This window comes from Gobio gobio, assembly GCF_949357685.1.
Source record: "Gobio gobio genome assembly, chromosome: 7".
Lineage (NCBI taxonomy): Eukaryota > Metazoa > Chordata > Actinopteri > Cypriniformes > Gobionidae > Gobio > Gobio gobio.
In genome coordinates, this window is record NC_137103.1 from 43226227 (window position 1) to 43433944 (window position 207718).

The window sequence follows — 207718 nt, forward strand, 5'->3', positions numbered from 1 at the left end:
AGTCCGTCTGATTTTTTTCTTTAAAATAAGCATTTTTGTCAGACTTCTTTGTATAGGTTTCTACCTAAATACCGGTACTTCTGAATGGGCTTAGGCTGGGATTTAGTGGGTTTGAAGTGAAAGTATTTTATTGACGTATACTATATGTGGAGAGCATTCACTCAGTATCATTATCATTTTTGACTGAAGTGGCTTTTAGAGGCTTTTGCATCTAAACTCCTCATACATATATATATATATATATATATATATAACATTTATATTGTGTGAAAAATTCAAAGAGACTAAAAATAATTGTTTCCAAAATTAAATTGGCTTTTATTTTATTGACAAATTGATAAAAAAAGTCTAGAGAATATCAGCGATTAACGCTTAACATTTTTTATAAAACTTTATATATATGTTTCTTTTCCTATACTGTTAAAAACAAGTGCTGTAAATAAAATATAGAAATAGAATTATCATGATTTCTGACCAACCTTTAGCAAGCAGTATAGAAATAGTATGTGATGAATAATGAATTTTAAGCATAATTTTTTTTTTTTTTACTTTTAAATAATTTAATACGTTTTCTGTTCTGTTTTGAATTCAGTCTGCATGTCTTGTTCCCAACACTTTCATGACACTTATGACTTTCCTATTTTCAGAGGCAAAGCCTACAAATAAAAACAGACAATATAAAAATAGAAATAAGATAAATAATGATCTTAAGAAATGTAAGAAACCCATATTTCCCATTCCATTCTCGTCTTGTTTTGCCACACACAATGCAATCCTGCCTCTGCCTCCTGTGTTGCTCAAATTAATGGTTCAGTCGTGATCAAAGTTTCCTTTTTGCTCCTGTTAGAAGTCAGGAAGGTGTTTCAAGTGAGCTCTGATATGTACATCTATCTGTTGTCCATTTTGAATGGCCCCTTGTCTTGTTTTCACAGTAACCCTCTGTGTTTGTGTGTGTAGGTGTGATGGCGGGATTCAACATGAGCTCAGATCTCCAGAGGCCCGAGCACAACATCCCCGTGGGAACTCTCGCCGCAATCTGCACCTCGTATGTGTCCGTCAGCCACAGAAACAATCTTAAATTCTTTCTTTGTTTATCTTTAGCCTTTATTGTATTGACTGTACACATACTTTAGAGCAGAATGAAAATATGAGAAACAGAATCACAATGAGCCTTCATGCACTGCATAAATAGTGTGTGATACTGTAACGTGGTGTATACAAAGTGCTCATCAAGGCTGCTTTTAATTTATTAAAAATACAATAAAACAGTAATATTGTGAAATATTACTAGTGCTGGGTAAAAATATTGATTTCTCGATTGTAAGCTAAAATCTTACATATTGTGCCTTTAAAAGATTTAGTAAATACAGTATATGCACCATATTATATATTCATTATAATTTTTGTATAATTATTATTCATGTTTGAATAAATCCGTCAAGTTTTTATGACTGCCACCATTTAAATGTTTATATTTAAAAAAACAGATTGCAGTAGAAATATGATTATGTAATTGTAAAGTTAGTATTATAACTTTATTATTATAAAAAAACATAATTGAGTGTAATTTTAGTGTTTGTATGCAAATCATTTAATTTTAACTTTCAATGTATTCAATGTTTAACCTTATAGTAATGTAGTACCACCTGACTCCCAAGCAGCAAATCAGCATATTAGAATGATTTTTGAAGGAACATGTGACATTGAAGACTGGAGTAATGGCTGCTGCTTTGCCATCACAGGAATAAATTACATGTTAAAATATATTTAACTATTTACTATAAACTATTTACAGCATGAGTTGAGATTTTTTTTCCTTTAAAATTTGCCAAGTATTGTACCTGATATAAATCCAAAATAATCAAATCGAATTGTGAAACTTGTCAATACCCAGCCCTAATTATTACTAAATAAAATAATATTTCTATTTAAATATATTTTAAAATGTAATTTATTCCTGTGATGGCAAAGCAGCAGCCATTACTCCATTCTTCAGTGTCACATGATCCTTCAAAAATCATTCTAATATGCTGATTTGCTGCTCGAGATCATCAATGTTAAAAACAGTTGTAATGCTTAGTATTTTAGGTGAAAATCATGGTAGTTCTTGTTAGATAATTTCTCTATAAATAGAATGAATAAAACCCTGACTCTTGTATATTGTGGGAATCTGCAGGTGGTTCCTGTATCTCGTCTTTGTGTTCTTACTGGGAGCCATTTGCACCAGAGAGGCGCTGCGCTATGATTTCTTAATAGCGGAAAAGGTAATCTGATGTTATTGCAGGCTTCAAAGGATGGCCATCTTCCATGTGTTTTTCCACTATTAAGACTCATTGTCTTAGCTGAATGTGAGACTTGAGAATAACATTATCAGCAGATAAAATGTTATATTTGCATTTATTGTCATGCTAATGTCATTCCGCTCTTAACAGAGGCATTTGAGGTCATTCTAAATGCTACAGCTGGTGTACGTGTTTGAATGAGAATGAAGGCCAGTTGCGCACTGACCTTGCACATACCCTGTCGTTTGGCCTGATAGCCACACAGCTGCCAGTCAACATAGATTACGGTGGACTGCTGAACTAAGCTACATAGTTTTTGAATGTGTAAGCCTGAAGCATGGTTGTGGCTGACCCACAGCTGTTCCTTAATGTGGGCTGTGGTGTTGGTGTTAACACTCTACCAGAACTATCATTACAGGCAATACAATGCAAATAAAATCTAAAATGCATATTAAAAAAAAAATTTTTTTTTGTACATTTACATTATTGTGTATTGGGTTTTATACACACAATCATACTGTATTGTTTGTAATTGCACACTCTCTCATTATGGGTTCTGTCAGATTACACATGGTTTCTTTGATTTACTTTCATCACATTATAAGCACTTTTCAGTCGGGCCAAGCGGAACAGAGCAGGGTGGAGCCCCCTACACTCTCTTCCCCTCTGTGTTTGTTTTTTTCCCAGGTCTCCTTGGTTGGTTTCCTGTTTTTGCTGGGCCTCTACATCTCCTCACTCGCCTCCTGCATGGGCGGCCTGTACGGTGCACCCAGGATCCTCCAGTGTATCGCTCAGGAGAGAGTCATCCCAGCTCTTGGATTTCTTGGAAAAGGGGTGGGTGCTTGTAGGGAGATGATAACCATATTAATGTGGCTTTTTTCAGCATGAGGAATGTGAATCAGTGTGGGTTTATGCTAAACTGGTTCATTTAGTAGATTATTCTTATTTAGATTCTAATCAAGGTTAAATCTGCTCTGTGAATATAAAGCAATTGAAAAGGCTGAAATGTTCTTATAGGGAGTTCTTTGAGTTCTTTTCATTTACTAATAAATGCTCGAACAGATTAACTATGCACTTTGGATAATGAGTGAAATTAAACTATTGTTTTTCAAGCCATTTTAATGAATTGTTTACTTTTTCATGCTCAATGAGCAGCTCCACAGACAGGATAAGTTCCTAATTATAGTGTGCCCAAATGCGCTCCGAAAATGCGAAGGAATGAATTTTAACAATTGTGGCTTTTAAAAAGCACAGCACACCCTTTCCCTCACATGAGCTCTGTCTGACCCTTCTCTATGGGCTACAAGCTAGCCCGAGACATCTAGCCCTGAATCAAAGTCCCAGAACAAACGCAGGAAGCACAGAGAAGACCAACCCTGGTGGATCTGGAGCTGTGCCAGCCAGTAGCAGTAGCGCCCTGATCCCAGAGACTAATGGGATCTGGGTAATGACTGGTCTGAGGTGACATGTCTTTTTTTGGGATGTTTTAACTGGATGCGTCCACTCACTTATTACACAACCTGAATAATGTGAAAGAAATGATAGTAATGAGAGCCAAACTAATAAAACCCATAATGCAACCTTGCAATTTTTATAATATGAATTAGATGTAATGTTTTAAACACAAAACGTAATTTTTCAACAAAGGTCACTGACTCTATTTGCTTTACTCTAAATAAAAGATTAAATGTTTTTTTTTTAATATCCACATACTCTCTTCTAAAACCCAGTTATTAGATTGATACTACTGATGTAGATGGCATGTTAAGGTAATATAGAAATTTTCCCAATGCAAAGGCTGTTGCTGAAGGTAGGCTGCATGACTAGGCTCCCATCTAAGCCCAAAATGCATTACGACAAGCACAGGGAAAAAAATTAAGCTGGCGGACATGCATACAAATCATTCAATATAAAAGATACGCTATATTGCCAAAAGTATTGGGACACCCTCCAAATCATTGAATTCAGGTTTTCCAATCACTTCCATGGCCACGTGTGTATAAAATCAAGCACCTAGGCATGCAGACTGCTTCTACAAACATTTGCGAAAGAATGGGTCGCTCTCAGGAGCTCAGTGAATTCAAGCGTAGTACCGTGATAGGTTGCCACCTGTGCAATAAGTCCATTTGTGAAATTTCTGTACTACTAAATATTCTACGGTCAACTGTTAGTGGTATTATAACAAAGTGGAAACAATTGGGAACAAAAGCAACTCAGCCACGAAGTGGTAGGCCACGTAAAATCACAGAGCGGGGTCAGCGCAAGCTGAAGTGCTCAGTTTGCAGAAGTCGCCAAATTTCTGCAGAGTCTATATCTACAGACTTCATGTGGCCTTCAGATTAGCTCAAGAACAGTGCATAGAGAGCTTCATAGAATGGGTTTCCATGGCCGAGCAGCTGCATCCAAGCCTTACATCACCAAGTGATGCAGTTGTGTAAAGCACACCGCCACTGGACTCTAGAGCAGTGGAGACGTGCTCTCTGGAGTGACGAATTACGCTTCTCTGTCTGGCAATCCGATGGACAAGTCTGGGTTTGGCAGTTGCCAGGAGAATGGTATTTGCCGGGCTGCATTGTGCCACGTGTAAAGTTTGGTGGAGGGGGGATTATGGGGTGGGGTTGTTTTTCCCTTAGTTCCAGTGAAAGGAACTCTTAATGCTTCAGCATACCAAGACATTTTGGATAATTTCATGCTCCGAACTTTGGGGGAACAGTTTTGGGATGGTGGCTTCCTGTTCCAACATGACTGCACACCAGTGCAGAAAGCAAGGTCCATAAAGACATGGGTGAGCAAATTTGGTGTGGAGGAACTTGACTGGCCTGACTTCAACACGATAGAACACCTTTGGGATGAATTAGAGTGGAGACTACCAGCCAGGCCTTCTCATCCAGCATCAGTGCCTGACCTCACAAATGCGCTTCTAGAAGAAAGGTCAAAAATTCCCATTAACACACACTCCTAAACATGGTGGAAATCCTTCCCAACAGTTAAAACTGTTATAGCTGGAAAGGGTGGGCCAACTCCATATTAAACCTTACATATTAAGAATGGGATGTCATTAAAGTTCATGTGCATTTGTATTTTTATTACGGTATTACACCATTACACCAAAATTACTGTACTCAATTGAGTTTCCTTTGCTTTTCACATATGAAGTTAGAAGGTAGCTGCCTATGTATGCAGTAGACATATTTAACGTAGCTCACTAGGTTTTGGAACAGCCATAGATTTACCTTTCTCCCATTTCTTTTTTATTACAGCGAGGGCCCAATAAGACGCCTGTGGCTGCCATCTGCCTGACCAGCTTGCTGTCCATGGCCTTCATCTTCATTGGCCAGGTCAATGAATTGGCTCCCATTGTCACCATCAACTTCATGCTAACCTACAGCATAATTGATTATTGCTATTTCTGTGTGGTGAAAACCTATGAGCTGCAGGTCCAGCAAAGGAAGACACTGATCAGGAAGTCGAGCTCCAGAAGATCACTCATGTCCAGCACTCACCCCCATTATGGCAGCAGTAGAGCCCTCAGTGACCCTGTGAACGGCACACTGCTAGAGTTCACCAAAGATATGGACCAAATTTTTCCATTGCCCAGCACAGACACCGCTGAAGAACAGAGAGTGTCTATTCCTGCCTCCAAGGCCCGGGGTAGAAAGTCAAAGATTCCAGCTAAAGAAACGCTGATGAACAGTTTTGGGTTGGACTTGAACAGCAATGGACCATTAGATAAAGGAAAAGATGAGATGGAGCCAGAACAAGCTGTTGGATTAGATGATGATGCCAGTAGCCAGATAGGACTTGTGGAGTCTGACCTTACAGCAGGAGCCAAGAGGAAACAGTCTTTGCCTAATTCTGGCCCAGTTGAACTTGAACAGCTTCCAAGAGAGCAGATAGAGAGGAAAAGTAAGTAACTTTCTACAAAACCTTACGTAACTCCTCAATATAGTGATCAAAATCTATATTACACCTCAAACCCCTTTTATTCACAGGTTCAGAAACCAATATTGAAGGATCAGAAATCAGATCAATCCTAGGTTCGGTCTATGCCAGATTTTGCAATCACTGGGTTTCGTTAATTGGTGTAAGTTTGGCAAAAAATATCCAATGCTTAATGAAAGGAATTTTTGAAATTATATAAATATTCAAATCATTTTTTTAAAAGTTTTTTTTGTCAATTTTTTTTTTAGGCATTGTGCTCTTTTCTGATAATGTTTGTCATCCATTGGATGTACGCCTTGATTAACATTACAGTCGCCCTTATCCTCTTTCTCTACATTGGAACAACAAGCCCAGGTTTACCAACAGGTAATTGTACCTAATTTTTATTTGATTTGAGTAATCTTTGGAAAATCTGAGAAGTAACCCTACTTGCTCACAATAAACTGCAAAGTCTTTGGCTGCTACACACTGCTTATTTCAGCCAAATATGTGTATTTAGGTCTAATAAGAGTAAGAGTTTAAAAGGCAAATTTTTTGTCCATTTGGAATTTGCTATTGCTGTGATCTCATGTGAGTGACAGGTTGTCCCGCCTTTGCACTAGTAAATCCGTCATCAGAGAAGAGAAATATTTTGATTAAACATTATGAGGGCTCATGAAAAAAATAATGATGTGCATTAAACACTGCAATATTTTGATTTTATGGTGACTTTAAAATATTTTTCTTGTCAGGAAAATATAAAGTTACATTCTCTGCCCACAGGTTCAGCAGCTCGCTTCAGTTTCTTCAGGTGGCTTAAGACCTCGCTGCATAATTTGGGGAGGTATGATGTTACATAGTCCTGTTACATAATCTTGATTTTCAACATAAAGTGTGGTCCTTATTTCAGCTGTGTGTGACCAAGTACCACCCACTTTTAGATGGGTCTGATCAACCGTTTTTTTCATAATGTTTTAAGGGCAGGTTTACTGGATACCAAAAATACCACAATAATGGCGTGGCATTTCCACCAATGCTTCTATAGAAACACTGAAAAACTAGGAAATAGAAAATGTGTATAGACTTTGAGATCTTAATTTCAGTCGCAGTCCATCCAAAATAAATACTGTAAGTACTGATTATTTCACAGACATACCTCAGAACACCAATCCTAATGTACAGTTTTGCTTATGGATATCTTGTTATACTAGGTACCTCCGATTAAATTTAGAATATTTCAAATATGTTACTATTTTAAGGTCACTGTTTTGGAAAACTTTGGCAAATCCAACTATTAATTCTTCCTGAAGTGTTCATATGCACAGTTCCATAAAAAAAAAAAAAACCTGTGCCCTTATTTCTTGAAGTTGCTAGGAGCCAACCACTCATTCATTTCATAACCAAGATAAAGCATAGCATCATTATTCAGAAGACATTTAAACATTTTTCAATCAAAATGGGCAAATTACTGAATGAATGAAATGGAATTAAGCTATTTTATACAAATTACTGTTATGTGGGTATGTGGCAGAGTTCATTGTGGGTGATGCAATTATAACTATGGTTATACACAAAACTGAACATCACAACATCACTTCACCAATGGCTTCTCTTCTTAGGCGAGATGGGGCCGTTCAGGACCAGATTGTTGTGACACCCTCTTTGTCAGCTGTTGGCATGGAGACGAGGCAGCTGACAGAGGAAAATGCAGACTTTGCCCTCCGTGATCGTTACCATCACTCCTCCTTTATCACCACCACAGACAAGATGGTCCATCCTCAGTCCAACTGAGCAGTAACAACTGTGCCCTGCAAACCAGCTGGACTGAAACAGTGGACACATGGGACTAAATAATCTTGACTGATCACTGAACTGTGCATTTCTTTTTTTTACTGCATTTGTCTGGTAGTACCTGGAAGACTTGCACGTTTTATTGTCCTGGAAAATCTGAAGGAAGCTAATGTTTGTTTCAAAATTGGGAATGTGCAATCAAAGTGTATGGTTTAATATGCACCATGGGCATTACATTTCAGATTATATTACTAAAGTAAAGTTTGTCTTTTATTTTTGACTTCAAAAGATGGTTGCACATAGAAGCATCATGTCCACCCTCCCAAACTGGAATGTGCATGTTCCAATTTTCCAAAGTTAATTTTGAACTTCCAAAAAAAAAAAAAACCTTAGATAAATAAAATGCACAATTTTTCTAGGTAAAAAAAGAAAATAAAATAAAAAATAAATCACTCGTCCCCAGAAAATGCAAACTCTTTAAAAACAATGTCAGGTTGCATTGTGTAACTGCTGTGACACTGGTTTACAATGTTGCATAGAAATGTGTAAAAGTGGGAAGCCATAGCCTATTATTTTGTATAGTGTTAATGCTAACTGGGTTTTTGATTTAGACTTACTGGGGGAAAAGAAGAATCCCACCTGTTGTGGCATCATCTGACTGTCATATCTGTCCGACTTTAGCACACATTTGTGTGAGTGCGTTCATCCAGAGGAATGGGGTGGAAACCGCTATCGCCTGCCCGGGGGGAGGAGTCACCCAGTGCTCCGGTTTCTCACTCTCGCTGCCTGAAATAAAACCCTTCTAAGCCTTCATGCCCAACTTTAAAACTATCATAAGGAATTTACTAACGGGAAACTGTTAAACGGACTCACTTTCCGATGGTGACCCGGACCACTTTGGCGTTGTATTCATTAGGAATTCATTATGATGGAAACGTGTGTCGCGAGAAGCGCTCACCGTGTGGCTTTCACGGTCTTTATGCTTGTCCTAAATACTGTGATTGCCGAAACTTTCTCTACAGACACGGAGACCGATAACCCATTGAGTACCGAAACTTTTTTTACCCAAAAAACTACTGTAAAACAAACGTCCTCCGTGCCGGGGAGAGAGGCCACTGCTACAGCTGTGGATCTATCGAGTGGACCGGGGGAGATGACGGACATTCCCGCCAGTGTGTCCATCACTAGAACGCGAGCGGGTGAGACTTCACGTGCCTGTGGATGCCCAAAAGTGTTGTCTAGATAGGCAGCTCACTGGGTTCTGCAACAGCCTCAGTCTACAGTCAGTGTAAAGTAGATAAGACTAAGACGTTTATTTTGTGGTGTACAGCAGTATTGTGTTGAAACAAACCTTTTGCAGTTTGATTGCATGATTACAACAATTCCACTCAGAAGTTGCGATGTGATAAAGACTGAATTGTGTAAAAAACAGGAAAAACCATTAAAATATCTTATATTTTATATTTATACAATAAATGATTAATATCTCAACGCAATGTATTATTATTATGATTGAAGTAGCAATAGCCCAGTAGTAAAAATTACTGTTTTTATTATGCAGCTGAAGTATGAAGTCAAACTAATGAGATTACTTACACTCTGTTTCCTCAGTTTTTGCAAGAGCATCTCTTTTAATGAATGACCTCCTTGGCTCATGAACATCCTGGTTTATAAACTGTTCTACATTCTTGAGCCAATGAACTCTATTCAGTCTTCACTTTGTTTGTGATTTAACTGATTTAATGAAATATTTCCGTTCCTTGTCATTTTGGCTTCAAATGTGCCCTTGTGTAAATAGAAATAAACGCATTGAATTGGCTCTGATATAGTACACTCCACAAACATTTTTGTTGTCAATTTTGAGTAAATATATTAAGATTTGGGTAGTTTTTGCTATCATTATGCGTTAGCATTATATTGGCCATAAGCCACTCAGTTTAGGGTATCAGTTTCAGAATTACTCATTAAAAACCCCATATGGATTTAACAGTACTTTCCAATGAGCTTTATAACCTCAGATCACATTAAAGGAATCAGAGGATTAGATACCATCATTTCTGTTAATACTTATTAATGTGCCATTGGATCCAACTGGGATATCAGTGATGTGGCACATTATTCTAGCTTTATTTTCGCATGCATAATTAGGAAACTAGAAGAATGAGCTTCTTTTAAAACACCTATAAAAAAATAAGTATAAAATGTGAGTTGAGAAATGTGCATTTTGTTTTGCAAGCCAAAAATATCAAGACTTTTACATCTGTGATTGAGCACAATCTTTCTTATTTGGCATTGGTCTGCATTGGGTTTGAAAAAAAGGTATTTCACTCCCTTGTTTGATCTCATTCAATATAGTCCAGATCATTTTAATCTACATTCTGTAAAACAGCTTGTCCTGTCTCCATCCCCATCAGTTAGAGCTGACTGGATATCCCTGAACATAATGCAAGTTGAAAGCTCTTATGTAGAAAGATGTCTGTAATGCAAGCTGAAAGAGACATTTTCAGCAAGTACATTTTTGCAATGTGACATGACCCGTAAACCTATCATGGCTTTCCACGCTACAATCAACTTTGAATCCATCTCAGTCTTCAACAGATGTACATATTGTGGAAACATTCATTTCACAATAGCTCATTTAGATTCAAATGGATTTCTACAAACAGAAGTGTAAAACATTGTATGTGATTTTATTTTGTAGCCATGCACGACTGAGCCATGATGCCATTTTCTACTAAGAAACAAAGCAATAAGTATGTCTTACTGTACTTTATTCAAATGATTTACATATTTTAAAAGATACAATCTAAATGAAAGTGACAATTTATATTAGAGTATCTAGGGCTGATATGTTGAACATAAAGGTAATGCTACCAAATACGTTTTTGAACCACCCTTTTTAAATAAGTGTGCTCTGAGACGCATCCTCATCCAGTCTGCGTTTCACTTGATTATAGTTTTGCCTGTGTATGAACTCCATGCAGGCAGTGACAACGCTGTAATATGGACTTTGCTAGGTCAGCTGAAGGAAGGAAACAGCAGGTCCCAAAGGGTCAGATCCCCTCCATTTTTAGGGCTCAATCTTTTGTTAGGTTAGACGAGCTTGGCTGCCAATTGTTCTCCACCCAAAATCATTACATCCGCAGTCACTTCTGAAAACATCTCACATAGTTCATAAAGTTTCCCAAGGCTCACACCACATGAAGCGCACCCTAGTGGCCATGCTTCTCATATTTCCCCATCCTGAATTTCATTACTATTAACCGTTTTGATAGTTTTAAATATACATGGTTTCTGACATTTCATTGTTCTTTATTTTTTCCAAACTAGGACATTCAGAAAAACCTTTACTCATCTCTACAAATACAGCGGACTGGACAACTAGGATGGTCTCAGATGAGTCCACTGAACATCTGCGGTCTGACAAAGAGCTTACCCATAATACCACAGCCCAATGGGAGGGTTCATCAGTAGCGTCGCACAGCATCACCAGCCACCAACCCGTGACAGAGGCCCGAACAGTTCGAGACGTTTCCGTAACGAATCCGAGAGATGTGGACACCACCGACTCTTTCTCTCACACTGATTTCACCTACACTTCCACCACCAACCGAGCCGGAGAGCGCACACTGCTCTCGGTGACCTCCAACAGCACCTCTGCGTACACGGAAGACTCCAAGTCCTCTGTTGCTGGGAGCTGGGAGCAGATGACATCAGGATCCACCCAAGGCAAGGAAACAGTAGAAGATGTATCTACAGTGTCTGATAAGACGGAGCCCACTTTTGAAGAGCATAATGCCACCAATGCAACTCAAGGCCACTCTTTGGAGACCGAGCGGTCAACGTTGTCCCAAGGCACTGAGTCACAGACAAGACAACCTAGTGTCACAGGACAGACCTTTGAGCAGGTGTCTGATAATGACAATCCAAATTCAACACCCCCTCTCACAGTGATCCCTAGAGATGAAGAGCAAACGGATGTCACATTGGTGAGCAGTGGGACGTCTTATACAGAAACCGGTGACTCTGTTTCGTCTGTCCCTCCCTTTACCTCTGGCGAACACACCAATGCCACTAGCACATCCCAACAGAGCCGTGATTCCACAGTGACTTATTCAGTGGATACTGGTGCTTCCACAGAGTTTTCAACCGGATCTGTCAGCTCCACTGGCCGTGAGGAATCCGAAGGGTCTCCGACCAATAAAGTGGAGGAGACGACCATTCAGGGCCTGACTACTGTAGCCACAGATGTAGCCACAACAGTTGACTCTGTTCTCAAGTTCGTTACTAGCCAAACGCCCTTCGTCTCCAGTACAGATGATCAGACAAGCACGAAAGTGGTGCCAACATCTACAGCACCAGCAACTCAGAGGACACAGGTTACAGAGGAAGCCACTAACAAGGCATCTACCGCCTACAGTTCTACCAGCACATTCACTACCATGCCTCCTGCCGTCACCACTCGTCAGCTCCAACCAAGCACCACACCGCAAGCACAATCAGAACACACTACCATTGTTACCACTGATATCGTACAGGTGTTGCGGACGACAACCTCCACAGCCCAGCGCCCACCCACCTCGACTACTGGTGTACCACAGGCACCCAGCACATCTGATTCTGCTGACGTCACCACCTTGCATATAGAAACTAGCACGGCCACGCCAGGGAACACGACTGCACATGGTGGACGTGCAACAACACCTTACAGCAAGAGCACCCCGGCCAGGACCACTGTGGCGGTAACCACCAGGAATCAAACGGACAGAAGCACCACAGAAATGGGAACCACAACTATGCAGATGCCTTTTAGGTCAACAGCACCAACAGGTATTTTTGACTTTTGGTATTTATACACTGATGAACGGCAACATTCAAATCACAATTTTTGTTGCTAATAATTAATAGTGCTTGTCGCATCGATGCACAGATAATACAATTCTGTCCCATGACGATAAATGTTTGATATAAAATTTATATACACTCACCTAAAGGATTATTAGCAACACCTGTTCAATTTCTCATTAATGCAATTATACAATCAACCAATCACTTGGCAGTTGCTTCAATGCATTTAGGGGTGTGGTCCTGGTCAAGACAATCTCCTGAACTCCAAACTGAATGTCAGAATTGGAAAGAAAGGTGATTTAAGCAATTTTGAGCGTGGCATGCCTTGTTACCACTGTGCAGGCTGGTGGTGGTGGTGTAATGGTGTGGGGGATGTTTTCTTGGCACACTTTAGGCCCCTTAGTGCCAATTGGGCATCGTTTAAATGCCACGGCCTACCTGAGCATTGTTTCTGACCATGTCCATCCTCTGATGGCTACTTCCAGCAGGATAATGCACCATGTCACAAAGCTCGAATCATTTCAAATTGGTTTCTTGAACATGACAATGAGTTCACTGTACTAAAATGGCCCCCACAGTCACCAGATCTTAACCCAATAGAGCATCTTTGGGATGTGGTGGAACGGAAGCTTCGTGCCCTGGATGTGCATCCCACAAATCTCCATCAACTGCAAGATGCTATCCTATCAATATGGGCCAACATTTCTAAAGAATGCTTTCAGCACCTTGTTGAATCAATGCCACGTAGAATTAAGGCAGTTCTGAAGGCGAAAGGGGGTCAAACACAGTATTAGTATGGTGTTCCTAATAATCCTTTAGATGAGTGTATATAAATTGTATTTTAATATAGTATTATAATTTAAAATAAAAAAAATCTATTTGAATAAATTTAATATTTATCACAATATTTAATTTTATTACTGTTTTACAGCCTTGGCGTGTTTAAGAGACTTATTTTAAAAACATAAAAAAAAATCTACTGCTCCCAAAACATTGAACAGTTGTGTGCATTTGTCTAAATAAAATAAAAAAACACTAAAAACTATAATTGAATGCGTCAAGTAAATTTAGGCATCACATCATTACAATGTACTGGGTGAAAAATGGATATTTGCTTGAGATTACATTTAACAGTTTTAATAAATTATTAGTGTATTTAAAGGATTCACTTTTAAGAGAGCATTAGATGAAAGTTAGATGAAAAATAGGGGAAATGATGCATTTCAATCTACAATATTGGCTTATATATATTCAAAAATGCGTAATGTATCACACATTGTTTGTGTAACGGACATTAAAGCTGCAGTCTGTAACTTTTTGCACTTTAGCAGTTAATAATCAGAACTGCATGGGTCTTGCGGAAGAACATTGCAGCCGGAGCTACTTCTCTCTGTTTATGTCTATGGCGAGTCTATGTGCTCCTCCGCAGTGGTTCCTACCAGACCGGTCTGCAATAGTCCCAATATAAACACTTATAATAAGTGTACCATAATGATTCAGGGTAAGACACAACCCCTTTTTGGAAAATGGATTCATGTTGTACATTCTCATTATATAATTTTTGTACATTTTGAATGCAAAAAAAGTTACAGACAGCAGCTTTAATGATACATTAATCATGTTGCTTATCAAGGAGAGGTGTGCTATTCATTTTTTTAAATGATCAGACTTAGTTCACCCAATAATAAAGGTTCTGTCTTTTTTTGCTCATCCTCTTGTCGTTCCAAACCTGTATGACTTACTTTCTTCTGTGGAACAAAAAAAGAAGATATTTAAAAGAACATTGGAGGCCAAAGACTTATAAAAAACACTGCAACATTTCTCAAAATATCTTCTTTCATGTTCCAAAGAAGAAAGAAGTTTTGGAATGACATGAGGTTGAGTAAATGACAGAATTTTCACTTTTGTGTGGATTATCCCTAAACTCTTCGCTTAGCATGCGATAAAATTGACAAAGAAGTCCTATAGACTTACACTGAAAGAGAGACTTGGGTCGGGTCGTTTGACTCAGACTAGTAAGCAACACTCTAGTTACCATATAGCATGGAGCTAAAACATACTCAGAATACCTTAGCAACCACGTAGTAACACTCTGACAACCACATTATCATAGTGACGATGGTTTTTGCACTAACAAGCACCACTCCTTTTCAGAAAAAGTACAAATCTTAATGTTAGAAAAACACATTACACAATTCAGTATATATACAATATTTAATTGATAATATACATTGTATGTGAACAATCTCCTCTGTAGGTCATGTGTGTGGGCCTAAAATCTGTGCAAATGGAGGCCATTGTGTTAGATCAGCAGAGAGAAGTTCCCACTGTCAATGTCTGCCTGCATGGACAGGACCCTTCTGCACTGAAGGTAAGAAGCCCAATTTAATGTACACTAACAACTAAATTTGGCCATTTTTGACAAGTGACAAGTCTTAAAGTGCCCCTATTATGCCCCTATTAAGGTTCATATTTTTGTTTTGGGAGTCCCCGACAGCAGGTTTACATGCATGCAAGGTCAAAAAACACTTTCATTGTCTTGTAATATACATTTATTTTTACCTTATTTGCTCAACGACTCCCAAAAGGATTCGCTCAACGATACATTTTTTTGTGTGGCGCTAATTTGCGGTGATTGGTCAATGGTCAGATGACCCGGTCAGTTGTGATATGATCTACTGTGTGCAGCACATGTCGGAAACGGAACGCCTATCACCATTACTACTGGATTACGGCTTGTCCAACGGAGAACAGAGAATAAAGCCTGTGTCACAGTGGCATGTTACTAGTGGTTTACAGACAAAATACTTCTGCTGGTTAACACAGAGTACAGTATATAGTGCTTGCATCACTTACATTGTATGTTGTTTTATGTTTATGTTAGCACACCTAGCCCACAGCTCGTGGTAAACACCCAAACAGTCATGGTATATGTGTTAGCCCAACGCAGAAACGCATTGATAAAACACTGCAGTTGTACATCAACGTATTGCTCTATTCTTTGCCATAACTCCAAGTGATAACAATGACAGAACTTTGACACACTTCTAGACAATTGCGAGCAAACACATATTGCTGTTAGCTGGTTAGCCGGAGACCTACAAGCTGCACTGAGCGTACACAACTAAATGTGTATTGTGCATGCTACAGAGAACATACCATTCCATAATAGGGGCTCTTTAATGGTGTAATTTAAGAGGGCAGTGACAAACAGGAACAGGAATTGACTTTTGGATCTCTAATGTTATAATATCAAATTAAAGGTTTTATTCATGCTAGTACCAGGCACTTTTCAAATCACAGTTGAACTAGGCTTAGGATAGATAGAGGTTTTCTGACAAATGTATATTAACTCTGAATATATAATGCAATACAATGTTACATTATAAATTACATTTTTTCCTTAATTTTTTTAAACAAAAATGCCACAATATTTATATTAGTAATGTAATACATGTTACCATCAGGGTGGGTGACAAAAATGAATATGGACTGATTAGGCGTTGTGTTTTTCTGTAGATGTGGATGAGTGTGTGAGTAGTCCGTGCCCCCAGGGTTCAGTGTGCGTCAACACAGGTGGCTCTTTCAGCTGTGAGTGTCCCCTGGGCTTTGACCTGGAGGATGGCCGCAGTTGTGCGCAAGGTAGGTGGTCAGCTGTCCACACTAATATAATATCCAGAATATATAAAGATATTTCTGTGATAACTCTGTACTACCCTCACTTGATTTGCTTTGGCCGGCTTTACCTTGCAGTGAAAACATTTTTGGGCAACTTCACCGTCAACAACTCCATTCAGCTCAGAAGTTTGCATGAGCTCCGCAGAGAGATCCTACAGCTGGTACGCAACAATATGCTGCATTTCACACCTGACCTTTGCACCTTACAACCACACAGCCAAATCAATGCAGCTAATGTTATATAGCAACCATTATGGAAATAAGAGAGGTTGAGGTTGTAGAATTGGTTGAACATGATGAAGTGATGTATTTAACATGGAGTTGGGGTTTATTTGATACATTTGTGTATTGGTTTTTCAGCTCAATGCCTCTCTCTCCTCCTTCCATGGTTACAGACACTCCACTTTGGCTAAAAGGTGAGTTTCTACACCCAGCAGGAATATTAGACTGTACGGGGCACAAAAATCTATTTAATTATTCATACTCTACCATTGCAACTACTGATGTGTCAATCCAGTGTCAATATCTTTTTACTGTTTATATATTTGTGCAGCCATCAGTAGGCAGGACTGTGTGAGAAAAATTAATAAGTAAATACAGAGTGGGACATGTCCCAAACAAGGAAGAATTTGTTTTTAAGGTGTGTAACACAAAGCAAAGTTTAGTTGTTTACAACAACATTCAATTGATTAAATTAATTTGATACATTTTCTGATGGTTTAAATATTAAAAAATTCAATGGATTATCTAAAAAGTGGCATTACCACATTATTAAATAAACTTTTTATTAAATATAGCCTACACTACTGTCTCAAATGTTTTTTTATATTTTAATGTTTTTGAAAGATATCTTATGCTCACCCAGTGGTTCATTTATTATATAAATGTGGTTCAATTTATATATTTATTATTTATCATTTATATACAAAAATACAGTAAAACAGAAATTACAATTTAACGTTTTTTGATTTTAATATACTTTCAAATAAAAAAAATTCCTGTGATGGCATTTTTTTGTAACATTATAAATGTCTTTACTGTCACTTTTGATCAATTTAATGCATCCTTGTTGGAAAAAATATATTATTATTATTATTAATAAACCATATGCATTAATTCAGTCATATAAATATATACATTCTATAATTTTAAACCATTTAATTTCCATCTAAAACTTATTATAGTGTGATACTGTTATCAACAGTGATTTTGCAGTAATTCATATTCCTATTGAAATCATGGTGTGAAATTTTTTTTTTTTCTTTTCTTTTCTTTTTTTCTTTTTTTCTCTCACATGTATGTGAATACATATGCCCTGTGCAGAGATGGAGAAGGTGTGCAGATCTTAGCGGTGAATATGTTTTCACTCTCCGCCAATGTGACTAGCTCGGACGTCCTCAACAGCATCCGGATGTCCCTGAGCAACTGCAGCCGGACATACTCACACTGTGCCATTAAGCTTCAGCACCAGCTCTCATATCAGGGTACCATTCAGCGCTCGCCGTCTGCATCATACTCTTATCTCAAATCCATTCCCTCTGTTCTTATCCTCCACTCTACTCCACCGCAGATATGATAATACCAGTCACGCAATACACACGGATAGCACAGTCTTGAGTGGCTGTTTCATTTGGCCTCTACAATAATATTTTGGAAAGCTTTTTGTGGCACTGTTTATCTCTTGGAAAGCATTTGTTCTGAAGCACTTCTTTCTGTTTAGTGGATAGCCTGTGCTCGGCTCAGAAGACCAATTGTGATTTGCAGTACTCTGTGTGCACGGACACTAGTGGGATCCCACACTGTCAGTGCCACCCAGGATACTTTAAAAAGAACCCAGGGGACATGACCTGCAGAGGTACAACATACTCTTGTCAGTTCTTTGAATAATGAAACTGTGATTTTGTGTAGTGCCACTATACAAATGACTGTCAAGTTTCTCATTTTAAAATTTTAATTTCTTTAAAAATGTACATGTTTTTTTTTTTTAGACTGTGGAGATGGACTCAGGCTTGTTAATGGCAACTGTGTTGAGTAAGTGTGTGCTTTATTAATGCATGAAGTAAATATCCCTGTAAACAACCAGTCAAAAGTTTGGACATTATCTATATTATGGAAGTATGGGAATTATGTTAAAAATGTTAAACAAATCTTGTGTTTTAGCTTGTTCATCATAGCCACTCTTTGCTTAGAATGCCCATGGTGTTCAGAGCTGTTCTCTATCAACGTCATGAGGTGCCACCTGAGAAGCTTTTTAAACAGTTTTGAAGGAGTTCCCATTTATGCTGGGCATGCTTGTTGCTTGTTGGCTGCTTTTCCTTCACTCTCCGGTCCAACTCATCCATTTCCAATTGCAGGCAAGCCTTTAGATCAAAAGCTTTTTAAGATCATGGGAAACAAATTCAGCCATTTGTGTCCAAACTTTTCACTGGTAGTCACAGGCGTTTTATACATATGTATTTTCTAGCAAAAAACAAACTTCTTTTTAACTTTTTCAGGTGCATGTTTGGATTTGGAGGTTTCAACTGCAGTAATTGTAAGATTTTATTTTCATTTATATTTGTATTTATAAATGCTTTACAAATAACTTAAAGGGTTAGTTCACCCAAAAATGGAAATTCTGTCATTAATTACTCAACCTCATGTCGTTCCAAACCCATAAGTTCATCTTCAGAACACATATTAAGATATTTTTGATGAAATCCAAGAGCTCTCTGACCCCTCCATAGACAGCAATATAATTAACACTTTCAAGGCCCGGAAAGGTACGCAGTTAACGTTGTAAATGCAGATCCTGTTCACGTGAGCACCACGACGCATCCGTGTAATGCTGACGCAGGAGCTAGCCAATGGTGAGCCGCCATTCTGCCGTATAACCGCATAGAACTCAGATGCGCTGCGCTGTATTTACAGCGTAAACTGCTTAGGAGACTGGCACAGACAAGAAGAAATTGTTGAATAGAGTCGTTATTTTTGTTTGTTGTTTGTTTTCACAAAAAGTATTCTCGTCGCTTCATAACATTAAAGGGATAGTTCACCCAAAAATGAAAATTCTGTCATCATTTACTCACCTTCAAGTTGTTCCAAACCTGTATGAGTTTCTTTGTTTTGCTGAACACAAAAGAATATATTTTGAAGAATGTTTGCAACCAAGCAGTTAGAGCAACCATTGACTACCATAGTATTTTTCCCCCTACTATGGTAGTCAATGGTTGCTCTGTCTGCTTGGTTACAAACATTCTTCAAAATATATTCTTTTGTGTTCAGCAGAACAAAGAAACTCATACAGGTTTGGAACAACTTGAGGGTGAGTAAATGATGACAGAATTGTCATTTTTGGGTGAACTATCCCTTTAAGGTTGAGCCACTGGAGTCACATGGACTATTTTAACAATCTCCTTATTACCTTTCTGGGCTTTGAAAGTGGGAATTAAATTGCTGTCTATGGAGGGGTCAGAGAGCTCTTGGATTTAATCAAAAATATCTTAATTTGTGTTCCGAAGATGAACGAAGGTCGTGTGTGATATATAAAGCTCGTAAAATATATCATTCAGTTAAAATTTTATTATTTTCAGACTTGTGTGTTTCAGTGCAAATAAATAAAAGATGTTTATGTTGCTAAAATAATCTTGTGTTTAATAGTCTATAAGCTGATAGCCGTGGTGGTCTCTCCTGCTGGAGGAGCTCTTCTATTGATTGTCGTCATTGCTCTTATAGTCACCTGCTGCAAGTAAGATCATAAGAAAAAATTGCAACTTCCTCCTTATTTTACAGACAAATACCTTTTATTTATATATTTTTTAAATTACAAATGTCTCAAAAGTATTTTTTTTTCCACTTCATCCTCAGAAAGGACAAAAATGACATCAACAAAATCATCTTCAAAAGTGGAGACCTTCAGATGTCGCCTTACGCAGAGTTTCCAAAGAGTAATCGTGTGTCAATGGAGTGGGGCAGAGAGACTATTGAGATGCAGGAGAACGGCAGTACCAAAAATCTCCTGCAAATGACAGACATTTATTACTCGGTATGTGTTCATATGTACTTCTCTTTTGAGTTTTTATGTTTGACCTCCAGAGATTTCATTGATCATTTAGACCAGGGGTTTTCAAACTGGAGTCCGGGGACCCCCAGGGGGCCGCAAGAGAGTGACAGGGGGTCCGTGAAAAAGTCTAGAAAAAAACTATAAACTAAAAAATGTATAATAACAATTAGATTAAAATAAATGAGTATAAATTAGATATAAATAAATACATAAAATATTAGTTTGTTATTAATCATCAAAATGTAATAAATTAAATTAGAATAAAAAAAATTATATAAATAATTTTATATATATATATATATATATATATATATATATATATATATATATATATATATATATATATATATATATATATATATATATATATATATATATATATATATATATATATATATAATAACTATTAGATTAAAATTAAATAAATAAGAAATAATACATTACTACATGCAGAACAAAATATATAATAATGTAAATTAAATTAATTTTAGATTATCATTAAGATTATTATAATTTTTTGTTTATATATTGAGTGTTGATAAAAGAAAGATGCCTTTTAAATTTTAGGATGGGGGTCCTTCACACTGGGATGATCATATTTGGGGGTCCGTGGCATCTAAAAGATTGAAAACCCCTGATTTAGACTGTATTGTAAAACCAGAATTGAGCCATGGCACTTATGCAGGCACTGCGAGTTTGAATCCGTCTCATGATGCTTGGTTAAAAATTAATAAAACCAGGGGGGGAAAAAAACACTTCACATGGCCGTGCACATCCTGAATGGGTGAATTTTCCACATGATTAACTAATTTGTGACTGCTATTCTCTCTTTTAGCCTGCACTGAGGAACTCTGACCTGGAGCGTAATGGTCTGTATCCGTTCTCCGGCCTCCCCGGTTCAAGGCATTCCTGTATCTACCCAGCTCAATGGAACCCTTCCTTCATAAGCGACGATTCACGGCGAAGGGACTACTTCTGACAGATTTACCCAGCAGGTGTGCAATTTGATGCTGCATATAAGCTCTCTTGCCGTGGTTGGACCTGTCACAGATTCTGGAGCTGGATACTGACCACTAAAGGCCTTTGAATGTGAAAATGAGCTGGCAGGAAAAGACCATTATCTGTGAGACTGGAAGAAAGCCGCAGAGCCCTGTCGGGTCAATTTAGCATTTGAACACAGTGCCACAATAAGATTTGAGTTTCTGGTGTGGAGCTGACAAGCTGATGTTCTCAGCTCCCCACAGAGTGTTTATTCTTAAGTGGAAGTCTGCGAATTTAAACTAGACAAATGAAGAATAACACATAAGATGCCTGAAGTACAGTATAACTTTTATATCATAAAAGTTTGCACTATGAACTCGTCAAACAGATATTGTCTCAAATGGAAAAAGCCATAAATGTATCATATTTATACTTGGAATAATGTACCCAACTGGTTTGTACTGTGTTAAGTTTTTGTGAGTGATGGGGTATCTTGGATGTCTGTTTGAGTATGTTCATCAAAAGTTAAAGGGATAGTTCACCCCAAAATGAAAATTCTGCCCCAAAACTCGTATGCCTTTCTATCCTCTGTGAAACACCAGGAGTTATTTGTAACAGAATGTCCAAGCTGCTCTATAAAATGATGACTTTTTCTCACACAAAGCATATTCAGAAGACCTTGAATGTAGTTCATGACTTATTGACAATTATCATGTTTTATGGTGCTTTTTGGAGCTTAACAGCTCCTGGTCCGCATTCACTTACATTGTATGGAATAGAGCAGTGTGAATATTCTTCAAAACATCTCCTTTTTTCCAAATTAGAAAGAAAGTCCAATATGGTTTTGGCAGAAGTATATGATGACATTACATTTTGGGTAAACCATCTCTTTAATGCTTTGTAGTGGTAAAGTTTTAGAAACATTGTGAGATTTACGCTGGAGAACTAAACCTGTGCAAAAGCTGGTAGGATTTTGAAACAATGTTACTGGATGCAGCATTTGTGTAAAATGTATCAAATATTGCCACAGGGTATTACCGTTTGTTTGAACAACAGTAATAATCATAAAACACAGTGCTGCCTTGTTTGTTTCCTAATTTATTTTATTTAAATGTTCTAATTCAGATAAAGATACTGTGGTATTATCTGAGGACCTCCCATGTGTTTGTATGGATGCTTAGTGGTGCATGAGAGGATGGACTTTACCTGTTGCCAGGCGTCCATTTTATTTGATCTAATGTGTGTTCTTGTGAGATGTGCTTTATTTGTAATCTTCAATATCAGAGACTGCTTTCCTAACTCATTACTTTCCCCTCCTCTGTGGATGATCAATTTAATCTGGCGTTGTAGTCAGAATTGTATTGTAATATGAAGGAGAAATAAAGTTTGATTTATTTGTTGGTTTACCTGTTCATCTCTTTAATATTAAAGAGTAGTTCAACCAAAAGTAATATCTGACCCTTCACTAAGTCCCACCTTAAAAACTGACCAATCCTACCTAATGACTTAAGATTGTTAATTGTTCTCTGTTTTCCCTTCAATAAAAATTCCAAAATGGACTGCAAATATATACTTTGAACGTGACGCTATTTGCTCCTTGCATAGATGTTCTATGCAAGGCAATAATGACAAAAATGTCTTTAGATGTTACGTGTACAGACGATATAGCGTAATTACGTCTTAACGTGCAGTGTGATGCTTTGGGCAATGTTCTGCTGGGAAACCTTGGGTCCTCCAATCCATGTGGATGTTATTTTGACACGTACCACCTACCTAAGCATTGTTGCAGACCATGTACACCCTTTCATGGAAACGCTATTCCCTGGTCTATTTCAACAGGATAATGGTTCAGGAATGGTTTGAGGAGCACAAACAAGTTTGAGGTGTTGACTTGGCCTCTAAATTCCCCAGATCTCAATCCAATCGAGCATCTGTGGGATGTGCTGAACGAACAAGTCCGATCCATGGAGGCCCCACCTTGCAACTTGCAGGACTTAAAGGATCTGCTGCTAACATCTTAGTGCCAGGTATCACAGCACACCTTCAGGGGTCTAGTGGAGTCCATGCCTCGACGGGTCAGGACTGTTTTAGCAGCAAAAGGGGGACCAACACAATATTAGGTCATAATGTTATGTCTCATCGGTGTATACTACGTAATGCCATTTGCGCCTTGCATAGATGTTCTTGCGCGTCTTCTGACCAAACGTCTTTGACGTCAGACCTGAGAAGGAAAATTTTTATTTGAGAGCAACAACACACAAGACTTGGAATAAAGTGCACGAGTCGTATGGTCACTTTTATGTCACACTTTTATTTGTCTATAAAATATCTATAAAAATCAAGAAAGAAAGTACATTTTTCAACAACATAAGAGTGAGTAGGCTACATGAAAAATACAATTCTGGAACCGTTTCTGTACGAGTGTCCATAGTCATGTGGTGCCCTTTTTTCCGAAATGCAAATAAAAGCAGAAGGATGAAATAATGGCTCAGAAGACTTTCCACTGAGCCTTGGACAAGAATAACTACACTTACAACAATAAAGCATTAACATCATAATGACCACACAATGAGTCATTCAAAAAAGTGGAAATGATTAAGATAAAAACTAATTTCCGTTTCAAATAAAGATATCATTTCTTTAGTTTCATAATGAATCTTCAGCAGTCAGGTTGTACAAGTAAGAGCTCTGTGAGTTGTTTACGTTCATTATTATTGTAATGTTTGGAGATCACCTGACAACAGACCATTCCTCCATACAGAATCTCTCCAAATCCTTCAGATTCCCATGTTGGTGCTTCTTCTCTTCAGTTCACCCCACTCATTTTCTAGGGTTCAGGTCAGGGAACTGGGATGGTCATGGCAGAAGCTTCATTTTGGGCTCAGTGACACATTTGTGTGTTGGTTATGATGTTTGTTTTAGATTGTTGTCCTGATGGAAGGCCCATTATAAAATTTCTAGCAGAGGCCTTCAGGTTTAGATTTTTTATCTGTTGGTATTGCTAGAATTCATGAGACCATGTATCTGAACAAGATGTCCAGGACCTCCAACAAAAGAATAGGCCCACAACCTTAAAGATTCAGCTGTAGTTTTAACCGTGGACATGGGGTACTTTTCCCCCCTGTTTGCACCAAACCCGTCTGGTGGGTTTGCTGCCAAAAACCTCTTTTTATAGTTTCATCTGACCACAGAACCAGGTTCCTTTTGAATTTCCAGTCGTGTCTGACAACTTAATATGCTGGAGTTTGTTTTTAGATGAGCAAGAAGGATTTTTCTTGAATACCTCCCAATAAACATGTGGTGATGTAGGGGTTGTTTGATTTTTTTTTGGCTTTCTGACCCCAAGACACAACTAATCTCTGCAATTCTCCATCTGTGATCCTTGGAGAGTCTTTGGCCATGCAAACTTTCCTCCTCCCCTTGCATTAGGAAGATATAGACACACGTCCTCTTCCAGGCAGATTCGTAACATCTTTAGTTGATTGGAACTTCTTAATTATTGCCCTGATGGTGGAAATGGGGATTTTCAATGTTTTAGCTATTTTCCTACAGCCACTTTCTATTTTGTGAAGCTCAGCAATATTTTGCTGCACATCAGAACTATATTCTTTGGATTTACTCATTGTGATGAATGATTAAAGGAACTTAGCCTTTGTGTTTTCTCATAATTATACTCATGTGAAACAAGACGTCATAGCTGGACAATTTCATGTTCCTAGTCACCCTGGTGTGCTAAAAAAAAAAACAAAGGAATGGAATGGAATATATTTCAGATATATTTTACTCATAAAAAAATTCTAGGGGTGCCAATAGTTGTGGCCACAACACATAGTTGTGTTTTGGAGGAAGACATTTATTTCAGAAATGTGATTTGAAAAATGACCAAATTCTTTTACTTCAATGAAAGGTTAGGTTTTTGCAAGGTTATTTTTTGAATGATAGATCAAAAGGATAAACAATGCAGATTTATTTTTACAGCCATCTTTGATCATATTTACCAGGGGTGCCAATAATTCTGACCACAACTCTAGACTCTACATACTGCAAATGTACAGACGAAATTCAGAAATGGCTTGATGTTTTGTATGTTGTACTCTATTCAGGGATACATATGTGTAAACGCTAGGCTATTTATGCTTTGTTTGCTTAAAGGTCCCGTTCTTCGTGTTTTTTTGAAGCTTTGATTGTGTTTACAGTGTGCAATATAATATGTGTTCATGTTTCGCGTGTAAAAAAACACAGTATTTTTCACACTATTTACTTATCTGTATACCACTGTTTCCACTGTCCTAAAAACGGCTGGTGATTTCCTTGTTCTATAAAGTCCCTCCTTCAGAAACACGTAACGAGTTCTGATTGTGCCAGCGGTTCCTGTGCTGTGATTCGACCACAGCTTAGCGCACGTGAAAGCGGTTCCTGTGTTGTAATTTGACAGCAGCTTAGCGCACGTTGGAAAGGTCACGCCTCTTAACGGAGAGATGTATGCGTTCAATAATCTCTACAGCGTCCCTGGGAAAGCCAAACAAAGGTGATTTGACTCCTGGATGAAAATAACAGGGTCTCGATGACATGGCGATAAACACACTCAACGCAACAGTTCCTTTTCTCCACGCGACCGTCCGCTTCTCCACGTGGGACAGCAACAAGACCGCGCCCCCTTTTTCGCGTTTCTTTGTGGGCGGAGGTTAGTCTGTTCTACTGCTCTACTGACGTAATTAAAGAAGGAAGTACCAGGATGTAGTCCAAGCCAGCCGTTCGCTGTAGGCTTTGAAAGGGAACTTCTGTTAAATAAAATATCTCGCTTGGCATTGAACTTTGAGCTTTATAATTTTACAGGTATTATTTATGCTCTAACAGCAACATTACACACTAACTAAAGTTTGAACAATGGAATCGCGAAGAAGGGGACCTTTAATACTTCATCAGATATTTGCATGCTCTCAGTTTTTCTTTAGCCTATAATGTTGTCATTCTATGCTATTAGTTTTATCATATTAAAGAAAATATGACAAGGGTTTTAACATTGAGAAATCCAATTACATGGAAACTAGACAAGAGTAAAAAAGGATGTATGTATAAATAAACACATTTGGGCTTTTCTTTGTACCACACATGCACTTATTTCAACTCCAAATTCAAATAGCTGTAGTCCCACCTGGTGGACTAAATGCATATTACAACCAAATAATGTTCACAGCAGCTGAAGGGTTCAAACAAGTGTTTCACTGGGTTTCAAGCCTATACACGCACTTAGCAAGAAGTAAAGCAAAACAAACATCGAGAGCAGCTCTCAGGAAACCCCGCCTGAGGTGAATGTTTGGGATCCAGGTAATCTATTTTTGGGAACCATTAGAAATCACAGGAAACATCTGATAATGTCACACCCAAGTCTATTGATCAATAACATACGTAATGTATATATTTTCTAACCTGACAATTCAAAAGTTTGCCACAAATATGCCAAATATCTCATGGCATGTTTGGGCTGCTAGATACAATCGGTTGTTTCCATTGACTGTAGTCATAGAGATGACTAAAGATGACTACATGCTCTTTTTTATATTTATAAATAATATAAATAAGATTTTTAAAAACTATATTAAGTTTTTAAAATATATTTGTGATATATTTTGCGTCCAATAAAAGTAACCAACACAACAGGGTACATAAACATCCACGCACGCACGCACGCACGCACACTTTCACTCTCTCTCTCTCTCTTTCTCTCTCTCACTCTCTCGGTCCTCCGGTGGCGGCTTTTCAGTTTTGTGAAGGAACATCAGACGGATCAGTCGATTTCTGCTAATAAAACTGACAAATCGGTATTGTTTATGACTTGCAAGACTGTATTTATGATTCATTCATGGATGGTAATCTAATTCTGGCTATGATTTCTGGTCTGTCCGATTTTGTTTTTGAAATGAGCGGCTGTTAAAGGTGAGATGACGTTTTTTTCCCATCCTGCCGTTATTTTCATACTATTACGCTTATCGCGTGAGCGATTTTTTTTTGGTAATCTAACCGTTTACACATATTTGCAGTTGTTCTCTTGTTTTTCTGCTATAATTAGTTTTATAATATAGTTTTAAATAACGATTGTTATTGATAAAGTTATTCACTTTCACATAGTCATATCGCTTGTACAGTACGTTACTGTGTAATAATCGGTGTCTCTTTTAACAGATCTGTACGATCAGTTCACAGATTCAGTTGATGTTTTAAGACCTGGATCTGAGGATATATTCATCAGTTCCAGGACTGGGAAGAGGGAATGACTCACCCAAACATCAGATCAAAATCCATTAAATCCAAATTATCCTCTGCTTTGAGTGAGGATATGGACTGCAGCGGTGTTGCACTTGGTCTGGATGTGGACAATAGTTTTGGACAGAGGATTTGGCAGAACATCCCTTCAATGGTCCACCTGGACTTCCTATCCTCTAAAGGTTCTCCTCAGCTCCCAGAGATGCTCCTGTCGCCCATGTTTCAGGATTCACATCCCAAAGCCTTTCTGCTGTCAAGCCCGGAACCACTGCTCACCCTCCTCTCTTTGAACAGAAACTCGACTGGTTCTCTAGCAGGTGCTCCCCAAATGTGTTTCATGCCCATTCTTGAAGACAATGGACTAGACGTGGTAGAGCCCAGTCACAACCCCAACCCTCTGCGACATGGTTGTTCTACAAGAGACTGTCAAGTGGGCACCAAATCTCTTTCCTCAGAGCAAGCACCACATTGTAACAGGAAGAACGATGCTTCAAATCAGACATCGGTCGACAGTGTGGACGAAATGGAGGAAGGATTGATCATTCAGTCATTGTGGCATCTCTCCCAGCATGTTTCTTTGGCGAATCGAGCTGGACGTTTACAACAGAGGGTGTTGGCGATGCTTGGTGAACATGCCTCTAGACACTATAGCCACCAACTGGAGGGTTTGAAGAGCAAACTTCTTGAAACACGTTGTTCCCCGAAGTACCCCATGACATCAGAGCATCTTTTTCATGCTGTAGAGATGCAGGAGGTAGAGCAGGCTCTTGGAAGAAACCTTCAATACCCTCAAGCACACGGGCAACCTCTGAAATCCAGAGATGTGCAGAATTTAGCACACAGTGGCCATGCTGTTCTGCACAGGGTGCTGGAGTCCCTGGACTCAGATGCCACAGTTAGCAGCTCAGATGAGGAGTGGGAACATGAAGACGCCAAAGGGACCTCAGTGGAACCACAGTGAGTATGATGTGATGTTGAATGGTGTTACTGAATGTTTAGTTCTGACACATGGAAAAAGATGGACCTAATTGGAAGACATTAACAAGTATTTCTTTTATTGTACTCATAATGTTCAATATTTTTTAGGAGAACACAAAAGGGGTAGTTTTGATCTTGAAACAACAACAGTTCAAAGTGAAAAAATAACAGTTGTCTATCAAGCTCAATACATGGCAAACCATACAAGTCTTCTGAATCTTTATGATATTGTGTGAGAAACATGTGCTGATAGTTCACTGATAAACATTTATTAATATTTAATATTGAATGTTCTTTCTAGCTTTATAGCCTACACTCCCATGTAAAAAAGTAAGTTTTTTTTTAAATACAGTAAAAAATACTACGAAACAGTGATATTGTGAAATATTATTGCAATTTAATATAACTGTTTTCTACTTAAGATATGTTTTCTATTAAAATTTAATTTATTCCTGAATTTTCAACAGCCTTCAGTCTTACATGATCTTTCAGAAATCATTCTGATATGCTGATTTGCTGCTCAAGAAACATTTATTATCAATGTTGATGGATTGTCCCCCTGTCCAGGGTCTGCAATAATAGAAATCTAATTTCCAATAGAAATCTTTAAAACTTTATAAATGTCTTTACTGTCACTTTTGATTTGTTAATTTAATGCATCCTTTCTGAGTAAAAGTATTAATAAAAAAACAACCACCTTACCTCAGAATAGAATTGACACTATTACTATGCAAGTCAGAAAGCTTAATAAACAAATAAATATAAGTTTCTAGCTTCAAAATACCAACAAATAACCTTGGGTGAGATCTTGAAGTAGGTGAATTGAAGGCTAGAATTAATCTCTACATAGTAGTTGCCAGGCAGTAAAAGAGAGCTTCAAATGACAGGCCAGCCATGAGTCTTTGGCAAGCCGCGAGGGAGCGTAACGACAAGTTTGGGAAAACAAACAGCACCATAGAAGATGGAAAGAGGAAGCATTTGGCTCTGGCAGTGTAATGTTTCTTTAGGAGCTTTGCTTACAGACACAGAAGTACTCTGTTCTATACACAGCTGTTGAGAAATTGTCACCATTTTGACAGCAGATTTTTATCTAGTGTGTTCATGTGCAGCTGGCTCTTCCTCCGATCCTGTTTCTGTACAGCCGCAGTGAAATAGACAGCTGCACTCTCCTTTCCCTGGGATGAGTAAATAAATAGAGATGCCCTTCGCCAGCCTGTAGATCAGAGCTTTCATGTCCGTCTCTGTTATTTGCTCGCCCACTCGGCACTTACGCTGTAAGGTTGCAGCATACACTTGAATGGGAGAACATCCAGTATCATAAGACAAATCTTTGAAGTGAATGGAATGGTTATTGGAGTACTTTTTTCCTATTTGCATCTCTTCTAATCCCTCATTCCGTTTCAGACTTGTCAAGAAAATGGGCTTAGTTAGAGGTCTGTAAAATTGTGTATTTTTTTTAAAGCTTTATTTGTTTTACAATGGCTTTATTGGGCAAGAGGAGCAACATTAGGGTTGTATTGGATTATTTTGCCAGCATGCAGTTTTAAGCGCTGTCACAATATCATTGATATGGGTCAATGACAGTACGCTAATATTTTGTCCTATCAAAACTATTCAGACTACATTAAAAAGGCATACAATAACTTGAGTACTTGGAAATTCCTGCAACATTAAATGATTGGATCATTATTGCAGTGATTATTATGTTTCTAGCATGTTATATGTTTGGCCAAAGTTCTTCTAACCTTAATTGATGGAGTGTGTAGCTTAAACAACCATGCAGGAAGACACATCATGGCCATATTGCAGGATGACAATGTCAAGATTCATCAGGCTCATATTGTGAAAGAATGGTTGAGAGAGAGAGAGCATGAATAATCATTTTCACATATGAATTGGCATCTCTGAGTCCAGACCTTAAAGGATTAGTTCACTTTTAAATAAACTTTTGCTGATAATTTACTCACATCCATGTTATCCAAGATGTCCATGTCTTTCATTCTGTAGTCGAAAAGAAATTAAGGTTTTTGATGAAAACATTGCAGGATTTTTCTCCATATAATGGACTTCAATGGGCCCCGAACGGTTCAAGGTCCAAATTACAGTTTCAGTGCAGCTTCAAAGGGCTTTAAACGATACCAGACGATGAATAAGGGTCTTATCTAGCGAAATGATCGGTCATTTAAAAAAATAATAAAAAAGTTTAAGTTTTATATGCACAAATGCTCGCCTTGCTCTGTTCTGTGACTTCACGTAATACGCAATTACGGACGGCGTCTCCAGTTAATTTTGGGCAAACTAAAACACACCTATAAAACGCTGTTGCTCAGTAACGGTGGAAATCCATTTTGTTCGGTAATGCAGCGAGATGGAAACAGGGCAGCTGACTCAATGACTGATTCTAATGGCAGGATTGAAATAGTCCAGTCGTGGCAGCATTGAGATTCTTCCTCTGTTGGCAATGGTTGGCATTTGCTACATGTGCACCACCACGTTTCGTTAGATCTTCGTCTGCCCGATGCTTGAGAGGTGTGTGTCGCCGCAGCAGTCTCTTCCATCTGCCTAAATTCTTCCTCTGTGTACTCCCCGAAGTTCAAAATCATCCGACATCGTTGTTTTAAATTTTAACTCCCTTTTTTTTGTAAACAGCGTTTGACTTGGTATGTGCACGTTCAACTTGTAAACACTGACTCGGTACTTCCGCCTACGTCAAGCGTGACCTTTTCAACGTTATTGCGTATTACGTGACGTCACGAACGCGCATCACAGAACAGAGCAAGGCGAGCATTTGTGCTTATAAAACTAAATTTTTGTTTTGTTTCGCTAGATAAGACCCTTATTCATCGTCTGGGATCGTTTAAAGCCCTTTGAAGCTGCACTGAAACTCATTTGGACCTTGAACCGTTTGGGGCCCTTTGAAGTCTCTTACTGAATGGAGAAAAATCCTGGAATGTTTTCATCAAAAACCTTAATTTCTTTTCGACTGCAGAAAGAAAGACATGGACATCTTGGATGACATGGGGGTGAGTAAATTATCAGCAAAAGTTTATTTAAAAGTGAACAAATCCTTTAAATTCATTGAAAGTCTTTGGGATGTGCTGGAGTAGACTTTACAGAGTACTGGACTCTTGCATTGTCAATACAAGATCTTGACCAAAAATGTATGCACCTCTTGATGGAAATTTATAATAAACGTTAAAGAAACAAAATTTCAAGAAACATTAAGGTTTTTTTATGGTTTTAGTTTTACTTTAAAGGGGCTATATGCGTTTTTCTGAAATTTAAACTCGCGACTGACACCTGTGGCCAAAAAACAGAACTGCTCTTATTTTCTGATCGCTCTCGCAGCGGTGGTGACGTCACATCCGCAGACAGCGCGGGAAAAATCCGACCCGACAGAAAATAGGAAAAATAGGATACAGGCTTATAGGTGCACCCACTGTGAGCGGACAAGGTGTCAGTATGCTCATCAGGAGATGTTTGTGTCATAAATGGTAAAATAAAAAGGCTATTGTTACGTTTATTTTGGGGGGAAAGTTGCATATAGCCCCTTTAATAATATTAGTTTAACTATGTGGCAAGCAGGACGAGAGAGAACGGGGCGAGGCCGGTGGCGTGAGTGATAATGAGCTCCAGCTTGTGTCTCACGGAGGAGCTCGGATGCATAAAAGGAGTAGCGACGACAGGGAAGGACTAGAGAGGAACAGGCCTGGATTTTATGTTGCGTTTTGTTTACATTTTATTATGTGTATGGCCGTGAGGAGGCTGCCATTTTTACTTTCAGTTTGTTTATTTATTTAGTACAGTTTTTCTCCATTGCTTTGGCTCATTTCTTGAAACAGAAATTACATTCTCAAAATTGTAAGATCATTTGGCAAAACAGTCTTACAGTTCAGCACAACACTATAGCTCACTTGCAAAAGCAAATATCTCTCCCAAAACTGTTCACTCATGCTTCAGAACTAAATTCCTTTCCCATATAAATAGTCAGTGCCACGAAAGTGGCAAAGATCCTTCTCATTGCTTTGGCTCATTTCTTGAAACAGACCGGACGTTCTCAACACTCTTGGTGCTTTTGCCAAAATAACGTGGATGGTTCGGCACAACACCATGGTTCACTTGCAAAAGCTCATACCTCTCCCAGTTCACTCATGTGTCAAATCTAAATTTCCTTCTCATTTAAACAGTCATTGCCCCCAAAATGATTCGCCCCTTTGACATTGTGTAAGCACTGCAAGTCAAAATGTTTAGATGTTTTGTCACTATGGCAGAGGACCATTGAAATATCCCTCATGTCCACCTTTCAGTCTTAGCCCAGTCCTTCATTTTTGTCTAGCTAACAGAATACAATTGTGTATAAAACTGAAAAAAAATAAATAAATAGGATTTTAGGGTAAGAGTAGCCTCCAAGGTTTGACATCACACATTGCACTCATACTGCCAAGGAAATTGTAACCATTATCATTCACACACATAAAGTAACTTCCATACATCAGAGTAAAAAGAAAATGTATACAGCATAATATACTGTAATATAAACACACAAACAAAAAAACTATGAAAATGACCGTCCTCACCCTCCTGGCCATCCACACGCTGCTGTTCTCAATCTTACTGTAAACACTTATAAAATTTCTACTTTTCTAATGATATAATCTGGGTTTGATTTTTTTCAGAGATATTGTTAGAGTAAAGTATATGAATATATTGACCAAACAGTACACACAAGATCAGTACTGCATATTGATGAAAATATTTATTTCTCTCCACATTTGTAAAATCATTCGATTCATTCATGCATTTTCAAAGTTTTTTATTTATTTATATCTGCTGAGGTTGGGGTGAAGTCTCTGTCCAGCCTTTCTCAATGTCAACCCATGGGTACTCAGTAGAATCGCATCTGATAAATTTGGTCCCTGTCTTCTTTGGCCACATCCTACTCCAGGTCTACCTCTTCCTTCCCCTCTCTTCCCCTCTCTACCCCTCTCTTCCCCTCTCTTCCCCTTTCTACCCCTCTCTACCCCTCTCTTCCCCTCTCTACCCCTCTTCATCCACGGGCTCCCCCTCTCATCCTCACTCTTCCTCTTCCTCAAGCAGGCAGTTGCGCTTGTTCATTTTCTTGGCCAGGTGCCTCCATGTACAGAAATTGTACTGGTCCTGCTTGGTCAAGCTTACATATATGTTTGGCAGCATTCACAGTCATGGACAGCACCTGTCAGGTAACTAAACATACCGTTTGTTTGGTCATCTGAGATGTGTGAAAGTCCTCCTTTCCAAGGGATTCATATATGGTATTCATGGTATTATGTTATTGACTTATTTTGACAATTGAACAGACTATTGTGCATGTGATGACTTATACAATGAAATGACGCTGACACGTTTTGGAGCGAACGACCATTAGACTGAGAATCAAACAATCAGTTTAGATCAACAAGATCTATTCACTTGGAAATTGTGCTAAATGTAGGCTACCTGTACTTAATCATTTGCAAAGATGTACTGAGACATTGAGACATGTCCTTAGACATTTGCAATTTGATGAAATGAATGAGAAATGCTATTCTGTTGTGAACATTTGCCAAGTGGTTTGGAGATTTGTCCATGTTGTTTTGAGGATGTAATTTCTGTTTCAAGAAATGAGCCAAACCGGTTCCCGCCTCCTTAATCCCATGAACTGTTTTACAAACTATAAAATCCTTGACTTGCATACATTTGAACTGTGTTCAACTTTTTCCCATTGCATACGTTGCAATTCTGACTGCTTTTTTTGCTAAAAATTGCTGTAAGAGCGAACTCCCCTTAGTCTTGGTAGCAGCTGTCTGTGGTTGTTGGATCTGCTTCTCCACAGGTCATAGTTTCAGTGACTTTTTCATATATCCCGGCAATCTCAATTACCATCTATGCATCTCATCAGAGTTTCAAGCCAGTGGCCATTGCTCTGGAGTCTCTAAAGAAACTTGATTTGAGAACATTGCTACAAGGTTTTAAATAAGTTATTTGGTTTTAGTAACAGAATTGCTTAAGGGCGTTTTTTGTGGATCGAGATTCGGCTCTCAGCCAGTGGAATGCACACCTTTGACGTCAGCACTCTCTTTCCTTTCACAGATGTTCATGTTTTAAAGTGGTTAAGTTGTGGTTACTTAATTCTGAAAAAAAAATCAAAGGACCCAAAGTTTTACTGGAGCTTCAGTGTCTGCATAGTTGGCTTTGGAATATATGCAGTGCAATAAAGAGTTCATGTAGTGATATTATTTGGTCTGGACTCCCCTGAGGAACAAAGGAAGCAACAAAGCCATCTATGGTCTCATATTTACAATTCAGGAATGCTAGATTTGGTTGCTCACTTGTTCTATGCCATTTGTTTTGTTGAAGCAGGGATGTGCCCTGTAAATGTGTGTCGACTCCGAGAGAGAGAGAGACAGAGAGAAAGTTTTTATACAGGGATCAGGAAGACTCATTCTTCTCAATGTATTTGTTTGAGTTCACTGCTGCTCCACTGCTTTGTAGATATTCCTGGAATTTGCCCATTTGGAGTGAGAGTCTGCGCTAATGTATATATCTGCAGAGAGGAAGACAGGCAGAGAAATATCTTTATGGTCAGAAAGTTTTCCTTTTGTCTCTGTGATTGTTAAGCAAATTTTGGGTCAGTTTCATGAACAGGTTTCCTAAACACTCCCAAGATTGCTCCTGGAGGATTGTCTTTGTGTGAAGTCACTTTGGATAAAATCTCAGCTAAATGACCTTTTCTGTCTTTGTGTGGGGGTAGTTGGCGTGTCTGTGAGTTGAGATGGCTGAAGGACAGAGCTGAACTCTGCAGTCGCTGGACGTGGCTGCAGATGAGACTGTCTGAGCTGGACTCTCAGATTCCATGGCTCGAAAAACTCCAGCAGCAGATCCTCTCTAATAAGGTAAAGAACTAACACGGTATCTACTAGATCAGGAAGGAAATGGGCTGTGCAGTTAGAATTTCAAATTTTATGAATTGGCTCCCTGTGTGAATTTGATTTGAAATGACCATCTAACAGTGTGGTGAATGACTGAAAATGAATTTAGTCAGTAGAAAATTCAATAGTCTTGTGTAACAGATAAATTGGTACAAACAGTCAACAGTCATGAAAATGGCCTGCATATTTTTAGATAGTTTTATAAAAAAAATTAGGGCTGTCAAAAGATTAATCGCGATTAATCGCATCCAAAATAAAAGTTTGTGTTTACATAATATATGTGTGTGTACTCTGTTAATTATTATTTATATATAAATACACACACAAGCATGTATATATTTAAGAAAAAAATATTATTTTTATATATAAAACATTTATATTTATATATATTATAGATTATATAAATGTATATACATACAAATATTTCTTAAATATATACATGAATGTGTGTGTATTTATATATAAATGATAATTAACAGAGTACACACACATATATTATGTAAACACAAACTTTTATTTTGGATGCGATTAATCTTTTGACAGCCCTAAAAAAAATATATAATTTAATTTTAATCTATTGATTATAAGATATTGAGTAAATAGAGAATTCTGGGAAATGAAGTGCGTTTCCACCTCAGTTTTTTAAATGAAAATTAATTATGATATAATTATATAAATATAATGCACTTTATAAAATATAGCACACTTAATTTCAAAGAATGCTCTAATTTACAAATTAAATTAAACATTGATTATTAAACATTTTAAAATGTAATTCATACAAAAAAAATGTATTATGATAAAAACATGTATTATGATAAAATACATTCCCACAGTTTGACTTTGACAGATTTGAATTCTACTCCTTTAAATTCAATTTTGAATGGTAACTCTACAGCTATTTGATACTTCAATTCAGATTTCAAATTGTTGAATTGAACTTGAATAAAAAAAAAAAAAAAAATCACATTTAATTTCTAAATGGCACATTGAGGGTTTTTGATGCATTAATATGTCTTCCAGGGTCATGTGGTTTTAGCAGAGTCTCAGCCCCTGACGGACAGGCAGATCCAACACGCCTTGTGGACAGAGACCATGGATCTATCGTTCACAGCTGGGAACATGCAAGATTTGCACTCTGATCTAGAGATGGAACCCAGCAGCCCCACACGCCTTCTGAGGAACATTGAGAGACAGGTGCTTAAGAAAAGCACAGGCATTTAGAAAAGAACATAGACAAGAACACTGATTCAATCAACCCCACAAAATTCATGGTTGTATCTGTGTGTGTGTTCAGAGTGCGCAGCTGACTCAGATTGTGAACAGCCTAATGCCATCTTTGTCTGCCTCACCTTCTTCATCACCGATATCGAAAGGACCCTGCAATCGCTGGAGAGGCCAACAGAAAACAACTAACAGCAGGTGAGGAGCAAACCAGCACCTACAAGCTCATCAACAGGCTAAAATGAACCTCAGATATGTCACAGAGTCATTTTTTGAAAGTGCCCCTATTATGATTGTGATATTATCTTTCATGTAGTGTGTCATAAAGCTGTTTTTGAATGTAAAAGGTCTGCAAAGTTTAGAAAATGACAGTCTCCCTGCATGAACCTACGTAGGTTTGTAAGGTTTGTTGACCCACCCTCAAACACTGCAGTTGTTGCTGAGGCTTGGAAGAGTTTGTTTAGTGTTGTCGTCATGTGATGAAGACGCTGTTTTCTGTGCTGCGAAAGCAAATCCACTTTGCATTCACTTCAAAAGTATGAGGACTCGAATTGATAGGGTAAAACCAATGCCGTCGTTACTGTTCGTATCAATGTGTATACAAGTGCAGAGAAAGCTTCCAGAGCTGAAATTCAGGTATGTTATTGGCCATTTAGTTTCGACAATCACTGTAAGCGGCAGACCAATCACAACAGACTGGGCCACCTGACCAATCAGACCAGAGTAGGAAAGGAAAAAAAGTCTGAATCCTTTATTGAACCGCTTCAGACACCGCAAGAAAAGTGGTGATGCTGCAATGTACATTATGCAGAAATGGCATAATAGAGGCACTTTGAAATAAAAAAAGGAATTGTGATTAATTGTCCTACATGTTATTGAAGCATTGGTTGCTAGATATTTATTGGTCAAGAAACTAGATTGAAAGAGGAATATTCACACCAGAGATTTGTCATTGTTTTGACATGGTAGAGATCATTTTACTTAATCATACACAAGCTCCAAAGACACCTACAGGAAAGCTGTTTGTCTTAATATCATTCATGAATTTTGTATTTATTGCAGCACTGTAGAAGCTCCCTCATTTTGATACATGTTTATGTATAAATTTGTATAAATTTATGTATCTCATGTGAATGTCAGGATGAATCATTCGGCCCAGTGGGAAACGGAATGAGTGAGCAAGACATTTAAGAATTAGAAAGGGGGGAAAGGATGAGAAAATCTGAGTGGAGAGGAAAACCAATGAAACTCGCCCTCTTGTTGTATGATCATATTTCTGAAGATCCCTACTGTTGCAGCCAAATGACATACACGTGTGCCTTTGTTCACAGTGGGCCACAGTGTTTACACAAAGTCAGGCAGAAGAGGAAGCGAACATGTCACAGACAACAGTATCTCCCTCAGGTGGATGTCACCTCTATGTCAGCTCGGACTCGGCCGCTTGTTACTTATCACAAGCCTAGACTTTTCGTCATGGACCCGTTGTCTCACAGAGAACAGGTTGGAATTTATAAGCAAAATTGATGTAAAAGTGTCTTAACTTTTGGCAGTCACTGCTGTGTGCTACTGCATGTCCAACATTTACACTGCATATGTGTATATATGTGTGTGTGTGTGTGTGTGTTGGGGACAAAATGTCCCCACAAAGGTGGTAATATCCCAAATTCTTGTCCTTGTGGGGACATTGTTTGGTCCCCATGAGGAAAACAGATTATAAATCATACACTGTGTTTTTTTGTCTATGGAACATCCCCATAAAATATGAAAACCCAACGTGTGTGTGTGTGTGTGTGTGTGTGTGTGTATGTGTATGTGTGTTCATGTTTTTCTATCCTGGTGGGGACTTGCAACCTGCATACACACTGACTCGTGGGGACTTGTGTCACCGTGGGGACCTAAATTTAGGCCCCAATGAGGAAACAAACTTATAAATCATACAGAATTAGTTTTTTGTTTTTTTAGGTTTAGGGTTAGTGTAAGGGGATAGAATATACAGTTTGTACATTATAAAAACCATTACACTTATGGAGAGTCCTCACAAAGATAGTAAACCAGATGTGTGTGTGTGTGTGTGTGTGTGTGTGTGTGTGTGTGTGTGTGTGTGTTTGTGTTTTCCCAACAGCCCCACAGGGAGCTCAGAAAGAATAGCCTAGCTTTTTTCTATCCTTTCCCTTGAAAACTGCTAACATGCTGTGCTCAGGCCAGCTGCACTTTCATAAATGATGATAATCTTGTAATTGCTGCTGGCTGATTTGAGGTCTACCCTGCTGTCCTTCAGTGTCCTCTATGATCAGCCTGGAATTGTAAATCAGACATTTTAATTTTAAGGCCAGAACTTGGAATCAGCAGGATGAAAATGTATTTACCAAAATGGAATGTAATAACAAAAACAGACAAACAACACTGAATCTGTTATATGAATAGTTCAGCCAATAATGAAAATCCTGTCAAATGATATGCTTTGTTCCAATTTTGTATGACTTTATTCATTTAGTGGAACACAAAATTAGAATCTCAGTGAAAGCATATTGTGAGTATGGGACTTTTTTAAGCTACACAAACACCATAAATACCATAACAATTGAGTCTGCAACATAGAAAAATAAACAAAATAAATATATTTTTGCAATATATTTGCTGGTGATGTTTTTATATGGCCATAACTTTTTGCAAAAAGAATCTCATTCATTTTTTGATCTTTGTGTCATGGGTCACAGCATGTCAGTAGAAAAAACTGTAAGAGTTGGTAAGTCTGATTAATTTCCATGAATTCAGTTCAGACTGTGCGTTTCAATTAATTGAACAATAACTGATTCAATTATTCATTTGTGTGAGCACTCAAAAATTGGTCTCTATGTGGCATTTTCAGTTTTCCATGTATTGTTATGCATAGTAAATGAAAATGGTTATTATTATTATCATTAAATTATTCCTATTCTTTAACTATACTTTTATTCAGGTTTGGAACAACATGATGACAGAATCCTCTCAGTACAAACCTAGTCCTTTTATAAAACAGTGTGTGTGCCAGCCCTCTTCACATTGCACCGTGACTCACACCATGTTTTGAGTCTATTTTCCAGCTGGTGCCTGGTGCACTTCCTTTAACCTTGTTTATGATTCTCATTTTTATAGCTATTTGATTCTGGCTGCCATGATTTTCCTTTTCATGCATTGCTTATGTCGTAATGGTTCCCCAGAGCACTGCGTGCCATAGATTTGACCTTATTAGAGGGATAGTTGTATGAATTTCTTCTGCTGAACACAAAAAAATATATTTTGAACAATGTCTGTAACCAAACAGCTGATAGGCCCCATTGATTTCCATAGAATTTTTTTCATACCATGGAAGTCAATGGGCCCCATCAACTATTTGTTACCCATATTCTTCAAAATACCTTCTTTTGTGTTCAGCGGAAGAAAGAAATTCATACAGGTTTGGAACAACAAGAGGGTGAATAACTGACGACAGAATTTTTCGGTGAACTATCCCTTTAACTTAGCTGTGTACGTCCAACTCTTTTTATTTGTTTTAATGCTCAGTTGGACAAATCAGGACTGGATTGTTTAGCTGCAAATCAGGCCTTTAGCATCATGAAGAGACATTTGATTACTAATTATGCTTCCCGAGATTTGTATTCTCCCATCTGCCCATAACTTCTCAGAACTTCCCTGTTTTGGTTACATCTGCCTTCTTTCTTTCTTTCTCTTCACAGGTTCTGCCGTCTTCCCCTTCTCTTTTTCCCAATTGCGCCTCCTGTGATCCTGCCTCTGTGTGCACAAACCCTGCATGCAGAAAAGAGAGTACAGGCGGCAAAGTGCATCGTGTTCTATCACTGTCCTCAGGTAGAGAGATGAATGGTTTAAAACTGACATTTTTCTTGCTCTATCCACCATCTTGCAAGGATTTTTTTTCCATGGAGACTGTCGTAATGCTATTTAAATGGTCTTCTCCACAAAGGATACATGTGATGTTGTTTTAGATGCCTTCAAATGCTACCTACGTAGGCAACTCTCTAGGTTTTAGAACAGAGTCTGTCTTAAGCAGTAGCAGAGTGTTCATATGTTTGCAGTGGTAATTGGATGTTATGATATTAATGGTTTTATAAAGGTTAAAGGTTAATACTACAGCAATCCATTAATCACTCATCCATCTCACTGCATTAGGCCGTCACTTCAATTCACTCAGAATAAATTGCCTTATATCAGACCGTTACTCCATCAGCATGTCAAAATTGTGCCGTTCCTGCTGTTTTGCTGATTGCGTGTAGCAGCAGGAATGTGGAGTAGGTAGATAAAATTAGCCTTGGTTGTCATCGGTATAAAACCTCTGTGTTCAGTTCAAACTGTAATATGACTCAAATGCAACATCCCGTCATTTTTCACATTTGACAATGTTTTGACATTTTGACAATGTGTTTTAATATTTTATTTATCTACAGATGCTTCAATACTAACTAACCACAGCCTCACATCTACTTTATCACCACTATATTTAAAGGGATAGTTCACCCTAAAAGGAAAATTAGCCCATGATTTACTCACCCTCGAGCCAGCCTAGGTGTATATGACATTCTTCTTTCAGACGAATACATTCGGAGTTATATTAAAAAATGTCCTGGCTCTTCCCAGCATTATAATGGCAAAAAAGTTCATCCATCCATTACAAAAGTGCTCCACACAGCTCCAGGGGGTTAATAAAGGCCTTCTGAAGCGAATTAATGGGTTTGTGTAATAAAACTATCCATATTTAAAACTTTATGAAGTAAAATATCTAGCTTCCACCAGACCACCTTCTGTATTTATTAACCTCCCGGAGCCGTGTTGATTACTTTTATAATGGATGGATGCACTTTTTTGGGCTTCAAATTTTGTGCTGCCATTTACTGCCATTACAATGCTTGGATTAGCCAGGACATTTTTTAATATAACTCCGATTGTATTCGTCTGAAAGCAGAATGTCATATACTCCTAGGATGGCTTGAGGGTGAGTAAATCATGGGGTAATTTTCATTTTTGGGTGAACCATCCCTTTAAGTGCAGTGCAACTATAAAGTTTTCCTATTGTGTGTTATTTGAAGGATTTTTTACTATGTCCTGTTTACTCTATCCATCAGAAACTCCATTGTCCTTCCATCTTCAAAATGCTCTGTTTGAAGAAAATGTGCTTCAGCAATCTCTCCTCTTGAAGACAGAGCGCTCCAGTCCCCATCACTGTCTCGGCTCTAGAGGCAGAGTCTCCCGATCGCTATTCAGTAAGAATGTGTTTGTTCTTCCCAATGTTTCTTTATTGTCTATTTTAATAGAAACAGCAACAAAAACTGTTGTCGCAAAATGTGTCAAACTAAGAGACTTAAATTAAGTTCAGTAGTTTGCCATTAGAATTTTGATAAGCTACAAATGAGACACTTAATAAAAACACACAGCACATAATAATTAGGTAGAATAATGAAAGGATCATGACTGGAGTAATGGCTGCTGCAAATTCAGCTTGTTGAGGCACTCTACACACCTACACACACTTTGTAAAAAAAAATCAGTAAAATACCCAAAAACCACTAGGCCAGTGTTATATATTTTGTTCAGTTGAGTACTTACAATATCCCAAATGTTTCCAACTATTTGTTAATCGTAAGAAAATTGCTATTTTAACCAAGGACCCGGGATGTGTGAGAGAGTCGCCTGTCAATTGCGTCATATCTGCGTTACCCTCGGTTTCCAGTTTTATTTTGCAGCCGAGTCATAGCAGCCGCTGAGCGAACGCACAGAGTAACGTCATAACATCATTTTCAACACACTCAAATGTATCTAATATGATAAACAGAGCTGCGTTACCTCATACTCATGACCAGAAAAGGCGGAAGTGGCGCCGGCAACTGTGGCATAATAAAAGTCCTGCCGGCGACTATGATATAATAAGAGTCCCGCTGCTCGTGAGGCGTGTTTTCCGCTCTTCTTATTAACAATCGCTCCAGCGGCCTTGCTCAGCTCCCACGACACTCGGTCCTGCTCTGCTTCATACTTCAGTAACGTTAATAATCGCATCCATGAACATGTTTTCTGCCCGAGTCCTATCCCGATTCTTTTCCACTAGCTGTGAGGTGAAGACCACATGTCCCAAGATTCTGCGCTCAAATGCGGCGTCATCAAACTATGCCTTTGTTTTGAATAGGCAACCTCTAGTGGACGAAAAGTAACAAAAAGTTACATAGTGCAGCTTTAAGCAAACACACCAATGATCTTTCGTTGCTCGTTGCGGTCAAGCCCCCTTAGTATTTCCATGATCTCCTTGATATTCTTTTTATTAACAGTATCAATACAATCTCAAACAACCTTTATTCCATGTATAACCTATTTATTATTTCAAGAACAATTTGATTATTATTTATACATATAATTTTATACACTACCATTTGAAAGTTTGGGGTGAGTAAGATTTTTTTTAATTCAGCTATATGAAAGATAGTAAAGACTTTTACTTTGTTTATACATAGTTTCCACAAAAGTTTTAACAGCAAAACTGTTTTCAACAATCATAATAAGAAGAAATGTTTATTGAGCAATAAATCAGCATATTAGAAATATTTCTGAAGGATTATGTGACACAAGACTGGAGAAATGGCTGCTAAAAATTCAGCTTTGCCTACATTTTAAAATATATTTAAATAGAAAATGGTTATTTTTACTGTATTTTTGATCAAATAAATGCATCCTTGTTGAACATGATACTTACCAACCTCAAACTAGTGTATATTTAATTGATGTACTATTTATTTATTAAAACATAACCTATATATATCTTAAACATAACCTTATTTATTTCCATGTTGTGACATCACAACAAGCATGTTTGCCTAAATAATGTTCAGGCACCTCTGTCCTCAATACTTTTTAATACACAGTGATGCCCATTCCCAGTGCAGATCTGAAGGTCATGTTGAAGTCGATAGCTGCTCCACAGTCTTAATGCATTGCTGGGGTTGAAGTGAGCTGACCTGGCACTGGACTCTGACTCACCCGCTCTAATCATTAATGGTCTGCCACTCTTCTCTGCTCTGCTGGTTATTGTCTGACTAGGGGGCCTAATGATCCTGAAACAGCAATGCTATTCTTAACGGAGAGATATTGTCAGAGTGAGTGAGTGATTGCACTGGAATGGAAGTGTGGTACGGGTTTCTAAAGTGAAAAAGCGCCTCATGCTGTTTAGTTGATTTTCTGCCAGTGCTTTCCCTGTAGTCAATGAACAAACTGCAAAAAAATAAGTAGGAAAGCTAGGAATATTTCCTCAACAATCATCTCAGTGTCAGTTCTTCTGAAGTCCAGTGTGTGGGATGATGTTTTAAAGTGTGTGTAGGCTGCTGGATGGGTTTAGTCATAATGTTGTGGTGTATTGTTTATGTTTATCTCTGTGGCTCAGGCAGTCTATCCGCAATCCTTTAGCTTTCAGAACATGAGTGGAGATCTACACTGACTCACAAATCCAGCCTGAAGGCACTGTAGCCCCCGTAGTATTTCCATGATCTTCCTGATATTCTTTTAAATTAATATTGTAAATAATACAATCTCAAACAACCCAATACTTTGTAACAGCTAACATGTTGAGTCCATGCAATTTTTTAAAATTTAAATCAGAAAAATAAAAGGCAGTATAACAAATACTGCTATGACCTTTAAAGAGCACCTATCATGGAATTTTGAAATTTACCTTTCATGTAGTGTGTAACATAGATCTAAGTGAACAAAAACATCCTGTGATAGCTTGAAATATGACAGTGCACCGTATATATAGTTATTTTCTTTCAAAAGTAAGAGTCGACTCGGAGTCATTTTTAAGAATCGTTAGAAGAACGAAGCTTTTTCTCTGACTAGATGACGTCAACTTGTCAAGTTATTTGAATACGATACGCCCACTTATTGCGCTCCAAGACGCCAGTGAAAACTAGAAAACATCATGGCGACGAGACGCTATGTTCTGAAGTGCGACTCAAAAGCAAACTTTTTTCATCTGCCCAAGGATGAGCATTTGAAGACTAAGTGGCTTGAAGACAAACCATACATCGTCGCGATTGAGTGTTTATTATTAGTCGTCAAATGTATGTTTCGCGATCTCAGGAAGCTTTTATTATGGACTTTTATTATGGCACATGGTATCTTCTTTGTCTGTCTGTACCATATATGGATTACATGTGCACAGAGCGCCCTCCGGCTGCCAGTATGAATTGAAAACAACACATAAGAGACTCAATCGCTCATGATTAGGCTATTTCTGCCCATTTTGAGGAAGTATTGAATAAAAAATACTCCTCTGTTTAGAAATTTGACAGACATCTGAGAATCTACCAATATTTCTCCTCATCTGCACACTTTTGAACTAAAAGCCCTGAGGGATGTTGATTTGTCGCGAGTCTTCGTGAGGAGTTTTTTTATGAATGAGATCAGCTGAGGCTCATATTACAATCAAACAGTACCGACGCGGTTTTCATATTCATAACTCCTGAAACATATTAACAAATTACTGTCATTATAAGACTTTGATGGGCGTTCCGTTTCCGAGAATATCTGCACAGACTATACCAATCACAACTGACTGGGTCATTGGACCAATCACCGCAGATTAGCGTCACGTAAAGGCGGGGTTTTGAAAAGTGAATCACTAAAGGAATCATTTGAGAATCGCTGTCAAAACAGGTAAAAATAAATGCATATTATAAGAAAACTAAAGTCTTTTTTGTCATTGCATGCATGCAAAACTGTTGTTGGGGACTTCTAAAACAATATTTGGAACATTTTAAATGCCATGATAGGTGCTCTTTAAATAATTTACAGTTTAAATAATACATCTTTTTCCATTACATTACAGTTTTTCTCAGTTGCTTTGGTACATTTCTTGAATCACCCTTAAGATTTTCAAACCAAGTTCATTTCTCAAAACAATTCATAGAAACAGCACCACACAATGGATTACCTGCAAAAGCATGTAACTTGCTCAAAATCCTTAGTTCATCTCTCGTAAGTATTGATGCCAATGAACATGAATCAGTGCCATCCGAATGACAAGTCCTTGTGTCATTGTTCACAAACAAGATAATCAAAATGTTTAGTCATGTTGTCAATATAACAATAACCTCAGTATTTTCAGATGTAAACTATTGCTGACAATGATTGAAAATGCACAAGACTGCACTTTATGTTTATGGCATAAATAAATTTAAACAGTACAAATGTACACATTACTCTATGTGGGATATTGATTGCAAGAGACTGGACAGGTTTCACAGTTACACTTTTACTGTTGTTTCTGTCAAGATATATACTGTAAAGAAAAAGACAAGACCGATCAGGCATAACATTATGACCTAATATTGTGTTGGTCCCCTTTTTGCTGCCAAAACATCCCTGACCTATCGAGGCATAGACTCCACCAGACCCCTGAAGGTGTGCTGCGGTATCTGCACCAAGATGTTAGCAACAGATCCTTTAGGTGGGGCCTCCATGGATTGGACTTGTTTGTTCAGCACATCCCACAGATGCTCGATTGGATTGGGGATCTGGGAAATTTGGAGGCCAAGTCAACACCTCAAACTCATTGTGCTCCTCAATCCATTCCTGAACCATTTTTGCTTTGTGGCAGGGTGCATTATCCTGCTGAAAGAGGCCACAGCCAGCAGGGAATACTGCTTCCATGAAAGGATGTACATGGTCTGCAACAATGCTTAGGTATATGGTACGTGTCCAAGTAACATCCACATGGATGGCAGGACCCAAGGTTTCCCAGCAGAACATTGCCCAAAGCATCACACTGCCTCCGCCGGCTTGCCTTCTTCCCATAGTTCATCCTGGTGCCATGTGTTCCCCAGGTAAGGCACGCACCCGGCCATCCATGTGATGTAAAAGAAAACGTGATTCATCAGACCAGGCCACCTTCTTCCATTGTTCCGTGGTCCAGTTCTGATGCTCACGTGCCCACTGTTGGCGCTTTTGGCAGTGAACAGGGGTCAGCATGGGCACCCTGACTGGTCTGCGGCTATGCAGCCCCATACACAACAAACTACGATAAACTGCGCTGTGTATTCTAAAACCTTTCTATCAGAACCAGCATTAACTACTTGAGCAATTTGAGCTACAGTAGGTCGTCTGTTTGATCGGACTCCATGGGCCAGCCTTTGCTCCCCATGTGCATCAATGAGCCTTGGCCGCCCATGACCCTGTTGCCGGTTCACCACTGTTCCTTCCTTCAGAGATGCTCTGAACCAGTCTGTGGCGAACAGCGAGGCAGAGGGACCGTGAGGGCGGGACGAGGCGGCGCTCATCAGGGAGGATGAGCGCCAGCTGCGCGCCGCAGCGATCTCGGCCCTCGCGGAGGAGTGAGGGACTATAAAGGAGGAGCGACGACAGTGAGGGACGAGAGAGGACCAGGCCTGGATTTTATGTTGTATTTTATTTATGTTTTGTTATGTGTTGCTGCAGTCGACCGTGAGGGGCTGCAGCTTATTATTTTAATTTTGTGTTTATTTGTATGTAGGCGACAGTCGTCCGCGAGGGGCTGTCGCCACCATTTTAGTTTGTGTTTGTTTAATTAAAAGTTATTTTGATTGTCCGCCGGTTCCCGCCTCCTTCTTCCCGTACAATAAACGTTTACTACACAGTCATCTAGCTTTACAATTTGGCCCATGTCAAACTCGCTCAAATCCTTACGCTTGCCCAATTTTCCTGCTTTTAACACATCAACTTTGAGGACAAAATGTTCACTTGCTGCCTAATATATCCCACCCACTAACAGGTGCCGTGATGAAGAGATAATCAGTGTTATTCACTTCACCTGTGTGTTACATTATGTTAAGTATATTTACTGTATAATGTAAAATGCAAGTGGACTACTATAATATGACAAATTTTTTCCCCCAGCATTTGGCTGTACCTTTTAACCCTGCCTCAGCCTCTGTAAGGTCATGATTGAGAACATGTGGCCCTTGCCGGTTTATTTCCTTGTTGTCAGAATTTGCAACACAGTGTGGTACTCTGTCTATATATGCTCGCCAAATAAAGCTTCATGAGATGCATCTCTGAGCTATTTTAGTGAACTGGTTGATCATTGGTCATAACCCTTTACATAATCTTGCCCTTTACATTTCCCTTCATTAGTGAAATTCAAAATTCATCTCCACAATTCATCAATTCAGGACTGATTTACAAAAAATAAATAAATAAAAAAAGTGTAATAGAAATGTATAGAAAATATACGTGATGCATTATGACACCTATTTCAACCATTTTGCATTTATTGACTTGTGCAAGGAACTAATGCCTAGATGTTTTGAGGGATAAGACTATACAACAGAGAACCAGGATAATATAACTCTATAATAACTCTATTTTTTGATCAACATGACATAACATGACATAATTGCAATTGATAATGTAGGAAACAGCAGACAATTGTACATAATCAAGTGCATTAATGTAACAAAAGCATTTGCAATTTATTCAAAACGATGATAAATTGCTTTTATGATGTGCACAAATGACTAGATGATGTGGAGGTTGAACGAGTAATTTTGAGACCACAAGTGACTGAGAAAAATGACCAAAGCGACTGAGAAAAACTGTAATAAGAATATGATTTTTTGCGTGTTATATTAAAGAGAATATGGGGCGTAAATGTGATTTATTAGACATATAGTGGATATAATGGAAATATAGTCACAATGTAAAAAATGGCCCTAAATGCCCTAAAATAGGCTTCATTTACTTTATGCAAAATATTATTTCTTATTTCTTTCTTTTGATTTTGGGGTGATGTGATCTTGACGTGTTTTGTGAAACTCACCCATGTGTGCAATGAATATTCATTGTTTTCTTATATGAATATGCATGTTCTGATAAATAGGAATATGTCTTTACGTTCTATAATTAATGATAATAGATTGCAGTCCCCGACCGAAAAACGGAAAGAACTTGAAGAGACACAGAAGGGAGAGCACTCCTATACGATGGGCATGTACCCAAGAGCACCGCAGTCGAGCTTACAGAGAGGGCAAGAGGAGGAGACACTGCTCTGACAGGCCAATGGGTACCGTACATGTGTTTAATTTCACTCATATACAACAAAGACTCTGAGATGTTTAAGGTAGTAATACTGCTTTGTTCTAGACTTGCAGATCTCCAGTATTACACCCAAGTCTGATCTGCTCTCCCAGAGTGATGATAGTCAAGTGGAGGAATCTTTAGACGATGTGACCGTCTCTTACTGTACACCCATACAGCAGAGAAACTCACAGGTCTGCCCTTTGACCAAACCATGAATACTATATATCTCAATTTGCTCTAATCCAAACAAAGATCAGTGTTTCTCACCTTGAGGGGAATGCTAATCTAGTTAGATGTTAATATTTTGAGGAAAATAATCATATACTGTCCTGTTTTGTTTTAGTTTCCATTGCGCAGGAGGAACCGTGAGAGTGTTTTCAGCACTGATGACATTGTCATTCCCATGTCTTTGTTCACCTCAGACAAAGTGGAAAAACTTCAGTATAAGAACATTTTGACACCCAGGTATTGCCATCAGAGAGACATCAGGAGCTGCAGTATACTACCATTCAAAAGTTTGGGGTCAGTCGTTTTTTTTTATTTTTGATTTTGAAAGAATATTCTTTCAAATGCTCACCAAGGCTGCATTTATTTGATAAATAAATATTTTTGTGGAAACTGATATTTTATCAGAATTTTTAGTTGAATAGAAAGTAAAAAAACCAGCATTTATTTGAAAAAGAAATATTTTGTAACATTATAAATCACCATTGATCCATTTATGTAATTCATCCTCGCTGAATAAAAATATTAATTTCTAAAAACAGAATACTGCACTGACCCCAAACTTTTGAATGATAGTGTATTTGAGTGCTAATATGATGTTAGTTTTACTGTTTAAGGCTGAATCCGAAATCGCCCCCTAAACCCTCAATCACTATTCCCTATGTTAGTCCACTAATACGGTTCACTTGAAGGAGTGAATGAAAGCGAGTGAGCGAATTCGGACAGCCGTTGAGTACACTCATCGGCTGTACACTCGTTATTGCGGTGCAGTGTGGGATAAAATGAGTACACTTGAAAACATTGAAAACAAACATCATCCACTACAAATGGCTGTCACTTCAAATAGTGCCCTATTTAAAGGGTTAGTTCACCCAAAAATTAAAATTCTGTCATTAATTACTTACCCTCATGTCGTTGGACACCCGTAAGACCTCCGTTCATCTTCGGAACACAAATGAAGATATTTTAGTTGAAATCTGATGGCTCTGAAAGGCCTCCATTGGCACAATGCACGGTTCACTCTCAAGACCCTTAAAAGGTACTAAAGACGTCGTTACAAAGTCCATCTCACTACAGTGGTTCTAAAATAACTTTATGAATCGGCGAGAATAGTTTTAGTGCGCAAAAAACCCCTAAATAATGACTTATATAGTGATGACGATTTCAAAACACGGCATCATGAAGCTTCGAAGCGTTATGAATCAGTGAGTTGAATCATGATTCGGATCGCGTGTCAAACCGCCAAACTGCTGAAATTTGGCGATCCAAACTGCTGATTCGACTCACTGATTCATAACGCTTCAAAGCTTCATGATGCCGTGTTTTGAAATCGTCATCACTATATAAGTCGTTATTTAGGGTTTTTTTGCTCACAAAAACTATTCTCGCCGATTCATAAAGTTATTTTAGAACCACTGTAGTGAGATAGACTTTGTAACGACGTCTTTAGTACCTTTTAAGGGTCTTGAGAGTGAACCGTGCATTGTGCCAATGGAGGCCTTTCAGAGCCATCAGATTTCAACTAAAATTAATTTGTGTTCCGAAGATGAACGGAGGTCTTACGGGTGTCTAATGACATGAGGGTAAGTAATTAATGACAGAATTTTCATTTTTGGGTGAACTAACCCTTTAAGGGTATAGGGCAGCGATTTCGGATTCAGCCCAAGTGTTTTGATTTTAACTCTCATTATATAATTATATTTTTCATGATTGTAATAATATTTTGGTTATTTTAGTAGTTAAAAAATAATAAAATACATTTCATTTGTAAAGTATTTAAAGGAACACTCTGACTTTTTGGGACTTTATCTTATTTCCCGTATCCCCCAGAGTTAGATAAGTCCATACATACCATTCTCATCTCCGTGCGTGCCATAACTCTGTCTGACACACACACCACTGGCCTAGCTTAGCACAAAGACTGGAGGTAAATAGCTCCAGCTAGCCTACTGCTCAATAAGTGACAAAATAATGACAACATTTTCCTATTTACATTTTGTGATGTGCATGGTTACATTGTGTACTAAGATTAAAAGTTGTGATTTTCTAGACCGATATGACTAGGAACTATACTATCATTCCTGCGTAATGATCAAGGAATTTTACTGCCGTACCATGAGTGCAGGGCAGGCGCAATTATATATTATGCAGCACCTGAAAATAGGCTACCTTCCATCAACATAACCAACGTGTAACAGACTTCATTATGATTTAACTTATAATTTGTTTTTTGTGCACATTTTTGACATTTCTGTGTGTTTAAATAGGTTTAAGGTCTGCATTATCTGTTTTAATAAGTAGGGAGTTTTATTTTGCTATGGAAAGATAGTGAGAGCTCGCGGTTCATCGGAGTGATTAGGCAGATTTAAAGTTTGCAGTTTGTTAAGCACCCCCGAAAAGGCATAAGGTGTGTATGCGCTTGTTTACTGTCATCTGTAATGAGTATTTTTGTGTATTTCGCTATATGTTAATGATAATGCTATGAAGAGAGAGAGTTTGTGTACGAGATGTTAATGCGCACTTCTTTGCTTTATTTGTTCAGCTCTTACGGGGATTTTTTGGAGATCAAACGGTTTCAATAAACTCCATGAAACATCAGTAAAGTCTGGCCATCATTCGGACAGGTCCGCTACACAACGTGACAATCTGCTGCTTGCGCAGAGAGCGCTGGGGAATATTTGCAGGTGCTGCATAATATCATTGCGCTGCTGCACTTATGGTATGGCAGTAAAATTCCTTGATCATTACACAGGAATGAGAGAATAGTTCCTAGCCATATCAGTCTAGAAAATCGCAACTTTTCATTTTCCGTCGGTCTTAGTACACAATGTAACTATACACATCACAACATGTAAATAGGAAAATGTTGTCATTATTTTGTCACTTATTGAGTCTTTGTGCTAAGCTAGGCTAGCAGTGAGTGTGTCAGACAGAGTTATGGCACGCACGGAGATGAGAATGGTATGTATGGACTTATCTAACTCTGGGGGATACGATGAATAAGATAAAGTCCCAAAAAGTTGGCGTGTTCCTTTAATTCACTGGATTATCTAAAACTAGGCATTACTAAGCAATTAAATCAAATAATTTTTCTTAGAATTTCCAGAAAAAATATCTATATTTTACTATACTTTTGCTCTGACCGACCACCCATAGGGTGCTTGATAGATGCTCAATGAGTCACTTTCAATAACTGCTGATGCATAAAGATGTGGATGAATTCATGTGTATTCGTTTCTCTTTACTCACTTCAGTTGGCGAAAGGTGGATATGTCTCCTTTACTGAAAAGAGAGGAGGATGAGCAGGAGGAAGGGGTATGTTTTATAGTTATAAACTTACTGTAGTTCATAAAAATTATGAATATCATCAGTGGCAGTTTGTTGTGGAGTGATTGGCTTTATCTCTCTCAGTTAGAAGCAATAGAAGATGAAGATTTCTTTCAGAGACACCAGAGTTATGAGCGTAGAGAGAAACTCTGCGGGTCCTGCTTGGATCAGGACAGAACAAACAGAATCAGGTCTGTGTGTATTATGGCTATTGTATATGTGGACTTATTGCACATATATTCTCCAGTACATATTTGCTGCTGATGATTGAACTTTTCTTTGTTGTTTCTTTCCTTTTTCTTTCTCTCCACAGGTCATCCAGGAGAAGCTGCTCTTTTGTGTCCGTGAGAGACCACGCTGCTCACTGTCACCCACCTGTATATTCTCCTGTCCCCTCCACCTGTTCCTTCAGTCCTCCTGAAGCTCCGGCAGAAGCCAGTGTGGAGGACAGAGAGGTAAAATGTAATTTTATTTGATCTGTCTGTCTATCAAACTTGCATTCATTTGTTTCCCTCTTATGTAGCCATTGCCACCATGGAAGATGCGGATGTTCCCTCTGACTGGTGAAGAGGAGGAAACTTTGAGGTGTAATGAAGATAAGATTTAATGGTGAGGGTGCTTCTCTTTTCTTAAATTGTGCATCCTTGTTTTCTTTCCTTGCGTCTTAGATGTATATTTTTTAAGACATGAGGAAACGATGCGAGATTGAGATGTGAGGACGGATTTTTTTCATCAAAAAACAAAATCCTGAAACAAATGTATCAGTTTCCACAAAAATATTAAGAAACACAAATGTTTTCAATATTGATAATAATAAGAAATGTTTCTTGAGCAGCAAATCAGCACATTAGAATGATATCTGAGGCATCATGTGACTGGAGTAATGATGCTGAAAATTCAGCTTTGCCATTACAGGAATTAAATATATTCAAATAAAAAGGTAGTTTTGAATTATAATAATATTTCACAGTATTAATCATTGTTTTAATAAAATAAATGCAGACTTGATGAGCATAACCTTCTTTCAAAAATATTAAAAAGTCTTGCCCACCTCAAACTTTTGAATAGTAGTGTAAATCATTTCAGATGTTACACTCTTACTTAATCAGAATCACATTTAGAATCAGAGTCAGTTTTTGGACTTTTTGCAGAAAGTTATGATAACTAAAATGCACAATTACTACAGTTAACATTGGAGATAGGCATCTAAACAGATTGCATTGTGTTTAAATGTAGTTAGACAGTTATTTAATTTAGAGAAATAAATGCTTTTCTTGCTTGTCATTCGTTTGACTGATTATTCTGTGCTTTTTACAGACTTCCAGAGCACCAAAGCACAACATCTGAGATGGACCAGGAAATGACATCACATTGAGGCACAATCTCAGCCATCATGGTTCCACTCTGTTACATAAATCACTCTTTACACACAGTGTAGTAAACTGATGTTTTTTCCACATTGTTTCTTTAGCCTCTAAAGTTTTTTTTCCCTCAAAATATTTTTGCATAAATTATTTTTTTAAAGATTTTAAAGTGTTTTTATCCTACAGTCTTGTCAACAGTGTAATTTATTAAATAAAACCTATTAAAAGTATAAACTGCAAGGAATTACATTATTTATGTAACCCATTTTTGTGATATATTTATTTTAATATAAGTACAATGTATGTTTACTGTGCTCACATTTTTGAAAGGATAGAACTAATCATTAATGATTTTCTTTGAACTCTCATAACTCATATTTTTCCATCATTTATCCAGTACTGTGGGAAAAGCACTGTGTTGTAAGGAGTTTAAATTTACCTCATACAACATTAAAGTGATTTAGGCTGCCTCACTTTGAAGTTAACAGTCTTCCTTTATCACATTTTATGAACACAATGGAGACCTTGTTATTTGAGGGATTTAAATACAACTAAACATCAATGGAGAGAATTTGTGAATTCTCTTTGAACTTCCAGTTAAAATAAATGAATCATCTTAAAACTCCAAAAGTACTACTTTATGATTTATATTAATAGATATTGAACCCAGATTGTTCATTTAGCAGGCAGGCAGAGTACATGGGTGCAATAATTATATCAACCACAAAGAGGCACTGATGTGCCACATTTGCTCATTAAAATTGAATTTGCTGTTATTGGCAAAAGGAACAAAACAGCAACTGAAAACTACTTGGTGATTCTTTCCAGTCTGTTTGTCAAGCTTTGACAGCTCAAAATCCTAATGCATTGATCCTGGGTCTGTGTATGCAAAGAGCTTGTGTGTGTGTGTGTGTAGTCTTTGATCTCATTGAGTTGTAAGCTGATTAGGCCATCTCACAAGCAGCCCACACACATCCACACACTCACTGGGGAAAGGCTAATTGGCTATAAGTAGGGGTCAAGGTTACTGCCTTCATCTGAGCCTGTCCATGAGATATTATCTCACTTGCTTTCCTCCTTCTTTAGCACAATGACGTTCAATGCTGCACTTCTTAAAAGTCTGAACACAACATTAGCTTACAGGCTCTTTCCCCAAATGTAGTATCTTTTTAGAAAGCATCCTAAAAATAATAGTTTTTTCTTCATTCGAGCCACGTCCACCATCTTGGATTTGTAACAGTAATGATTCAATCAGTCATGTGGCAGGATAGACCAAAGTCTGAACACCTCACAGCCCTCGTGACTTGTCTAATCAAATCATGCTTAAACAAAGGGCCTGTGTGTTACGCTGATTAGATCCAAACCACATCATGTAGCCGCAAGAGCGTTGAGCGTTGAAGGCGTCGGCCTTCCCCTCTATAAAAACTGGAACCGACCATCAGCTCTTGGCATTCTCGCCACCACAAGGAACGGACCTCTTGGCATTTAGCCATGGAGGGGAAGACCATATCTGGTCTTCCCAACCCTGAGAGAAGGCCTCTCCGCACGGAGAGAGAAACCGGCAGACTTCTGGAGTGACTTTCCTAAACTTCAAAGAAGTTCACCTGGGACTCACAAATCCTTAGCGAACTTCCCCGACGATTCGAACTCAGACACTTACACAAGAAGCCGTAGTAATGCAAGTATTCTATTTCACAATCAAACTGCTTGAAAACGGTTGTCTGAATTATGAATTTATATGAATTTCTTGTGGGCTCTTGGGAAAAGACTGAAGCTGTCTCTCCCTCTCTGTCCGTCTGTCTCTCTCTCTCTCTCTCTCTCTCTCTCTCTCTCTCTCTCTCTCTCTCTCTCTCTCTCTCTCTCTCTCTCTCGTTAATTCTTCTTCCCTTTTTATTACTCGTTAAGTTTCATGTTTCCTTGTTTGGACCATATTGTTTGTTTTCTCCTACATACATATGCATATTTCCCCGTATGAATCGTAGCTCTGTAAACTGTAGTTGTTTTATTAAAACCCAATGATTGCATTAAATTGAATCCGTATTGTTTTGCTCACAAATTCAAAGTCAATGAGACGTAAGATTTTAGCTACCCATTTAAGCTTGATTTTCTTGTATTACTCCTTCAGTGATACAAATGGTACAAACATAAGAGATATTATTTGTCCTGATCAAACAGATCAATGTTTCTTAAGGTTTGTAAGATTGATAATTGATGAAGAAATCAATTTGGATAAAGGTTACTTTTAAATGATTAAAGGTTCCGTTATACGTAAATTTTGTCTGTACAACAAGCAAATAATATTCATAGACTCATGAATATTCATACCATTTGAGTTAATTATTCCCCAAAACTCATTGTTGCTACAGTGGTGGAGAATTATTGGGGCAGTTTCAAACTTTGTTTTTGTGAGCAATATTAATATTCATATTCATGTGTATTTTTGGGTATTAATATTATGCACGCGCGTTTTCGTTCGTTTGTTCGAACTGTGAGACAAATCGCTCAAAGCGAACTCACTCACTGACTAGGCACAACGCCGAGCTCAGCTTAAGCATATTAACAGATGCTAATTTTGCAATATTAGATGTCCTGCAGAGATAAAGAAATCTCTGTACAGTCCGTACATGCGTAATATTGTTTTGTCCCGCTTGACTTGAACGACGAAATCTTCTTTCAAGCGGAAGATTGAAATAGGGCGAGCCTCCCCTATTCAATAATAGGCCTAATATAATATTAAATCGTTAAGATAAACGATAACTCCTGGTTTAACATTGGATTAGCTACCCAAATCGGAGACCTAAAACATTTGACTCATAAATGCTGACTGACCGTCAGCCAGTTTGATAAATGTCTATTGGAGTTCTTTTAAATGTGACGTAAGCAGATGTTTATTCCTGTATCCACATTTTCTTGTGCAGCGAATGAATCCTGCCAATTTGTTTGTGCCAATATAGCACGAAAAGATCCGCCGTGGTCTAAAAAAAAAAAGTAATTGTGATTTGTGTTAATCCTGTGTGCGGCCATCATTTGATTTTTGGTCTTCAAGTCACACGAGCAGGTGCAACTCTGCGTGCTAGACACCAGAGGGCGCGACCTAACAGCTCTCGAATTACACTTCACCAAAACTTTATCCCGAGCGGGCGCAACAGCGCCATCTGGTGAGCGTTCCTCCTAACTAACTCTAGTCTGGGTGGACTCGACTGCGCCATCTCGTGGGCATTTTCGGATAGTTCTACTCTCCGCTATAAATTTTGTTTTAACAAACTTAATTTCCTTCCTAAGAAGAGCATGTGAATTGTTTATTGATTACTTATAGAAAGGTTTTCATTTATGCAATTTTACTAGCATTAGGCAGCAACCAGGTCTCCGTTCTCGCTGATTAAACACACTTATTTGAATTTGAGTTTAAAAGGAAAAATGAATTTCCTCTAGCTTAAATTGAAATTAGGTTCTTAAAGTTACTGACAGTCCACTTGAAGGAAGGACGCCACCGTGTGGCCATACCCTGCTAAGTCAGCTTACAGCTCTCTCTCTCTTTTCCCACTTCCTTTTCACCTGCAACCATAAATCACTTGATCCGGTAAACAAGCGAGTCTTAATTCATTTTTGATTTCACCTGTTTACCCTCTTTGTGTATTTATTGTAGGGCTCACAAGCATCGGTGGTGAATTGAGAATCATCTCAACGTGGTCTCCACGAGCAAGGTTGTCCAACCGACGTGACCGGCATCGGCTGTGTGTGAATCTCGGTTTCTTTTACCTCTGTCCGCCGTTGCGGCCCGCAGTGGCGACATCAGCAATTTGACACTCCAAAGCCAGTCAACCAGTTCAGCTGACACACACAAGGCAATGTCTGGCACCTGTATCTACACCATGGCTTAATAGGGAGCCACTCTTGAAAAAGAGGGTTCTAGGGAACGTGCCAACTTTGCTGTTCTGGCTGGCGGTTGACGGGTGGGTGCTGTCAGGTTGTGTTTAAAGTCTAAACTGTTTGAGTGGGCGTAACGCGATACAGAGTAACGAAGGACCGAGGACACGGCAGTTGGGTGTTTGGGAACGCCCGGAAGGCTAACTGTGCCGCTGGTTTTCCACCTGAGCGACCTCAACTCGCCCCGGATAAACTAAATGTGATAAAACCCACATTATAAGCCGAATATTAGATACTCCCCCGAGTATAGTCTAAACGTTTGGCCCACCTTTCCTCTCTAAGCCGCACCCTCTTACTAGGTTTCCTAACCCGATAGCCACACATGCTGTAGGCCCCAGAAACTCTCACGAAAGGTAGCAGGCTTAGCCCCTTTAGTGTTTCTCTAACACCCAGCGTTCGCGCTTGTTTTCCTTTTTATTGCAGACCAATTCATTTTTGTGTTTGTTTCTTTCCTACCTTCACTTTCCGGACTGTTGTAATCTTGTTTCTCTCAGTTCACCAAGAGACCCCAAGGAAAGCTAAGTAATAGAGTGACAACCAAGCAGCCGGCGTCACCAGGTGACCCACAGGGCTACCGCCTGTCAAAGTCTCTATTTCAGGCCGACCCAAAAATTGGCCCGCCTAATTGCCTAACTGTCTAACTGTTTACATCAGTTAGCCAAAATTCTTGTCGACGGCATGGTCCGTACAAGAGCTCGTTAACCTTAGAAAAAACTTGCATTGGCCTCTTTGTGTGTGTGTGCTGTGTTTCTCTCGCCCACAGTGAACCAGTATGCCCCGTTCATCCAGTCCCGCTGTCCCTTGGGATCGCCTAGCGGTATGGCTGGAAGCGATGACGAGCACTGTTCCGTCGGAGGACACCAGTGATCTGCAACAGCTGAGCCAGGAGGAACTGGACACAGAGCTAGACAAGCTGACGGCACACGACCCGACGCAGAGTTACTCTCACAAAGAACTGGCCAAGATCCTCGGGAGCCTCGCCCACAACCTTGTCGCCCAGGCACGGCTAAGAGAAAAGAGCCACACCGACCTGGAACAGGAAGCGGCAACATTAAAGCTCCAAGCCGAGGAGGCCCGGAGAAACCAGGCCCTCACCCAGCGTCATCTAGACCAGCTACTTCTAGAGACAGAGAAAAAGGGTGAAACGGACACAGAACGAGAGAAAGAAGTAAAAAGACTTCCAAAGGCCCTGAAAGATCTGCGTCTGGACACAGACTGCAGAGAGCAGTCAGAGAAAGACACCAGGGAAGAACTCAACGAACAGCTCCGGCGAGGCGAAGCTCTCCTAGAGAGAGCCAACACTGCACTCAAAGACAGAGATGCTAAAGCCAAAGCCTCCGAAAACCACTTGCAGGCTGCCCGAGCCGAGATCAATGAGCTGGTCCAGCAAAGACATGAGCTCAAAGATGAACTTGACCTTGTTCACAGAGAACTGAAACATTCCTATAAACTGCAAAGTGACCGGGAAGGGGAAACGCACCACACAGAGTTTCCCCCGACCAGCTGGTCCGCACCTTTTAGCCAAGAACCAAGAGCTAGAAAGGGGGGTGACAACCCACTGCTAAGACTGTCACCCGCTAGCCTCCACGAACCCCCGCCAGCAGCGGAGGAAGGGAAACACTTCCAGGAAGTCAGGGCCAGCAGCCACGTAGCTCATAAAGACCTTGACAAGCTGGCCAGAAATATCCCTACGTTTAGCCCAGACCCTGCAGGAGGAGACGACGTTGACGCCTACTTGCAAGACATAGACTTTCACCTTCAGACTGTCGCTAACACGAACACTTGGGACAGATTGTTCCTACTCAGAATCACGTCTAACCGGGACGTACACAGCTTTCTAGACCGTCAACCAGAGACTGTCAAAGCAGACTACTGGCAGCTACGACGAGTTTTAATTCACGAACACTCTGATCCAGAATCAGACCAGGGGCTAATTGCTGCTGTGGACCTCAGGCAAGGTCGACTTGAAACCCCACTGACTTTACAGCCACCCGTTTCCATCAGTCATGGCAACCTCATGTCAGGACAGACCATCCCGGAACAGGGAACGGTGATACCAGCATACACCAAAGGGGTCGCTGTTCGGCTCAACATGCGATGTGGCCAAACCTTAAATCACACGCTGGGTTTCTTCAAACCCTCACCTGAATGTGTGGAACTCGGACTCACACTTGAAGCCACACCCCTCACTGAAGTGTCATCTCGTGTAGTCTACATCCTCTTCAACAACTGCACTGCAACTGACATCAACATTCCCAAGGCCTACCGGCTGGGATGGCTAGTGAGCCATGACTTTCATGATTTTGAACTTGAACCACCCATCATCGGGCCCATTCCACCTGCACTGATACCAGAAGGGAGTACAGATAACACGCTGTTCACTGCACCCTTCAAATTCATTGCCATCACGTCTGTCATGCCGATGACCAAAGACCAGGTGTGCCGAACGGAGCTGACTGAGGACAGTCACCTCGCAGTATACACAGTCTCCCACCAGCCTGTCGGTGAGACTGATGAACCTGCTACACCTCTCAAGACCAACCTGATCTATGTAGACGACGTTCTCATGAAGAGCACAACGGTGGCCGACCACCTGAAAGAAAGAGACTATGTTTTGAACCAACTATCCGCAGCCGGTGCCAAGATCGCCCTCCACAAAGGACAGTGGTGCCGGGCCAAGGTCAACTACGTGGGCCTGCTAATCGGATCCCAAGGCATTGAACCTCAGTCAAACTGTATTCATGCCATTCAAAACATCAAGCCTCCTACTAACACCTCTGAGCTGCGCAGTTTTCTAGGGGTATGCAATTACTCCCGACAGTTCATTGAAAACTACTCAGACATGGCCAGACCTCTAACAGCCCTGCTTAAGAAAGACTGCCCTTTTGTCTGGTCGGATGCACAAGAACCCCAACAACAACTGACCTGTCAAAGACACTTTGAACCGAATGCGTGCCAGGGCATGCCCACGGCCTACGTCGAGGGGTGCTCCTACAACCACGACGGCATCCTCAAGGCAGATGCAGGAGTGCTGTGGGTGAACGATCAGCCGTGCCCACCACAACACTTCAAGTTGGGTCCTCAGTCATCGCAATATGCAGAGATAGCAGCTATTCTCATAGCCCTACAGATTGCATCAGCACATGACATCAGAGAACTGCTCATCCGCTCAGACTCTAACTATGCCAGACTCAGTTTCGTGTGCCACCTTCCAAGCTGGAAACAGAATGGTTTCAAGACCGCTAACAACAAGCCAGTCAAACACCAACACCTGTTCCAGGAATGTGACAACATCACAAGAACACATGACCTGACAGTGTACTGGAAGAAGGTAAAAGCACACTCAAAGCTACCAGGTCTCGACAAAGACTTAAATGACCAAACCGACGCCCTCGCTGTCGGGCGCACTACACGGCGACATGTGGGTACCCCCAAACCCCACATCCAGCCCCAAAGTTGCAGTGCTAACCCGCAGCAAGCGACCGGCCCCGGCTACAATACCTGCCTCGCAGCCGCTATCGCTAACTCCGCAGATGTCCAACAACGACATTGCGGATATGCAAGCCTCTGACACTGCGCTATGTATCTCCATGATCATCAGCAATACCCTAACCCTAGGCATAGCCTTTCTCCTGTACAGGAAGTTCAACGAGATGAGAACCCGCTTCAGCCAAACTCACGACAGCTGTGTCTGGAGGTCTCCGATGGAAACCCTGGAGGGAGGGTACCACGCCAGAAGCAGATGCGAACCTCATCGAGCTGGCTCCTCAGCCACAACGAACACCTGCTATCCAACCGTCCCGATTCACCTGCCATCCGACCATTGTGATGGGGGTTGTCCGATAATGACCATAGGTCATCATCTGACAAAAAGGGGGACTGTAACAGTAATGATTCAATCAGTCATGTGGCAGGATAGACCAAAGTCTGAACACCTCACAGCCCTCGTGACTTGTCTAATCAAATCATGCTTAAACAAAGGGCCTGTGTGTTACGCTGATTAGATCCAAACCACATCATGTAGCCGCAAGAGCGTTGAGCGTTGAAGGCGTCGGCCTTCCCCTCTATAAAAACTGGAACCGACCATCAGCTCTTGGCATTCTCGCCACCACAAGGAACGGACCTCTTGGCATTTAGCCATGGAGGGGAAGACCATATCTGGTCTTCCCAACCCTGAGAGAAGGCCTCTCCGCACGGAGAGAGAAACCGGCAGACTTCTGGAGTGACTTTCCTAAACTTCAAAGAAGTTCACCTGGGACTCACAAATCCTTAGCGAACTTCCCCGACGATTCGAACTCAGACACTTACACAAGAAGCCGTAGTAATGCAAGTATTCTATTTCACAATCAAACTGCTTGAAAACGGTTGTCTGAATTATGAATTTATATGAATTTCTTGTGGGCTCTTGGGAAAAGACTGAAGCTGTCTCTCCCTCTCTGTCCGTCTGTCTCTCTCTCTCTCTCTCTCTCTCTCTCTCTCTCTCTCTCTCTCTCTCTCTCTCTCTCTCTCTCTCGTTAATTCTTCTTCCCTTTTTATTACTCGTTAAGTTTCATGTTTCCTTGTTTGGACCATATTGTTTGTTTTCTCCTACATACATATGCATATTTCCCCGTATGAATCGTAGCTCTGTAAACTGTAGTTGTTTTATTAAAACCCAATGATTGCATTAAATTGAATCCGTATTGTTTTGCTCACAAATTCAAAGTCAATGAGACGTAAGATTTTAGCTACCCATTTAAGCTTGATTTTCTTGTATTACTCCTTCAGTGATACAAATGGTACAAACATAAGAGATATTATTTGTCCTGATCAAACAGATCAATGTTTCTTAAGGTTTGTAAGATTGATAATTGATGAAGAAATCAATTTGGATAAAGGTTACTTTTAAATGATTAAAGGTTCCGTTATACGTAAATTTTGTCTGTACAACAAGCAAATAATATTCATAGACTCATGAATATTCATACCATTTGAGTTAATTATTCCCCAAAACTCATTGTTGCTACAGATTTATTTAATCACTGATCGGTGCAGTGCGTTCCCTACATGCATGCCTTATATTTAGGCAAAAACATAAGCCTCTGGTGGCTTAAAAAGCTGGTAGACTGTTCAGTAGGCTTTGGAACAGAGCATCAGAAATCTCCCTCTCCCTAGAACTATCAGAACGCTGTTTTTTGCTGCAGAATAGGTAAATACCGTCGGCGTGTGACGCATAGAGTATTGATCTGTGCTGTTCTGAGAGCTCGATAGGCCTCTCTTTCTCTCTCATTCTCTTTTGTTGTGAACTCTGAGAATGGAGATTAATTTTGTATAGCTCCAGTGAGAGAGGATAAGTGATTTACTTCTGCCAGCAGGGGGAGTTTTACAAGGACTTTGGTGCAGTGCGCTGATACACTCTTGAAAGTAAAGGTTTTTTATTGGCATCTTTGGTTCCATGAAGAACCTTTAACATTCATGGAACTTTTCCATTGCACAAAAGGGTCTTTGTAGTGGAAAAAGTTTCTTTAGATTATTAAAATGGTCCTTTTAACTGAATATATACACCGATCAGGCATAGCATTATGACCACCTACCTAATATTGTGTTTGTCCCCCTTTTGTTGCCAAAACACCCCTGACCCATCGAGGCATGGACTCCACTAGACCCCTGAAGGTGTGCTGTGGTATCCGTGAGATGGTGGAGATGATGGTGTGCTGTGGTATCGATGAGATGGTGGTCAAGTGGGTTAAACCATGGAACTGATACGCAGGAGGTTGCTGGTTCGATCCCAGCGGTCACCACCAGTGTGTCCTTGAGCAAGGCACTTTACTCCATGTTGCTCCAGGGGGATTGTCCCTGTAATAAGGGCACTGTAAGTCGCTTTGGATAAAAGCGTCTGCCAAATGCATAAATAAATATATCCAAAACTCGTTGTGCTCCTCAAACCATTCCTGAACCATTTTTGCTTTGTGGCAGGGCACATTATCCTGCTGAAAGAGGCCACAGCCACCAGGGAATACCATTTCCATGAAAGGGTGTACATAGTCTGCAACAATGCTTAGGTAGGTGGTACGTGTCAAAGTAACATTCACATAGATGGCAGGATGGTTGCCCAGCGGAACATTGCCCAAAGCATCACACTGCCTCCGCCGGCTTGCTTTCTTCCCATAGTGCATCCTGGTGCCATGTGTACCCCTGGTAAGCAACACACACGCACCCGGCCATCCAAGAAAGAACATGTTTCATTAGACCAGACCAGACTTCTTCCATTGCTCTGTGGTCCAGTTCTGATGCTCACGTGTCCACTGTTGGAGCTTTAGGCGGTGGACGGGTCAGCATGGGCACCCTAACTGGTCTGCGGCTATGCTGCCCCATACGCAACAAATTGCGATGCACTGTGTATTCTGACACCTTTCTATCAGAACCAGCATTAACTTCTTGACCAAATGGAGCTACAGTAGCTCGTCTGTTTGCCGGTTCACCACTGTTCCTTCCTTGGACCCCTTTTGATAGATACTGACCACTGCAGACCGGGAACACCCCACAATACTGTTGCCCTTGACTGTTCTAGTTGCTTCTTTTGCTCTCATTTGTAAGTCGCTTTGGATAAAAGCGTCTGCTAAATGACTAAATGACAAGAGCTGCAGTTTTGGGGATGCTCTGACCCAGTCGTCTAGCCATCACAATTTGGCCCTTGTCAAACTCGCTCAAATCCTTACGCTTGCCCATTTTTTTCTGCTTCTAACACATCAACTTTGAGGACAAAATGTTCACTTGCTGCCTAATATATCCCACCCACTAACAGGTGCCGTGATGAAGAGATAATCAGTGATATTCACTTCACCGGTCATTATGTTATGCCTGTGTATATATTCACAACATTTATTCCTTAAATTGTGCTTTTTAAATGATCATCAAGGTGTACCCGATATGCCTTGAATCGAATATTATGAAAATATCAAATATTTGATAAAAGATAAGCAATTTTGCTTACATTTTTAGATATCTGCATTTTGTCACTTTCGGTGGGAAGTATTTGAAATCTGTCTGAAGGTTCTTTTAAAACCGGACCCCTGACTGCTGTGAGAGACATCATGACAGACATGATACACTAACTCTCCTGAATCAAGTACTAATGCACGCCCAAGTCTCAACCTTATTTGCCTGTCTTGGAAGGGCTGTCTCCATAGTGATCATCAGTGCTCTTGAGTGTACACAGGGTCTTCATTCAGCTTTTCTATTTTAAGAAAATGGAGAGGACGAGCATCTCATTTCTTTTAGTGTCTCTCTCAATTTGTCTCCACTATATTGTTGTCTCTATGACAACATGACTCTTTTTAATTTAGCTTTGTTACACTGGCAAGCATCTGAGGTTTGAAGGGTGGTGTTTGTTTACCAAGTTGGAAGAGAAAACCCATTGTGACTATCAACTAAAACGTACATTGGAGTAAACATGTCAGTTGTTTTAACTGGCCTCTCGGGGCTCATTCATAATTTATAGGTCTCTAGTTTCCGCACGGAGATGAATGTGGTTGTGAGTGTGAGATTCTGTTGCCTAACACTTAGTTAAGAGAGGGTGTGTTACATGCTTCTAAGCCAACCCACATGTTTACTTGTAGTCCAATTTAAAGACCCCCTGTGGTGAAAATATAGTTTTTAATGTTGTTTTTTAATGTCCATGTGGTGTTTTTAATATGCTTTCAGACAAACCATGAGCTAATTCATAAGTCACCATTGCTGACTATTTTCTCCTTATAACTCCAGTGAACCAAAGACTCAAAAAAACGCGTTTGAAATCACTGGTGTTTCTGACATCACAAACTACCTTGTAACCAATCACGTCACGAGCGGACAGGCTTTAGCATATCATTAACTATGACTGCTCTGAAGCAGGGGAGTCTCAAGAGAAGCCAGGTTATCCTGGTATATTTTTCTGTTGATATGAAGAATCGGGTACATTTAGCAATATAGGGGTGAATTATGTATATTATGATGTTATGATGAACTATATGCCTTTCTCCACTGACGTTCTATGATCTATGTTCTATGATGTTCAAAGTGTTTCTAAGGATATTGATTGTTAGAAGGCAGACTGAGATAGCGAACGGGAACATGGTTTGTGTAACATTAGCAAGCAAAAGGCTAGCGCTAACATTAGCAAGCGTAGTCAAGCAAAAGGCTAATCATATTTATTACCGTTATGTGTCCGACATTGTAAAGAGCGAGACCATTGTGCAGCGTTTACTACAGTAAAGTTGAGTGGAACAGGTTTTCTGAGCTGGCGTGAGTGAGTGGAGGCGGGGCTAAATTGCATATTCATAGCTCCATGTATAGCCTACTATATGAAACAGCATGTAGAGTTACATTCAAGCTATTTTAAGAAGTATGAAGTATTTTTTTCACGGGAAAAAAAAACATTTAAATATGTAATTTTGGTGATCAAAGAGGAGTTTTAAGGGTTAAAATGATTGACTATAGGGGACTTTAAGGTCACACATCTACTTAAAACTAAAACTTAATTAATTCTCTTGTCTTTTCAAACCTCGATGCATTTCTTCTGTGGAAAGGCTATTGTGAAATATTATTACATGTAAATAGGTTGTAAAGTAACTTTTCTATTTCAATTCTTTTGTAAAATGTAATTTATTCCTATGAATTGTCTTCAGTGTCACATGATCCTTTAGATATCATTCCAATATGCTGATTCGATGCTCACGAAACATTTCTTATTATCATCATCAATAACGGATCATGTTGATATACTTTTTGTGGGAACCTTAAAAATGTGATGAATTGGAATTATTTTTAATGGAATTTTTGTAACAATTTAAATGTTTTAATTTTGCTAAATGTAATCCATCCTTGTCAAATAAATAATTAATTCCTTTAAAAAATCTACTGAAAGATAAATATCGCTGTATAGTAAGGTGGGCACGTCCACACTGTGATTTACGGTAATTATTCAGTAGTGGGCGGGATTACGCGGCAGTGGGCGGGATGTAGTGTGGGCGGCTCTTCACCACCACCGGCGTTCACACAGCGCTCCGAGAGGAAGCCTGCAGCGGACGCAACACGCCGAACAGGTAAACCACTATATTTCATTATTTACATAAAGCCATAATATCGAGTTTAAACGGTCAGCATGATTTGCATATGTATATCTGCATATTCTCTGAAGTTCTCCGACACATCTCAATTCCTCTAATACGTGCTTTTGAAGATGTTAATGGGACAGATAATCTATTGCTTGAGAAAGGACGCATTGTTCCATTCACTGCAATGGTGCTGATACTGTGCTTCAGAATGATGGAATAACACTCCTTATTTCGATCAGATACAATGCTTAACTTCTGAGAATGTGTTCGAACTTTGATTTGATTGGATTCTCAAGGGAGTGCTTAAATTCTTCATTTTTATCTGTTTAAAAATGCTTCTTTGTGCTGAAATCCAATGGTTTTCATTTTATAGTCATAGTCATATGATTTGTCTTTAAGGTTGTGCATTATTAATACAGCTAATCTGGTCTACATATGAAAAGGAGGAGACCTGGTCACAGACATGATTTGGTTTTGTCGCAGAGGAGATTTTGCAGTCCAGCAGAGATGGTGCTGAAACAACAGCTACCCAGTGTTAAGCACCTCTGAGTAATTCTGCACCTCTTATTTTTTTTATCAGTACTGAATTTGATATTTCCCTGCTGAAATGTGTGTGTATATATATATATATATATATGGTAGATGGTTATGGTTACATTCGAACAGTATGTTTTCCCATCTTTAAACACCTGCCATGAAAGGTTTTGCGGAAAAAGATCAGAATCAGTTAATGTCTCACAAACCATATAAAAGACTCCATCAGTGATGATGATGCTGTTTCTGATAAGACATGATGCATTCCTGCATTGGCAGTCTGCCGGCTCATGCTTGTTCCTGAAAACAGAGCTGTGAGGTTTAATGCAGCGCCCTTCACTGGATGACGGATATATCTGCGCAGTCCCTATATGTATGTGCCATTTATCTTATAATGTCCATTGGCATGCAAGTGTTTGTGTGTCTAAACTCCGCAGAGTCCGCACCACCGGTCATGAGCTATGACCATCTGTTAGTAGACTGCCCTCTTCATCAAATACAACAGATGTTCAAAAGAAGACAAAAAGTTGGACCCTTGCATTAGCACGCGCGTATCCTGGTGGGGACTTTCCATTGACATATGTTGCCTTTATACTGAGATAATGTTTTCAATCCATACCCTTAAACGTAAGCTTCGCATAAACATTGTTATGATTTCATTAAGATGCTGTTTAGTATGTTTATTAAGTCATTTCATCGTAGGCAGTCTGGTTGGTTCCCACGATATAGGTAAAAGATTAAAAAAAAAAAAAAAAAAACATACCCAACACAATTTTTTAAATTGAACTTTAATGATTTGAAAAGAGTGCATTTGTTCGCTATAGTTTATAATAGTGATTTCCACCCAATGATATGCGTTCACAGTTCAACCAAAAAATGAACGTCATCATTTTCATCACATGCACAACATCATGTCGTTCTAAACCTGTCATTCTTTGGAGCACATATAATTTTTTTTCTTGAAAAATATCTATACAACGAAAGTCTATTTAAAGACTAACATTAGGCTATGTTTTTTGGAACGTTTTTAAAAAAAAAAAAACAGTTCTGAATGTCATGCAGGTTTAGGACGGCATGAGGGTAAGTCAAATATTTAGATACATTTTGAGTGAACTATACCTTTAAGGTAAACTGGGTGGACCCAGCCTGATCTGCCGGCCATTTGATTTCAGTCTGGAAACCTGTACATTCATTTCTACTGCTTCTGTTACACTTTTGCGGGAACCAATCACAGACTGGCTTATCCACCTGGCGCGCTATTGGCGGGTTTAACACGATGACGGATAGAGAAGCGATGTGTCGTTGCCCGTTGATCACGCCTCTTGTGGTCTGGTTGAAGGACTATCCAATTGTGTACAGAGTCATTTAATTTATGCTCGTTTATCACGCCTCTTGTGCAGTAGAAAATACATAGCAGACTCCCCAGACCAATGTTCAATCTTAAATTGAGCTTGGTCTGGTGAAAGCCTGACAACCTTTAAGCAGGTTTTAAGGTGTGTTCAGGGAGTTTGCTTTATTAAAGTTGCACTATTTAACTTTTTGTCATTTATTCTTACCCTTATTCACTGTGGTAAGCCCATTGTAAGTGTTTATATTTTAGACAGAGCGGGATGCTTTTAGCGCAAAATTGTGTAGTTACGCCACTCGTCCGTGTGTGTCAAGAAGCGTCTCGCTACAGCCTGCACTGGACATCCAACCTGGCCCACATCCAAGTGTGATGCCAGAAGCCACAGCCATGTCCAAATACACCAAACCACTTCAATGGAAACTCCGCCCTGCAGGCGATTCTTAAGATTTTATTGGTCATATACTGATTGCCTACACCAAACACTGATCCCTAAAACTACTAAATTATTTCTGGTAAAGTGGTTTGGGGGGTGGAAATGAGAGGCTGCTCACTGCAGAGCAAATGGGTGGAGCTTATGTCTAGCTCCTCCTCGCTAGACATCCAGAGAGGTGGAGCGAATGTAATTCGGGCCTAATGGGTGGAGCTAGAATATCACACCCTAACCTTACCCACAACTCTATCCCTCCACCCCATTAGATGTCCTGAGAGGTGGAGCTGGATGTCATTTGATTCTGCAGTGAGTACCACTTGGAAAAAAATCTTGCTTCCTCATTAACGTTGAAACAGAAGCATTGAGAAGACTTAAACCTCACACCTAATTCTGTTTCATTTACTTATTATATTTCTCTTTTTATGCCATACCGCACTGAAACCCACTCAAAACCTGCGCCTAAAAAAACCTTTTAATCTGGAACCTACATATTGAAACCCACCTAAAATCTACCCTTTATGCCTGAAACCCACTCAAAACCCACTTTTCGGGGGGAAACGGGGATGGGGAGTCACAGGGTGATGTTTTGGATGTGGGCGGGTTGGATGTCCACCACAGAATGCAGCGAGCCCTACTTGTGTGTGTCCGGTAAATAGAAAAAAGTTGCTCTGGCTACTTAGACACTTATGGGAGTGGCATAGGTTAGTTGTCACAACAAGTGAGAAAGGTTGACACGGAGCATGTTAAATCATGAACCTCTGGGCAATCACCTGTTTTAAAACAAAATTTGAACAGAGGAGCGTCTGCTAGATAAAAGAGAAAGTGGCATAGCTCGTAATAAAACGAGAATCAAGATTGGATTGGCTTTTTGGAGATGGCGAGAACTGAGGGATTGTGAAATGTAAACAAACTTAACAGGTGAGTAAGGTATTTTATTATGCCATATTTAGCTCGCTAACAGAGTTCATTGTAAAATATTATCTATTGTGTCTTTCATTTTGGTTTTAGCGCTGTGCTGGAATTAATTGTATTAATGTTTATTAACATGTCTATTAATGGGTATAACTACAGTAACGTCTTCGGCTACTCAGCTTAAGATCCTTTCCATCTAAACTGATTATATCTCTTAAGCTAGTAGTGAATGTTTTCTGATCAGTAGGATAACCATATTCATCCGCACAGTCACGCAGAGCTGAAACACAACCAAAATAATGTTCTTCTGCAATGCTCAATTAGCAGTTTTCAAGGGGTTTTGCTTTATTAAACCTGCAGGAAAATTAATCAATTAAAATAATGAAGTGTGATTAACCTCAGGATTTTAAAGGAATTTGTGTGGATGACACAGAATGAAGTCATTTTTCACCCAACCTACTGATTTTTTTAAATTAATTGTTTGACTTCCTGTATTAAAGGTAATGCTAAATTATATCCAACGGGAGTTAAAGGAACACATTTTTTGGGGTTTTGTGTGGATGAAGTTGTCCTTGAGCTGTACTGTCGGGGTTATGGAGGTACATTGTGCATACAAAGCGAGTCGTGTACCATGCAAACAAAGAGATCACAGTTACATTATTATAACCCTTGTGCAAACAATTGCTTTGCGTACTTCAGTGAGTATTATGATTACATTAACATTTTAAAGAGAATGGTCTTTGTCCTTGTCTTGCTGTTTTCTGCTTATCCTCAAAGAGCACCTTTCTATGACAGCCTGTCACAGTGGAGTGGTTGTTGTGCCCTGGTTTTACCAATAGACTGTAAGGTTTTACCTGCTGTGAAACAACGCAAAAGGCTGTTTGTGTATTGGAACACTACTTTGCTTTCAAACCGTTCTTGTAAGTGAAATAAGAGACTGATATACTCGATCTGATTAGATTTGCATAGTACGATGTTGTGGCCATTGATTTCCTTTGGCTGTAAACGCTCTGAAGATGCAGGTATATGCATAATGTGTGTCTAATAAAATGGTAGTGAGGCAAGGCATTAATCCCAGCCACCTTCTCATCACCTCATGCTCGCTGGATCAATGAGGCTGTAGGGTCTAGAACATTCCCTGAGTCAGGCGGACACGTATCACTCAAGCCATGACATGATGAGTCCTCGGGGAGCCCTAAGTGCATCTCGAAGCTACTGTTGAACTCAGAGGATTCTGTTGAACTGTAGGTTTGCCATGGTGTATGGTGATACTACATTTTATGTCGGGAAACTGCTCCTATATCAATCGGCTTACAAATAAGATGTGTACCAATTCAGAGGCTGTTTACTGAAACTGTAGTAACATGGTAACGCCGCCATTGATTGTTTCACGTTAGTTCAACAATATAGGGCCGTCGTTAATGACGTCACGTGCTGGTGGTGGAGTAATAACTTCTGCAAATGAATCGATTCAAGTTTGTAAGGAGATGGTGGTCTAGTGGGTTTAACCACTGAACTGATACGTAGAAGGTTGGTTCGATCACAGCAGTTGCCACCACCAGTTTGTCCTTGAGCAAGGCACTTTACTCCATGTTCCTCCAGGGGGATTGTCTCTGTAATAAGTGCACTGTAAGTCGCTTTGGATGAAAGCGTCTGCCAAATGCATAAATGTAAATGCTACAGTGTAAGTCGGGGTAAGATGCCCCCCGGGGCAAGATGACCCCCCAACCTTAATTTTTTCTCCGGACCATAAATGGCACAAAATCGCATCTCAGCACTTTAGTATCTTTAGACAGTCTGAATAGTTTTGAGGTTCATTGATGTCATTTTGTGTCTCTGGAAATAGTGATCTATTACATTGTATTATAATAATATATAATATTAAAGGTGTCTATTTGTTGATGAGGGATTTCTGGACACCTTATTGTTTTTAGATTTGTGGAGTTTTGAAGGAAAAATATAAAATTTGACCCTTGGGGTAACATGACCCACAGAATTGGCACAGAACTATGTTCAACAGCCTAAATGAACAATACATTTTTGAGATTATTGTCAATAGCAAATTAACAGTTGTCATGAATAGGCTAATTTCTATTTCCGATATTTTAATGAAATTAGAGGACATATTCTGTAAAAATGTTTTTTATTTCTGGACATACATTTGTATATCTTACAAATATTAATTAGTCCATTTCAGCCTATGTATGTCTGGACACTCAGATCTCTAGTTCTTGGTATATAAGCATGGACCATTTAAAAACCCATACAAGTCAACCACCACTTGTTAAGTTGTGGCATTGGCTTTGCACTGACAGCAGAAACCGGCAGATGGTTTTTACCTTGCGTTAGCACGGCTTGAAGTCACTGAAATCATGGGGACGGAAGTTAATTTGCCTTAATTGCTTGCTGCAAATAATATTAAAATCAAGGCTCTTCCTACTATAAAGTAAGGACAATGTATTAAATGTTATTTGGCATTTTGTATAGTACAGTTCCCAGGTTTAACAAAGGTATTGTGTCTTTGACAGGTTTGACCTTTGGTGCCAGATTAATTTACATGAATTTCGAACAGGTACAGTCAGTGTGTGAGAGCAGGAAGTTTATTTGGACTGTTTAAATGAGTGTGAGTGTGTTCAGAGTGTAGCAATGGACTCTCACTGGGGAACTGTTCATGGAAAGTGAGCTGCAGTGCTGTGGACCCCAAAACAATGATCTCACTGTTCTCCCTGTGGGCTCCCGAAAAGCAGGTCACCTCTACATCCAATTACCGCAAGCATCTAACACTATAATGCACATTCCACAAATACAGAATGAGTGTTACATCAGCCGACATGTTTGGCATTTAAAAAAAAAAAAATTTGCCTAGACTGTACCTGAAAAATTCTAGTTATATTTTAGTGTACTGAAATTGTTTATCTTTATTTCTTTAATTTATGAATTATTATCTGAATAGAATATGATATTTAGATTCATATAACACAATTTACAGTAATATATTATTATTATTATTTTAACAATAATTCAGCACCTATACTTGTTCAAATAATGATGTTATATTTAAATGCATTGAACTTATATAATATTTATTTATTTAATTTATAAATTATTATCTGAGTAGAATATATTAATTATATTAATAAAGCAACATTTATAATAAACTATTGTTGATATTTGCGTTAATAATAATAATTATTATCATTATCATTGTCGTAGATTGTTGTTTTTGAATAATCTTGTGTGGTGGATGGAAACATGTCTGCTTTTCTGGGTGTGTCTCAAGTTAGATGTTGTCATTACGGATTGCCCTAAGCTGTCTAGTGGTCTAATCTGTCTGCCACTGTTTGACTCTGAGCCACCCATGGGTTCTTCTTGCTCCATAACCCTCCCCCACTAAGCTTGGGGCAGAACAAAGGGCCGGCATCTTTCTCTACCTTGAACCTGCACTGCTGGCAGCTGATGATGAGGAGGCCGGTTATCAGCAGGAGGACCATCACCCCATCTGATCCATATCCCTATAATTTCCCCAGGGCTAAAGGGCAGCGGTAACAAATAAAGGTCTTTCACGTCCAGTTTATAATCATTTAATGTGTCTGACCTCTGAAGGAGAGCGTGCATTTCTTTGCAGCGTAGGATATCAGTTTCAGTTTGGGCATGATAAATGTTATAGTCATAAAGGCAGATGTTCTCTGTAAGCTCATCTGCCCGAAAGATAAATGTGTGTCTGGGAGTGTTTTAGTGTGCATGTTTCACACGGTTCAATGATGTATTGAGTTGGGCAACTGTAGTGAATGAATGGGAGCTTGGCTGGTGGGACAGTGATCATGAATGTGCTTTAAAATGCACCATTTACAGTTTTATCAATATGAAAATAGACTGCAGTGTTTATGGATTTAAGTTTAGGTTCAATATTTTTAATACACTCACAGTAAAGGGACATCTAAAGTCATAGTTCAGTCAAAAATGTACTTTCTGTTAACATTTATTAATTTGTCTTTCTTTCATGGAACACAAAAGGGGAATTTTTGAAGAATATCCTGGCTGCATTTTTTTTTAAACTAATGAAAGTGAATGTAATAAACAGGCACTTTCAAGCCCCAAAATGACAAAAAAAAACAACAACAAAAAAACACCATAAGACCATAAAAATGTTCATTAGAATACAATTGTTTATATACAATAGCTTTCAATCATTATTCGCCGATAATCTTCCTCTCAGTTAGTTGAACTCAAGAATCAAATCAATACAATTAAAAAAAAATATCATTCAGTTCTTGCGGGATGTATCATATGGAGCACTTTATACTTTTATGTTACTTTTTATGTTAAGTCCCTATCCACTTTCATTATATTTTAAAGACTGTCCTGAATTTTCACCTAAAAATGCATTTTTTGTGTTCCAAATAAGAATAGCATGAGTTTGAGGCAGGACTGTGGATAGTGGTGCATTAATTACTCAATTCACCTTTGCTTCTGGTTGAAGTTTGGATGGTCTTTTTTTTCTTGTATCTTTTATAGGCTATATGCTATTACATCTCATACACTGTGGCACTTTTCACGGCTTCCTTTGGGGTTGTTACATGCTTTTAACACCATTTACTGGCTAACAGACCTCTTCAAATACTGTTGGATGTGTGACTGGACTGTCACTCGAGGTGAAAGATGAGCGTTAGGTGAGTCAGATACTCATATTGGTTTCTGAAGTTTCAGTGAGCTGGCCCTTGGGTTGTTCTGGGTGAAGGTGTTTATTGAATCTGCTATAGGCTGTGGAGTGGCAGAATAAGGCTCTTTGAAGAGATTGAGCTCTCAATGTTTCTGTCTGTTACGTACATGCTGCATGTAACTGTTATGGCACAGATTTACGTAACTGTGGAGGTGACGTACAGCTAATCCATGAACAGACACTCCCCTCCCTGCATAACTGCAGCCTCAATGATCCCTTTCACTGCCAAAGCCAATGTGTGTGTGTGTCCCAGACCAGGATCTGCTCCAGCAACCACTTTTCGAGAGACTTCAGGAGTCACCTTCTGAATAAATTAAATTACTGTCATCCTAGAAAATAGACTTGGGTGGTTGACATTTAAGCATGACAAGTAAGGTAAATTAATCTTATCATACAAGAGTTAAAAATTACTTTCTGTTTGTCACATTTTTCTATGCTTATCCTTATTATGTGACATTTTATAAAACTGTAAAAGGACATTTTTTAAGGAAACATATCAAATGCTTATTCCAATGACAGTAGATCAAGTCTATTGAATATTAATTTAAAATATTTTACATTATTGTTATTTATTTACATATTAGATTTTTTTGTATCTGTCTTGATATTTATTTTTATTTATAATTTTATTTTAATTCGATATTTATTTAATTTTGGCAAGCCAAAGTATTTCCCACTTTAAAATTATCATTAAGATTTTCAAGGGATTTTGTCATAGATAAATACACTTTTCTATTTTAATAAATTTTAAAATGTAATTTATTCCTGTGATGGAAAAGCTGAATTTTTAGCAGTCTTCGGTCACATGATCTTTCAGAAATCATTCTAATATATAGATTTCTTATAAATATCAATGTTGAAAACTGTTGCACTACTGCTTAATATTTTGTGGAAACCATTGTTTGTTGATTAAATCAATTTTTGTAATAATGCAAAAGCCTTTACTGTCACTTTTGATCAATTAATCAATTGCTGAATAGAAGTATTCATTTATTCTGAGTGTAAAGGAACTATGAACTTTGAACTCTTTGAACTCATTCTTGCAGTTGATTCTGGTGTTTTATGGAGCAGTATGTGGTTGTTTGTTTGTGCTAGCACAGGAGCAGGGTGAGGCAGAAGCTAAGCCTGTCAGAGTCTGGACTCCAGACAGCTTTATCTGGCTGCTGTAGTTCAGCCTCAAAGGGAAGGAGCTTACATGCAAGGCCTCCAACAGAGCTGTCACTCCAGTCGATGCCAAGACCAGAAACATACTACAGTACAGTATATGCAAGTACACAAGCGTATATGCGAACTCAGATGTGACTACTTGGGCAAGTATAAGGCCATCTTTAATGTGCACTCATTAGCAAACCTGTGTACTCAAGCAGTCAACATAGATCTACACTACTGGTCAAAAGTTTAGGATCAATAAGATTTTTTGTTTTTAAAGAAACTAATTAAGTAATGATTTTATTCAGCAAGGATGCATTAAATTGATTAAAAGTGACAATTAAGACATTTATAACCCTGGACAAAATCGGTGTCACGGTTTCCACAAAGATTAAGCAGCTAACTGGACTTTTTTCTACATTGATAATAATTAGCAATGTTTCTTGAAGGTTCACTGAAGACTGGAATAATGGGTACTGAACATTCAGCTTTACCATCGCAGGAATAAATTACATTTTAAAATATATCAAAATTACAAAAGAGTCATTTTAAATTAATAATATTTCACAATATTACTCTTTTTACTGTATTTTTGATCAAATAAATGCAGCCTTGGAGAGCATAAGAGACTTCTTTCAAAACATTAAAAATTTGTACTTACCCCGAACTTCTGAACACTAGTGTAACTTAGCAACACTCTTTTGTTGTCCATCATGATTGTAGTTTAACTAAAACAGAAAATTGTCATTGGAAGCCCAAAAGCGCCCCTGCAGCAATGCTGGAAATAACTTGCACTGCATTATTTATGATACATATTGGAATAGAAGTATTATGCGAATGTCATAGCCTGAAGTCGTCATACTGATTCTAGTCAGAATATGAGTCTGATACTGCTCCATTGGGCTGTGATTTTGGGGCGTTTCAACCGAACCAGGAAAGAAAATGCCTCAGCACTCAATTGGATAGACCTATAACCAATCAGAGCAACGGAGTAAGTGACGTATGTTGAGCGACGCATAGTTGTTTATTGCGCGCACGCTGGAAGAAGTAGAAGGAGAAGATGAGTGTAAACGATCTTTGCCGGTGTTGTAAAAATAATTTAAGGATACACGGAGTACTTACCAACACGATCATCATTTTTGAGAGAAATCTTAAAGGTGAATGCATATACGAACAAGTTCTCCGTTTAGGATTAGAACTCTACAATACAATTCAACCCAAGCGCTCTTTGGTGACATGGATGATTAAGTTACTGTTGATCCATCACTGTTACTGTTAAGTTACTGTTGATCTGTTGTCCATCATCGTATAAAGCCTGCCCTGACGATTTGATTGGTCTGAACAGCTCTGGTTCAAGCATAGTTGCTCCACAATGGATCCAGTCCAGACCGAACTTCCCAACCTCACATGTTGTGGGTGAGGCTAAGTTCGGCTGGCATCCAGGCTATGTATGTCATGTTTATATCTATAAGCATCTGCATTTATGTCAAGATTATTATCGTTAATGAAATCTTGACATGAATAACTAGCAGTGAAAACATTTGCATCTGTAAAAAAAGAACAAAAAATAAATGCAATTATTTGCAATTAACTCAGTCTGCTTGCAATCACATAAATCTTTATAGGACACAGCTGATTGGTTCCTGCTGTATCAGTTGCCAATGAGCTCGCTGCTCAACCTTCAAATACTTAGTCAGCATTTGCTGTAGCAGTTGCAGCGTGCTTTCAGAAACCCTCCACCTTCCCCAGCTCCACCTGTATATTTCTGCTATGGGTAATTCATGTATGTTGTTTTTTTATAGCAGCAGCAAGTCTCAAGGCTGGAATACATTACATGACTTCTGTTTTTTACCCAGATTTGCAGTCTGGATAGGTCAACAGTAGTTGCTGAAAGTCTGCGCAAGTCTGCAGATTTTGGTCTGTCAGAGTCCACAGATTTCAAAGTCTGTTTATTCTGTCCAAAAGAACCCACAATTAGATATTTTCTGAAGATACAAACAAAATAAAAATTATCTAAGAACATTTTAAACTGAGATTGGAAATCAAAATACCAAATTAAATGTATAATAATAATAACATACTTGCATGAGGGCTAATGTTGGATGTCTGTGTGTGTGTGTGTGTGTGTGTGTGTGTGTGTGATGGATCCCAATATTCTGTAATCTCCTCTATTGGCATTGATAAGATCTGATAAAGCTTTCTGAATTAAGCTTGCCTGATAACATTGCTGTTTTGCTTTTTGTACTTCATTTCACTAATCAGTCGGTCGATTGAAGATTCCTTCCCATTTAACAATTTTCATTCTGCTTGTGCTATAATGACCATGTCCAGTTTTTTGTGTTTGTTAATTATCAGCATCCATTGTTGTCAGAACACACATTCTTTCCGTTCTGCTGGTCAGATCTTTTAGCGGCGTACTGAAATGCTCTCAACAGCTCTGAGGCATGAAAAGCACAAAACTTTAAATGGAATTTGAAGGAACATAAAACTTTTTCTTCTTTTAATGAAGCCCTTTAGCATATAAGCATTAGTTCCATTGGTTAATGGTGCAAACCTCTACTGGTCTGAATATATGCGTCACCATGGCAACCACCACCATGGAAACAGTAGCCATGTGACTGAGGAGTAATGAAGACTGTGGATCACACAAAGGAGCCTCTGCTAAGATGTGTCCATGTGGAAGTAAGCCGTTGAGGGCCCGCCACTGCAGTCCTTTTAGGTCGCAGAAGACTTTGGGTTCAAGTGCTAGATTGGCCGCTGGCATCCACAAGGCACTGGGGAAACCTTGCTTCTTAAGTAAAACGGGGTTAAGGCGTAGTACATCTGACAGTTGTGACCTACTGAGGAACCACTCGTTTGTAATCCAGAGACTTTGATTTTAATAACCGTCACGTTTCGTTTTGCAGACATAATTGCGATCCTTGCCTTGCTGCGCTGGTTTTCCTGTTAGGGATAATTCAACCAAAAATGAAAATTCTGTCATTATTTACTCACCTTGAAGTTGTTCCAAACTTGTATGAGTTTCTTTCTTCTGCTGAACCCATAAGAAGATATTTTAGAGAATGTTGGGAACCAGACAGTTGACGGTAGCTATTGACTTCCATAATATATTTTCCCCCCTATGGAAGTCAATGGCTGCCATCAACTGTCTGGTTCATCAGCATTCAGGGCTGGTAATGTTGTTCAATGTTGTTCAACACTCCCTTACAACTTGTAAGTTACTTCCAGTTAAAATCAAGCTTGTATTCTTCATTAATAGGATCAACAACAGTAGCCTAGCCAGTCATCCTTCAGTGAAAAAATAGTGAGTCAGAAAAAATGCGGTCTCCTGTTGTTTTTGGCATATAAAGTCACCATAAATCGGCTGTCTACTAGTACTGGAAGAAGAAGCTAACGTCAGATACTTGGATTTTTTGATGCTTTAAATAAAGAGCACTTTGTGGCCTATTATGGTATAGAAAAATTAATGACACAATAAAATAAATTTATAATACCAAGTTCAGAGAGGGCAACTGCTACAGTTGAAATGCATGACTTGTGGTTATATAGATTTACTATTGAGCTTACATTGTGCAGTATGAGACAGCCAAAGGGCTGCTTTTAACATGGTTGTCCAATCGCCTTTATGTGGCACTCAATTTCACGAAGCTTTGTTTTATTGCCGTATGACACACTGAGGTTTCCTATATGCTTCTGAGTAACAATTCCCTGATTATATTTCAATAGTGAGTTCTGGTATTATGATAACTTGCATAAAGCAATTTTTATATTAATGTTCCTGTAAAGTTTCAGCTCTGTTTACAGCATCAGTGCTGTCTGTACTAATCCTTCAATTTGTAAAAACAAAACAATATATATATACTTAAAATATAAGTCAATGGAACACCCTGGAGGGTTTAAAAGCAGAAATGTGCAGCTATTTGTGTGTGTGTGTGTGTGTGTGTGTGTGTGTTATAATTTGGAAAATATATGTTCTATGCAAACAGTAGCAAAATTTTAAGCTCAGTTCTCATATTATTACATTTAAGTTAACTTTGCTGTTATAGTTTATTTTGTAAGTTTAATTTGTAGTGTTTTAATTTGAATGTATTTAGACAATATATAATATATAGTATATACAAATACACGCATACGTAATTTGAACTGCAACTGGAATTTTTTTCACATTGTTACCAACAAATAGCATACAAAAATGTGGCCGGGATAAAGATAAAGAAAGAATTTTATCTTATTAAAACGTCTAACACACTTAACATTACTCATAAAGTGTCATTATGCTCACAATAGTGATTGTAGTGTTTCTCAAAGGCAAGAAGAAGAAAGAGATTTGGAAATATCTCCCCTCTCTTTTATGAAGGAATGCTTTTACTGTGTTGTGTGACAGACATCCGAGAGACTGCAAGACATTTGAGGACCAACGATGGCAGGCGTAGGACGTTCCTTGAGCAACTAGTTGATGTGTGTGGGCTGAAGACAAGTGTGTGTGTGTGTGTGTGTGTGTAATGGAGGTGAATGTGTGGGCTGGAAGACGTTAATGTGTGTTGTGTCCTCTGTGTGGGTTGTGAATAGGTGCAGGTAAGTAGGTAGAGCCGAGGGGTACAGAGTGACCACAGTGACTCATTTTGCCATTACCCAGAAATCCACACTCCTTTTCTCTTCCAAACAGTGTGTCCAGAAGGGGTGTCAGAGTTGTGCGGGGAGATGTGACGCCCATGTGTAGGCGGCAGTGTGTGGGCTGCCGCTCTGTAAATGTGTATTGTTAAAGAGCCAGGCCCGTGAGATCGCTCTCCCCTCATCTGTCGGGGGCGGACCACTCTCAAGCGTGCCACAAGCGCAAGGTGGCTCGAGGTTTCTGTGAATCGTGACTGATTTTTTAGTAGGGAGCTTCTGACTACAGTTTGGCGGGCACAAATGTTAGTTAAAAACAAGTTTCACAAGCTTCCATTGGAAAATGGTTTTAGCTTCATTGTGCCTATGAAGGGGCTGATGTTGAGATTGTAAACTTGCTAATGAAGCACTGCTCACATCTTTTGTGTTTAATTGGGTGTATTAAAGGAATAGTTCACCCAAAGATTCACTCAGTCATTGTTTACTCATCCTTATGTTATTGTACCTATAACCTTTTTTTTTCTCTGTGGAAGACAAGACAAGATTTTTTAAAGAATTTCAAATGAGAAAAAGACCATACAAGTAGTGTCCATACGAGTTATGCTCTAAATTCTCTAATAGTGTATTGTGAGGAAACAGACTGAAATTTATGTTGTTAACTTGGGAACCAATGTGATAATCATTTAAGCTAGGAGATGATATGAACATTTTGGCCGATGCTGTTAACCTATAATTCTTTATATTTGAAAGCAGATAACTGAAATATTGGACGATAAATCTAAATCCAAATTTTTATACACTTTTTGAGAGTCTGATTACAAAACAATTTGTCCCAAGCACACAATTATGGCTCGTTTCCTAACGAGCGGTGCGGTGCGGTGCGGTTCAGTACGGTACGATTCGGGACTGTAAACCCTGATCCGACTTTACGCAAAAAATTGCGTACCGCTCACCGTACCGCTCGGTGGAAACGAGCCCATATAATGTTCTCATTATAATTTGATGTAGCCTATATGACAGACTTGAGCTGCACATGTTGCACTTAACTGTATTTTCCCTTTTTGAGGTGATTCCAATCATATTTCATGCAATTTAAAACCATCATGGCGAACAGTGTGCATCTGAAGTGTCTCAGCCGAAGGAAATAATCCATTATTTATATTAAAAAAAGAACATATATCGGCCGATACTGATATGGTGGCCGATATATCGTGCATCAGTAATTTAAGCAGTTTTACTTATACAAAATGTTTTTAAACAGGTCTTTACCATGGAACTGTTTTGATACCCAATCAGTTTTCAGTTCTTGAGTTAACAGCTCGCTAGAGTGAATGAACAACAGTTCTTTGATTAATAGAAAGTTCAAAAGAACAGCATTTTTTGTTACATTATAAATGTTTGTAATGTCTTTATAGACTAATCTTCGCTGAGGAGCATGTGTGGACAGAGGAGAACTGGGGTCCGTTCTTCGTACCTCGCTTAATACATCTGAGATGATTTGACAGATCCCAGATCTTTTAATCGTGATAACTGATGTCTGGCTAATTTGGTTCTTCAAACGAATTTGCGGATTGGATTTAAATATCTGGATTAAATGATTTTATACAGTATTTGTACACCCTTTACATTTTCATTTCAATGTTGTAATTACATTTTTAACTCAATTTGAAGCAGATTTGTAACGTGACAGTATTAAAGTTTCTTAAGGGTCAAGATCAAATTCTCTGCATCTCCTGCGCTGCATCAAGCCACTCCCATAATATCTGTCATCACTTAAATTAATGCACGCACGGCTCAGATTAACTGTACAACATGTGTGTAAACCTCCAATAAAATTATAAAGTAATTATTCCATCACAAATAAATCTCTCAATCAAGTGGCTGTGTCTATAGTATTATACACAACATTATAATATATACATTCTCATATACATATTCAATTAAAAATGTATATGTTATTATTATTATTTAAAATTATTATTATTGCCCCTGGTTCAGGAATTAACTCTTGTAATAAAGTAGCAGTGGCTGAGACAGATTTTAAGTATCACCTCAAGATGCAATCTAATCCTGTTTACGTGAAATAAGCTGCCCGCGAGCAGGTTTAAGCTTACGGACCTGTTGCTATGACAGCAAGTCCAGGATGAGCGTCAAAGAACCAAACAATCCAAGATCATGCCAAATCGTCAACAATCAAATCCAGCTAACTGAGTTAGCGAGGTACGAAGAACGGACCCCCGGTCCAAAGTTCACTTTAATGATGAAAGCAAGTTTAATTTATTTGGGTCTGATGGGAAACATAATGTTCGGCGTCATTGAACCCAAAGTGTGTAAAAAAGTTAGTGAAAGGTGGAGGAGGAAGTGTCATGGTTTGGGGGATGTTTTCTGCAGCAGGAGATGGGCCAGTTATACAGCTATGGCAGGGTGAATACAAATGTTTATCAAAACCTCCTTCGGCAACATGCGGTTCTTTCACTGCACATCTCCCAATCAGCCCACAATTTTCATGCAAGACAATGCCCTATAACACTGCAAAATGGGTAAAGCAGTACCTTGAATCTGAGAACATTGAAACAATGAAATGGCCAGCCCAAAGTCCTGATCTTATCCCGATTGAAAATCTATGTAAAATCCTTGGCGACAAAGTTATGACTAAGAAACCCACTATAGTTACAGAACTGTGGAAGAGACTGGAAGAAGAGTGGACCAAGATCACACCAGAGGAGTGTGAGAATCTAGTGATGTCTTTGACTGCTGTGAGCCTTTTTTGTGCTGCAATGGTTATTGTTCTCGAACTGTGTTTTCCACAAAATAAAGGTTTTTGTTGAAGTATCTTGGTGTTTTGTAAAACATACTAGCAGAACGATGGTATACCCACAGCTAATTTTCCTTCAAATTTCAAGCAATGGAGATTAACAATATTTCTGAAAAAAAGTGTTTCTAAATGATTCTCTAATTTTGATCTCCACTGTATATAGAATCTCAAAGCAGGACATTTTTGAGAAAGGGAGTTTCCCTTGTTGCAGTCCAGACTCCTTCAGTCATGAGAATTGTGTTAATAAAAATTACGTCTCTTTTGTATACTATGTGCTCATTTCCCCACAAAATGTGTCCCAGAATACTTTTTATTTTCTCATCATGTTAGGATCCAGCTACCTTCATACATCATACATCTTCCTCCATCCAGCTCTGGGAAGGATCCAAGTAAATCAAAGCGTTGAGCTTCAAAGGCCCTTTTAAACTCCATTACAAGTCACTGATCATGATCAGTTAGTGATCTTTTACTGTCATCTCCAATTTGTTAAGAACTTAAAGAGATAGTTCACACAAAAATTTAAAAGATCTGACATAAAAGAATGATTGGTTCTCATATCTGTGATTCTGATTGTGCTAAATAGAGATACATAATGTCTGTGTTAACCATTTCCAAAAAAATAGAGGCTTAAATTCTGTTCTGTTTTTCACCTAAAGCTATTTTACGACTTCAGAAGACATGGAATATAGTACGCAAGTCATATGGATCACTTTTATGATTCTTTTATGGTGCTTTTGCATTCTTTCTCTGGTTCTGGAGGAATCCCCTGATGTTGGTACTGGAATAACTTATAATGAGAAGTGACAAAAAAAACTTCTTGACTGACTTATTTTGCACTCTTGAGTTTTTGTTCTCTCATAACTTGCTGTATTGAAAATAGAAACGGCTTTGTGTTTTTTATTTGTGGTGTCAGTGCTCTATTGTGCCTATCCAAAGCACATGTTTCTTGAAGCATCTCTAGCTGTCGGTCCAAACGCCAGAGGAAAGAGAATCCCTGAGAAAAACGTGTTTGCGTTCTCCCAAGTCCTATATTTAACAGATGCTGACAGGCCATGCCGATGAAAGCCTTTGAAATGAACTTGATTTAGTATCAAATGGATCAGTATATGCTGGCATGTTTGTATATGTGTGTGTTTCCTCTCTGAACTTGTTTAAATTGTCCGTAGTTTCTCCTCACACATAACTTTGATTGTGTGGTTTCTGTGGAAAGCAATAGCTGAACAAGTCTGCTGTGAGGTCTCTGTGGATTACATCTAAAAACCCCACTAAGTGAAGATTGCAAGATGAAATTTCCCAGAGAGTTGGTTCTTTGTGGCTCTCTGAAGAGTGAAAAAACTGGCCTGGAAAAGATAAATGGGTCTGGAGTGACTGAAAAAAAAAAGTGAAAGCACAATAAGATTAGTTGTGTTTAATCTGCACTCCTGTCTGCTTATGAATGTACTTGATTTAAGTCTGTAATGTTTCATCATATATATTAAATTTGATGCTTAAATAGATGAGGGAATCTTTTCTACATTCATGCTTCCACATGAAAACCATCTGGAAAAAAAAATCATGGGACAAACAAACTTTATATATAAAATATTATATATAAACATGAATATTTATATGGGCAGATATACATTTTTTTCATTCTCATACCCCTATTTTTTACATGTAGATTACCCTTGTCATCACTGAAAGCTCATAGAGAGCCCTAATTTAACGATCTGAGCACATGGTCTGAAGCGAATGTCGCAGGTGCCCTTAGGGTGTGTCCGAATCCGTTTTTGCTAACGATGGAAAAAACGGTTGTGGTCCAAAAGGGTTGTACCAAGTCATGGGTGTGTTTTGGGCGTAACATGCAATGAACCAATCAGACTCTCATCTCCCATTCCCTTTAAAAGCCAGTTGCGCTTGCACCATGGTGGAGTCGCGATTGACATGGCAGAATTTGTGAGCGGTAAGACTGAGCACTTCTCTAGAGAGGAATCCTTTTATTTTTAATATTTAATGTGTAATAAGCAGAATGTATGCTCGTTGTGTACCTGCCTATATGCGCATATTAATAACGTTCCCTTTAAATAACACAAAAAATACTGCGCTATTGACTTTAGACCAGGTTTCAGTTGGTCAATGGCGCAGTCCTTTTAAGTTGCCTCAAAATAGCAATGCGCCAACAATGCGCCAGAACACACCTCGTTTTCAGACCAGCACGCCCATGGACGAACAGATGGACGCGAGTGCATGTGCTATTTAAACAACGTGGCGCTGGACGTGAAAATGAAAACTGCGTCAGGCTGAAACTAGCAAAAAATACTTGCGTCGCGCCTGGCGTCATATTTCGCCGTGTGTATGATAGGGCCCATAAAGTTAAACAGTTTTGACTTAATGACACTAATGAACGTAATCTGTAGCAAAATCACAAGATGAATATCCATTGCTTATACTTTATAATTTTTATGCCTAAATTTACTTGTTGCATTAAAAATGATAGATTTTTTTGTGTTTTATTTTTTAACTTATTTAGACAAAATACCATAGATTATATTGGCCGTTTATAAAAGTCATATAAAATAATTACCAACCAGAAGCAATATATCCTGTATCTCAATTTGACATTGTCTAAAAAAAGATCAGCACAGTCATTAACCTATTTGTGTTCCGCGGGAAGAAAGAAAGCAGGTTTTGGAAGAACATGAGAGTGAGTAAATAATGATAGAGTTTTCATTTTTGGATACCATCTCAACTTACAGAGCCAAAAGTCTTTTGACTTTTTACCCCCTTTTTTGGGTTTCCATCAATCCTACCTTATTCTGTGTGGGACATCCTGTTTTAAAGCTTTAAAACATAAATTCCTTTGAAAGGCCTGAAAACCAGCCCATTTACATTTGCACTGGTAAAGACATTGTTGAGCCAGAATCACTGCTGCGTGCTCTGCTTGGTTTCCTGGCCGTGGTTATCGACATGTGCATCCCAGAGGTTTGGAGTTTGACTGAAAGACAGTCCTTCTGGTGGAAAGAATGGATCTCTCTCAGTGGAACACGTATTAAACTGGCCCTGGGGTCAGCGGGAGCCGTGACCTCTGTGACCTGTTTGGCTCATGCATGCTACCAGAAGGAAGTGTCAGGTAATGGCTCTCCCGTTTCCTGTCTCCTGAGACTTTATCAAAGCAAGAGTATAAATAATCTTTTTTTTAATGTTCTTTTTATAGTTCTACAGTATGTTATATAAGATAATTGGAGAACAGTTAATGATGGTTTCACTTCTATAGAAAGAAGTCTCCATCAGGGTGAATTGAGAGGTCGGACTCTCATGAGGTATATGAACGCAGGTAATTAATGACCAAAGATACAGAAATTGCTTCGTACTGAAGCACCACAGAGATCATTAGCAGTAATGCTGTTGTGAATTTTTAATGGCCGCATCGCGCTGTTCCTTACGGGCACACAGGAACCATAGACAAAAATTACATTGGTTTAATCTATCTATCTATCTATCTATCTATCTATCTATCTATCTATCTATCTATCTATCTATCTATCTATCTATCTATCTATCTATCTATCTATCTATCTATCTATCTATCTATCTATCTATCTATCTATCTATCTATCTATCTGTCTGTCTGTCTGTCTGTCTGTCTGTCTGTCTGTCTGTCTGTCTGTCTGTCTGTCTGTCTGTCTGTCTGTCTGTCTGTCTGTCTGTCTGTCTGTCTGTCTGTCTGTCTGTCTGTCTGTCTGTCTGTCTGTCTGTCTGTCTGTCTGTCTGTCTGTCTGTCTGTCTGTTCATTGTTCTATCTTGTATAAAAATAAATTAAAAATACTTAAAGAGGTACTTCAGCGCTGGGAAGATAAATGTGTATTTAAACTGGGTCATTTATGTAGTAGAAATGTGAAATTATTTTTGAATTTGGTGCCTTCTAGACTGAGAAAACAGAAAATGTATTTTTGTCTCATGTGGATGAAGGCCAACAACTCCCAGAATGCACTTGCTTCGCTGCTCAACAGGCCACTCCCAAAGCCACGGCTACTGATTATCACTTGCCCAGCATGGCACCGCCCCCACCATCGTTTTGATTTTCATAGTAATAAAATAATTTCGTTCAGTTAGAGAACAGACACTACAATTAAAAACTGAACATGTTTTTTCATTAAAGTGTGAGTGAGCCGAACAAAAGTCACGCCACAAACGCAGCAGGAGTCAGATTACATTCATCACGAGAGCGAAGAGCTGAGCAGAGCTAAGGTAAGCGCGGCAGTCATTCCAGTCTGGCGCGTTTTCAGATCATGCCTATGGAAACTTTGATCCACACCGCACTGTTATGAATGCCCGAGACGAGCGGCCGTGCGCATTTACATTCTGTGAGTGAGATCCCATCCCTCTGGGCGGGTTGAAAATATGCGTAACAGCTCCCTCTACTGGCTGTAGTCTCTAGCCTCTGGCCAAAAAATCCTCAGATGACGCAAAATGACGATATTTACGTCATCGGAGGATTTTTTCCAGAAATAAAATGCATAATTCTCTCGTCTCATGGGGACATGAGGGGGGAAAGTACGATAATTCAAATATACTACGGGATTTCTACTGATACAAAGCTTAATCTCTGAAGTAACCCTTTAATTTTAACTCTACTTCCTTTAGTTAAAATTGGAATCACAGTTATGCAAATTCAACTGAATTGAAATTCAAGACATTTTCAATACAATTCTAACTTTACTCTGTTAGGCTGATATGCCCTTTCCATAAGACCCAGGCAGTTCGCAAAGCACTGTGGACTGTGAAATCGAACCAGATTTAATATACAGGATTTGTGCAATAGCAATGGCTTCTACAGTATATTTATCTTTCCTTGGAGAGGCAAAGCATCAAAGCGAGTCATTTGAGGGACATTCGGAGCTCAGGAGAAACTACTGCCGGCGGGGTTTTTTTTTTTTCATCTGCTCTCTTGAAGGTCTTCCTAATGCTGTTTTTTGTTGCCATGGAGACTGACTCTCTCAGCGTTGCCCTGGTAACAGTTCTGGTTGCCAGCCACCCACTGCTTGGAGCAGAGCAGAGTCTTTGCACAACCTGCTTTGCTCAGTATTTAGGAAAGGGTTAGTCAGCAGCTTAGCTGGCCAAAACAAACACCCCAACATGTCTGTTTGGGGGATGAGATCGCAACATCTTACTATTTTGCTTGAATATTATTGGTTTAATTTAAGGACAGATCTCATTACGCCTCAGCATTTAGTTATCGTCATGCTGGAAGGCTTCACATTGTTCTGCAGTCACTTATTTCTCCAAAGACAGCACTTTTAATGAATAGCCTAAGTGAAATTAAATGAGGATGGCTTTAGGCAGGTGATGAATTTTGGTGGTTGTGTGTCTTGTGCTGCTGTGTAAATGATATCCCAGCTGGGTCTGAAGAGAAGATGCGGTAAGCGCAGGCCGCCTGTGGAGAGCAGCACCAACCGCATGGACGGGAGGAAGTCGTGTGTAATTTGGATGGTTATGTATACATCCTGTGCCTTGTTTTAGCTGTCGGGAAGCTGCTGTCAGGGGTCTCTTCTCAGATGAGGTGCAGACCCACTCTGTCCTCTCGTGTAAAAGGACATGAACTTCTTAGCACGGCGTCCGTTAAAGAAGTTCACCCCAAAATGTGTATACACAGACTACATCAAATTTGGCAAAAAAAATCAACTGGTTCCTGCAAGTCACGTAACCAAACGCCATGAAGTTTAAGGTTTGTGTTGCCATATTTAATATAGTCATTGTATGCATGCATTGTTCAATGTTTTGAAGTGATTGTGTCATTTTTAAAATGGTGTGGATTAGTATCTCACTAACTTTATCAACCATTTACACATATCACTTCATTTAAATTGACTTTCGTTGTACATGAACTGCAGAAACATTCTTTAAAATATATATTTTGTTTTCCCCAGAAGAAAGCCAAATAAGTTTGTGAACTTTTCCTTTTTGTGTGTAGATGTAGCGACTCACCAAAGCAGTATTTAGTCCTGATAGTGTCACCTCGCTGAGTAATTCATAATGTGAAATGTGTTCGAGGAATGTTTTGACATATGCTAATGATCTCAGAAGATGAAGCATCATTGGCTGCCTGCTTGTTATAGCGAGAGGAGACTTCATTAGCTTGGCAGGCTGTAATTGCATGACTTGTTTATGCCGTAGCTTATAAAAAGCTGTGAAATATCCGTCTCCTCTTTAATGTCACACGCCCAACACCACTATGGCTTTAGGCATTTCCCCAGCCCCTCCTTTTGGCCTGGTTAATGCTCAGAGGTTCAAGACCTAGTTCGGCAATGATTGCAGAAGCAGAGCCTCATCACAGCAATGTGGTAATGTTTAGGTTCCTTCTATGAGCAAATGCGGCTCAATATCCCTGTGAATGGTCTGGGATCAAGAGAAGCACAATTGGTGAGAAGTTTTGAGGTTTGCGTGAGAGTGATTCATACCGGCAGACAGAAACCCCCTCCTACGGGTCCGTCAGAATCTCGTCCACGCGCTTGTTTATGCAAGTGCTGTATTTACAGTATGCTTCATTAATCTGATTGTTTATCAGGATCCGTCATTTATGTCCATTAATTAGCTCTTAAACAAATAATTCAGACACGGATCATTGCTAATGAAGGTACTTGTGGTTCTAAAGTATTAGGTTCCCCTGGGAGGGTGCTGTACGCATCCAAAGACATCTTACTGGTTGTAAATGATGCTCATGTGATTGGCTTCTCCGGTGTTTAAATTAGAAGAATATTGTGTTGAAATGACATTCATGTAAACAATACATCCAGTAATCATCAATGACCATGTAAACAGAGCTAATTAGAAGCTCCAAAAACTCAATAACTTGATCTTTCAGCCACCATGAATACCCCCTTGCTAATCTATTTTCCTTTATGTTAATGCAGTAGCTGAGGTTGCAGTCTTTTGTTAAACATTTTCTTAAATTATCTCTTATTGAAGGACCTTAAAGTTAAAAGTTGATCCAAAATACAGTAAAAACAGTAATATTATGCAATTTAAATATATATATATATATATATTACTTATTCCTGTGATGGCAAAACGTATCCTTAGTGTCACAGGATCCTTCAAAAATCATAATATGCTTATTTGGGTACTAAGAAACATTTCTTAGTTATTATCAATGTTGAAAACAGTTTTTTTTTAGAATAGAAAAAAATCGTTCTAGTTATAGAATAGTTCAAAAGAATAGCATTGATTTGAAATGGAAGGGTTTTTTTTAGCATTCTTGCAGTATTAATAACTTTTAGTGTATATTCTGTCATTTACAATTTTAGACGTTTTATCTATTTTCATATGGTATGTGAATTCCATTAAATTTTTTCCTCATGCCTTCTCTTGTATAATGAGTATAATGAATGAAAGAATCTCTTAAAGGGTTAGTTCACCCAAAAATGAAAATTCTGTCATTAATTACTTACCCTCATGTCGTTGGACACCCGTAAGACCAATGGCCCGCTTCACTATCAAGACCATTAAAAGGTACTAAAGACGCCGTTACAAAGTCCATCTCACTACAGTGGTTCTAAAATAACTTTATGAATCGGCGATAATAGTTTTTGTGCGCAAAAAAACCCTAAATAACGACTTACATAGTGATGACGATTTCAAAACAAGGCATCATGAAGCTTCGAAGCGTTATGAATCAGCGAGCCGAATCATGATTCGGATCGCGTGTCAAACCGCCAAACTGCTGAAATTTGGCGATTCAAACCGCTGAATCGATTCGCTGATTCATAACGCTTCGAAGCTTCATGAGGCCGTGTTTTGAAATCGTCATCACTATATAAGTCGTTATTTAGGGTTTTTTTGCGCACAAAAACTATTATCGCCGATTCATAAAGTTTTTTTAGAACCACTGTAGTGAGATGGACTTTGTAACGACGTCTTTAGTACCTTTTAAGGGTCTTGATAGTGAACCGTGCCATTGTGCCAATGGAGGCCTTTCAGAGCCATCAGATTTCAACAAAAATATCTTCATTTCTGTTCTGAAGATGAACGGAGGTCTTACGGGTGTCCAACGACATGAGAGTAAGTAATTAATGACAGAATTTTCCTTTTTGGGTGAACTAACCCTTTAAAAAGTCAGAAGTGGTCAGTTTTATTTCACTTGCATTGTAATAACTGATTTCAACTGTTTTCATCACCCCGATTTACAGCTGGAGTCTAGGACTTCCTCTGTTAGGAGTGAGCTATGGCTAGTGAAATCCCCTCTCCCCGGATATGTTTCTGGGGCTGTTACGATAATGATCTCAAGGGGCTTTTTTTTTCTTTTTTGGGCATGTGAAAGTGGGGATGATTTACAAATGGGGAGGAATCCTTAAACACATTCACAGTGTGCTGGTCTATTCCATGGAGCCATTACAGCTGGTCTAAACCCCTCTCATGTAACATGTAATGATTTTGTTCCTGAGATTGTGGAACAGATTAGTTGATAGCTGTTTACTGTTGAATTCACTCTTATAAAGTTTTTTTTAAATTGGCATCTAAGTTTTCATGAAGAACCTTTAACGTCTATGGAACGTTATGAGGTATAGACAGAGAATTAAACTAAAATAAAAACAGTTCAAAAGAGTGCAATCCTCCTTTTGTTTTATTTTCCCCAACAGAAAGACACCCTCAAGTTGAACTTTAACCCTTGCTGCTTTGCATACGTCCCACACTGTCATTGTGCTGGATTGCCATCTTAAATAATTCTGTCCTCAATGTCGCTCTTCCTTTCTTCTTGTTATTCTTTCAGTCACGTCTTCCTAAATCCACCCCCTCTCTTGTAATTCTTTCACAGCCTCCTTCTCATTCTCGGTGGGGGAGTCCATATGTGAGGAGGATATGAGAGGAGCTGGGGGTGGAAGCCCATTTATTAGAGAAGCACGGCTGTTTACGAGAGGAAAACAGACCCTGCTGAAAGGACCCTTGTCTACTGATGTGTGTGTGGACATGGCTGTTAAACCATTGCAAATAATTTGCAATATACTCCTAACTAGTGTTAGGGAAAGTTACTTTTAAAATAATGTATAATAAAATATTTCCTTTACTCCCTAAAAAAGTAACTTAAAATTAATGCATTAGTTTACTAGTTACTTGAAAGTAACCTGATAACATAACTCACATTACTTGTAATGCGTTAACACTGCTCCTAACACTCATGAATTAATTGCTGTATTGAAAATCATTGTACAGCAATTAAACACTGTGATTTGGCCATCTGGTGTCCGGTCTCCGTACTTTCTGTTGGATTGGAGCTGGGGGGTTTGGGACAGCAGCTGGGTCAGGGTCACATTTCCTGCTTTGTGACTGAGGGTCTTACATCATATAGACAAAAAATCAACAAGATTTTCCCCAAAAAACTAGGGATGATAATTTCCTATCGGTACATGGTAGCTGGATTTTAGCTGGTCCAAGCTGGTCATTAGGTGACCTGCACTCTTAAAAGTAAATGTTCTTTATTGGCATATTGTACAAAAGGTTCTTTATAGTGGGAAAAAGGTTCTTCAGATTATTCAAATATTCTTCACACTTCTCCGCAAAAGAACTGTTCACTGAAAGTTTGTTTGGGGAAACCAGAATGGTTCTACTATGGCAATGGTTCCAAACTGAGGTGACAGAGGGGGTACGCATACAAAATGCTGAGTTTTGCCGTTCATTTAACACCTTAAAAATAACATTAAAACCGAGTATGTTTTTCTAACAGGCAAAATAGTGCCGTAAAAATGTAAAATACATGACATCCAATCAAATTGCCCCGTCTTTTGCAGTCAAAACTGACTGCATATGATAGGTTGCGTGCAGAGTTTGCCTTAGCAAATTGCGCTACATTACTGCCGTTCTCGAAAATGACCTTTGTAAAAGTGGGATTTTAGCACTTAGCACAGAGTGTGCATAGAGACCGATTTAAGACTTGACTTAAGATACTCTCTTCGATGCAAAAACATACCCTGTGTGGGTTCTTGTTTTTAATGTTGATAATGTTATACAAGCAAGAAGGCATTTTTTCCCAAATATCCACACAACTGCAAAAGTGACATTGATTTTATACATCAGTTCACACAGTATTGTCAGTATTGTTTGCAATGAAATAATAGTTCCAATGAAAGCCACTGCAGAACTGCTGTGTCTCTAAGCAATAAACAGTGGTGCTACGTTAGTAAACGAATCTGTGGCTTTGAACGAATCGTGACACTCAATGATTCAATGACCCATTCATAAATACAGCCACTTGCTTTGTTTTTTGACGCGATGACTCACTCATTATGACAGTGACTTAATGCCACCTACTTGCGGTTTTAGTTTAATATTTAAAAGTATAATTTCGTTTGTACCATTTTTACATATTTCTCAATTGATTTTTTTTAATTTAAAACATTATTTATTTTATAAAGGTAAAAAAATGCCCGTTGTCCCTCAATGGAAAAAGAATGAATGTAAGTAAGTGGAAGAGAGAGGGTATGCAGAAAGATGTTAAATGCCTTAGGGGTACCTCTCAAAATTTTGGAAACCACTGCTATATGGCGTCACTGCGAAAACACCCTTTTGGAACCTTTATTTTTAAAAGTGTAGGGTGGCCATTGCCTGATCCAAGCTGGTAGACCATCTTTTACCACCAGCATACCAGCTGGTCAGGCTGGTTTTTGTCAATAATGACCAGCTCGAACTATTTTTTGGCCATCTTAGACTAGAAGTCATATTCCCTACCATGTTCCAGCTACCAGTTTAAGATGGATTTTCTTGGAAAATGGAAAAACTTAAATTTGCCATTTACCCAGCTATTTTTAGCCAGGCTATGAACTTACAATTATCCCATCAAGTAAAAAGGCAAGATTATTCTCAATCTGACGCCTGGGAATGTCCTCGGTGTGAAGCACTGGCAATCTGGTGAGTTGAAAAGACAAGTTTTGTTTGCAAACAGTAAGTGCGAAAGATGAGTCAAGCAAATATTGCAGTGCCATTAGATTGCTAAGTGTTGGGAAGACACGTTCATTATGGATGCAGTTTGCAGTTGAAGGACATTGCCTGTGGTGTGTCTTTGAAGTACTCAAGAGGAGAGGGCAGGTCTTTTCACATCTCTGAATGAAGGTGAATGGGAGCAAAAAAAAGTGAGAGAAATGTGGAAGAGAAATCACATAGGAAAGAATCTGACAACAGGGCACCCAGAACAGAGAGCCGAGCAATCAGCTTTAAGCCAATCACTTTGTGTACTTTGCGTTAAAAAGGGCACGGCTGTATCTCTTTATACTCTTTTTCTCACACACTACCAAATGTATCTTAAAACAACTCTGTGTAACTTGACAAAACTTTGTTCCAAAACCTAGTGAGCTGCCTACCTAGACAGCATTTTAAGGCATCATGTGAAAGCTGTTCCAAAAATCTGGCAACAACATTATGCTTGCATAGCAAAGTTTTGTCTTATTTTCCAGTTTAAATATAAAAAAAATCCTTGAAACAAGATTTATTTATTTGAGAAGCAACACACCATATGATACTGCATTAGCAGATTCTTTCACTTGGTATAAACAAGTTAAAAACGATTGAAAGAATCTGCCAACGCAGTAAGACAAAATACACTTAGTTTATTTGTATTTGTACTGTATTGTATAAACTAATCTTATCATCTTAGAGTGTTGCTTCTCAAGTAAACTTTTTTGATATTTCTACTGGAAAACAAGTTAAAAAAAATGCTACTACTAATAATAAAACCCCCTAAATTAAGACTTTTCCTTTTTTGCATTGCCTTCCAAGATACCTAGACTGGGTAAACCTGTAAATTTTTTATCCTGCTTCCGTTACAAATCTACGGAGACCAATCACAAACTGGCTTATCCACCTGGCAGGTTTAACCATATATATATACATAATAAAGGCTAGATGTCTTGTCCGCGCTGCTGGCCAATGGAGGTCGACGTTTGCACCTGGAGGCCATCTTGTCACAGTCAGCTCACTCACTCGTAACATTGTGTTTTAATGGTGCATGTACTTTTTAAATAACCATAACTTGCTAAATTTTCTACCGATTTTCAAACTGTTTGGTTTGTTATAAATGTCAGAGATGTAGTTATGACTACATACTTATGAATAATTATTCATAATTTGTTCAAGCATCCATAATTATAGCCACGTTAATAAAGTTTGTAAAGAAACCAAACCATTTGAAAATCCATCAAGATTTCAGAGAGATAAGAGTATTTGTGTTCGTGCAGATCACCCACCTTACATCAGGTACCACAGAGCCCGCCAGAAAGCTTGCCTGTGACAAGATGGCCGCTGGTGAGGACGCTACAGACTCCGCCGTAAGACATCTAGCCTTTATTATTAACAAGATGACGGATAGAGAAGCGACGGATCATTGGTCTGATTAGTTGAAGGACTATCCAATTGTGTACAGAGTCATTTGAACTATGACAGTTGATCACGCCTCGTGTGGTCTGATTGGTTGAAGGACTATCCAATTGTGTACAGAGTCATTTGAACTATGCCAGTTGATCACACCTCATGTGGTCTGATTGGTTGAAGGACTATCCAATTGTGTACAGAGTCATTTGAACTATGCCAGTTGATCACGCCTCGTGTGGTCTGATTGGTTGAAGGACTATCCAATTGTGTACAGAGTCATTTGAACTATGCCAGTTGATCACACCTCATGTGGTCTGATTGGTTGTAGGACTATCCAATTGTGTACAGAGTCATTTGAACTATGCCAGTTGATCACGCCTCGTGTGGTCTGATTGGTTGAAGGACTATCCAATTGTGTACAGAGTCATTTGAACTATGACAGTTGATCACGACTCGTGTGGTCTGATTGGTTGAAGGACTATCCAATTGTGTACAGAGTCATTTGAACTATGACAGTTGATCACGACTCGTGTGGTCTGATTGGTTGAAGGACTATCCAATTGTGTACAGAGTCATTTGAACTATGACAGTTGATCACGACTCGTGTGATCTGATTGGTTGAAGGACTATCCAATTGTGTACAGAGTCATTTGAACTATGACAGTAAAAAATACAGAGCAGACTCCCCAGACTAATGTTCAATCTTAAAAGATTGAGCTTGGTCTGGTGATAGCCAGACAGCAAGATACCTTGATTTTATTTATTTGCAGATAATGCCATCCCAGAATGCATTGCAATGAATTCAGTCAAAAATGCATCCAAGATGATATTCATATACATATAACACCACTGTCTCTGTGAGTATTTGGACCCAAACCTGGTCAGAACTCACCCAGCCACAAAGCTACAATATATTTAATGTAAAAGTAGTTTAGTCTGATCACAAATTGAGCATTTCACACAATATTTGAGTGTAATTTTGTATTGTTTGCTTATCAACATGGTAATGTCAAGCCCTGTTGTGTCTCTCTTGTGGTCCAAGTGAGTAGCATTTTTTTTCTTTTGTAGTGTATGTGATGTATTGTACTGTGTATATATAAAGTGTTCCAAATAAGTCACTTATGAAGTTTCTTTTTAGTTAAGATGATGTAGCCTCCCATTTAGGCAGTAGACCTCAAGGCAGCTCACTCGGTTTTGGAACATGGTTAATGTCTCATTTTACTAGTTTGAACATCTCTTAAAGCCAAAATGGGTCTTTTTGGTGTTATATTGCAGTTATTGTGTGGGTGTAGGAGTGGGATCTCTTGGAGCTAATCAAAGGGAATGTCATGTTATGTTAGTTGTTGTGTGCAGTTGCAGGTCGGGCCAACTGGGCAGTGCTGCCGGCCGCACCCTGGAGTTCAGTGATGTGGGCAGGGTGAGCGCTGCACTGACCACAGAGGCCATAATGGGGATTGGCACTTTTTCCATTCTACTCGAACGCCTTGCAAGCAGCTAATGGCCTTAGGAGAAAACCTCCCTGATGAAAAACATAGCTTCGAAGCTAGTTAGCTGGTCTTGACCACGCTGAGAGGCCAGGTTAAACAAGTGAAGACAAGCAAATCCATTTACACTGTCTTAAAGGGATAGTTTAGCCAAATATTACAAATCATTCCAAACCAAAGATTCTACATTTCCAAATATATTTCTAGAAATGTATTTTTTGTCTGTACAGTGGAGTAGCCTGGCTCCGCCATCCTACGTACTTCTGCTCAATTTTAATTTTCCTTCAGTAGTCCATCTGGGATTGCGATATATTCTCTGGTTTTCTCCGGTCAAATTTTAACCGGCCCAATCAGCGAACAGAGGGAGTGGCTGAGAACGATGACGTTGATGAAGTGCGCTAGTTTGAGATGACATACGTCACGACCAAAATTTTGCGATTGGTTATGGCAAATCCAGAGTGACTCTGGGCAGATCCCACAGTTTTAAACTTCAACAGAGTTCAAATGAAATGTACGAGAGAATCTGGTAGGACCAGGCTAACATTGGAGGTCAATGGTAACCAAAATAGTTTGGTTACTCATATTCTTCAAAATACCATCTTTTATGTTCCTCAGAAGAAAGCCATACAACACGAGGGTGAGTAAATGATGACATGATGAGTTTTCATAATCTTTGAGGTTGAGTTTGAAATAATCTTTCAATTGTTTATTTCAGTATGGTAATATCAGAGACGAGCTTCATCATGCATGTTGTCTCTACACGTTTACATCTAGGATAGTTGACCCCAAAATTAAAATACTGTCATTGTTTACTCACCTTCAAGTTGTTCCAAACCTGTATGAATGTATTTTTTCTGCTGAACCTGTATGAATATCTTTCTTCTTTCTTCATAATTAAAAGACATTCAACACAGAATAAGATATTTTGAAGAATGTTGGTAACCAAATCTTACAATGGAACTCTATGGAATCAATGGGGCCCATCAACTGTTTGGTTTCCCATATTCTTAAATATATATATTTTTGTGTGTGTTTTCAGCAGAAGAAATACATTCATACAGGTTTGAAGGTATGAGGGTGAGTAAATGATGACAGGATTTTCATTTTTGGATCAACTAATATTGCCTTATCTTAAAGCAATATTTTCTATCCTCATGTCTTCGTCAGCTTTCTTGTCCTTTTTGTCATCATGAAAATTCCATCTTGGTAGCTGTGTGTTTTGGAACATGGTAGCTGATTTATCATTGATCTAAGATGGCAATTAGCTGTTATAGACTATCTTAGACCAGTTTAAAATAGTCAACCTGGAACATGGTAGCTATAGATAGCTTGTTCCAAAACACAGTTACCAGTTTAAACTGGATTTTCCTACAGGATTCCCTTCCTCTTTCAAAAATTGCCCCTCTCTGCAGTCTCCCGCCCTCATATGTATACGTCTCTGCACTGAATCTGCCCATGGGATGAGTATTTCACTTGAGAGGAATTTCCTGTGCTCTTCATAAAGCATAACGGAGGCAGATAATAAAAGTCTGGGATGGAGAGAAAGTGAGAGAGAGAGAGAGAGAGAGAGAGAGAGAGAGAGAGAGACAGGAAAGGAACTTGGAGCTTCTTTTGACGCCTTGGCATGAGCGGACTAATTTACTCTAGCTAGATCTTCTCTTCCTTCTCTATCTCTCTCATAGAAAAGTTTAAGATCATATTTGTACGGAAAAGACGGGTTTATAGCTGAAGCCTATTGACCTTTGACCTGCCAGGTCTCCACCAGTCATTTTTGGTTCTGTTTGCTCTCACATGTGAGAGTGACTCTCTCAAACTGCAGTGTACTCGCATATTTGCTTCTGAGGCATTTATTTGCTTATCTATTCTAGTGGTTAACAGACTGAGCTGGTGAGCAAAAGGTAGTAGGTTCAAACCCTGCTAGGGGAGATCCTTAAAGTGTCACATTTGCACCCTTGAGCAAGGCACTTAACTCTCCCACAGGGTTATTTCATAATTTAAATTTAATTTTTTTGTGATTTGTAGAGACAAAGCATCCGGAAGTATACTTTATTTTCACATTTTGGTAATATTACTTTATGCAAAAGATCAGTGACACAATGGGGTGACTTCCAATGATAGGGCAGAGTTGACATGTTTGTTCTAAAAAAAAAAAAAGCAATTGCATTGAAAAATTTGTTAATAATTTATTATTTTGATACATTTAACTAGTAGTTTAAACATCAATTAAATTACCCCGTGTGAGTCTTTATTTGTCAGTTTGAAATGTTTAATATTGTATTATTTTACTGCTATACATTTAACTGCATTTTTAAACACGCATTAAATAAACAGATTTTAATGTCTGTTTATATGTCAGTTGAAATTGCGATTTTAATAATTTATCATTTCACTTGTACATTTAACTGCACTTTTAAACATGAATTAAATAAACCGTTTTAACTATGTCTAAGTGATTTAATAATTAATTATTTTACTGGTAGCTTTTTTAATTAATTAAATAAGGAGTTTTGATGTCTGTTTATTTGTCAATCGAATAAGTGATTTATTCAAAAAAATTATTCACTGCTACATTTAACTACACTTTGAACCAATTAGATATGTTTATTTATCAGTTTGAGAAGTGATTTTATTTATTTACATTTGGTTATTTTGGCTCTTGTCAGGCAGTGATGAAGATTGTATTGTATATTTGTATATTAATTGTATTGTATATTAATAGCAATGCAATGGATTCATATGCAGAACAGTTCTGTAAGGGACTGTCATATCTTCTGCCACTGAGATTGATCTCATGCCCAGTTATGGAATATAAAAGAATATGCATGAAGCTGAAAAAAATCCAAATGGACAGGTTACACTGAAACATTTCAGGCAGATTTCACACCTTAGCCTGTAACTAATTTAGTCCAAATGAACAGTGAGCATGCTGTGTTGATTAAGTTAGTCTTATGCTTTATAAATAAATCACTGTTGAAACTTAAATGAGCCGTTAGAGTTATTTTATAATTAATAATAAGCATAGTTATGATTCTCTCAAATGAATAATAATGATGTTGTGGTAATGCGTGTTGGCCTTCTGGGCGTCACATAGCTGCTACAGAGCTGTTGTATGACATTTCTGCCATGTGGTCTGACATCATCCTTTGGCCCCTTGGATTTTTTTTCCCTGAAGCTCTCAGGCTCAACTGTGGGCCATTTGTCAGTCTTGATGTTTATTTCTTCAGGGCTGAATCTCAGAGACTGCAGGCAATGAGATGAAGATCCCAAATCCCACTGTCATCATTGTCTACAGGGGTTCCTCTGTACTTCTTCTGTTTCACAACTACACTATTTGAATTTGTGATACACATGCACATCTTTCCATTTTCATGCCACAGACCTTCAGTTATACCTTTAATTATGATCCCCTTGGAATGTAAAGTGAAAATTGGAATGTTCACTTTAAATATAAAGGTAGAAATGTCTTTATACTGTACAGTATGTCTTTTGAACAGCCTTAGTCACTGTAAGCTGAGTTGAAATGTGCTTTAGGAAATAGAAATAGACAAAAGTGAGAACATTAGCTGTGTAGATTGGAGTGACTGTGAATTAGGAATCTGTTTAACTAAAGTGGACATCTCTAACTGATCACATCAAGCTTAAGTCTTAGAGAGAGACATCTAATACCTGCTGAAAGCTTCTGACTGCAGTGCCGTTGACCATCTGCTGTCCAGGAGGCTCTCAGTTAGAAACATACTCACTAAAGGTACCTACAGCATTCCTCTATATCCATCCTCTCATCCATCCATCCATCCATCCACCCACCCGTCCATCCATCCATCCATCCATCCACCCATAGATCTACCCACCCACCCGTCCATCCGTCCATCCATCCATCCATCGATCCATCCATCCATCCATCCATCCACCCATAGATCTACCCACCCGTCCGTCCATCCGTCCATCCATCCATCCATCCATCCATCCATCCATCCATCCATCCATCATCCATCCATCCATCCACCCATAGATCTACCCACCCGTCCGTCCGTCCGTCCATCCATCCGTCCATCCATCCATCCATCCATCCATCCATCCATCCATCCATCCATCCATCCATCCATCCATCCATCCATCCATCCATCCATCCATCCATCCATCCATCCATCCATCCATCCCTTTAGATTTGCCTTTTCAGACATTGATTAGATTTTTTAAAAATTAAATCCTTTAATTAATTCTGTGCTGTTGGTACCTTCTAATAACCATGAGCCTGGGTAATTCCATTTCTGAGCCTCAATGTTGAATGAAAACTAACTGGATAATCTTTCTAGGGATTTCAGTTGGAATCCATAATGTTTGGCTAATTTTTCCATTTCTTTGATTTGAAATGGCATGGATAACATCAGATTTGGGCATTGTGAGCTCTCCCTGAGCTAGCCTGAGTTCTCAAGTGCCTTTGACACTACATTTCTAAATTGAGACCTTTTTTCTTTCCAGACACTAAGCCGCAAGACAAGAATGAGGTTGACAAGACTGATTTTGTTATGAATACGGCAGTTTCAAAGCACACTCTGTCTTCCGTCTCACTTAGCAGCTGTACGTGGACAACACGATCGTTTTCCAGTTGAAATGCCTAACAGCGAGGGGACATCCAACAGTCTTATGGGAATAGAGGAATGTTTTTAAGAGGGAGGGAGAGGTATTGCAGAGCTGTGCTACATTAGCCGTATAGCCACTACTCTGTGTGTAATCTTGTTATCCCACTTAATAGAGTCGAGATATAACCCTGCCGAGAATCACTTGTTTGACAAGTGCTTATAAATGCTTTAGTTACAGTGTGGCTGTGTTTGCGTTCAGTGGTTACTTCACAAGTCAATGTAATGTTCAGTGCACTTCAGTTGATAGAAGTCATGAAATATTTACTGTCCCTCTTACTCGGGGTTAAATCGTAAGCTGTCCCAGCTGCCTAGGTGCAGTTTCTTTTTCAGTGTAATGTTTATCCAAAAAGTAAGGTATTATAACTTTACCTGCATAAATTGCTGTATGTTCCGTGACCCAATCATATCCAGTTTCATTAGAAATGATCTACAGTAAATTATCTAAATGCTATTTTTATTCACTATTATACTGCATATATTTTGATTGATTGATTGATTTATGTTTGTTTATTTAATAAATACATAAAATATGTTTATTTTCAGGCTGTCAGTCTTGTGCATTGTGGTGGGGATTGTTCAGTTTTCTTGCAAGTTACATCATTACGTCAGTAGGTGTTGACGTGACAGTCTTAGTGAATGAGTCAGTGAATCATTCTGGGCCCTATTTTAACGTGTCCAAATCAACTTTTGCCAATTTAATGACAGAAAAACATGGTCTAAAAGGGTTGTAACTAGTCTCTTAATGAGTCATGGATGTGTTTTAGGTGTAACGTGCAATAAGCCAATCAGAGTCTCATATCCTATTCACTTTAAAAGCTAGTGGCGCTTGCACCATGTCAGATCCGCTATTTACATGGCGGAATTTGCAAGCGGAAAGACTGAACTTTTTTCCAGAGAGAAATCCTTCTATTTTTAATATTTTAAAGGTCACATTTTTCGTGTTTTTTTGAAGCTTTGATTGTGTTTACAGTGTGCAATATAACATGTGTTAATGTTTCATGTGTAAAAAAACACAGTATTTTTCACACAATTTACTTATCTGTATACTGCTGTTTTCACTGTCCTCAAAACGGCCTGAGAATTTCCTCGTTCTATGAAGTCCCTCCTTCAGAAATACGTATCGAGTTCTGATTGTGCCAGCGATTCCCGTGTTGCGATTCGACAGCAGCTTAGCACACGTTGCCCGAGAAGGTCACGCCTCTTACCATAACGGGGAGATGAACGCGCTCAAACTACAGCCCCTGAAGGCCAAACAAAGGTGATTTGACTCCGGGATGAAAATAACAGCGTCTGATGGCGACAAACGCAACCGAACCGAACCGAATGCAACACTCCCTCTTCTCCACGAGGGAGCAACAAGACCACGCCCCCTTTTTCGCGTATTCTTGTGGGCGGAGGTTAGTCAACAAACTGCTCTACTAACGTAATTAAAGCAGGAAATACCAGGATGTAGTCCAAACCGGCCGTTCGCTGTAGGCTTTGAAAGGGAACTTCTGTTAAATAAAATATCTCGCTTGGCATTGAACTTTGAGCTTTATAATTTTACAGGTGTTATTTATGCTCTAACAGCAACATTACACACTAACTAAAGTTTGAAAAATGGGATCACGAAGAACAGGACCTTTAAAATGGTTGTGTGCTGTGTGTGTAATAAGGAGAGTGTACTAATGTTGTGCACCTGCTTATAGGCACATTTTACACTTTAAATAACACAAAAAATACTGCGATTTCAGTTACCTCAAAATAGCAATGCGCCACCAATGCGTCTGAACACATCTCGTTTTCAGACCAGCACGCCCATGGGCGAACAGATCGGTGTAAGCGCATTTTCTATTTAAACAACTTGGCGCTGGACATGAAAATGATAACTGCGTCAGGCTGAAACTAGCAAAAAACACTTGCGGCGCACCTGCTGTCGCATTGCGCCGGGTGTATGACAGGGCCCTCTATCAAGCGATTTGTTCAAACATACTGATTCATTCAGGAGCAAAATGAGTCTTTATGTGTTACTCAATAGTTCATTCACTTAACCGATTCGTTTAAAACACTTGAAGTGGCGCTGCGCAGATCTATCAGTGTATGACATCAAAGTACCGCGAGAACGATTAGAGAGCAGACGGCTACACCGATCAGTCTGCACAGCGCCTCTTCAAGTCGAACACACCTATTGATTCATTTAGGAATGCTGCTACTGTGTTACATGACTGCTGTGGGTTTGTTTGGAATTATTTTCTTAAATGGACAAAATTATATTGACCCGGTTTCACAGACAGGGCTTAGATTAAGCCAGGATTAGGCCTTAGTTTAATTAGGAAATTTAAGTAGCTTGTATAAACGTGACAAAAAACTGGTGTGCATCTTGAGACAAAACAATTTTTCGGTTAAAACAGCTCAAACATGCATTTTAGTCTGGGACTAATTTAAGCCTTGTCTGTAAAACCGGGGGGTTTGTATCTAAAATGTAAGTTACTCAATAATAACTTCTTGTTTTTGGAAGTGTTGTAAGCAATATCCCACTCTAAGTGCTTTTAGTTTATTTGACAAGACGGCTGTGATTCAGCTGACTGCTATTCCAAATTTTCTTTGCCTGTGAAGCAAAAGTTTTTTTTCTAAAGCAATTTACAGTAGACTTTATCAGTCGCTCCAGAGTAATCTTGGAGTTTTTCTTACTCAAGAATCTTGTTGTGACAATCACTTGTGTGATTTCACGCTGTAGAGTGTCATAAGGTGTCATTTTAAGATCCCAATGACCACTAGGCTACACCAACACATTTGAAAAAACTTTTTGTGGGGTGTAAATCTTTGTGCCTCCTTCTGTAAATCAATAATAGTCTAAACAAACCCTACAGAGCAGGTGTATCTGTAACAGCGTGACCTGTGGATGGTGGGTGTGAGATGTGATTCTTTCACACCCTGTTAAGAGATTAAGGTCAATGTTGTTGTCAGTGCTTCTACATGTAAGAGCTTCACAGAATTAGTGTCCAGTTCAAGCTCGTGTACCAGATCTGTCCCATACTTCGCACGGATTATTTTAGGTGGTCAAAGCTTTAGAAAAGTTCTAATCTAAGTTGACTATACCCAGCAAGCAATTTTGCATTTAAAAAACGTCTAATAGCTGTCCAAACACAGCCCTGATGTCTAAAACAAGGCAACATTTGGGCTGTCAGTGAAAATGTAATACATGTCTAACCATAGCCCATGAATAGACTAGTCATCTAGAACATGAACATGTCAAAGAAATGAAACCAAACACCCTGTAATCACTGTTGACTTTGCTTGCATGATGAAATATCATACATCTCGCTAGTTATTTTGGCAAAAATGACATGTAACCAAATTCAGGGTTATTTTGGCTAGGAGTGTCCGGACTATATCGGGTCTATAGTTAACCAAGACAGTGAAAGGATGGCTATTGCTTGCTGGGTAAGGTGGGCCAAAAAGTAGGATCCCTAGTGACCACGCTACAGTAACTTTATAATAATAATAAATATATTAAACATTGTTATTTTATATTGTGACATTAAATGAGTTAAGGGGCAGTCACACTAGATTTCGATCATGTGAGATTTCTTTGGATACTGGAACGGTCATAATGTGGCAACTATTTTAAAAACATAAATGCAACATACAACAAATTATAATAAATTCAAAATGTAAAAATAAACAATCTTCTCCACTTTCCTGCAAGGCTACAAGCTTCATAGTTTGTGTTCTTTTAAAGTCACCATGAAATCAAAATTTACCCTTTTTATGGAATATCGCAGTATTTATTATAAATAATTTATCTGTGTATTATTTAATCAAAATAACTTCCCTTCCACTTGCAGTGACATCTCTTCTCTGATGTTCGAGAAGCGATCACTCGGATATGTCACAATATGGAAGAAAAGACTATCCCACATTTTATTCGTTGTGACATATTGATCTTCTATATTGGTAACATTTATTCATTGGAGGTCAGAGTTCACCCAACTTGAACATTGGAATGTAGAAAAATACGAAACTTCTTCGCGTGAGTTTACTGTCTCCAGCATTTGCTTGTGTATGAATGGAACAAAAAGTGTAGAGTGACCACACCTTTATACTGTGATTTGGGTCATATTCCCTATACTGGGTGTTAATTGATATACTGCATCCTAATTTAAATGTCAAAATCTACCACGTAGCCTTTGTCCACGTTGTCTGAATGATGTGGTTTGTTTTGGTCATTGTGAATCGCTGTTGAACCAGTCAAGCTCTCGACTTTTAGCCAGCCAAAGCGTGTGCTTTGTGTCTGTGCAGTTATTATGTGATTGTGTGCGGTTAACCTGCACATATTGATTAAAGGCCTGGCCCAGATGAAAGCCCTGTTATGTTAATTAAGGCCTTGATTTTTTTCCCCAGCTCTGCTCTCAAGAGCTTCAGTGGAGAATCCCCTCAGCCTCTCTCTTGCTTTCTCTCTCTTCATCCATCCATCCACATTTGCTCGAGACCAATTCGTATGTGTGGAGACTGAATGTAGATGTGCTTGCTGGCTGTTTTGAAGGAAAACTTGGGGGAATGTCTTGGCAAAAGGCTTAATTAGAGTGTGAATACAACCGCTGTGTCATTTAGCCCCGTAGACTAGAGGCCAAGGTATTCCACTTTCGCAAGTCACTTTACTCAGGATCGTTGATTGAAAACACAGAGCCTGGGACAAATTTGAATGGGTGGGCCCATTATTGAAATCTGATTTCGATTCAGGTTTTCCATGACTGTGGGAGTAAAAAAAATATTACAATATTAAAAATGCAATGAAAGCACATACAATGCCACACTGTCTCCAATAATTTGTGCATGCAAGTATTAATAAAATTTTTAGCATTTTAATTAAATCCTTGACCGAAACAACCAATTCACGATTTAAAAAGCCATGTTTCAAGATTGATGCATATGCATCGTCAGGATTTGTAATCAATGCATCAAGAAAACAAGGGAATTGTTACACCCCTAATTTGGTGAAAATTGGTGGAATTGTGCAGAATGCGGTAAAATATGTTAAATAGAGTGCAAACTAGACAAAATATGTATTGATGTGGGTCGTCCCATGGCCCGAGACAATATTTCCAGTTGTCATCTCACAGTCAATGGCTCTGCCTTGGTGATTTTTGTTGTTTTATCTTGGAATGCCAAAGGTTTTCTGGAATTTTTTTTTAGAATTTCAAATAAAATGACATGCAGCCTGTATTCATGAGATAAATCAAAGACATATTCATTCATGTTTGCTTGGAGGTCTAGGCACAGCGCTACAAAGTACACGCAGTTAAGAGACACCCATCCCCGGATTAAACAGACAGATATACATGAAAGTGCAACATGCTCTGACTCCCAAAAGCATTTGTAATTTTTGCTTTAACTTTTGAACAACAAACTGGGAAATCTTGTCCTAGCCTCAGCTGTCTCACTGTAAGATTAGACAATGGCATCAAAGACAACATGGTTTCTCACAAGAGAGAGGAGAGGCCCAAATCGACACTGGATGACAAATAAACCAGCTTTGTGAGCAGAAGTGTGTGATATAATGAATAAGTCTGACATGTGCGGGTCTCAGGTGGGACGCCTGACAGTTTGTTCATTTTTGACTGTGCTTGAGGCACTGGTTTGGGGGGGGGGGGGGGGGGGGGGGGGATTAGATCCAGGGTGCAGCTGCTGTTTGCTGGATTAAAGGATGTCTCTCCCCCTCACACTTACCCCACAGGAGGCCTAACCTTAGGGCAGCTAGTCCGCCTCAATGCAGTCTGGAGTTGGTGTGGGCTCAAATAGCCATCAGGCTAATTAGGATTGATCCACCATAGCAGAGGCATGGTTCAGTCCGTATACATGAGCATCTGCTGTGGGAACGCTGTAATAGGCCGGTGCAGGGAAGATTATGATTAGATCCTACTTGGAAGGAGATAGATTTGTTGTTCTAATGACTGAGATAGTCCAAGGGAAATCTGGCTTGCAGTTCATGTTTGATTATTGCTGGACAGTGACACTTTCATTGAGAAGTTTTATATTTAAAAGTCATTTTAATATGATTTCATATAATGTTATTGTAATATAATGTGTTATCTTAGAATGCCATACAGTGTCATCCAAGACAGATATTTAACATTTGAGCTATTTATTTGTTTGTTTATTTGTTTAAAATATGTTTATTTATTCAAATAATGTTTATTTAACTTTTTTTTTTTAAATTATGTAGGTATTTATGTATTTAAATTATATTTAATGTTATTAAATAAAAATATATATAATGTTACTTTATTTCATGTTATTTAATGTATGTAATATTTATTTATGTATTCAAATAATATGTATTTATTTAAATAATATTTATTTATTGGTTTTATTTACCCAAATATTTTATCTCATACCCAACTACTCTCCCCCACCCCCCAATTTGTGTGACTCAAGTATTGACAGTTTTTTCTGACAAGTATTGTCTGAGTTTGTTGATGTTGCCAGGCATTGCAAATGAAATTAATTTTACACCATTATCGAGAAGTTCGATAATGTTGCGGGTCAATTTGAAAAATCTTACCCAGTATTCGGACATAATAAAATGGCTTGTTGTGGGAAAATGTTAAGTACAGGGCAATAACTTAAATCCTCAAATGTGTCTTTTATGTAAAGTTCACCAAAAAATTGAAATTCTGTCATCATTTGTTCACACTCATTTCATTCCAAACCCATTTGACTTTATTCTGTAAAAACAAAACAAAAAGTGCTGTTTAGTTCTGGGTGAACTGTCCCTTTAAGGAGAACAGCTCCACCTCAGTTTCTAATAGGTCTTTGTTGCAGAAGATCAATTGGAACTTTTTACAGTTGGAGGCTTTGTTCTTTAGACATGCACTAAAATGTAAATTCACAAGGATTTTTGATTGTATTCATTTACCTATTGTATTTTTTATGAGTTTTATTATTTACCCGAGTATATATATGAATATGTCTCAAAAGTGTTAGTTGTCTGACTCTTTGATGATATTGCAGGGTATTCCAAGTGAATGGATTTTGTCAATTGAAGTAAACTACAGATATCCCTTGCTATGGACCAAATCAGCACACCAGACAGTCTAGACTCTAGAGTGCACATACTTGCTTTGCATGGGCCAGACATATGTGTTTTTAAATTAACAGTGCCCACCCTCATCCTACTCCATGCGGCGCTGGCACACCACACACAGCTAAACCCATCAGACTCGCTATTTCAGGAAGGCAGACGCCCATGTTACAAGAAAGTGCATGAAAATAAGCGGGCCACAGAGCCTTGGAAGCTATAAGCATGAAAAAAGATTAATTCACTCGGGGATAACCATCCGTAGTGAGCTTTGGGGTGGGGTTTTTAGGAGGGATGTTTTGTGCCCCTCTGCCTGTCTGCAGTGCCTTCAGAATCTCACATTTGTTGAGATGATGGTGATGATGATGATGATGATGATGATAGGAGAGAGCATGAAATGAACTGCCAAAGGGGAGAAATGAATGAAGACAAATCTTTATCCTGCCCTAATGACGGTCAGCAAAACATCAGCAAATTGAGAGAGAGAGAGAGAGAGAGAGAGAGAGAGAGAGAGAGAGAGAGAGAGAGATATGGGCTGAGGAGAATGATAAGAAACCAATGTTTTCAAGGAAGGATGTTGTCACAATTTACTCAATTTACTCACCATCATGCCTTTCCAAATCTGTATCAGTGTTGTTGTTAACTAAAACGAGAATATTCTAATCTTTTTGATAATTGAAATACAGTTGAAATAAAATAAAATATTAGATGAAGAACTTGAAAAAACTGAGTGAAATAAATAAGTTTTAGTTTAAGTACTAAAAAATTAACTAAATACAAAAAAAAAAATGTCAAGCTAAATTACTAAAACCAAATATATAAAAATGTATAAGCTAATTTCAAATAATAATAAATTCTATAATAGTATATTAGAATAGAGCATTTTACATGCAGCTATTTTGCATACAACCACAGTTCAGGGACCATGGCTGTCAAGAAAATGCCATGAAAATGGTCCAAATTACTTGTGATGTATTGTATATTCCATGATTTTTAAAATTAAAAAATAGTGGCATTATTATTCCATCCAACCAACGCTATCTCACGACCAATTTGTACGAGGTCTAATTCGTACGAATTTGTACGACCTCACTCATATGAGTTTGTACAATTTTTCTAAACCGAAGTGATGAGTAGGCTAAGGGGCGGGGTTAGGGGTTGGTCATTCATACAAATTCATACGAATTGGGCAACTCGTCACATGCGTACGATTGACCAAAATTCACACAAATTTGTACGAGTGAGGTCGTACGAATTTGTACGAATCAGCCACCTCGTAAAATACACTGTAAAAAAAATTCAGGTCTCCAATTGAACATTTTCTACATTTTCTGGCCATTTTTGTCCAACTGAAAAATCTAAATTTTTCAGTTGGCTCAAATTTAATTTCTGTGAATTGATGCACAGAAATTAAATTTGGCCAACCGAAAAATAATGATCTAATCGGCCTCTAGAAAATTTTCGATTGGAGACTTGATTTTTTTTTACAGTGTATGTACGAATTGCTGTGAGATTGGGTTGATCCAACTGAATAAAAAGCTGACTTCAAGTCAGTGACCATTTCGATCCAATACAGGACTTGTTCATGGTCGGTCCAGTGTAAAGTTGCTCCAATAAAGGCCTCATTCACCTCCACTATAGCAGAGAGCTGCTTGGAGGACTTGCATTGGGATGAGTCAGTCGGGAGGGAGTCAATATTGAGGCCATCTGAACACCAGCTACTGTCAGATTGCCAATCAAAGTTTCCTGTTTGCAGTGTTCTGGTTTTTCATATGGCCTGTGACAGATGTGGCCAACCGAGGGGAAGAGATCACTTCTGTACAGCAGAAAAATTAAATGGATGTTAGGTTAGATTTCCTTGCTTTGTTTAACAAACATTGAAAGTTTAAGAAGCCATTTAGCACATACTTGTATAAATACTCTTACAGTAGGACAGAGAACTCCTTAGCAGACATTTTATCAGGTTCTTATCGATTCAAGTACAGTTCTGAAGGCTTTAAATGTGCTTGTACTTCCCCCTTATATGGAAATTTGCCATAGTTCTTGCACAGTCAGTGCTCTGAAAATAGAAACACATTTCACTCATAAATTGCTAGTGAATTACACAGTTAATTACAAAGAAACGGCAAGTAACACATTCAATTAAATGTGACATTTTGAAGTAGAAAGACTAAAATCATATTTTCTTGTAAATAATACTCAAATATTCTTTATTTACAACTTTAAAAAAAATAACCCATGTTAACAACTTCAAAAACTAAAGAGATCTTCAGGCCATTCAAGTATAGGAGCTGTACTTGCATGGCTAGAAATATCTTCCCTGTGGTGTTTCCAAGATGGTCACCAAGTGCATTAAAAGGGACTTCGGTTTGAAGCTAACTTCGTCGTCAGTTACGTGAGTTTGGGGCGGGGCTACGTATTTGACTTAACATTTTCACACTGTAAAAAAAAATTCAGGTCTCCAATTGAAAATGTTCTAGTGACGATCACATCTAAATTTTTCAGTTGGCCAAACTGAATTTCTGTGAATTGATGCTATTTAATTCACAGAAATTCAATTTGGCCAACTAAAAAATTTAGATGTGATCAGTCACTAGAAAATTTTCAATTGGAGACCTGATTTTTTTTTACAGTGCAGATTGAGAGCACAGTGAAATGGGTGGTAGGAGTGTTTGGTGAAACCTTTTTGGAAACTACCATTATCTTTAACTGTTCAAATATAGATATACTGCATTATAGATACATAATTTCCTTTTATGCAATGTCATTCTTTACATTTGCACTCCTTTTATGTAGCCTCAGAGCATCTGAGCTCATTCTGGAATGTTATGCACCCTCACGGATTCATGATTGTTTTTTTTTTTTTTTTACTTCTGCTCTTGCTTACAGTGTATCAGGCTGTTAATTATATTACAATCTCAGTCACACACACACACTCTCTCTCTCTCTCTTTCTCTCTCTCACACACACACGCGCACACACATACAGCCCTACCCCTCGCTCATACCACTCTCCCTCTTGCTGGAAGGTGGCAGTACGAACGGCGCATGCTAAACTCACACATGTGTCTCTGGCCATTGACGAGGGACGTGTATTGTAGCTGCCGATGTCATGTGACTGAAATGAGGGGACTCTGAGGACACCTTGAGCTCACCTGCCACATTTCTTTCCCTTTGTCTCTCTCTCTCCAGGTCCATCTGTGGTTCTCTGTCTTCCTCTGTCCTACACGCTAAAGAACAGGATCCTACACGCAGATCTCATCAGGTAGGCTCTTTATCCCTTTTTTCTCGCTTTTCTTTCAGTCTACCTCCTGTTCTCTGCCTCCCTGCTCGCTGTGCTGCAGAGATGCTGCGTCATTGTGTGTAGCGCTCTGGCACATAAGGTGAGAGAGAATCTGACAGGCTGATACCGGCAGTACCGGCATTTTGACATTCCTCTCTGTCTCTACATTTGCTCCTTTTTTTACGCTTTTCAGCTTCTTTCATTATTTTGTGAATTGACATTTCATTGATGATGTATTGCCTGTGCATTTTTCTGCAGTTTTTTGAGAATCAGTGTACCTGTTAACTAGCAAGCTGGACACATTGAAGCAAATGTGTATTATCATTATATATGTTGTCATGTAATTTTGTGTCTGTGTGTTTGCCGCACGGGATGCTTATTGGAGTCAGGGTGACGTGATGGTGCCTGTCTAGACACCTGCCATTAGCATCACCCCAGACTGTCCAGGTACATAACAGTGATGGTGGCTGTGATTTATGATGGTCTCTTGGTCTGGGCCCCCAGGGTTGGGTGATACTATATCACAATACTATATCACTGAAATACTATATCACAATACGAGTAATTGTATTTTATAGTAATATACATATACCATGATATACAATTACTCATACTGTGATAAATCAATATATTCTACACTTCAACAAAAAAAATCTTTATATACGATTTATCTGTGTGTACTGTATATGTATATTGTAAATGATTATATACTTATATATTAATATATATATATATATATATATATATATATATATATTAAATGTGTATATATGTGTGTGTGTTTTATCTGTCAACCTTGGGCTAATGTCTTATACATGTAAATGCTTTTATACCATTCAAGCATGACAGAAGAAAAGATAACGTGCTGTCTCTGTATGTCCTGTCTATGTGACACACACACGACGCACAGAAAGACACGCACCAGTGTCGCGCACATTTTGTTGAGTATTCTCATAAGAGCAATCTTAAATGTGTTAAATAACGTCTTAAATGAACTGAAAATGAAAATGAGATGCGTGTGACAGCACGTCAGATCCGCGTCATGTTCAGTAGCGGGAGATCTTAAAGTGACAGCAGCCTAATAAACCATTTGCTGTGATGTCTGTCATTAATGTCAAGAACAAAAGTAACAGAGAAAATTGTAGCTTTAATAAGGATTCATCTATATTTAATATTCTAATGTTATATGTAATATTCCATATTCAATTTCTGTATATTTCCTGCCTGTTAGACAGCTAGGAAGGCCACAGGTAAATATGATATTTACTATAATGGGTTTATGTGAAGATTGTTCTAAAATGTATTTTTTTTTAAAGCCTAATAAATGTTGACATTGATATAGCTTTCCATTATACTGTAATGTTGAATGTCTAACATTAATGTAAAAAAAAAAAAAAAGATTTCATAGAGACATTAGTACCAGTATTAGTATCAGTGATACTGGCCTTCATTCATAAAAAAATGTCATTACAACAAATATAAAAAAAATGCTGTCTTTAAGTTGTTTCTACATAATTTGCGATCAATTACAGAAACAAAATTGTGATTAATTAGTTTATATATATATACACTGTATATATACTGTTTATATACATACACACTCATCTAAAGGATTATTAGGAACACCTGTTCAATTTCTCATTAATGCAATTATCTAATCAGCCAATCACATGGCAGTTGCTTCAATGCATTTAGGGGTGTGGTCCTGGTCAAGAATGGGAAAGAAAGGTGATTTAAGCAATTTTGAGCGTGGCATGGTTGATGGTGCCAGATGAGTATTTCACAATCTGCTCAGTTACTGGGATTTTCAGGCACAACTATTTCTCGGGTTTACAAAGAATTGTGTGAAAAGGGAAAAACATCCAGTATGCGGCAGTCCTGTGGGCGAAAATGCCTTGTTGATGCTAGAGGTCAGAGGAGAATGGGCCGACTGATTCAAGCTGATAGAAGAGCAACTTTGACTGAAATAACCACTCGTTACAACCGAGGTATGCAGCAAAGAATTTGTGAAGCCACAACACGCACAACCTTGAGGCGGATGGGCTACAACAGCAGAAGACCCCACCTGGTACCACTCATCTCCACTACAAATAGGAAAAAGAGGCTACAATTTGCACGAGCTCACCAAAATTGGACAGTTGAAGACTGGAAAAATGTTGCCTGGTTTGATGAGTCTCGATTTCTGTTGAGACATTCAGATGGTAGAGTCAGAATTTGGCGTAAACAGAATGAGAACATGGATCCATCATGCCTTGTTACCACTGTGCAGGCTGCTGGTGGTGGTGTAATGGTGTGGGGGATGTTTTCTTGGCACACTTTAGGCCCCTTAGTGCCAATTGGGCATCGTTTAAATGCCTACCTGAGCATTGTTTCTGACCATGTCCATCCCTTTATGACCACCATGTGCCCATCCTCTGATGGCTACTTCCAGCAGGATAATGCACGATGTCACAAAGCTCGAATCATTTCAAATTGGTTTCTTGAACATGACAATGAGTTCACTGTACTAAAATGGCCCCCACAGTCACCAGATCTCAACCCAATAGAGCATCTTTGGGATGTGGTGGAACGGGAGCTTCGTGCCCTGGATGTGCATCCCACAAATCTCCATCAACTGCAAGATGCTATCCTATCAATATGGGCCAACATTTCTAAAGAATGCTTTCAGCACCTTGTTGAATCAATGCCACGTAGAATTAAGGCAGTTCTGAAGGCGAATGGGGGTCAAACACAGTATTAGTATGGTGTTCCTAATAATCCTTTAGGTGAGTGTATATATAGAGCTGGGCAAATTAACGTGTTAACGCGGGCGATTAATTTTTTCAGCTTAAAGCATTTTAGTCAACCCAATATTATAAAACAAATGCAATTTAAGCTGACTGCACACATGACTGGCAGCCTTCTGTACTGTAATAAAGCAAGGAAGCCCTGAGACCATTTGAAAACAAGTACATAAATAAAATTGGCTGAAACAAAAATAAAAACTTTTGCAAATATAAAACTGGTAAATAAAATGAAAATAACTAAACAATAGGACAAATTCAATAAAAAAATATACAAATTAAATAAACTAAGTTTTTTTTAAGGTACAGTAAGCCTAGTTTTATTTTAGTAAATAAACTGAATAATCAAATGTAAAAATAAAACACTGTAAAGTCTACACTGTATGAATTAAATATAAATTAATACATAATAAAGGTACAAAAGTAATTCAGTTTGAGAGGCGCTTATTGTGATTAATAACACATATTGACTTGTCAATAACTTTAAGTAGTACAGCGAAGTTTAAGAAATTTAACACTTTAGAATATCTATTTTTTTAATTTGTGAATTGATGCAAATCTGTCATTATTTACTAATTATAATTTTACATGCAGCTCTTTTCTATAGCTAATAATATTCCAGTTCATGAGCTGTAGCAGAGGGGTAGATTACCAGTAAATATCAACTTAACATCATGTGAGAAATAAAATGATGCATTTAAATACTTTCTAGACTAGTATAGCACAAGTTGCATGGACTACATTTATTGTGCTTTTTCTGCACATTAAATGCTGTCATGCCACCAAGCTGTATGGGTTGCAATCTCGATTCGTAGTTTATATTGTTGTTAAATGCCATCTTTTTTTCTTTGCCCATTCCTTTCCCAATTCTTCTCTCCCCCTCACCTGTTGTGGTCATGACAGAAAGCATGTGCCATACGCAACATGACCTTTTCTCATCCACTTTTCGCTGTCCCTCAACACACCGCTGCGTCTGTGCTGAATAAGGTCAAGATACAGGTGACTGTAGTCTTCATGCATCACGCCAGAAGGCCAGTGAAGCACAGGAGCAGCGTTTCGTCTCCGGTCTATCCCTCTCCTGCAGTTCTGTAATGGCAGAAAGCTGCCTGCCATCCGTGGCTTGATGCAGGAACCAACTGATGCCCTCAGTGACACCGACTGCTGCATTGAAGCACAGCCTGGTCTGAAATATAAGGAAAAGGCAGCAATTACAGTTATGCACAATATTATAATGTATATTAAAAAAATAATGCACAGTTCATTTAATTATCATTAATCTACATGAATATATGCATAGGATTTTGTGAATGCACAGCCCATAAAGCTCCATTGAAGCTCTGAATCTGTAGCACATATTGATTGATTGATTTGAATGGCAACAATATAGATGACCAATAATTTTGTGATATTAGTAACTGACAGCGTTCGCAGGTGCGCAGAGTGCTTAGATATAGACACACATCTTAGTCGGTTGTAATGCATTCTTTTCTCTTGTCTGTTGTAATATATAATAAAAATACAGGTTTTGAGTTTGATGAACTGTTTTCATTGAGTATTTTCACTTCAGCACAGATATTAGACCTCCAGTCATTCCCAGCTGGATATGAGTCCTGATAAGAAAGCAGTGCATGTTCTTGTTTCTTAATGGCTATGTTTATGCTTCCTTGCTTTGCAGTTTTCCTTTTCTTAAAGGAACATTTCACACAGAATGAAAGTTCTCACGCTCATGTTGTTCCAAACCTGCATCAATTTTGTTCTATGATAGAATGAAAGTCATACAGGTTTGGAACGAAATGAGGGTGAGTAAATGATGACAGAATTTTCGTTTTAAACATGCTCATTATGTGAAGAAAAATATTAAAAGAGCTTTTGTTCTGAAAGATGCCGAACATTAACTGATGGGTTCACGTGTTTTATTTTGCTGTGTCATGCCATGTGTCAGTTATGATGTATTTAAACTCTTCTCAGTGCGGTATGGAAGCATGTGAAGAGACAGAATTGTTTACTTGGCAGGCACACAGACTCTTTCATTGGGAGGCACTGCAGCAGGGAAAGCAATGATGTAATGCCCAAAAGGAAGAATTGGTCACCCCCTTCTTCTCTGTCTGGCAGGAAAGACAGACAGACAGGGAGGGCACAGTTCTAACCCTGCTGGTTGAGAGAGAGAGAGAGAGAGAGAGAGAGAGAGAGAGAGAGAGAGAGAGAGAGAGAGAGAGAGAGAGAGAGAGAGAGAGAGAGAGAGAGAGAGACGAGAGAGAGAGAGAGAGAGAGAGAGAGAGAGAGAGAGAGAGAGAGAGAGAGAGAGAGAGAGAGAGAGAGAGAGAGAGAGAGAGAGAGAGAGAGAGAGAGAGAGAGAGAGATAGAGATAGTGATGCTCTCAGTCTGATACTAGCTACCGCTCATGTCAGGAAATACATGAACTCCATGTATGATGTCATTTGTTCTGCATTGGGATCATGATTTGTTATTTATACTGTAGTGAATTCCATGAAATTAGACTGTGAAAGGTTTCAGAGCATTCCCATACTTATATTCCATACTGGAGTATTAAACCACAGCTGCTTGTCTTTAATTATGAGAAGATGTGGTTGGACAGTATGGCCTTTATTTTCTTCTGTAGAAAGTATAAAATAATTAAGTAGCACTTTATTTCGCATGAACATACTACTGTATGTACTTATTGTAGTAATGACACTAACTGGGTAATAACTAGGTCCTAACCCTGAACCTACCCCTAAACCTGAACTTAACAGCCTTTGTGGGTAAGTACATTGAGTGCAAAATAAAGTGCAACCAAGAATTGTTTTGAAAAATATATATGAATATGTCTACTAGTGTACTTTTTAGTCCATACAACAGAAGTCAAAGGGCTCCAATATTCCCAGCATATCTTCTTTTGTGTTTACATACAGGTCTGGAGTGAGTAAATGAAGACAGAACTTTCATTTTTGGATGAGCTATCCCTTTAAGGGGTTATATATATATTTTTTATATCCATTTTTAAACTCTCTTTTCTCAGAATCTGAGCATAATTGATCCAAACTCATCCATCACAGGATCGATAGTATAAGAGACCCAATTTCAGTTATTTGTGACAATGTGTAGTATACAGCAGTTTGCTTTTTAAAGCTATACAGATTATGCTGCATAACAAAAAAACAGAAGTCAAGATTTGTTGTCAAATGTGTTGTTAATTACAAAAGCAGTGCTTTAATGAGTATAGTTGGGCTGCTTTAAAAAACAAAACAAATTTAGAAACAACTTTTCTCTTTTAGAACTCACTGGAAGTTGTGTAGCCTATCATCTAACCCCATCACATCTTAAAGTAAAGCAACAATTACGAATAAATCCTGGTAAACTGTACTTTGTCCATTTAAACCAGGTTTCAAGTATTATGTAGGAAATTTGCCTCTTAAAACACCAATCCCACATTATCTTTATTTATCAACAACCCTAAACAAAAATGCAGTGTTTGTTATCCCTCGCTTGTTAGCAAATTATTATTAACAAGTTATTATTTAATGGAAGAAAACTGTCTCCAGCTTTATTACAAAGCCATCATTTGCTAAACAGAGACAAGCATCTTGACAATCTCATAATTAAGATATTAATAAAGCCCATAGCTCAGATAATATTGTAATAATGAACGATAAATCCAAAGTCCATCAACTGAGGTTGTCATTTTTATCTATCTATAAGTATCTATACAAGAGAGTGAAATGAGACGAATGACTCTGAGAAAAATAATAAGACTGTTGAATTTTGGATTAATTATATTATATTTAATATAATTATATCATCCATATCATGAAAAACTAAGCCATAGTCTATTAGTTCCATATTTTTTCTGTCCTCTTTTAATGGGTGTATCTAGTAGTGTGGCTCCAAAAAAAATCTCTCCTAATGTTAATGTTTTTTGGGTGGGATGGCATGCACAAAATGTCCGCACTACCTGACAGATGTCACTAAAAATAGGTTTCCTGAGAAATCACACTTGCCTCTGTGGCTGTAAACTGCACAAAAAACAAGAAAAAACAAGCAAAAAGCGGAATAATTCAGACAGTCTGAAACTCTCTCTTTCTTTAAACCTTTTTGCACATTAAGGTTTGCTGATATTGAGTTTGCTGGCATTTCTGGCAGGGCAGAGTTCTTTAAAGTCAACATGAAATCAGAATTGGCTTTTTGATATTTATTTTGTTTATGCGCATTCCTGGTCTACTGGTGCATTGTGTTTTCTGGATTAAAAAAATGTCTATGTAATCCTTCATCAAAGTATAACTTGCTCTGCCTTCAAACCGACTTTGCATTTCAGATTGTCATAAATGCCTCTTTCTTTTCAACCCTTACCCTCCAACTACATAGACCTTAGTCAGGTTAGACAGCATTTTGAATTCAATGCAGATGAAAATGAGATTGTGAGTGATATACATACAGTGCATGGCATGGACTGTATAAAGGTCCTAGATCATGTAATTTTGAATAGCCTGTACGGAATTGAATTGCATTTCATGTTGACTTTAATTCATACATTAAATTACAAAATGTACTATGTGGGTGCTGGAAGTGTTTTCCCATAGCAGAGGCTGAACCGAGTTACGAATGAGAGCGATTAATCCTTTCGGAGATGTTCCTCTCAGTCTCGCAGTCAGGAGGATGACAGGCAGATGAGAACTACAGATCTGGAAGTTTTTACCTCAAAGTTGTTAGGTGAACTCTTCAGAGAATCTTCGCTCTGCCATCATGCCATTTTAGTGCTGAACTATTGTGGTTTCATGGAAACGCACATTCTGGAGTGCATAAAGACCGTCTGTTGGACTTGTAGTGTTCATAGACCACAGTGCTGGGGTGAGATAGCAGTTCAGCAGAAGCATATTTATGCCATCTGCCAGTCTTCCTGCTTAAAACATGCAGATCTGCTCTGAACATTCAGCCATAAAGCAGCTCTGCTGTCATGTGTCTATTTTTTCACTCTGGCTTCTGCCTTTTTCAGGTTTTTGAATAATGTGCTTAATTTGGAGTTTCTCCAAGTTAATGCAGTTCTTTTTTTCCCTCTCTTTCTCTTTTTGGGTTGTGTAGTCAGTGAGTTTAGTCGAGGGAGGCACAGGGCTAATTTAGACACTGCTTGCTCTGAAAATCACATAATGACATCCTGAAAAGAAAGCGAGATGGCCACACCAGAGCCTGCGGTTAACGCAGATCTTTTCCAGACAGCACTAGGCCCATCCTCCTCCCTTTCGCTGTCCTCCCCTGCCTTCACTGCTTAGTATTCAGGGTCTGAAATGAGCACTCACTAAGTGCCAATATGATTTGGCTTTGGCGAGTAAATAAAACTGGCTGGTAATTTTAGGAAAGAACTGCAGTATAATAAATGCAATACAAATCATCTTAATCAGTTTAAAAAACAAAACGTTTAACCATCCTTTAGTCTTTTGATGTAAGGTACAGTATATACTGAGAATACAGTATTTAATTATATTATAATTTTTTTCCCTTAATTGATCAGATTTTTTGCATAGTTTAATATCTATCTATCTATCTATCTATCTATCTATCTATCTATCTATCTATCTATCTATCTATCTATCTATCTATCTATCTATCTATCTATCTATCTATCTATCTATCTATCTATCTATCTATCTATCTATCTATCTATCTATCTATCTATCTATCTATCTATCTATCTATCTATCTATCTATCTATCATCTATCTATCTATCAGGCATAACATTATGACCTAATATTGTGTTCGTCCCCCTTTTGCTGCCAAAACAGCCCTGACCCGTCGAGGCATGGACTCCTCTAGACCCATTTAGGTGTGCTGTGGCATCTGGCATCAAGATGTTAGCAGCGGATCCTTTAAGTCCTGTAAGTTGCAAAGTGGTGTCTCTATGGATCGGACTTGTTTGTTCAGCACATCCCACAGATGCTGGATTGGATTGAGATCTGGGAAATTTGAAGGCCAAGTCAACACCTCAAACTCGTTGTTGTGCTCCTTAAACCATTTTTGCTTTGTGGCAGGGCACATTATCCTGCTTAAAGAAGCCACAGCCACCAGGGAATAGCTTCTCCCAGCAGAACATTGCCCAAAGCATCACACTGCCCCGGCACTTTCGGTGGTGGACAGGGGTCGCAATGGGCACCGTGACTGGTCTGCGGCTATGCAGTCCCATGCGAAACTGTGATGCACTGTGTATTCTGACACCTTTCTATCAGAACCAGCATTAACTTCTTGAGCAATTTGAGCCACAGTAGCTCGTCTGTTTGATTGGACCACACGGGCCAGCCTTCGCTCCCCTTGTGCATCAATGAGCCTTGGCCGCCCATGACCCTGTGGCCGGTTCACCACTGTTCCTTCCTTGGACCACTTTTGATAGATACTGACCACTGCAGACCGGGAACACCCCACAAGAGCTACAATTTTGGAGATACTCTGACTCAGTCGTCTAGCCATCACAGTTTGGCCCTTGTCAAACTCACTCAAAACCTTACGCTTGCCCATTTTTCCTGCTTCTGACACATCAACTTTGAGGACAAAATGTTCACTTGCAGCCTAATATATCCCACCCACTAACAAGTGCCGTGATGAAGAGATAATCAGTGTTATTCACTTGTATTTTTTGGCATATACAGTACAAATATGAAATGTAAAAATATAGATAAAATAATGCAACTTTTTGTGACCATTATAGTGTTCAATAGATTACATTTCTATGACTTTGTTAGTATGTAGGCCTACTTGTGTGTTTTCAGTGTGTATCCATGACAGTCGTTTGCTTCTGTGTGTTGGTATGTGTTACGGATGCGTTAAATCCCATCTGCTGCAGCAGTATGTCAGTTTGCTGGTTCTGGGACTCGTGCGGGGCTCTCTGTGCCTGCGAGGGTGGATTTATTCTGTCTTGTTGAAGTTCTCAGTGTGAACATGCCGCGAAGGGCCCACATGTTCATGCAGTGTGAGTCAGTGTGTGTGGAGTGCTCACATATTATCTGGTGGCAGAGAGGAAAACGCTGCATTTTCACCTCAGATTCCCTGAAGCGCAAGCAGGGGTCAGAGCTCTGCTGCTCATTTCTGACCCACCAGAATAGGATACTTACTGTAGATAGATGGATTGATAGGGGTACATTTATACATGATATTTGTAATAATTTGCAATGTTATTGAACATTTTTAGATTCATTACCAAGCAATAATATAATTTTTGAACCCTGAAAAGCCATTATTGCTTACAAAAAGTAAATATGGTAATCATTCTGTATGGAATAAGGTAAATGAGTAAATGATGACTTAATTTTCATTTTAGGGTGACCTATCCCTTTAATGTCTGCCAGAATGTCTGTTATTCTGATACCATTATTGCACACCATGTTAACCTTGCAGTACTGTTTTATAAGGGATAACGGATAGAAGATAAACACACCAGTACACCAGTGAATATATCCATCTTTTCAGATTACTGTAGACACTTTTTATAACTCTATCATTCACACAGTCCCAAACGCTGATGGGAATGTAGAGTTATTCAGGTTTATCTGGAACCAAAGCTGCAGTCATAAGTACATTATTCTAATAAAGACATGTTGAAGCGGCTATGAATGGAGTTGAGCAGAGGTGACTGTTGTGTCAGAGCTGCTGTCATACGCTGATAACTTGAGCTCTTTATTTAGTTCAGGCCTGTGGAGATGTTCTCTTGTGCCTCCATCAGAGACTTGTTTGCCCACGAATGGCTTACAGAATGATGCAGTGAAAATCTATGTCAGGCTTTCTTTATGACCATGGAGTGTGTGAAGAAGATAAATGCACGGTTTCAAAACCTATTGAGCTGCCTTGCTGTTTACAGTCTATAAAGGCAACATTCTTGTCATCGAACAGCACTCCTCACAATGGATTTCAATAGAATTTGGTGTTAGCATGTGCTATGCTAATGATGTTATACTCAGAGGAAACACAAATATTGGGTAAAATACATTTTTATTTAGATTGAACTCTTTTTAACTCTTTTGCTCTTTGAACTAGTTTTTAGTTTTGCTGCTCAGCATTTTAGAATGATTTCTAAAGGGTCATATGACACTGAAGATTGAGTAATGGCTGCTGAAAATGTAAAACATAAAAAGCCTTCATGTCAGTAACTTGACATACTGCCAATGTAGGCAAAAAGAGAGAATTAAGGATTTTGTATTCTATAGGTGTATTTTATTCTACTAAATTCTACTAAATGTGTGTGCTGTAGTGAAGTAGTGCTGTCTCTGTGGTTTGTCCAGGTGGGTGTGTGTGTGTCGTACACAGTTGTACGCTGATTGCCTAGGTTGTGATCTCATTAAAGAACTAATGAGCTCATTCTGTGTTAGTAACACATACTCCCATGTGTTCTTCCGCCCAAATTTATACAGATATTTTTTTTATCAGTAACATTCTATACATATTTTTTTGCAGCTAACAGTGTTTCCTCGTGATTTGTTTGCAGGTGTTTATCACACTGAGAGACTCTTCAGGGCCCTGAAGCCTCCTCCTAAGTACGCCACCAATCATCACTGGAGTACCACCACCTAGACAGGTACCAGCCAATCCCTGCAGCTCATCTCTCACATGACCAACACAGCAGACCTTATTACGGCGTCGGCTCCTCCCACATTGCAGTAACATGTCAAATGCAGCATCTCTGATCTTTTACATATACTGTATATAAAAAAATGAATCTTTTATTCATCCCAATTCACTTGATCCTGTTGTAATTAGTAAGACCAAATTCACTTTAAGGCAAGTTAGTCCACTCAACGGCCATATTGCCAACACCCCTGGGCAGCTATTTTATATATTCTATGTAAGCTATATAAAAAATGTTAATAGAGAACTCATTCACTTTTAGGGATTGTGGTCAATTTTATCCTTTTTGCATGCTAGTGATTTCAGACACACTATTTATATTCTTATTTAATGTTTAGGATGTAAACAGCAGTTGTTGGACCCTGTCCAAAATGCCGCCCTCAGCCCTTACATTTCAATTCCACACTTTGGTGACATTATGCCGCATAGCTGATAGTAGTCTGTGAAGTTGGCGCCACTGTGGCCCCAAATGGGGTGTTTGTGAGGACCCTTCTGAATAATACAGTGGCAAATGGGATATTCTACAGTCTTAAGGACCTCAAAGACACATTTGAGTGAAGGTCACAAGACTGCAAGTCCATTTTAGATGGGCTATTTGGGACAGGGCTCTAGTCTCAGAGTCAGGGCGGTGTGGCCCCAAAGGTGGAGTGAAGACTGTTTTGAATAATACAGTGGCAAATGGGATATCCTACAGTCTTATGGACTTCACAGACACGTTTGAGTGAAGGTCACAAGACTGCAAGTCCATTTCAGATTAACTATTGGGACAGGGCCCTAGTCTCAGAGTCAGGGTGGTGTGGCCCCAAAGGTGGTGTGATGACCCTTCTGAATGAAGGTCACAAGACCGCAAGTCAATTTCAGATGGGCTATTTGGGACAGGGCCCTAGTCTCAGAGTCAGGGTGTATTTTATCAGTCTGCAGGGAAACAGAGTTATGTTCCCATACTGATACAGCCTACTATCTGATTTCAGATTAATCTGCCCTTATGTGAATTTTAGTATTATTTATGTACTATTATAGTATTTATTGATATTTTGAATTGCTTTTATTTTTATATTTTCATTAAATGTTTTGTTTGTTTTAGTAATTTTATTTACTTTTTAATATTTCTATTTAGCTTTAATTTATTTTTAAGTTTTAGTAATTAAGTTTAATTAAGTTAATTAAATTAAGTATTTAATTTTTTTAAATTTTTATGTTTTAGTTTGTTGTCTAATATTTAAATATTTGTATTTGATTTAATTTTTGTTTCAGTTAAACATTTTTAAATAGTTTTAGCTAACAATAACAGTATAGCCACAATAAATAATATGCATGTAATTGACTTTTTCCTTATAAAGTTATATCCAGTTTTATAACTTCATTGCCATGACCACATAACCTCAAAACAACTGTAGAAATGACATTAACAACTTTAAAGCTCAAGTATTACAGACATTTTAACAGAAGAAAAATTTAATTAAATTAAATTTTAAAATTAAAATGAAAAATTAAAATTCTAAGCTTCACATTTCGGTGTTTAAATCCTCCAAAAATGTACCCCATTCACTTCCATTGTGTTGAAATAATTTTTTTTGTTGTAATCAACATTGTACCATGAATGCTGTTCATTGTACTGAACCTAAAATATTCCTGTAGAGCAGACTATATGATTATCAAAAGTATCAACAATTTGAAATGGCCTCCACATCCAAGAATCTTGTAACCCTGAATTGTAATACGTGGTTGCTGGTTGTACAGTTGCAGATAGAGGTGGAAGGAATGTTGTTAGCGCTGTCTCCAGTACACAGGAGCTGTGAGTGGGTTGAGCGGGAGGCAGAGAGCCCTTCAAGCTGCTGATGAGCGTGACGCACACCCGCAAAATACCAAAACAAAAGCCAGTTAATAAGCAATGCTTTGCTTTTCTCTCTGCTTCTGTTTTCACATGAAGCTGCTGCAGAAGGGCTTTTCATTAGCTTTCCTCTCTCAAGCTTTTGAATGCACATCGGGCCCTTTGAGAGACGCAAAGGCTCTTGCGATCGGTCTAATGAATGTTTACATGTTCATGTTGGTGGGTAGGACGTGGCTTGGCGGGTCGATGTTCCCATGTGCGGACGCCCACGCAGAGACGTGTGAAAGAGACTAGAACACGTGCAGCTGTTGGCTTTATGAATGTTTGCACATATGTGTCTGAGTGTTTACATGTTGATAAAAGTGCATGCTCCTTTACAGAATGCATGTGACCAATCATCGCCAGAAAAAAAAGATTAGCAAAAGGCTACTCTTACAATTTTTTGGATTAGGCCACCAGTTTCTTTTTATGAGTCAGCCGTGAGTCACTCATTAAAGGATATTCCAGCGATTGTACTGCACTGTGTGAATGAACATTTGAAACTAATTTGGCATCTATACGCAACATAATTTAATAACTCCCTCTCTCCATTTTCGCTAGCGTATAAACCTCACCGCCGCACTAGCATCCATATTAAGTCTGTAGGAAGAGCGGAGCAGTGAATGGTGTCACGACCACACTTATGCAAGCTCGTTTTTAACAGGTTTCACAGCAGATGTGTAATCTAGCCTGCAGGCTTTAATTGCATGTGTAAGATGCTAGCTGTATCATTCGTATCTCAGATTTGAATAGTCCCACTGTGAATTTTTAAAGTACTCGAGCTCCCACAGCAAACAATAAAGCATTTGAAATTAGAGGAAAGCCAGAAGAAAAACAAAATAATGAGACGCAGATAGACACTTGTCATTCTCTTGTGATGAGAGTTATGCAAGTTAACAAGATGAGAAATGTTACTGTTGCTAGTAAAAAAAATCCTAGAGGAATCTGCAGGATTTCTAATAGAACTTTCTAAAGGATCATATCAAGTATCTTCTAAACATCTAATAATCTGAAATTCTGGACAAATATAATAAAAATAGGACTTTCTGTTTATCCAAAAGGATATTTGATTCTATAATCCCCGCGCACACTTTTACAACTTTTTGAGTGGAGGAAGCTAAATGTTTAATTGAGATGTTGATGTAACCTACAGTATTATCATTAGTGTGTTAATTATTCACTCTCAGAAAAAAAGTACAAAAGATGTCACTGGGGCGGTATCTTTTAAAAAGGTACACGTTTGTTCCTTTTAGGTACTAATATGTACCTTTAAGTTTAAGGTACCAATATGCACCCTTTTGGTACAAAAGTGTAGCTTTTGAAAAGGTACTACTGCCCCAGTGACATCTTTTGTACCTTTTTTACTGGGAGTGTTGGCAACATTTTAGAAAGTGTGTATTACCTAAAACAATGCCAATCAAAAGTTGTGATAAATCATTATTTATTTTAAAAAAAAAATTAATTTTTTTTACAGAATGTAGATATTCCTATAATTTTTTTTAACGTTTTTTAGGATACTACTGTTTAAAAGTTTGAGGTCAGTTAGATTAATATTTTTATTCAGCAAGGATGCATTAAATTGATCAAAAGTGACAATATAGATATTTATAATGTTACAAAAGATTTATTTTTCAAATAAATGCTGATCTAAATGCTGATTTCTATTCATCAAGTATTCTGAGAGAAAACATACAATGGTTTCTACGAAAATATTAAGCAGCACAACAATTTTCAACATTGATAATAATAAGAAAGATTTATTGAGCCCTAAAGCAGCATGTTAGAATGATTTCTGTACACTGTAAAATGATATTTAAAAAGTAAGTTACCTGGTTGCCTTAATTTTGAGTTCATTGAAATTAAACATTTTAGATAATACAATGAACATTTTTGAGAATCGACATCATCCTTTATTCAAATATTATGAAAAGATTTTGTAAGCATATTGCGTAATTGTGTGTTTTATTTGTTATAATGCAGTGAAACATGCATGCCAAATTGTGCTATTTTCATGATTTATCACAATTTTGTATTTATTTATGTGGTTCAGATACAATAATATTTTGAGTTTCTATTTATTAAACCAATTTCCTTCATTGTATTAACTCAAATTTTTTATTTCAATGAACTCAAAATTTTAAGGCAACCAGGTTACTTACTTTTTTAAGTTAAACCAACAATATTTTTTACAGTGTAGGATCATGTTACAGTGAAGACTGGAGTAATGACGCTGAAAATTCAGCTTTGTCATCATAGAAATAAATAACATTTTAAAATATATTCAAATAGAAAACAGCTATTTTAAATTGTAATAATATTTCTAAATAATATTGTTTTTACTGTTTAAAAAAATTGCCCCCAAATTTTTAAATGGTAGTTTAATATTTGATCTACTTTTACTTTTATTTATTTGTTTGTTTGTTCAATTAGGGCAACTATAGTAAGTCTCAATGAGGAAAGATACAGACCATATGCCTGAATCTTTCAAAAACCTTGGTCCTAAAGGACTGATAAGCCCTCTCCATACAGTGTAAGAACATGAGAAATGTTTGACATGATACTGAATGCCCAGCTTGATATATTGAATTCCTCACAGATACTGAGACAGGACTAAGTGAATAATTCAAGAGGAAATGGTACTTCAGCTGTTTCAATGGAAAATGATGCGCGCTCCTCTTTGGCTTACAGGCTGCCTCTTTATCTAAATAAAACCCACAGGTTTATGCTAAGCTCATCCTGTAGCAAACGAAAAAAGGCCCATAAAACACCTGTATCTGTGTCCTTGTTTTGCAGCACTGTACAGTAACACCCAAAGACAGCTCTCAGTCCACACCTAACATAGTCCAGTTGCAGTTCTGTCTTCCTTTTGGCATGTGTGTATGCGTGAGCCGAGAGCTCTGCAATGCAGCTGCAGTGGAGTGAGCCAGGTATCCGTGCGGAGAGAGGAAAAGTGGGGGAAGGAATGAAGGATAGTACCTATTTAACCTGCAGTTAGCAACAACTGCCAGCATACTCTTTATGTATATTACTTTCAGTGTGTTGAAGTTATCCAGTGCTTGTCTTGGCAAGCTGAGTGTTTTTAAACACTTGAGTTGGAATTTGGCACAAACCCATGCATTATTAGCGATACATGCAATCTGACAGTTTGACTTTTTGAATTGGTGATATGCACTCTCCGGGAAAATAAAATGTGACACTTAGGGCCAGATTTTCTAAACAGGGCAAATTAGCGTGAGAGCGCGATCCCATAAAAGCGCCAATGGGAATGTAAAGTTCTGCGTGTGATTTACTGACGATGCACAAATTAAAGAACACAGACGCAGCTGTATAATTTCCATAATGACCAACGCAATCTACCAAGAGCAGCGCAAATTAACGTCTAGGACATGCTTTTTTTGGGCGGTAAATTATGGAACAAATACCAGTCAAATGACCAGCGCAAACCTTAGTAAATCACCATGTATGATTCATTTAAATACTCTCCTTCCATAAATTTTGCATCTGAAAGGGAAACTCCTACAAATGCAAATGCAATAGACCCTTTTTGCGCCGATGTCACAATTACGTCACGGTGTTAGCTGAAGGTAAAACAAAGGAAAAACTGGAGGCGGCCAATACAAACCTACAGAGTCGGAGCTCAAAATGTCATCTTGTTGTGTTTTTGGGTGCCAAAATCGACGGAGTTCAGGCTCCAAATTGAAATTTTACCGCATACCTCCTGCTACTGCCAGACAAAAAAAACGACGACAGCTGTGGTTAAACGCAATAAAACGAGCGGACGGGAGTGAGTGTGCCAGGCGCTGGCTAGGCAGAACTTCGGATCATACGACACAAAACTCATCCGTTAAATCTTTGTATTTTAAGTCTTGTAGGTGTCCATTTAGCACACAGTTATAGGCATCTAATGATCTAAACTATGCACAATAATGTTTTCACCATGAAGTAGCCTAAACTGAGACATTTTTATATTTAATGTGAATTTTACAAAAAAAAAATGGCTATTTTAAATAAACCTGGATATAAATATCATTACTAATTTCGGCAAATGCATTTTAAAAATACCATATATCCCCTTAAAACTGCACAACTGTAGAGTAAAAACATTAGGCTATTAAAAAAGCAATATGTGTTATAAAAAAACTGACATGATTTTTTATAAAATCACACTTAGTACCCTGAACAGCTGCTTGCATAAAGTTTAAGGTTAAAATAAGTAATTGCCTATTCCGCCTATGCTGCGGGCCGGCCCTGGATGCCAGGCCACTCAACCGGAGGTAATGCTGTCAGATCGTCCATCCATAGACCCTTTTCATAGCCTGACAAGCCAGACCCACATCAAGATGTTGGGTCTGGAAACTCACCATTGACAGGGCTCAGTCCGAGGGGCGGGATAAACGGTTGTCTTTCAAATTCCCTCTGCATGCAATTGGATAGCGCCATGACCGCCACAACCAACCAGAGCGAAGAAGAAGGTGAAGCCGAGCTAACGTTAGTTGATAGACTAGATAGACGGCAAAACTTCGAACATATCTTCTTTTCTTAAGAATAACTTCAGTGCAGTTCTTTGTTCTTTTCTAAAATAAAAGCTTAACTCTTCCAGAGTCGCGGCCAAAGCCGATTCGAAAGACTGCTGTTCGCCAGCTTCTGTGTTTACGAGTAGCACGCAGAACCTCCGCAACTCTGCCGGGACGTGCCGTCATTATGTTAAGCCCGCCCACCGACTCTACACACGCTGTGATTGACCTGACTAGAGTTTGGTTTTTCCAGCTCTCAGCTCTACCGAGAGTTGCTAGACTACACTCGTGGCAAAATACATTTTCTGCCGCTAGGGTGCGTCTAGATTTCTAGGCTACCCTTTTCACAGACTGTGATTATGACGCATTTTAATGGTCATTAATATCGTAAATCCTGCAACGCTTTTTGTATTTTAATTTTTTTGTCCATTTATAACATTAATACTTTGTATTTTATTACTTTTGCATCAAATTACAAAAAATAAGTTACCGCTGCTGTGAGGGTGTTTCTAATACAGTGTCTATGGGTGTGATGGTAAAAATGTACATATTTACAAGTTTTTCCCCTCTTTTTGAAAGTTGTGAAAAGGGTCTATTGAGTGAGCGTGAACGGATTGGTCAATCTGGTTCCGTCCGTTAAGTTTAACTTTTTAAAATAACAGTCACGGTCCCGGACAGAGAGTGACCTTACATATTCAGATAAAATAGATACTCCAGTCATTGTTTGTAAACAAGCTCACCTTAAAAAAACTTCATCAGGAAAACCAGGGGAATCGTTCTGCCTCCAGCTAAGCTCCGCACACAAAAAACGTCACAATGTTTACTAACTGAAAAAGGGTCTTTAAGGTCAGCCGCAAAAATAACTCTGTTCATGCTCTTTCAGCGCTAATTTTTCACTGCGTGTCTTTAATAAATTCTGACAGTAGTCAAAAGAGGGTTTGCACTGGTGCAAGCTGTTATAAATCTGGCCCTTAAAACCCTTTTGTGCCTTATCTACCCCTAAATTGTGCATATTTGTACCTTAAAGGGCCAGTTCACTCAAAAATGAAAATCCTGTAATCATTTATTCACTATCTTGTAGGGTAAAGTATATTGTGTCACAATATATCGCAATACAAAAATGCAACAATATGTATCGTGGATAGTGACAATATATATTGCGTATAGTTCACCCAAAATGAAAATGACTGTGCAAGAAAAAAATTCAAAATTACAATTTAAAATTTTTAGTTTTAGTGTCAATACTACATTAAACTACTATATATAATGTTGAATATAAAATAAAATTATGCAATGGGGGAGTATTTGGGGGTCCTGATAATGCCAAATGTCTTATGTTAACAGTAAAAAGTGGCCAGAAATGCAATCCGTCTAAAATAATTCTGTATTTTCAGCTTCAAAATCATATATTTTTTGTGAGTTCAGTATCGTGATATGTATCGAATCGTGACATGAGGGTATTGTTACACCCCTGCTATGTCGTTCCAAACCTGTATGACTCTGTTTCCTTTTTCTTTCTTCCAAAGAACCTTTCAGTGAACAGTTCTTAAAAGAACCATTTTTAGAATTTTTTTTGCATTATAAGGAACCTTGTGTGTAGTGGAAATGTTCCATGGATGCTAAACATTCTTCATGGAACCAAGGAATTGGTGGAGGTATTAAACATGCATTTCCATATGGATTTTATGCATTTCCATATGAATTCTACTGCATTTTTGCTTGTGTTTTTGTCATGTGCTTGAAGTGCTTTGAAATTGTGTGTACAAAAGGGTTTAAACAAGGGTTTAAGTGAGGATTTCTACTGTCATGTGGGTTCGGATTTAACGTTCATCCAGACGCAATTGCCTTTTTCATTTATTCAAATACTATTTACTGTCAGTATGTGCCACATTCCAAGGATTAATCCCAGCCACCGTGGTACGCCTATTCATATTTGGGATCTATCATGAGTTTATTTTGAACTTTCGGAATAGAAAAGTTGAAGTCTTTGAATGTCAATGCAAATGTTCATCTTCTTTTGGGGCAATTTAATGCCGTACCCAGTGAGGAGTTCTGACAGCATGAACAAAATCCTGACCAAAACAGTTTGGGGCTTTGACTTCACAGCTTCACAGACACCCCTAAAGGTTGTAAGGTTTGGATAGGGTGCACATATCACACTCTCTGCTCAGGGACGTGTTAGTGCCAGGGGCTTCGATGTCTGCCAACTGGCTCTAGTTCACCCAGGGAGAGTTTGAGATTTTTTTTCCTGCTTCCCTTTCTGGGAAAAAAGAAGGTCAGAGCTGTCACTTCCATCTGGGTTGAAAGAAATGGCTCGTCTGACTGCCATCCTCTCTCAGCCAATTAGAGCGTGCTCCTAAGCGCCATACTTCGTCCACCAATCGCAGCTGGGACTGCATGGGGGGCATTGGGTTTAGTTTTGGCATGGCACCAGCTACAGGCAGATTATCATGTACAAGTTCGTCTTCTCTTTATTTACTCTGACAACTACATCAGCGGGTGATATGAATCATCTAGGTTCAAATGCATTACATTTTTTAACAGTTTTATGTGTCTTTTTGCTCAGTTTATGAAATGTGCCCAAGAGTCAGATGACAAATTTGATCGCATAGATTCTTGTCAGTTTATTTAATTTGCACAAAATAGCTAAAAAGAAGTTGTTGACTGTTCTGGGTTCACACTGAAAAGCAAAAAGCGCTTTTAAAGAAAGTGGATGTGAAAACTAAGTGCATGTTTTTTGATACCCTGTCAGGTTTTTGTTCTTTTTTTAGAAGGAACATTTGGTTTGGGGGTAATCTGAGGACAGGGTAACAGCTTGCCCTATTCTTGACTTAATCTCGATGCTGGGGACCAGGAGGCAGGTTGGCTTCCTGTGGTGCTGATTTCCCAGAATGCACCACAGAGCCCACACCGAGGAATGCGTGATGATCAACCCAGTTCTCTTCCGTGCATTAGCCCGGCAGGCCAAGAACGAGGAGTGTTCTGTGGCCCTTTATGCACTCTCTCCTCTCACGGATGTCCCTTTCATCAGCATCCGCCCATGTGCAAGAAGCGCCCCTGCAGTGCCATGGCAGCTGAGAGTAAATTGGAATAAGCAGAAAGTCATAAACAGATGCTTGTGATGTTCTTTTCTCTATCCCAGCTCAGTTTTTGCGCATAACAGATTTGTGGAGAATAAACAAATGGGACATATGGCTTTATTTCGATCTGAATTGTGAAATCAGATGAGGATAAGATTAGTTTAGTTATGTTAGAATGAGCTTACGTTTTATTAAAGGACAGTCCAAATTCAAAATATTGGACACAACGATGGGTTGCCAGATTGAGGACATTCAACAGCCTTACACTGTAAGGTGATGAGATGATTTATTTGAATATGCCTCTGGTCAAAGAGCTTTTAGATGGATGCAGAGCCTTTTTAGGTCCTGTAGAATCTGTGTCTCTGACCCAGTTTGTTTGCCGCCTTCCATGGTTGCCAGTTAGTTGTGTTTTCCATCAACTGGCAACCCGGGTTGTCGAAATACTATTGGGTAAATTGGCAGGGGGTGGGATCACACAGACCCCAACAAAAACAGACATTGACACATTTCAAAGGAAAATAACTGACTGTAGCATTGCTTTTCGGAGAAACAAGTATGTGAGCATGTTTCCTAAATATCTGCAAACATATTATGGTTTTTTTTAGTAGGCCTACTGTCAAAAAATTACATACAGCATCTTTAACATATTTCCAATTGTCAATAAAATCGGACTACAACATAATACATTTGGCTTCTAAAATCAAGCTAAAAACATAATTTGAGGTTAGGGGTAGTGAGTAGTGAATAACACACACACTGCAAACTGTGGGCACTCAGACCTGGCGCAGTGGGCAGCCATTATTGAGAATCGAACACGCAATATTCATGTTACCAGTCTGACTCTCTAACCATTAGGCCACGACTGCCCCCATTTTGAAGCCTAAATACTGTATAATTGGCAGAAGTCAAAAGCTAAATGAAAGCTATAAACAAACTAAAAACATTCTCCCTGAAATGAGTTAAAAAAGGTTTGCAAGAATGTGATTTATATAAAACAATGAGGCTGTAAAAGTAGACTTGTGAATAGACAAGTTTAGCCTACCTGATGATGTTTAATGTCCCTGAAAACCCGGCCATTTAGCCACTTGCTAGCAGCTACCTTTTCCAAGACAAGTAAAACCTTTTTTCAAATAAATCACATAAAACATGAAAATATCTTGAGCTTGTGTTAACCACAAACCTTATTTCAGGCATTTAACCAAATGCCTATTCAAAAACCCACCTCAGGACGATGGAAATGGAAGTGCTAAAATGCTAACTTGTTTCCGTGTTTTGGCCAACAAAAATATGTCAACCCTGTAGCACTCTATTTGCTAATAAGCAATTAGACAATACTATTAGTAAAAATATGAAAACGATTCACTTCTGAACTAAAAGGTGGGACATTCTTTCTTACAGCTCCATTTCTCTGCATTTTTCCTCTGATCTAGCATGTTTCCTTCTCTAGCTTTCTAATAAACCTGGCATTGTATATACTGTGAATATGGTTGGCTGGCTCTGTGATTAATTGCTTTTGGGAGTTTCTTTGGATTAAAGCATATGCTAAATGCATAAATGTAAATGTTTTGCTGCATTGGACGATTTCCAATGTGACCCATTTGCTTCTCTTTACACAGTTATTGTTCGGGGAGAAGTACTCTAGCATCTTTTACTGGTAGGTCAGGTTTTTTGGCTGGCCTCATGAGTGGTACTTCCAGGACATCCAGCATATGTTCTGTAGATCAAGATCATCAGAAGGCTGGCGCTCAGACCTGGTACCATACCACACCTGCTGTCGCTGCAATGTCTATTCTGAGCCCCCTCAGGCTTAATGAGTGTTATTATCATTTCTGTCCACCAGAGTGTGCTGTTTTTCAGATAAATATTTCACTCTGATGCTGATACTGTAATGTGATCAGTTTGTCTTGATACAGTGAGATTGACTGCAAAATTGTGTATTTGTAAGTGCGCAAGGTAAGTCTTCCTAAAGGCTTGAGGCTGGTCTAAAAGTGAACTTGATCATGTACAGACTGCTAAGTGAGAGAGAAAGCGAGACTGTAACATTGAGTCAATATTACCTTTTTGCTGATTTTCTATGGGGAGTTCTTTCTCTAAATCGGAACATTGCCAAATAAAAAGAGAGGCCTCGTCAGTCCCCAATAAATAAAAGTGTCTGAGACAGTGGTCTTCAGCTGAATGTCCTTGTCTTTCTGTGCCACTCTGGAGAGGCGTTCACAGATACAGTGATTTGCAGCGACAAAGTGGCCCAATGTCATTGTCAGTGAGAGTTGGTGATCTGAGAGGACATGACAACATGCGACTGTTGGCAATAAAATGTGAGTGTTTCCAGTTGAGAAAAGTTGAACTTTATTTAAATGACCAGTGATGTAATGCGGTGTCTACCAATGGAAGTGAAAACAAAGGAAGGAACACTTGTTGATATTACAGGCACATATTCAAATCCATCCCTCCATCCATCCACCTATCTATCGTTCTATCTATCTTTCATTCTAGAATGAATGATAGGTAATACCTATCTATCTAGATATCCATACACCCATCCATCCAGACCGTCTTCAGTATTAAACCTACGGAAAAAGCGTAACTGGCGCGACGATGATGTCGGACGTAGCGAAGGCATTTTGAAATGCGTGAGGTGTTACACTTTCTTCATAAGCTAGACATTTTACTTTATAAAGTTTTAAATATGGATATTTTTCTTACACAAACCCATCGATTCGCTTCAGAAGGCCTTTAATAAAGCCCTCGAGCCATGTGGATTACTTTTATAATGGATGAATGCACTTTTTGGGCTTCAGATTTTGGGCTGCCATTCACTGCCATTATAAAGCTTGGATTAGCCAGGACATTTTTTAATATAACTCTGATTGTATTCGTCTGAAAGAAGAATGTCATATACACCTAGGATGGCTTGAGGGTGAGTAAATTATGGGATCATTTTCATTTCTGGGTGAACTATCCCTTTAATGACAATTAAATGAGCTTTATTGTGTGTATTATTTATTTAATTTTCTTAGTGAACCTGGCCTGTTCCAAAGTCGTCTCCTCAATGTTAGCATGTTGTGGTTGGTTGCCAGGGTGTTATTGTGTGGTTGCTAATTTGCTTATTGTCTCAAGTCAAAAGAGTCCACCATAGTACAGCCCCAGGGCCGGCCCGTGGCATAGGCGGAATAGGCAAATGCTAGGGGCGCCACTCATCCATAGGGGCGCCAAAATGTATTACTGATTTTATTAATATTAATTTGAAATATTACCAAATAAAGCGCAAAAAAACGTAACTAAGTCCCCGCATCTTTCCGGTCCGCCTCATCAATCTCCCCCCGCCGATCTACTTGAAGTGCGTCAGAAATACAACGCGCGATCAGTTTATCGTTAGGGGAATTTGTTGTGTCGCGTCGCCTCTCGCCGCATCCAACGCAGACAAGGTTGCTTTCATTTTTTAGGGTGCTTGGCCGTTCGCGCCAGGTGTTGACACGGTGTAAGTTGCCTGATTATTTATGACGGATGGCCGAATTGTGTCTAAAAAAAAGACAGAAGCCCTCTGATGCAGGGAAGATAAGGGATACACTGCTCTTCTTACGTAGTATTTGTGTCTTGTTTCTAGTCTAAATATCTAAGTTCCTAAATCAAGGTTGAAGGTGCATTTACTAGATAAGTTAAATGACAGAAGATAGTTTTCTTGTTTTCTTGAAAATAAAATCAAAATGAAGTGAGTTTTTGCTTAAAACAAGCGAAATTATCTGCCAATGGAGTGGAAAAATAATCTGATTGAAATCTTGTTTCTGTCCCAAACAGAAATAAGATAATTTTTCTCACCCCATTGGCAGATAATTTTGCTTGTTTTAAGCAAAAACTCAAGACATTTTTCTTGTTTACTTGAAAATAAAATCAAAATGAAGTATGTCATTTTACTCATCTAGTAAATGCACCTTGATTTAAGAATTTTTAGATATTTGGACTGGAAACAAGAAAAAGATTCTAAATAAGAAGAGCATTTTTTGCTGTGTAAAGACAGAAGTAAAGTGATGTAGGCAAATAAATGAACAGTTAATGAACAGTTTATTTAATTGCATAGTAGTAAAATACTAATGTTTGCTAATTAATTACAGCTATTTTTACCTTAAACTTTATGCAAGCAGCTGTTCTGGGTTCTCCAGAGGTCACAGCCAGTGTGATTTTGTAAAAAATAAATAATATAAAAATATTAAACGCATGTAATATCACTTTTTTAATAGCCTAATGTTTTTACTCTGCAGTTGTGCAGTTTTAAGGGGGTGTATAGCAATTTTAAAATGTATTTGCCGAAATTAGTAATGATATTTATATACAGGTTTATTTAAAATGGCAACATTTTATGTAAAATTCACATTAAATATCAAAATTTCTCAGTTGAATTCCTGGTGAAAGCATGAATGCTCATAGTTTGGTGGAAGATTGCTGCCATCTACTGGAAAACAAACACTTTTGCTAGTTCTCAATGAATAGTTTGTGCATGAATGTTGGATGCAATTACTCTTGCTATTTGTGTTTAGGCTGTAATGTGGCATAGGTGTAATATTTGTACAGTTTTACTATCATCAGCCTTTATCAAATAAAAAAATATCATGAACATAATGATGGGGTAGAATGGACTGGACATCATATAAAACAACAACAACAACAATAAAAATAAAACATCAATGCATTACAAAAATAAAACAGTACGAGTGTTTCCACAACTTAGAATGATAATGTGTAGTGCTAAACCTTGATTCAAGGGGCACCAAGTAAAATCTTGCCTAGGGCAGCAAATTGGTCAGGGCCGGCCCTGTACAGCCCTCTATTATTTTGGCCAGCACCATGCTTTACAGTTTAAGAAACTGGAGCACTTATACATGGTGTTTGTTTTTAAGCATGCAGGAGTCTCTCTCTGTAGTTTTCTTTTTTCAAACTTTTTTCAACTCCACGTATTTGAAACTCTTTTGTTGTATAGCACCACTGGGAGTGCTGCATTAGATTGAATTTTTTGTGCTAGGTTTAATGCTTTCCCATGATTCCCCAGTTAATCAAGATCTCAGCGGGGTTCTGTCATGACTGCGGCACCACTGATATCCAACAAGCTATCAGACCGTGTATCTGGCCTTCAGCAGATGAGGCTGTTCGTTGATTAGAAATTCAGCATATATGACATTGATGATATGGCTGAGTCACTCCTGTGAATTATTGAGACTGCCCTTGGCCATTGCAGTTGGTTTTTACAAGTTAAATTAAGCTTAATATCTTGAGATTTTGTCACTAGACTGGTGACTGGATGCAGTATAGGTCATAAAGCGCCCTCTCCAAGAAATGTAATGGGACATAGACAAACTAAACAATCAAATTACACTTCAAATAATTTTTTTTCCAAAGATGGTTTCTGTAATTTTAGGCTGTTTTTATGATACTGATGTTAGATCAAGTGTTCGTTCTTTAAATAAGTTTGATTTTAGTTAGTTATTTGATGCTATAAAAATGGGGGTGTGACATTATGATTGACAGCTGAGATTGACAGTTTCTCTGAGAGCAGTAGTCACTGAGGCACTAATGGACGTTTTTCAGGAAGTTTGAGAGGAGTTTGGAGCTTTAACTTTAATCTCTACATTTCCATAAATGTTTATTTCACAAAAAGTTGTTGATTAGGCAGGAGTGTGGGCGGGACCTTGATATCGCAGCTCCGCTCTGCGCTCACTATTGCACAGACTCAAGACCCAAGATGTCAGCGCCATATTTGAACATTGGCGGTTTCACTTACGTCAACGGAAGAAAGTGAATTCATCTTTTTTTACAGTCTGTGGTTCATGAAAATTTGGACTAAACCGCTCAATTCATGTGGATTGCAATCTCTTTATGAACTTTTTTTTTTCAAAGTGTTAGTTGTGTTAGTCAAGGTTAGTCAAGGGTGAGTAATATATAGTGTTGTAGTACTCGAGACCTGTCTAAGACCATTTTTTGACGGTCTTGGTCTTGTCTCAGTCTCAGACTAGAGGACCACAACTGCTGGGATATTACTAAATTGTCAGTGCATTGCCTGATTTATTTATTAACATCATTAATGTGATTGAATGTAAAACTTACCACTTCAGGTGCAATCAATAACTTATTTCTAATTTGATTTATTTATTGTGCTGATTCAGAAATTAATTAGGGATTGTGTATAACATGTTATATCATTAACCAATATCACAAGAGCAAGAGAGCTGTTTTCACAAATTTGAGCTTGACTACAAACATGATATTACTTTAACAAACATTCAATAAAAAAAAGAAAAAACATTATCCTCAACATTATTTATGCATTTGTAATTTACCAATTCAGATGCATCTTCTGTATCACCTCTGTAGCGCAAAAAAATATTTTGTTAATGATTTCATTTGATTGGTAAAAGCGCTATATAGTATCTTATTCTAATTATATTTATTATAAGTCATTTATTATAAGTTATAAGTCATTTCTCAGGTGGTAATATGAATCTCTATGAATTTTAGGAGTGCTGGTCTGGTCTTGGTCTTTACTCTGTCTCGTCCTGCCTTGGTTTTGTCTTGGTCTCAACACACATTGGTCTTGGTCTCGACTTGGACTCGGGTTAGGTGGTCCTGACTATAACACTAGTAGTCATTTTTGGGTGAACTATCCCTTTAAAGGTGCTTAGAATGTTGTTGTTGTTTTTGTATTGAATACAAACACATAAGATCTTTTATTCTAAATATCTCTGAAATAAGGTGTTGTGATATAACGACTATCTCTGTGACAGCCCTAAGCTCTGTAAGTAGCGGAAGTTCAGAAAACAGCTACATACAGAGCATACACAAACTAGATTAATTTAAATTTAAAATAGATTTATTTTATAATTTTTTTATTGTATTTATCTAATTTTATTTAAATTTTTTACGCTTATTGTAGTTTATTGTATATTCTATTTCATTTTTTAGACATATTTTTGTCATTGCTTATAACTTGGGTCCCTCCTTCAATGTACAGTATGTCTTTGGGTTCTTTTACTCACTTAATGGTCCAGCAGACGAAAATTGCAATCGTCTGATTTCTTATATACAGCACAACCCTCTTCTTCAAACCACATCATTTAAGGTATAATTCATATACGTAGCACAAGGTCGAAATGCAATACTTCTGGTTTGGCAATTTGTCCAAATCCATGTTTAACCTTATATACGAGCAAAGCGATGCTTGCCTAAGCAGCATCACTAAATTAAAGTAACATAATACCTCATTTTGGATTACATCGCCATTTCCTTCCACCAGGAATCACAGGAGTTTGTGGAGGAGTTACTCTGAGCAGTCAGGCCAAAACTTTTCCTATAATCAACCAGTTGCAATAATCCTAAAAGCCTCGAGAAAGACCCTCAGTAACACAGAGAGAGGGATTGAGATTGAAAGGAAGTGAGAGCGAAGGAAGGCATCCTCCCTCAAGGAATTACTGTCAGTCAGAGAGAAGGAATGAGTCGTGGCTGATCAAAGTTTCCATTAGCAGCACAGACAGACTCTCCTCATGCTGCTCAACAACCACACAGAGCAATTAAGATATCATGAACATCTCTGGTGGCCCAAAGTCGTCTGAAATACACTTCAGGGCAGAACTGAGAAAAAGAGAGAGTGGGAGAGATAGAGGGCAGAGTTCGGACACGAGCAGACACTACAAATTAAGATTTACAAGCTACTGCTGCACTCTAAAACTTTAGCTTTAATTGCTGGCACACTGCGTGCTCTCTCGCCTTCTCTTTCTCATTCTTTCTTTCTTATTTATGAAGGGTAAATGCCCTTGTCTTGGCATACATTGTATCTTCATTGCCCATGTAACTTACATAGCCGACAGGAGACGGTGACATTTGCTATAACCCACCCAATTCAGTGGAAACACATGTTCTGTCAAGTGTATCATCAAAACACACGCTGCTCTTCCATCATTTACCCTTATTTTCAATATATGTTGTGACAGGTGAGGAAGATGTGAAGAAAGTGCACTTCACACTGCTGTCCTTTTTCAAAGAATCTGCTGTCAGAGTACGGTTTTCAATGTAGCACAAATCATATCTGGCACCTGACATTGTTGTCTGGTCCTGTTTGCAGCTTAACATTCGCCCACGTAGAAAGAAAGACACTGACGTGTAACATTTAACAACCAGTTTTTATTTTTCATGCAGGGACAGGTTAATCGGAAATAGTTTAAACAAAAACAAAAAAATGCATGGAAAAATAAATTAATGTAATGGCATAGCAGTCCAGGTTATACAGAAAACTAACAATAGCATTTTTTATCATCTTATAATTTTAATCATTATTTGACAGGAATAAATGTATTTCAATTTTTTATTAATTTTAGTTTTATTCATTATATCTAAAAATATTATTGGTTAATATGATATAATACGTGTAGAATTGTACAGGTGTTAATTGGTAAGATTTTAAAAATGTTTTTAAAAGAAGTCAGTTCTGTAATATTATTACAATTTAAAAAACTGTTTTCTGTTTTTAATATATTTTAATATGCAATGTATTCCTGTGATGGTAAAGCTGAAGTTTGAGCATCATTACTCATTACCACAGTCTTCAGTGTCACATGATCCTTCAGAAATCATTCATGCTGATTTGCTGCTTAAGAAACATATTATTATTATTATCAATGTTGAAAACAGTTGTTCTGCTTAATATGTTTGTGTAAACTGTGATATATATTATTGAGATTTTTTATACAAAATCTCTGAATTGAACATACAATGTGATGAGTTCATGTGACAACAATATACTATAATATTGTTATATTATGTTATTCACAATGCATTGTGAATGTGATACATACAGCATGTACAGTATTATGCCGTATTTAGTTAATAGTAAGCTCATATTTCAGCGTATAGCTTTGCATAAGTAGATGGGGAATGTGGATTGACTTTAAAAGTCAAATGGCATTCTTCCCAAAAGGTGTTCCGTCAGTGTATCAACATTAAGTTGAGAATTTTGTTTTCTGATCTTTCAGGAGTAAGGAGCGAACCCCTCCCCTCTGATTCAGATGGCAGACGGTCGGCAGCCCGAGGACAGCGGCCCCCAGTGGTCATCTCCGGGAGCCCAGGGCTCATCCTCCTCAGGTGGGCATGGAGAGAACGGCTTCTCTTCCTCCTACAGGGCTTGCCAGTCTGGTGGTGGCCACGCTGGTTCTGCCGCTGCATACGCCAAAGAGAACGGCTTCAACGGAGACCTCACCTCTGGACACGCTGTGACTGCTGGTGAGAGCCAGATAATGCAATAATCATAGATGCCATTTTTACATAAGATTTTTAAAAATATTTTTTACACTAAAAGTGAACTCTGAGTCATTCAGGATTTCCTTTCCAATTTTTTATATTGTCATGTGGTAGAGACTTGTTACTTGTGGCAAAGCATCTGGTCTTCATTGCAGTTTATTCTGGCCAAGAACTTCCCACTTAGACAGGAAGAGGCTGCAAGACAGTCTATATATACTGTATATATATATTTGATCTTATTTTATTACTGACTGACTGTCTTTATATATATATATATAAGACAGTCAGTCAGTAATAAAATAAAATCAAATACACAAATTACAAGCATAGATAAATACAATATACTGTAACAATGTTACAAATTAAGTAAGATCTAACCGTAGTATTCAGGTAATAATGTAATAATTAAGTGTAAAATAACACTATAGTGTTCACTATAAATCTTTGTTCAAGCTGTGTTTTGCTGTTTGGTTAACATTAATGACTATCAGCAGGTATTTATAGGCTGCTGTCACTTTAAAACCTAATGCAACATAACCTGATCCAACATAATGATTCACATCTGTTTTCTATCTCAGCTGTTTACATTCACTTTACGTTCACATGATAGAATACTTGCCGAGACGTGTATTTTGACATCGTTTTGTGTGTATGTGTCAGTTCAAGTGAAAGGAGACGTGTGTGTGTGTGGCTGTGCACACAGATAACAACCCACAAGTACCGAATTGAGTTCTCTTTTGCCTCTTCTTGCACTGGAATGGTTTAAAATTATTTGAATGTATACATTTTCAAGACAAAACGTGCAATTGATAAGATGTGATGGTTAAACTTAAATTGATCCACAAATCACGTCCGTACGGATCACGGATCATACACACAATGCTTTCTGTGATACTGAAGGGCGAGCAGTTTACATTTTTTTGTGCAGTATGCATGGATCAGATGGATGGCTGAAACCATTATTATTTTTGCATGAGCGAGGTCAGAAAATGGTCTCAAACTCATAAAGTTCCTATAGCTGGAGGCTCAAAATGACTAAAATGTTATAATAGATACTGTAGTTCGCAGCCAAACTGCATATTACCCACAGATGTTTTATCTTAATATTTCATACAAAATAACACTCTCTGCGTTACATCCTGCATGACAGTTATAAATGCAAGTGAAAGGAATGATATAATTAACCAAGAGTGAACAATTACGTCTGGTTTTTCCCATTGCAATGACAGACCAGGGTTAATAACAGTCTGTGTTGCCATTTTAAAAGTCATGGTGTGTCGTACATTTGCGTTTGTATCTCCAAAGCAGTTTAATCTTGTTTTTGGAGACCAGAGAGTATAGACGTCTTTGGCATGAGGAAGTAAGTTAGGCCAGAGCTTTTCTGTCTGGGTATTTATGAGGCCTCAGGGGTGTATGAGGAATAAAATGAGGTGGCGCTTTTCTCATGTCAGCACGGAAAAATGTAAAAGGAAAGATTGCAGGGATGCTGAACAAAGGTCTGGCAGAGTAAATTGCAAGGGAGCAGCTGCCATGGCAACCCTCTGATAGTGAGAGCTGCTGCTGTGAACCCTGCTCGGGGGGAGGGAGTGGTGCTGTTAATTACCCCTGTAATGATGGATCATAACTGCCTATTACATGCACACAAACAATACCTGCACTCTTGTACATGTGCACACACAGGCACAAGAACACACGCACCATTGCAGGCGTTTAGTGGAAAGTCTCACAAAAAGTGTCTTATTTAACCCCAAAATCTTTGTTTTAAAAAATACACTAGCGTTAAAATGTTTTTTTATTATTATTATTTATTATTTAATTTAGCAAATACACATTATATAGATAAAAAGTAACAGTGAAGACATGCATAATGCTACAAAAAAGTTCTGGTAGTGTATATATAGAATTTTAACCATTAAGATGTATTCACATTGCAACATTATTTCCATTACAATTCAAACTTTTACCCCAAATTTCACTCACATTACTGTTACGTGAAAAAAATCTGATTTGTGTTACTTAAATGTGCAAAAATATAATTTTATTTGTAATGCAATTCATCATTGTCATTATGCTTACTGTCGTACTTTACAATTTAAAGATTTTTTAAAGATTGTCATGAAATTTAAGCATGTTTTTATCTTAAAAATATGTTTCACTTTGTTTATACAAAATATAGTTACATTTTCTTTTGACTTTAGGGTAAAATATTTTTTTGTGGAAACACATTTAATTACATTGCTGCCTATGAGATATTAAAGAGAGCTTCTTCGTGATTTTTCTGTCATATGGATTGCACTGATGTTAGAACTCATACTGGGTGGGAGGGGTTGAGCAGAGGCATTCTGTGAGTCCTGTCAGGGCTAGAACAGACACATCAGCAGAAATGTTGATATGGAAATCTGTAGATGAAGGGTAGTGTAAAGAGTTAGATGGACAGATGAAGAGAAAGATGCATAACAGGTCATTTTAAGTGTGTCCCTTCTGCACTTACTGAGAGAAATTCTCTGACATCAGCACACATCTCAATCACACATACAGTATGACAGCTCACCTAAAACTGCACATACATTTTTAATTATGCATTACGTATTTATTATGTATAGTTTTATTTTTAGGTTTTCATGACTATTATCCACTCTCTCCCTGACTCATAGCAATAAATAATCTATTCTACTTTGTCCTTATAGTAACCTCACCATAACTGGATTGGCCAAGTTTCTGATGACAAAATAGACATCATTAAAATGTGTTTGTTTGTGTGATGTCACAAATTTGCAGAACGAGTAATTTTTGTTCTAAAAGTTCAAGGAAAGCTTGATATTTTAAGAATATTGTTAGGAATCCATTTATTTTATGTTCACTTTTTCCAGATACTGCTCTTTTCATGTAAAGTTTAGTATATGTCACTGCTGATAGTTAAATGTACAGTAGCCTACACTGTAAACCCTAACGCTCAAAATACTTTTGGTTTGAGTAGAGCCAACTCATATTAAACAAACTAGTTTAATCAAATTAACTTTTATGAGTATTTAGAACTTTCTTTTTCCTTTGAGTTCACAAAACTGTTACATTTTAAGTAATCTGAAATGTTTCATTGTTTTGAGATTCTTGTTTCTATTAATTTAGACAAACTTAAATTTAACTGAAACTGGGCTTGGATTTCTATTTCCCAGCATGCTTTGCCATGACTTTCAAAAGGGAGAGTAAATGCTAAAATTAAGTGTTATATTATGTTTTTTTGTGCAAGATTATTGTTAAGGTGGAGATTTAGTAATGTTTCATATTTTGCTTTGCTAGTTTAGAAGAGTTTCTATTATATGAGGAGTTTTTTTCATGGTGGCGAGTGGAGCATGAGCTTAGTTTGTGAACAGATATACAGTATGATAAATGTTTTATATTGCTATACTCATTCAGCAAGTGCTATGCTATGCTAATGCCATCAAAGCATTGTGTTACCAAATAGCAAGGTAGCATTTATTGAATTAGCTCAAGCTAGCTAAGTTTCCACTAATAAAAATATTTAAGTTGATCATTTTCATTTAAATGTATGAATTAGCTTACTCAAATATTTGAAGTTGAGCAATTCAAATGTACAAAATAAAAATCTGTAAGTTCTGCTTACTTAAACTTTACATTTCTTAACTTTTAAATTTTTTTTTTTAGTTTTGCCAACTTATTTGGGTTTACAGTGTAGGCAAATATAATTTTTTAGCAATTTTATGTGTTTATGAAATCGCCCTGCTTTCCAGTAATCTCTGTCCTCTGTATAAATCATCACAGTTCCCTTGTCACCTCCATAAATACTTAATACAGCATAAACCCGGGCAGAAAGCATCACCACACCAATCCCTGACAGTGAGTGATGGATATGGACTTCCCATCTCTAATGCTAACGATCCGTCAGCCAGGGTTGTGAGTTAACATCGCTCATGCGTTTCTCATTAATAAACCTGCCGTTATAAATCACTGTGAGCCAAGAGAACAACTTGTTTCTTTTGCAAGCGTCTGTTGGTTTAATTAATGATCCAGGTTGTGTTTTCATATTTCAGTTTGCTATCGACGTGAGCAAAACTGCTCTATTCTAAAGAGAGGGCTTGATGATGATGTGTCTCTGTGGAGAGAAAGACCTTCGCTGAAAATAGTTTCTCTGCCTCTGTGACTCTGTGATGGTGAGATTTTTGAGCCAAGGGGCATTGGCAAGGCCAACGCGTACAAGGGCCCTTCAGACACACAAGAGGCGCTAGACCCAGATACTGACAGCGAGACATATGACATTGCTTTGCATAAAGAACGGGACACTTGAGAAGCAGAGACAGAGAGAGAGAGAGAGAGAGAGATCGCTGAGGCAGCTGCTGGCTTGATTCATAGGGGCTGTACTGAAAAGTGTGCCATCCTGGAACGGTGCATAGGATGGGCGGGACAACATAAAGACTGCTCTATTTAAGCCTACTTGTTGGCATATTTTTTCCATCAACATCATTAATTAATTAATTAATTCAAGATATCAAACTTTGGTGCATAACTTGTCTAGCATTATTTGTAGTATACCCTAGTGAAAAATAAATATATTTAAATTGTACTTTTGGTATACTAAACTGATATATTTAAAGTCTGCTAAATTGGAACAACTAATTTCATACTTAATGCACTTTAGTTATCTTGAAATAGCACTGAGGTCCAACTAAAGATATATTTGTATATTTACTTAAGTGTATTTGATTGCGCTAAAGTGTAATTTAGGCACACTTTAAATATCTTTTATTTAAAGACTGATATTATACAGAGCTCATACTATTCTTACTAATAGTGACATTAAAACACATTTTAGGCTTAATATTAAGAAATGTGCATTGTGCACTATTGGAGTACAAAAGTACTCCAAATAATACTTTAATTATAATATTTATATCTGTAAGTCTCAAGTGATATGTCAATAAATATGTTAATAAATTTGTAGTATACTTAGTATGAAATAAACGTTTTTAAAATACATTTTAGCATATAATTTTTTTACTAGGGTAGACTTGAATTATACCTTCATCTTGCATGTGGCTTATTAAGGGAAGGTTTGCATTTTTATGACTTCATTAATAATTGTATCATCAATATTTCTTATATTTGCGTTATATTTCATCTCTACAAATGTTAAACATACTGTATTTATAATTTCAAGTTGAACAAACACGATTCAACAATTAGCAGTAGAATATATATGCAAATTTATATCAACCTAGATTAATAAATGCTGAAAAACATGTTGTTCATTGTTAGTTCATGAAACCTGATGCATTAATTAATTAAACCTTACTGTAAAGTGTTATGTTGGGATATTTCACGATCCTCCAGCTATCTGCAGTTTGAGATCAAGTGATACAGAGAAAGCATGAGATAGCAGCACAGATGCAGAGAGTCAGTAATATGGCTGTGTCACTCACACACCGAGGGCGGCAAAACCCACTGCCGAGGCATGCTGGGAGACCATTCAGATTGGGCCCAGGCTGTGTGTTGCTGTGGCAACAGCTCTGCTCTTTGGCGGGGGAGTCCTGGCATGGAGTACCAGCCATCCCCCTCCTTCTCCCCGGCTTGCTTTTGGCAGCAGACACGACTAAGAGTGCAGAGGGAAGCATTTGCCTCCAGACAGTCAGATAACCGGCACTGCACTTTTTGGTAAGAGCTTTGATTTTTCTAATGGGTTGGTTAGAGGTTCTCTCTAGGTTTAAGTGGCATCCCTGCACTGGAATAACTGGTGGTTAGCATATTTGCACTTGTGGAGTAGTGCAGATTATGTGTATATATATCGTGTGTTTGCTGAAAGTGCCTGCAAATAGATTTGAATTTGACTCCTACCACCCGTCTAAGGGGGAAATACGACTGTCCATGTGAATAACACCTTAATCTTCTTAGGTTTGCAGCTGTGTTTGTGCTACTTTTTGGGGTATTTACCTATTGTGGTTGCTGATGTCTCAGGGATGCGAGCTATTGTTTGTTGGAGGCAAACCCATCTGATCAGCAATCTGAGCACATCTCTCGCAGACGGGTGTGGACAGGGTGCAGGGAGGGGGGGGGGGGTGCTGGGTAGACACACCAGCACATCTGTCAGACACAAAGACTGTGATAGACTGGCCAGCTTTGCCCTGAAAGTGAATCTATAGTGACACCGCTTTACAGACATGATCTAACAATGAAGTAGGCGGCCAAGGAGAGAGAGCTGTATACTGAAAAATAAAGAGTTGAAAGATGCCAGAAAATATAGTTGCATGAGAGCTAAATATGAATCAGTTCGCTCGGTCTCTGGTCATGTTCCTATTCTCATGCCCTCCTGTTGAGTCATGCAGTAATTAGATGTGAAGATCAGCAAATGTAATTTGTTTTTTTCATATTCATTATTACATAGTAAACATCTTTTCTTCCAAGAAATTATGCAATTTATTACATTTTCAGCAGCTGTATTTATAGATGAAAAACACTTGAGTGAAGGATAGTTCACTCAAAAATTCTGTCATCCTACAAAAACCTTTTTCTACGAAGCATAAAATTGAAAAATGGTCACACTTTAGATTAGGTCAAATTCTCTCTATTTAGCTATGACTTTTGCCTCAGTAAACTCCTAATTACTGCTCATTAATAGTTAGTAAGGTATTTGGTAGGATTAATGGATGTAGAAAATGGTCACGCAGAATAAGGCATTAATATGTGCTTTATAATTACTAATAAACAGCCAATATTCTAGTTATATGCATACTAAGCAACTAGTTAATAGTGAAAATTGGACCCTAAACTCAAAAAAGAGTTACCTGAAATTTTTTTGAATTTTCATGTTACTCCTTTCCATACAATGAAAATTCAAAGTAACCATGAATGCCATGCTCCAAAAATGACAATTTAATGGCCACAATAAGCCCATGTCTTCTGTAGTCAAAGTTTTGTGCAATTTAAACAAGTCAAGTCTGCTATTATTGCAACATGCAATTGTCATTCTCATTCTGTTATATAGAAAAGAGCTGTATTGAAAATTCTGAGTTGGATCTTTTTAAAGAATCGGGTTGATGCAGTGCACAAAACTGATTCAGTGTTTCACTGCTCAATGAAAGTGAATAATGAAAAAAAGTCAAGTCAAATTTATTATATAGCACTTTTCTCACACACAGTTTCAAATTAGTTTTACAGTTTTCATAACGCCGTTGTATAATGTCCAACTGACTTTTCTTCTAGTTTGCGCCCTTTTAAACCGTAAACCAAGGACGTTATTCAGAAATTCAAATTTTGTGGGAAAAAACAACAACATGCGTGTTTTTGAATGGATGTATTTAATGTGAAAAGCTGGTCTCAGTCTTACCACGGGTTGGTGGCGTATCACGAACCCGAGTCTGCGTGGGTGAATATCATTCTAATGGCATCTGAACAAAACTCTGTTCCCTTTCTGTGCGTGTGTGTATGTGTGTCTGCGAGTGGGTGGGCGGAAGCTGGGGCTGTAAGGTGGGCGGAAATTGTGCCTGAAAGTGCACAAGAAATAAAAGCGATGCATTACTGACTCCCATCATGCAGTCTGTTTGCACTGGAGAGAGAGTAGGAGTAGCAAATGGTCCTTAATCACTTCGCATCTCTTCAGAAAGCTTTGACGTAAGCCCTGCTGCAATGTTTTTCTGCGTCAGTGCTAATGTGTCAGCCTTGTGTCTGAACACATGTTAGCTGGTCATTGCAGCATCAACTTCGATTAAATCAAAATCGCCTTGTGCTTGCATGTTATGCAATGATTAATGTTGCAAATACAGTAAAGATCCTTGGCTGTTTACAACATTATGCTGAGTTTGTCATTGCACTAGTGCCTACACAGTTTGATTCTTTTGCATTGATCAGCTGTGGGTGGCCATTACAACTAACTAGATTCGTCTTGAGGTTAAAATTAGACTATTGTTGCTGCTGAAATGTATCTCATCATCTCTGATGTGTGTTTGAAAGAATCTAGCAAGTGTGTTAGTGTCTTAAAGCGCCGAGGGATACTTTTAATAGCGCTGTTTTAAAGCAGAGTCTATCCCTGGGTGCGTGTTGCCAGCCAATCCGTGGGCTGTATTCCGCCTGCTGCTTAATCGGTTGCAGTCTCTTCGTAGACCTCCCCAATCTGCTGTTACCATGACAATTTACTCTCTCAAAGTGCTGCCAATTTTATTGCCATTTTGAGCTTTTTCCTTTTCTTTTTTTGAATGTTCGCCTCAGTTTTAGGCCCTCTGAGTTAGAAGTGAAAATCTGAAGGACAGAGATAAGAAGTTCATTTTATTTGGTGGTAATTTGTATTTAAGTAATTATGAAAAAGAATAGTTCTGTTCTGTAGACTCAATCTTCAATAATGTGCAGTTATGCCTTCAGTTTGTCTTGCTGCAGTTAATTGGATATTTCATTTGTATTTCCTAACACGGTTTCCCAACCAAAGCGACAAGTGATAAAAAGTGATCTCTTTTAAAATTGAGTTCTTGTCTTAACACGCTGTGATTGCCGGAAGCAATGAGCGACGGGATGTTTTATCGGGACACTTTTTCTCTATTACTGCATCCTTACTGTAATTTCTAGCTTGAGTGTAGACAGATAAATGTTACTGTAAAAGTCTATGCTTAGGAAAATGTGCAAAAGATTAAAAAAAACCCCAGCATTTATAAGACGTATTAATTAGTGCCATGCTTGCTTAATATGATGAATCAAATAATTATAAATTAAATGAATTGTTCTTTGTCTCTGTAAAGTTTCTTTTGCTTCATTTGGCAAAATACACTACCAGTTAAAAAAAAAAAAAAACGAAATGATGCTTTTATTCAGCAAGGATGAATTAAATTGATCAAAAGGGATGGTAAAAGACATGTATAATGTTACTAAAGTTTTCAATTTCAAATAAATGCTGTTCTCAAAGAATCGTGAAACATTTTCACAGTCTACAAAAATATGAATCAGCACAACTGTTTTCAACATTGATAATAATAATAATAAAAAATGGTTTCCTGAGCCCCAAATCAGCATATTAGAATGATTTCTGAAGCATTATGTGACACTGAAGACTGGAGTAATGCATAAGGCACTTTAAAAAAAAAAACATTTAAAAAAATCATACCGACCCCAAACTTTTGAATGGTAGTAGACATCAAAAGTCATTGTGCTCTGTGTTTTTTTTTTTTACTGAGAAGACTCTGAGATTGACCAAACGATTTAAAACAATATTAATATTGTTATTAACACCAATAAAGTCCTTAATTGAGTGTGTGTGTGTGTGTGTGTGTGTGTGTGTGTGTGTGTGTGTGTGTGTGTGTGTGTGTGTGTGGGCTGCCATATGTGTGCATAATTGTCTTTCTCACAATGTAATACAATCTCATTCTCTTTGACTCAGTGCTCATTGTTGTCACGATTATGGACTCATTTTGATATTCAGCTTTGTTTCCCTGTATCCCTTCTCTGTTTAGTTTTGGTTTCTTTTGTTTCTGGATTATGCCCTTATTTGTTCCTATGGTTGCATATTTTCTGTACCTGTCTGACGTTATATTCAACTTGCATTTATACTCCCTGTAATAATTAGTCTATGGTTGGTTCTTGTTTCATTTTGCATGGTTGTTGGTTTATTTTTTCTGAGTGTTGTGATTAAAGGCTTTTCTTTCTGACCCTTCTTCGTCGTGCGATTGTTACAGCCACTACGTGTGACAATTGTAACCCTATGTGAGGACTGCTAGGATTTATTGAGTGGTTAAAGGAAGTATGACAAAAGAAGTGAACAAATTCTGCCTGGATTGATACAGAGAGTATGTGTAAATCTTTGGCAGTGTACATGCTCATGTGGGCATGTGTTGATGCATGTGTGTATGTGTCGCACAGAGCAAGTGTCGGCGCGGATCGTGCAGGAGGTTACAGCCGAAGCGGTAGCGGTACTGAAGGGAGAGCAGGAGCTACATCCGGACACTGCCGTCAGGCTGCCATCAGGTAGGCCTGCAGGAGAGCATCTTGGGATACTGGAGGTTGGCCACTCTCAGGTCTGCTCTTAAAGGACTTTATTGTGTTGGTGAGACATGGAAAAAATGGAACGTAATGGGAAAAGGAAGGGTTTGTTTTGGTTCCTTCTCGAAGGTGCTTCTTAGATGGCTGTGTACAGACACGCTGAGGAAGTAATTTGACCATTTATGAGTCTTGTGATTTATTTTGAATGCTGAGGTCATTTATTGAAGATCTTACATAGGTTTTAAGAGCAACAGAAAATATTCCTTAATGGAATAGTTCACCTACAAATGAAAATTTTTTAGAATATTTTGATGTCATTCCAAATTCATAGAGCGTAAAAGGAGAAATCTGAATAATGTGTTGTTCACTCATTTACATACACTACTGTTCAAAATGTTGGGGTCAGTAAGATAAAAAAAAAAACATACTTTATTCAGCACGAATGCATTGCATTGATCAAAAGGGACTGTAAAGGCATTTTTAATGTTAAATATATTTCTATTTTAAATAAATGCCGTTCTTTTGAACTTTCTATTCATCATTGAACTATGAAATTTTTTTTAGCATGGTTTCCACAAAAATATTTTGCACCACGACTGTTTTTAACATTGATAATAGTAATAAGAAATGTTTCTTGAGCACTAAATATTAGAATGATTTTTGAAGGATCATGTGACACTGAAGACTGGAGTAATGGCTGCTGCAAGATTTTTTTAAATACATTAAAATAGAAAAGTTATTTTAAATTATAATAATATTTCACAATATTACAGTTTTTACTGTCTTTTTACTGTAACTTTAGAATGGTAGTGTACTTTTACAATTATTGGGAACTGATGCTTTCAAGCTTAAATAAAGGATATAAAAGCACCATAAAAGACTTTCAAGTTATTATAACATTACAAGTTTTCTGAAACCATACAAGAGCTTTATTTGATTAACTGAAATCAAATAAGTCATTAACCATTGTCAGCGAGTTGATTTTGAGAAATGGATCGGTTGGATTCATAAATGAATCATTCAAACCAGTTTTGTGAACTTTCAGCTGATTTAATAAAAATTTCCAACTCAAAGATTTTCAGTTAATTTTCATTTTTGGGTGAACTGTTATGTTTACATATTTTCATGTTTGTCAAACATAACATGGAGAGACAGTCCTCAAATAAGTTGAATTTATGATTTTATTTTTGCTTTCCTATCTCTGTGGTATGTGATAATCATTGTTGTTGTGTCTGTCCGTTTCCCATCCTGTGTGTAAACTGATCAAAGCTGTGGAAAGCATCACCGGCACTTTCTTTTCCTTCATAATGGCATATCTGCCCTGACAGCTGGCCTGTCCCAACTCCTTTCTGCTTGCTTTCTGCACCCATCCACCCCTGGCTATCTGTGGTTGTGTGTGTGTGTGTGTGTGTGTGTGTGTGTGTGTGTGTGTGTGTGTGTGTGTGTGTGTGTGTGTGTGTGTGTGTATGTGTGTGTGTGTGCGCCAACACAGGGAGAGGGTCAGTGTGAGGGTGAGCCTTGAGTCCTCTCTGTCTTCTATAGCTTGCTAGCGTCCTTGTAAAAGTGGTGGACATTTTTTTTCTTGGTTTCTGTGGTTGTGCTGCATGTCTTTGTGACGTGGTTTTATCTGAGCTTTCTTGGTTTTGAAAGTTCAATCGTGAGTGTGTGTTGCTACCGTTACGTTAGTTGCTTTGACAGTGACTTTATAAGGACTGTGCAGTATGCTGGTGACATTAATGGTTGTGAATGTATGTAACTTCTGAAAGTTGTGGTTTGAAATGTATGCGAGGAAGGAAGAACTGTATGTAAAAATGCGTATTTGTTCACTTCATAGTGAGCTAAAATAGTAAAAATGTATTGCATATAAATGGCACACATGAACTTAGATCATTTACAGGTTTGCTAATTTGCGGTCATCCTTATTTTGCTATTACAAATGCAGCCCATATCTTTAGATGCTTCATCATCAGACTTCAAAAGAAAAAGGGGGGAAAAATAAAATCTATAGCTCAAAGTTTCCACTTGCTGTGCTGGAATTAGTCAGCAAAATTAGATAATGTTTTTTGCACTAACACGCTTGATGTTGAGTCAGTCTGTCAGAAGAGCTCAAAGGATTAGTGATGGCAAAGCATTCGGTATACCAATCCTGAGCACAGACTTTTCTCTTCTCAGCACATCCTTAGAAACTCACACACACACTCATAACCCTGCATTTATATCTTTGGGGGGAAATTTTACAATCAAATGTATTGTTGTTAAACTCTTTGCTCCTTGGTGTCCCATTATAAGCTAATATAAGCTAATTACATTTGTATCCCTTCATGGCTCTATTTTTTTCTTGTTAAAACGTGCCCACTGGGTTTCACAGGGTTTATTTATCTTGTTTGGACCCTTAAAGAAATGTTGCATCCTTAAGATTAAAAAAATGTCACACCAGAGCTGGCTTGCATTTCCTGATCTTGTTCCCTCCATGTATTTTGTACCCATTGACCCTTTTCACAGACTGTGATGATGACGCTTTTTAACGGTCATCAATATCGTAAATCCTGCAAAGTTGTTTGTATTTTCATTTTTTTTAAATGTACATTTATAACACTAATACTTTGTTTTTTATTACCTTTGCATCAAATTACAAAAAAAAACAAGTTACCGCTGCTGCGAGGGTGTTTCTAATACAGCGTCTATGGGAGTGATGGTAAAATTAACATATTTCTCTCTTTTGACTGCCGTTATCAATCTCACTCTATTTTTTCCCTCTTTTTGAAAGTTTTGAAATCACTATTGTGGCGTCTTTTGCTATTTGAGCAAAAGGGCACACAAAAAATATATTTAATGTATTCTCTCATTCACCGCTATAAAAGTGAACTATGACGACTTCTGCTTCTGAGAAACCCGGAAATGCGAAAAGGGTCTATTGTATCGTTTCTTGTCGCTCTTTACTATTTACCACTAAAAGGCAATAAATAATTATCTGAAAAAATTTGTCAGCGTTGTTCTAAAACCTAGTGAGTTGCCTTTCTACTATACCTACACTACAATTCAAAAGTCTTTATTTTCAAAAGTCTGTATTTCACTAAGCTATATGATGCTCTTGTAAGCATAAAAATACATGGAAGTTATACATATTGGGTAAAATAGTCAAGTTTTTAATTCCAAATAATTTTTATCTTATTTTATGTATTTTATATCTTTCATCAATATTTCTCTTGCTTTGCCCACCATCTTTTTTTTTTCACTGAGATTGCCTTTCCCCCGTTCACTGTTTTGGAACAGAACCAAAACGGGACGGCCAAACTGTAAATGTGTTGATCTGATCTTGAACATTGTCTTGATCTCATAGTCTTCTTCTGTTTGTTTACAGTGGAGGACTCTGCAAACCTGCCACCCTCACCTCCTCCGTCCCCAGCAGCAGAACATTTTGGGCCTTTGGATCAAGGTAGGGTCATGCTTCATGTGTGTATGGAGAGAGGTGAGGTGAGAAACACACTGGAAAAACTTGAACACCTTTTTTTCCCCATGAGTATTCTAGTCACCCTCTGACCCTGGCTTGAATCAGGGTGTTCTATTTGGGGACATCTGCTAGTCCCACCCCTTCCAGGCTGATTTCAACCCTCTCACAGTGCCCTACAGATGCCCACGCTCCGCTGATCTGTGGGGCTGGTCCAAAGATCGATGGAGTTGTGTTTGCAGGATCAACTTTGCCTCCTTTGTCGACATCATTCAAGTCGATCTCCTCTTCCTCATCCAGCATCTTCAGCTCTTAAACATGGCCTCATCTTCATAATTGCTAACTCTGGGAGCTTACCTTGATCAAAAATCCAAGCCAAAGTGACCCCATCCCTTTCTAGTCCTCTTAGCCAATCAAGCCCCTCCTTATACCCCGCCGAACCATGGATCTTGACTCTGCCCTGCATGAAAGCCTTAAACCTTGAACTGAATGCTGCACTGTCTCACCTGCAGGGGATGTTTCCAGGCTGTTGCTGAAACCGTGTGGCATTCAGATTGCCTGCTCATCCTCTCTCCAAAGCCCCCCTTTAGAGATCTGTTGATTGCTCCAAACCTCTCTCAGTTCCTCTGTGCGTCCCTGTCTTTGGATTTGCATGTTGTATCGTAGGTGCTGTTGATGTTGTGGGCTTGTGCTCGTTCGTCGTTTTGACTGTGTCTGTCTCTACTGCCTGTGGTAGGTCAATGCCATGCTCAGATCACTCTCTGAAGCTACTGAACGAAACATGAATGCCATTAACACAATCACTAACAACCTTAAGGGGAAGCTACGCCAAATACAGTCATTAAGCAGATACTTAAAGTTAACATGAAATCAAAATGGACTCTTTTAGGGACATATTCCTTGTATTATTGTGTGCAAATCATCAGTGCGCATTATTCTAAATAATTAAATTGTCTCTTTCTACAGTTTTTACACTACTTTCTTTTGTGGCTGATGTCAGCTTGGCCAATAATCTTAACCAGGGATGCACGATATATACTCATAATGAGTTATTGCCTGATATTGCTGATGTTTTATTTAATTCATCGTTTTTTTTTACATGTATGTTTTTTTACCTATTTGTTATTGATAGCTCATTTAAAGTTAAAATTAAATTCACTCGTGACATTACAAGAATCTTTTAGTTTCTTTAGGTTGATTTTTATACATTTTATTGTGATGAACCTGAATACAACAACATTACATTTATTTAAAAAAAATATTTTAGTTCTTGTGTGTTTTATTTTGTGTATACATTTATGCAATATATTATAGAATTTTAATATCAGCCAGTTATCGGTTATTGGCTAAAAGATGAAAATAATTATCGACTTGTTGGTATCATCCAGAATTGTAATATATCTGGGCAGACCTAATATTAACCAATCACTCGTTGACCCTTTACCAAGCCTTTTTTATTCACTATGTTGCACTCAAAAATATTTCACATTACAAAAATAAAATGGGTTGTGAATGGCGTTTCATGTTGACTTTAAGCAGACACTAAGGAGTGATAAAGTTTCATTTCAGTTTAGAGATACTATAAAATGTCATCAGAGATGTTCAGACTCTGGTTATGGCATAGCGCCACTGCGGTCACACTTTGTGTTTCTCGACACTGTGTGTTTGTGTTTGTGTTGTGTGTGTGTCTTTCTCTTTTCCGTACACATTACACATACTACTTTCTTATTTTTTTTAGCTCTCTCTATCTCTCTATCTCTCTCTCTCTCTCTCTCTCTCTCTCTCTCTCTCTCTCTCTCTCTCTCTCTCTCTCTCTCTCTCTCTCTCTCTCTCTCTCTCTCTCTCTCAACTCCCTTCCCCTTCAATTTTGGCATATTCTGATTTGCCTTTTTACTTTCTCTTTCTCACTTTTCCTTTTTTCCTCCCTTACTTGCTACACCTTTTCTAGCCTCCTTTCTATTCCTCTCTGTCTCTTTGTCTCTGTCTCTTTGTCCAGATTTCCCTGCAGTTCTTTTCCTTGTGTCTATTTGTAGATGTAGGGGATGAGGAGGAAGCAGGTCCTCTCCGCCGCTTCCAAAATTCTCGCGAGAGGTGCAAGTTCCTCGCCCCCTCCATCTCAGTGTCTGTGCCTGAGGATGACCCCTACCACTCTGACGAGGAATACTATGAGCACCCTTTATTCAGCCCAGAGTGGACGCGCTCTGGCTCTCGCCCCCCAGGGCAGGCCGCCGCGTTTAGACAGATTGAAGGTGAACCTCGCATGGTTCCTCTCTGCCATTCTCTCCTCCCCTCCTCCTCCTTTTCCTCTCTCTTTCCTTCCACTTCTTTCTTCAGCTCAGCATCAACACCTCTCTCTCTCTCTCTCTCTCTCTCTTGCTTTCGCTCTCTCTCTGGTCCGCCTCTTCCTGTCTTTTGTCTCCGTTGTGTCGTGCCCACTCTGACCGAAGCGTGTCTTGTGGGGGTGGTATCTGTTTTTGTACCTTGTTCGTGGCAAGTCATTTGGATTTTGTGCGAGTTTTGTGCCGCGCAGTAAAAAGGCACAAGCGTTTGTGTTTTTAGGCAAAATCCCTGCTGCTATGTAGTGCTTAGTTAAAGGAGGAAAATCACTGAGTCTGAAAATGAAATCGAAATGACTTGCAGCATCAGCAGGACATTTGTGCATGCTGTGCACATTTTCTCCTTTGCCTGTTTGCCGTCTTCTTGTCTCTGCATCTGTCCGCCCGTATGTTAGCCTGTCTGTCCATTTGTATTTTTGATCGTCCCTCATCAGGCCCAAAAACGTACCCATGCGTCTCAACAGGCCCCTCACATTTCTCCAACCTGCTGATGTACACATGTTGTAGATCACAGGATGACTTTCAGCTCTTCACATGGTGACCCACACACACAAGCATCTCTGACCTTATTGCATCAGTGAAGAAGGTTTAAATGCTTTCAGCACCAAAACGACTCACTGGGGGTTGAGTCATGAACTGCATTTTTGTATTATTTTATAATGTTTTCTGAGGTGAACTTAAAATGTTAGTATGATTTTTACGTAAAAAATGGTCATGAGACTTCAGTGTAACAACTTGCATATGAAGTAAGCAGGGCCATAACCACCATAGACATTGAGGGGAACAAGTCCCCCACCCACCCTCCAATAATTAGAAATGGCCACAATATTTGATATTCTTTATGCTACTCTGCTGCACTCCATTACGCACTGCAATGCTCCAACGCAATGCTTTTAGCAGTGATGTAAATAACTATTTACCATTAAACATTTAATATTTGACAACTATAGAAATGTTTTACTATAGAAATGTTCAGCGACCGACAGTAATATCCACCAGTGAAGCAAACTACTCATCTTTTTTATGAAATAAAAAAGACATGGTTACGGCCTTGGAAATAAGTATTACATGTGGAACTTTCTTCATAGCTAACAGTTCAAACATGACGTAAGAGTGTAGACAGCGTCATTGATTATAACGTTTTGGCGAGAGTCCAGAACCAGTCACTGATAAACTGATTGACAGATCCAGCGATTATAAAGTTATTATAAAGATTATAAAGTATATCTGTATATCATTTAATCACAATTTAAATAACAGATTATTTTAATGCTACAAAGAGAAACAATTTGTAGTTGAATGTTTAGTCATTGGCTTGATTTACTGATGCATAAACGGCAATAAATGATTTTGATCGATATCAGAAATCACTGGTCACAGTTCAGGCATTAGAATTAGAAACACGGTTACTTACATGTTTTGGCATTACTGTCGGGTCTATATCTTGCAGTAAATGTCTGTTTCCAAAGCCTGCATCTAAATGCGACCTAAATGCTTTACCAAAGAGTCCACAGTGAATGTGCCAAACAAATAATGCTCTACTGAGACATTCACATAGTGAAAAATAAATAAGCACTTTCCTAGCATTAGGATCCTTTAAAAGGTAATGCCATTTTTAGTTCAGTGATCCCGTATCTCTCTTCTCATCTCACTATCGTGCCAGTGGGCGGGGCCAAAGACGTGATAATGTAGAAGTAGGCGTTGATTTGATTCTGTAGAGGCAGTCTTTTGTCACACTATTACGTCATAATGTGACAAAAACATTTTTTGGACTAACAAGGAAGTTTTGAGTTCTGAAACTTACTGGATGTTTTTACATTATAATAAAAAAAAAAAATCAAGGAAATTTTGATTTCTCAATTCTCAATTCATGACCCCTTTAACTAGGTTTAGGGATCAAAAACTCAGACAATACTGCAACCAAAAGGTTTTTGGAATGTTTTTAATGGTTTCTGAACAGCTACATTGCTTAATTTTAGCTAAGCTGCGAGCTTGCATTCTGAATCAAATGTAATGAGAAAATGTAATGAGAAAATGCAAGACAACAAACTGATAACACACACTCTATTGCACAGTGATTCAAGAATGTGTCACTCTTACAAAAAAAATCTTTTTAATGAATTGGTCAAAAGTTCTAATTTGTGTCCAATTCAAAATGAACTGAGAACTGTTAATAAGTAATGTGTAATTATTGTGGGTGAGATAACGGACTCGTATGACAATGTGTAGTTAAAGCAGTGTTGTTTTATTATTATTTATATTCTATTATAGTATTTATTCATTTGAATGAACGTTTATATTTTGAAAGCAAATTCAAATTGATAGATTAATAATAATTCAATCCATTACTTAAATTAATTTAATTAATAATTAAATTTAAATGAATAACTTTATTAATTTTGATTTAGCTTTTATTTTTATTTGTTCATTTCAATTGTAGTTTATGTGATTTCTATTTAGCTTTCATTTTAGTTTATATCAGTTTTAATTTGAGTAACTTTAATACTTAACGTCATTAATATTTCTAGCTTTTTAAGTTTAAATAATTTGTCTAATAATTACATTTTAAAATTTTTATATAAATATATTTTATTTCATTTTTATTCATATTTTTTTTGCTTTAGTTAATAATAATAGCACTGAGTTATAGGTTGTGTAAAAGTACTAAAATAACGCATTAACGGGATCATTAAGTGGAATTAGAATTATTAAATCCCTTAGAACTTTCTACATTTGACATAAGCCGCGTTTCCACCGCCGGAACTTTACCCAGGAACTAGGGACTTTGGGGTGGTACTCGGTGTGTTTTCAAAATAAAGTTCCAGGTAAAGATTTCCCCCTCAAAATGGCCCTGCTTGCGAGGTAGTACTTTTTCAAAGTTCAGGAAATTTCTGGGGTGGGACTTGGGCGCTGAACAGGCTGATTGGTTGAGCTCACGCAGCATTTTATTTCAACCTAAAAGTCAGTTGCGGTGCGTGCACGTGCAGTAAGAATCGTTTGCTATTGGAATCAACAATGGAGTTTAAAAAATACGACAAATGGACCGGCGACAAGGTTCAGATTTATTACGTTTATTTGCAGAGGACGAAAAGTCACGTGCAGACTAATCTTCACGGTAACGTTACTTCAGACCGCGATGGAAACGCAGACAGCAGCAGGTCTGGGGGAAAAAGAGTTCCTGGGACAAATTGTTCCAGGTAATTTTGGTGGAAACGGGGCTATTGCGTTTTCTGCCAATTTGTCCTCCTCTCTCTTTCTCTCTCTTCTCTCTCCCTCCTCTCCTTCCACTGCAGCATCCTGCTGAGATATGACCTGGTGTGGTCTGCGTCACCATATCTGGCTCCCAGCAGAGACTGTTGCAGCTCCTTATAACCCCCCCCCCCCCTCTCTCTCTCTGAAAATAAACAACATCATAAGCTTTGTTCTGAGCAAGAATTCTGCATCTCTGGTTTCGCATTCATTCTGACATCTCAATAACTTCCTGACCGGCATTATTATGGTGTTGTGCGTTTCATTGGGTCTCAATTGTGAGAGACAATGCAGATGCCCACAGCATTGTGTGTTAGTGTGTTGTGTGCAAGTCATTTTTCATGTTCAAGAATAAAATTGAACAAATGAAGGGGCTGATAAAGAGTATTTGTCATAAACTTTTGAAATGAGCATTAATAATGTAACTGAGAGGTACATATTAGGAAATGAATAATCTGGTGGTTTAGTTTTTTTTTTTTTTTCAGCTCGTAGGGAACCCCAATTGCTTACTGGCTGAAAAACTGATTTTAAGCAATATTACAAGATTGATTATCTGTTGAACATCACCATGATATGTAGGTAGCAGTTCTGTAAGTTTGATTTGATACAAAATATGACCAGTATTTTTTTCTCTTTTTACTCTTTTAATTAAAATACTTCCAAACAGGCGAAGTAAAATCAACTGATGCATGTTAGAGAGCAACAGAGCAGAGTCTGAAACACTGCAAACACAGACAAGCGGAGTGATCAGAACTGTTTTTTAGTCAATAAATTATAAAAAATGGTTCATAAATTGAGAGTGTCAATTTAAATTGCTAATATATAAATTCTAAAACATTATGTGCAGAATTAGATTGCATGGACATCTTCTTTATTCACCTTTAACTACTACCACTTAATATACTCAAGGTCAGAGAAAACACCCATACATACTGCAAAAGTCATAAATGGCATAACTGATAGAGCTGAAAGTGTCCCACCTTTTAAGTAACCCAAGTCTGTGTTGTCTATAGTCTTGATGTTTCCACTTGTCTCCCTCTTTATGAAGAAGAGGAGACCATAGAGAGTCTCTCAGCTGCGGAGGAGGAAGAGGAGGAGACTTCAGAAGCCGCAGCAACAGCAGCAGCTCTAGAGGAAGAGGAGGAGGATGAGGAGCAGTGGAGTGGGGAGGAGCCTGAGCAGGAATCCCCATCTGAGCTCATAGAGCGGGCAGAGGTCATAGGCGAGGCCCAGGCTCTGCCCGGCCTGCAGGCCGAGGCTGAGGTTCACACGCAGGCAGCTACTGCTGCTGACGAGGCCCCTAATGGGAGACCTGAGGAGGCAGGGGGGCAAGAAAGCCCTGCAGAAGGTGTGTCCATCCTTCTCACAACCTGCATGTTTCTCTCTCCCTTCACAAAAAAAAAGCTAAGCGAAAGCATCGTGAGAGCTTTCTAAGGGAATGTGAGTGGATGGCTCAAATACTGTATCTCCTCTATCTGCTGATGCTGCAAGGCAACACAGGCTTGATGGTGACCAGCTTCTGTGGCCAGAGCTGTGTGTCTGTCTGTCATTGTCTTTTTTCTAAAATGCTTTTCCCAGAGCAGCTGCCATCTGCTAGCTTTCTGATGAAGCCTTTTCTGAACTTACTGCTTATTTCTCTATTGATGCTACTGCTGCCAGGTTGACCTCTTTCATATATTGTTTTCCATTGCTCAGTTAATTTTTATTTGCCAGCTACATTGCCAGTTTGTGGGTGATTTTTGCTGCATGCGCCAACAAAACACCTGTTTTTACATGTGGGATTCTTTGAGAATCCTATGTTTTTGTGAAATTGTGATATTGTGTTATGCTTCATTTTCAAAGGCATTTGAAAAGCCAAGCTTGCTAAGTTTTATTTGTTAATTTTCATTTCGTTTTTTTCTTCAAATAATCATTGTCATTTCACATGGTTTACATAATAGGAAACGCAGAACAATTGTGAATAATAAAAAAAACAATGGTTGGCTTTTTAAGACAATTACAGTCAGCTACATGTATAAGTGTAATTTATACCTATTTAGTACTTAAAATGAGTCTCATTAAACAGTGCCTTGCACATTTTTGTCACCAATATTTGATTATCTTATGAAAATCAGACCCACAGTGCATTTTCCATAATCTCTGAAGTTTTTAGATCAGCTATTCCATCTTGCTGCTGGTGTACTGACGTCAGTATCGTGTTCGGACCACTTCCTTGGATATTTCATCCTCATTTTCTGGACCTCATCCACGCAACATTAAATGTTCTGGGTCTGCATGCTGGTCCTGTCATATCCATGCCATCACTCCATCACTGAATTGGTATGTGTGTCTCATCGACTGCTGCTATTTGACAATGGAAGTTCATTTTACCAAGAGCTTTGGCTGTCTGTGTGGTGGTTGGCCTGGCAAACATATTGTACTTTGAATTATTGATAATTCAATACAATGCAGACTACTTGAGATTTGCTTTCAGCTGTGAAGATGGAAGCAGAGCGGCCAGACAGCGAGAGGACAGATCCCATTGGCATGGACTTCACTGATTCTGCGATGCATCTAGATGATGATCTCCCATCTTACCAGAGCCTTGCCAGAGACACAGATATGCCAGAAAGCCCCTTTGCTCGAACATGCCCCATGGAGGATTTTGAAATGCCTCCAAGTTACCAGGTTCATGCCAAAGAACCAACTGAAAAGCCTGTTGTACAAAGTGGTGCTGTGAAACAGCCTTCAACCGAAACGTGCGACTCCAGCAATATCCAAGAGGTCAAACCAGGGCAGATTCAAGACAAACAAATGGAAAAAAAAGCAACAGAGGGCGACATGAAGGACAAATCTGGCATGTCTGCTTATTTTGAGACCACTACAATTAAGACGGATGCCACTGGGTCTCAAGGAGAAGGGTATTATGAGCTGAGTACTACATCAGAAGAGGAAAAGGATTCTGTTGGTAACCTTCCTGAAATCAGCTACAGCACTTTGGCTCAAACACACTCTTTGGAAGTCCAGCCAGATCTTCCAAAAAGTAGCGCAGACACACTACATACCACTTCACCAGCAGACAGAAGAGATGACTGCAGACTGTCTCCTGGAAAACTGGCTCTAGAGCAACGAAGTTACTCTTTGAATATCACCATTGGGGCCGTGGATCATGCCGATGCCCAAGGACGTCCCAGAAACTTCTCTCCATTGGCCACTGACATCATGTCTCATACTAGTGGGAGCCTTGACGAATCTGCCGATTACCTTCCTGTCACAACTCCCTCAGTGGAGAATATCCCTCAGTTTCCACCACTGATCTTGGAGACATCTGCCTCTGTCACAACTCCATCCTCTTCACCTCCCCAAGCCACAATCACTGATGTAAAGACAAGTCCACAGACAGAGTCTCCAGAATCACCTGTCCAAGCCAAGTGCTGTTACAAAAATGGTACCGTCATGGCCCCAGACCTGCCTGAAATGCTGGACCTGGCAGGTACCCGATCAAGGTTGACATCTGACAACACAGAACCAGATATTATGAGGAGGAAGTCTGTCCCAATGGACATGTCTTCTATGGTGAGTGATTCTTTAGCACATTTGTTCAAAGGTGACCAGGGCCAGATGGCTACAAAGAGAGAAATGCAGCTGGAGGAGCAAGGATATTGTGTCTTTAGTGAATACTCTGGTCCCATGCCATCCCCTGCAGATGTGCACAGTCCAATGGACTGTTCTCCTCAAATCTTCAACACAGTAATATCAGAGGAGAAGGAAACTGGTCTTGCATTTGGAAAACAGGAGTGTCTATCGACTGAAGATATGAAAGCAACAGATGTTGTTACAGCACAGGTTGAACCAGCAAAAGAAAAGTCAAGGAGTGAAGATTCCTTTGAAAATGAAAGTGCTGGAAAACTTTCTACAGAGACTAAGCAAGATGAGCCTGATCTTTCGAAGACTGAACCTTTGGAAGAAATCGAGACTCCAACTTTACCTGATAATGAGAAAGGACAGTTGAAAGACAAACCAGTTGAAACATTTATCACACCAAAGGTGACGGTTACTCTTGAGGAAGCAAAGCCTGATTTTGATGAAGGTACTCAACTTGCAGCTGAAACTGAAGCTGTAATAGCTGACTATGAGAGGCAAATTCGCAAATTGGAGATGGAGGACCGGCCTCTGAGTGTAGAGGAGGAACGAGAGCTCCAGGAACTCAGGGAGAAGGTGAAGAATAAACCAGACCTTGTGCACCAGGAAGCTTATGAGGAGGTGGATGCAGAGGATGCGTACCAGCTCACTGGAGCTGCAAAGGACAGAATTGCTCGGCCCATCAGACCATCTCCAGCATCTTCTGTAGAAAGTGCCACAGATGAAGATAAAATGCATTTTGGTGAGACTGAAAAACCTAGATCACCAGGTAAGAAAGAGGTTCTCATAACAGATCCTAATAGATTATCTCCAGTTGGGTCTTTTGAGAAATATTTTAGAGAGGAAAGACCTTCTGAGCACGAGGTAAAGCAGAAAGACTCAGTGGAGCCCCTCAAAGAGAAAGTTGCTGAGGAGAAACCTCAGCCAGCCTCATCAAAGACAGATGAGGGTTCTGTTGACACCATAATGGCACAGGAAGTAAAGGAAGAGGTAGAGCTTGCCAAGGAGCCTGAAGAGGTTATGCCGGAACCAAAGCCAGCTCTAGACTTGGATGAGAAGCCAGCGGTAGATAAAACTGAGCCAGTTGAGGTTGTGGTTGAAAAAGTGGAGGTTAAAGTGATTGAGAAAGAAGAAGTGGAAGATGAGGAAGTCTTGGAAGGTGCCAAAGCTGCAGAAGACACTGTTGAGCCTCGAGCTGCAATTGAGTCAATAGTGACAGTGGAAGATGATTTTATCACGGTGGTGCAGACCATCGATGAGAGCGAAGTCTCTGGACACAGTGTACGGTTCTCAGCTCCCCCTGAAGAAGAACAGCCGCAGCTCCTCCCAGAGGAGGAAGAGGAGGAGGAGTCTGTGGAAATGGCACAGGAAGTAGAGATGGAGGCTCCCAGTTTGGAGGAAGTTGTAGATGTTCCAGAGCCTGTTGAGCCTGCTGTATGTCCAGCTAAAGAGATAGAAGTGCCAGAGAGTGAGGCCCCAACTCAAAGCTACGACGACTACAAAGATGAAACTACCATGGATGACTCCATCTTAGACAGCTCCTGGGTGGACACTCAAGGTGTGATTTGTAATATCTGTTTTGCATGAAATTTGATCAGTAAATGACAAAACATTTTTGAATTGTTTAAGTTAACCTGTCTATCTTTTTAGTTAGTTTGAAACAGTCGTAAATCAGCTGGCTTGCCAGTATACAGCAATTCAAATTGTCCTATTATTATATCTGCGAGTGCCATGTTGGATTTCAAGTAAATGCATGTTTACAGACTGGTATAAAAGTAGCTTGCCTGTTTCACCTCATGTTCTCTGTAGATGATGATAAGAGCATGGCTACGGAGAAAATTGAGCCTCTACCCAGAGTGATGAGCCCTGTCAAGAAACCACCCGCAGAGAAACCAGTCAAACAGAGGGCTAAAGGTGGCAGGGCAAAAGGACGAATCACCACCCCTGAACGTAAACCTGTTCGAAAGGAGCCTGTACCCATACAGAGGGATGAGATGAAGAAGAAAAAAGGTTTTTGTTGCTGGAGTGACATTGTTTTTTTTCTGTGAACCCCCCCATGTATATTCTGTGTTTATTTTTCCATTATGTTTCCACATGTTTTTCTACAAATTAAACATTTAAATTGTAATCTTTATGTCCACTTTTGGATAGTCATGTATCAAATGTAAAAAAAAAATCGCTTATTATTATTATTATTATTATTATTATTATTATTATTATTTAGAGACAACAGAGGGTCAGATTTAAATTAACTTAAAATGTGCATGCAATTTTTTTAAAAATATTTTCATGAATTACATTATTGTGACTTTTTTTTTCTTGCTTCAACAAATCACATTTTCTTTGACTACCCCTCCCCCCCATGACATCTATGTTAAATTACTCTTTTAATAAAAAAATGAATTGATCTTTTAAGCGGAGTGACTGTAACTCCTATTGTCCTGAATTGTACTGCTGTGACTGTCCTTGATTCTGTCTCCCTCTTGTAGCTGTGATTAAGAAGGCTGAGCTCACAAAAAAATCTGATATTCAGATGTGCTCTCCTTCCCGGAAAGGTGTTTTAAAGGCTACCGTAAGGCACCCTAGACCTACTCAACATCACGCGTGTGTTAAACGGAAACCCACAGGTGATCTCTGTCACAAGGAGCTGTTTTGCAATGTGGCTGGCAAACATGGGCATTGGCATATTGTTTTAAGAGTGATGCTTGTCCATTGTATTTTTTCTTTTTCTTTTTATGTATTTTATATAACAGATTGTATTAATTGCACAAGTTTTATGTTCATGCTGTGTTTGTAATGAGGCTCAGTGGTGTTTTATTCAATTGTTTTGTTTATAATGTTTTCATTTTCTTATAGTTTGACCTTCATTTGGCTGTCTGCATGTATTCTCTCAGTTTCACATGCTTATTCACACTTTGTTTTCTTTTCAAAGCTGTACTGCTTATTGAATGTTGTGCGTGTGTGTGTTTTTTAATTTTAAAGGATGTCCTTCTGACTTGAATGTGTTAGACAATTTATGAGGTGAAGCATACAGTAATCACAATTTCCTCCCCTTTTGTAATGTTCCTATTCTGTTGTATATAACATTCAGGGACCAATTGCATTGGTTGCCAGGCAACTGGTGGTTTGAGTGAGTTCTGGGTGGTTGGTTAAAAGAAATGGCCTCCATCTGTCTGGAGGAAAGGAAATTACTGTGCCATAATGAAGTTCCACTGTTAGCTTTCTGGGAATTGTGCTTGAATTCATGGTAGACATCTGATACATTGCTGCAGTGCTCCAATAAGGCTGAAAAGCCTTTTATGTAATACAGTTCATTTTTAAATTCTCTGTTATGCTGTGCCAAGTTGTTTCAGAGCAGAGCTTTCCAGTAGCTTCAAAATATTCAGTTGTGAGTAACAATCCATTTCATATTTGATCCTAAATAGCCCAATTTGAAATACCTTGGCTTGAGTATTTAAAAACAAAAACAAATCTCAGTCATTATTACTTATGATGTAAGTATAAAATAAGTATAAAAATGCTTTTTAAAAAATCAGACTAAAATTTCAAGGCTGCTTTTGAATACAAGATTCCATTTGCAGTGTGTTTGCTTGTGTGTAATTTTCAATATGCTTTATTTTCATTAGAGATGATATTCTGTATCCCAATGGTCATATTCACAGTATTTGTCTTTCTCTGTATCATTCTCTGTCTCTCTTTTTGTCTCTTTCTCTCTACAGTGTCTGCAGATGGTCGACTGCCCTTCAGTGTGGCCAGGCACTCCAGAGATCGGGTATCTGTAAGGACCATGTCAGATTTTATACAAATATAATATTCCCAATTCAAGTGTAAAATTTGCTTAACAGGTTGTCAATAGATCGAGTTTGTATACTAGAGATTAGCTCAAATACTCATCATAAATATAATAGAAGTGATTAATTATGAAAGACAAATCATGGCTTGGTGTTTACCCAAACATACCAAGGGTTGTCTTTTTAATTTTGAAGTTTATACATATAGCCTATATACAGGGCTTGACATTAGCACCCGCCAAATGCAGGTGGATTTCAGCAGTGCCGTGTAACACAGTCACACTTACTAGCTGGTTTGGCGGCTTTAATTGTACAGGCTATATAATATATTGTAGGCTTATACATTTTTCAATTGTAGTCTTTTAAAAATGCATGGGAAATAATTAAGTGCAGTGTAGTGTTGTCAAAGATATACATTTTTCGATACATATCGATACTGAAATATCTGAAACGCTTCCAGTACTTACTTTCCACAGAATAGATGATACCAGCTGTGCTTTTTTGCTCTCTCATCTCTCCGACAGTGAGTTGACACACAAACCTGCCTCCCCTTCTCTCACTCGTTTAATTTGCTCCAGATGAATATTGTTGCTGTTACAGGGCTTACATTTAGGCATGAGATTGCTCATATACGCATCATTTTACAAATTTCTTCAGATTTTGTGCTCACACCCAAAGTGTGTGCACATAAAGCCGCCTCTCAGTACTAAATTGAGTTCTTTTCGCTGCTTATTGCACTTAAACAGTCAAAATACTGGTCTTGGCGAGTATTCACGTAAAGTTATGTTTTAAGTGAACGTAAACAGTTGAGAAAGAAAACGCATGTGTAACAGTATAATGGATCCGTGCGTCAGGTCTTAAAGTAACAGTAGCCTAACATACCTGCTGGCAAATTATATAATATTAAAAATATATTTGTGTTACCCCATGGTATTGATGTCAAAATTGTGGCCAGTGAAAATGCTGAGTGGCTAGTAACTTTGGTAAACCACTAGCCACAGTGGCTGACGAGTAAAAAAAAAAGGTTAATGTCAAGCCCTATACAGTATATACAAGTGGTGTGAACTATTCATTATTGAATTGAGAATGCTTATTAAATTCTCTCTCTCTCTCTACATTGTATATATATATATATATATATATATATATATATATATATATATATATATATATATATATATATATATATATATATATATATATATATATATATATATATATATATATATATATATATATATATATATATATATATATATATATATATATATATATATATATATATATATATATATATATATATATATATATATATATGTATGTATATGTATATGAAATTTAATGAGCATTCTCAATTCAATAATGAATAGTTCACACCACTTAAACAGAGCTAATAGAATGTGACAGTGACAGAGCTGCATTTTGAGCCTCTGTATGCAGTTCCTTAGTTTCCACTCTTTGTATTGTCTGCACATCACATTACATTTCTGCATTGTGTTTGTTTTACAAGTTTGCATGACCTTTTCCCCTTATTTCCTTTAACCTTAAAGTGATACATTGTGCCCCCTCAAGCAGTTTAATGGCCCATGAACTAACACTACATTCAGAGAAACTAGACATATTTTGTTCATTTTTAATGCCTGAGTTGTTATGCGTTCCGATAAATGCCCTTGTGTCCCCAAATGTGTGGTCAGATGTTGCTCATTTCATTTGTGTAAACATTCTTTCATGTTGAATTTGATTTCATTTTCTGCTCACGTTTTTGGTTTCATTTTCACTGTGCATGAATCGCTCATCTGTCCGTGTTCCTCTCATCATAGACCTCCAATCCCACAACACTAACAAAGATCCCTACCTCTAAAATTCGGGCAGAGGCTTTGTTGCCAGCCCGGCCGAACTCCGCCAGCTCCTCCAATAAAAGGAGCCCGTTGGTTGAGGCAGATCTTTATGAGCCCCGTCCTTCTTCAGCAGGCCCAGTATCGCTAAATATATATGTTGTAAAGGTAAGCAGGGAGCGAGATGGTTTCGAATGACTATTTGCTTCTGCACAATATTAGAAACTTGTAACTTTCCAGAGAAAACGGCATCCGAGAATTTGTTAACCTAAAAGTGAAAATGAATGGTTTTCTCACTTCATGTTATTCATGCCTTTTTTCTGTGGAACACAAAAGGAAAAACAGTATAAAGAGAAGTTTATTGACAAAAAGTTAAGATGATAGAATCTTCATTTTCGATGAACTATTGCTTTGAGTTCACCATGATTCCAACAGGATTAATGATTCTGTCCTCAGGATGGTGGTTCCCGGAGCCCAGAGAAGAGGTCGTCCCTGCCACGTCCAGCATCCATACTAACCCGTCGCTCACACATGGCTGAGCATGAAGAGAGTTCCACTTCCATTACCAGTTCTGGGTCCACAGCCCCACGCAGGCCCACATGTAAGAAGCTTTCTCTTGTACCTGTAGAAATCACTATTTTTATTGTTTCTATCTCTATATTGTCCTCCTAGTTTCCTTCCCTTTTTCCCCTTTTTGCTTGAATCAATCAGTGTATGAGGCAAATTACCACAACAAGCAACCGCTCTTCTAGGTTCTTCGGACTTGCAGATTTTATTGAGGATATTGGGCAGTTTGCAATACTGATATAGTAATTAAAATCATTAAGTGATGACAGTGTTATAGTAGTATACAAATATTTTTAGTTTTAAAACCAGTTGTTTAATGCACTGCGATCCATAATACAACACTTCTAAAGTCAGAATAGTGTGGCATATATAACATAAGAATATAACATAACAATAACCTGCAGATGAGCAATATGCATCTTTATATCTTGAATACAAGTACAACCACATATGTAATAATATTTGACATCAATCACACTTAATTATCGCTTGTTTTGATCAAAATGACATTTTACTATGCATGGTTTTTATTTGACAAAAAGCCAGTGTGCGCTGCAAGAATTGATTAATAAAGCACTAATATAAACTCTTGTGAGGTGCCAAAGAGTCTGAATTGCTTCCTTAAAGCTTTTTGGATGCATTTGGATCTATTTTAGGACACATCTTCAATCTCTGCTTCAGTATCTACCGACTTTCTTTAACTCATACTCTCTATACACTCACACCCTTTCTTCCCCTGCTCCTGTAGCTTTCCGTACTGAAGTCAAAGCAGAGCACAGGACAGGCAGGTCTCATAGTATGACAGGTATAGAGTATCATCCCTACTGTTTCACCCTGTTTATTGTCAGTCTTTCATACCTGCTGTCCTGTGCAAGGATACAGTCACCATTAAAAAATACAGTGCCATTCAAAGTCATTCACCCCAATAGCACATTTTGTTATAAAAGCGAAACAGTGTTTACTACTAATATATGTATGCACTCTAACTAATTTAAAAAAGTTAATAATTTTCATAGGCACTGTTTTACATAGGGATTTTCTTTTACATTTTTGTGTATACTTTACTTTTTTCAGTTATGCATGTGAGTATAAACACTTTTACTTAAGTGTTTGTGACATTTAAAGTCTATTAAATATTTATAACATTATAACATTTAAAAAATAGTAAGATGTAATATCTATCATTGTCATCATCATGTGGGTTCCAAAAGTCTGAAAAAGTCCACTATTTAAAGAAATGACTTCTAACTAGTAAAATTGACTCGAAAAGCAACATTGCATAAGATATTATGACTTGTTTTCATAATCTCAGCTTTTCCTTGTTTTTAACTTGTTTATGTATACTAATCAAGTTAAAACCACATTTATTTGAAAAATACACAAGTGGGAAATATTATTAAAATATATATTTTTTTATTTTATTTTAATATATGCAATGTGATGGCAATGCGGAATTTAAGTATTCAGTCTTCAGTATCACAAGATCCTTCAGAAATCATTTTAATATGTTGATTTGGTGTTCAAGAAACATTACTTTATATTATCAATAGGGCTGTCAAAAGATTAATCGCGATTAATTGCATCCAAAATAAAAGTTTGTGTTTACATAATATATGTGTTTGTACTCTGTTAATTATTATTTATATATAAATACACACACATTCATGTATATATTTAAGAAATATTTGCATGTATATACTGTATATACATTTATATAATCTATAATATATATAAATATAAATGTTTTATATATAAAAAATAATATTTTTTTCTTAAATATATACATGCTTGTGTGTGTATTTATATATAAATAATAATTAACAGAGTACACACACATATATTATGTAAACACAAACTTTTATTTTGGATGCGATTAATCTTTTGACTGCCCTAATTATCAATGTTGAAAATTGTGCTGCTTAATATTTTTGTGGAAACCATGATACTTTTTCCGGGTTGCTTTGATGAAAGTTCAGAAGAACAGCATTTATAAGAACATGCATCCTTGCTGAATATTAAACATGATTCTCTGAAAACAGGTCTCAGTATAATATCTGTTGTATTAAATTAGGAAAAAGCTAAATGGGAGCATTTTCAATAGTGGACTTTAGACTGCACTGTAGTCATCTTCACACACATATGTTGATGTTGCACTTCCTAAATCCTAGCATTCAAACCGCTAATTAAGTTCTGTTTCAACTGTAGGCACAGAGTCTGCTCGGTCCCGCTCTGCCCGCAGTGGCACCTCCACACCCCGCACCCCCGGGTCCACGGCCATCACCCCTGGAACCCCTCCCAGCTACTCTTGCCGTACTCCGGGAACCCCGCGCACTCCGGGCACCCCCAAATCCCTCAGCCTGCTGTCACAGGAGAAGAAAGTGGCCATCATCCGCACACCTCCAAAATCCCCAGCGACTACACCCAAACAGCTGCGCCTCCTTAACCAGCCGCTGCCTGACCTCAAGAACATCAGATCCAAGATTGGTTCCACTGACAACATCAAGTACCAGCCCAAGGGGGGCCAGGCAAGTCCAAATCCTATTTCAACACAACTGAGGCTAATAGCCAACGACCCACCCCCCCATCTGTCTTTCTTGCTGTTGTTATGTTCCTTCAGGGTCGATTCTATTCCTTGTGGGCACACTGTCCTTTCAAGTCTCGCACTTATCCGCATGTATCAATTCACTGTGTGCATGCTAATGGCTGCACATAATAGCTGTTAGGCCATTCCATCATCTTTTTGGATTGACTGGTTATTTGCTTGACTGAAAGGTAATATAGCACTTGATCTCCTGACATGGGGCAAATCACGTTCCCAAACTTTACCTCATATTATTTATTTAATCTTTTCTTTATCTTTTTAGTTGGCAACATTTGCACTTTGAAATGATCACAAGAATGCTTTTAAAGGGCTATAATGCCCCTTTTAGCAAGATGTAAAATAAGTCTCTGATGTCCCCGAAGTGTGCATGTGAAGTTTTAGCTCAAAATACCCCACAGATCATTTTTATAGTATGTTAAAAGTGTCATTTTTGGAGGGTGAGCAAAAACGCACCGTTTTTGTGTGTCCCTTTAAATGCAAATGAGCTGCTGTCCCCGGCCCACTTTCGGGAAGAAGGCGGAGTTTCAAGAGCTTGTGTTAGCAGTTCCGATTACCTCACGCAGACACGCACTGAAAAGGTCAGAAACTGTTCAGCCTTTTATGTTCAAAGCGGAGTTGGACAATGATGGAGAGACTCAAGAAGAAGTGACAACATGTAGACTGCAACAGGACACTTCTAAATTTATGTAGCTGATGTGGAGTTAGCTATCTTCAAGTCATTTATTAGCATCTTCTGTCATGATGATCTATAAATCACTCGTGTGGGAACTGTTGTAAGATTCCTTCTGAGCCAGAGAATATATGCTGCATGAAGACAGAACAGGTATAGTTTAGTTTAATTACGGTTATAACGTATGTGGTCATCTTGTTTTTATGACACGCTATTGCTTTTGTGTTACGTACTGTATTTCAATAAATGTGAAAAGACCGATGCGAAGATTCCTAAATGTGCTCTACTACAACAACTTTTCCTCTTCTCAAAATTTGTTGCCTCAGCCCCTTTGTTGCATGTTCCCGGGGGCAGGGTTTATGTACATTTTAGGGTTAGTGATGTCACTAACCTGTGAAGAAGCTTGTTGTAGTCCCTACCAGCCGTTTGTTGTAGTCCTTAAAACACGATTTCTTTAAAAGAAAATAACTTTCATAACTTTGCAGATTTTGTGTATGCTCAAACAGCAACATTACACACTAACTAAAGTTAAAAGCGAAATAATAAACCACCCCATTAACACAAACCATTTGACATTCTTTTAATGTTGTCAGAATTATGATTTATGACAGATTATGTCATTAGACCATAACTGTAATTCTGTATTAAATGAATATGTGGGCTGTCAGTTGATTTAAATTAATTGCATATGTCATTTTATAAAGAAAATAATCGTAAGTTATTTTATTTCATGTTATTTTTATGTTATATAATTATATGTATATTTAAATGTAAAATATTACATTTTTAACACTGTCATATACCTTCAGGTATTGCCCCAGTACTAAAGAATAAGTTATTTGTCTGACTATCTATTATTTCTTCCTCTCTATTTCAACAGCTCATATAGAAATGCTGGAGAGACTGTTCTAATACAGAAAACTTTTGGAGTTATTGGATTGTATGCTAGATGGGTTGCATTCTGGGATTATAGAAACTTCAAGAATACACACATGAATGCATATACACCCATGCACCAAGGTTGTTTTCCTCCTTTGTCTAGGACACACTGGTCTTGTAGGAGGTTTGTTTTCCTGGATGAATAGAGTTCTTGGTACGATGGGGACAGGCTCATGATGTAAACACCCCTTGTGTTTTTAGGTCATTTCATGCAAGCTTGCTATAATGAGTAGGGTGTAGGCTGCGTGCTGGAGTGACATGTTTATGTCTGGCTTGTGGCAGAGTGCAGCAGTGCAGAGAAAAGGATCTCGTCAGCCAGAGGACTGGGAGATTGTGAGGTTATTGGGGTGGGAGACTGCAGTGATAAACTATAAGGAAGGACATTGGAGTAATTGAGTGTCTTATATGTCTCAAAGACAATGTGTTAGATTTCAATTCTTGAGAAAATGATGCGTGAAACATAATCTAAAGTTTTTGTAATGACGACAAGATCAGTTCTTTTGTGCACTTTTGAAGTGAAAACTTTGTGACAAAACAAAATTCGATATTCAATTATTACATTAATCATTAAGAAAAAAAGTTGGACGGGGCTTGATCAGGAAATTATTGGATTGGGGGAAATTATTGTTACATAGTTTTTAATATGATTTTAAGAATTCATTTGATAACATTCCTTTATATGATTATATGATTTTTTTATGTCATTTTTTATATATATTACTAACGATGTTTACTATATACAGTGTGAAAGATTTGATTTCACATTGCCTTTAAAAGTTAAAAGTACAGTAGCAAAAAAAAAAAATATTCCAAACTAATTAATTCTTATGGTCCAGAGAATGAATAGATAAAACTAATTTTTTTGTCAAATAAACAAATCATGTAAAACTACATTTTTGACTGTTTTTGATGAAAAAATCTTACATATTAAAATAATAATGAAATAAAACATAAATGTATATTGGGTTAGACTTTTTTTTAAAGTGTACAGTGTAATTGTATATTTAAGTACTGTGTAATATTAATTAACAACATGTACTTACTATAGGGTTAGGGTAGGATTAGGGTTTGGTTGAGGGTTAGTTGCATGTAATAATGCATAATTTACTGTTATTACTATGGTAAGTACATGTAATATATGTAACAATGGCACTGTAAAATAAAGTCTTTCCGTAGATTGTTACCCCTTTTAAACAATGACTGATAATACTGAAAAGTAGCAATTAAATCATCGTCACTTTATAAGTTTGTCACTAGTTTATGTGAGTCCTGTTGACTTTAGACTGATGAATCATCTAGTGAACTTGAAAATGGCATTGGAGTTCATTTTAGGGCACTCAGGACACCCTAAGGAGGGTGTGTTGTATAACCTATGCCACGGCCTGAATCTGTCTGGACCCAAATGCTCCCTCACCCTTGGATGACAGCGGGTGTCTCCCCAGCATAGTCACTCATAGAACAGGTCTAAGAGACAGTGACATGAGCCACAGTCTCTCAAGGTTCAGTGAGCGGGCATGTGGCGGCCACTGCCATTCTGTGTTTGCCCAAGGGTCAGACTGGGTAAGAGTGCTGCGCCTGTCTGTGCCTTAATGACATAATATGTCTACTGAGGGCCACTGAAGCAGACGGGGACAGTCTGAAACCCCGGAAACTGGAAAACTCGGAAAGCATGTGCATGCTTAATAATGTCAGAACATTTCATTGGATTAATATTTGTCTAAAAACTGCTCTAGAGCTGAGTTATGTAGATGCTTGCATCTGTTCAAATCTAAATTGTTTTTACTTTACAAATATAATTAATAATGATGTTTACTTTATAAATTAATTTCTAATTTTCAGAAGGATTTTGATAACATCCCCACAGAGGTTGTATCATACATTTCCCCCCCACAAAGTCAGTTTGTTTTCTTCTATAAAAACAGACAATATTAAATGTTTTATTTTTAATGTAATTAATGACGATCATTTTTACATTATATAACATTTTGATAAATTTAGAGATTGTATCATACCTCATTTCTTAAATCATAAGGTCTTAAGTCATAATTTAGTTCTTCATGATCATATTTCACCGTCTTTCAGACCTATAAAAAAATACATTGACCGGGGGTGCTACTGTTCCTTTAATTCTTCTTGTTTAAGAAACATGGTTAAAATATAATTTCAAAATGACAAATTATTGCTGTTTGTTTAATACAAATAATTTTACTGTCCTCAAAGATTTTTTTTTGACTGGTCATGAATTTGCACAATAATAGTAAGAAAAACGTGGCTATTATAATACTATTTAAGATGCACTGTTCATCTCGTTTTTAAACGATGATGTTCTACGATTTAATCTATGATGTTAGTGCAGTTTTTTGTGCTGCTGTACCTTTAAGACTTTAAAAACTAGCTGAAAGTTCAAAATAAGAATTTTTTTTGCAGCTTTCAATTTTGGTGGAAGTTCTGAAAGTTACAATATTTTCATGTAAAAGTATCTCAAAACATTTCAAAACATGAAAACACAATGTGCGTGTGTATGTTTCATGGCACTTTTCATCACTCAGACAAGAGTTGACCTTATCACATTTGACGGTAGTTTGACGGGGTCGTAGCTTGGAGAGTGTATGTAAAGTTAAGAACTTTCATGACTCATGTATCTCTTGAGACCAAACACAGACTCTCGCTCTGGCTCCAGTGCAGCTGTCTCTCTCCCTGAAGAGTCATCATCTGCGCATTGTTCTCCATCAGCCCCTCTGCGTCTGTATTACGTGCACTTCATTCAGGTTTGCAGTATTTCAGTAGACTGGCATGTATGCAAGAGAGTGTGTGTTCAAGAGATTTCAGTAACATTGACTACAGTTGTTCACTTCCACCTGCTTTCTGAACTAGCCCAGGTCCAAATCCCTATTCCCTAATAAATTAACACTGTCTTTGAAAACAGCTGAGGCCAGTTAAAAGCATGCTACTACAACAGCCAACAGCCCGGTGGTGTGTGCACTGTTGAAGTCTCTGTTCCACTGCAATAACAGCTAAATGGATTGTGCCTCCGATGATGTGTGAAACTGTCACTGTACAGCAGTTAGATGTCATCGCTTGACTCAGGTGTTTGATGGACTAAAGTACATTTAGCCTTTATAGACTATACGTCGCACTGATTGATTCATTTTGGTTGGCCTCTTAGGTATTTCTTGTTCTTGCACCTGTTATATTGGAGAAGGGCTTCTTCTATTAAAAGGCCCATTAAATGGTTCTCTTTACTTTCTTTCACTATACAAATAAATGTAATAATGCAATTTCACTTAGATTTTCATCATTCTTTATCAAGAACACAGCTTTTGTCTATAAACCTATATAAAGCCTTCTATATATTATACCTTTATAGCTATAATTATCTATTATTTTTTTATTTTATATATATATATATATATATATATATATATATATATATATATATATATATATATATATATATATATATATATATATATATATATATATATATATATATATATATATATATATATATATATATATATATATATATATATATATATATAGATCAGGCATAACATTATGACTTAATATTGTGTTGGTCCCCCTTTTGTTGCCAAAACAGCCCTGACCCATCGAGGCATTGACTCCACTAGACCCCTGAAGGTGTGCTGTGGTATCTGGCACCAAGATGTTAGCAGCAGATCCTTTAAGTCCTGTAAGTTGCAAGGTGGGGCCTCCATGAATCGGACTTGTTTGTTGAGCACATCCCACAGATGCTCGATTGGATTGAGATCTGGGGAATTTGGAGGCCAAGTCAACACCTCAAACTCAGGTGTTGTGCTCCTCAAACCATTCCTGAACCATTTTTGCTTTGTGGCAGGGCGCATTATCCTGCTGAAAGAGACCACAGCCACCAGGGAACCGTTTCCATGAAAGGGTGTACATGATCTGCATGATCTTAGGTAGGTGGTACGTGTCAAAGTAACATTCACATGGATGGCAGGACCCAAGGTTTCCCAGCAGAACATTGTTCAAAGCATCACACTGCCTCCGCCGGCTTGCCTTCTTCCCATAGTGCATCCTGGTGCCATGTGTTCCCCAGGTAAGCGATGCACACGGCCACCTTCTTCCATTACTCCGTTGTCCAGTTCTGATGCTCACTGTCCACTGTTGGCGCTTTCGGCGGTGGACAGGGGTCAGCATGGGCACCCTGACTGGTCTGCGGTTATGTAGCCTCATACGCAACAAACTGCAATGCACTGTGTATTCTGACACCTTTCTATCAGAACCAGCATTAACTTATTGAGCAATTTGAACTACAGTAGCTCGTCTGTTTGACCGGACCACACTGGCCAGCCTTCGTTCCCCACATGCATCAATGAGCCTTGGCCTGACCCTGGCCATGACCCTGTCGCCGGTTCACCACTGTTCCTTCCTTGGACCACTTTTGATTGATACTGACCACTGCAGACCGGGAACACCCCACAAGAGCTGCAGTTTAAGGATGTTCTGACCCAGTCGTCTATCCATCACAATTTGGCCCTTGTCAAACTCGCTCAAATCCTTACGCTTGCCCATTTTTCCTACTTCTAACACATCAAATTTGAGGACAAAATGTTCACTTGCTGCCTAATATAGCCCACCCACTTACAGGTGCCGTGATGAAGAGATTATCAGTGTTATTCACTTCACCTCTCAGTGGTCATAATGTTATGCCTGATCGGTGTATATATGTTTGTGTTATATTATCTTTTATATAATAATTATTATTATATCGGGGGACCCCAACAGGAAATGAAGCTGACATTTGCAGGGGTTAGCATGAGAGCGAGAGATTTACATGTTACAGCTAATTCAATTTGTAATGTTTATCTACATCTACATCCATGCTACATTTATTCAGCCCTTCAGTGTGATGGCTTCACTTAAAGGAGAGACTTTCAGCATTAATTAGCATAAAATAAGTGTCTAACTTTTGGAAACGGCGTCAACAATGAGTACAGGTTAACCCTTAAGGGGAGTTCATACTGACAGTGATTAAATCATCACGTTTCTGCACTGATGGTTGCTTGTAGACATGCATTGCTCGTCACTAGCGGCATTGTTTTACTTGCTGCACATTTGCATAAAGTTGACCTCTGCTCAACTTTGTTGCTTTGTCAACGCTTTACTTTTAATGACTGGGTATTTTCCAGTTGATTCTTGGCTGCAGGTGCTGTGAGCATATAGAGACGGGTCAAGTTCATCTTTATGGGTTGTTATTTGAACCACTCTTACTGATCTGTCTCATCAATGCACGGCTACCAGTTGTCTGTATGTGTGTGTGCATGCAGACATATGTTAGTGTGTGTTTCCATCTTCATTAAAAGAGCCACATATCTTTGTATTTTTCTAGATTCAAATTTTAAACAAGAAGCTGGACTTCAGTCACGTACAGTCAAAGTGCGGATCCAAGGATAATCTGAAGCATTCGCCCCGTGGAGGCAATGTATGTACTGCTCCATCTCTCCCTATGTCTCTCTCTCCTTCTCTTCCAAAGCCAGCAGACCTCCACGGTTTACTCTGTCCATTTAGATTAAATCTGGATAACCCTAACATTTCGCTTTCCTTTTGGATCTGAGAGTCCTAGAATTCCAACTTTTGTTCTGGATACGTTTCTGCTGCACTGGATGCTCAGTAAGACAAAATGCGTACCATGGCAGACGACCTTGAATGCACACACACATCAGATATATCTTCACACGTGGGCTAGAATGCAAAACTGAAGTCCCTTCTTGTTGTTCATCATGTGAAAATATATACACCCTATATGTATATATTTGTAAACTGTAATGCAGGTGTTTGATGGTGACCCATCAACACTTGTGTGTCTTCTGTATGGTAGTCATATCAAAATAAGACTACGCATCACCCTCCTTTTCTGTATCTTTAATTTCTCTGTTTGAGAAAAATGTTGGTAATGTATATGGTTATTTTCATGCTGAAACAGTTTTGATCAACAGTCTGTATCATGGAGTTGTTGCTGACTGTCAACCTTTTCATTCTTCTCTTCTTTAGGTTTCAACAAGGTTTTCTCTATTATAGCCTGCTTACTTTTTAGGTTCTGTTCCAAAACCTAGTAAGCCGCCTTGCTGTCTGCCGCCTACATAGGCAGCATCCTAACTGAAATGGAACCTCATAAGTGACTTATTTGGAGTGCTCCACAAAGGCAGCGGCTTAGTGTGTTATATACAGTACATTTTAAATTTGGAGTCTTTAGATTGAATCTTTTAATTAAAGTCTCTAATGTTCACCAAGGCTAAAATACAGTAAAACTTGTAATATTGTTATTACAATTTAAAATAACTTTTCTAAAATTAAAATTTACTCCAGTAATTATTATTACAGCCAATACTCCTGTCACTCTGCACCAAATAAAATGTTGCTAGCATGATTTAACACATTGCTTGAATGTTTAAGCATGTTGCTAGCATGATTAAACATTTTGTTAGCATGTTTAGCATTACTAGAATGATTAACTTGTTACATTCATATTTGCTAACACAAATTAACATGCTTTTATCATTATTTAACGTTGCTAACACATTTAGCTTGTTGATAACATGATTAGCATATTGTTAACATATTGAATTCATGTTTGCTAACACAAATTAACATGCTGCTAACATTATTTAACATGTTAACATTAATAACATGATTAGCATGTTAACAGGTTGCTGGCATTTTTTATCATGTTGCTAGCATTTTCTTAGCATATTGCTAGCTTGATTTAACATTGCGTGCTGTTGCTTGCATTATTAGGATGTTGACATTATTTAACCCGTGCTAACATTTTGATAACGTTTTAGCATTTTGTTAGCATGATTAACATTTTGCTAACACAATTCAACATGTTGTTAGCACATTGCTAGCATGTTAACATGTTTTAACACATTACTAGCATGTTTTATCATGTTGCTAGCATGGTTAGCATGTTGTTAGCATATATTAACACATTCTTAGATTGTATTAGCATGTTGTTAGCCTGATTAGCATATAGATAACATATTAACATGAGTAGCATGTTAACATGATTTAACACTAGCATGTTTAAGGACATTGTTAACATGTTTCTAACATGATTTGGCATTTTGCTAGCATAATTTAACATTTGTTGCTAATATGTTTTAGCATGTTGTTATAGCATGATTAGCACATTGCTATCATGAATTAGCATGTTGCTAGCATGTTTTAGCATTTTGTCAAGTCAAGTCGTCACCTTTATTTATATAGCGCTATTAATACAGTTTGTTTCAAAGCAGCTTTACAGTGATAACAGGAAAATTATGCATTTCGGCTGTTGTTCAGCTGAAGTCAGATTAGTGTTGATTCTGTTTCGTCAAAAGGATCATCAATTATTAAATTTGTTAATTTCATCTATGAAGCAGTTGTCATTGTCCAGCTCAGTTCAGTTCTCATACAACTGTCAGTACAGTCAGATCAATAATACTGTTAAATATTATGTTATTAATCATTAAGACATTTTTTATCACAGCTTTGCTAGTGATAAACAGCTTAAATACTCTATCGCTGTGTCCAAAATAAAATGCTTCCCTAGTATGCCAAAACAGTAGTATATCCGAATACATAGTATTCAAAAAGTCCCTGTATGAACTACTACTTCTGCCGAGATTCTGAGTTGCGCAACTGACACTGATAGGTCACATGACAGTAACAACATGGCGAATGTAGTATATCTTTCAGTTGCTTCAAAATAGCAACGCACCAACAATGCACCTGAACACACTTGAATTTGCCTAAACAACGTAGCGCTGGACGTGAAAATGATAACTGCGTCAGGCTGAAACTAGCAAAAAACACTTGCGTTGCGCTTGGCGCTGCATTGCGGGTGTATGATAGGGCCCTATGTCTTAATGTACAAAAATCTTGACCTACTCAATAAAAGTCTGTGGGACTTGTCGTAGTTTTGATCATCCGTTTCATGAAAACCGTAAGACAAGTTAGAACAGATATTGCAACCCAAGTCAGAATAGTCTGGAGTTCTGACCTGAGTTTGGTGGTTATAGCTTGAAAGCCCTAGGAGGAGATATTTTATTTAGTCACAGAAGAAGAAGAATAAGCTTAAATAGTAGATCAGTATGTTGGCTTTGTCTGAACAGTCAAAAGTTAGACTGTGTAAACCCAGCCTGATCTGCCAGCGAATTGATTTCGCCCTGCAATTAAGTCTGGAAACCTGTACATTAATTTCTTCTGCTTCTGTTACACTTTTGCGGGAACCAATCACAGACTGGTTTATCCACCTGGCGCGCTATTGGTGGGTTTAACATGATGACAGATAGAGAAGCGATGGGTGCCACTTCAGAAGGCCCGTTGATCACGCCTCTTGTGGTCTGATTGGTTGAAGGACTATCCAATTGCGTACAGAGTCATTTAATTTATGCTCAATTATCACGCCTCTTGTGGAGTAGAAAATACAGAGCAGACTCCCCAGACCAATGTTCAATCTTAAAGGGGTGATGAATTGAGAAATCAACTTTCCTTTGAGCCTTTGATATATAAAAGTTCATCATAATATAAGAATATCCTGTAAGTTTCGGAGCTGAAAACTTTCTTGTTGGTCAAAGAAAAGCTTTTATTGACACCAGGCCCAGAAAACGCTCAATCTCAGAATATGTCGAACATTGACATCATAGAATGCAGAACCACTGCCTCAAGCCCGCCCACCGACTCGTGGAGCTAAACGTGTCACACTACCGAGCAATAAACATGCTGGTTCCAGCTCACGTGCTTAAGACATTGCGCGTTTGTTCGCTTCATTTCACTGCGGAATCGACTGTAAACAAGATACAGGTCGAGACACATTGAGATTAAAACACAATGCTGTGCCTTCTATATTGGATCCGACAGGAATGGTGCAACACACTTATGTGAGTAAAACATATTTCTGTCAGGTCCACTCAAGTCAAAAGACACCATAGACAAACATTTAGGCAAACCTTTTATTGCATATTTTGCATTCTGACAACAGAATGACATGATTAAGTTAAGCAGTTTAAGGAGGAGCTGGGGAGGAGGTGGGTTGCAAAGCAGCGTGCAACAGAAGCGTCCAAGCAGGCAGGTTGAAGTGAAGCTATGCTTAAGTAAGGCCCCCTGTTTGAGAGAAGCCAATTGAGTGCATAGGATCGGCTGAAACAGATCAGCTGAAAGGGGCGGAGTTAGAATTTCCCAATCAGCTGATAGTGGAGCTTGACTACGTGGCCTGCCAGAACTAACGCTGGATGCTTGATTTTTTTTATATGTGTTAGTATTGCATTGTTACAGATCATTTGATATCTATTGATTACATACCTTAGCACGCGGTCACAGGCTGGAGAATCCATTATTTGAGGTGTTATTGGTTAATTCGTGATCAGCCCCGGACTTAATGTTATGGGCCAGGGCTCGCAAAGCCCAACCTCCCGGGGCTATGTGTTTTTCAGACGGCTACCAAAACGTATCACCGGCCTGCCGATGGGCTATCTTAAATAGTGAAATAACATTCCTTTCTTGCTCGCACGTGTGTGTGTGTGTGTGTGTGTGTACAGTCCGCGGTTATATTCACTGATCGGGCTGACCAAGTAATAAAAAAATAACATTCCAATCAATTGCAGGTGGATAAGAAATGAATCATTGTGTTTGTTTGATAAAGATATTTTGCGTGTCCTGTGAGCGTTTCCCCAGACGCTTTCAAAACAATCCCCACATGTACTGAGGGGAGCTGAAGCTCATTAAATATGCAAATCTTATCCAATCCTAGCCGTTGGCGTTTACTTCCAAGTCTTCAGTGCGGAAAAACCATGATGGGCAGAGAGCCTCAAAACCATGGCAGAAAATAGCCTATTACTTATTCATTATGATGTTTTTGAATGTATAAACCACGCAAACGTCATAAGTTGACCTCAGACAACAGTATACATTTTTAAAAAAAAGCCAGTTCATGACCCCTTTAAATTGAGCTTGGTCTGGTCGGACAAGTCAAAAGTGGTCTTCATGTGAAACAGTAAACTTCTTATAATTGATTTCAGTAGTTTGCTGTTAACTTGTTGCTACGCTAAATATGTGATAAATAATATAAATACCCAACATATAGATATATTGTGTAAAATGCATAATTTAGAGTGTTTTTAGTAATAATTTTATTGAATTATTTATATTAATAATTGACATTTGTTTCACTTTGTCTGCCATCCTGATTTTTTTGTTTTTACTAAGCTTGTTGTAGCACATTTAGTGCAGGATAAATGCAATGCAGATCTTAAAGGCAGCATACTGATGCCTAAAAAAGCTGCCTACATAGTCAGCTCACTAGGTTTTGGTCTCTCTATTCTTTCTGATTGTGCATATTGCTTACTGAAATGTCTTGACCAGTGTTTTCAGAGCTGGTATGTGCTGAGTCATGTCTGTACTTCAATCAGATTTGCTTTTTCTGCCCCTTGCAGCAGCAGCGGTCAGTCATTGTGAGTGACTATTACAACAAAGCTATAATGAGCACACTGTGTTAGAGCATGGCTACTAAGGTCATGGGGTTGATCCCCACAAAATATTATTTACTCTGTCTGTTTAGTTAAGGTTGGAATATTCCTTAACTTTATAGAACATTACTTAAATGCTGGAATGAGCACTGATACAACAGTTAGCTAAATGTATCTTATTTGTATCAGGACAAAGGTCAAAATCTCTTTTTAATGATTTGATGATTCAGTACACCAATCCAACCAACCCAGTATTTACTTTGCCATGAATTTCTAAACATCTGAAAGTCTGTCATCAAGAATTTGTGATATTATTGATGTTGTGACATCTTCAGCATATTGATCAGTTCTACTTGATTTGCAGCTAAGCGTTTAGTTGTGGAGTTAGTTGAATTAATCGATTCTTGCTTATTTTTTAGGCAAAGCTTCTTTTTTTTGTATCTTGCAGATTCAAATGTGAAGAAGAACTGGAGTGACTCCTTGATTTTATTATCCCATTTGTGTTTTATCTTTTGTACTCAACATCTGGTGTTTCTTACAGGTTCACATCCAGTCAAAGAAGATTGATCTTAGTCATGTGACCTCCAAGTGCGGATCCTTGGACAACATCCGCCACAGGCCAGGTGAGCATGCTAATAAATTCTGGAAATTTTAGCCACAGATGGGAAATTTGCAATGTCATGATACAGATTGTGTTTAAAGCATGCAACGCCTGAGCTAGGCTATTGAATGACATAACAGCGCCATCTTGTGGTTATATTTTAATCTCCTACTTTCCCAAACCCATTTAAAAAGATTTTGCCATTTCAAATTATTATTATTTTATGCTATAAGAATCATGCAGACTTTTTCCAATAATTAACAGTGATCACATCTGTATTTTAAAGAACAGATATTTTATAAATGTTCATATTTTATATAGATTTCAGAGTATAGATACATTCAGTACCGTTGAAAAGTTTGGGGTCAGTGTTTTTGTTTTATTTTATTAATACTTTTATTCAACAAGCATGCATAAAAGTGATCAAAAGTGACATTAAAAACATTTTTAATGTTACGAAAGATTTATTTTGTTTTTTTGAAATAAATGGAAAATCTTTTCCCGTTTATTAAAAAAAACAAAAGAATATTGAGCAGCACATCTGTTTTCAACATTGATGATAATAAGAAATAATTCTTGAGCAGCAATTAGAGCATATTCGATTGATTTCTGAAGGATCATGTGACACTGAAGACTAGAGTAATAGTGCTGAAAATTCAGCTTTGCCATTACAGGAATAAATTACATTTAAAAATATATTCATATAGAAAACATATTTTAATATGTTAATATTTATTATTTAAGTGGTAATAATGTTTCACAATATTATATTATTTGCTGTACACTGTAAAAAAAAAGTCTGTAAAAATAGGGCACAATTTACAGTATAAATATGAAGGAATTTTCCCTATTGTTTTTTACAGGTGTTTTACTTGTATTTTGAATGACGCATTGCTTTGTGTTGTGTTTTAGGGTTAATGGAAAGAATAGGATAAGGATAATAGGATAAGGATAAGGTCCTGGAAGAAAATTACCAGTACATTTTCCGTTTTTATTTTTTACAGTATAGTTTTGATTAAATAAATGCAGCTTTGGTAAGCATAAGAGACTTAAAAAACATAAAAAACAATTTTTTTTTGTTTTGTTTTTTAAAGTACTGCCCCCAAAACTTTTGAACAGTTTAGTAAATCTTTAAATTAAAAAAAGCTTTTTTTTTTAGTTCTTTGAAAAAAAAACTGTTCTTTTAAGATTGCACCAGCAGAGAAATGAGAAATGAATTGCATTGCATTCTGTGTCTCAGGAGGTGGTCATGTGCGCATTGAGAGTGTGAAGCTGGACTTCAGAGAAAAAGCCCATGCAAAGGTAGGCTCACTGGACAATGCCCACCATACGCCTGGAGGAGGCCATGTACAGGTGAGTGCACAAACGCTACTGTTTTTACTTATCTGTCCCACATCATACATGAGGACGAGCTAAGTGACCATCTCCGATTTCTATTTCCTGCTTTCTAAGATTGAAAGTCATAAGCTGTTGTTCCGCGACGCAGCCAAAGCACGTGTGGATCACGGGGCGGAGATTGTGATCGAGGCACTCGGGCTGTCAGGGGGCACCTCCCCTCACCGGCACAGCCACATGTCCTCGTCCGGAAGCATCAACATGCTCGAGTCGCCGCAGCTGGCCACGCTGGCCGATGATGTGACCGCCGCCCTGGCCAAACAAGGCTTGTGAATCCGAAATGTCTCCGTTCAACTTCCCTCCACTCAATCTACAATAGTCCCCTTCAGTGGTGTTCCGGTTGACCCTTCCTCCCTCTGGTATTTAATGAAGACTACAGATTTCACTTCCCATCTGAAAAAAAAAAAAGCATTTTATCGGTTTTCTTTTTCATTTCTTTTTTTTTGGGTCAATTTTAATGAATAACGACTTGTTAGAGCTAGAGGTACCAGTGCTTTTTATTACCCATGTTACATGTGACTTTTTATGATTGTGTACAGACAGTGGCCTCAACTGCTGGTTTAGGGTCAGTGTCAGGTGTGTTGCGTAAAAGTCGGTCGAACAAGAATTTTTTATACACGGGAATGTGGCGCGACGATCCCATGCTGCACGTGTTCTTTTGCCCATTCAGTGCATGGACTCTAAAACATCTCAACTGCGAGTCACGTACGATCAAACACGATATACACTATAAGGGAATATATTTATAAATATACCAGCTCTTGTCTCAACATCTCATGCTCAATTGAAAAAAAAAGAAACGATTACTCCTTCGATAACTTATTCCTGTACAATTGCATTAAAAAAAAAACTAGATAGTATGACGAGCATGTATTCTAGTTCACAAAAGAGGCTATTTTCTATTTCAAGGAATTTTAGTAAGTTATTTGCTGAAACATTGAATAAAATCAACACATCATGTTTTGTAGATACTAGCGACGATGTTTAGTTTGTACATTATTTCAGATGACCGTTACGAAACGCGCTGCTTCCGTGGATCTCTGTCGGTACACAGTTTAAGCAGATTTGTGCTTTAACTTACGGTGTGGTCACATTAGCGATATCGAAGAAGTCACTTTCAGATTTCTTTCAGAAGTCACTGTCAACACGGTGAATTCGCCGTGACCAGCTACAACTTCAGCAAAATTGGCGTGGGGAACTTTTTCGCCTTCATGCGCAGAATCCTGTTGAAACTGGATTTCGCATGTGAAATTTCGCCGAGCAACAGTAAATGTGACTAGCCTGGCTCCGCCCTCCTACGTACTTCCGCTCAATTTTCATTTTTCTTCAGTAGTCCGTCTGGGATTGCGAACAGAGGGAGTGGCTGAGAACGGTGATGTTGATGTCGTGCGCTAGTTTGAGATGACATACGTCACGACCAAACGTTAACGATTGGTTATGGCAGATCCAATGGTTTTAAACTTCAACAGAGTACCTGCCTTCAAGGAAGTCAATGCTTGTCAATGGAGAGTGGCCAGACTCTCTGTACAAATTAAATGTACGAGAGTCTGGTAGGACCAGGCTAAAATGTGACCGCACCTTTACACAAACTATTATATTACAGTATTACCTTACGCAAATACAATCGAGGGCTCCAGTTATACATGAATCATGTAAGATCTGCTCAATCTGCTGTCTTGAAGTGTCAACCACATACCGCCGTCTTTCAGAGTCGAGATGGGAACAGATCCATCTGAGCAAGATATGGGTGGTTCTGCGGCCCTCGTTTTATTCTGAAACATAGGGAGCAGCTCCTCGGGGCACTGTCGTGATTTAGATCCTGTGTTCGTCTGCTGATTCCTGCTTGGATGCTTAGTTTTCTTTCTTAGAACGTGGAAAAAGAAACACAAATCAAAACGTTTAAAAGGATACTCACTCCGCTTGCATTTGTTTGAACACAGTCCACCAGTATATTTTTCTCGTCATTTGTGGTTCTCCCCTGCCCCTTTACCTCTAGAACAGCTGTCATTCGTAGGCTTCTGTGTTTTCTCGGCCCCCCTGAGCCTTACCTGCCCTTTCCCTGATCCTCTCAGCTGCTGTAAATGTATTTAAAAGGTCACATAGATGTACGCAGTTTTTTCTCCTGTTGGTATGAAACGGATTATAAATGCCCTTAACAGTTATGACAATAAAAATACAGAAAATGAACAAAATATTGGTGTGATCTTTTTTTCCCGAATTTGTGTTTGTGAAATGAAATTGTGAATCGTGAAATTGCTGTACGTAGTGATTTTACAAAGGGTAAGTGGAATTCTATTGGTTGATCTCAAGGGTCCAGGACAAAATTCTACATGTGGGGTATATAAAGTAGGGTATACTATAGTGCCACAAATGTATCGTTCATCAGTCTCTCTGCAAGCTTAAAGGGATAGTTCACCCAAAAATGAAAATGACCCCATGATTTACTCACCCTCCTCATCCCAAGTGTATTTGACATTCTTCTTTCAGACGAATACAATCAGAGTTATATTAAAAAATGTCCTGGCTAATCCAAGCATTATATTGGTAGGCCAAAATTTGAAGCCCAAAAAAGTGCATCTATCCATTATAAAAGTACTCCACACGGCTCTGGGGGGTTAATAAAGGCCTTCTGAAGTGAAGCCATGCGTTTATATAAGAAAAATATCCATATTTAACATGTTATAAAGTAAAATAGCTTCCGCCAGACCGCCTTCTGTATTCAACTTAAGAAAAAAGTGTAACGTCTCTCGTAGTTCAAAATGCTTGCGCTACGTCCGACGTCATGCCAGTTACGCTTCTTTCGTAAGTTGAATACGGAAGATCGTCTGAAGGAAGCAAGATACTTTTACTTTATAACGTGTTAAATATGGATATTTTTCTTACACAAACGCATGGCTTCGCTTCAGAAGGCCTTCATTAACCCCACAGAGCCGTGTGGATTACTTTTATAATGGATGGATGCACTTTTTTGGACTTCAAATTTTGGGCTTCCATTCACTGCCATTATAATGCTTGGATTAGCCAGGACATTTGTTTTTTTACTCCGATTGTATTCGTCTGAAAGAAGAATGCCATATACACCTAAGATGGCTTGATGGTGAGTAAATCATGGGGTAATTTTCATTTTTGGGTGAACTATCCCTTTAATTGACATTTTTACAGCAGCTTCAAATGTGCCTCGTTCTATCAGAATTTAGTCAGAACTTTTCATTATGAATAATTTGTTTTGCAGGCCTCATAATTTGAACTCAGTTACTTTTTCTTAGAAAAGGGTTAGTTCCAAACCCATAAGACTTTTGTTCATCTTTGGAACACAAGATCTTTTTGATGAAATCTGAGATAATCTGAGACGATCGCTTTATATGATGAACAGGGTGAATTTAGGCTTTTATTCACATATACCTGTAAACATTCATCAGCTCACACATCAGCTGTGGTAAACGGAAGCTCAAGCAAGTTCGCTTGACGTGCAAGAACTAATGAGGTTCGTTCTCATGCATCAAGCAGGTTCGGTTGAGCTATTGTTTTTGTTCGCTGATCAATGTTTATATATGAATAAAATTCTAAATTTAAATCTGCTCATCATATAAATCAATCAAGACTAAACCGCTCATCTCATATAAATTAGTTTTACGATCTGTTTATGAACTATTTGAAGCGTTAAAGTTCTAGTTGCGTAGCTGTCTATGGAGAGTACAGAAAGCTCCAAGATTTCATGAAAATAAATCTCTCCACTTCAGTTCACGTTCACACTTGTTATTTTGGAACCCATTCGACGACTAAATTGAATATTATTATCATCATCTAGTCGTAATGAAACATTTATATATAGTTTTTTTTGTTATACTTATTAAACCAAATAAGGAAATATATTACTGTAGTAACAATACCAAAAAAGAAATCTAACAACAATAATTTTCTAATAACAATATAATTACCTTACTAATATTTAAAATCTTAATTTCTGTGCTTTCATCAATGTGAAATCAGAGCTTTTATTTTAACGAAATCCCACAAGGAAACCAAAAGCTTCTCATTTGTTGACAACATATTTATAAAAGGTTGATGGTTGGCATGTTTCATTTTTTTTTAAAGCTGGTCACAAGGCCAAAATGTGACAAGTTTGTATTCCAGTGTTCTTTGAATTTTACCATGACCTAATTGTACCTTATAAATGAGAACTCTGTCTAGTCTTTAATTGGATATTTGTTTACCAATTATATTCTACGGTTATCTTAATGTTAACATAAACTCAACATGATGTCAAAATTGACCTCATTTACTTTCTTGATACACTAATTGTTAACAACCTTCACATTTTCCTCATCCAGTCAATTCCAGATGGATAAAATCCACCAAGTGCCTGTTTTTTTCTTGTTGAATATCATCTTTCACTCTGAATTACAACAGATTATGGAAGTAAAATAGGTTGTGAAGACTAAAGTTTGCTACTGCTATAATCCACTTACTGTACCTATCACTTGCCTTTCTGCCTTGTGCACTGAATATGAGAACATTAATCACAACAAGGATGATACTTTTCGAAAAGTTTATTATGAGAATTGACAGAGGCGAAAAATAAATTAAGACTCTGGGGAAAGGGGAAGGAGGTTTGGCAGCCAGTCCATTAATGGCAGTGTATTTAGCACCTTTGACTTTGCGATCCGGACAGTGAGGGGTCAAGGGGGTGGTTTATATTTGCGTGTAACCATGATGCCCCCCACACCCCCTCCACCCCTCACAACCGTTCCGCTACGAAGAGGATTGTCCCGGCACGAACATCAAGAATATTACCTGGAAAAAATATGAATGGATTCCAAGAATGGACAAAAGAAATAGGAGTCAAGTGAAAAAAAAAAAATTAGGAAACACAAATAACAAAATAATTGTTTATGACTAACATCCCGTGTCCCTTTTATCCGTTTCTGAGTTGGTTTTGGAAACATTGTGTGGATGTCTTGACATCATGGAATCTGGAGAAATGCTTCATTTTCTTCACAACTTCTTACACAGACATGATGTGTTTGACGAAAGCTGTTCAGAATGGAGAGACATTTTCAATGTGGGCTTAGAATTACAGGACAATAAACAACTATCTCTATAAATCAGTCAGTCATTATTGAGTGTTTACTGTGATTAATGTGCAATGAGACAATGAAAGAATCTGAACTGACCCTCATAGTTCACACAGCCATTTTCATCCTCCTGGCCTTGCATGAGAGCATCGATCTCAGCTTCAGTCATTTTCTCACCTGCAGGGAAAGAGAAGTATAGGTTGATCATGTCATTAAACAGGATGAAAGACATATGCTCGTCATTCAAATGTGAAACGTTCTATGTTTTCAGTCTAAAGTATCAGTGAGCTGTTTGTATTTTACTGTAAGTTTTATTACTGAACTCCATAAATGTCCATGTGAAACGGTCAATTGTCTTTTTCCTCTTTACTGCTAGTTATACACTCTTAAAAGTAAAGGTTCTTTGTTGGCATTGATGGTTCCATGAAGAACCTTTAACATTCATGTAACCTTTCCATTGCGCAAAAGGTTCTACATAGTGGAAAAAGGTTCTTTGGATTATTAAAATATTGTTCAAACTAAGAAAAATTGCACTGAAAGGTTCTTTGGGGAATCCAAAAATGGTTCTTCTATGGAATCGCTGTGAAAACACTATATAAAATATAAGGTATGCTGAAAGATACAGTACAACTTGCTGAAATGTTTCATACTGTATCTCCTGTTATCGGCCAATCAGTGTTTGAAACGTAGAAAGATATCAACAAAAAAACGTTGTGACAACGTTTGCCTCAGAAAATTCTGTTAAAGTTTATTAAAATGTTATTAATATATGCACTATATATGTGCATTATTTTTTTTATCTTAACTTGTTTTAATAAATCATCTAATTCTGTCTAAAAATGTCATTTAGAACCTTTTTTTTAGAGTGTATAATATAATATGTGGTTCTTAATCAGGAGGCCTCAGGATGACTTAAAATTATTTATTATAAAAATGAACAACAAAACAATAGTTATTGCTTTTAAAATTAAAGCAGAAAGAGAGGAAATGTCTTAGCCAATGAGGGGGTCAAAATGGTTTAGACCCACTGATATAGAGAGACTGAGACTTTGCTTTTACATTCAGTTCATTCAAACGTTCTAGGTTAAAAAAAACCCCTCAAAATGCAGGAGCAGGTTGTCACATTTGTTGCAGTAGCGATCCCATCTACTATAATTTTTGCCACTTACCCAGTGTTGACAAGACAATACGCAGCTCAGCACCCATTACTGTTCCGTTGCCCTCCTTATCAAATACACGCAGACCCTCAACGTAGTCATCGAATGTTGCCTTGTTTGGGCTGTTGACCACAAACTGCAGCATGGGCAGGAAACCCTCAAAGTCGACTCTCTTGTGTAACATGTCTGTAAACAGGGACATAAGTGAATGGAGGAGTCATAGAGGCCAGATGTAGTGAAACATAATGCTCTCCAAACACCTGTCATGACACCAACCTTCTGCCAATTACAGTTAAACAAACAGGCATGTGAAATATTCCACTGTGAAAGCTCCTGACAGTGCTAATGATGACTATAGGTACTTTTGGAGTAGCTCTATTAAAAGGGGGGAAATCCACATACCATCAGGAGTGGGGTTGCCCAAGATCTTGGAAACCTCTTTGTTGGTTGGGTTCTGTCCCAGTGCACGCATGATATCTGCAATCTGGTTGAAGGCTACTTTGCTGTCACCAACTCTGTCAAAAAGTCCGAAGGCCTCTCTGTAATCTGTAATTGTGGAGAGATTATTTTATTTAAAGGTGATGTTTGTCATTTCTGCGCACACTTGTTTCAAGCAGGTTTCCTGAACAACACATCTCTGTCTGCCATTGGTTGATCAAACAGATGGTCCCGCCCACAACTCACACCATTGGCAATTATGCTGTAATGCTGTGCTATCCACCTTTTTAACATAAGCAGTCGCTGACCATTTTTAACTTGAATGTGCTTCCAGTTATTTTAGCTGTACAAAAAGTCTGTTATATACTGCTTGATATCATATTATTTTAATTTATTATTGTATCATAACACGTGGGTTTTAGCGCAAATAGTTGCACTTTGTCCATTCACTGTGCTTTGTTATTCTTCTAGTTATTTATCTATAGTAGTAATGAATCAGAAGTTTTATACATTCAAAGGAAGTATGTGTGAAATATTACAGGAAAGCTAGGACAGGAGAAACTTTTTTTACACACTTTAAATGTCTAATTTGAAGATTAAACTTTAGCCTACTTTTTAAGAAGGCTTTCTCACTTTTCTGCCCCAACAAAAGCAAAACTTATTAACTTTGACAGTGGAAGTGAGAAAAATTGCTTTTTGATTTGATATCAGTTTTCACACTCATTTTTCTCTCAATCTGTGCATATTAAGACAAAGTTGTCTGCCATAGGTCGGATTATAGTCTAACTCAGTTTTGATTATATATTTTATATCAGTTATATATATCATATATATATTGGTGTTCCCATCATCCACTGGGGGCATTAATAAGTAATAAGGTTGATTTTTTTCTGCTGATTTCCAGCTGTATTTACACTGTTTTATCATTGCTTTTGTTGTTAGGTATAGTAACTTGCCATTTTGTGACATCTGGAGTTCCATCTGGAGTGCATTTTCTACTCAAAATGACACATTCATACTCTAAAACTTGATGTTACCGTCATTGTGTATTGTTTATTGAGATCTCTATGTTTGAGTGCCATATGGTGTCTACACAATATCTATTATATTATATACTTAGATGTTAAGTGAAGCATACACTTTAAAAGCATGGTTAATTAAGTGTTATATTGTTTGAGTAAAAAGTATGGCAAAGTAAACTTCAACTAAGTAGAACTACTTACAAGTTACTTATTTTCTTTGTTAGTTTTACTTAACTTGGTTAAGTAGTGTTTACTCAATTGCATATGTGAAATTTACTTAAAAAAAATTGTCAGTGTTTTCAAAACATGTTCACTTTTTAATCACTACCTTTACATTTGTGGGTTTCTCATTAAAATCTGCTAATGTAAACTAAAGGTGAGCAGACTGAGTAATAATCCGTGCTCAGTATTTCTATGGGCTTCATGGCGATTGGCTCACTGGAATTTGATCTGCTGAAAGATGAATAGCTTGATCTGATTTCCGCATAAAGCCAGCTGCCACTAACGACGTGACAGGAGCAGGGGGAGACATTCAAAGAGTCGACTTGGAATTGATATGCTCTCCCAAGAATATAACTCCCACCATATAAAGGCAGTACCATGTGAGGCCAGAATGCTGACTGCAGTGTAACTCACACCCAGGCTGCTGAAAGCTGCCCCTCACTGAGCAACGGCCACATTCTTCCACGTAAGACGCAGCATTGGACAATGGTGAAAATTGACTGTTGCATTGAATTGCTTGACCTTTATAGCACAATAAAAGTAAATCCCAAAACACTTGAAAAATGTTTTGAATGAATATTGCTGGTGTCATTAAATTCCTGCCTTAAGGCAGGTTATAATTAGATCAATTGAAATAGGATATTTAATATCTAATTATCCTTCTGCAGGATTATTCCCTTTTATATTTTAAGCATCATATTTCATGTTAACTCATACAGTTTGTGTAAGCAATGGTTGTGAAATCTCAAAAAAAAAAAAAAGAGAGAGATTTCCATCTCACCTTCCATCTGGTCCTGGCTGAAATCGAGCTGCAGAAAAACAGAAGTACATATTACTCTCTCCCATAAATCATTAACAAACATGATATATTATACCAATCAGTAGGCTATGTACATTTACATATATGGATCAAACATGCATTTGAATTTTTTATATAGCTATGCAAAATTTATTATTAAAGCTATTAAAAAGTCTTACCGGACCTTAATCCAGACATTTTCTTATATAAGCAATATGAGGAAATTAGAGGTACATTTTATTCTGTTCCATTCCAGAATATTTGCGTACTTAGACATATATTGACTAAATGACATAAGTACAGATATGTGTACCATTTCTGTCTGTGTTCTGTATATGTAAATTACGAAACAAACCAGTTATTTTTAGATTACATTTGATCTGTTTTCATTTTATTGTATAATAGGCCTTTCATTGTCATCATATTAATGAGTGAGAATATCAAAGGAAAATAAGATATATCGGGAATGGTAAATAATAATCAGCGACGCAAATTTCCACTACATAAATCAGGGAGACTATGTGCGTGGCCTGAAGATGTGGAATGATTTTCAAGACCTGAGAAAATCCATCACATCACTAACACCGTTATGACTGGTGAGTCATGCACAAACAGCTGCTTTAATAGAAAACTGAAGAGTGAGAGCCCCAGATCTCGGCATGCTTAATTTAGTCGCTCAGCTGCTTGCAGAACATTAAGGAGCTCCATGTTTGGCCATGTGAACCTTCTCCACATTTGGCTATCTTGGCCAATCAGAAAAGGGGTGTGACGTTTGTTTGTAGTTTTGCCGGAAAAAAAAACTGAACTTATCCGGAACTATCCGTGGTGCTGAATCCGCCAATAATGCATATTTCATCAGGCAACAGAGCATCTTTAGGCAACTGCTCAATGACTTAAGTCATTAGCAAACAGTTTAATATGCTTAACATATTAGTATGTAACGTAAATTCAAATATATGGATCAAACTTTAATGACAGTGTAGTATGAAAGCTATTATAAAGTTTAAGAACCTTACTGCATTTAAGGCATGTTCATTAACAAGCATGAAAATTAACTTATTGCTTCCTTAAAAGCAAATGCATGTAATCCCTGACATGTAAATAATAACAGAACATTATTCTGTAGGTGGAAAATATTTATTGAGTAATCACCATTCAGTATAATGTCCATTTTAAACATTTATTTTAGTTTTTAAAAAATGCTATAACAAATACTATCACTTCAAAAATATCCTTTTAAAATCTGAACAATGCAATGAACTTTGCACTGAAAACCTGTCTGTTTGATTTGATATCACAGGAATGGTCGTTACCTTCACACCGGTCAGATCTACTGCGGCGGGTGGAGGTGGGGCCACAGGTTCGGCCGCGGGAGCAGGTGCGGGCTCGGCCTTCTTGGGGGGATCGGGCTTCTTAGCGTCCTTCTTAGGTGCCATTTTTTTAGTTTATTTGTCGGCCGGGAAGGAAGTCAACAAAGGGAGTGGACCACAGCTTGGAGGATACTCAGCATTCTCAAGGTAAGTGTAGATGTTTATATACGCGTATCCTTTACTTCAGAGTTGATGTCAGACTGATGCACAAGCGGATTGGGTCGTTGGCCACAGAGGGGAGGACTCGCGCGCCCCAAATGAAGAAGGGGGCGAAGGAAGTGGGGTGACTGCAAAGGGGCGTAAATCTGTTTCAACTTCAGGGGGAGACAACAACCCGCGAATTTTCTTAAGGAATTAGGATGGCTCGTGCGGAGTGAATGTGTAGGCTACTGCGACCGCCGTTTCCATGGAGACTTTTATAAGATTTTAAGATGTGTTTCTATTTTACTGCTTGCTTTAAAAAAATACATATGTCGAGCGTCGTGTAGGCTACTTATGGAGGTAAATGTAACGTTTACCGGAAGTTTATTTACGTTTGTTGACAAAACACTATCATTATCTTTATTAGGCCTACAGATTATATATTAGTTAGCCTACATATCCTATTACATTTACATGTTACAAATATATACAGAAACAAAACTTTTTGTAGCTTCATACTTGGTCTACACCTAGAGTAAAAAGGGCAACATCAATATTTGTGACTAAATGCTTACCTCCTCACAATAATGTTTCACAGAATGGGGAATGGCACCAGCTGATGGCTAAAAATACCAGGACAGGTGGCTAGAATGTGACCACTTTCTCCTAAATAAATGAAAGTTTGTTGGTATGTTGTCACTTCAGTGAAAGTGACATGACAACAACTAAAAGGGAGGTTCGCATCAATGCTCAACTAATGCAAATGATGTAAAATTTTGATGAGAGTGAATGTAAGGTGGCTACTTTATTGAAAGTTGTTTTATCTATTTTTTTGGTCGCTACAAAATTCTCATATCATATTCCTCTATTGCATTTTTCTATTTTATTGTGGAGCTTTTTCCTTCTATTCATCTCTGCAGACGAATTTACATACTTTAGGTAAATCCATTGTATGGGTGTGTCCTGGTAACATATTTCAATCTATGATGTCTGATAATATTTAAATTATTTAAAAATGGTATGGTAAGGTAAAAAGGAAAAGTTAAGGTAAAAAAAAAAAAAAAAATGAGGAAAAAAAAACAAAGTCATGCACTGTACACAAATGTGTTTGAGCCCGTTCCTCTATATGCTAAAAGGGGTTTTCTAAGTTATGGGTCATCTGAGTAGGGAGAGATGTTGGTTGAAGAGTGGAACTCTTCCAGCATCCAAATTCGTCAGTGTCCGTCATGTGTGTGAGCAAAGTGCAGACAGTTTAAGAAATGATGAGAGGCAGAGAGAAATCAAACTGTGAGGTGAATGAAAGCTGATAGTGACAATGAGTGACTAAACAGTCTTTGTTCATCTCAGCCTGGACTCTTGGGAAAGGGAGTTAGTGGAGTCTGGAAGTCTTAAGGAGACCTCAGCTGCTGATGCCCATTACCTCCCAAAGCGCACAGGCGAGTTTTTCCCCCTCTCTCCCATCTAAATATGTCTTGCTGGCCCTTTCCCCACCCCCAGAGGAGGGCCATTAACGTAGAGACTTGAGGTATTCGTTCACCCCTGCTCTCCCCTTGGACCCGCTTTCTCTGACCCCCTTCAGTTGTAGCCCCCCAGCTGTCATCAGGGCTCACCCCTGCCATCTAGAAGCACCTTCTCAAAGAACCTGCCCCCTCCCATCCCATCCTCCTACTCATCAGAACCAACCCCCCCCCCCCCCCCCCCCCCAAACTCTTAATGATTTTAGCAGCTAACTCACTTTTACCCTGCTTGGTTATTTGGTATGGTTGTTGGAGATGGGGAGGAGTCATCATGTTAGATGGAAGACTCAACAAGCCCCCAGATCACTTCTCTAATATGTGTCAGTTGTTTGGCATTGATTCCTAATTTTTGCGTCAAACTTTAATTTGTATGTATTTGGTGCTAAATAAAGGTGCTTAAAGGGATAGTCCACCCAAAAATAAAAACTATGTCATCATTTACCCTCATGTTGTTCCAAACATATATCAGTTCCTTTCTTCTGCAGAACACAAAAGAAAATATTTTATGAAATGTTAGTAACAAAACCGTTGCGGTTCCCATTGACTTCCAATATATTTTGTGACCATACAGTGGAATTCAATGGGAACCAAAACTGTTTGGTTATACCAACATTCTTCAAAATATCTTCTTTTGTGTTCCACAGAAGAAAGAAACTCATACAGGTTTGGAACGAGATATGACGGTGAGGAAATGATGACGGAATTTTCATTTTTGAGTGGACTATCCCATTCTTCAAAGTCAAAATATGAAATGAACCATATTAAGATGAAACAACAGCGTGTAAACCAATAGTATAAACACCTGTGACCCGTTTTACGTCATTCAGTCATATGTTTTCAGTGTATCATGTGATCTGCACAAAAATATCTTGTTTTCCACAGGAACCTGATACAGAGCTTTCAAAACATCAGTGAAGTATTAATATAAAACTCCTGCATCATAAACATGCTACTTTCAGATATGAAAACATCCCCATCTGACTCTCCTCAAACTACACAAGCTATGCTAATGAGGTAAGCAAGCTTATGTCCATCATACAGTAAAAAGCTTGTTGGGTGTCATACCGTGGTGACGCACATCTCTGGATTAATATCTTTTCAAGAGAGCAACAGGGTGGACGTGCCAACCGTGTGGGAGGAGACAGACTCTCAGAGGAAAGGTGAAAAGGTCTTCACCATGTGTGGCCAAGGAAATTATGATGTTTTTCTTCGATAGCACACAATTTCCACCTAATAAATAACATGCGTTGACGTAATATGATTTGTTTGTATTATTTTTGGTTAAAGCTTGTAACATTTATACGTGGATTAATTTTTCATCTTAGCCTATAAATATTTTGCTAATTGGACAATAAAACATGAAGTATCAGTGACTAAAGAGACATAAAGTCAAATGGATTTGTACAGAGTGTCTAAAAATATTTTTTAAAAACTATTTGAGGCATTAGTCACGGGTGTCTTATAACATTAAGCGACACAGATATGGTGTGATCATATTGTAGGCTATATCTGCAATATACAACTATCTGCAAAAAATAAACACAACTACACATTGATCCCATAGCAATACTTCTAAATGTATGTTATCTTGTATTTGTGTCTCTCTTTGCATATGTTTTTGATGTTGTTGTTCTGTCTGAATGTTGACTAAATATGACTCTGAAGTACTGGCTTACAGTATCAGCTAACAACATATTGAAACTAGATTGAGGTGCTGTCTCTTTTATTTTCACTTCCTGTCTGGGACAGGAAAAAGTCTAATATCCTCATGATGTCATATTGAATGTGACTCAAAGTGACAACTAAATTAAAGCTACACTATATAACTTTTCCGTCCACTAGAGGTCGCCTGTTCAAAACAAAGGTGTAGTTTGATGACACCACGTTTGAGCACAATCTTGGGACATGTGGGGCCTGTACCATGAAGGTAGTTGAACAAACTCAGGGTTACAGGATTGGTTTTGAGTTGACAAAACCAAACCGATGCAATCAAGCTTTATTGGTACCATGACGCAGCTCATCAACTTTCTCTGTCAACTCAGGCTTTGATCCTGAGTTTAGGATTTTAGCTGTGACATCAGTAATGAACAGCCAATCACACGATGTGGATCAGTGAAACTGACATCTACTTCTCACGAGAGATTTCTCTCTTCTGCAGAATTGATTTCTCTCTTCTGCAGAATATTACATGATTGAAAATATTAAGAATTTAAACAAATGTACACAGGAAGAAGAAAAGAGCTGTCTATGAAAGCTGTCAACTTTAAGAAAAATCTTACTTAGTCAGTACAAGTAAAAGTTATAAAGTTAGTTTAGTTGAAATATAGAGAGAATTGAACATTTAAACTCGCATGTAGTCATTTTTATAGCTTTATTTATTGATTTTAAAGCTCATTTGTATGACCTTTATATACATTAGGCTATTTATATTAATTTTAACTATGTGCCTATTAATGATTGATTAACTAAAATGATACATATGTAAGTGAATAAGGTTATATAATTACTTAAATGATACCTAAGTCATTCAAAATTATTATTATAATAAATAAGCATTGTTAAAAGCCAGACACTTTAGTCTTTTAAAATCATTTGCTATGTAGAGACCTTTAATTTGGAGTAGAAACAGGGGGAGTGACTTCATTGCATCAGAGGTGTGTCACTTTGCTTACAGCTGATTGGTCTAATTTCAGTTTGAGATCTCTTATCCAGAACATAACCTGCCCTGGAGCAGGTTAGCCATGGAGCGTTAGTTACTATGGAGATGAACCCTGCTAAAAGCCAAACCACTTTAATGGTACCTAAAACCCAGGATTGGCACAAACTAAGCTTAAACATACACTCTAAAAAAAAAAAGGCTCGTAATCATAGGGGAACCTTTTTTAGTGCTATATAGCACCAATTTTGGTGCTTCAGTGGTTCTTCAGCGGTTCTTCAGAGGTGCTATATAGCACCTTAGTCAAAGAACCGGTGAAGAACCTCTGAAGAACCGCTGAAGAACCTCTGAAGAACCGCTGAAGAACCACTGAAGCACCAAAATTGGTGCTATATAGCACTAAAAAAGGTTCCCCTATGATTACGAGCCAAGAACCATTTTTGGTGCAATATAGAACCTTTTTTTTTTTTAGAGTGTAGGACTCGGGCAGAAATCATGTTCATGGATGCGATTATTAACATTACTATAGTATGAAGCAGAGCAGGGCCGAGTGTTGTGGAGCTGAGCAAGGTCGCAGGAGCGATTGAAGAGCGAGACTGTTATTATGGCATAGCCGCTGGCGGGACTTTTATTATGACACGGTCGTCGGCGCCACTTCCTCTTTTCCAGTCATGAGTATGAGGTAACGCAACTCTGTTTATCGTATTAGATATATCTGAGTGTGTTGAAAAGGAAGTTATGACGTTCGCTCGACGGCTGCTATGCCACTTGTTCACACTGCAGTGAGAGTACAGCGTTTCTGCTAAATAAAACCGGAAACCGAGGGGAACGCAGATATGACGCAATCGACAGGCGACTCCCTCAAACGCATAGCTCACACGTCCCGGTTCCTTGGTTAAAATAGCAATTTCTCACGATTTACAAATAGTTGGAAACATTTGGGATATTCTAAGTACTCAAATGAACAAAATATATAACACTAGCCTAGTGGTTTTGGGATATTTTACTGCAAAAATATTACATAGTTCACCTTTAAGTGTAACCCCATCAAAAAATTTTATAGTTGAGTTTACGACTTAAAATTGTTCACTCAAAAATGAAAATTAGCCCATGATTTATATCCTAGGTGTATATGACATTCTTCTTTCAGACAAATACATTTAGAGTTATATAAAAAAATGCCCTGGCTCTTCCAAGCATTATAATGGGAGTGAATGGCAGCCCAGAATTTGAAGCACAAAAAAGTGCATCCATCCATTATAAGAAAATTTTGTTGTAAAATTTGTAAGAAAAATATCCATATTTAACACGTTATAAAGTAAAATATCCAGCTTCGAACGGACCGCCTTCCATATTCAACTTTTGAAAAAAGCGTAACTGGTGCAACGAAGACGTTGGACGTAGCGTAAGCAATTTGAACTGTGAGAGGCGTTACACTTTTTTTCAATAATATGGATATTTTTCTTACACAAACCCATCGATTCACTTCAGAAGGCCTTTATTAATTACCTGGAGCCGTGTGGATTACTTTTATAATGGATGGATGCACTTTTTTGGGCTTCAAATTTTGGGCTGGCATAATGCTTGGATTAGCCAGAAGATTTTTTAACTCCAATTGTATTCATCCTTTAAGAAGAATGTCATATACACCCAGGATGGCTTGAAGGTGAGTAAATTATGGGAAAATTTAAATTTTGGGGTGAACTATCCATTTAAACACACCACCAAAAATACATTTATACTTCACAAATATGATCAGATATATTTTAAACACTGCTGACAGATACAAATATGCAGTGGTGGACATTTTCTCACATCCTACATCTAAAATAGTGTGAATAATGTATTTACCCCAGTAGGCTATTTGATTCAAGAGTTCAAGAGATACTGAAGGACAAACTTCACTGGGTGAATGAAATATGGTGCTGCTGTCTTAAGAATAGAGCAGGAAGTGACTCGCGTTATTTTCAGATAACCTTAAGGCAGAGCGACAGAAGCATTCTGACTCATAGAGGTCACAGATAGTTTGGACCTCAATGGTTCTGATGTGAGTCCCCATAACGAACAGTGCCGCTCACGCTCCTGGACTCCTTAGTAATTCCATAAGGAATGAGATTGTAACTTAGCCCATGGACAGATGGGCCTTATTTATAGCCCTTCCTGAAGAGGTGCAAAGTTTTCTTGGGATCTCTCTGAGGGGGGGCCACAGCTCCTTAAGGGGGTTGATTCAGCGTCACCCGCCTATCCCTTAAAGCCGTCTCAGACAGATTATAAAGGGTAAAGCTAAACAAAGCAGCACACAGCCTTGAAAAGCGGCTGCAACTCCCACCGAGGATCTCCAAGCCATCTGAATGGCAGCCCCTTACTCTAAAAGAATACCTATTATAGTTCATTGGAATTGCTGAAGTCACCAACACACGTCACCAGAGAGGCCTGCCCATCACTTCTGGTTCAAGTGCTGAGATGGAATAAGATACAAAGTAATCGTTTGCATATACACTCAAAAAAATATTTTGGTCTAAATATAAGTTTTATGTATTTGAATTACATTACAATTTTCCATCCATTTGGACTACATAGTTTTAGCATAAACAAACAAATAAACTTAATGTGATTCATAATTGTCAGTCAAACGTAAATGAAATAGGTAAGTTTTATGTAATGGTACACAGAAAAATGCCCATGATAAATTAACACAGCCTAGTGCACACTACTGAGATAAAGTACCATTGAAGCAGTGTTCAAGTTAATGAGATAATTGAGTGATGATTGAGAATTAATGATGAATACCTGATGATAATTAGCAGAATCACTGACGGAAAGAGAAACACAAGAACTACAACTGACTTCAGCCACAGCCTTAGATGAAATCAACTGAAGATAAAAGAAGACATTAAATCTGAAGATCTTGGCAGAAGAGGATTAAACAACTCCACAAACAGCATTACCAGCTTCACACATTATTAACCAGACTGACCTTATTTCTGTAATTTTCTGTTTATAGGTTTGTTTGAAGTCACCATGCTGGAGATCAGTGTCTGCTTTAGTTGGGCTCTTAACTCTTTAACTTTATTCTCTAGCTCCTTTAACTGTGTGTTTATAAAGCACATTTGTTATGGCAAGGGAGTCCAAGAGAATATCTGGTGATGTTGGTTATTTATATATTGTTAATGACATTGTGTGGCTAAATCACTGATCTCATTCGGAGTCTAATACTCTGGTTATTGTGGTACTGTGTTAATAGTTTTGTTTTATTCATAATAGTTGCCATGTGATTCTACAGCACGAGTTACAGCACCGTTGTGGTATTCGAATAATATGCAGGATTTAAATCTATGGCATTGCTTAGATATACACAGACATCAAGAATCAATGTATGAATCTCAACAATGGTGACAATCAATTAAAATCTTCAAGCTGCAGTGCATGTTTGGTACCACCAATCAACCCCCAATGTGTCCCAGCATGCATTGCGGCATGAATAAATTATGCATCTAAATTGACACATTTTCTTTGATACTTACTAATTGCTTTTACTTTTGCTGTTTTTGTCGTGACATTTTAGTTGCTTGTTTTATGTTCAAAGTTGTTTATCTTAATTTTTTTGATTGTCACCATTGTAGAGATTCAAACGATGATTCATGATGTCTGTGTGTGTCTAAGTAATGCCGTAGATTAAAACCTTTTGTGCACTTTTTTTTTTTTTAATATGGATATTATTCAATTAATACAACCGTCCTGTATCTTGTGCTGCATAATCCCATGGCTAATACTATGAATACAACACAATTAATAACACATTACATCTATAACCAGCAAATTAGCCTCTAAATTAGAGCAGTGATTCAGGCCAAAACAAATAGCCAACATCACCTGATAATATTTTCTCTTGGATTCCCTTGAAATAACAAATGTGCTTTATAAACACACAGTTAAAGGAGCCACAGAAAAACTATAGTTAAACAAATTAAGGGTCAAGAGCCCAACTAAAGCAGACACTCATCTCCAGTATGGTGACTTCCATACTCTGAAACTATTATTTTCATTAAAACAGAAATTACAGAAATAAAGTCAGTCTGGTTAGTAATGCGTGAAGCTAATAATGCTATTTGTGAAGTTGTTTAATCCTCATCTACTGATATTTTCTGAGATTTAATGTCTTCTTTTATCTTCAGTTGATTTCATCTAAGGCTGTGGCTGAAGTCAGTTGTAGTTCTTGTGTTTCTCTTTCCGTCAGTGATTCTGCTCATTATCATCAGGTGTTCATCATTAATTCTCAATCATCACTCAATTATCTCATTAACTTGAAGACTGCTTCAATGGTACTTTATCTCAGTAGTGTGCACTAGGCTGTGTTAATTTATCATGGGCATTTTTCTGTGTACCATTACATAAAACTTACCTATTTCATTTACGTTTGACTGACAAATATGAATCACATTAAGTTTATTTGTTTGTTTATGTTAAAACTATGTAGTCCAAATGGATGGAAAATTGTAATGTAATTCAAATACATAAAACTTATAATTAGACCAAAATATTTTTTTGAGTGTACTAGAGGCTGCTAGAATGTTCTAGTGCTGCATTAGATATGCTGAGATGTGGATAAGCTCTTCAGGATGATGGAGAAAAAAATTACAATGACACGCCCCAAATCTTACACATAAATATAAAAAATTATATATTTTTTTCAAAAATTGTTTGCTCAATATTCTGAAACGGAAACTTCCAAAATGACTTGATAAATGAATCGGCTTTAATTTCACATGCATCAATTAAGCTGTTTTATGTTGAAAAATGGTCACTCATTTTATTCTGTTGTCATCCAAGGAGGAAAGACACGACTAAGGAGTTTAGATTGAGACCAACATGGACATTGGTTATTTTCAGACCCTTGTATATGGCTGGGGATCTTTGAAAACAGCAAATGGGATCTCAGCCAAAATGGATGGGCTTCAGAAGAAGAAACTAACCGTATTTGTGTAGTGTGAGGATCCAGTGCTGCTGAGCTGTAATAGAAAGCTATGCATTTCTGAAATACCCCATACCCCCTAATCACTTAACAATTTTCCGTCTTATTATGCCTGCATGCTCTTAGAATAGAAAAGGAGCACAGAAGTTTGGAAGGCTATGTTAAAGACAGGGGTGTTCTCTCCATTAAATGTTTCATGTAGACACAGGGATCACATTGCAGGAGAATCAGATAGTGTAAACCTGAAGTACAATACTAGATTTACATATTTAAACTAAGAGGAACTTCATTATAATAACTCATGGATATAACATATTCTTGATAGTTAAGGGTTTCCCTCATTATAATAATGTTAACTTAAGACTCAAAATACTCATCGCATGGTCTTTATTTGACAGATTTGTCTCAGGGAATCTCAACAGATGAGTTTTCACAT

General features: G+C 38.1%; 5 protein-coding genes across 9 annotated transcripts in view; 4 read left to right on the forward strand and 1 right to left on the reverse strand.

Annotated features, from left to right (window-relative positions):
- Nucleotides 1-8367, forward strand: part of slc12a8 (solute carrier family 12 member 8) — a 19366-nt gene extending 10999 nt beyond the window's left edge. Inside the window, exons 7-14 of the mRNA XM_079822174.1 lie at nt 958-1045; nt 2177-2264; nt 2970-3116; nt 5543-6188; nt 6275-6366; nt 6473-6590; nt 6987-7047; nt 7823-8367. Coding sequence (XP_079678300.1) covers nt 958-1045; nt 2177-2264; nt 2970-3116; nt 5543-6188; nt 6275-6366; nt 6473-6590; nt 6987-7047; nt 7823-7994 — 1412 coding nt within the window. The 3' untranslated portion in view covers nt 7995-8367. The remainder of the gene's footprint in view (nt 1-957; nt 1046-2176; nt 2265-2969; nt 3117-5542; nt 6189-6274; nt 6367-6472; nt 6591-6986; nt 7048-7822) is intronic.
- A 386-nt stretch (nt 8368-8753) lies between these two features.
- Nucleotides 8754-22944, forward strand: heg1 (heart development protein with EGF-like domains 1). Of its 2 annotated transcripts, XM_079822162.1 has the most exons (14): nt 9108-9193; nt 10696-10747; nt 11325-12824; nt 15100-15213; nt 16362-16484; nt 16596-16681; nt 16881-16936; nt 17844-18004; nt 18241-18375; nt 18509-18551; nt 19016-19053; nt 20160-20247; nt 20367-20544; nt 21398-22944. In XM_079822162.1, exons 3-14 carry the CDS (start codon nt 11381-11383, stop codon nt 21539-21541), a joined length of 2610 nt encoding a protein of 869 aa, XP_079678288.1. In that variant the 5' UTR covers nt 9108-9193; nt 10696-10747; nt 11325-11380; the 3' UTR covers nt 21542-22944. The 2 variants fall into 2 exon arrangements, with proteins under 2 accessions (XP_079678287.1, XP_079678288.1); XM_079822161.1 differs by lacking the exon at nt 10696-10747 and having other exon boundaries at nt 8754-9193.
- A 4350-nt stretch (nt 22945-27294) lies between these two features.
- Nucleotides 27295-54585, forward strand: kansl1l (KAT8 regulatory NSL complex subunit 1-like). Of its 4 annotated transcripts, none has more exons than XM_079822166.1 (16): nt 27295-27480; nt 27741-28764; nt 35555-35696; nt 36756-36929; nt 37030-37154; nt 38288-38456; nt 40673-40802; nt 42074-42211; nt 48880-49026; nt 49107-49234; nt 49387-49508; nt 52523-52583; nt 52680-52786; nt 52909-53050; nt 53119-53204; nt 53913-54585. In XM_079822166.1, exons 2-15 carry the CDS (start codon nt 27815-27817, stop codon nt 53200-53202), a joined length of 2619 nt encoding a protein of 872 aa, XP_079678292.1. In that variant the 5' UTR covers nt 27295-27480; nt 27741-27814; the 3' UTR covers nt 53203-53204; nt 53913-54585. The 4 variants fall into 4 exon arrangements, with proteins under 4 accessions (XP_079678292.1, XP_079678291.1, XP_079678290.1 ...); XM_079822165.1 differs by having other exon boundaries at nt 27298-27480; nt 27727-28764; XM_079822164.1 differs by having other exon boundaries at nt 27306-27480; nt 49387-49565.
- A 12318-nt stretch (nt 54586-66903) lies between these two features.
- On the forward strand, nt 66904-190079 carry map2 (microtubule-associated protein 2). Its single transcript, XM_079822156.1, has 20 exons — nt 66904-66948; nt 112185-112257; nt 123521-123610; nt 142136-142382; nt 152250-152354; nt 155731-155805; nt 157851-158066; nt 162451-162750; nt 163876-166581; nt 166833-167033; nt 167513-167650; nt 168743-168795; nt 170635-170817; nt 171106-171250; nt 171965-172021; nt 173422-173741; nt 180802-180894; nt 186459-186540; nt 187759-187871; nt 187971-190079. The coding sequence occupies exons 4-20, from the start codon at nt 142169-142171 to the stop codon at nt 188184-188186; spliced, it is 5217 nt and encodes a 1738-aa protein (XP_079678282.1). The 5' UTR covers nt 66904-66948; nt 112185-112257; nt 123521-123610; nt 142136-142168; the 3' UTR covers nt 188187-190079.
- A 2367-nt stretch (nt 190080-192446) lies between these two features.
- On the reverse strand, nt 192447-198276 carry myl1 (myosin, light chain 1, alkali; skeletal, fast). Its single transcript, XM_079822198.1, has 6 exons — nt 197940-198276; nt 196609-196636; nt 194548-194691; nt 194158-194331; nt 193088-193165; nt 192447-192947 (listed from the first exon to the last, which is right to left on the reverse strand). The coding sequence occupies exons 1-6, from the start codon at nt 198060-198062 to the stop codon at nt 192919-192921; spliced, it is 576 nt and encodes a 191-aa protein (XP_079678324.1). The 5' UTR covers nt 198063-198276; the 3' UTR covers nt 192447-192918.
- Between the last annotated feature and the right edge of the window lie 9442 nt (nt 198277-207718).

Bases quoted from the DNA above. Each gene is read 5' to 3' on its own strand.
- heg1 (XM_079822161.1), top strand. From the start codon at position 8,920: ATGATGGAAACGTGTGTCGCGAGAAGCGCTCACCGTGTGGCTTTCACG. The intron at 12,825-15,099 runs GTATTTTTGACT...TCTCCTCTGTAG, and splicing joins TAGGTCAACAGCACCAACAG to GTCATGTGTGTGGGCCTAAA. The intron at 20,545-21,397 runs GTATGTGTTCAT...TCTCTCTTTTAG, and splicing joins TGACAGACATTTATTACTCG to CCTGCACTGAGGAACTCTGA.
- kansl1l (XM_079822164.1), top strand. From the start codon at position 27,815: ATGACTCACCCAAACATCAGATCAAAATCCATTAAATCCAAATTATCC. The intron at 37,155-38,287 runs GTGAGGAGCAAA...CTTTGTTCACAG, and splicing joins CAGAAAACAACTAACAGCAG to TGGGCCACAGTGTTTACACA. The intron at 40,803-42,073 runs GTAGAGAGATGA...TCTATCCATCAG, and splicing joins TGTTCTATCACTGTCCTCAG to AAACTCCATTGTCCTTCCAT.
- map2 (XM_079822156.1), top strand. From the start codon at position 142,169: ATGGCAGACGGTCGGCAGCCCGAGGACAGCGGCCCCCAGTGGTCATCT. The intron at 155,806-157,850 runs GTAGGGTCATGC...GTCTATTTGTAG, and splicing joins TTTTGGGCCTTTGGATCAAG to ATGTAGGGGATGAGGAGGAA. The intron at 170,818-171,105 runs GTAAGCAGGGAG...TTCTGTCCTCAG, and splicing joins TAAATATATATGTTGTAAAG to GATGGTGGTTCCCGGAGCCC.
- myl1 (XM_079822198.1), bottom strand. From the start codon at position 198,062: ATGGCACCTAAGAAGGACGCTAAGAAGCCCGATCCCCCCAAGAAGGCC. The intron at 193,166-194,157 runs GTAAGTGGCAAA...CTTTCCCTGCAG, and splicing joins TATTGTCTTGTCAACACTGG to GTGAGAAAATGACTGAAGCT. The intron at 192,948-193,087 runs GTCAGTTCAGAT...CATTCTGAACAG, and splicing joins TGGCTGTGTGAACTATGAGG to CTTTCGTCAAACACATCATG.